General features: G+C 41.4%; 4 protein-coding genes, 1 long non-coding RNA gene, 1 other non-coding gene and 1 pseudogene across 7 annotated transcripts; 5 read left to right on the top strand and 2 right to left on the bottom strand.

Moving 5' to 3' along the window:
• The first annotated feature begins 8,002 nt into the window (after positions 1 to 8,002).
• Slc4a5 (solute carrier family 4 member 5) lies at positions 8,003 to 143,395 on the top strand. 2 transcript variants are annotated; one of them, XM_074050025.1, is made up of 27 exons: positions 8,003 to 8,114; positions 22,125 to 22,283; positions 35,016 to 35,093; positions 41,992 to 42,183; positions 63,975 to 64,104; positions 82,991 to 83,151; positions 83,964 to 84,119; positions 85,357 to 85,452; positions 92,635 to 92,690; positions 95,573 to 95,730; positions 96,109 to 96,196; positions 97,511 to 97,665; positions 97,947 to 98,135; positions 99,730 to 99,904; positions 101,889 to 102,022; positions 102,718 to 102,989; positions 115,095 to 115,153; positions 117,806 to 118,006; positions 120,619 to 120,732; positions 121,982 to 122,143; positions 122,942 to 123,120; positions 124,401 to 124,473; positions 131,399 to 131,467; positions 132,140 to 132,313; positions 135,587 to 135,742; positions 138,623 to 138,690; positions 141,328 to 143,395. In XM_074050025.1, the coding sequence occupies exons 3-27, from the start codon at positions 35,018 to 35,020 to the stop codon at positions 141,491 to 141,493; spliced, it is 3,459 nt and encodes a 1,152-aa protein (XP_073906126.1). In that variant the 5' UTR covers positions 8,003 to 8,114; positions 22,125 to 22,283; positions 35,016 to 35,017; the 3' UTR covers positions 141,494 to 143,395. The 2 variants fall into 2 exon arrangements, with proteins under 2 accessions (XP_073906126.1, XP_073906127.1); XM_074050026.1 differs by lacking the exons at positions 8,003 to 8,114; positions 22,125 to 22,283; positions 35,016 to 35,093; positions 41,992 to 42,183 and adding an exon at positions 60,476 to 60,919.
• Positions 56,275 to 57,933, top strand: LOC141414843 (small ribosomal subunit protein eS4-like; annotated as a pseudogene).
• Positions 143,396 to 148,691: 5,296 nt separating the features above from the next.
• Mthfd2 (methylenetetrahydrofolate dehydrogenase (NADP+ dependent) 2, methenyltetrahydrofolate cyclohydrolase) lies at positions 148,692 to 160,974 on the bottom strand. The gene is made up of 8 exons (XM_020166409.2): positions 160,823 to 160,974; positions 155,659 to 155,843; positions 154,446 to 154,568; positions 153,874 to 154,026; positions 153,133 to 153,240; positions 151,747 to 151,839; positions 151,275 to 151,400; positions 148,692 to 149,915 (listed from the first exon to the last, which is right to left on the bottom strand). Exons 1-8 carry the CDS (start codon positions 160,921 to 160,923, stop codon positions 149,752 to 149,754), a joined length of 1,053 nt encoding a protein of 350 aa, XP_020021998.1. The 5' UTR covers positions 160,924 to 160,974; the 3' UTR covers positions 148,692 to 149,751.
• Positions 160,975 to 167,119: 6,145 nt separating this feature from the next.
• Mob1a (MOB kinase activator 1A) lies at positions 167,120 to 185,429 on the top strand. The gene is made up of 6 exons (XM_020166425.2): positions 167,120 to 167,363; positions 171,530 to 171,696; positions 177,221 to 177,314; positions 178,598 to 178,731; positions 180,203 to 180,366; positions 182,712 to 185,429. The coding sequence occupies exons 1-6, from the start codon at positions 167,350 to 167,352 to the stop codon at positions 182,787 to 182,789; spliced, it is 651 nt and encodes a 216-aa protein (XP_020022014.1). The 5' UTR covers positions 167,120 to 167,349; the 3' UTR covers positions 182,790 to 185,429.
• A 4,789-nt stretch (positions 185,430 to 190,218) lies between these two features.
• On the top strand, positions 190,219 to 203,021 carry Bola3 (bolA family member 3). The gene is made up of 4 exons (XM_020166427.2): positions 190,219 to 190,376; positions 192,518 to 192,641; positions 195,363 to 195,451; positions 202,778 to 203,021. The coding sequence occupies exons 1-4, from the start codon at positions 190,323 to 190,325 to the stop codon at positions 202,841 to 202,843; spliced, it is 333 nt and encodes a 110-aa protein (XP_020022016.1). The 5' UTR covers positions 190,219 to 190,322; the 3' UTR covers positions 202,844 to 203,021.
• On the bottom strand, positions 201,864 to 201,990 carry LOC141415242 (small nucleolar RNA SNORA71). The gene has a single exon (XR_012440240.1). It is a non-coding gene; the product is annotated as a small nucleolar RNA SNORA71 (small nucleolar RNA).
• A 10,941-nt stretch (positions 203,022 to 213,962) lies between the features above and the next one.
• Positions 213,963 to 219,946, top strand: LOC141414842 (uncharacterized). The gene is made up of 2 exons (XR_012439765.1): positions 213,963 to 214,185; positions 215,313 to 219,946. It is a non-coding gene; the product is annotated as an uncharacterized lncRNA (long non-coding RNA).
• Positions 219,947 to 227,887: the final 7,941 nt, after the last annotated feature.

The following is a 227,887-nucleotide window of genomic DNA, read 5'->3' as shown; positions in this document are numbered from 1 at the left end:
AGTCAGAAAAAAAATTACATCTGTACTGAACATATACTATTTTCATATCATCATTCCCTAAACTGTATACTATAACAACTATTTACGTAGCATTTGCATTGTAGTAGGTATAAGTAATGTAGGAAGGATTTATTTAAAGTATACAGGTAGATGTTTATAGGTTCTATGCAAATACTATACCATTTTATATAAGGGAATTGCATATCCAAAGATTTTGTACTAGGAGGGGGGTTTGAAACCAATCCCCACAGATTCCAAGGGATAACTGCATAAAATTAAAGAACTCATAAATAGGAAAAATAGAAACACACTTAAATAAAGATAGATTTGAAAAAGCAGTTCACAAAAATACAATTTTTCAGTACCAAGTAGGAAAAAAAATACCTTAATAGAAATTAAAAGCTCTAGTTCAAGATGATGAGCTGAACTCTTACATTTACTTCTTTTTCCTCCTTGAATCCAAGTGGAATTGTGGATTTTTTTTCTTACGAAAGAAAGAAAAAAAGTGCAAAAAATTCCAAAGCAGTGCTGGAAAACGATAAGTATTAAAAAGTATTACAGTAGATTTCTCTCCCTTCTGCAGAAAAGTCCTCCATCCCTACACCTCCACCTTGCCTCTCCTTTTGCTCGCACAGAACAGTCAAGTAAGTGGTCAGGCCATTCTAGTGTAGCAAGGCAACAAGGCTCTCAAATATGGAACATGCTTTGGTTAACAGCTAATGTGGCATTACCAGCCAACTTCCCATGGCCACTGGACACAAGGAAGAGAACACAATGCTATCAGGGCAGCTCCTTCCCTATTTCCTCCAACAGAAAGGATTCTGCAGACCTGTTCCTTTTGTGCATCCTGAAAGAAAGCTCCCCACCCCTTATCTTCTTATCCTCACACAAACCCAGGTGAAGCTCATCCTCAAATCCCTGTATAACATGAAAAATAGGAAAGAAAGAAAAAATAAATAAAAACAAACTATCTGAAATAAATATCCAAATGATTCGAACAAACTTGGAATAGGTAGAAACCAAAGGGTTTGTTTCACTGGAATGCTTGTCAGTAGCATACCAACTGGTCTTTCCACCCATGCTACAATTCACTATGAAGGCAATTTTTCTGTTCTTGTATAAAGAACATCCCCCATTCCTTTGAATTTGACTCAGACAGCTATGCCCCTCCGTGAAAGCCCCAGCCTTTGCTCTGTGTCAGGGAAATGTTTCTCCAGTTCTAAGTGTTTAGGCTGTGTTCTTCCACCTCTTAGTCTTTATTTTTATGGCTTCCTCCCTCTGCCTCAAATAGCCCTTGGTAACTCTGCTGTTATAAATCCTGCTCCATCTTACTCCTTCACTGTGCATCTCCAAGACCATTTTCTCCATGAAGCTTTTCTTTAACACAGAGGGCTTAAGCAAGGGACAGGTCCTTAGAAGATAAGCAAGAAGCATTTGTAGAATAATATAATAATCCTCCAAATGTGTGGTTTTCTTTTACTGAACCCCTCCCTTTGTGCTTCTTTTTTGAGGCCTCACACTTTTGCTTATAAATTTTTCTGATTCCCAACATCTAGAGCTCTAGAAGGTCTGAGACTGTGCTTCTAGGCGAGGCTGTCCTGATCTGCCAGGCACTAAGGGTTTTCCTGGTTCACAACCCTTCAGTGCTTAAACCAGGAAAACCTCATGCATTGGTCTCCCACTCTTGATAGCATGGATTATTAAGAGAAACTAGGATGTAGGGTTTATGTCCTGTCTCAGCATGACCTCTGAAAACTATCCTTCCACATGTCTGTCACAGGAAGGCCCAAGGTCCAGGGAGTGGCCTTTCCACTGAGGGAAAACTCCACATGATCTAGGAATAAAGTGAGGGCTTTAAGCCAGAAGATTAACTTCGTGTCTAAAAGAGAAGGCAAATTCTGGAATGTGGGGATACTCAGGTCACAGATGGGACTGTGAAAGAAGAGGGGCACAGAGATTCTTTTGAGACAGTCTCACTATGTAGCCCAGACTGGCCTCGAATTTATGATCCTCGTGCCTCAGCCTCCTGAGTGCTGGGATTACAGGCATGCATTTTCGTATCTGGCAGAGTTCCTTGAATTTCCTCCTGTCTGTGAATCCAAGGGCAAATATTGTTCTCCAAGCCTCAGTTTCCAAATCTACAAAGTTAGGGATTTGATTACTCTCTCCATAGTTCTTCTGAAAGCATCCCCTGGGAGATGGAGAGTGTATGTACAAGTCTGGAGAGGCTGTAGCTTCCTGACATGATCCTTCTTCCTATCCCCCAAAATATGTGCCCTATCCCCTCCACTTAAACTTCTTTTTTTTACCCTCAAATCCCACTCAGTGACTCATTTCTTCCCACTTCCATCCAAACTTATTTTCCACTTATTTCTCCTTCATATCTTTCTCACTTACAGAAAAGGAATTAAGGAGGGGGTGGGGGCAGGGGGGAGAAATGACCCAAGCCTTGTATACACATATGAATAAAAAAAACCAAAAAAAACCCACATTTATGTAAAAAAAAAAAAGGAATTAATTTAAAAAAAAAGAGGCCAAAATCAGTATGAAACCTAGTAAGTAATTTTTTTCTCATAGAATTTAATGTGTTCACATACAGGAGGAATAGGGAAAGATAGGAAACCCAAAACTTGAAAGTGTTTGGTGTCCCCGCTGCAGAGGAGCTAATACAGTAACAACAGAGGTCAATATGGGAAGGTGGCTGGGAAGTAGTGAAAAGGTCTGGTAGAGATGAATCAATTGGGGTTGTAGTACACTTGTGCATGGAAGCAATGCTAGGAATCTCTCTGTATAACCATCCTTATCTCAAACTAGCAAATACGCTATGTCTTTCTTATTATTACTTATGTCTACTCTTCAACAAAATTGGATAAAAGGGCAGAACAGGTTCTGCCTGGAAGAGAGGGGGGTGGGGGGGAAAGAGAGGGGAAGGGGGTCGGGGGGAAAAATGCCCCGAACAACAATGTATGCACATGTGAATAAATGAATAAATTAAAAAAAAGAATTTAGTGTGTTCAGATCTCCCCACCCCCCGCCCAATGCCAGCAATCAAACCCAGGGCTTTGTGCAGTCTAGGATAGCGCTCTCCCACTGAGCCATGTCCCCAGCCTCTTCAAGTGCCTTCTTTGCTTCCCTTGTCCATATCCTTCTCTAAAGAGTCAGGATTTGGGGTTTGCAGAGCTGAGGTAGTAATAGGATGTGGAAAGTTCTCCTTAATCTCAAGCCCATGGAATAAAGAGGCAAAAGGTCTAACATCTTTTCTAAGGATTTTCTATTTTAAAGGAGCTGATTCTCCCCTGTTAAATGCTTCTGTTCTCTTGCTCTTGGACAAGCTGAACAGGCGAGTAATAAACCTCCCTAGGACATGTTGATTAGATAAGGCAATGGAGAACTATTGGAGACACAGATATTAGATTTAAAAAACATAAAACAAATGTTACTTTTATTGTATCTATGAATAAACAAAGACTTTTTGATTAAAAAATGCTTGGTGAGGCAATAGAGGAGGGGCTATGTTATAACAGAGTTAGAGAAAAGGGAAGGTAGGTAGGTTCCAAATAATAAGGCCCACCCTAAAGAGACTGGATTCAAGGGTCCAGGAGCCACAGGCCACTGCACTCAGGGTGAATAGAGTGAATTTTAAATGCATGGAGTTACACCTTGGTAATAGCTATGGTTTGGGGATGCAAGTGAAAGCAAATCAAGTTAGTACCATGAGGAATTCCAAGCCTGTGGAAGGTCAGGTAAGAATTTTTATTGCTTTCTGCTAAGGCTAGAGTAAGACTTAGAGAGCAAAGATATGGGGAAGTCTGATTGTTTAAATTAATCTTTAACTATCCTAACATAGTAAAGGGTGATAACAGAATGATGAGGTTGTCCTATACTAGTCCTGCTATTCTGTGCTCCCTTGTCTCCTCTCCAGTTTTCTCTCCTTTGGAGAGAGGAGCTTGTATATGTGTATACATCTGTGCAATGTCAGACTTCTACAGTGAGAGGCTGAACCCTATATCTAGTTATTATTCTCTGCCTAAAGGTCTAACTCTTCCTCTTAAATCCCATGCTCTTAAGCCATGAAAGTCACAGTGGTCTTGTGCCTGCTTCATGCTCTTTTTCATTTCCACAAGGGTCATTTGCAAGGGTCTTCTCTAAGTCATCTAGGAAAAAGACTCGCATAAACAAACAAACAGACCAATCTAAACTAAGCTTTTTGACCTGAAGAAGATATTCTTTGTCAAGGATCCTCTTTTTGGGGTCTTTAGGGAATGGATGGCAGGAAATGTAGGAAGGTTCAGGGAGTTAGTTCATACCTCTCTCCCTAGAAATAACAAGCTGTGTCATTTTTATGCATCAGGACTCCTGGAGATCAGTGGGCTTTCCAGAGTTACCTAGCTTTTGATGAAATTCTGTCTTGGAAACCTAGTGCTGTTAGCTTTGTGGCTTCTGTCTCTCAGAGTATGTTACAAGCAGATTCTGGGATTTGGAATTCAGCTTTGAGCTCATGAGCTAAGGGATGTTCCCAAGAGTACCCTGGAGACCAACCAGTTACCTTCTTCCCTGACCCCAACTCATTTATTTTGGGTGGCCCAGTCTAAGGAAAGTAATCTTTCCCTATCCACCAATAGCACTCAGTATGTGGTTTCCTGCTTGATTGTACGCCTGCCCACCCTCTCTCTGGTCAAGTTTATCTTCCCAGAAATGCAGTAACAAAAGCAATTAGGAAAGGAGAAACTCAAGCATCTCATTTACCTCTACTGCACTATGAACACGTATGGTAGCCATGCCATAAAGGAGGTCCTTTAGCACAAATGATATCATTATGAAAAAATGGACAGTGGAGTGTGTTCTCCACTCTCCATTTTATCATTCATCAAACCAGAATTTACTGATCTTGAATGTCCCTTTCTCAGTCTTCATTTGTAGAAAAGTTTATTTCTTGAACTACTAAAATCTATTTCTGGGCTAGGGGAGTGGCTCAGGTGGTAGAGCGCCTGCCTCGAAAGTGTGAGGCTCTGAGTTCAAACCCCAGTACCACACACACACACACATACAAAAAACCCCTTAAAAATATGAAATTAGCTGGATGTAGGTGGCCCACACCTATAATCTGAAATCTAAACCCTTGGGAGGCTGAGGCAGAAGCAAGAAGAGTTCCTGGCTATCCTGGGCTACATATAGAGACTCTAAGATCTATTTCCCTATCTTAATAGTTGGGCTCTATGCTGCTCCTGCTAAATTGTTATCTCAAAAGTATATAATTTGGGTGATTTTAATATAATTTTGAGAATAAAGTCACTTCAAGTTTCTCTTACTCAAAAATGTATTCAACTTAGTTTGAGTCTAATAAGTCACTGTAACACTAACTTCTGGTGAGTGATGTAAACTGGGTTGGGCAGAGCCCTCCTTTTACATTTTAGCCTTCCTCTCCTTACTCCAGGACAGGAGCAGCCCTGATAGAGGAACAGAAAATGAACATCCACATCTTTATTTCTGCCCCTCTTTCCCTAAGTCTAGGCAATGTGCAACACCATTGTCAGACTTCCTAGAACACAGACTCTCTCTTTAGGAAAAGTCAGTTCAACACAACCAGTACTTAATTACCTACTTGTTCTGTGGCAAGCATGGTCTAAGCACAGAGATGGCATGGTGCTGCTGACCATGGGCTAATTCTTCCTGGTCAGCAATACAGTTGGCAGTCATTTCAGTGCCTTCTGTCTATGTGCTATAGCAATATGGGGCTAAGGAGTACATGGACCCTGTCTTCAGAGAACTTACAGTCTAGTAGGAGAGGCATGATATATATACATTAATTAATAATTGAAGATAATATTGTGCAACTGTCCCCTTGCACAAGCATGACTTGTGGGGTAAAATTAGGAAGCAACTTGATTTTTGCCCCCCTCCCCCTTGGGGAGTTACTGGGAATTGAACTCTGGGCCTTGCACTTGCTAGGCAGATGCTCTACCTCTTAAGCCATGACCCCAGCCCAGCAACTTGATTTTGTAAAAACAGCATATATTGGTTGTATAGTGGATTTCATTGTGGTATTTCTATATATGCTTACATTGTACCTTGATTATGTTCACTCTCCCTCATCTCCCTCCCCACTACTTAAAATGATTTTGACAGGTTTCAATGTCCTATCTTCAAATGAGTATATAAAGTACATTGACTATATTCACTATCCTTTACCCTCTCCATTTTCCCTCCCCCTCCCAGTGGTACCTTCCCCCTAATAGGACCTGTTTTATGTTTCTGTCCTTCATTATTAAGTGTATATTCATTGTTTAGGGGGGTTTCATCATGCTGTTTTACCAGTGAATATATTGTACTTTAATCAGTTAACCCTCTCTATTACTCTTCCTTATCCTCTTTCTCCTTCTTTCTATTATTTAACAGTTTCAGTGCTTTTGCTATGTCTTCTTCCTACATAGATAAAATGCATTTCAATCTCTCTATCATTCTCTATCATTCACTCTCTACCATTCTTTTCCTCTCCCTCTTTCCCCAGTCCCCTCAGTCTCACTATTAAAACATATTCTATCTACCTATCTATCTATCTGTTTATCTTCTACCTATGATCATGTTTGTATTTGTGTATACATTTATCTCTTGGATCTGTCTTCCACATATGAGAGAAAACATGTGGCCTTTGTCTTTCTGAACCTTGCTTACTTTGGTAAAGTGATGATCTCCAGTTCCATCCATTTACCTTCAAATGACATTTTGTTCTTCTTTATGGGTGAGTAATGTTCCATTGTGAGTGTGTATACATCTCACATTTTATTAATCCATTCATCAGTTGTAGGGCATCTGGACTATTTCTATAGCTTGGCTATGGTGAATAATGCTGCAAAAAACATGGGTAGGCAAGTGTCTTTATTGTATCCTGATTTACATTCCTTCAGATGTATACCCAGAAATGGTATCCTTGGATGTGCAAAAATAAGTATAACATAAATTTATAGTTTTAGTTTTTTTTTTTATAGTACTAGAGTTTGAACTCAGGACATCTTGCTTGCTAAACAGACACACTATGTTTGAGACCAGTTTTAACTAGTTTATACAATTCAACACATTAAGTCACTCATGAACACATCTGTCTTCAGAGCTTTTTAATCTTCCCCAACTGAAATGCCATACCCATTAAACAAAAACTTCCCATTCCCCACTCCCTCAGCCCCTGGTAGTCTATGTTTATATGTGTATGTACATGTGTGTGTGTGTTATCGGGGATTGCACCCAGGGCCTAAAGCATGGTAGGCACTTGCCTACCAAACTGTATCTGCAGCCCGTTTTTCTTTCTGTCTGTATGAATCTGATCATTCTAAGTACCTCAAATAAGTAGAATCATACAGCATTCATTCTCTTGTCCATGTTTTACATGTGTTAGAATTTCAATCCTTTTTAAGGCTGAATAATATCTTGTTGTACATATATGCTACATTTTGTTTATCTAATCATCTGTCAGTGAACATTTGGGTTGTTTCCACCTTTTAGCTATTGTTAAAAATGCCACTAGGTATATTGTTTCAGTTTTGGCTTTCAGTTTTCTTGCATCTATACTAAAGTAGAATTTACTTGTGGTGAACAATATAAAAGGTACAAAAGATCATACAGTGGCCCTTGAGTCTATGCCTCTCAGTTCCTCTCCCAGGAAGTGTCACTGGAACCAGTTTCTATGACTTCTTCCTGGAGTGACCACATACATATAAGCACCTACATTCACAAATGGTGGCAAGCCATAAGCACTCTTCTACACCTTGATTTTTTTCCCCATTTCTAAATGATTATTCCATAGTACTGTTGTCATTCTATTTAAAAACTTCATGATTTTCCAAATTACAGACAAACCTTTTTTTAAAAAACATCAACTCCCTGTTGATGGACATTCAGGTTGTTTCCAATGTTTTGCTGCTATGAACAATGCTGTAATAACAGTCAACCAGGCCCTGGTTGAAATTCTTTTCATGTATTAAATCATTTAATTCCATGGCTACTTTCTGACACAAGTACAAGGAGGTGAATGACTGTCCCAAACCACATATCTGTCTTTGTCCACAGGTGGGTGCAAATCTGTGAGAAAACTTTCTAGACAGAATTGCTGCTATCAAAAGGTATGTGCATTTGAAATTATGAAAATTGCCAAAGTGCCCATGTACAGTTACAGTGGCAAGTGTATGTATGAGGGTCTGTTGCCCACAACTGTGTCCTGAAACTTTTTGATTTGCAAATGTGAAAGGTGAACAATGGCATTTCATCATAGCTCTTATTTGCTTTTTCTTTAAATAAGTGAGGTTCAGCCTCTTTTCAAATGTTTAAGGGCTATTTGTTTTACTAATGGACTTTTAAAAATTTGACAAAGTGATTCCACGGTTGGTCTAGCAGAATCTATGGACAGGTAGCTTGGTTTCCTTTAAGTTTTAGGGTTTTTTGTTAGTTTGTTTGTGCTTCTTGGTATTGGAGATTGAACCCAAGGCCTCCATTTCTCTCATCTTCTCTCATTATTGTAACCAGGGCCATGCTGTCACTCTGAGCTGCTACATTTCTGGAATATTAAATTCTAACATTCTACTCTGCTCTACCACTGTTCTCTCAACCCCACCCAGCACATGACCATCCTTACCACAATTCCTCTCATGTCATACTACCTGCTCCTTACCTATCTTCTCTTCCCATCCAGCTGAGGTCCTCCCCCTCCAGAGAGTCCACTTCCTGGCCCCATTGACCTCTAGCCACACCTGCCCAGGAAACCTAATGTTCTCTGTCATGATACCTAGCTCACAGTCAGCTCACTCATGAGATCACTATCATTTAAAAAATTTTAAGCTGAGCAACCACATAATTTATTGCCTAAACTGGAAATCTTTCGAGAATGAAAAGGATCACTACTAATAAATAACAAAGCCAAAACAATGGGGACAGATAGTGACTGTCCAAGGCAAATGAGGATGTAAGTTCACCCCAGTTTTAAGGACCAATCACATTTAATTTCAGGCTGAGATAAATTACATGTGCTCAGCCCAACCAATAATTAAGTTGCTGCCTTTGTCTATTGCCCATGTTTCTCTTCTAAATTGATTTTTCAAGACATACATTTCCTCAGCACTATCTTTAAAAAAAAATCTATCCTTTAGAATACCAGTGTCAGATCCTAAACTCAATTGTACAGAAACATTAGTTTATTTCTGAAACTCTCCTTCGTCTCTATTTTGAGCTCCCATTAAAAAAAATTCCTGACACTTAATCCAGTTGATTTTGAGTTTCCTCTGCAGTTTCCACTTTGAGGTGAGGATAGGATAGAGTGCAGAGTTCCAGACCCTTAGGGACCTACAAAGGTCCCTACTCGTGGTACCCTCTGTTCCTGTCCCATCTGGTTGTTTTTCAGATCTGTCTGTCTCCACCTCTTCATGCTGCCTGAGTGAGTTTTCCTGGGGCCCTTTTGACCTGGACCGAGCAGTCATTCTCTTTCTCCCTGAGAAGCAAAGCACAGGTCCTGTCTGCCCTCAGATCCACACATCAGTAGGGATAAGATCTTCTCTTTGGGCTCAAGAGAATCAGGGAGCAAGATCAGGACCTTGGTCTCCAGGACCCACCAGTACTTGATGCTTCTCAACCTCCCTCCAGTTCTTCTCCTTGCCCTGGGAAACCCTTCTTGGATGAAGGGTAGGGATTGGTGTTGATCTTTCTCATGACCATTTCCTCTCATATGTTAGCCTAGGTCTAGACCAGGTGTCTATCCTATTTTCCCAAGGGAAGAGGCTCCTTTAACAATTATTATTAGTATTTTGGTAGTACTGGGGTTTGAACTCAGGGCTTGGCACTTGTTAAACAAGCACTCTACTGCTTGAGCCACACCTCCAGTCCTTTTTGCTGGTTATTTTTGGAGATAGTATCTTGCTTTTAGCCCAGGTGGGCCTGGACCATGGCCCTCTTATTTTTATGCTTCATGTCATTTTTTCTTCCATTAAGATAGGCTTTCACCAACTTTTCTTGCCTGGGCTGGCCAGGAACCACAATCTTCCTATGTAACTGGAGATGACAGTTGCACCACCACAGGGCCCAGCTATTGGTTGAGATGGGGTCTGTGAACTTTTTGCCTGGGCTTGCCTCGAACCACTATCCTCCTGATCTCAACCTCCCCAATAGATAGAATTACAGGCGTGAGCCACCAGCAGCCTGGCTTACCTCTTATTTCTACATATCCTTTCCAAAGCAAAAGCACAGAATGGTCTGAGTATTTGAATGGGGAGAAGGAGGGAAGTAAAGGAAATGTCAGGCTGGGAGGGGCATTGGATAATATTTCAGAATCTTATTTTACAAGGCATATATAAATGGCTCCTATATTAATTATTATGGTTTTTATAATTTCTTAGATCATGTAGGGAAGTCTTCTTATCCCCATTCCCCAGGCCAGTTTATCCATTTGCTGGCTGTGTGAACTTGGGCAAATTGTTTTATCTTCTTTAAGCTTTAGTTTTTTCCTCTGTAATAAGAATAATAATAGTTCCTGTCAATTAAGTGCTTACATTTTATAAGCTCTGTTCTAAATATTTTGTGCATATTAACTCATTTAATCTAGGCTATAAACTTACAAGATAACTATTCCTATTTTTTTTTTAATGGCTAGAATCTCAGTGTTTATTTGTTCATAGAGAGCTTGTATAACATTTTTTGAGGGAGATTGGCATACTGGGGTTTGAACTCGGGGCCTCAAGCTTGCTAGGCAGGCACACTACCACTTGAGCCACTCTGCTAGCCCAACTATTCCCATTTTGCAGATAAGGAATCACAACTCAGTTTTCAGTAACTTGGTCAAAGTTATGTAATCTCCTGCTCTTAGCCACCTCTCTATCCTGTCTTTCATGAGTATTAATAATGACCTCATAGAGTTGCTCTGAGGATTAACTGAGATAAAAAATGGAAAACTGTCATACCAGAGTCTGCCATATTAGTAAAAGCCATGATTAGTAATTATTAGTAATAAGTCATGATTAGTCATGATTTTTTTTGGGTCATTTTCATCTAAAATGCCATTGGAATTGTATTCAAATTTCTGAGTATTTAGCACATTGTGCTATTTGGGTTTCCCATCCAGGAATGTGATACTTCATTACATGTTCCTTAGCAACATTTTATCATATAACCTCATGCAAAATTTCCATTTCTAGGCAAGTTTATTTGTTTGTTTCACATTCTTGTTCCTATTAAAATTGAAATCTTTCCCACCATAATATCTTTTAATCAGACAGTGTGGGGTCCCCAGATTCTGAATAATGATCCCCCTATGCCTCCAGAGAAGTGGTTTTCATGGCCCTTCATTTTGGCTGACAATATGAAGATCACATTCCCACAAGGTGACATATGCCTTGACAGGAAGTGAGGAGCAGCTTTCCACAGTGACTCAGCTTGGCTGAGGTGTAGAGTGTACAGAGTGTAGTCTCCTGGCTCAGGAAGTACAGCCTGGAAGAGGGGAGGGAAGGGGCCAGCCCTAGCTGCCTGCCTGCGCTGGTCTGTTTTGGGGCATGTCTCAGAGAGGAGTCCTCAGGTACCTGCAGTTCCTTTGTGGTCCAGGATTTCCAATCACATTGCCAAACAATGGCAGCTTTGCCAGGACCAAGCTTGCCACCTTGAAAGTCTGGCTTGCTCAAATAGAGGGGCTGTCAACCAGCACAATCTCATTTTTCCCTGTGGGAAATACACAATCCATGGAGTCCCTAACCAGCCTCCAGGGGGCAGCAGAGAGCAGGAGGAGGGAGGGAGAGGGAGAAAGAGAGGGAGAGGGCTGGACCCTGGTCCAGGGCCTGCAGGGGATATTGATTCCCAGAGAAACAATAAAGACCACTGTACTGCAAGCTGATAAAATACTTCTCACTTCCCTCCCCACCCTTCAGAACAGACATAGAGCCAGCTTCCTAGGAGTATAATAATTACAACAGTATTACTAGTTGACACTATAATGAATTCAGATACTGATCTAAGACTTCACATACATTGATTCAATCAGGTGAGAACCCTAAAGATACATGTGATTATGTGATGATTATTCTCATTTTTCCAGTTGAAGAAATTGCAGCAAAAATCCAAAAGACAAGAAGTAACTTACCCACAGTTCCACAGGTTGTGGAGCTGGGATTTGAACCCAACCATTTATGAACTAGGTTCTATTCTAGGTATTGGAGATATATTAGTGAACAAAACAGAATCTTTGCCATATTAGAGAAACAGATAATATTTGTAAACAAACACATAATGTGGTTTTGGATAGAAACATTAGATACACAAATAAAGCAGAGTTAATGATAGAGGGGCATTTTACATGAGCTATTCATGGTATGTATTCTTGGGGTAGATGGCATTTTGCCAGAGTTGAATATATGAAGGAAACAATAGATGCAGAGGTGCTGAAGTGAGAATAAACTTGGGTGTTAGAAGAATAGCAAGACATCCATGGTGAGTGATGGAGAGTGAGCCCAGGCCACAGGCCACAGCAGCAATTAGGAAGAAGAGAGAGCCATGAAAGAGTGCACCCACTCATAATATAACCTGGGTGTGGCCTCATAAGATTTCTCAACTTCTCCTTAAGATACCTCTTATCTTTCTGCCTTCCCAAGGAGTTCTCACACCACCACAGGATGTTTCCTGCTCTACCCTGGATTCAGTTCAAAAGTAGCTAAAGCTGACAAGAATCTGGGGCAGTCAGTAATTGTTCCACTTGCCAAAGCTTGGCACAAACAATCTGGAAGCTAAAAATTGCAAGTATTGCTCAGCTTGGGGGAAACTTCTCATAGATAAATGTTCTAGAAAAGGACCAAGGGCCTGGACCTGCAGGCCTCTTCTGGGTGGAGTTAGCCTTTGACTTCATGGACCTTTGATTTCAAGCTAGAGTCCTTATCAAACCTGCCTAAGCTTTGCTGGATGTTAAACCCAGGTGGGGGTCAGATGGCATCTCACCAGGAGATGGAAGGGAATTTGGCCCTGGCAAGCCCTGCCAGGACTCCAAGGGAAATGGAGGCAGGCAGGTCAAATGGTACAAATTCTTGAGAATCTTTGGTTTCTCCTCCTGGAGAGTAAAATCTCTGGAGTGCTCCTTTGCTTTGGTGAGAGCCTAGGATTGGAGGAGACTTAGTGATCTCATTCAGGATTTCTTGACTGTGGCACTATTGACAGGTGGGACCAGATAATTCTCTGTTGTGGGGGTTGTCCTGAGCCCTATGGGATGTTAGCAGCATCCTCTACCCACTGCAGGCCAGTTAAAACCTCCCTCCAGTAGGGATTCTTTCCAGGGTAACCAAAAATGTTTCTAGGCATTGTCACATGTCTTCAGGGGGGTTCCTCTGGCTGAGGACCACTGGGGCCTATCCTTTCCTTTACCTCAAGCCTCAGGTGAGGAAGGATCAAAAGCATCTCCAAACATTTACTCTTCTGCCAAAGTCAGCTGGTGAGCCAATGACAATGACATAGAAGGAAGCCAGAGGGCAGAAGAGGAGAGAAGTGGGGCGGACATCTTCTCTCAGCGTTTTTTGGCTCACAGAATTAAACCATGGGGAAAGACAGGGATGGAGTTGGATACTTGCATCATGGGACTATATCTCTCTCCCTCCCGAGTTCACCTCTCTACAACTCTTTTTTGCTTCCTGTCTCTCACTCTGTGTATTGGCTTTTTTGCTTTATTCTCTCTCATGAAGACTGGCTTTCTCCAGAAATGAAAGATAGTTTAGTGCAGGAGAAGAAGGTTAATAGATGGACTGAATTGGACAAGAGATTGGCAGGGCAGGAATAAGAGGTTATGTGTATCAGTGAGGGAAAAGAAAAAGGGATCTATCATTTGGTACAAACCAGAAAGGGAAGTAAATGAAGCCAGGAGAGGTTGGCATGTGAGGAGAAAAGGAAGATATTTGAAGATTAGAGGTCTTCATTGAGTTGTAAAGCAGGAAAGAATGGAACTAGAGATTAGGGAGTTGTTCACTAAGAGTTTCAACTCTGACCCAGCTCCATCAATATACATTTGTTCTGCTCCAGAGACAAGTCTATGTAGATTCATAGAGTCACAGGATATTAGACCTTGAAGGAAATTTAGCGATCATTGAGTCCACTCCACTCCATGCAGGCTGTTTTATTAATTCATCAGCACTGGACTTCTCTAATTGCTGTCTGTGTTTGCAACCAGATGAGAAATAAGATGCAGAGGCCAAGCTGCTACAACTTAAAAGAAGTTAGAGACTATTGCATAGAATGCACAATCAGGCCTCCTACTTCTCCCAGCATCAAACTTATCTACCTAGAAGTAGAACATTCTCCTATCTTGCAAGGCAAGAACTTGCTGCATGAGGATTACAGTGAAAATGAAAGGAGAGGAGAGCAGTGCAGGCCTTCTCTGAGGCATGCAGTTCCCAGGAGGAGGAAACCCTGAGAATCCAGGTCATGGCACAGGCCCATTGTATTCTCCAAGCACGTAAGCTACTCATCCCTCCTAGGGAGGATGACTGAGGGGGTAAAGTGAGTCTTATTTTTCTCAAGACTTTAAAGAGATAGAAGCTCATACTGTATAGATTAAGTAAAAGTGCTTGGAGGAGAGAGATCATTTGCCCTCTAACAAACAGCAAAAACTAAGTGCAAACTGCTATAAGGACACTGAGACCCTGAGAGGTGAAGTGATTTCACAAAGATCACACAGCTCTGGGGAAAGAGTAAGGTTCTCCAGATTGCTAATGGCAAGATTTTTATCATATCACACATTTACATATCACACAGCAGGTCAAGTTCATCCAGGGAAATCAACCTAATACTAACAAGAGTCTCCTGTCACTTATGAGGACTTCTAACTCCTTCCTCCAGCACCACCAAGTTGCCACATCTACAGTCTACACTTCACACCCCCATCTATACATCACCCTTCCACCTTCACCTCATATTGCCACATCCACCTCACATCTCCATCTATACCTTCACACCTCCATCTACATTTAACATTTCAATCCACATTTCACACTTCCACTTCAAACCTTCACCTCTACTTCACACTTCCATCTATACCTCATACCTCTACTTCACACCTCCATTTATACCTCACACCTTCGTTTATACCTCACACCTGCGTCTACACCTCACACTCACATCTATTTCTCACCACTTCCATCTACACATCCACTAATATCCTATTACTTTTACAGTCAACACCACCACCTCTGTTATTTCCTCCATCCTTACTCCCACCTCCCCATTGTCAGCAGGCACTCAGCAGGCACTCTCTGTGTAGAGAGGCAGTTAGAACAAGAAGCCTTCACTATCTACACGGCCACAGTTCAGAGAAGTCTCCAGGGTCTTTGAGATCTGAGTTTTCTTCAAGTTTTGGTGCCACTTGATGATCTTCCAAAAAGATCATCTTGAACATTTTATAAAGATTGAGATAATGATACCTAAACATAAGTACACATATTTGTACAAACTCACTGACCACAGTACTAACTGCCATAATTCCTCAGTCATGCCCCAATCTGACAGCTGCATGTTTATGTACCTGCAATGAGATAGAATCCATATTAGCATCTCAGCAGTCCTTAAAGCTCTTAACCACCTAAAAGTTGAAGATATTCAAAGGAGGGTCGGTGGAGTGGCTCAAGTGATAGAGCGCCTGCCTAGCAAGTGTGAAGCCCTGAGTTCAAACTCCAGTGTAACTAAAAAAACCCCCCAAAACAAAAAACAAAACCAAATGAACTATAGTTTTGAGCCAACTGGGGTCACCAGCATGCCCAGGACTTTGTAGGCTTCTGGAAATACCGCTGCCCTTCTCTGGGCCTCAGTTTTCCCCATAGAAAACGGGCAATCTTGGAGTATGGCTATATTACCTCCAAGTTCTCTCCCAGCTCTAACATCCTTCCAAGACAGAACCAAAACATGATCTGGGATAAAAACCATGCAGGGTACAAACCAGCATTTCAAAATCAAGACTGGGATATACCACTGCCATAAAAAGATCACGTTAAAAGCCAAGAAGAAATTTGGAATAAAGTTATCTGCCTGTGATTATAACTAGCTCTATTCAGATTGTGTTCTACTCTGATCTGTTGGCTAACCAGGCAGCCATCCCTGACCCTGCAGGAGTGTCCCTTCCCCCACCTTGGTCACATGGCTGGCCGCCACTGAGCCCCAGAAGTCAATCTCCAATGCCCCAAATACTGCTCAGCCTGGAAACCACAAAGAAACCTTCCTGCCACCCAACAGAAGCAGAGCAAGTGACTCTGGCCTTCCTGGGATTTGGATCCTGGTTTCCAGTGCTAAGAACGCAAAGGTAAGTTTGCAGCTTGAAGTTTCAGAGAGAGTAGGTAAAGCTGTGCAGAAAAAGAATAACATGCTCCGACTACAGAGGATTTGAGAGTGAGCTTCACCAACACTGAGTAGAATATTAGGAAAATGAGATAAATTTCCAAATGAGCACTCCATGTTTGCCTTTTCTTTAAAAATTATACTGTGTTTGTCAACCTGGTGCCTTGAGTTCACTGGTTTTGGGTATAAATCCTCACTCCAAATTCACAGAAGTGACAGGAGACTATTATACTGTCTGACACCGTGATGAATTATTTCTATCTTGTTCTCATCTGATGAAACTTAGAAATTTTCTTTTCTAAGCAAGTAAATTTCTGTTGTCTTTGCCAAATTTCTCAGACTTGCTAAAATATTTATGAAGTATGCAAAAAATCCTGGGATTTGCCTCTTTCCCAGAGACTATGGAGAAATAGATGATGACTTAATGTAGTAAATTGGGGTAGAAATAGAACAATGGCTAACCTCCTCCATTTTTGTTTCTAGGTTTTGGACATTGTACCTGGTGGTGTTACTACTAGTTGTTTATTTGCTTGCAATGCCACTTCTCTCCTGGAGCATAATGTATGCTTGCTCTGGGACCCTGAGGCAATGGACAAGTCACCATTTGGAAGGTGGCTTTTCCCTGATTTCTAGCTTAGCTTTTAAAGCCAAACATGATTCACATAATTCTTTTTGTTGTTGTTGTTACTGAGGTTTGAACTCAGGGCTTTGCACTTGCTAGGTAGGCACTCTACTGCTTGCGCTACACCTCCATTCCCTAGGTCATTCTTATATATTTGGTTCACAGAATAATCCCAGGTAAGCCCTTGTGGAAGTCCTTTTCTGAAAAACTTTGGGCTGGGAGAGGGGCTCACCAGACACCATGTTGGCTGGTCCAGAGTTCTTACATGTAAAGGTCATATGGCTTAAAAGACAGGGGAAGGGAAAGCTCCCAAAGGACTGACCAATGAATGTGATACAACCTTTTAACCAGTTAGTTTACTTTCAGAGACATGGATGTCTAATCTTGAGAATTCATTAGCATACTTTGCCCTTCTTCCCTAATATAAATATATTTTGTTTGTTTTCAGCATTTAGTGTATCTGGAACAAATAAGGAATTAGTGGTCCCTTGTGGATGGGGAGGGAGTGGGCACCTAACTAACAGATGATTTTGTTGTTAAAATGTGTTGTACATTATTAAGACTGGCTATATCACAACCTCCTTGCTGTATCAGATATGAAGGCCACTTGGGTAGGGAACCCTGAGTGTCTATCTGCCAAGGTGCAATTCTTCTTCTTAGTCTTCCAGGCTTAGGGTGTTGATTGTGTCAGAAAGGTTTTGGATTCTTAGGGATCCTAGATATGATTCCAGACTTGCGGTCAGGGCAGTGAAATGGAAGAGGGCCTTTGAATGACTCAAGACAGAGAAGATTTGGTCTGATCCCTCAGTGTAGAACCATGTTGAAGACTGTGATCTAAGATAGATGGGGGAATAATGGTGATCTCGTTGTGCAGTAGAGGCTGGTGTTAGGAAAAGCTTACTCTTACAGCTTTTCCATTTGCTGATACCAGGAGCCATTTACACAATTCCCTTGGCAATACATTGTAGTGGATAGTTTTTGCTGGTTAGTGTTCTTTGGATACAAGTAACTCAAATCAGCTAAAGCTAGCTGAAAAGAAGGGTTTATTGTGAAGATATTGTGGGGGGGTCTATGTACAGGAATTCAACTGGACCTCAGGAAGGGCCTGGAACCCAGAAGTGGAAAGTTGTAAGAAACTGATACCAGATCTGCTCTACGTCTCATATCTCTACTTCTCTCTTCCCTCATTCTGTTCCTTTCATTCTGCTTCTTTCCTTTCCTTTCCTTTCCTTTTATGTCCTTTTTTATTTTCTTTAGATCTAGATTACACATATTTAAATAACATGTGGTATGCATCTTTCTGAGTCTGGTTTATTTTTCTGAACATGATTTTTTTTTTTTTTGGTAGCACTTGGGTTTGAACTCAAGGCCTCACACTTGCTAGGCAGGTGCTCTTACCACTTGAGCCACTCTGCCAACCCTATGTTGCTGAACATGATGATCTCAAGTTCCATCCATTTCCCTGCAAATGACATAATTTCATTCTTCTTTACAAGTGAATAATACTCCACAGTGTATATGTACTACTTTTTCTTTACCATCTGTTGGTGGACACCTAGATGATTCCATAATTTGGCTATTAACATAGGTGTATAGGTATCTCTATTGTATGCTGACCTGCTTTCCTTCAAGTATGTGCTCAAGAGTGGTATAGCAGGATTATGTACTAGTTCTATTTTTAATTTTTGAGGAACCTCCATATTGATTTACAAAGTGGCTGGACTAATTTACATTCCCATCAACAGAGTATGATAGAGTTCCTTTTCCCCAACATCCTCACCAGCATTTTTTGTTTTTTGTTTTCTTGATGATAGCCAAGACTAAGATGAGATGAAATATCAAATGTAGGTTTGATTTGCATTTCCTTTATGGCTAAGGATATTGAATACTTCTTCATATGTTTATTAGCCATTTGTATTTCTTCTTTTGAAGATTGTGCAACTCATTTGCCATTTATTAATTAAATATTATTTAATTAATATTTTTATTTGACCTTTGGGTGTTTAATTTTTCTTACTTCTTCCTATATTCTGGATATAATCCCTTGTCACATAAATAACTGTCAAAGATTTTCTCCCATTCTGTCTCTACTCTGATAATTGTTTCCTTTGTTGTACAGAAGCTTTTTATTTGATGCAATCCCATTTGTCAATTCTTTTTGCTATTTCCTGAGTTATTGGAGTCATATTCAGAAAATTCTGAATATGATTCCTCTAGTAGTTTCAAAGTTTTAGTCTTACATTGAAGTCTTCGATCCATTTTGAATTGATTTTTGTACAGGGTGACAGATAGGGATCTAATTTGTCTTCTACATGTTATTTGAGCACCATTTGTTGGAAACACTGTCTTTTCTCCAACATATTTTTGGGTCCTTTTTTTTTTCTTTTGGGTGTAGTACTAGGGTTTGAACTCAGGGCTTTGTGCTTGCGAGGCAGGCACTCTACTACTTAAGCCATGCCCCCAGCCTTTTTTTTGGATCCTTTCTCAAGAATCTGATGGCTGTAGCTGTGTGAACTTGTTTCTAGGTCCTCTATTCTATTCCATTGATCTACCTGTCTATTTTTGTTTCAGTACAATGTTGTTTTGTTACTATGTTTTGGAAGTATAATTTGAAGTCAAGTATTATGAGATCTCCAGCATTGGGTTTTTTTTTTGCTTATGATTGCTTTAGCTTTTCAGGATCTTTTAAAACATGATTCACTTTGAATAAACAGATTTAACCATGAATTTTCAGGGATATAATTATCACATAAAATGGGAACATTTGTCATATTATTTGTCTTAAAATGTTTAAAATAAAAATAACATATAACCATAATTTAAAAATTTACACATGTAATTCCGTCCTGGCTTCTCCTGTACTCCATAGTTTTCCTTCCAAAGACAACCACTAGGAATTCTTTTAACTTTTTCTATACCCTTTTAATAATGATGATGATAATTTATCCCTCTCTGCAAATTATCAAAGGTGTAACAAACATCACCATTAAATCATCCATCCCCAGAGGTTATTGGAAATTTCTGCATATCATTGCTTTTCATGATTTTATGCTTTCATGACTCATAAACATAACTAAGCAATATAGTGTTTTTGTGTGTTTCAAGTTTTATATAAGTAGTATTTTGTTTTTGTACAATTCATGTATGCTAATAAAAATAATGAAAGGAAGGAGCTGGGCATGGTAGCTCATACTACCTAATCTTAGCTACTTATCTCAGCTATTCTGGAGGTGGAGATCAGGAGAAAAGATGGTTTGAGGCCACCACTGGCAAATACATGAGACTCCATTTCAATCAATAGGCCAGGCTTGGTGGTGTACACCTGTCATCCCAGGTCTGAAGCCCACCCTAGGCAAAATGAAAGACTACCTGAAAAGCAACTAAAAACAAAAAAGGCCTGAGGTGGCTCAAGTGGTAGAGTACCTGCCCTGAGTTCAAACTCCAGTACCACCACCACCACCACCACCACCACCAAAAAAAAAAGACAGTAAGCTAAAATATACTTGTTAACGCATAGAGATCTAGTTCACTCATTAAAAAAAAAACATAAAATTTGAATAGCAGTTTAAATAAATAGGGTAGATACCCCCCATTACAAAAAAATTCAGAGATAAATAGTCCAGAACTTGATGATATTTTCAGGAACCAGGGTTGTCCTATCTTGCTTTATGCGTTTGGTCTTTACCCCTGTCTCATCATTGTTGCAAGATGGCTGCTTCATCTCGAATTCTATGCCCCAGGTCTGTGCAAGAGATGGGGAGAGTAAAGGATAAATTGCATTCCAGCTATATCTGTCACTTTTTATCAGGAAAATAAAAGCTTTCCTGGCAGCTCTACCCAGTGGACTTCCATTTACTGTACTGGGGTTTGAACTCAGGGCCTCACACTTTCTAGGGAGGCACTCTTCCACTTGAGCCACTCCACTAGCCCCTATTTAAATCTAATAAGTGAGATAAGGATCACGTGACTACTACTAAGGCCAGTGACTGGTCAAGAGCAGCCGGATTTCCATGAATGGTTTACACAAGTCACAATTCATACCAAGGTTGGGGAAGGTGACCACTGGTAACCAAGTGTCTGTGTCTTTAACTGAACAAAGTGAGGTTCTATAAATAGGACAGAAAAGGAGGAAATGGATGTTGGATGGTATAGCAAACTCTTCTAGATGGTCACTCAATGCCTATTTTTCCTTTTTTATTACTTATAGAACACAATCTTATTTAACCAGTTAAAACTTGCTTTATCAGAGTCCTTTGTGATATGACTCAGGTGTGGTTGGATAAAAGAAGTTAATTGTTGTAGTTTAAACAAGTAAGTGGTTTCATTGCTCCCCTTAAGATACTCAGTATGGGCCACCCATTGCTGGTAGCATTAAGACATTAAGGACTTTGGCTCCTTCCTCCCTTTGTATCCATAGTTAGCATGTGACCTTCATTCTCATGATGACAAGAGAGCTGCTACTCTTAGAGGCATCACTTCTTGCTCAAGGATAGGGTTGCCAGATAATATATAGTTGGTCCAGTTAAATGTGAATTTGAGATACCAATAAATATAGATTTTCTAGTGCAAATATCTCACCAAAATTATATAGGACATATTTTAAATTCAAATTATTTGTTTATCTGAAATTCAGATTCATCTGAGCAAACTGTACTTTTATTTGATAAATCTGTAAACCTTACCTAAGAAGGAGGAAGGAGGAAAAGCAAAGGAATTTTCTTCCGCAGAGGCTTTACCCAGAAAAGGGACTCTTTCCCCAGGTTTCTTCTATCTCTTTAGGCAGAAACAGCTGAAGGGCATGTAGGGGAGGTAATGATTCTTAGTTGGCCACTGTACTGCATCAGATCAAATCAGAGCAGAAAAGGTGAATGGATATCAGGCAGATAGCTTGAAGCATCCTCCACAGATGTCTTACACCCCCCTCTCATTTGTTCTTCTTCCAAAATAGTTATAGCCAGTGGTGATATTCAAAATATGTTAACAATCAATATGGTATTGATACTGACCAACCAGAGTGGATAGCCAACCATGAAGAATAGTCATGTTAACACAATTTTTAGTAAAATTAATGTATAATTTATTCATTCTGATTATATAAATATTGTTCACATGAGTATTGGGAGCCCTGTTTACCTTTCATTTCTCTGCCTCTTTATTCTTTTTTTTTTTTTTTTTTTAGAGATTTGGAATGTTTTACTGGGTGTTAGCTGAAGATTAACACCCGTAGTTTTCATGAGAGAATTGAAATTGGAGAGAAGTGACCAGCCCAGCACACAGTGAATTGGTGAAATTGGGTCTTCTCTGTCCAGTACACCCAAGGTCACAGAGTGGTTTAGAGGTCAGTGTGAAACTAGAATTCAGGCCTGGAGATGCATAAGCCCAGCTCTGTGTATTGTCTGCCTCTTTATTCTTGACAGGTTTTTAATATTGTATCAAACACATCAAAATAATTTTTCAGTTTTTTTCCTGACAAGATTGTGTCTAGAGTCTATTTTAAGATATACTCATCACAGCTCTTGCTTAGCTCTTCTCCTAGAACCTCCCTCTGCCAGTCTTTTGTGGTGAATCTTATTTTCCAGATCCTGTATTCCTCTTAGTGCTCCTTCATCTTGTTGGAATTCTTCTCTCAGTCCCTTCTTGAGAAAAAAGTGCAGAAGAGGTAAAGTTGTGAGACATTTGATGTCTGGAAATACCCTTATTCTGTCTTCATATTTGGTTGACAGCTTGGTTAGGACTGGAATTCTAGGTCAAAAGTAATTTTTTCTCACTTTTGGAGGCATGATTCCATATGTCTTATAGCTTCTAATGTAGCTATTAAGATGATGCCAGTTATTATGTTTTGTTCTTTGTAGGTGACTTATTTTCTTCTTCTGGAAGCTTTGAGATCTCTTTAGCATTTGAGAGTGGGAGTACATGCCTGTAATCCTAGCACTTGGGAGACTGAGGCAGGAGAATTGAGAGTTCGAGGCCACCTTGAGTTACACAGTGAGGAAAAAAGAAAAGAAAAAATCGAAAAGGCTAGGCATGGTGGCAAATGGCATTAACCCCAGCTACTCAGGAGGCAGATACAAGAAGAGCACAAGTTTGAGGTCAGTCAGCAAAGTTAGGAAGACCCTACCTCAAAAGCAAAAAATACACAAAAGACCTAGGGGTATGGCTCAAGAGGTAAAGCACTTCCCTTGGGTTCAACCTCCAGTACCAAAAAAAAAAAAGAGAGAAAAACCCCAAAAACTCTTATCCATGATGTTTTAACACTTCATATGATATATGACTTGGAGTTCTTTTTTTTCTTTTCCAATTTTGGCAGTACTCAAGGTTTGAACTCAGAGCCTTGTGTCTGGTTGGAAGGTACTCTATGACTTGAGCCATGCTCCCATCCTTTTGGCTTTAAGTATTTGAATAGAGTCTTACATTTATGCTCAGGCTGGCCTAGAGTGAGATACTCCTATTTACTCTTCCCATGTAGCAGAGATTGTTGCCAGCATTGGTACAATCTGTGATCAGAAGACTTCCACTTCCAAATTCTTTGTCCCACGTAGAATAATCCATGGCAGGACATGTTGGGGTAAATGGAGTTTATTAAAAGTTAGGGAAGGGAAATACAAAGGGGGAGTATGGTGGGGTTCAGGTGGAATCTGGAGGCCAATAGAGCATGCTTCTCTTTTCTAGGTGCTTTAAAAACTTATACTAACCTATGGGAAGGGCAGGACCAGGTAATTCCCATCCAATAATCAGTGAGTGGGGAGGGGCAAGGGCAGTTCCTGGGCCAGAAGAGGGCAGTCCCTGAGCCAGAGCATGGTCAATCTGAGATGTAATATTAAGTTTTCATGAGTCCTCAACTTTCCCTAATTTTAGCCTGCCTCAAATTCCCCGTGAGAGACAATATTCTAAAAAATTCTTTTTTGGGGGGATGCTGATGGTGGGGATATAGTCCATTTTCAGTATCTGCTTTGAGCTGATAGGGGCAGCATACCCTACCTTCAAGGGGAAATTGTCTCTCCTATTTCTTTCCCTTGGGGCTTATTTGGACACAAGGTGTCTGAATTATTGTCCAGCATAGTCAAGGTTCTTCATGGAGGTCTGGGTTGCTCATGGAGATCTCATTCATCTGCAGAGATCAGTAGCCCTGTTTCCTCATGATTTAGGTCCTAAAGGCTTTTATTCCGGAAGATATAAATTTGGTTTAGAAGGCATAACCCAAACATGAACAATGATTGGAGCATCAGAAGGGGCCCTACCAGGTATAGCAGGAAGGATAAAAGAATCTAACTTTTCATTTTGAAAAGTGATAGAGAGTCTTACAATTCTTATTTTGTGGGTGTTTATACCTGTAGCTATTTTTAACCTTTAGGTGGCCCTGTATTTGGGCTGTCATTGTAGGACTGATTGTTTGAGGTAATATCTGTGTTAGAGGCCAGGTGTACCAGGGGTCAGGTGTCAGTCCAAATGGAGGGTAAACATCAATGAGTCAGTTCTGCAGAATAGAGGATCCAGATATGAAGCCACACAACTATAAGCAACTTATCTTTGACAAAGGAGCTAAAAATATACAATGGAGAAATAGCAGCCTCTTCAACAAAAACTGCTGGGAAAACTGGTTAGCAGTCTGCAAAAAACTGAAACTAGATCCATGTATATCACCCTATACCAAGATTAACTCAAAATGGATCAAGGATCTTAATATCAGACCCCAAACTCTTAAGTTGATACAAGAAAGAGTAGGAAATACTCTGGAGTTAGTAGGTATAGGTAAGAACTTTTTCAATGAAACCCCAGCAGCACAGCAACTAAGAGATAGCATAGATAAATGGGACCTCATAAAACTAAAAAGCTTCTGTTCATCAAAAGAAATGGTCTCTAAACTGAAGAGAACACCCACAGAGTGGGAGAAAATATTTGCCAACTATACATCAGACAAAGGACTGATAACCAGAATATACAGGGAAGTTAAAAAACTAAATTCTCCCAAAACTAATGAACCAATAAAGAAATGGGCAAGTGAACTAAACAGAACTTTCTCAAAAGAAGAAATTCAAATGGCCAGAAAACACATGAAAAAATGCTCACCATCTCTAGCAATAAAGGAAATGCAAATTAAAACCACGCTAAGATTCCACCTCACCCCTGTTAGAATAGCCATCATTAGCAACACCACCACCAACAGGTGTTGGCGAGGATGCGGGGAAAAAGGAACCCTCTTACACTGTTGGTGGGAATGTAGACTAGTACAACCACTCTGGAAAAAAATTTGGAGGCTACTTAGAAAGGTGGACATCGATCTACCATTTGATCCAGCAATACCACTCTTGGGGATATACCCAAAAGACTGTTACTCCAGAGGCACCTGCACACCCATGTTTATTGCGGCACTATTCACAATAGCCAAGTTATGGAAACAGCCAAGATGCCCCAGCACTGACGAATGGATTAAGAAAATGTGGTATCTATACACAATGGAATTTTATGCAGCCATGAAGAAGAACGAAATGTTATCATTCGCTGGTAAATGGATGGAATTGGAGAACATCATTCTGAGTGAGGTTAGCCTGGCCCAAAAGACCAAAAATCGTATGTTCTCCCTCATATGCAGACATTAGATCAAGGGCAAACACAACAAGGGGATTGAACTTTGATCACAAGATAAAAGCGAGAGCACACAAGGGAGGGGTGAGGATAGGTAAGACACCTAAAAAATTAGCTAGCATTTGTTGCCCTCAATGCAGAGAAACTAAAGCAGATATCTTAAAAGCAACTGAGGCTAGTAGGAGAAGGGGACTAGGAACTAGAGAAAAGGTTAGATCAAAAAGAATTAACCTAGAAGGTAACACACATGCACAGGAAATTAATGTGAGTCAACTCCCTGTATAGCTATCCTTATCTCAACCAGCAAAAACCCTTGTTCCTTCCTATTATTGCTTATACTCTCTCTACAACAAAATTAGAAATAAGGGCAAAATAGTTTCTGCTGGGTATTGAGGGGGGGGAGAGGGAGGGGGCGGAGTGGGTGGTAAGGGAGGGGGTGGGGGCAGGGGGGAGAAATGAACCAAGCCTTGTATGCACATATGAATAAAAAAAAATGAGTCAGTTCTGTACAGAAAGAAGACTCACAGTGTCTCTAAGCAGAAGTTAGACACCATTGGAAGTTATATTCTTTGTTTAAACAGAAGGCTTTGGTCAAAGACATGAGTTTGCCTTTTGCCAGAAGTCTAAGGCTTAAATAATAGAGCACATACATAAGAGCCTGTTTTTAAAATCTCTCAGCTTTGGTTACTTTTAGAAGTCCGGCATAATTGACTCCATCTAGATCTGGAGAAGTCCCCTCATTTGTGTAGTTCTTTTGATCTGTCTTGGGTGGCTGAACACCACTTGTTCCTCTAAGAAGTTGGGGATGCTGACCACTTGGGGTTTGTGTCCTCTTAAACTGTTTATCTGAACACTCATCTCTGAAGATTTTGCCAATTTGGCAGCTTTGTCATCCAGAGCAGGAGTAGTTTCTCTTGGAAAATCATAGCTTCTTCAAGAAAGTCAGATTTTATCCTGCAGAGGAGGGGGAGTAACATATCAAACAGATCAGAAGTCAGTGCCAATGTGACATTTTTGGCCAAATTAAGCAACAAAGAGATTGATTTAAAAATGGCTCTTAGGCTGGGCTTAATTAAATCTAATTATCTGTCCCATAAGGGATGTATTGACTTCTTAAATTCCTGTAAAGTATCAGCAGAAAACAGTTATAAAGTTTTTATAAGAAAAATACAAAATGACTCAAATTACTTAAGAATGTATGTCCTGGTTGATAGCTAAGCACTTGTCACAGTCATTTTTCATGGGCTTACCTGTAAATGCTCCTGAAGGATCAGAACTGTAATGACAAAACTTAAAGTAACCATGGTTAATAGTTTAGCAATTAATATAATAGTATAGTATTACTGAACCCCTATTATTATAATTGGGAACATACTTACAAACTTATAAAAGGAGTTAAGACACCAGCTTGGTACAGTGCTTTTTTAGAAGGTTTCTAACTATTTTAAAAGGCTTATATACTTGTAGAACACAAAGACACTTAACATGTAAAGGAGCCAGTATCATCTTCACAGTTTGAACCTTGAATTTTGGTTAGGTAAAGTAACAAATTAGTGATTGTCAGTACTGTGTTGACAGCTTAAATTAAAAACACTAAGTTTTCCAATGATTAGGAGTTACAGAAACAGCCAAGATGCCCCACTACTGACGAATGGATTAAGAAAATGTGGTATTTATACACAATGGAATTTCATGCAGCCATGAAGAAGAATGAAATGTTATCATTCACAGGTAAATGGATGGAACTTGAGAATATCATTCTGAGTGAGGTTAGCCTGGCCCAAAAGACCAAAAATTGTATGTTCTCCCTCATATGTGGACATTAGATCAAGGGCAAACCCACAAGGGGATTGAACTTTGATCACATGATAAAGTGAGAACACACAGGGAAGGTATGGGGATAGGTAAAACATCCAAAAAACTAGATAGCATTTGTTGCCCTCAACGCAGAGAAACTAAAGCAGATCCTTTAAAGCAACTGAGGTCAATAGGAGAAGGGGACCAGGAACCAGAGAAAAGGTTAGTTCGAGAAGAATTAACTTAGAAGGTAACACACATGTACAGGAAAGCAATGCGAGTCAACTCCCTGTATAGGCTATCCTTATCTCAACTAGCAAAAATCCTTGGTCCTTCCTATTATTGCTTATATTCTCTCTTCAACAAAACTAGCAATAAGGGCAAAATAGTTTCTTCCTGGTAGCGAGGGGTTGAGGGGTGGGTAAAGGAGGGAGTGGGGGGTTAAGGGAGGGGATGGGGGGAAGGGGGGAGAAATGACCCAAACATTGTATGCACATATGAATATAATAAAAAAAGAAGAAAAAAGATGTTTCCCTTTTAACACTCAACAGATTGTTTTTCTTTATATTGTTATCTTTCCATTTTACATGTTGTTTTTGTATCAGCCTCTTTGCCCAGTGCATAGTATTTCTGATGCTCTAATAGTTGAGTTGGCATTCAGGATCAGCATTCCTTTTAGGAACCCTCATGGAGGGGTGTTAAGAGACTGGCCCTTTGGAGAACAATAGGAAGTCGTGGTACCATGCCACTTGTTCATGCAGAGATGTCTACTAGAGGTCTTTTTAGGCAAGTCAGCTCTAGAGGACCTGAAACTGAGACTTACCAGCTATAAGAGGAACACCTCAAGGATGTTGGACTGATCTCACTCTTTCCCTATCTTTCTCCACCAGCCAGCTAGGGAATTCATTCAGGAACCCTTGTGCAGGGAAGGAGAGACTGACCCTTGTAAGAATGGTTCTCTCTCTTAAGGGGTAAGTTCCCCTTTCCTTTCCCTCTCTGTCTTTCCACCAGCCAGCACAGGGGAAGCTAACATATTCACTTGGCTATATCCTTAAATACTGGGAGTGCTTTGATCCTGCCAAAAAAAAAAAAAAAAAGATGACAAGCTCTCTACATAATCCATTTGAAATTATTTACTGTTCTTTGCATCCTGCCTAAATTGGCCTCTTGCCAGATGCAAAAACCCTAAGGTAGTTTTTTGGTAATACTAAGGAAACTTAAGTTTAAACTAAGTAAAAATTCTTTTAAATAGTTCTAATATTGCTAGTGCCTTGTATGTTTATCTAAATGTCATAAAATCATTTATATAGTTAGAAGTGTATACATTCTTTTATCTAAGGTACATTCTATCTAATAAGGTCTTTGACACTTCTGCTCTTTATGACAAAAGCTAAAAGTCTGCCATTTAGGCCTGACATCATCTGTTTGTCAGATAAAATTGGTTTATCTGACACTGGCTAGGTAAACATTGTATATATATATATACACATACAATATATATATATGCACATATATATATGCATATATAATGTATATTTAATTATATATAATGTATATTATATATATGTATATGACATGAAATTGAACATTAAAACAGGGGTTATTTGAAATTACTGACAATGCTACAATAAACATGCTACAATAAACATGGGTGTGCAGGTGCCTCTGGAGTAGCCTGTGTCACAGTCTTTTGGGTATATCCCCAAGAGTGGTATTGCTGTATCATATGGTAGATCAATGTTTAGATTTTTAAGTAGCCTCCAATTTTTTTCCAGAGTGGTTGTACTAGTTTACATTCCCACCAGCAGTGTAAGAGGGTTCCTTTTTCCCCACATCCTCACCAACACCTATTGTTGGTGGTGTTGCTAATGATGGCTATTCTAACAGGGGTGAGGTGGAATCTTAGTGTGGTTTTAATTTGCATTTCCTTTATTGCTAGGGATGATGAGCATTTTTTCATGTGTTTTCTGGCCATTTGAATTTCTTCTTTTGAGAAAGTTCTGTTTAGTTCACTTGCCCATTTCTTTATTGGTTCATTAATTTTGGGAGAATTTAGTTTTTTAAGTTCCCTATATATTCTGGTTATCAGTCCTTTGTCTGATGTATAGCTGGCAAATATTTTCTCCCACTCTGTGGGTGTTCTCTTCAGCTTAGAGACCATTTCTTTTGTTGAGCAGAAGCTTTTTAGTTTTACGAAGTCTAAAAGGGAAACATCTTAATATGAACTTTTGTAACCAGTATAGAATTAACAACCAAATCCAAATTGCACCAAGGTAAGCTTGGCTGATGGAAGTTAGGAGTCAATAATGGTGAAACAGTTTCTTAGTGTAAGAAAACTGTATAGTTTTGGAGCATTAGTACAAGTAGTAATAGAAAATCCTTTTGGGGGAACAAGTACATTTTAAAAAAAAGAATAATAAACCAACAAGATTAATGTCTGAAATGATTAGATACAGAAACAGAGATAAGGGAACAAGCATAAAGTTAGGAAACCCAATGACTGAGAGTCATGGATTGGATATCAATAAATCATATTCTAGACTGCTGTTGTTAACTAACCAAATAGCTTGGGACACACAGCAGGGTTGTTGTTGAACTGTATGCAGCCCGTAGAGCCCAAAAATAACAGGCTCAGTCATTAAGAGTTAATGACACACATAATTTAGTATTCTAGGATTAATCACCTTTTAGGAGACTCCTAAAAACTTAAGGTTCTATCATTCTATCTGGAGGGTAAACTTTTGTTTGGTTTTGGTAAAATTTTGTATCAGCTTATAGCATCAAAAATCACCAACAGTTATTTTGATAAAACAGAAACCCATTTTTAAATACACACTTAAGACTTTAATTTGTATCTTGAAACAACCTTTATAAAAATCTGATTTTAGATAACACCATTCTTAATAAAACTCTTAGCAATCTTATACCTTAAAAGACTTAGGAACAAAATTAAACTACCTTTTTTTTAATAATAGTAATTTACAGGAACACATGGGTCAATTAACCTAATTATCTTTAGTTTGAAGAAAGAGGATAGTTAGGCCTGGTGGGATTAGAACTGTAGATAACCTTTTAAACAACATTTTTACACATTAACCATATAAAAGTAGTTTAAGAGCCATCCCAAAGACATCTACACAAACAGATGTTTTGACCTAGACATGACAAAAAAAAGTCAGTTTAAGCATGCACAAATGAGCTCAGAAAAGTAAAAATTCAGTGACCTCAATTGGTAAGAGACAAAGATATACACAGAAAACACACACAATGACACACAAATCAATCACATTAATTCAAAGTGCACTCTTAAATAATTTCTTGTTATTATTTTTAGTAGGTCAGCTAGATTCCTAAGTAGTTTACAATAGATCTTTAACACAAATACCCTATTCTTGGTCCAATCCTTAACAGATTAATGTATTAAAAATGACATGTATAAAAACTATATTAATTTAGAGAATTTTAAGCACAATTTAGTTATAATTTTTCTTAGAGGATGGCAAGATGTCATCACCCATGAGTTTTCTGTTCCCTAGGGAGTGGCAAGACGGTGGTAGACATGTGATGTCTTCATCATGATGGCAACATTTTCTGTTACCACATGGTCTCTCCATATGGTCTCTCAAATGGAACACAAAGACATGTTACGTGTAACATACCAGCTCAAAATAGCAATTGTTATGAGAATAAAAGACATCTCCCCCTGAGAGACAGGTGTCCATATGAATTAGTCATCCTAATGAAAAGACCAAATAACTGAAGCAAACTAAAATGGTATTTGAACTCATAGCCTCACATTTGTTAGGAAGGCAACTCCTTGTTAGCTTCCCTAAAGAAAGGAGACTTAGGAACTGGCAGCCAGTGGCTCACACCTATAATCCTAGTAACTCAGGAGGCAGAGATCAGGAGGATCGCAGTTCAAAGCCAGGCAAATAGTTCCACGAGACCTTATCTCGAAAAAACCCTTCACAAAAAAGGTCTGGTGGAGTGGCTCAAGGTGTAGGCCCTGAGTTCAAGCCCCAGTACCAGGGAAAATAAAAAAGGAGACTTAGAAACTATCTTTAGAATCTGCCAAATAATTCCATTAATCCCATCAGTGAAGGGTGCCAGCTGCTTACTGGTAGACCTGGGGCATGTGTCTGGGTCTGGTAGACCTGGAATAGGGGAATGTGACCTCAGGGTGAGCACTTCTGTGATTCCTGCAGGCTATAGAGACAAGGAGAGCATGGGTGAGGGTTGGGGTCATGTTCCTAGGCAAACAGAGGTATGGTGGGTAGTCAGGCAAGGGAGTGGGGCAGAGGGGAAAGAGGAAGAAGGCTGCAGATGCACAGCAGCCACCAGAGCTGGCACCTTTAGTGGCTGAGGCAGCATGGAGGCCATGGAGCTGGGCCATGTGGGTGATAGGTCTTGGTGTGTGCCCAGCACTGGTGCCGCTCCCTCTGGCCTGCTAGGCTGAGCTACTCCTGACAGCATCACTGGGCTCCCGTTGGGTGCTGCTGTTGCTGTTACCACTGCTGGTGGGGCCTAGGCTGGTGCCACAAGCTTCCCAGCCTCCATGCTCTTCCTGCTGGCTCTGGTGTGGCTGAGCTGATGTTCCCAGGCTGGCACTGATAGGCAGGACCCTGGTCCCTTTGATAGGCAGCAGGTAGGCAGAAGTGGTGACCACAGGAAGAAATCATTTTAATTTAACTTTTCAACTCCACTAATCTCTATTTAAGGTCAGGTAGCCAGAGCCCAGAGGCTATCATAGGAAGTTAAAAAGTTAGCCACTACCCTAAAGCTTAATCACTCTCTACCCAAGAGTAATCACATCCTAAATAATTATGTCTGGAGCAGGGTGGTTTTTCACAAGTGAATTGAAAAAAACAAAGACCTAAACCAAGGAGCTAGACAGAGCGAAGGTTAGGAACTTCAAACAAAAATTCTCTACCAATTAGAGCAGGAACTAGATTACTCAGTTTCTCTCTTAACAAGACAATGACCCAAACTCAGAAAATCATCCCAGGGGCAAAAGGACCCAAAGCTAAGAGTTTCTTAGTAAATATTTTAACTTTAAAACCCAACTCTATTTTTCTCACTTTAGTGAAAGCAAATTCCTCTCCTAACAAACTTTACTGTCACTTCTAGTGAATCTTCTCCTGCCTGAGACAAGAACTGTCAAAGCCATTCCCCCCCCCAGTGGCACCTCTGAAGACAGTTTAAGGCCTGGGGCAGGTTGGGTGGGGTGTACCGCTCACTTACCCTCCATGACTCCATTGGTGGCCCATAGCCATGAAACAGGTTATGGTGGGGGATAGGCAGAGAGGAGCCAGCCGGAGTGCCTGGGGAGACGGGCCACCATGGCTGAGGCCCGGGGGTTAGAGAACCTGGCAAGGACTCCCTGCACAGTGCATTTTTGGCAGAGCGAGCCTTTAGGATGCTGGGCACAGAGATGTGAAGCACAGGCTCGCATGCCACATGCATGGCACAGGGTGGGGAATGCATGAGGGAGGGAGAAAGAAGGGAAAGGGCATTGCAGTTTTAAGGTGGCCAGCCTGTTCTCCACAAACCCGAAGCCATGGGGGGAGCATGCATTGGACAGATGGATGCCACTGGGTCCCATGGGCTGCCTGCCCTTGCAACGCGACCCTCAGGAGGCCTGAGTGCCAGGCAGACACCATTGGATCCCAGGGACCCTGCATCTCCCAGCTACATTTCCCGAGGGCAGAGCTTTGCCTGTTCACCTGGCTGTGTAGAAGGAAAAAAAGAAAAAAAAGTAAAAATGACCCTCTGAAGTGTAGGGTCTGGGGGCTTACTATTTCTCCTGGCTGGTTTTCCCACAGAATGACAGGCGTATGCCACCATGCCCAGCTTTTATTGGTTGTGATGGGGTCTCTCAGGCTTTTTGCCCTGGCTGGCCTGAAGTTGTCACTGGAGGACGGATGAAGGGGCTCCCATAGCTTCCCAGTTCCCACACAAAACCACAAGTCCTTGAAATCCACAAACATGAAAAACATTTCAAAGTGTCTCACAACAGGGAGTCTCACAAGGTGGAAGTTTTAGCAAGGATTTATTTTAGTATAGCAGGATAAAGTATAGACAAGTTGGGGAGGGGAGAGAGAGACATTTTTTGTTGCTCACGCAGGAAATGAGAGCAAATACTCAAAATAGTGGCTCCCATCGCTTAGTTTGGGTCTGGGTGGCTGAGATGGCTGTTAAAACAGGGAAGGGGTCATCCTGGCCTACCCAAATTACCAGGACAATAATTGTGCTTTAGAACTTCGCTTTGCTAGATGTGATTATTCTCCATCCATCCAAGGATCCTTGCAGCTTATTAACAATCTCAAAGAGGAAAGCAGAAGCAGGTAGCTCTTTTGTTTCCCTGTTCCTATAACAGCATCTAAAAGGAGTAGGGAGGGTGCTGGCTGCTCTGGCTCTCCAGCCTTTACTTCCATGTTCCAATGTGTGAGTCTGGCTCTTTAAATATTTATTAAAATAAATAAAAGTTATTTATTTTAATATAATATATTTAAATATTTAAATATATTTAAATATATTTATTTAAATATAAATATATTTAATTTAATAAATAAGAATTCCCCTGTCTCCTCATCTATATGTCCTGCCTCAGAACCACCATCTTCCTGATCTCCACCTCCGGAGTGGCTTAGATGAGTAGCTATAATTATAGGCATGAGCCTGTGAGAAATATGTTCACCTGTCCAAACTCAAGGAATTTGGACTCAGAGACACATTATTTTCTGGTTTTATCTTTTATATTTATATTTTATCTTTTATATTTATATTCTGCTTTTTGGGAGTTTTATCTCTTCACTTTTTAAAAAACATTTTTATTAGCATACATTAGTTATACAAAGGATTTCATTGCATCATATCCATATATGCTTACAATGTACCTTAGTTAGGCTATCTCTGTTTTTTTTTTTTTGGGGGGGGGTCTTCATTATTTGAATGTTTATCACATTTATTTATTTTCCCTCTCTTTCTTTCTTTCCTTCCTTCCTTCCTTCCTTTCTTTTTCCAAGTACACTACATCCCACAAATTTCAATATGTAGTATTTGTAAATATTGAGTTCTAATTATTTTGTAACTTCCATTGTGGTTTCCTATCAAACCTATAATTAGAAACTATTTTTTAGTGCAAATGCACACACATAGGCAATAGAACTATGATAAATTTACTGAGGCTTTTTTAGGGGGCGACTCTGGAGTTTGAACTCAGGGCTCTGAACTTGCAAAGCAGGTGCTCTACTGCTTGAGCCACACTTCCAGTCTATTTTGCTCTGGTTATTTTGGAGATGGGGGTCTTCTCAACTATTTGCCCAGACTGACCTTGAACCGTGAACCTCCTAATCTCAGCCTCCTAAGTAGTTAGGATTACAGGTGTGCGCCCCCAGCACCTGGCTTACTGAGGCTTTTTGTGACCTACTGTGTGTGCTTTATAAGTGTTCCATTGAAAAAGAGATATAGTTCGTTCTTGTTGGAAATATATAAAAATATGTTTGTATAATATTATTATTTATATATGTACTTATTTACATATACTTACATTATATATAATTGATTTTTTTGCTTTAATTTTTTTCACATGTATTATGGTCTCCCATTGAGTATGGATTTAACCATTTCTTCTTCAAATCTTGCCCTTTTTTGTTACATTAAGCCTATATTCATCTTTTGCATTATATAGTCATGAAGGTGGAAGAGGAGAAAGCTGGGGTAGGAAAGCTGAACCCCACAAGCTATAGGAGGCGACATCCAGATCAAGGTAAAGAGACTTTGAAAACTTGCTGCAAATGCCAGGGTTTGAGAATTCTTTGGGTGTCTTTATAACAGCACTTCCAGCTGGAAACTGAAGAGGTGGTCCCTTTCCTTGATTTACCACAGCAACTTTTTGAAACTGGGGGGAACCAACACTTAACCATGTCTTTAAAGGACCATGCAGCTGGGCAGGAGACAGGAACCTAGAACTTTGTCTATGTGGGTTAAGGTGTAACTTCTCCAACAGAAGCTCATCTAATTTTGTAAACAATGATTAATGCTAAATAATAACATTTAGAAGATTCTGAAAATGGCAGCTCAATTAAAACCAGTACAAGAGGGGATTGAGAGGATATTTCTGTTTTATAGAACTGCTGACTCAGAGGCTCTAAATCTGTTATATACAAACATGGTCCCTGACTTAAAAATGTTTTGATGTGATTTTCTGATTTTATGATGATGTAAAAAGAGAGGCATTCAGTAGAAACCATGCTTTGAATTTTGATCTTTTCTTTGGCTAGCAATAATACTTTCTCATGACCTAGGCAGTGGTGGCAAGCCACAACTCTGAATCACCCAGGCAATCCTGAGGGAAATCAGTGATGGGCTCTACTGTACCATGTTGCTAGGTGAGGATGCTTTGAAGGTTAATACATTAAATGCATTGTCAACTTATGATATTTTCAATTTATGATGAATTTGGGCATAACTCATTGTGAGTTGAAGAACACTTTTACAGAGAAGCAGTGGCAGGACTTAAGAAGAGGCAACCAGATGGCCTGCAGCCCCTGCCATTACCCCACTTGAAAGGAAGTGCTAGCCTTGCTGCCAAGCTGGATGCTTGCTGAGCTGGGAAATGTGTAGGGCTACTTGGGGGCTGTTGATAGATCAAGAAGAATGCAGTGAGGATTTCCTAGAAGAGCTTGGCATGTGTCCAGAGCCAAACTCTCTAGATGTTGACAGTGAGAGGAGAGGACCTGCAGAGCCAAGAAGGAGAATTTGGGGTTGGGGAGGGCAAGTGTCTCCCTATAGTTCACCATCTAAACAGCCATACTCTGATGATTACCATAGGAGTAAGGCAAGGATGAGGCAAGTTAGATCTGGAGCAGAAAGTAAAATAGATATCTCCTCTGTGTTCTTTAATAAACATGTTCTTCATGTGTATAGTCCTGTAATTACAATTTTCATAATCATGTTCCCATGGATTATCCCATTCTATCTTCTCAAAAACCTTGCCAAGCCAGTAGAAAAAGAGTTTTCATTCTCATGTTACGGATGATCGATACTAAGTACCAGAGAAGTAGGATGCCTATGGCCACAGAGCAAGTGAAGGACAATCCAGGAAGCATCCATGGCAGCTGGGTCTTGGGTAAAGGTCTTTCTGATTGACCTGCTGGTTCTCATTTACATTCCTGGTTTTGAGAGCAGAGAATAGGAATTTGACATTGGAAGACTCAAATTTGCTAAGCTCTTAGAGTAGAGCTACTTCTAAATGCTTCTCTCTGTGTCTTAGAATTGTAGCTAAAGAAATATATTGTAGGAGATGGAAGTATAGCTCAGTGGTAGAGTGCGTGCTCAGCATGAGCAAGGCTCTGGATTCAACTCCCAGCACCAAAAATAAAGTAAAATAATAAAATAAAATGTGTAATAAGGGAAGTCACATTATACTGGGGAGGACAGAGAAGAAGGAAGTCCAATCATTCTGATACTATCATAGAATTAACTAACAAATCTATGACAAGCAAGGGGTCTGTCTGAAGCTAAACTACCAGAACTGTATAAAATATATAGTAGTAACAATTAAAAAATGGTCATCAAGATTTCCATTTTCTACTTGGACATGTAAAGAGCTTAAAAATCTTCACTCCCACCCTCACAACAAAATTGCTGAAAATCACTTTTCTTAGATGCATCAAAGAATTGAGGCCACGGGCAAAACACCATCCCAATAATAGGAGAGACAGGCAACTTCAGAGAATACACATCAAGTTATCTGCAGCAGAAGCTGCTGGAGCCAGTAACTGATAGGAGCACTTACATAGCAACTTCAACAAATTGCTGAAGGCTGAATGTGGACTAGTGTTAGAGTTTAAAAAATCCTAAGGACACAGTATAAGCATAAGGAACTCTTACACTTTCGTGAATTTTACATTCAGAAGCCCTACCCAATTCTCTCACTGAAGGGCAGTGAAAAATATTCTCACATTTGGCCAGGAGGAAGGGAAAAGTAAGTAACCATGTTGAAATATGCCCAGAGTATTATCCACAACAAAGATCTATGCAGCAAGGAAAAAAAACTTTGCTAGATCCTAGTCCAATTTGGTGGAAAAGAAATTATCAACTCTAGCCCCTGATAGCCTTCCTGTCTCACTAAGTATGTGTATGTGTGTGGGGGAAAGCACTTTGAAAGTCACAGTTTGTTAGAAGGCAAAAGACCTATAATTAAAGATTATTGAATGCTTCTTCCCCCCATACCTTACTAGCACTTCAACAATAATAACTGTAGATAATAGTTGAAAAAAACACAGAGCTCAGACTCTATTTAAGAAGGTGTTTCTAGGGAAGTCTGAAGAGAACAGATGATGTAGTAATAAGGACACTAGGAGAAACTGAAGCTTCTAACACTTTACTGATATAGCAAATAGTAAACACAACATAACCCCTAGCCACAGAAACATAAAACCTCACACTAGGTAGGCTTAGCTAACCTACCCCAATTCCTATTTGTACCAACAACATCTTTAATTTGTAATTTTGTGATATTGAGGCTCTAATTTGAATCATCCACATGCTGAATACAAAAGCTACATTCCTCTTTTGGACCTTTATATTTTTGTTTCTTTTTGAATTATCAAACAAGGAATTTAAAATAACAATGAGTAATATGCTTAGAGTGCTAATGGAAAAGGTGAACAATGTGCAAAAGCAGATGTGTAATATAAGCAGAGACTCTAATAAAAATGAAAATAAATGCTAGATATCAAAAATCCTGTAACAGAAACGAAGAATACCTTTAATGGGCTTATTAATAGATTGGGCATGGTCAAGAAAAGAACAAGTGATATTGAAGATAGGTAAATAGAAATTTTCCAAACCAAAGATAAAGGAAATGAAAAAAGAAAAGAATGGAATAAAATTTAAAAATACCGTGGGACAATTACAAAAGTAAAACATACATATAATGGAAATATCAGAAGAAGAAGAAAAAGAGAAAGGAACAAAAGAAACATTTGAAGCTAATAACGGCTGAATGTTTTCCAAAATTAAAGACAGAAACCAAGCCGTAATCTCTGAGAAAGTTCAGAGAACACCAAGCAGGATAAACACTGGGAGGGTAAATAATATACTTCTAAATAACACGTGTCAAAAAAGTCTCAAGGAAAAATTTAAAATATTGTGGACTAAGTGAAAATGAGTATTCAACTTATCAAAATTTGTGGGATGCAGTGAAAGCAGTGCTTAGAGGGAAATTTATAGCATTGAATATATATATTAGAAAGAAAAAAGATCTAAAATCAACAGTCTAAGTTTTGATCTCAGGAAATAGAAAAAAGTTCAAAAATTATCTTAAAGCAAGACGAAAAAATTATAAAAATTAGAGAATTCAATGAAATTGAAAATAAGAAGCAATAGGAAAATGAATAAAACTGAAGTTGAGTTTTTGAAAAGATTAATGAAGTTGATAAATTTCTTCCAGGCTTAGCCAAGGGAGAGGAGGTAAGGAGAGGAGACTTACACTACCATTCTGATCCAGAAGACATTAAAAGAATAATGAAGGAATACTATGAATACTAAGTATACAAATTTGATAACTTTGATGAAATAAGTTAATTCCTTAAAAGACACAAGTACCAAAACTCACATAGGAAAAATAGGTAATCTGGAAAGACATTCCTATTAAATAAATAACAACTTTCCAAAAAAGAATGTACCAGGCCCGGATAGTTTTACTAGTGAACCATACCAAATATTGAGGAAAAAAAATGATATAATTCTTTAAAATCTCTTCCAGAGATAGAAGCAGAGGAACCACTTTGTAACTCTTTTCCGTGAGACCAGCATTAACCCAATAATAAAATGAAATAAAGCCATTATGAGAAAAAAAAAAAAAGCCACAGACCAACATCTCTCTGTTTTTTTTTCTTGGTGGTTCTGGCGTTTGAACTCAGGACCTTGCATTTGCTAAGCAGATGCTCTACTGCTTGAGCCATCTCTTAACAGACCAATATCTCTCATGAATATAGATGAAAAAATAAAATATCAGACAAAATCCAATATGATAAAAAATAATTATACACCAGGACCAAGTGGGGTTTGTCTCAGCTATGCAAAACAGGTTCAATATTTGGAAATGAGCTAATGTAATCACATCAACAGGTTAAAGAAGAAAATCATACAATAATGTCAATAATAGATACAGTAAAAGCATTTACAAAATTCGGCATCTATTCATAATTTAAAAAATCTCACAAAACTAGGAACACTTGATGTAAAAAAAATTCACAAAAACCTGAATAGTTCACATCATACTTAATGATGAGAAACTTGTAGCTTTCCCAGTAAGATCAGAAACAAGGCAAGGATATTTCTCTTCACTACCCCTTTTCAGTGCCATATTGGAAATTCTAGCTAATGCAATATGATAAGAAAAGGAAATAAATGTATATAGGAGGGGAAGGAAGAAATGAAACTGTGTTTGTTCACAGATGACATGTCTGTGTGCATAGAAAACTCCAAAAAATCAACCAAAAAACTCTTTGAACTACTAAGTGATTATAGCAACGTCACAGAATATAAAGTTAATATACAAAGTCAATTGCTTTCCTATGTACAAGGAAATGGAATTTGAAATTTAAAACACATTTCCATTAGAATAAAAAAACTTAGTTGAAAATCTAACAAAATATATACAGAATCTGTATGAGAAAAACTATAAAACTGGTGAAAGAAGTCAAAGATCTTTAATGGAGAGATATTTCATGCTTGTGGACAGGGAGATTTAATATTGTTAAGGTGTCAGTTTTCCAAAGTTGGTATCAATCAAAGTCCCAGCAAGTTATTATTTGGGATACTGACAAGTTGATTCTAAAGTTTGTATGGAATGGCAAACAACCCAGAAGAGCCAACACAATATTGAAGAAAAACAAAGAGAACTGACACTATTTAACTTAAAGACCTGTTATAAAGCACAGTAGCCTAGGCAGTGTGGTACTGGCAAAAGAATAGACAAATTGATCATAGAAATAGACCCACAAAAATATAATTAACTTATCTTTGACAAAGAAACAAAGGCAATTTAATGGAAGAAGGATGGTCTTTTCAACAAATAGTGCTGGAACTGGGCATCCATATTTTTATTTATTTTTTATTTATTTATTTTAGGTGGGAAGACAGCTCAACTCCAGCACAAGATTTATTATCTGGAAGAAGCCCTGCAGAGGGGGACCCCAGCAAGAGAGCTGGAGCCCCTCATATTTTAAAAAATGAGTCTATACACAACACTTATACCTATCAAAAAGTTAATCCTAAGTGGAACTTAGGGCTGGCAGAGTGTCTCAAGTGATAAAGCTCTTGCCTAGCAAGTGTGAAGCCCTGAGCTCAAACCCCAGTACTGTCAAAAAAAAAAAAAAAGTGGAGCTTAAGCCTAAAATGTAAAACCATAAAATTTCTAGAAGATAACATGAGAAAAAATCTAGGTGACCTTAGGTTTAGCACTGAGTTTTCAGATACAACACCAAGAGCACAATGCATAAAAGAAAAAATATGGAAAAGTAAGACTCAATTAGAATTAAAATTTCTTTTTGTGAAAGATACTTGTGAAAGGCCATATACTGTATGACTCCAATTATGTGACATTTTGGAAAAGGTGAAATTATAAAGATAGTAAAAGGGAATTGGAGGATGGAGGGTGAATAGGTGAAACAGGATTTTTAGGGTAATCATTCTATATAATAGAATACGTCCTTTTGTTCATTTGTCAAAATTCATAGAAGTATCTATATAATAGACAGAGTAAACCTTAATGTAAACATAGACTATAGTTAATCATGTATCAATATTTGTTCATTAATTGTAACAAATGTACCACATTAATGCAAAATGTTAATAATAAGGAAAACTGGCGGTGAAAGTGATGGTGTTAGTGGGTAAAGATAGAAGTAGAAGGAACTCTGTACTCTTTGCCTAATTATTCTGTAAATCTGAAACTGTACTGTAATTTTATTAATTATCTAACAGTTATTGAACTCAATATAGCACTTACGTTAAACAGAATGTGCTTCCTAAAAAAGTAAGTAATCCCAGCTGTCTCTGTGTGCAGACCTGCTGGGGACTTTATGTGTTACCCAGAATTACATAGCAGTCAGAGTTCTTGGTGAAATTCTGAATTAGAGTTCTTGAAAATTTTAGTTTACAAAGCTGGCTTTGAGAATCCCTTAATAACAGCCTTTTCTGATAAACACTTTTTTGGTAAGTAGTCCACATAGTCCCTGGTTGTTAGCAAAAATGGTGTTCAAATAAAATGCATATGGCTTTCCCATAATAGCCAAAGAGGGAACTCAGCATTTTGGACTACATCCGTGACCCTCTGAGGGACTCAATCCTGGACGATGTGTCAAAGCTGTATCTGGTCATCAGTGCTGTAGATAAGTAAGGATGGGGAGATGTGAGCTCTGCTCAGTTCTAACAGAATTCTAACTCTAGCACTGACGGTATCCCTTCCAGCAATAGCTGAATTGGTTCAAAAATGGAATCTTGTCAAACCCAAACCTTGGAACTTTGGTCCATGTAGTGGATCCCATGTCTTCCTTTACTTCTGTGGCCCCCAACTCTTTGTACCTGGTAGATATGGAGAAATGCCAATGCTTAGCAACTCTGCCTCCTCCTGTCTTGTGCTGTGTTCACAGACTGCCCTTCCATCCATATTGGGCTTCCAATCTCCAGTTACTCTCAAAGAAAAAGTGACCAGAAGGGACATATTTCAGGCCTGCAAAAAGTCCACTGGGGTCTGCGACCAGAAAAGCCGCAGCAGGAACTGGCTGGCCCAGGGAGAAGGAGCAGCAGCCAGGGCAGCAGCATGGATCTTATCAGCAGGACTCGTGAGTTCCCTGAGGGGCACATTCAGGGGAGCCATCCTGCTGGTGGGTCCAGACCAGCAGAGAGGGTCTCTGGGTAATGTGGGTAATGGTCCACAAGGCTCGGCCTTGCCTCTGAGCATGATCTCTGCTGTGCTTCCTTTGCTGACCAGCCTCCCTGTTCATGGACATTTAGGGTCAGCCTGAAATCCTCTGTCTCTCTGCTGACTTTGAAACCTCAACTCTGACCCATTCTGTGTGGATTTCACAATTTAATTCTCAGAATTATTTCCCTCATTTCTAAATTCCTAAAGGTTGTATGGCCACTGCCCTAAGAACCAATAATAGACATAAGTGTTTGGCATGAAGTGCTGTGCTCACTAAACTGAAAACCTTATTTATTACATACTTCCTCTCTTTTTCCTCCCTGAGCTTAAAAGAATGGGGCAGAATTTAGTCACCCTGCATTGTCGAGACACTTCAGAACAACAAAGGCCCCCTGCCATTGACTTAGAAAGAAGAGGGATGGTGTGCACATTAAGAAGTAAGACTCAAAGTCAAGTTGAAATTTGGATGCAAGGGGGAAGGCTGGGGTTCTGAGACAGGACTCAGACCCAGAGTGCCCAACTCCCTCAGTATTTATTGAGTTGCTGTGCATAGCTATTGATCATGAAGCATATGTGGTTTAATACTTAACTTCTGGGCAAAACAGGATATATTTTTAAACTTCTGTGCTCTGCAAAACATCATGTAGCACTATTGAATGTAAGAACAATCATGTGTGCAAGGCATTCATGGTTCTTAGAACAATGCTGGGAGGACACTGTCTTCAGTATCACATCCCATGACCAGAAACTCAGTCTTCCACATAATCTAGCCACAAGTTCATGAACTTCTGATACTCATTACGCTGCATGGCCTCCAACATGTTCCCCTTTTTGTTTTTGTAACAAAGTAAGCATAAAGCTTTACCCAGAAGTCAACACCACCAAAGTAAGCATACAATTATAATGATAGTTCCAAGTAGGCTAAATACATGCATTTAAAAATATTTAAAAGGGTTCAAAGTACAGAGCTTTGAACTCCACCTAGCCCCCAATGCTGTGGATCCAGTCAGCTGGGCATGTCTCCAAGTAGGCCACCATCCACTCCTGCACTTGTCCTACCAGTGCTTTCATCTCTTTGTTGATGCTCTCAGCACACAGGGCAGCCCCAAAGATGAAGAAGGCCACAAGACAGCCCCAATTGGGGACCCCTTTGAAAAGTTCATCAGAGACCTGGGTGAAGCATTGCTGGGCTAAGCCTGGGTCGTCATCTAGTGTAGGTTGGTTATCTCTCCATCCATTGTATGGTTTTATATTTCTTCCTGGAACTCAAACACGATCTAGGATATCAGATTCTTGAATACAACCAGTATCCATGCCCCCATGTTAATAATTTGTCTGGACCTTTCCATTGGCCCAATTTAGAGTATCTCCACATAACTAAAGGCAATGTTTTGGGCAATAGTACAGTTTGTTGAGAATGCTGTTTAAAAGGCACATAGCCGTTATCCAAAAATGTGAAAAAATTTAAGGTTAGTTAAGCTATATGTGATTGAGAACGTGGGGATTCCATGTCTATTCCCCTTTTTTGTTTTAACAATTGTCTCTTGAAGTACACCATTCATACATTCCACAATTGCCTGACCTTGAGGATTAGAAGGTATCCCTGTAATGTGTTGAATATCCCAAATAGCACACAACTGATGAAAACATTTTCCTGTGTAAGCAGGAGCATTGTCTGTTTTAATAGTATGTGATATCCCCCAAATAGCAAAGCATTCTAAACAATGCTGCTTTACATGATGGCTTGCTTTACCTGTTTGACAAATAGCCCACATTGTATGAGAAAAGGTATCTACTGTAACATGAAAGGATCCCAATCTGCCAAAACCTTTTATATGTGTGACATTCATTTACCAAATCTGGTTGGCATGCAATCCTTGTGGATGTACTTCTGTAGGAGCAGAAGTAGGTAGCAATTGACAAGAAGGACAGGATTGGATAATAAATCTTATTTTTTGTCTAGTAAGGTTTGGAAATTGTTTTATGAGAGACTTCGAGGATTGATGTGGCTACTTATAGCTATTTTAACACAAAGGGAGGAAGTGTGTGGGGGGGTAGTCCTATAGGTCCAAGTTGGACACAAGAGGGCTTTTGTTGTCCCTGCTTCTTCTTGTATGTGTGGTTTCTCTGCTGCTCTTTAGTATGCAGAGTTTCTGCATTCCTGGGTGATGTAAGTTTGATTTATGTCATAGAAACTGCTACAAATCCCCTTTTGGGTTGGAGCCCCTAACTGCTGTTAGGGAGATGGGGCGTCCAGATTCAGTCTTTAGCTAATTACTGCTGAGAGGGGGCAAAGAAGAGCCCAAGCAGGAGTCAGGGATCCAAACCCAAGGGGTTGTCTAAGGGTCTGCTGTAGTATAGGTGAGACTGCAAGACCATCTGTAGTTTGACTCCAGATGAGAGGAGACAAAATAGTTTAGGCTGTTAAGGATGCAAGGGCCAAAGCATAGGGCCAAGCCCACGAGGATTAGGGGACCCAGGAAGCAAAGTATCCATAACTAGGTGAAGATGTTTGAGTGTGACTAAATTTGCCTTCTCTTTGTATGTGTCCTCTTTTTCCACACTTAAAACAACCATCATTACTAGGGTGCAAAGCCTGCTTTAATGTAACAGCAAAAACTCCTTGTTGATGTTCTTGCATCCCTACAAATTGACATATCCGAATAAATTCTGATACAGATCCTGTCTCTTTTATTGGCACTAATGCCTTTTTACAGTCTGTTTTAGCATTCTCATACGCCAATTGTTTAATGAGCACATCAGCAGTTTTTTGTGAACAACCTGTCAGTGTACAGCTTTAGTTAAGCAATCTAAAAAATCAGCAAAAGCCTCAGAAGGTCGTTGAAAGCATTTTAGAAAAGATTTATTAGGCTTTCCAGGTTCTGATAAAGTTTGCCATGCGCTACACACACATAGGGAGAACAGTTCATAAGCCTGAGGGTTATAAGTCAATTGTGCCTGTAAGGTTGAGAAAGCACCGGTCCCTGTTAACATTTCAAAGGTGATAGCCACATTGTTTTGAGCATTAAGGCTGGTAGTTTCCTGTGCAAAATCTCCAAAAGCTGTTTTCCATTGTAAATAGAGACCTCCTGATAAAGTCACTTTGGCTATCTGATGCCAATCCCAAGGAGGTACCCACACATTATTTAAAGCCTCCAAAATAGTTAATGTAAACAGAACCTGAACCCTGTTCTCCTTCACACTATCTCTGAGGGCATGAAAAGTTTTTAAATCAAACATCTGATGAACTCTTTGAATTTCCCCGTCAGCTTGTTCTGTAATTGTAGATAACATTAAATCACATGGATCTGTGAAATCAAACATTTTTAAATATTTATTTTAAGCCTTTTGGACAGGAGTCAACTCTTTTGTTTTAGTTTTTTTCACTAAATATACATCAGGTTCCTTTTTAAAGGGGTTAGTTTCTTTCCATTCTTGTGGAGGAGTAGGTAGCAGAGCCACAGTTTGCTTTTTACTTCCATTTTCCTGAAATGGCTCAAGCACTCTTTTTTACCAGTGACCACATAGAAAGTATCTGCACTGGAATATGAGTACCCTCTCTGTGCTCCTTTTGTAATATTTTACCAATACATTCCCAAACTTCAATGTCTAATATCCCCTCCTCCAGAAACCATGGGCAATATTTGAGAATACAGTCAAAAAGCTCTTTGATCTGATCAGAACTTATAGAGGCTCCAGATTGCTTTAAAGGACACTTTATTTATTTATTTATTTTCATTTATTCATATGTGCATACAATGATTGAGTCATTACTCCTCTTTCCCCCCCCACCCCCTCCCTTTCCCCCACCCCCTTCCTCTCCTCCCCACCCCCTCACTTTCAAGCAGAAACTGTTTTACCCTTATCTCTAATTTTGTTGAAGAGAGAGTATAAACATTAATAAGGAGGACCAGGGGTTTTTGCTAGTTGAGGTGAGGATAGCTATATAGGGAGATTCCTAGTATTGCTTCCATGTACATATGTGTTACTTTCTAAATTGATTAAAAAGACACTTTAGAAGGGAAAACATAATGATTAATACTAGACAAATTCTGCCCCATTGTTACCCAGCCTTTAATATCAATACCACATTATCTTCACACCTATAGTTGTGATTCTATAAGGTGGAGTATACACACCTTATTACTTATGATTACCACAAATCTCTTCAGGTCCCTGTCTTCACACCCCACATTGCTTAAGCCCCACATTGGGTGCCACTTGCTGCGGACTTAGAGAGGAGAGGGATGGTGTGCTCATTAAAAAGAAAGACTCAGAGTCAAGTTGAAATTTGGATGCAAGGGGGAAGGCTGGGGTTCTGAGACAGTACTCAGACCCAGAGTGCCCAACTCCTGACCACAAGTTCTGATATTCATTACACTGCGTGGTCTCCAACAGCCCCCAGACCTTCTGTTCCTGAGGAAATCAGGAGTGGGCTAATTAAAAGTCAGTATTTTGTTTCTTCCTATAGAAAGAAAATCATCAATCTTCAGAGATATAAAAAGGACTGGAATCTTTAGACAACAGCTGTGACATTTTATTCTTTCTTGCTTTACTAATGTTCCTGGGGACATACTTTCACCCTTGGCATATCTTAAATTTGCCTAAAATAGTATTTAATTGGTTTCTACAAGGTAGTTTCACTGTCTAGAGCATGGAAAAATGAGTTTATTTTACCATCCACACCTTTAAAGAAGTGTGATCAGTGGCTACATTGTATTGTCTCAGTAGGAAGCATGATACATTGCTTTCTGAAGGCCACCAGAGCCACTCATAACCCTGCAGAGCCGTGTACAATTTCTTCACTGGCACCAACTCTATCAGGGGCTGTGGCTTTTCCAGAGTCAATGTGTTTATGTGGGAAATGAAGTAATGGGTAGCCCTCTTGCAGAGTCCATTGTTAGAGATGGGCTCTAACAAAAATATGCATGCACACACACAAACATATGCACATTTACAAATGAACAGACACAGACATCTACATGTTCAGGGTAGGAACATTACAGACCAAGAAGAAAGCAAGTCTGGTGGGCAGACCTCCAGCTTGGCATGTGGGTTCTGGATCCCTCACATATATTAATGTGTCCCCTATATTTGGGGATAAGGTCACCCACTGAAAATTGAATGTGCTGGTTATCTTCTCAACCAGAGAAGAGGAAAACCCTTTAGAATTGGTGCTGTCTGCTCATGGGAGGACACATTACTGGAGTGGTTATGAATACAGTGCAGCTTTGGTTGCTTTGGTGGTTTCTGGTTCAGTTAAGAGGACGCTGTTTTTAACTGGAAACCAAAGGAGAGAGTGTGTAGAATCCTTTGGATCTTTATTACATTGGGTACCTTTACTCCATGACCTGCACACATACCATTTTCATCACTGACTTGTCCCTGACATGGCTGTGGAATGTGGGAGAGACTGGGAAGGAGGAAATATAAGGCCATGTCTCCCAAGCTGAAGTAAATTAAGGACCCCTTTTAAAGGGAAAATAATTTCTTATTGATCCATGGAAATAAAGTCATACATTTACAGAATTCCAGAGAGCCACATATCCCAGTTTGAGAAATAAGATCTTAACTAATTAGGGTTTTCATGTTATAAAAATGTCTTCCAAATATGTACTATCACTAAAGGAAAGTTTTAATTTTATATCTAGTGAAATAAATCTTTTAAAAATTGTCATCACCAGGCATGGGCACATGCCTGTGATTCAAGCTATTCAGGAGGCACAGGTAGAACAACCATATTCCAAAGCTAACCTGGGCAAAGTTAGCCTAAGACCCTATCTGAAAAACAAACTAAAAATAAAAGGACTGGGAACAAGGCTCAAGTGGTAAAGTGCTTGCCTGGCAAGCATGAGGCCCTGAATTCAATCAGGGGGAAAATCATCAAAACAAAAACACAAAATTTAAATATTCAAGTAGAGCTCACCTCTCCCTAATACTGTGTTTTAGACCCCAGTTCCTGACATGCTGGTTTCAGAGAGCTAAAGTAAATAGCTACAGTGATTTTATTTTATTTTTTTGTAGCCCATGGGAACCGAGTTTGTTCTTGTCATTCTCCCTGGGGTGGTAGAAGGCTCAATCTCCAGTCATTCACTTCTTCCAAGCAAAACAGATGTCAGATATTTGCCACAGATATAAACACTGATCCTGCCACATCACATGGCCAGTGCCAATGCCTTGTGAAAGAGAGAACAAAAACAGTGCCAGAGTAATTTTACCTGCATCACCTGGATGATTGCTAGAATCTCCCTGCCCCCTTTTTTCTGACCAGGTGTGTTTTTACACTCTGACCATCCTGTCTTTTCTGTGAATCCATCCAGACAGCCTAGGCAGGGATCCAGCTGGCTTGGCCACATAGCCCATGTACAGCACCAACTTCAATGGAGAGGGGGATCCTGCAGAATGCGGGGATCTGGGTGGGGAAGAGTGGGAAGGTGTAACTGGACCTGAGCATCAGTGCAAATGAATGATTTAGAGAAGAATAATAGCAAGTATCTGACTAGACAATATGTAAGTAGAGGCTTTATTGCTGTGAAAGCACTCTGCCAATGATAACTCATTAGAAGTAAAGTTTTTTATTAGAATATATATTCATTGTATGGGGGGATTCATTGTGACAATTTCAAATAAGCTTATATTGTACATTGGTTAGATTGCCCCCACCATCTCTCCCCCTTGGCCCCGCCCCCCAGCCCCACTTCAGGCAACTCCAAGAAGTTTCATTGTTCTATTTCATGTATATATATATGAAGTTCATCAACCACGTGCCCTCACCTTAATCTCCTTCATTCACCCTGCACCCTCCTAGAAGTACCTTCCCCCTACCATACCAACTTTAGTCCTATCTTTCATTATTAATATCTAAGTGTTCAAAGGGGTTTCTCAATGTATCCCTGCTATGAGTATACTTTACTTTGGTCCATTCAACCCTTTCCGTTACTTTCCCTTACCCCCTCCCTCCCATTTTTCAATAGCTTTTGAATATAAATCGTTATATCCTCTACCTTCACAGATGTTATTTAATGATATTGTTGATGCTCTATCACTGTTTTCCTTTCCCTCCTTCTCTGAGTTCCATAGAGGAGTTCCACTATTACAAACATGTTCTACATATGAATTTGTATATGATCATGTTTGTTTTTATTTATATGTTTGTCCTTTTGATCTACCTTCCACATACGAGAGAAAACATGTGGCCCTAAAAAAGCTTCTGCACAGCAAAAGAAACAGTCACTAGACTTAAAAGACTGCCCAAAGAATGGGAGAAAATCTTTGCCAGCTATTCATCCCATAAGGGTCTAATATCCAGGATCCACAGGGAACTCAAAAAACTCAACCCCCAAAGAATCAACATCCCAATGAAGAAATAGGTACATGAATTAAATAAGGATTTCTCAAAGGAATAAGCACAAATGGCCAATAAATACATGAAAAATTGTTCAACTTCCCTGGCTATAAAAGAGATGCAAATCAAAACTACACTAAAATGTCATCTCACTCCAGTTAGAATGGCCATATTCAAGGGCAAAGACAATAACAAATACTGGCAAGGATGTAATGAAACAGAAACCCTTATACACTGTTGGTGGGGATAAAAATTAGTACAACCATTATGGAAAGCAGTATGGAGATTCTTCAAAAAGCTATAGATAGAACTGTGTGCCAGGCACCAGTGGCTCATGCCTGTAATCCTAGCTACTCAGGAGGCAGAGATCAGGAGGATCTTGGTTCGAAACTAGCCCAGGCAAATAGTTCGAGAGATCCTATCTTGAAAAAACCCTATCTTGAAAAAACCCTTCACAAAAAAGGGCTGGTGGAATGGCTCAAGGTATAGGCCTAGAGTTCAAGCCCCAGTACTGCAAAAAACAAAACAAAAAAAGAACTGCCATATAATCCAGTGATACTACTCCTGGACATATATCCAAAGGAACATAAGTCAGGATACAGTAGAGACACTTGTATGCCAGTGTTTATTGCAGTACTATTCACAATAGCCAAGCTATGGAAACAACCCAGATGCCCTACAACTGATGAATGGATCAAGAAAAAATGAAATATATAATGGAGTTTTACTCAGCCATAAGGAAGGATGACACCATGTGGTTTGAAGATAAAAGGATGCAATTGGAAGACATGATGTTAGTGAAGTAAGCCAGGTTAGAAAGATAAAAGTCTGTATGTTTTCTTTCATTAGAAGTTTGTAACTAAATGAGAAGTATTAATAATCCTGACTATAAAGTTGAAGCGAATGCCAGGTAATTCAATTTTATTCCTTTCAGAGAGACCAACAAGGATACTTTTCATATATGCCCTAACCACCTAGATGGTTTTGAAATACACATGCCAGCTGCCTGATGCATTAGACATGGTTTGGGGCCCGGGTTTCTATACTTTTCTGTTAGGCTCTGCAGTGCACCTAATTAAAGAACCACCATTCTAAAGAAATTTGACACTTCCTCAAACACATATAAACCTAGGAGAAACCTCTTGTACTTGGGAAAGATAGGCCCACAAACTGGTAAGTATAAATTGGTGTGTGCCACTGCACCTGGTAGCCCGTCTAGGGAACTTACTTAAGTGATAAGTAAAGATTAGCTTAAGAAGATGGCTGGGAGAATTTAAAAAAGGGAAATTTTATACATTTCTTTCTCCCCAAGCTTTATTGGGATATAGTTGACAAGTAAAATTGTATATAGTTAAGATACACAATGTGATTGTTTATGTATGTATAAATTTTGTACAATGATTCTTAATCAAGTTAGTTAACATTCATCACTTTACAGTTACTGTATGTGTGTGTGTGTGAATACAAGATCTCTCTTAGCAAATTTCAAGTATATATAATACAGTACATTGCCACCAGACTGTCATCTAGATGCCTAGGACCTAGGTGTTGATCTTTGATCAACATCTTCCCATCTCCCCCACTCAATCCTTGGTAACCAATGTTCTATGAGTTTAACTTTTTTAGATACTACAAATAAGTGAAATAATACAGAATTTGTCTTTCTGACTTTTTTGTCTTAGCATAAAATCCTTTAGGTTCATCCATGTTGTTACAAATGATAGGATTTCCTTTTTCTAAGGCTTCCTTTATGTCTATGTTTATCACATTTTCTTTATCTGTTCATTCATCAACAGATACTTAGGTTGTTTCCATGTCTTGGCTGTTATGAACATCACTGCAATGAACATGGGAGGGCAGATATCTCTGAGATCCTGATATCAGTTCTTTTTGATATGTACCTAGGGTGGGATTGACATATGAACTCAGGTCCATGGACTTGGTAGGCAAGCACTTTACCACTTGAGTCACACCTCCAGCCCTTTTTGCTTTAGTTACTTTTCAGATAGGGTCTCACATTTTTTGGGGGGGCCATCTTGGACCCATGATCCTCTTACCTATGCCTCCCAAGTATCTGGAATTACAAGTGTGAGCCACCACACCTGACTTACTTTATTGAGATGGAATCTTGCTAACTTTTTGCCTGGGCTGGCCTCAAATGATCTTCCTGATCTTCACCTCCAAAGTATCTGGGATTATAGGTGTGCTCCATCATGCCCATTTCAATACTTATTTCTTGTCTTTTTGATAATAGTCATTCTAACAGGTATAAAATAATATCTCTTTGTAGTTTTCTTCCTTCTTTCCTTTCTTTCTTTGATCTTTCTTTTTTTTGGAGACAGAGTATTGCTATATAGCACAGACTGGCCTTGAACTCAAGATCCTCCTGCCTTCTTCTCCAGAGTGCTGGGATTTGTGATCCCAGCATGTGATACTTGGCAAGGTTTTCCTTATAGTTTTGATTTGCATTTCATGGAAAATTAGTGATGTTGAACAGTTTTTTATATTCAACATCATAAATGTCAGTTGCCATTTGTATGTCTTCTATAGAAAAAAGTGTCCTTTGCCCCTTTTTAAAATCAGATTGTATTTTTGATATTAAATTGTATAAGTTCTTCATATATTTTGGATATTAACCCTCACTAGATATATGGTTTGCAACTATTTTCTCCTGTTATATTGGTTTCCTTTTCACTTTGTTGATTGTTTCCTTTTCTATGCAGAAGCTTTTTAGTTTGATATACTCCACTTGTTTATTTTTGCTTTTCTTTGCCTGTGCTTTTGGTGTAATATATAAAAAAACCGTTGCTAAAACTAATGTCAAGGAGATTTTTCCCAGTTTTCTCTTCTGAGTTTTATGGTTTAGGGGTCTTATATTTAAGTCTTTAATCTATTTTGAATTAGTTTTCGTGAGTGGTGTAAGATAGATGTCCAATTTCATTCTTTTGCTTATTGGATATCCAGTTTTCCCAACACCAGTTATTAAAGTAATTATTTTTTCTTCATTGTGTATTTTTGTCACCTTTGTCAGATATTAGTTGACCACATATGCATGGGTATATTTCTGGGTTCTCTGTTCTGTTCTATTAGTTTATGCGTCTTTATGCTAATAGCATGCTGTTTTGATTACGCTAGCTCTGTAATACAGTTTGAAATCAGGCAGAACACATTTTATTAATTACTGCTTGCATCAGCACAAAAAGGGAGATATTATTTTCCCGTCTTTGGATGAGGAAACTAAAGTTCAAAGAGATGGTGTGTGATGCAGCTAGTAATAATAGTTAGGGAATTAAAACTGGTCTGTTGGCTCCAAAGTCCTTTTCACTGTTCTGCTTTCTTTTCTAAGACATCTTTGGTCATTGGTCAGCCACCATTTTGGACATGGGCTAGTAATTAAATCCTTCCAAAGTAGTCAGTTTGCATTATGGTGAAAGGCATAGGCAATAGGATAATATATCTTCCTTAATCTCTCACTTTCTCTCTCTCTCTCTCTCTCTCCACCTCTTCTCCCCAGTGTGAATATAATTTGGGAACTCGATTCTTAGCAGTCAATCAAGTTTGGCTCAAGCAGAGTATATATGATTAATAGAACCATCAAGATGTGGAGAGAATTGATAAGATCCATATTTTCTGCCTAGGAAAAATGTGTTTTCTTGTCTGAGAATCTATGTTTTTGTTTGCTTTTTGAGACACAGTCATCCTATGTAGCCCAGACTGTCCTCCAATTCTTAATTCTCCTGCCTTAGTTTCCCTAGTGCTGAGATTACAGGAATGTACTACCATGCCTGTTTCTGAGAACCTCTTGAGAGGCCATTAGAACAGGAGAATTAGAAGCAGCTTTAGATATGGTTGCATTTCTGCTTTCCTAGGCTGCTAACAAGAACTGGAACCAAGACACAACTAAGTCAAGTCCAACCTAGGAGACCTTAGAGTCTTAGGATCCTCTACTGTAAGGTGAGAGATTATGTAGGGTGACCAATTATGTCAGTCTGCTCAGGACAGAGGGGTTTCCCAGGATGAAGGAGATAGGACTTTCACTCCTAAAACCAGGTCATCCCCAGGGAAACTGTCTTTTTAAAGCACCAAACTGTCATGAGTTACTAAATGAGCTACAAAGAGATACTAAATACGTCATATGATGCCTTAACATGCTCTTAACAGAGAGTTAGCCCAATTTACAAGCATGGAGCCCATCTTTTTCCTCAAGTGGACATATGTTTGACTGGGCTTTCCTCCCTGATGCTGAGTTTATGAAATCCTTCTGATAGTAGGACCATGAAAAAAAATTGAAGCCTGCTTCTATTTGCCAGGTGTTCAACTACTTACTCTAGGGTTACTAAACATCAAACCACCCAACATAAACTGTAAAGGAGAGAACAGGCTTTCTTTCCAGACATTGAAACCTCACCTAGTTCTGACTTTAAGATGAAGGTTTAAGAAAAGCTTCCTGTTGCTGTTCTTTCCCTGTTTCTGATGAGAAAGGAGCAAGGTTAGGGTAGAAGAACAATTTCTTTCTAAGGCATCTCCTCCACCAAGGAGTTTCTGAAGCAGGCTGTCTTTCAAACAGAGACACAAAGATAATTGGGTTTCTTTTACTTTGAGACTTTCACATGGAGTTGCTTCCTTACCTTTGTCTACTTAGCAATTTAGATCTTGGAAAGAATGGTAGAGAGAATAAAGAAAGGGGAAAAAGAAGGAGAGGGGAAGGGATAAAGATCATTCTAGACCTTTTATGCACCTCCCCCTACTGAAGCAGGGGTAAAAAGGCTAGTTAAAGTCTCCAAAGGAAGCCTATATTTACTGTTCAGTCTCTTCTTCCCTTTTGACACCTTAAGCCTGGGTCCAAAATTACCAATGCATACAACATTCACTCTCCAGCTACAAGGGCTATTCTAAAAACAAAATACAAACAAAAAACTCCATTAGAAGAGAATTCCAACTTAGTGACCTTAAGATCTTAAGGGGAAGGAGTGCCCTACTTTGCAAATGAACCAATGAAACTTCTTTTCTGAGGTTCTTGATGGTTCTATTACTCATATGCCCTGCTTGAGTCTAACTTGATTGACTGCTAAGAACTTGATTGACTTTCTAAACTATATTCACATTGGGCTAAAGGGTGTAAACCTGAGTCCATGACACAACACCCACATTGTGGGAATGTCCATGCCTCTGCCTAAATGTTTATAAATTTCCAGTGGCTTCTAACCTCAGTATTATTCTGATTCAAGCTCCTGCCTGGGGAGCATTCAGTCTTGCTGTTTCATCTCCTGTAATCAGTTAACCTCTTTCCCTTCCAGATCAGCTCAGACATGAAGTCTTTGGTTCCCCCAAATTGGGTCATTTAAGGCTTATATATAAATATCAGGCTTTGTTGGAGGGTCAAAGCATGGAGGGGTTTTACATTGCAGAGGCATACAATTTTTAAAATGAGATACTAGATATCCCTATTCTTAAAAATCCTCTGGCCAAGTTTCCTTTGGCCACTTTTCTCTGCAGTTTCATTCTCCTACTATATTTTTGGCACTTCTAACCCACAGTCACTGTCCTCTTGGGTCTCCTCCTTACACCTCCTTGTTGTTATTTGTGAACTTCCTCAAGATCTCTTTCTTGGCTTAGAGGTTTTTTTTTTTTTTTTTTCAAGTTTTTAAATTTTTATTATTTTGGTGGGACTGGGGTTTGAACTCAGGGTTTCACACTTTCAAAGCAGGTACTCTACTTTTTGAGCCACTCTTCCAGTCCATTTTGCTCTGATTATTTTGGAGATGTAGGTCTCACAAACTATCTGCTCAGGGCCTGCCTTGAACAACAGTCTTCCTGATCTCAGCCTCCCAAGTAGCTAGGATTACAGCCATGTACCACTGGGGCCAAACTTAGCTGACTGGTTTTAAATGAGAATTTCTTCAGTTTACTGCATTTATATTTACTGAAACAATAAGGACAACCTGTGAATGGAAGACTCTTGGTAACATTTTATACATCTTAAATTAGGAATGCAGATGCAATACAATTAATTGCCTTTTTCCATTTTGACTTTCCATGAGTGATTGAGCACCAATGAGGTGGGTGTCATTGTTCTCTTTTCTCTATGGGGTCTCCTCTCTCATTTCACAGGTTGATGCCCTTCCTAGGCTCAGAGGAACAGTGATATGGGGGACTCAGAAGGGAAAGACTGAGAGACTGCTTATTTGAATTTGTCAATGAGCCTTGGCTAAGGTCCCCCCAAGCAAATATACAGAGAATTTTCTCATTCCTGGTGCCATTCACAAGCACCCAAAAAGGGGAGCCAGCCATGTGCATGCCAACCTGATGCAGCTTAGCTTTCTTCTTTTTCCAGGACCAAGGCTAAGGTGTCTTTCCTTGACCTTCCTTTCTTTCTTTAGCCTGCTCTGCCTCTGCTTTGCTCTGCTGTCTTTAACTAATTCCCAGCACCTTCTTCTAATTATTCTCATTACAGTGACTCAGCATTCTTTATTAACTCTGAATACACTTACAATTTTCAAGAAGGTTCCCCCACCCTAGAATTTCATATATGGGGACTTGATGAGAAGGTGATCTTATCATAGTATCAGAAATCTATTTGAGCTGCATTGGCTAAAGAAGGAAAGACAGAGATAGACACACACACACTGGCAGAGAGAGAGAGAGAGAGAGAGAGAGAATTTATATAGTAACCACACAAGCTTCAGTTAGCTGCCATCAGAGTCAATGAATCTAGAGGCAGAGTGACAGAAAGAAAGAACTTTTTTAGCAACAAGATGGCATTGTTGGAAGGCAGTTGACTCTCACTTGTAATGAACAGCTTACCCCCTAGTTCTAAGGGAGAGTCTTTATATGATTTTTCAAAGAAAGGGGTATGGGAAGGTATGTGGGTTCCAGACAGGTGGGTGCCTCAGTGAGGCAGTGTTTTGATAAACAGCCTCTTCTGGAATTGGATTGTGTACCGTGAGAGTTGCAGTCCAGTGGATCTAAAGAAGATCTAAATGATCAGAGTTCCTATATTGATTAAAGTGACTTTTGTCTTTGTTGTTTTTGTTGTGGTCAGCATTTCTGGCAAGTACCCTTCTAAGGATGACCTTCTCCTGAACTTGGGACTAGAGAGCACCTGGGAAGGAAGGGTTTGAGCATTCCTAACTAACTTTAATGTGTAGTTAATCTACAATCTTCAGGTGTACAGAAAGAAGGTGGGCCTCTTTCTGTTCCTAGCTCATCCGTGACTCGTGGTCCTGAGAGGCATCTGAAGTGGATAGCAGCTCAAAATCATTGGATGATGGATAAACTGATTAGTGTCTTTACTCTTCATCCATTTACCAGTAAGAAAATATGTCCATCCCACAAGTTGAGAGAATGTCTACCTCTTATCATTTTCCTAAAGAATAGTCTTAAGTATGCCCTGACAGGAGATGAAGTAATGAAGATCTGCATACAGCGCTTCACTGAGATTGACAGCAAGGTCAGAAATTATATAATCTACCCTGCTTGTTTTATGGATGTTATCAGTTTTGGCAAGACAAGAGAATTTCTGTCTGATCTGTGTCACCAAGGCTTGCTTTGCTGTTCATTGTATTATATCTGAGGAGGCCAGTACAAGTACAACAAGTACAAGTTGTGCAAAGTGAGAAAGATGTTTTTGGGCACAAAGGAATCACTCATCTTGTGACCTTCATGCTCATACTATTCACTGTCCTCATCCCTTCATCATAAGTGAATGACACCATTCAAATTGATTTGGAGACTGGCAAGATAACCAATTTCATCAGCTTTGACACTGGTAACTTGAGTGTAGTGAGCAGAGGTGGTAACTTGGAAAGAATTGGTGTGATCACCAACAGAGAGAGATAGCCTGGCTCTTCTGATATGATTCAAGTGAAAGATGCCAAAAGCAATAGCTTTTCCAGCTGGTTTTCCAACATTTTGTTATTGGCAAAGGCAACAAACCCTGAATTTTTCTTCTTAGAGAAAAAGGAGTTAGCCTCACCATCGTTGAAGAGAGAGACAAGAGGCAGAATAGTGTGTGAAATGTTCTCTAGGTGACATGTTGGAGAAGAAGAGAGGTTTTGCACTTAATTAAAGATAATACAACATAAGAAGGAGAGGGGGTGGGCAAGCTTCAGTAAACAGAAGGAACAGACAACTTCAAGTGGGAGAATGCAGCCTCCTCCAAGTCGCCTTTCTGGGGCTGCATGGACTCTTCCCACAGCTTCCTCTGCCAGGTCTGTTTGATTCATCTTTTTTAGCAGCCCAGGGTTTTCTGCCTGACTGTGCCCTTAGGTTCCAGTTTTCAGGCTCTATCTCCCGGAAATCATCAGGACAGACAAGTTAACTCTGAGACGTAATTCAAAAATTTCAGGCATAAGTCAGATGTCCAATTAACTACTCTTGGTCCAATTAACTGTGGCCAGGGTGACAGTTCATGTGTTAGCCAAAGATACCCTCCAGGGGGTCATCCTTGGGGAATAAGGGACATGGGCTGGGCAGACATCCCCAAAGATACGTACTGCAGAAGGGATTCCTATAAAGAGGAATGGGCAGATTTTCTACTCTTCCTCTCCCAGCACATTTGGAGTTTATGTAAACTTTAGAGAAAAAGAACTTTATTGCCCATGAAATTGGGATTTGGAGCTTCCAATCTCCTCTCAAAAACCCACTTCACACTAGAATGACTTTGGCACTCTCAGGTTCTATCTTTCACTCCCCAGTATTCTGTGGACTTGAACTATTCACAGCTTATCCCACCCCCGCTGCTCCACCCCTCAGCTCCATTTCCTTGTTCTTGGCTCCTTTCTTGCAGTAGCTAATCTCAGCTGTTGTGCTCATGAGTGTTAATCAGTGAAATTCACTCACCCAGCAAATATTTATTGAGTGCCCATGCTGTGTGAGCCCTGTATTGCTGGCCATCAGTGTGATGTGAACAAGACAGACCCTGACCTTGCAAAGCTGACTGTCTAGCATTCAATGTGAAGCCTGAGAGGGAATCTCTGCAATGACTCACCCAGAGCTGAGAGCCACAAGACGCACTGACTTCTTGGTAGCCATAAATGCTCTCTGGGTCTTCCCTAGGAGTTGAAGTCTATGGTGTTTGGTGGTCTGCAGTTCACTAGATCATTGTGTTCTGCTCATCCAATGATTAGTCAGTCTTCATTCAGTAACAACACCATTCTCTATTCCTCTGTAGTGTGCTTCCTGAAGCTCATTCCTGCCAAGCTTATGTTTTTCCCAGAAACTGTTGGCTGAATCCATTCCTACCGTTGGGCTCATGCTATGTTCCTCTCAGAGTTCTTTATACAACAGAGGGGCTGTTATTACCTGTGGCATTTCTCATTTCGCGGATTAGCTTGTGACATGCTGCATGTAAACGTTACCTGGACTATATTAGAAAAACTCTAATGCAGTAGCCCAGCGTATGGGCAGGAAGGAAGGGAATTGAGAGGGGAGGCATCAGGGGTAGAAAGGCAACAGGTATTTGGGAGCAGCATGGGAGGTTAGAAGCCAAAAGGTATTGGGCCCTGGAATGTTTAGAAGCAGAAGGCTGGTAATAGGTAATAAGGGAGGAGGAGTCATACCTGTTGGCAATAATAATGGTGGTATCATTTATTGAGTGACTGCTATATGCCGATCACTACACCAGCACATTATCTATACTATCTCATTTAATCTCCACCATAATCCAGGGAGGTGGGTGTGACTATTCTATTTTATAGTTGGGAAAACTAAGACTTGGGTAGCTTAATACCTAGCTAAGGTGCTGCTGCTAGCAATTAGCACCTTCAGGAGTTGAACACAGGTCCTATAAAACTTTAACAGAGAGAGTCCTTCTGGCATCCTTGGCATTTTCTTTGGCATTGAGCCTCACCCGACCCCGGTTTCTTACTTGATATGAATTGTAGTAGCTTCTCTGAAGCACTCAGAAGGGGCTGAGCTAAACACAGCCACAGTGTAATGCAGCTTGTAGAGCCCAGGACCTTCAGAGGGGTCCAGCCCCTCACTGCCTACTTAAGCAGAAATTGCTGGGCTGCCTGCTGCAGGGGTCAGTGTAATGGTAGCTTTGCTTGGAGCCCAGCATTCAACACATGACCTTGACCCTTTCCTTCTGTTTCTTCAGCTTTAAAATGGGCACACTTGATCCTTAAGCCTCAGGTATGAAAATGTGGTCAGTGGAGCTGGCCATGGCACAGTGTGGAATGGAGGATGGCAGGAGGTGCTGGCTCTCCCCAGGCTCCACTCACCTGCACTGGTGTTGGGGCCTTTTGTGGTACAAACTGGGTTTCTGTTTTCTCATCTGTGAAATGAGGGTTTGGACTCGACCATCACTAAGCTCTCTCTGAGCTCTAAGACCTAGTGAATTCAGGGTTTGTAGCTTTTGGAGCAGCAACTGCTCCGTGACCTCTAATCAACCTTGGCACATTCTAAGTCCTTAGTAAGCAGTTGCTGAAACAAACCCAGGAGATTAGGAGTTTCTCAGAGGACAAAATAATTCCCCAGTGGGGTTCACACGTGCCCTGAAGTGACCAGTTCCCACTGTCCATGGGTTCCCAGGAAATGAGTGATAATATTTGGGACTTTGTCTTAGAGGTGGATGAATAGAAAGAAGACCTGGAGTTTGGATTTAAAGTTGGGAAAGGAAAGAAATCAGCCACCTGGAACATTATTGACCAAACAAAAACATTGCTTGCTGTAAAAATGAGAGACACCAGAGTAAGCGCCATTCTCCACCAACCCCACCTCCCCCTGAAGCTGGGGCTGTGTGGCTGAGAGAACAGGGGCCCCTGTCCAGCCAGTTCACCTGTGGCCAAAGCTCTTAAGGAAGTCCTGGGGAGTCATAAGCAAATCCTACCTCGGCCTTTATAAAGGAGACTGAGGAGAGGTGCCTGGGCTCTCACGGAGCCTTCAGGCCTGGGGGAAGGGCTCATGGAGGAGGGGGTAAAGGGGCAGTTCTGTAGTCCTCTCACAGGTCCTCAGCTGCTACCACCCCTGCTGCTGTGGCGACCCAGCTTCCTGCTTGAGCTTTCACTATGGCCACTGAGCCCTTCTCTCTCTAGTGCACCTAAGATCTCTCTCTCTCTCTCTCTCAGTATCTTTAATTTGCTCTCTTTACATATAGCCTTCCATCTCCCCAGTCTCTCTCTCTTTCTGCTCCTCCTCTCCTTTTCTCCCCGCCTATCCTTCGCTTAACTAGAAACAAAAGTGATTTTGTTGTGTGAGGAAGAGGACTTGTGGAGGCAGCGGCCAGAGTAGCAGCACAGAGATAGGCTGGGGCTAGAGATAGCACCGACAGTCGGAGAATCCAGTGCTCAACTATTCCAGGGAGCAGGTAATACCCCAAATATGCTGGTACCCCAAAAGGTACTCTCTGTACCTTTCTCATCTCTCCATAATCTGTCCATTTATTTGCCTTCTTCTTGGCTTTGAAGGGAGAGATTCCAGACTTGTGGAATCGTAGGCTCAGAGACCCAAGGTGTGTGGGAAGGGAGAGGGCATGCCCCTCTCTTCAGAAAATTGTGTGTGGTTCTCTATGGCTGGGGTCAGGGGGAGGGGGACAGTTGATGTCCAAGGTAGCTGGGATCCAGGGCAGCTAGATGAGGGACATGCCAGAATATAGAAAGGCAGGTGAGGGCCAGAACACAAGAGATGTTTTCAGCCATATCACTAGCCCTAGGCTTTAGAAAAACCTTTATTGAAGGTATTTTACCTGAACGGTAATATGATCAAAACTATATTTTAAAAGAGTAGTTATGGAGGGCTGGGGGTGTGACTTAGTGGTACTTGCCTGGCATTTGCTAGGCCCTGGGTTCAATCCCCAACACTGCTGAGAAGGGAGGGAGGCAGGGAGTTATTGAACTCTGATCCCATGAGGAATTGGTGTGACTCCTCAAAATCAAGTCATCACTGTGCCCTCTCCCAATTTGAAAAAAAGAAATGTTTTCTCAATTGTTGGTTTCCTTCTATAAAATTTCCTTAAGCCTTTAGTGTCTGCCAGCAAGTGTTAATAATCAATATGCCATATTAAAAATAACTTTGAAAATATAATCCATTTAAATAAATGAGGTCCATTGATCTACATACAGATAAATTAATTGTGTTTTCTGCTAGTAAAATTATTTCTAACTTATGTGTGCCATATTTTATAGTGCTGCCCAAAGAGCACCATGACTCCTAGGAATCCACCACATGAAAATGTCTGAAATGATTTTAAAGCAAACTCTGTGTGTGGTGGTATACATATGTAATCATAGCATTTCAGAGGCTGAGGCAGGAAGATCACGAGTTCTTAGTCAGCCTAGGCTACAAAGTGAAACCCTGTCTCAAATCAAAAAATTAAAAATGAAAATAAACTGCTGCTAGGCCATGGGAATGGGTGTGGCACTGGGAGAAGTGAGGGCTTTTAGACTAATGGACAGAACCAGGGATTAGGGAGGAGGAAGGACTCCTTTTGTTCAAATATGGATGGCAACAAGGGTAAGGACACAGAAGGACTAAAGGAAAGGAATCTAATGGATTTCATGCTTGGAAGCCTTTATTTTCTTGGTGAAGTGGGGTAAAAGATGGCTCAAGAAGCTGAAAGAAAGGAGTAAAGGTTAGGAACAATGACATCGAAGGGCATAGGGAAGGAGGCTTGATAAGAGCGAGTGGAAGTTTGCTGCACTTGAGGCCTCCTGAGAGCAGAAGCCCACCATTTGCATAGTTGAGTGGTTTTCTGCAGTGGAATTTATGTGCCTGGGTGCTGGGTTTGGGGTGAGGGGAGTTAGCACTTTCTAAAAGAGTAGTTTAGGTGTTTTATTCTCCTTACTTGATTTCTTCCTACCAACAACCCCATTTATGCAGACTGAATTTTCTTGTGCATAGTAGCAATTCTGAGATTCATACTCATGTATAGGTGGATTAGAAGTCCACTGTGCATCCTGCCTCCCCCTAGAACTGTCAGACACACTTGAAGAAATGAAGACTGGGACCTATGGATTCTCGTTTGGGCATTAACTAGCTGGTTTTATGGGGGCAGTCAAAAGGGAAGAGAGTAGGTGTGATGAAAGGATTGTTAAAATTATTGACCACTGGAGACCCATTGAGAAATAACTGAGGAGAGGGTATGATAAGCTGAGGAGGTAAGAGACTGGGAGAAAGGGGAAGACATGATGAGGCTCAAGGGAAGGTTAACAGGAGGCTAAATCAGGGCACAGCAATGGGTTGATAAGGAGGGAATGTATTCTTGCTATCTCTAATTCGGAGGCAGAGATAAGGGAAAAAGGTAAGGTGATATAACCCTAGGGTTTCTGGCCTGTGCAGTGGGTGGACAGGGATTCCTTTAGCCAAGACATTTGTCACCACTTTGACATCATGTCATCCCTCTTCCCTGGCTAACCATGTTGCAGGAACATTGACCAGCACATTCCCTCCTCAGGGTGTCTGGAATACTCAAGCACTTTTCTTTGAGATGTACAGAAGTGGCTCATTCTTATACTTCAAGTCACAGTTCAAATAACCCTCCTCAGAGAACTTTCCTGACCATGCTATCTCCTATAGCTCTCCTGGGCATTTTGTCTTTTTCAGAGTACTTATCCTACCTGAAATAAGCATTTATAATTTGTTTACTTGTTTATTATCTGTCTCTGTCTCTCTTAAGATAGCAAGGACACATGAATCTTCTTTACAGATTTATTTTCCAAAACCTAGTATAATGCCTTCCTGGAACATAGTAGACATTCACTAAATATTGGAAGGAAGGAAGGAAAGAAGGAAGGGAGGGAGGGAGGGAGGTAAAGAAGGAGAGAGGGGGAGGGAAGCAGGTTTGGGGAAGAGATATTCAGTGATGGAATACTGAGCTTGGACATCCCTGAAGTGACTGCTAGTGGGCCATTGGAGAGCAGGCTGAGGGCTCAGGAAACAGGCCCACCTTGCCAATGGAGAAGGTGGGCTCATGTAGCACCATGGTGCAAGCACATCTTTTTGCATGGCTGAGTGATTCTTCGAGATCACCTTTGGGAGTCAAATGGTTTGGTGCCTAACAGGAAAAAGGACCTCTTCAGTTTTGTCATGCTGAAGTTGGGCTAGAGTGTTTCTCATTTCACTTCTCTATTCCATTTCTGGTTTTTGCTGCTGCCTTGGCTTTGACCATTTTCCATACTTTTTTTGCTGCCGGCTGCAAGATGTTGGGCTTAAAATACAGACCAAATCTTTTCATCTGTTTTATCTCAAAGAATGTCTCATCTGCATCTAATCCAACATGATGTGAATTCAGTGTGACCCAAAGCTGAACTTAGTTTTATTAAATTAGGAAATAGTTTTTCCTGGCTCTTGGCACCTGATCCATTTCTGTTAGTCTTTTGGCCCTCCTGCCTTCCATAGGGAACTCAGTCACCCTTCTTTTACAGGGTCTCCAGCTGCTGAGCAGCTCCAGGACATCCTGGGGGAGGAAGATGAGGCTCCCAACCCCACCCTTTTCACAGAAATGGACACTCTGCAGCATGATGGAGACCAGATGGAGTGGAAGGAGTCAGCCAGGTGAGATGGAGCCCCAGAAGGGAGATAGTGGAGGCTTCTCTACAATGTGCCCAGGGTTTAGGCTGGGCTGACCTTCCTGGTGGGAAATAGCATCTTGTATCTTGAATTTTTCCAGGAATCTTGGTGGCTCACAAAGACCCTCCCATATCCCTTTCTTGGTGTCCAGAACTGCATTGGACTTTAAGATGTAAACATAAATGTCTTTGTCTTTATCTTCAAAGAAATGAAAATCCAAGTGGGGAGATAAAATAGTTACCTGTGAGATCCTGGAAAAATAATGAAAGGATTATTCTTTTTGATGGTACTGGGGTTTGAACTCAGGGCCTCATACTTGCTAGGCAAATGTTCTAGTACTGGAGTCATTCCCCAAGCCCTTTTATGCTTTAGTTATTTTGGGGATAAGGTCTCACTTTTTGCCCAGAGCTGCAATCCTCCTATTTATAACTCACATGTAGCTGGATTACAGAAGTGAACCAGACACCTGGCTTATTTGTTGAGATGGGGTCTCATTATCTTTTTGCCTGGGCTGGCTTTGAAATGTGATCCTCCTGATCTCAGCTTCCAAGTAGCTGAGATTACAGGCATGTACCACTACACCCAGCTAAGGCATGTATTCTTTAATGTCATATGGCTCAAACTAATCGCTATAGAAGGGAAAGTACCAAGGGTCCTGAGGTAGCCAGGAAGGACTTCTCAAAGGCAGCGAAATGTGTGCCAGGCATACCAAGTCTGAGTGGCAGGGAAAATCCATATTGAAAACTCTAGTGGGCCACTGAAGAAAAGGGACTTAGCAGAATTTGGGGTTGGACAAGTAGAGTGAGCTGCAGAGGTGGAGCCATGGAGGAAAGTGTGGGGAACAAAGAGAACTCCAGTTAGAGGTGTAGGAGAAGGAATAAGAGATCTGGAAGGCTGAAGGGAAACCACATGGTGAAGTCACAGGAACTGAAGAAGAGTACTGGTAAGGAATGGTTGGCACTGCCCATACTCCCAATGCCTGGGACAGAATGGATACTGAACCAAACTGTTTCTTTCCATGGAGAAGGGAGGAAATGGTAAGAGCAGCAGAAAGGTTCCTGAGAGGATGCTGAGAGAGAGTCTGGAAGACAATCTGTGTTGATATTTCTTAACTTTTCTTTCTTTCTTTCTTTTTTTTCCTTGGCAATACTAGAGTTTGAACTCAGGGCATCATGCTTGCTAGGCAGGCACTCTACCACTTGAACCACTCTTGCCAGCCCTCTGAACCTTTCTTCATTTTAGATTATAACTCTACACCCCAACAGGAAAAGTTTTAACTAACTTTGTTAAATTAAATTGAATTTAACTTATTTCTAATGAAAGAAATTAAATGCTAAGGAGTAAGATTTGTTAGGTAGATTGAATTTTGGTGTACTGCAAACCATTAATGGTTAGTGCCAGCTAACATGTTTTCACTCCCTTAAGGACTAGTTTTTGAGGGCTGGCAGAGTAGCTCAAGTGGTAAAAGCACCTGCTCAGCAAGCATGAGGCCCTGAGCATGAGTTCAAACCCCAGTGACACACACACACATACACACACACACACCCCTGTGCCCAGGACTGGCTCTGTGACCTAACACCAAGAGCCTGACAGCTCCCTCCACTGCAGCCTGGATTCACCCTCATCCCTTCCTGGCCTGATCAGTTGCTACACAGAGTGAGAAGGAACAGAGTTGGACATCCTAAGGAATCCCTGCTCTGTCTCTCCTGCAGAGGTGTCTGGAAGAAAGGCCACTGGGTAGACCAGCAAAGTCTTGCACATCCTGGGGAGGAATGAATTCTCGGCCCCACAGCTAGGCCCAGTCACTGTGTGCAAGCCCTAGAGCTTGCTCCCATCAGCCTGTTCACTGAATTCTAAGGTGATTTATAGGCTCATATTGTTCAAGTTGCACAGTGACCATAAGGGGGCTGCTGAAACTGCTATCCCATTTTACAGATGGGATTCTTTGGTATATAAAGACAAGTGGCTTGTCAGGGATCAGAGCAGGCACATAGCCAAGTCTGAATTCTAGCCCAGACCTCTCTGCTGTCTGACTTCCTAGCTTGAGGCATCCATTTGTCATGCTTTCCCCATTTTCTCAGCCATTTCCCTGCCCTGCTTCAAATTCTAGATACTGTTTTAACATCTGATATGTGTGTGTGGCGGGGGGGAGGATATCGGTCTGAAGGTAATTCTGTTGAAATTGGAGATTAATAGGGACAGCTGTGAAGCCTAGGACCTCTGTACAGGGTTCACAGAAGGAAAAGGACATTTCAAATGAGCCAGAGACCACTCTGGGCTAATATGGCTTAACTAACCTCTGAGGGCTGGGGCCTGAAGCCAATGTTTGCCATGGATGTGAGTGAATAGAGAGGAGGGAAGTTAGAAAGGGCCTTCTCAGAGGCCCGGGAAAGAGAGGGTACTTTCTCTCCGCCCTGGGCAGCCTCTATGTGCAGACCCCCACAGTTATTTCCACTCACTGTATGGGCCTATCACACAGCCACAGAGCCTTTGCTAAGAAGGCCTCAGACCCTCGGAGACCTGATTGTCACCACTGACTAAACATACCCTGTTTCTGTTCTCTCTGTGTAGATCCACAGAGGTCTTTGCACTACAGACCCTGTGATGAAATGTAAACTATAGCTGAGGTGTTTCTAGAAGGAAGTTCCTCTTAAACTATAGGGTTCTGGCAGTTATCACCTGCAAGGCAGTGGATTTCCCTGCAAGGTAGGCTTTCTGAGAACAGTATCTGAGAAGATTTAGGAAGGGCCTTAAACTCATGTGAAAGGACAGTGGTGACCAAAAGTCTCTATGACTGAAACCAGTTCCAGGCAGATCCGAGAGGTGAGAAGCTGAGAGCCAATGTGGGAGCAAGAAGCAGTAGGAGAGAGCTGAGGGCTTCTCCGTCTCAACTCCCTTTTGTCCACTTCTGTTCCACCCTCCTGAAATCTGTATAGCTAACTCCATCTGGTTTCCAACTACCCTTTCAAGGTATGACCAGCCAGCAACCAGGGAAGCCAGAAGGGTTTGATTGTTGGACAAAAAAGTCCACTGTGACCTGGAATCTTGGCTGGGTCCTTTTTCAGACAGACTATAAGAGTAAAGGTGCTTCGGTCAGACCCATTGAAGACCTGTCACCCCATTAAAAGAATGTGAAACATTTCTCTCAGCTAACAGGATGTGGGACCCACCTCAGGGAAGCCAGAGGTGTCAGAAGTTTCCAGACTCAAGAATCAGCAAATCCTGGTTTGGTTCCATGCCTCCTTGAAGTAACAGAAGACAATGACAGGGAGTGGGAGATAGCCCTTCATACAGACACTCAGGCCCTGGGAGGTTCAAGACTCACTCAAAGAGAATGGGAGAGGGGACCCTTTAATAAAAGTATTTAATTTGTTGCAGGGAGTGTTTTCTTTATTGAGTTAGGAGATTAAGAGAGTGAAAATCTCAAATCCGCAAGGAATTTTCCCCGGCAGTGCTTTGTCGGGGGTTATTAGTTTGGGGGATGTTTCAGGTCCTTGAAGGAGTCACTCCTGTGTGGATTTAAATGGCTTTTTGAGCTCCACTGAGCCGTGCCCCATGCACATAAAGGGGACTGTGTGTGTGGCGTCATTTCTAATGTGATCAATGCTGGTAGGTCAGGCTGTTAATAAGATGGATTTTTATTAACTCTGTCTCTTTAGCATTCCCACGAGGGAAATGCAGCCAGCTGTTTGCTGATAATGACCTTGCCTGAAGAGAGCATTGGATCAGGTGGGGTGGGGGTGACCCCCTCACTCTGAGCAAACAACTTGTCCAAAATTCCAACTTTTCTCAAGTCCACCTCTGCCTGACTATAAGGGGAGGGGTGGGAAGGTGAATGACCCAGGTTGGAACCCACCCAAGTATGGAGGGCCCTTTGGGCTTACACAGAAATAACCAGAGCTTAGAGCCTTCCAAGAGCTCTGAAAGCAAATTCCAAATCCAAGCTTCTCTGGTTCAACTCAATACATCCCAGGAGCATAAACTTGCCAGAAGGTTCTTATGGGACACATATACTTTGAGAACATTCCTGTGGTGATAAGGAAAGGGCAGAAAGAGGAGCATGAGAAATGGGTCAACTTAGTTGGGTTGAACCGGATCAAAAGCCTTGAATGGTTCTCTATATGTAGGCAGGGACACTTTCTCCCTATACAAGATGGAGGAGAAAGCTTAACCTTGAACTTGCTCCCATTTAGGATCTTGTATAGAATCATTTCCCCTTCTCAGTGTGAGACAGAATGCATCCCCAGTCCTCTAGTCCCAACACCATCTAGAATTGACCTTAGGGAGGCAGAGCTGTCCACTTTGTATATAAAATAGAGTGGAAATCTGAGAGCTCTCAGTGCGGAAGTCAACAAACTTAATTCATTTAGCTAATATTTACTAAGTTCTTACTATTTACAAGCCCTGAGCCAGGAGCTAGAGATTAAAAAATGGACCATGGCAGATGCTATCCTTGCTCAATTGGGCTCTCAGTCTAATGGAGCATAGGGGAAAATAAATAGGCATTTGGTAATGGGGGTACTGTAAATGCGCAGCATAGGGGGATCTACAAAGAGGGGTCAAGGAAGGCTTCCAGGAGGAAGAGGTGTCCACAGCAAAACTTGGAGGGTGGGTCAGAGTTGGCCAGGAGAGGGCAGGCAAGGGCGGAGAGGTCCCTAGACCAGGATAAACCGGCACAAAGAAGAACAGGCAGAAGTTCCTTGTGGTTGACACCTCAGAGCAAGGGCCAATCATGTGGGTCCTATGCAGGCCACTCTGTGGAAATTGAACTTGATGCCGAGAGCTTTGAAGGACCACTGAAGGGTTTTAGTGAGAAAGGAACAGAATTGTATGTGTGTAAGAGAGATCATCAGGCTTTACTGTGGAGAAAGATTAAAAGGAAGCAATACTTGGCTAGTTAGAAGGCTGGTCCAGGGGAGACACATGAAACCCTGAACTAAGAAGTTGGTATTAGGGATAGAGAGAAGGGGTAGGTGTAAGACATACTTTCAAAGATGGTGCTTCCAGGACTTGTGACATGGGAAAAGGATAGTCAAAGAGATGCTTAGGTTTCCAACCTGAGCTAGGGGGTACCTCATGGTAGCAGTTTAAGAAACACAAAAGAAGTAGCAGGTTTTAATGTGTTGTTTGTGTTTTGAATGACTGATGGTGAATTCCATTTCTGACAGGTTATATTTGACAAAACTCCAAGTGGAGATGTCCAGCAGGTTGTCACATGGACATCGACGTCTGGAGTTTAATAGAGGCAGAGATCTGTGAGGCATCAGCATGCAGATGGAATTCAAGTGCCAAGAGAGCCCAGAATAGGGTCCCAAAATTTCAGGGATGAGCCAAGGGAAAAAACCCACAATGGAGACTTAGGAGAAACCTGAGAGCTAGGAGAGGAACAAGAAGAGGGTTTCATCCTAGAAATCAGGGACAGATGCAGGGAATAACCCACAAGCAGGGGAGAGCATCCACAGGATAGAGCGCTGAGAGCAGTCTGGGCATGGGGTGGGCAGAAGCCAGAGGCAGTGGTTAAAGAAGAGAGTCAAAAGGAGAAGGTCATTCAGTTGGATAATATACCAAGGTAGTTGTCCGGAAAATGCAGGAGCTAAAGAAGTCTCCTGAGGAGAACATGGGCTCAAGGGAGGTCTTTGGCTTTTTTTAAAAAATTGTTGTGTTGGGAGTATATTGTGGCATTTATGAAAGTTCTTGCAATATATCAAATATATTCACCCTCTTGAATTCACCCCTTCTTTCATGGCTTTTGTTTTTGAGAACGAGATATGTGAGCATATTGAATTCTAATAGCCAGGATGGAGTAGGCCAGAAGAGGATGTCTTAAGGGAACACAAAGCTGAGAGGGGCTGCTGGATGCAGCCAGGCCCTGGGTGCAGGTGGAGGGGCTCCCAGGAGGCAGTGGGGAGAACTCCAAGCTGGTCCCTGATTTGAAGAGAGAGGGAGGTGAAAGAGCAGACAGAAGGAGCTGGAGATTGCTGGTGACCTGAGCCAGGGCAGCAGGTTCAGACCCCATGGCTGGGGTTGCCCTGTTTCATTGCAGTAGAGTTGTGCATGGAATTGTGGTCAGATGAAGGCTTTTAAGGTTGTCTCACTTCCATCTTCTGCCGATCTGTTGGTCTGAGTAATCATACTGTTTGCCATTATCAAGCTGCTTTTGCATCTAATTTCTAACCTGATTACTTCCCCTTTTCTCCACTAGTTGAATGTTGATACTTACGCTGTGAAAGCAGGTGATTTTTTTAATGAATCTGAACTTTGGTCAAGTGAGAAGTAAAAAAAGAGGTCCTGGGTTCCAGCCAGGACTTTCACTTGCTAGCTGTGAGAACACATAATGGGGGCTATGCTTGGGACTCTTGCTCCCTCCAGAGACTTAGTGATCATTTACAGTCAGCAGAGCTAGAAGCCAGGCTACATGAGAGATCTTCAAAGGTCCTGCAGGTCAGTCTAAAGTAGTACCCATCCACACCCATGGGGACAGCCAAACTGTGATCAAAGGCCATCACAAGATTGACTCAGGTTGATAAGATTGGATTAGTTAGCATGTTAGTATGATAGGAAGTGAAGTGAGGAGAGATGGCAGGGACTGGAATACTCAACAGAGCTCTTCTCATGGGTGTGACTGGCTGCCAGCTCCTCAGAACCCCTGGTGGGTGGGCCTCACCAAAAACATCCTTGAATAGCTTCTTTAGTTGCCATTGTCAGGAGGTGAGGAACCCTACCATCAGAACACTTTCTTGCCAAGACCTCCACTTAATTGCCTATCCATATTTTTATCTCTATCTCTATCTATAGCCATGTCTATATATAAGCTTTTTATTGTGGAAAATCACAGACACAAAAAATAGAGATAATAATATAATGAATCTTCATGTATCTAACACTCAGCTTCATCAATGACTAATATTTATTTATTGCTACCATTTTTTTGTTTGCATTTAGGAATTTTGTCTTGTTTGCTTGTGCTAGAGTATTTTAAAAATAATCCCAGATATCATGAATATTTCAGTACACATCTCTATGAAATTAGATTTGTTATAAATACAAACACGGTGTCATTATGTCTCAGTAAATTCAGATTTCTCTTACTGTCTCAAAAAAACTATTTTGTACAGCTTAGAATCAAAACAAGGTCTACCCACTGATGTGGGTGGCTATGTTTCCCATCTGGTTAGGATCAGAGCTGTTTGACATTAGAGAAGCCAGAGGAACAGTCTTCTTCCACACATACTCTGAATATTTTTGGCAACATCACTTTATGCTGAAGTCAAGTGCCCCCATCTGGTGTGTCCAGCTCCAGCTCATACAGTAAACTCAAGTGAGCTGTCAGGAACTGGGTCCAATGATCAAGCAAGAGAGAAATGCCACTCACTGTCAGGACATGGCAATGCAGGTAAGGAATACATTTTTATCTTTCTCTCTATATATAGATAGATAAAAATAAGTTTTTAATCTATATAGATATATAGATAAAATATGGATTGACAATTAAATGAACTTGGTATGGAAGACATGGTCTGATGGTGGGGTTCTTCCCCTCCTGAGAAGTAACAGAGGCCTAATCAAGCTAATTTAAACTGGATGACCTCATGGTACCCTGAGCAGTCAATTTGCCCAAGGGCTGAGCCTGGGAAGTCAGCCTGCCCTCTTTCCTGCTTCTGGTTTCTTCTTTTCTCAGAGCTTCTTCTTTACCCTTTGACAGTGGGTTTCTTCTGCTTGTCTCTGCCCTTGGCCAGTCCTCAGTGTCCATATTTATATCTACTCTACTCAGGGGAGGATCCCACAGTCAGTGACTTATCCTCATTCCCAATTCTTTCTTTCTTTTGTTTTTTTTTTGGAGATAGGATCTCATTATGTAGCCTAGGCTGAACTGGAATTCCTGATCTTACTGCCTCAGCCTCCCTAAGTACTGGGATTATAGGCATGCATCACCATGCTTGGCTCCTGATTCCATATTTTTCAGTAAGACTCTAATCTGTCCAACTTTGACTATACCATCACTGTGACCCATGTCCTGGGAAGCACATCCCATGGATGGATGGCCAAGCAGACACATCAAATAGGTCTTTAACACACTGTAGTGGTAGAGACATTATCTTCATGTAATCAATCCTGGCTTCAGTCATACCTTTAATGCCAGCCAGGACTTTCATTTTAAAATATTTATTTATTTATTTTTCAGTACTGGGGCTTGAATTCAGGGCCTATACCTTGAACCACTTCACCAGCCCTTTTTCATGATGGGTTTTTTTGAAATAGGGTCTTGGGAACTATTTGCCTGGGCTGGCTTCAAACCATAATCCTCCTGAACTCTGCCTTCTGAGTAGCTGGAATTACAGACATGAGCCACCAGCACCCAGCAAACTCTCTTTTTTTTTTTTTTGGTGGTACTAGGGTTTGAACTCAGGGCCTCACACTTGCTGGGCAGGCACTCTACCATTTGAGCAACTTCACCAGCTGACCAGGATTTTCAGGTTCAGTTGCCCAACACAGTATAGGTGGTAGTTTTTCAAACTCATTCTCCCTTTGGAGGAGATGGCACCTGTGGAGATCTGATGCCACCCCACCATTATATCAGCCTCTAGATCAGTGAAAAGAGGGCAGCTCTACCCTCTGTGTCTAACAGAACTTCAGAAAGGTTATATTACCTTCACCTTTCTTTTTCATCCTAATAATAATTGAAAGAATGTGTGTTAGGTCTGTGAGAGAACTAAAATGAGTAAAGTAAGAATCTACAATATTCTCAAATTACTAATGATCTAGCACAGATTTTGACAAACTTCTCTATTAAAGGCCAGATAGAAAACATTTCAGGCAAAAAAGTCCCACTAATCACCTCTTCTCTCTCCTCTTCTCTTATTGCAACCCTTTAAATATATAGTAGCTGGGCATGGTGGTACATGCCTATAATCCCTGTAATACCAGCTCTGGAGGGTGGTGAGGCTGAGGCAGGAGGGTTGAGCGTTCTAGGCCAGTGTAAGCTACATAACAAGACCCTGTCTCTATTTAAATATGTAAAAACCATTCTTAGCTAGATGGGCATATAAAAACAGGCTGTGAGCTCTTGTAGTATAAGGGCATGGTTTTCCAACCCCTGGTCTAGTGTATAAGGAAGGCATGTGTTCATAAACACAGATTACTAAGACCCAGGACACAGGCTCTAGAGTCACGATCTTGCTCTCAAACTCTGTCTCTTATAATCCACATGGCCTGGACAGGTTACTGTCCTCTAAGGTTTCAGTCTCCTCATCTGTGCAATGGGATAGATTTGAGGGTTAAATGAGAAATAATACATGTCATATATTTAGCACAGCATCTGGCACCTAGAAAGTGCTCATCGAGCTTTAACCATTGTGGATATTAGTAAGTGCTATGTGATAATGACATGAAGGCCAATGGGAGTCAGGGGAAAGAGTGTTCTCCCCAGCCGAGGCCTTGCCTCCTGGAAGAGGTGTCTGGACCCTGAATAGCAGAGGTGGGAGAGAGGGCATAAAGGTGGAGGAGCAAGCCTCTTCCTTAGAGCAGGAAGGAGATGGTGCCAGCAGACCCTGGGAGACTGACAAGTCTATGACTGAAAGTCCGATGGGTAATTACAGATACCTCCTGCACACATAGACAAGTGGCCCTCAGAGAGGTTTGGTTCCAGAAGTTTTTTCCTGAAGGAGACTGTTCAGAATTTACCACTAGCTTTGTCTGATGGCATCCACTTAGCTGCAGGATCCTCTCACCCCTAAATGAATACATATGTGGCATGATGGACCCCTCCGCTGGTGCATGGGCACCTCTGCCTGGAGCAGAGGCCACCCCCACTCCATTTGCCACAGCTCCCTAGAATGCCACATCTCTACCCCATCCCACCAGCCAGTCACTTTTTAGGGAGGGGTGGTTGTCCTGGAATGCCAAAGATTCCTGGTCCAGCAAAAGGAAAGGCTTTCAATCACAGTGAGCTGGTCAGCCATGGAAAAAAGCACGTTCTTTCTAGAATAGTCTAAGATAGAGGGCTCCACCTGTCTGGTCCCAGTCTCAGGCTTGTCTCATATTTATAGGTGGAGACTTTTAGGCACCTTTATTGAGTTTATTAAACACTTGAATCAGTTAACTAATGTTCCTCATCCTGATACTATACTCAACAATGTTCTGATAACAATTTGACTTTCCCTGTACCTCTGTTTATTGTAAAGAGATGTGTGGGCTGAAGGATGAGAGTAACTCCTATAACTACTGTAAATCTCATTGTTAATTAAGTTACATTTAAGTTCATACATCAGCCCTTGTTACTATTAGTCATCACCTGTGGACCTGATCATACCTGTAATAGTAAAAAGGCACATTTTGAAGTCTACACTAGGGTGGATGGATACCTATCAGGCCTGTGAGACCTTTCTGATGCTTATCAGTCCTTCCTACTATCTTCTAAACTTCTCCATATGAGTGTTGACACTTGACCATGGCTGCTCACTCAGTCTTTTATACTTTATAATATTGCAAGTTTGGTTTGTGAACATGTACATCATATGTGTGGCTTTAATTGGTTGTAGACACAACTTACTGCATTATTTCACATATATATTTTTATGCATGTGCTTTATGTAGTGTGAATTTGCCAAGTAAATTATAAGAATGGGCCAGAATTTTCTTAGGTGCTCTACTTTGAAAAAATTTCTTTCCATTGGTTATTTCTTGGTCCCACTGTCAAAAACAGAACCCAGAAGTACTTGATATTTCCTCAAACATCTCTAGAAAAATTTAAAATTGTCTCATAAGTGAATTAACACAGATTTTCAATTTCTGCTGGGAAATTCAAGGTACTGTCAGGACTCATATGTGAAACTAACTAGCTTTGCTGGGTAATGGAGAAAAAAATAATGTTATTTTTAAGAAGTGAATCTGTTAAAGTCACAAAATTTATTACAAACAGGCTTTAGGTAGAAAGCAAGAACATGCCTTGATACTTTGTAACTAATATATGGAAGTCAAGCTTTCTGATGATTGGTGATGGGATGAAGTGGGAGAGTTACAACATAAAGTCAGTGGTGCCACCTAGACAGGGTCTACAGTGTGGGTGTAGGCTTTATAAATTTTAGTTGAGTAAACTTGACGTATTTAAGAAGTAAATTCATAGCTGGGTGCTGGTGGATCACAACTGTAGTCCTAGCTGCTTGGGCAGCTGAGATCAGGAGGATCGTGGTTCAAGGTCATCCCAGGCAGGGGGCATGCAACCCCCCTTACCCCATCTCCAAAATAACCAGAGCAAAATGGACTGGAGGTGTGCCTCAAGTGGTAGGGCACCTGCTTTGCAAGTGCAAAGCTGGGAGTTCAGACCCCAGGTCCACCAAAAAAAAAAAAAGTAAATTCATGCCAGGCCCTGGTAGCTCATGACTGTAATTCAAGCTACTTGGGAGGGTGAGATTGGGAGGACTGCAGTTCAGGGCCACCCCAAACAATAAATTCATGAAGCTGCATCTCAATGGAAAAAGCTGGGTGTGGTGGTATACACCTATTATTCCAGCTAAGGCAGGAAGCATAAAATAGGATGATGGCAATCCAGGCTGGCCTGAGTAAAAATGAGATCCTATCTCATAAATAGCCAGAGCAAAAAGGAATGGAGGTATGGCTCATGTGGTAGAACACCTGCCTCACAAGCACAAAGCTCCGAGTTCAGACTCTAGTACCACCAATAAATAAATAAATTCACACAAATATATAATTCTTAAAACAAATGTTTAGAGGCAACATAGCCTTAACACTAAAGATTGTATAATACAGAAAATTACATTAAAAATATTTAAAATTAGAATATCCAAAGGGGAATTTTTTTTGTAAAGATACTAACCAAGATGCAATTTAATGATAATGATATGCAAAATAAGTACAGAAAGAAAGGATCTTCCTTCTGACCACAGTGTCTACATGTAGTCTTCAGGTTTTGCTCTCATATAAAGGCCAATTCTTCTTTTTTTCTTTTCAAAGAAATACTAGTGTATGATTCCCTGTTCCCTGAGATTCTGATTTAATTGGTTTGAGGGTCAGCCTGGATTTTGGAATTTGTAAAAAGTTCTCAGAAGATCCCAATGTAATCAAGGTTGAGACAGCCAATACTTAGTCTAGCCAGGACAGGAGCATTCAAATAAGCTGAGTAGGGAATTAAATTCAGGTTTCTTGGGTTTTAGCCTTTATAGACCCTTCTGGAAGGAGAGCCTCCTCTTCATACATCCCATGGTTTGATTTTGGCTGTATCTGGTAGCTAGCCCCGTGACACATTCTCCTGTTCTTGTTATTACTGGAACAGCAGCAACCTCTAATAGCATCTGTGACCAAGTTACTGGGCACAGAAAAGGACTCAGTTCTAGACCTCCCTCTGCGTGACAGAGAGCTGCTTTCTGTGACATGTGACTTTTCTAGGTTGCGTTCAGCTCTGTTCCAGCCAAGAAAGGGGCGGATGGTGCCCTCCTGTAGCATGTACAGAGACAGAGGCTATGCCACTGCCAAGGCCTGGACAAAGTCCCTAAAAGTCTCTTTCCAACTCAGAGATTTTCTTTCCACTTGACCTGCTTCTCCAACTCTAATTCCCCACTTTTTGAAGCCAACTATGATATAAAGGTCACTTTGCAATGAGTTGTTTGGGATTACATTAACCATTTTATCAGGCTTCCATGAGCTTTTAAGCTTGGCTTTGGCCAGAGAGTTTAAAAAAATCCATTCCTTTATTCAATTTAGACAATGTTTAAGTGTTTTGTTACGGAAAACTCAGAGTTATACAAAAGTAGTAAGTAGTAGAATGCACCCACACACACACACACAAACACACATACATGTGCCCATCACTCAGTTTCAACTGTTAGGAACTAACTCAGGGCTAATCTTGTCTCATGGCCCCCTCCCACTGCTCCAGATGTACAGACTAGATCATGTTGACACAAATTCTAGCTACCACATTATTCTATCTGTATACACTTCATTATGCATTGCTAAAAGATAAGGGCTCTTTTTAACATAACCATAATAATAACTCATACTTAAAAAGAAAAAAGAGAAGTTCCTTTACTTCATCAAATTATTCAGACAGTGTCCACTTTTCCCAGATCAGCTAATCTTTTTTTTAAAAATACTATTGGTTCACCCAATGGCTCAGAAGATATGTCTTTTAAATAACTTTTAGGTGACAGTCTCCCCTCCTTTATTTTCCCTTGCAGTTAACAAGGGCCAGTTTGGGCAGGGGACACGACACTAGAAACAATGTCTCTGTCCTCAAGGAGCTTAATGTCTATTTGGTATTTGTAATATACCAAAACAACCAGAAAGCAGAATTGACTACAATTAATTGTTATTTTAGAGTCTGAGCCTGAGAAGTGAGGAACTTTACCTAGAACAATCTGCAGTACAGCATTGTCTAGGGCCCACCCCAGATATGCTAATCTAATGTGGTCTAGGATATGACCTGGACATCAAGACCCAGGCTGGCCCTGAACTCATGATCCTCCAGCCTTACCCTCTCTAGTGCTTGGATTATAGGTGTGTGCCACCACACCCCTCCAAAATGTTCAAAACAAATCTTTTTTTATGGTGCTGGGGATCCAACCTGAAATTCCTAAAAACCTTCCCCAAACTCCAGACACTGAATGAGAAACTCTAGGGTAGAACCTAATCATTTATACTTTCACAAGCCCTCTAACTGTCCCACTGTGTGCTTCAGTTTGAGAGCCACTACCCAAGGTGTTTGTTAAAGGTGAAATAAGCAGAATACATACAGGAAGACTAGTGGAAGAAGTGACGCTCTAGCTATGTAATGGGAAGGAGGAAATAGGGCATTCTACGTAATACTCAGAAATAATCTGCAGACCAGCAGAATTGGGAACAAACACTTGACAGCTTGTTGGAAATGTAGGATCTTGGACCCCATCCCAGACCTGATGATTAGAATTGGCATTTTGACAAAATTCCCATACACGTTAGAGTTTGAGATGCACTGTTATACTGTACTGTACATAGACCCCCACCATAAAATTAGGAAAACTAAAGCACAGAGTGACCATGCTAGAAAGGTGATTTTGGAGAGCCTACTTTGCCCCTTCATCTGGTGTTGTCTGAGTTAATCCTAAGGGAAAGAGGCCATGCTCCCTTTTGCATAAGCAGAATAGGACCCATGTGTGCAAGGTTATGTTTGCCTGCTTTTGGACCAGGCAAATCCAACTATCCTTGAATCACACAGGTCTATATAGCTAAAGGGTAAGGGCTCCTCATCCCTAGGGCACAAATAGCCTGGTAGCTTCCATGGCCAGGATGCCCTCTTTGTGAGTTAAATATCCAGGCCTCCATATTTTTACAATCTTTCTAGGTAATTCTAATGGACTGTCAAGGTTGGAAAACTCTAATTTAAATCTTCGTTCCTCCTTGTTTCTTTATGCCACTCAAGAAGAAAGTAAAATAAATTTCTAGCTGTAGTCATTAAAAATATAAAACTAAGTTCCAGGTTGCAAGCTTGGGAATCATCTAGATTCCCACAATAGTTGCAAAAGGGACTAGAGATTTGGGTCTCATTAGATTTTGGTATTCTATTAGTACTGTCTAGTTCTGGCATTGTCTTGAATTTAGAGACAGGTAACTTTGCTTTTCTGGAGACTATGCTCCAGTAGGTTAGTGCCCTTGTCTATGTGTAGATGGAACTACTGTCTGGTGTGTGCCTAACACAGTACAAATAATTGAAGTCCTGGGAGGCAGAGAGGATAGCTTGTTTATGCTGTTTGCAGTTAATAAAGGACACTTCAAAGAGGAGGCATGCTGTCACACACAACTGCCAGCTGGAGTTGTGTTTGTGTAATCAGAAGATTGAAGCATGGGATAGCAGAAGAGAAAGCTGCCTAGAATATCTGGCACAGGGCATTTCATTTGTGAAACAATGAAGAGAACAGTCGATCCAAGCTGCCTCATGTACTGGGCCACATCACAACTTTGGGTAGATGGGGTAAAGTCATGGAATAGCAGAAGGTCTTCAGTAACAAGGTGACAGCATATCTTGTGTACTTTTTTTTAACAGAATAAAGTACACACAATTTATTACATGCCCAAAATATTGAAGTATTGGGCTCTTATATTGTGTATTTTTGAGCAAAGTGTGCGTGTTTGTGTGTATGTATGAACACGATCTGAATAGGAGAAAAGTTGAGCATCCTCTCAACCAAAACATTTGGTCTCATCCACTGATCTTGTCTTTGAAAACCCTTATGTTAATACAACCTGTAGGGAAACCTCACTCTTGGTATCATACAAACATGGATCTACCATAATTTAAATGATGTTCCCCCAAACAGACTTCTCCATTAAAAAAAGTCAGCTGAAAATTGGTAAGTCTCCAAGGGAAGTGTCTGGTTTGCCTCTAGCCCCCATGTTTCAGGTCTTCACTTCTAGGCCTCATTCAATAAGTCTCCCTATTTGTGTCCATCTAATCTTTGCACAGGGCCTGCTGACTGCCTGATGGTCTGTCTCAAATAAATGTATTTGATTGAGACTTAAGCTCTGATAATGCAAAGTCAGAATTACAGGAAAAGGAAATCAAGGAAAAGAAGTTCAATCTTACTAGTAATCATAAGAATGCAAGTGTATAATTTTTCAATTACCAAATGAACAGAGATGAAAACAAATGAAAATACTATTTTGAGAGACTTTAGCAAAATGTGAGGGCTCATGCACACTGTGGGAAGTGTACATTGACATAGTTCTGAAGAATGTTTGACAATGTATATCATGAATATAAAAATGTACAGAAAATTGTCTGGGTGCAGTGGTTCACATCAGCAATCCTAGCTATTCAGGAAGCAGAGATCAGGAGGATCAAGGTTCAAGGCCAGCCTGGGCAAAGAGTTCACAGCAATGATACATGCCTATGATCTCAGCTAAGCAGGAAGCATAACTAGGGGAATCTCAGTACAGGCTGGCCCCAGCATAAATGTGAGACCCTACTTGAAAAATGCCTACAACAAAAAGGGCTGGAACTTTGGCTAAAGTGGTAGAGTGCCTGCCATATAAGCACAAGGCCCTGAATTCAAATACCAGTGCCACCAAAAAAGAAAAAGTGTACAGAAATCCTTCTGAGAATTGTCTTAAAAATTATTGAGCAGGAGCCAAGGCTGCTTATAAGAAGGAATAATTAGAAATAACATAACTATCTACCAACTGTTCACATCAATTATGGGAAAATGGAGTACTAAAGGACTTTATAAAATGATATGAACATTTACAGAGATGAAAGGAAGTCCATTAGATGTTCTGTCCTTATGACCCTTGTGGTGTCATCCATGTGAAGTTAACACAAGCATGTGCATATGCACATACATGCATGTGGAGATCTAGTATGGTAGTCATAAATATCAACCATGAGGTCTTCTAGTTGGGAGAGCCTTGGATGATTTTGCTCTCTTTTTTTTTTATTGTTTTTAAGGTCATAAAAATAATACCATGGGTTGGAGTATACCTCATGGTAAGACCACTTGTCTAGCATGTGTAAGGTCCTGGGTTTGATCCCTAGCACTGAAAAAAAAAAGGTAATATTTTTTATTTTTAACTTAATAGCAAACACTAACAGAATGTGTCTTCTATGCCAGGCAGCACACTACTTGTTGTATACTATTATTCTTCCTGAAGAAAACAATGGCAGTAAGAGATTAAGGAATTTACTTGAGGTCCACCAGTGGGATTCTTGCTCCACAGACTGGGCTCTTACTACACTAATTAGTTTTGTGTAGTGAAGTCTCTTAAATCTTGACTTCTCAACAATCCCACATATCTGCTCATAAATAATCATTGTTAACCATTTGACAAGAGTCCTTCCAGAAAAGTTTGCTGGACATTTTCAGACATGTATGTGTAGGTATATACATTCACACACACGTGTATGTTTTTCTTTTTCGTAAAGTAGAACAGTAGTGTCCCTCCTGTCTGGATGTGTAGTTCATCCTCATACTTTTTATTTCCTATGGAGGCTATTCTACAGCGTGGATGTGCAGAATTGATGTTTTGCTTCCACTGGAAAATGGTTCTTCACCACTACTAAGCTTTAGTGAGCATGCAGATATGTAATTGTATTCCTATTATAATCCACTAGAAATGGAGCCACTGGGTCAAGGCATACACACTAACCAAGAAAAGGAGCAGCCCACATTAAGAAGGCTGTGCCATTAGAGCTGTAGTACATGAGTGGCCATGTTTGCACCAACATAAGAGTTGTCTATCTTTTTAATTTTTGCCAATATGAGAAATGAAGAATGTTATTTCACTTGTAGAAATTTAAAAGCTCTTGATTACTAGTAAAGTTGAGCATCTTTTTATTTTTTTTATTGGTCATTTTCATTTCTTTTCAGAATTATTCACTTTCTATTTAATAATCTGAGATTCTTTTTATTAATTTGAAAGAGCCTTCTAATAAATATGAGTCTTTTGATGCTCTCTTGCAAGTATTTTTCCTGAAACATTACTTTTCTCTGAATTTATCTAATATCTTTTTTTATACAGAAGTTTTCATTTGTTTTATTTTTATGTAATTAAATATGTAAAATTTTCCTTTATGGTTTTATATCTTGTTTAGGACATCTTTTTCCACAATATTCTCCAGGAATGTGATACTCTCATATATTCATTTCTAATACATTTACATTTTTGTTTATAGATTTTTTTGGTGGTATTGGGGTTTGAACTCAGGCTTCACAGTTGTCAGGCAGTGATACCTCCATCCCCTTTAGATTTATTTTTTATGTTTAGACTTTAATCCATGAAGAACTTAGTATTGTGTTTGATGAAAAAGTAAGGATTTAAAACTTTCTTTACTTTTTGACTGGTTGCCTTTTAAATAACTCCATCAAAACTCAAGTTCTCACGGATGTCCAGATCTGCTTCTGGGCTGTTCCATTGGTTTCGTTGTTTATATCTAACCTGGAATCACATTAGTCAGGCTTTTCAACAACAAGGTTTTATATCTACTAAATTGTGTCCTATTCAGCTTTTCTTTTTAAAACTTTCCTCAACCATCTGAACCTTTATATCTAAGTCATGGTCCTTTAGATAGTCATGGTCACGAAATACTCCCTTAAGATTTCGACTGGGACAGATGGAAGCTACCCACTAATTTGAGGTTGACATCTTACAAAAGTGGGCTAGAAATCTGCAGCCAGGATGCCTTGCTCCCCTGGGAACTCTCCAGGCTGAATGGACCTGCCTCTGATAGGGAGGCATGGTCAGCTGCTGCCTCTGCCTGCTCTCTATGGCCTTCCCACTCATCACCTCCACCCAGGCTGTGATTCCCAGTTTTCCTATATGGCAAATCCTATATGATAGTGACAAATTCCTATACATTCCTGGTTTAAGTTCTTTCCTTCTCCAAATGACATTTAGACTTTAACCTGAACTTTCAGAGTCAAAATCAATAGTGAAAAACATGGAAATCTCAGACCTTGGTAGCAGAACTGGGGGAAATACTTTTTGTCATGGAACATTCCCTGCTCCCAGCAAATCAGCTTAACACTCAAGGGTGACCAGCCTAGGTAACCATGTTCCAGTTGAGACTTTAAAAAACAAATGTTTCATTGTAGGTGTACAGTTAAGTGATTTGTAGTAAATGTACAGAGTTATGCGACTATCACCACGTTGCTATTTTAAAACACTTCTATCACCCCAGAAAGATCCCTCCATTCCTTGGAGGCCACCTTGTCTTTAGCATGACAGTATTAGGTGTTGTGGGAACAGAGTAAAGACATCCCCAGGAGAGCCTCTGTATGTGAGCCTCCAACAACATGTGCCCTCAAACCTACATCTGCTGAAGGGACTGGTAGGGCCTACTCTTGATGGCACGTGCCATACTGAGCCCTATCCTTACCCCTCCCAGGTGGATAAAATTTGAAGAAAAGGTAGAGGAAGGAGGCGAACGCTGGAGCAAGCCCCACGTGTCCACGCTGTCCCTGCATAGCCTCTTTGAGCTCCGTACCTGCCTGCAGACGGGGACAGTGCTGCTGGATCTGGATAGTGGATCCTTACCACAGATCATAGGTGAGACAGGGGTCACTGCAGGCACCTCTCCTGTGGTCCCGGTAAACCAGGGTAGCTCTCCCCAGCTGGTTCCCACCTGCAAGTCCATGTGACTGGCCCATTCCTGATGCCTGCCTGATTCTGCAGAGACCAGCTTTGTCTCTGGTGCTTGGCAGGTGGTGTCTTAGCCACTCCAAGTTTCAGTACCATGTAGAGCTCTAATAGCAAGAAAAGGATCATCCTCTGAAATGCTGTCCTGCACTGCAGCAAAAACTCCTAGCATGGTCAAAGATACTTGTTGCCATGGCAACCTATTTCTTTTCAGGGGAAAATGGATGATCATTCATCTTTAGGAAACTCACTCCCATTTAGTGGAGTGTCAGAAAGTCAGAAAGAGGAAGTAGCTTGTCTTATTATCTAAAAATTTCTATCAATTTTGTCCTAGGGCATTTGATTTTTTTCAGATATATTTTGCTCAAAATACTTTTAAGTATATTTAATTTTAGTATTAAAACCTTTTAACACAGTTCTTTTATGCTTCTGGGGACACTTTCAAATGTATTATTACATTTACTTTTCACAACATTGATAGAAAGAGCAGAGACTTCTATACACACATGCATATCTGTTGAGACATGCATGCACCCTTGTACATGAAGAGACTTGTGATGTGCCCAGGTTTCCATAGTTAACAGCAAAGCTAAGGACTATTTCCACATTCCCTGTCACCTTTAGCTCACTTTCCATACCACTAAAAATAGGTGAAACTAAAGACCCCACACCTTGGGTTCCTTCTGCCCCCCATGGACCAAGTGTGCTTGTTTTCCACTCAGATGATGTCATTGAGAAGCAGATTGAGGATGGGCTTCTGCGGCCAGAGCTCCGCGAACAAGTCAGCTATGTCCTCCTGAGGAAGCATCGTCATCAAACCAAGAAGCCCATCCATCGCTCCTTAGTAGACATTGGAAAGTCAGTCTCCTCCACCACAAGTGAGTTGGGCTATCTGCTGGTGGGCATTGGGCCTGAGGTGCTAGAGTCAGTCCCTCATGCCCAGGTAAGCCTACTTTGGTGACTGGGAGTGTCTGACTTCATGATCCTGGAGAAACTCAGAGGTTCTGGGGATTCCTCAGCCTCATTCTCTGGTAGGCCTCCGGGGACTCCAGTCATGCCCCAATGATCCCACCATCAGAGTAGAACAGTCCCTAGGAAGATTTGATGCTTAACCTGGACTGCACATTACAATCACTTGGGGGCTTGAAATGTGTCTTATGCCTGGCTCCATCTTGGACAGGATAGATTTAATTAGTCCAGAGTGTAGCCTGGGAAAAAGAGGCAGGTTAGAAAATTCCCTGGTATCTAGGAACACCTGTAAGGATGGCTTGTTTAAGAAAAGGCCTGAGCTTCCCATTTAACCCTCAAGAGGAGCCAAGAGCCTCAGCAGAAATGGAACAGGTGAAGTAGCTGGCTTTACCTCAAAGTTGCCAGGGCCTATAAACCTGGTAGCTAGTGTCATTCTGATCAGCAGAGCCTGAGGCCATTAAAGGAGAATGGATTGCTCACCTCTAGCCCTCCATCCTTAGTATCTGAGTTAAGATGCCTGGAGACATTGGCCCTGATGAACCTGACAGATAAACACAGGAACCAGAACAAAGATGATAATATTATTAAATGAAGAACGCTTAAGGAATCTCTTTAAATGGATTGTGTAAAAACAGGAAAGGGTTTAGCGTTCAGAACAGCAGATATACACATAGCACGTACCATGCTCTAGGCATTGTTAGGAGTGCTCGTCCTATGTGAATTCATTTCATCCTTTTAATAACCTGTTGTGTAGACACTGTTCTCCTCATTCCCACATGAGATGCCTGAGGCACAGAGAGTTCACACAGCCAGTAAGTGCTGGAATCAGCATTGGGCCCAGGCAGTCCACTATACCTGACACCAATTTAATCCCATTGTGTATCTATCTCAGTTTGGTCAATTGTGTATCTATCTGCTTTCAACAGTACAAATATTTTCTCTGTAATCTTATTCAGACTATTAACTTTCTTCCAAAACAAACAAACAAATAAACAAACAAAAAGTTCTTCCTGGGAAGGAGACACTTCTTGCAGCCTGGCTTTGTTTAGTTGAAGCAACTGTATGTGGGTACAGAGCTAGCCCGAGAGGCTGCATTGCACCAGAAGCCAATCTGTGGAGCCAAGTTCATTCTGTTCCTCCTCCCAGATCGCAGTCCTGCCCGGAGCCCTGTGGCTGGCCCAAGTCTACATCGCTCCACCGAGGATCTGAGGATGCAGCAAAGCACAAATTACGGACATCTGTGTGAGTGTGTTCTCTGCCCTTCAGTGACAGCTTTGACCTGCCTGTGACAGCTGTAGAAAATTCACCTTTTATAGAGCCCATGATCTATCTAGAATTCTCAGGACATCACCAGGAGAAATCTAACTTTACTCAAAACCTAGGCTTCTCTCAGGGCTGACTTACTACCATAATGTTCCAAATAATTCCTCTGAAAAATGCAGCCCTAAATCAATTTCAGGCATAGTCAACTCCAACCCTATGTTCTAGGCATATTGATCTTAGTGCACAACTTTGTCTTCACTAAATCACTTGCCCAGTTTCTGGCGTGAAGCTTTTCTAGAAATGGAATTAAAAACAGGCCTAGTCCTTTTCCCCTTGGGGAAGTCAGATAGCATTCTTGTTACTGGTGACAGTGTCATATCACCATGAAGAAAAGATGTGGACAGAGTCATAGGCCCCTGTTTGCTAGGAATTAATTAGTAGTGGGGGAGGGCCATGAGGTAAAAGGTCTCAGACAGGCCTTTTGGTATAATTCATCAGGGCAAACAATCAGGCAAGTTGAGGAAAGAAAAGAAAGATCTTAGAAAATGAACAGAAAAAGGAAGGAGTATTTTCCTTTTATTACTTTTACTAAAATAGGAATAAGTACAGCCCAGGACCTTGACCAGACTGGAGGAATGAGCTGGGTGCAACAGCAGGCCTCTGCTAGAGGAGGTATCTGCTCCAGTCTTTTCTCTCTGTCCTAAGACCCAAGTCCTCTTAGATGCCCCTGACCTTGTTATTCTATGTAAGGCTGCTAAGGAGCAGTAGTCAGTAGGCAGAAAGAGGCTTTGGGAAGACCTACTCAGTTACCACTATGTGTGAGGTGCCTCTTGTCTGAAACTTACTGCTAGTTGGGGGGGCTCAGACAAGAGGCATGAGTAAGAGATTACTCTTACACTTTGTGTGAGCTACAGTTTTACAGTTCAGGTTTGCAGTCCTCCCAGAGGTGACCCAGTGAACAGACTGCAATGAGGAAGGCCCAGCCAGGAGAGACAAAACTGACTCTTGAAGAATAAATTTATTAAATAAATAAATAAAACATTTCCCTTCCTTGGGACATGTTTCCCAGAAAGGAAGAGAGTGTTCTCAACAAATGACACAGACAAGAGGCAAAGGGAAGGAGCTATCAAGGGAAAGAAGATTGATTCAGTTCACTAGGTGTATTGAGGTTAAGAAGAAGAGAGGATCAATGGAAGAGGGCCTTGCACGCCAAGTCAAAGAACCCAGATGATATTCTGAAAGTAATGGGGACCCCTGAGAAGCCGAAGCAGGAATATGTCATGATCAGATGTTTATCTGAGAAAAAAAAAAAAAGCTAAAAGAGAGCAAGACTGGAAGCAAGATAAAGGGCCCATGTTCAGAAAAGGAGAGGAAGAACTGAGGCAGAATGTAATGACTAGTGGGAAGTAAGGGGTGATGAAGAGGGAGGAGCCAGGCTGACTCCCAGATTGCTCTCTGAATGGGTGGTGGGTGGGAGGAAGAGAGCTTTGAGTGGAGTAGGATCTGTGGGGGAATGATTTGGAAGAACACAATGAGTTTGAGGTACAAGATGAAGCTGTTCCAATGTGCCTGGAGCTCAGAAAAGAGACTAGATATCCATCCTGGGTGTCATCAGACCAAACGTGCTATATAAGTAGTGGGAATGGATATGATTGACCAAAGAGGGAGGAAGGAAAAGACAGGACCTCAAGAAGAGGCAAGCAGGAGAGGATTCTAAGATGAAAACAAGAGGAAGAAAGCCAATGAGAGCAGTGTTCTAGAAGCAAAGAGTGACTATTGCCCAAAAGCCAAGAAATCATGGGTCTGAGAGTGTTCACTAGAATGGCTGGTAATGGGAAATGAGAGCTGATTTCCAGAGGAAAGAGCTATTGGCAGATTAATTAATACACTGTCACTGTTCTCCCACAGGGAGACCACTTTCCTTCACTCTACCGCCCTATATCCCACCCTGTCTTGGGTCTTAGAGGTCAGAGATGAAACTGGTCTCTGTCAGCAATAAATTCCAAGCTTAGTGACACCTGGCACTTCATCTGAAAATGCATCTGTGTCCTTCCTAGGCCTGGTACAGAGCCAGCACCTGAAATAGACATCTTGGTGAAGTCAAGAAGGTGGGGCCAGTGGGTAGAGACCAAAGAGCAATTGATTGAGAAGCAAAAAAGAAGATGTGGAACCTGAAATTTAATGACTTATTCAAGAAAGTACCATTGAATCTGATCACAATGCAATAAAACTAGAACTCAACAACAAAAGTAAAGACAAAAAACATGCAAACAGCTGGAAACTGAATAACTCATTACTTAATGAACAATGGATCATTGATGAAATAAAAGAGGAAATTAAAAAGTTCCTGGAAGTCAATGAAACTGAAAACACAACCTACCGGAACCTATGGGACACAGCAAAGGCAGTCCTGAGAGGAAAGTTTATAGCCATGAGTGCATATATTAAAAAGACTGAAAGATCCCAAATCAATGACCTAATGATACATCTCATACTCCTAGAAAAATAAGAACAAGCAAATCCAAAAACATATAGAAGGAGAGAAATAATAAAAATAAGAGCTGAAATCAACAAAATAGAAACCAAAAAAACCATACAAAGAATTAATGAAACAAAAAGTTGGTTCTTTGAAAAAATAAACAAGATCGACAGACCCCTGGTAAACCTGACTAAAATGAAGAGAGAAAAAAACCCAAATTAGTAGAATCAGGAATGCAAAAGGGGAGATGAAAACAAATACCATGGAAGTCCAAGAAATCATCAGACTACTTCAAGAACCTATATTCAAATAAATTTGAAAATCTTAAAGAAATGGACAGATTTCTAGATACATATGATCATCCAAAACTGAACCAAGAGGATATTAATCACCCAAATAGATCTATAACACAAAATGAAATTGAAGCAGCAATCAAGAGTCTCCCCAAAAAGAAAAGTTCAGGACCTGATGGATTCTCTGCTGAATTCTATCAGACCTTTAAAGAAGAACTGATACCAACCCTCCTTAAAATTCCATGAAATAGAAAGGGAAGGAAAATTGCCTAACACATTTTATGAAGCCAGTATTACACTTATCCCAAAACCAGGCAAAGACAACTCCAAAAAGAAGAACTATAGGCCAATCTCCTTAATGAACATTGATGCAAAAATCCTCAACAAAATAATGGCAAGCCGAATTCAACAGCACATCAAAAAGATTATTAACCACGACCAAGTAAGCTTCATCCAAGGGATGCAGGAGTGGTTCAACATAAGAAAATCAATACACGTAATAAGCCACATTAACAGAAGCAAAGACAAAAACCACTTGATCATCTCAATAGATGCAGAAAAAGCCTTTGATAAGATCCAACACCATTTCATGATAAAAGCTCTAAGCAAACTAGGAATAGAAGGAAACTACCTCAACATTATAAAAGCTATATATAACAAACCTACAGCCAGCATTATACTGAACGGAGAAAAGCTGAAACCATTCCCTCTAAAATCAGGAACTAGACAAGGTTGCCCACTATCTCCACTCCTATTTCAACATAGTACTAGAATTCCTAGCCAGAGCAATTAGGCAAGAAGAAGGAATAAAAGGAATACAAATACGTAAAGAAACTGTCAAAATATCCCTATTTGCAGATGACATGGTCCTATACCTTAAAGACCCAAAAAACTCTACTCAGAAGCTTGTAGACATCATCAATAGCTACAGCAAGGTAGCAGGATATAAAATCAATAGAAAAATCATTAGCATTTCTATACCTAATAATGAACAAACTGAAAAAGAATATATGAAAACAATTCCATTTACAATAGCCTCAAAAAAATCAAATACCTAGGTGTAAACCTAACAAAAGATGTGAACGACCTCTACAAGGAAAACTATAAACTTCTGAAGAAAGAGATTGAGGAAGACTATAGAAAGTGGAGAGATCTCCCATGTTCATGGATTGGTAGAATCAACATAGTAAAAATGTCGATACTCCCAAAAGTAATCTACATGTTTAATGCAATTCCCATCAAAATTCCAATGACATTCATTAAAGAGGTTGAAAAATCTACTGTTAACACAAGAGGCCACGAATAGCCAAGGCAATACTCAGTCAAAAGAACAATGCAGGAGGTATCACGATACCTGACTTCAAACTATATTACAGAGCAATAACAATAAAAACAGCATGGTACTGGCACAAAAACAGACATGAAGACCAGTGGAACAGAATAGGGACCCAGATATGAAGCCACACAACTATAACCAACTTGTCTTTGACAAAGGTGCTAAAAATATACGATGGAGAAAAAGCAGCCTCTTCAACAAAAACTGCTGGGAAAACTGGTTAGCAGTCTGCAAAAAACTGAAACTAGATCCATGTATATCACCCTATACTAATATTAACTCAAAATGGATCAAGGATCTTAATATCAGACCACAAACTCTAAAGTTGATACAGGAAAGAGTAGGAAATACTCTGGAGTTAGTAGGTATAGGTAAGAACTTTCTCAGTGGAACCCCAGCAGCACAGCAACTAAGAGAAAGCATAGATAAATGAGATAGCATGGATAAATGGGACTTCATAAAACTAAAAAGCTTCTGTTCATCAAAAGAAATGGTCTCTAAACTGAAGAGAACACCCACCTAGTGGGAGAAAATAATTGCCAGCTACACATCAGACAAAGGACTGATAACCAGAATATATAGGGAACTTAAAAAACTAAATTCTCTCAAAACTAATGAACCAATAAAGAAATGGGCAAGTGAACTAAACAGAACTTTCTCAAAAGAAGAAATTCAAATGGCCAAAAAACACATGAAAAAATGCTCACTATCTCTAGCAATAAAGGAAATGCAAATTAAAACCAGACTAAGATTCCACCTCACCCCTGTTTAGAATAGCCATCATTAGCAACACCACCAACAACAGGTGTTGGCGAGGATGCGAGGGAAAAAGGAACCCTCTTACACTGTTGGTGGGAATGTAAACTAGTACAACCACTCTGGAAAAAAATTTGGAGGCTACTTAAAAAGCTAAACATTGATCTACCATTTGATCCAGCAATACCACTCTTGGGGATATACCCAAAAGACTGTGACACAGGTTACTCCAGAGGCACCCACACACCCATGTTTATTGCGGCACTATTCACAATAGCCAAGTTATGGAAACAGCCAAGATGCCCCAGCACTGACGAATGGATTAAGAAAATGTGGTATCTATACACAATGGAATTTTATGCAGCCATGAAGAAGAACGAAATGTTATCATTCGCTGGTAAATGGATGGAATTGGAGAACATCATTCTGAGTGAGGTTAGCCTGGCTCAAAAGACCAAAAATCGTATGTTCTCCCTCATATGTGGACATTAGATCAAGGGCAAACACAACAAGGGGATTGGACTATGAGCACATGATAAAAGCGAGAGCACACAAGGGAGGGGTGAGGATAGGTAAGACACCTAAAAAACTAGCTAGCATTTGTTGCCCTTAATGCAGAGAAACTAAAGCAGATACCTTAAAGCAACTGAGGCCAATAGGAAAAGGGGACCAGGAACTAGAGAAAAGGTTAGATCAAAAAGAATTAACCTAGAAGGTAACACCCACGCACAGGAAATCAATGTGAGTCAATGCCCTGTATAGCTATCCTTATCTCAACCAGCAAAACCCCTTGTTCCTTCCTATTATTGCTTATACTCTCTGTACAACAAAATTAGAGATAAGGGCAAAATAGTTTCTGCTGGGTATTGAGGGGGGGAGCAGGAGGGGGTAGAGTGGGTGGTAAGGGAGGGGGTGGGGGCAGGGGGGAGAAATGAACCAAGCCTTGTATGCACATATGAATAATAAAAGAAAAATGAAAAAAAAAACAAAAAAACCTAAATTCTCTCAAAACTAATGAACCAATAAAGAAATCGGCAAGTGAACTAAACAGAACTTTCTCAAAAGAAGAAATTCAAATGGCCAAAAAACACATGAAAAAATGCTCACTATCTCTAGCAATAAAGGAAATGCAAATTAAAACCAGACTAAGATTCCACCTCACCCCTGTTTAGAATAGCCATCATTAGCAACACCACCAACAACAGGTGTTGGTGAGGATGCGAGGGAAAAAGGAACCCTCTTACACTGTTGGTGGGAATGTAAACTAGTACAACCACTCTGGAAAAAAATTTGGAGGCTACTTAAAAAGCTAAACATTGATCTACCATTTGATCCAGCAATACCACTCTTGGGGATATACACAGGTTACTCCAGAGGCACCCACACACCCATGTTTATTGCGGCACTATTCACAATAGCCAAGTTATGGAAACAGCCAAGATGCCCCACTACTCACGAATGGATCAAGAAAATGTGGTATCTATACACAAAGGAATTTTATGCAGCCATGAAGAAGAACAAAATGTTATCATTCGCTGGTAAATGGATGGAATTGGAGAACATCATTCTGAGTGAGGTTAGCCTGGCCCAAAAGACCAAAAATCGTATGTTCTTCCTCATATGCAGACATTAGATCAAGGGCAAACACAACAAGGGGATTGAACTTTGATCACAAGATAAAAGCGAGAGCACACAAGGGAGATGTGAGGATAGGTAAGACACCTAAAAAATTAGCTAGCATTTGTTGCCCTCAATGCAGAGAAACTAAAGCAGATATCTTAAAAGCAACTGAGGCTAGTAGGAGAAGGGGACTAGGAACTAGAGAAAAGGTTAGATCAAAAAGAATTAACCTAGAAGGTAACACACATGCACAGGAAATTAATGTGAGTCAACTCCCTGTATAGCTATCCTTATCTCAACTAGCAAAACCTGTGTTCCTTCCTATTATTGCTTATACTCTCTCTTCAACAAAATTAGAGATAAGGGCAAAATAGTGTCTGCCTGGTATTGAAGGGGTGGGGTGCAGAGGGAGGGGGTGGAGTGGGTGGTAAGGGAAAGGGTGGGGGCAGGGGGGAGAAATGACCCAATCATTGTATGCACATATGAATAATAAAAAAATAAAAATAAAAATAAAAAAAGAAAGTACCATTGAAGAGAAGAACAAAAGGATGTTAGCTTAAGGGGGAAGGAGTCTTGCTTTAGCTATGAACATGGGAGAAGCATGAATTAGGGATCAAAGTGAAAGGACCTACAAAACCTGGCTTCCCCTCAAGGACCTTCTTTTCCTTCTCTTCTAGGTCACTTGCAGAGCAGAAGCATGAATGACATCTCCCGCACCCTAAACACAGACCAGGTAGGAGAGCCCTGTACCTGGTTGCAATGGAGAGCTAAGGCAGGAAAGAAGCCTTTGGTTTCAGAGACAAAGAGCCTCTGTAGGCAGACAGGAGTGACAGTCCCCAGGAATGCCCTTGGTACTGACTGAGTTCTAGGTGCTGGTCCCATGCCATATCCTGATGAGAGAACATTGAGGCTACAAGCAGGTAAATAACATGCCCAAGTCCATACTACTGAATGGTGGCAGAACCATGACTTGACCCGGGCAGTCTGACTCCAGAGCATTCATTTGAGAGTACTTTAGGAACCAGTAAGTGCTCTGACATATTTGGAGAGGAACACACATTATTACAGTCATGCTTTTGAACAGTGGAGCCACAGTACAGAAGCAAAATCTAGTGTAAAAAGCTTTCATAACCTATTTTAGTAAATGTACAATGTAATAATACCAGCCATCATTTTTACCAGGCAGTGCTTCCTCAATTTAGGGACTAGAACCTAGCACCTGGTACTAGTGTCTGGTTCTCATGACTGACACCCAGTGCGGCTTCTCAGTATCTGTGGCATCAGGGGTTTGTATGCCAGTGAGTGCTCTTTAGGTGCAAACCAGAGGCATCTTTCTACAATGCTTGCTTGTGCAAAGCTGAACTCTATGCCACCCCCTGTCAGGGGGATTCACACAGCATCTCCATGCTGCAGTAACTACCCTGCAGAGCAATGTCTTTGGGGGTTCAAGAGGTGGAGTCAGGGGTCCTGGTTGGACAAGCCCATGTTTACGTTGTGGCCAAGCCAGGATGAGTACAATAACAGCATGCCCCATATTGGGGATGTCACCACCCAGACTTTCTGACCAAACATGTCACAACCTACAAGGTAGGAGCAAGGCCCAGTTATAATTCCTCCTCTCTCCTGGATTACAAGTGAATTGATTGAGCCACTGTGCAGTGTTGTTGCTTTGAAAACCTTGTTCTCCATGGTGTTCCTGCCTACCCCAACTCTCCTCCTGTCTCCTGAACCACCACCCCACAAGCCTGATGCCCCTGGGCATGGAGTTGTCATGGTGACAGTGGCTGCCTTGGCACACCCAGACCTTCATCCTAAAGAACACTGCTTATTACTGAACTGACTGTGCCTGGGGCAAAGGGACTTTTTAAGCCTGATGGTTCTTGGCCTTCCTGTCAACTGTCCTTGCTTATTCTCACTGTATTAACCTCTTTGGAGGTATTTTCTGATTGCTTGGGTGGAATTAGTTTTTTTCCCCTATTGGATTTAAAAGATTGTAAGAGTTCGGTCCTAGCTCACATGCTGTTCCTCATGCTGGTAGGTCACCCAGTCTAGTGTTTACTCCTCCTCCCTCAAGAGCTGAATCAGGATACAGTTGTGGACACAAAAGTGGTCCTGCCCATACCTACTACTGACCCCTCCACAGGGACAGGAAAAGACACAGGGACCCAGATCTTCACTCAGCCTATACAGTGAGTCCAAGGTCAGGGTGAACTATATAGCAAGACCCTGTCTCAAAAAAAACAAACAAAAAAGAACTGACCTCCACCCTATGACAGCCACTATAGACCAAAACCATCCGTGCCTTCCTCAAGCTTTCCCTTCCTTCCTCCTACAAAGTCATCTATGTCTTGTCCATCCCCTCACAGTCCAGAGGCAAAGAAATCTGAAAAGTTATTCATTCTAAGAAGAATTTGTAAGTAACCATCCCTAGGGTATTTTCATCATGAATGAAGACCAAGAGCCAGGTGCCAGTGGCTCATGCCTGTAATCCTAGCTACCCATGAGGCAAAGATCAGGAGGATCACAGTTTGAAGCTAGCCTGGGCAAATAGTTCAAGAGACCTTATTTCAAAAAAAAAATCGCAAAAAAGGGTTGGTGGAGTGGCTCAAGGTGTAGGCCCTGAGTTCAAACTCCAGCATTGAAAAAAAAAAAAAAGAAGAACCAAGAAAAATGGTCATAAACACAGAGTGGGAATAAATTTGGGCAAAGAATTTGTCCAATACCTGTCATATGAGACCCTGTCACTCTGTCTATTTAACTTTCCTTCCCTGGACAGACACTAGTCAGAGGGACTGGAGATAGGCCACCTTGATAGTCTCAGTTGGAAAGTCTTGGAAGTTGTAAGTTTCCTAGGATAGTACCCTTGGGGTGATTTAGGGGCATGGAAGTCTCCTGCAGACTTGGAGACTCTTTTTGGCTCACTCTTCTTTGCCACTAGCTTCCTGGTTCACAGGAAGCAGAGGAAAAACAGGGTCTCTACTCTGAGCATCAGAGCAGGCCTCTTCCTTCTCTCTGTCACCAAAGGCAAAGGCAGAGAGAGGTAGTTTAGGAAGCTGGCCTATAAGTACTAAGCCTCCTGCCTGCTCTGGTGAAGGAGACTGCAGGTGAGACCTGGCTCTTCTGTAACCCCTCAACCCACACATCAGTTGAGTGCTTTCAGGTCAAGTCACTGCCAGATCTTTCCCACCTATGAAGACTTAATTGATCTCTGGGGTTAACCAACATTGTGTCTCCTCATCTGTTAAATTGGGGAGAATATCTGGTTATTTCTTTTAGTCTCTTGAGAACCACTGGTAGATTTTTTTTTTTAAATTAGACCTCCAGCCGGGCACCAGTGGCTCACACCTGTAATCCTAGCTACTTGGGAGGCTGGGGTCAAGAAGATTGAGGTATGAGGCTAACCTGGGCAAATAGTTTGTAAGACCTCATTTTCAAAATAACCAGAGCAAAATTGATTGGATGTGTGGCTCAAGTGGTAGGGCATCTGCTTTGTAAGCATAAAGTCTTGAGTTCAAATCCCAGTGCCACAAAAAAAAGAGTCCTCCAGTGTAGTCTGAAGGGGAGTAAGAACATGTAGAATATTCTTGGGTATCTCATTTCCCTCTTTCTAAGCAGCGGAAAAACAAATTTATGAAGAAGATCCCCAAGGACTCAGAAGCTTCCAATGTGCTTGTGGGTGAGGTAGACTTCCTGGACCAGCCATTCATTGCATTTGTGCGTCTCATCCAGTCTGCCATGCTGGGAGGAGTAACTGAGGTGCCTGTTCCCACCAGGTGAGTGGCTGAAATCTACCACCATGCCCATGCTTAGAGGACCAGCTATCCATATCATCAGCAAACAGTGCTGTTAGGGATACCCCTAAAGGTAAAGATTTGCTAGGGAAAAGTTTTAGAGTTTATTTAAAATAATCTCAAAAGGAAAGGAGGCAATATCACTGAGAGAAGCTGTTAGATGTGCTTAGACAGCAAGACAAAGGTGAGGATGCTGCTGGGGAACTTACTGAATTGGAAGAGGAATTGTTCTTCCAACAAATGGAAAATTCTAAGGAAGTAGGTGAAAAGTTAACAATGATACAGTTGAGGGCCAGAGAATTCTTCTCTTTATCTGCTTCTATTTTTCCTTCTTACTTTCCTCCTCCTCCTTTTTTGTAGATTTCTGTTCATTCTTCTGGGACCTTCTGGGAGAGCAAAGTCCTACAATGAAATTGGCCGTGCCATTGCAACTCTCATGGTGGATGATGTAAGTGGTAACAAGAAGCACATGCTCCAGAGTATTAATGGCTCATGCACCACACACAGCAACTTCAATTTTAGATAACTGAGTTATCTAACAGACACATTTGAGTACCTACTGTGTACCAGGCCCTATATAGGGTACTAAAGATTATGGGATTCAGGGAATAGTTAATGTCCCTTAGGAGCACTAATCCAGTGGGAGGGACAGATCTGTAATAATGAAAGTAACTGTGTGATAGCCCCCCAGGGATTCACAGATGAAAAACTAAAGGTCTGGCACTGAGGCTCATGCCTGTAATCCCAGCTACTGAGGAGATAGAGATCAAGAGGATCAAGATTTGAGGTCATCCCTATCAAAAAGTTAGTGAGACCCCATTTTTGAGGTCAGTCTGGGCAAAAAGTTAGTGAGACTCAATCTTAACAAATAAGCTGGGTATATTTGTCATCCCAGCTAAACAGGAGGCATAGATAGGAAGATTGTGGTCCAGGTTGGCCCTAGGCAACCACATGAAAAATAACTAAAGCAAAAAGGGCTAGGGGGCTTGGCTCACGTGGTAAAGTACCTCCCCAGCAAGCACAAGGCTCTGAGTACCAAAAAAACAAAATGAACAAAGAAACCACTAAGGATGAACAGAAGGTTGGTAGACCAGCACAAGCATCGGGGGGCAAGTATTCTGAAGGGAACAGGGATCAAGGCTCAAAGAAACTGGATAGAAGTGGTCCAATTCTAGTAGGCTCAGTAGAAGAGTTTCCAGGACAGGAGGTGACACCAGAGAGGGGAGCCAGAGACTGTACAGAACCTATAAGCAGATCATAAAGTTCCTACTCTGTCCCCATAGAGATGGAGAGCCTAGGGAACTACAGGCATACCCAATCAGATCTGTAAGTCAGAAAGCATGCTCTGGAGACTGTGTGCAACCTGACTTTCCAAGGATGAAGGGATAGGAAGTAATAAATGGATTTGAAATGCCTGCGCTTCTTGGACCAGGCTCTACAGAGATTTTCTAAATGTGCTTGCTGTGTGGAAAAAATGAACTGGAAAGGTTCACTAACTCAACCAAAGTCCTACAAAAGGAATATGGAGACCTGGGTTTCAGATTCAAGACAACCATCTTCCCTTGGCACTGGCTCTTTCCCTTTTTGCACTGTTTTCCCTGCTGTTCTGTCACATTCCTCAAACTGAGAATGAGTTGGCATCTAGAGCAGTGGTTGCAAATGATTACTTTGAAACTAGCTGTGGTGTTGTGCTCCTGGGAAGTGGGTAAGAAGGGGATATCAGGAGCTGACACTTCTTTCTTACCTCCTCATTTCTCTCCAGCTCTTCAGTGATGTGGCTTATAAAGCCCGTAATCGGGAAGATCTGATTGCAGGAATTGATGAGTTTCTAGATGAAGTCATTGTCCTTCCTCCTGGAGAATGGGACCCAAATATTCGAATAGAGCCACCCAAGAAAGTGCCCTCTGCTGACAAGAGGTGCGTATGTGAGTGGAGAGGGAGGGTGGGAAAGAGGGTAGACAAAAGAGGCTTCAGTTTCATTGGTATCCCTTTATTTCTTTTTGTAAAAGTGCAGAAACAAACATGGCTAAATGTGAACATCTGTAAAATCTGGGTGACCTGTGTGTGGGAATTGGTAGATCATTGTCTGAATTTCCCCCTGTCTTTTAAGATATTTTATAATTTTTGTTAGAGAGGCGAGTGGTGCTCTGGGGGCAATCCTAGAGGGGCTGTCTCTTCCCCATTTCCTTCTCTTTCAGGAAGTCCGTGTTCTCCCTGGCTGAGCTAGGCCAGATGAATGGCTCTGTAGGTGGAGGAGGCCCCTCAGCTGGAGGAGGACCTGGCAGCAGTGGGGCTGGCGGCAGCGGGGCTGGAGGAGCAGGCAGTGCAGATGATGCAGAGATGCCAGCTATGCACGAAATTGGGGAGGAACTTATCTGGACAGGAAGGTGCCCGCCTTAGGCCTGATAGAGACCCTGCTGTACTTCAAACCTCTCTCCTCCTTACTACTGTGTATAGCAGCCTCTCCAGGCCCACGGGTCTGACCGCTATTCTTTCCTGTGCCCCTGAGCCCCTCTTGGATACTGAGAAGCATTGTTTCAGAAGAGAACAGCGGACTCCATACAGGAGTGGAGGAACCCAAACTTTTCTCTAGACACCCTTTTGTATCTGTATTAGTTTCCTCGGGATGAGAAGCAAATTACCACAAACTAGGTGGAGAAAACAATAGAAAGTTATTCTCACACAGTTCTGAGGTTAGAGGTTACAAATCAAGATGTTGGCAGAGCCATGTTCCTTCTGAGACTCTAGGTCGATCCTCCCTTGCTTTCTCCTACTTTCTGACAATTGTTGGCTTGCAGCTGTTATCACTCCAGTTTCTGTCTATGACATCCATCTCATGATCTTCTCCCTGTCTTCACATATCATTGTCCTCTTTTATAAGGACACCAATCACATTGGATTGGAGCCCACCCTAATAACTTCACTGTAACTTGTCTATATCTACAAAGACTTTCTAAATAAAGTCACATTCACAAGTACTAAGGGTTGGGCTTTCATAATCTTTTTTAGGAACACAATATAATATATAACAACAACTTTTTAAATTTAATGTTATCTATTCAAAAGCTTCTTTTTTTAAACAAACAAGAGAAAAATTCTCTTGCCCTAGGGTCTTTGCCAGCTCTTGAAGTCACTCAGATTGAACTAGATTCATAAATGGACATGGCCCTACAAAAGCAATGGCAAATCATGACTTTGAGAATGAAGTCATGACTTATACTCCCTTGACTCTATACCTATGGTTCTCAACTGAAAGCAGCATTGACCCTCCTTTATCTGTGCCCCCTCTCCCCCGCCAGCAAAGGATTTGGAAAAGTCTAGAGATATTTTTATTTGTCATCACTGGAGGGAAGTTGCTGCTGACACCTAGTGGATAAAGGCCAGAGATACTGCTAAACATCCTGTAATGCAACCAGATGTGGCAAAGGATGATCTGATCAAAAATATAATAGTACTGAGGCTGAGAACCCCTGCTATGCTAAATACTGGGTTTGGGGGTATGAGGAAGAGACATTGTCCCCAAATCTAAAATTCCCAAGTCACTTGGGAAAGCAAAGAAACCAGTTATCAATTTATCATCCACACTTAACGGATCTGTGTTGTCTCTGAACATATTGTGTTTACCAAGCACAGAAACCCTGTGGCCAGTCAGGGACATGAGGAAGACCACCATCTGGACCACAGAATGTCCATCCTCTGTGAACCCCATAATGTTCATCTTCTGTGGAATATTCCCATCAGAACTTCCCTCTCCCAAACAGGCTATGTCTACCTTTCCCAGTGTGGATGGTGCTGACTATAAACTTTTAGTCTTGCAAGAATTTATCTTTTGTCCTAAATGTTCTGCTAGAAAGATCTTTGTCTCCTTCCACCCCTAGTCAAATTCCCTTCCCCACCCCAGACTTTGTAGGGCCCTATAAATTGCCCTGTCCCTGTGGGTGTTTGTAGTGAGCAAGCAGAACTTGGGCCTGTCTTAAGCAGGTTCTTCGGTGGACTGTGTCTGGATGTCAAGAGGAAGCTTCCCTGGTTCCTCAGTGACTTCTGTGATGGCTTCCACATCCAGTCCATCTCTGCCATTCTATTCATCTACCTCGGCTGTATTACCAACGCTATCACATTTGGTGGGCTTCTGGGAGACGCCACTGACAATTATCAGGTATGTGTAAGCTGGGGACGTGAGTGCAAATGTCAATTAAAATCTGCTGCCAGCTAATGGTAGTAAGAAACTTCATACCATAGTCCCATCCAGATTCAACCCATCTCTTCATGTAATCCTTTAAAAAAAAAGAAAAAGAAAATACCGAATTTAAGAAAGATATAAATGGTCAAACTTTTAAGGGGATCCCGATACTTAGGAGGTTGAGGCAGGAAGATTGCAAATTTGAGGCTAGCCTGGGCTACATAGGGAGGAGTTGCAGGCCAGCCTGGGCTGGGGAGACTATGTTTAAAACAAACAAAACAAGGCTGGAGTTGTGGCTCAAGTGGCAGAGCACTTGCCTAGCCCAGTACCAAAATAAAAACAAATAAAAAAAAACTTTTAAGGGAACCATTTACTTTGTTATTTGGTACTTTTCCCACTGATACTTGAATGAACACAGTCAATTGAATCAGGACCTTTTCCCTACACTTTTTTTAAACCAACTTGATTTCTTAGCTTGAAGATAAGACATTTATAGGAGAAAGGTTAAGTTGTTCCTATTACAATAAGATGGGCCTTCTTGGGGAAAATATCAGCTTATCAAAGACACGCACCCATCTCCTAGGCAAGGGTCTAATGGAGATCTTTGGGTAGAACCATAAGAAAAATCAGAGCACCAAGGAAAAGGTTCATTTTTCTGGATAAGTTGAGATGAATGCCTTTTGCCAGCCTATATCTTTCCCAATCTTCAGGCTATCTCCTAGGTATGTCTACATGGCTGTCTCACACAGGTGACATTGCATCCATTATCTTCTTTCCTGATCTGAGCCCTTGGGCCTTACAGGTGACATTGCATTCATTATCTTCTCTCCTGATCTGAGTCCTTGGGCCTTATCCAGCATGTCAGTGACACCATGCTTTACCCAACTGTCCATGCAAGAAACTAGTCATCATCCTTAACTCCTAAATCCCAGATTCTTCTTGTGGCTCTCATGGCATGGTCCTACTTGCCTCTCAAGCCTCTCCCCTAGCATTCTCTTTCCCAGCATTCCTGTGCTGCTCACACATTCTTCGGTCTGTTTTCCATCAATCCTGATCATTTTTAACAAAGACATGCCACCTTTCAACTCCAGCCTTTGCATATGTAGCCCCCTTTTTACAGGACATTCATTTTATTCCACATCATCCTATTCTCCTGGTCAGTCCTTGCTCATGTTTTAGGTCTCAGCTTCTACATTTCTATATCTGGGTAACCTTCCTAATAACCCTTTCTGCCAGGTGCTCCTGGTAAGTAGAACCATCCCACCTCATTGCTCTCCTTGGCAGTGGCTCTCAACCAGGACCAGTTTAGACCCAAGGGGACATTTGGCAATATTCAGAGATAGTTTTGGTTGTAGTAACTGGAATGGAAATAATTATTGACATCTAGTGCGTAGATGCTGCTAAACACCCTATAATTCACAGGACAGATCCCACAACAGAGAATTATCTAGACTAAAACATTAATAGTGATGAGATTGAAAAACTCTGCTCTATGGAAATCGGCTACTGATCTATATATACTACTAGACTGAAGATGTGTTATATTGTTCACTGATCAGGCTCCAATACCTAATACAATGCCTGGTACATAGCAAGTGACTAATGGATCTTGAATGAATGAATGAATGAATGGGCTGATGTCTAAAGGCACCAAATAAATATTTGAATGAATGAATAACGGTATGGATGAATGGGACATCCTCTAGGAATAGAATGAATACAGGGCCAAGCACGTCCACTGTTTTCTAGGCCAAAAGGAAGTCACAAGGGACCTTTATCCAAATGGGATTAGAGAGAGTGATAGTGGCCATCATGGAAAGTTGGGGGATAGAATTTGGGGAAAAGGCCCAGAATGAAGGATGAATACCAGTCTGTGCCCATGGAGAGGTAGCTAGTTTGCAACCTGTGTAGAGAAGCCCCCTCTGCCTCCACAGAGCCTCACACTTTTTTGTGCCCTCAGGGAGTGATGGAGAGCTTCCTGGGCACTGCCATGGCTGGCTCCTTGTTCTGCCTCTTCTCGGGACAACCTCTCATCATCCTTAGCAGCACAGGACCCATCCTTATCTTCGAGAAGCTCCTCTTCGACTTTAGCAAGTAGGTGACTCCCCAGGCCTGCCCTTACATTTGGGCAGTTAGGCAGCACTAGTGCAGAGGAATAGGAATAGTTGTGAGGAGGTGCCAAAGCCATCTTTAAGTATGGGAGGACTGTCAGGAGATTCCTCTTGACTCCTGCCAGCTACCTGCCTTTTAATTCATTTCAGTGCATATTAGCAAAGCCTATTGGGAGCAATGCAGGCAAGATAAGATAAGAGGAGGAAATCTATACCATTCTGCCTGTGAGCAATTACGATTTGAAAGTCAGTGTAGTGTATGAAAAGTCTTGGGATGGAAGTCAGAAAACTGTACCCAGACCCAGGCAAGTCCCATCACTCCAAACTCAGTTTCCTCATCTATATCATAAGAGTTTGGATCTGACCATTTCTAAGTCCCACTCCAACTCTGTTAATCTGAAATTCCCTATTTTTCACTCACTCTGGGTATCTGTTATCAACTATATGAACACTGATGCACCATAGCACCTTCCTGCTGCCCCTATGAGATCCTTTCCTAGGATTCTGAAAGACCAGGCAACCTACACAGGAATTGTCTCTGTCCCTAGTCCTCTTATGGTCCCTAGAAGGGTATCTGTGCCACAGCAGGGAAAGATGAACTCCTGTGGGTGGGTCTGGGAAGCCAAGAAGAGGCAGGAGCCCTGGGCTCGAGGCCACTTGCTTCTCTCTGCCTTCCAGAGGCAATGGCTTAGATTACATGGAGTTCCGACTCTGGATTGGCCTACACTCAGCCATCCAGTGCCTTATCCTGGTGGCCACTGATGCCAGCTTTATCATCAAGTATATCACCCGCTTCACCGAGGAGGGCTTCTCCACCCTCATCAGCTTCATCTTCATCTATGATGCCATCAAAAAGATGATTGGTGCCTTCAGGTACTACCCCATCAACATGGACTTCAAGCCTGACTCCATCACCACCTACAAATGCGAGTGCATTGCTCCTGACACAGGTGACCAGTTAACCCTAAAGGTGCCCTGGGTCCCAACCCACTCATCCACTCTCCCCTACCACCACAGCTCACTAGCAAATGCCGGAGAGTGAGACTGCTTTTGAGGGTCTGTTCAGCCAGATGCTCACTGTTCCAAGAGAGCAAATGCAGGATTTTGAACCTCGTTTTTGGAAGGAAACCAAGGGGACAGCAATCCTAAGAGTCACAAATATCAATATCCAGAGTTATAACCAGGTACAGAGATACCCCAGGAAGGAGGAAGGCATAATTTTTCTCAGTGTGGGGTGAAGCAAATCACCTATGGAGGCCATACTTGTCAGGAATACTGCCCAAGTCAGAAGTAGACTTAAAGGTGCCTAAAGCCACTCCCAGGCCCATCAGTGCATGGCAGCTCTCCCCAACACATTGCTACCAATGTGATCACATGCCTTATAATGTGAGACCACACCAGAGGCATGAACTTCCTTCCCTACAACAGGAATGCATCCAGGGTAAAGGTCTTGCCAATCTTGCCATTTGAAGAACAGTTGGAGAACATATCTTCTTAGCGATATGAAAGGTATGAGAAGGGGACTATCATACCAAGAAGTGCCATATTTACCTCTGTAACTACAGGATGTAGAGCAGAATGAGGAATGAGGAGCAAAAGTTCCAGGGAGCCAGATCCTGGCTGAGTTTAGGGAAGAACTTACACTGGTAAGAGTCACCATTATGGTTGGTATCAGCCCTCTTGGTTGGTAGCCAGTTAGTTGGATTCTCTAGATTCCCATGTGCTAAGGGCATTATAAGAGCAGAAGTAGGAGATCCATCTATACATTCTAAGCACTAAGCAAGGCTGGACTTGCAAAGAGCAAGCTAAAATCCAGAGGCCACCCAAGGTTATATTGAGTCTTACTTTCCCTAGCTGTATATTGTATACAAGAGGTATATTGTGCTGGGCATGGTAGCATATGCTTATAATCCCAGATTTAGGAGGCAGAGGCAGGAGGATTATGTTTGAGGCCATCTTGGGCCACATAGTGAGACCCTGTCTCATAAAAACAAAAACAAACAAACAAACAAAACAAGGGCTGGGGATGTAATTCAGTGGTAGAACACTTGTTGAGCATGTGCAAGGTCCTGGGTTTAGCACTGCAAAAAAATGATAGCAATGTGACCATGCCTGTCTCATGGGACTTTTGTGAGATTTTTAAGTCTATACGCAGATTGAGTTAGAGGAAATAAGTAGATATTGGGTTGTTTAGTCCTTTAGTATATTACTATGAATTTAAAAATTGATCATAAGCCAATCAAAAATATTTGCTGCATAGTTGGTGGAGTGACTCAACTGATAGAGCACCTGCCTACCAAGTGTGAGGCCCAGAGTTCAAACTCCAGTACCTCAAAAAAAATTGCTGCGTAACTATTTAGGGTTCAATTTAGGCTTTGTGGAAGATAAAAGATTCCTTGTCTGCAAGGAGTTTAGTTTGGATAATACCCCCTCTCCCTGTCACTGCACTGATTTTATGAAGTCTAGGCTTTTTTTCCCTACCATTAACTTTGAGTTATTCCATTAAAATCCAGCAATATGCGAAGCTACTCTTTGTCTTAAGCACATCGTTTTCCCAGATCAGTGAGAAGATCCTATCGCAGTCTCTTTTTATTCTGCCAGAGAGCAAAACCTGCCTCTGGGGATCAAGACTCTTGTTTGTGCCTCCCAGATTTTGGGTTCATTACATTGTACCCAAATCTCCAACAAGCATGATTTTTAGAGGCACATATTGTTGACTTTTTTTTTTTTTTGGCAATGCTGGAGTTTGAGCTCAGGGCCTTACACTTGCTAGGCAGATGCCCTACTGTTGCAGGAAGGCTCAGACAGAGAGATGGGCACCAAAGCTTTCGGGAAGCAAGTTTATTAAGTAGGCCGGCAGTGACTCAGTGGATTTGCATCCAAAGGCTGAGCCCCGAGAACAAAACGGGCTTTCCTTATTTACCATGTAGAGCAGGTTACAGAAATAGGGGGTACAGCTTGTCCCATACATGGTCATATACTATTTCATTGGCCATTTTAACCTCTGGGGTGAGGTTGCCCTTCTCTGGTCTTGCCCCAGGTGCCACATGACACTCCTCAAATCTGTTTTTTGTTTGTTTGTTTTACTGTTGCACTCATTATCTCTCATTATCTCCCTCATTGTCTCTCATTATCTTTCTTCCTTCTCTCTGCCTTCCTGCCACATTCCCCCCTTTGATGCTCAGACCCACTTCTGGGTCAAAGAACATCATCTTGATCCAGGGGTTTATATTTCCACAGCATCATTACATGAGCAGCTGTCTTCCTGACACATATACTTATCATCTGACATGCAAGTTTTCTCCCAGGCTAGACCTCCACAGGTGTTTCCAATACCTTGAGGTCAATAGAATTTTTAGCTATACATCAAAGTATATAGATAGTGGCCTTTTGGGATTGTAAACCTGTGTCCAGCTAATAAACTCCCTGGAGCTGGTGAAGCTTCAGACCTCTAGCCATTGCTCCCAAGGGTGATAGATGGGGTTAAAACAGATATACTGACCATCATGAGAGCACACTGAGTAGGTGGTATGGTTGTGGGTGCATGACCCAACAATGGTGCCTGCACAAGAATAATAAGAATGAAAAACAAGAGTTTTGGTAACAACACTTCCCACTCAGTAGTGTGCATACATGAGTAATAATCCATGGCCTGGGGGTCATGAGATAGAGAGCTGACCAAGATTAGCAAGAAGGAAACATGGGACTCATTCTCAAAGGTGAGATGGTTGGCTCCTCAAGCTTCCACCTTGTGACTAGTCAGCTTCTGGGGTGACTAGAGCAAGGCTGAGGTCTTGTTGTCCATGATCTCCTGTTGTCTCCTGGGAAGCAGGGTCCTGTGAAGGGTGATCTTGTATGGTGAGGCTGGGTCAGGGATGCACTCCCATTTGAGGGAAGCTGGCTTTACTCAGCTGTGGTGGATCCAAGGAACGATCTCTGTTACCTTAACTGCAGTGGGGGTGGACAAAACAACAACAAAAGGGCCCCTCCAGTGGGGCTTTAGTGGTTGAACATTTTATTCTTTTACCCAAACAGCATCACCTGGCTTATAAGGGTGTATGGGAGTTGTTAGGCCAACAGGGAGTCTCTTTCTTACCCAGTCATTGATTTTTGAGAGAGTCAGCCCTAGGGCTTGCATTTGCTATCTCATGGTCAGGTCACCTGTTTCCTTAAGGTCCCCTCACAGGCCCTTGACTAAAGGGGGTGGGCACCCAAAACGAATTTCAAAAGGGGAAAGACTGGTCTGCTTGGTGGGGCTAGACCTAATCCTGAGCAAGGTTATGGGGAGTAACTGATCCCATTGTAGATGGGTCTCCTGGCATAGTTTTCCCAATTGCAGTTTTAGAGTCCTATTCATACACTCTACTTTCCCTGAACTCTGGGGGTGGTACGCCATGTGCAACTTCCAAGTTATTTGTAAGCCCTTAGCCACCAACTGTACCACCTCAGCCACAAAGGCCAGCCCATTGTCTGATCCAATAGACACAGGTATTCTGAACTGAGGGATGATTTGCTTTAACAGGCATCTGGCCACTTCCTAGGCTTTCTCAGTCTCAGTAGGGAAGGCTTCCACCCATCTGAGAAGGTGCAGACAAACACCAGCAAATATTTATGTCCTCTGGCCTGTGGCATCTCGGTAAAGTTCACAGTTCCTCCAACACTTTGTACTTGACTCTTGTCTCTTGTCAGGGATTGTTTTTGGCACACAGACTGCACCTTTCACATACTGTCTTACTTATGCTGGAGAGCTTGGGGAGATAAAAATGCTGGGCCAAGGTGGTTTACCCTGAGTGAGTTCCTTCATGGAACAGCTTGACAAATGTAGGAGCCAGCTACTCTGGGATTGCAATTTGGCTGTCAGCAAATTTCCACCATCCACCTGGTAGAAAATTTCCCTCCTCAGTCTTAAACCAAGCCTGTTCTTGTGGTGTGTTCCATAGGTGCCATTCAGATAAAGGGCATGGGAACAAGGCAGCTGTCAGTGAGGCTGAGGTCTGTCCTCCTGTGAGGGCTGCTCACTTGGCTTCCCTATCAGCTTTTTGGTTACCCTGATCAGCTGTTGTCTCCCACTTCTGGTGCCCTCAGCAGTGCATGACCACTACTTGCTTAGGGCCCCATATAGCTTCTAGCAATTCCAGATTTTCTTGTCCATACTTAACATTTTTTCCTCCTGAGTTAGCGAGCTCCCCTTCTTTATATACTCCATGGACATGAATGGTAGTAAAGGCATATTTAGAGTCCATATGTATGTTTACCCATACCCCCGCAGTGAGCTAGAGAACTGGCATGAGAGCAATGAGCTCAACTTTTTGTGCAGCACTCCCAACTGGCAGTGGACATGCTTCAATGACAGCATCAGAGTCACTACTGCATATCTGGCAAAATGTGTGCTGTCCTGGACAAAGCTGTTGCTGTCTGTGAAATACTCAATGTCTTGATGACCAATAGGCTGATCAGTCAAGTCCAGCTGGCTGGAGAACACCTCATCCATAACCTCTAAACAGTCATGCTCTGGGGGCCTGAATCAACTGTCAATAGGGTGGCTGGATACACGGGTTTCACATAACATGCTTTGATATCTGACCATTTGGGAGTTTGTCAGCCAGTAATTTCCTTTATGTTCCACAAGAGTCAAAACAGAGTGGGGAACTTGGACTGTGAGTTGTTGTCCCAAAGTAAGTTTGACTGCTTCAGCCACCAAGACAGCAGTGGCTGCCAGGGAGTGCAGGCAGGGCGGCCAGCCTTGGGAAACTGCTTAAGTTGCTTTGATAAATAGGCCACTGGGTGGTGCCAGGAACCTAGCAGCTGAGTCAAGACTCCTACAGCTGTCCCCAGTTTCTCGTGTACATATAGGAAGAAGAGCTTCATCACATCTGGCAAGCCCAGAGCAGGGGCATTTGTGAGTGCTTTTTAAATCTTTTTAAAGGCCTTTTCTTGCTCCTCTCTCCATACCATGAGTTCCCATCCTACCCCCTTTGTGGCTTCATAAAGGCATTTTGCTGAGAGAGTAATTTGGGATCCAGATCTGGCAGAAACTTGCAGCCCCTAGAAATTCTCTAATCTGTTGACAGGTCTTGGGGGCTGGAATGGAACAGACAGCTTGTTTCCTCTCAGGGCCCAGTCTACATTGTCCTTGTGACAGGTGAAACCCAAAGTATTTGACAGTATCCTGGCAAATCTGAGCTTTCTTTCAGGCAACCTTATGTCCTGCCTTTCACAAAAGGGAGAGAAGGAGGCAAATTCCTTCCATAAAATCCTCCTGAGTTGGTCCAGCCAACAGAAGGTCATCCACATTCTGGAGGAGTGTGCAGCCATGCTGGTCAGCTGACAAAGCCTTTAGGTTGGATGCCAAGGCAGTCCCAAAGATAGTGGGAGAGTTTCTGAAGCCTTGTGGCAACAAAAGTCCAAGTCAATTGTTCCTTCTCTCCAGTACTAGAACTTTCCCATTGGAGGGCAAAGATGGATTGGCTCTGTGGGGCCAGACAGATGCAAAAAAATGCATCCTTAAGGTCTAGGCAGGTAAAGAACTTTGCCTCAGCTGGGATAAAACCCAAAAGCATGTGCAGGTTTGGGACCACAGGGTGTAAAGTAAGTTGCTGAGTTGACTGCGCAGAGGTCCTGAACGGCCTAAAGTCTTCAGTCTCTAGTTTTTGGACAGGCAGTAAGGATATGTTCCAGGGACACTGACAAGGCTGAAGGATCCCATACTTTAGGAGTTTGTCAAAATGCTTTTGGACTCCAATTTGGGCTTTGCAAGGAATGTAGTATTGCTTCTGGCTAATAGGAACAGCTCCCGGCTTTAATTCTACCACCACTGGAGATGTTGTTCTGAGCCAATCCAGGGGATGTCCTCAGCCCATACTCCTGGAATCTTAAAGAGAAGCCCAGGCATCTCAGAAATCTCTTTCTTAGAGGCACAGAGTCACCATTCCTCCTCCTGTGCAACCATGAAAGTTACAATCTTGGCCTCAGGCCCTCTCAGCTTTAAGGCTGCCATGCTGTCAGAGTCAAAAGTTATCTGTGTCCTTAGTTTGCACAAGAAGTCTCTGCCCATCAAGGCCACAGGGCAATCAGGAGGATAGAGGAACTCATGCCTTACTTCATGCTTTCCAAGATTGCATTTTCTTGATACAAGAAAGGGGCAGCAAGTCTGATTTCCTGTGGCCCCCACAATGGTTGCTTGTCTGTGTGAGAGAGGGCCCATGGGTTGGGTTACAATCAAATGGGTTGTGCCAGTGTCCACCTGTAGGTCAGCAGGACAGCCCCATCTTCATTTGGACTATAGGCTGCTGGGGGGCCCAGTAGAATGGAGCCCAGTCCATCCTTCTCCTCCTCATAATCCTCAAAAGTGGCCAGCCCAACAATGTCTTCCTCCCAGGGGCCACTTCTGCCCTAGGCAGGCCAATACTTTCCTTCAACAACTCAGCTTCTGCTTCTGGTCTGGGGGGCCTACTGGGGGCCCCTGAGCCATTGGGAACATTCATTTTTCCAGTGTCCTTCCTAACAACAGTAGGCACACTGGTCCTGCCTTAGTTCTCTCTAGGGTGAGGCCATTCCAGGGGCACTGACCACCATCCACAGGTTATTGCCTTTTCCTCTGCCATGGCCTGCATACCAGGGCCTGCCCAACTGTTCAGCTAGAGCCACAACAAGGAGGTGCATCTTCCTTTTCATCTTTCTATTGGCCTCCTGTTTGGCCTCCTGATCTCAATTGACACAGACTTTTATGGCCACCTCCAGAAGATGGCTGGTGTTCATACCAGCAAACCCCTCAAGCTTTTGTAATTTTTTCTTTATTCCCCCTGGGCCAGGCTGACAAAGGCTGCATTAATCGTCCTCTGGTTTTTGGCCGCCTCTGGGTCAGAAGGGGTGTGCAGGCAGAAGGCCTCACATAGCCGCTCATAAAACTGGCTGGGGCTCTCATCTGGTTGTTGCAGACTTCTGTTGTCTTGCTCATGTTCATGGCCTTTTCCCCTCCGTCCTTCATGCCTTCTAATAATGCCTTCTGATACCATTCAAGCTGCTGGTAATCTCAGTCATCATTAGGGTCCCAGTGGGAGTCTTCCTCAGGGAAGTGGTCCTAAGCCTAGGCTTGGGCATTTAAAGTGCCCACAGGAGCATGATCTTCCAGCCACTTTAGAGCTGCTGAGGTTATATGGCATTGCTCCTCTGTATTAAATAGAGTCGGAAGAAGCTATTGGCAGTCTGTCCAGGTGGGCTTATGAGTTTAGATGATGGATCTAACTGCATTAGATCAATCAGAGCCTGAGGCTTTTCCATAAAGGAGGGGGTATGGTGCTCCCAATTTAGGAGGTCTGTGGTGGTAAAGGCCTGTAGACCAATGTCCACCTTCCTCCTTGTATCTACCATGCTGGTCATAATATATTGGGCCCTGGACCTCCCTCAGGGGCATCTTCAGGGTGGTGGGTTCTGGGGGAGAGGCTAGGCCTGTATTGGGACTGTTCAAATGTTCCTGGTTGAACTTAGGGGCAAGTCTCGCAGGGAGCTGTGGAGTGAGGACTGGTGGGCTTGGAGTGAGCATGAGGTTCATGGGGCCTGAGGAAAGTGGGTTTGTTGCAGTTTCAAGGACTTCTGGGCCTGGCCTTCTAGGCATATTTGATGCTGGGGCTTCCCTGTCTGATGCTGCTTCCCCTTCTGAAGGTGGAGGCGAAGGGGCAGAAAGCAGTGGCAAAAATGGATACAGTGGCACCCATAAGGGTGGGGGTCTCCTTAAGACCCCTTGCTAATTTGGGTTTCTCTGGCTTTTTACATTTTTCCCTGCACTTGGAAGCCACTGCCACCTGGCTACCATGACTCTACATGCTTACTGTAGGTGGGGCTTTAGCTACGTGTGCTGACTGTGGACTGCATCCTGCCAGCAGTCAATATAAGGAAACTGATCTGGGTGTCCAGGATGCCCTACAACCACTTCAGAAACTCTATTGACTATGACATTATCTAATGACCCCTCTGAGAGCCATCCTGCACCAAAAGCAGGCCAGTTTATTTCACAGAAGTTTCTAGGCTTGTCAGGAGTCAGCTTGACTCTGTAATCTCCATTAAATACCTTTTTAAAGTTCTTAAGCATGCACCCCAGTGGGATGTTCTTACTCTGACCTCCCATTCCTCCCATTGCCAGATGTCAAGACAGACAAAAATGGAAGGGATGGGGGTTGTGGAGAGAAGGTAAGGGATTCTCCTTTCCAGCACACAGGGGAACACAAATAACACCACTTGCTTCATCTGTCTCTGGCCACTCCCCTTGTAGGGATTTAGGTGTGTCTTAGCTATAGTGAGTCCTTGTAAACCCCAGACTTGACTCCCTGTTAGGGCTCACCCCAGACCATGTGAGTTCACCATGGACCCACAGATCAGGACTCTGCACTTGCTTCGTAGCTGGGCTGCATCTCAGGCTTGCACTTTCACACACTCCCACACAGCACAGTACTTCTACCTCACTCCCTGAACCTGAGAGACACGGTTTCACCTCAAAAGGCGGTTACTTGTGTATCTTTGCTGGGAGTTGATCAGACTCCCCTTCTGCCTCCTAAGGCAGGCCTAAATTCAAACCTGGGTTCTTACAAGTCTGATCAGCAAGGTTCCCAAGTTGATTCCCAAGCCTTTCTGGGTTTCTTCATGTGACTGAAACTCACCTCCTTGGTTCATCAGGAGAGAGACTCCCTCCCCTCAGATCAACACGTCCGGTGGTGCCTAGCAGAGGTGGCTTCTGGCAGGCTGGGGATGCAGAGCCGTCAACAAGGAGGTGAAAACACTACCCTCTGAACCCTGGATGAGCCCCCAGAAATGTTGTAGGATGGCTCAGACAGAGAGATGGGGCACCAAAGCTTTAGGGAAGCAAGTTTATTAAGTAGACCAGCAGTGACTCACCAGATTCACATCCAAAGGCTGAGCCCTGAGAGCAAAGGGGGCCTTCCTTAGATACCACTTAGAGCAGGTTACAGAAATGGGGGGTACAGCCTGTCCCATACATGGTCACATTTTATTTCATTGGCCATTTTAACCTCTGGGCGAGGTGCCCCTTCTCTAGCCTCACCCCTGGTGCTATATGACATTTCTCAAATCAGTTTTTGTTTTTTGCTTCACTGTTGCACTCCTTGTCTGTCTTTATCTCCCTTCCCCCTCCTGCCTTCCTGCCACATTACCACTTGAGCCATACTACCAGCCCAGACCTTGACTTTTTAGAAACAGTTCAGATACTGGAGTTATATGAGAAGCTTTGGCTACTTTGGGAACCATCTATCCACAGGAGAAACCAAATCTAGGGGTGCCCTAGGAACAGGGGATAGGAGCATACAAAGTAGAATTTGAGGGGCATATAAAGCTGCCTGTTTCCAAATAGCTTCCCCTCTGGTCTTTCCCATGTGCCTAATTCTCTGGAGTCATGCTATTGTTTGGTTCTCAACGTGTGATCCCCAGGCCAGCAGCACCAGCACTATCTGGGGACTTGTCAGCACTATCTGGGGAACTTGTCAGAAATGGAAATTCTTGCTGGGCACTGGTGGATCATGCCTATAATCTAGCTACTCAAGAGGCAGAGATCAGGGGGATCAAGGTTTGAAGCCAGCCTAGGTAAATAGTTCACGAGACCTATCTTGAAAATATCCATCACAAAAAAGGGCTGTCAGAATGGTTCAAGGTGAAGGCCCTGAATTCAAGCCCCATTACTGCAAAGATAATAATAATAATAATAATAATAATGAATAAATAAATAAATAAAAGAAAGAAATGGAAATTCTTGGGCTCTGCCCCAGATCTGTTGAATTTACAAACTCTGTTGTGGGGTCCAATCATATTTGCCTTCCAGAGGCTTCTGATACACTCTCAAGTTTCAGAATCCCTGATGTACTGAATTATTAATTAGTAATACTGAACCTCAGTATTAGCTACTAGCCCCAGTAAGATAAGATCTCTGTTTTTTTCACAGGGAATACAGAAACTGAGATGAGGACGTTAGTTTTGATTAGGAGAAGATAGAAAGGAAAGTTCTAGATTTAGGAGTCTAAGGAGGGGGGACATTAACTATGGTTTCTTCCCAATCCATGGGCCACCTACTTACTATTTACCCTGCATTCCTAGCTTTGCTGCAAAATCCAGTCTAACTATGGTATACTGTTATTTTTTATCACTCTTCATCATAAAAGCTTGTTTGGGAAACTCCTCATATTTAATTTTGTTTCCATTGTAACTGATTTGTATTCTATTTATGGATGCTGCCAACACTGATTCGGCTGCTTTCAACCCCAAGTGAGTACTACTTTGTAGACACTAGAATTTTACAATCTTTGATATATGGACCCTTTCTGAAATCTCCCATGTTGTATTTATTCCATTTTCATCTCAAGTGGCTTTCAGGAAAATCCCATGAAACTCTTATTTTTTCTTTTGTTGGTGGTGATGCTGGGTTTGAACTCAGGGCCTTGTGCTTGCTAGGCAGATGTTCTACCACTTGAGCTACACACTCCAGGCCCCCATGAAATTCTTGATATAAAAAAAGAATTGATGAGGTCGATGATACAGCACAGAGGTGGAGTGTTTGCCTAGCATGAGCAAGGCCTGCGGATTGATCCCAACTCCATGAAACATCAAGCCTCCATGCCCAGCTTCTCTCTTGTTAACTATACATCATGTTCTTCTCCTGGTCAGCAGTGTGAGGGAAGGTAACAGATATGTCTAATTTCCCATAAGTAAAGCTTTCTTCAGAATAATCCTAACAAACCTGTGGGTTTGTATAGAACTTCTAGGAGTATTCTGCTCTGGGTCAAGACTGAGTTCCTTAGCCACCCGTCCTAGCTGCCCCAGAAGTGAGCCCTGTGATCATATACAGTCCTATGGACAGTTTGCTGGAGGTTGAGGGAACCTTAAGATTTATCTCTGCTTCTCTCTGAGTTTCTAACCAAATGTGGACAGCCAGCAAGTACAAATGGGGTTTGCACTACATTTCAGATTTACTTCAAGAAAACTGTTATTGGGCCTCCCTCTCTCCCCAAACTTGCTGTATAGGAATTGCTTGGAGGAGGAAGAAGGGGAGGAGAACTTGGCCTTTACTTCCACCCTTCAGCTCAGGAGGAAAAGAGAGGGCAAGCAGTAGTTCTCCAAAGACTGCCTTTGTGATGAGGGGCCCCATTGCCTAAGGAGCCTGGGCTCACTAGTGATGAGCTCTTCCCACTGGAAGGAGCATGAGAAGCCCCAACAGTGTAAAAGGGGAAGTGGAAGAAGCCACATGGAAATAAGAGGAGGCATATTATGGCTCCTCCAGCTTTCCTCATGGTTCTGAAGGGACCCTTAGATGCTCCACTTGCATTTAGGGATACTGAGGTCAGGGAAGGGGAGTGCCTGGCAAGGGATACCTAGTGAACAGCCTGAGAACAGCACTTTTGGGTTCCTTATTTTCCTTTAGGTCCTAGATCCCGTAGATTAGGGAAAATAATATCAAAGCAAACAAGTTCTTATAGGTCCAGCTGACTTACTAAAAAAAAAAAAAACCCAAAATGTGTAAGGAGAAAGGTGGGAGAGAACTGAAGTGTTGGTAGAGGGGAACAGGATGAGGATGCTCTCTGGACAGAGCTGGGAGCTTTATAGGCTCTGAGCCAGCCTGCCTGGGATGGGATCATGGCCCCAAATGTGTCATGGAGCTAGTACTTTGAAAATATTTCTTAAGTCTAACAGCCCAGAAATAGGTCTAGTGGCCACATCATCAACTTGTCTCAGCACCAAATTCTTTATTTCAGTTTTTAAAACCAGCTGTCAGGCAGGAGTTGTTCTAGACTGATCCAGTTGTTCTGTCTGAATGGCCAGGCTCCCTTCCACAAATCTTTTCCTCACAAGGGAAAAGTGAAGAAGGTGAAGAGGGGGTGGGCATGATGAGCTGCCCTCACAAGGGAAATCAATTCTTAGTGCTAAGAAACTGCAAGGGAAATCAATTCTTAGTGCTAAGGAACTGGAGGAAGATGAGAAAGGGTTGGGGGCTCTTAATGTTTCCAGGATCCCCAACTAGAAGCTGCTGACCCTTCTCCATGTCCTGTGCTCATCTACAGTGAATACAACTGTGTTCAATGCCTCAGCCCCGCTGGCACAAATCACCAATGCTTCTCTGGTAAGTCCTTTCCTCTTAGACTGGACATTAAAATGCTTCTGCTTGTGGGGGGAGTGAGAAGAGTTGGAAAACAAACCAACTCATGACAACCCAGATTCAGAGAGGTCAACCCTGGAGTTAGCTGCAGAGCTTTGCATATACTATAAGCATTCCATTTTTTTTGTTTTGTTTTCTTTTTTTTTAAGCATTCCATTTTAAAGCCTGCCTATTAAACACATTCCGTTAAATCCATGTGCATACATCCATATGCACAGATAAATAAAGGGGACACAGAGGCAAGGAATGATTAACAGGGCTGTACACACAAGGGTGTAAACAAAGTTTTCCTTTCATCATTCTAGCTTTCCAGAATCCCAAGTTTCCACTCAAAACACCATTCCTAGCCTCAGAAAGTTTATTACTGTTTCCATCCCCACCCCAATGAATTTGGCCTGTCCTTTATACTCCTTAGTCCTGGGGTTACCAGGTCTGGTCTGCCTTTCCCAACAATGATGAGTGGTGGCCTAAATGAGTCTAGCAGTGAGAAGTTCAAGTCTAGGTGAAGTGTAGCACCTGGTAGGCCTTGAGGGAGACTTGTAGGCTTTTAGTGTTTCTGAGATTGCTTCTTAAGTTGCCCCTATAGAGGCAGCTGATGGCTATACCTACACACATCCCAGTTGGCAGTTTAACCAAAGATTTTTCAAATAACAGATTTGGGGAAGGAAGAATGGAATCAGGCAGTGCCTTTTTCTCAAGATATGTTATGTGCAAGATGCTGGGTGCACTGAGGGCTAAAAAGACATCTAAGAAATCAACATGAACCCAAAAAGTATGGGATGGCACGAACAGAGCATGTCATGCACCAAATATAGGCTACATGTGTACTTCCAACTTTGGAGGTAGGAAAGTAGACCAGGGAAAGCCTTATGGAGACAATGGAATGTGCTCTGATGTTCAAGGTTGGGAGAAAGTTGACTCATAGAGAAAAGCACATTCTTGGCTAAAACATCATAGAGAGAGGGCCAAAGAGGAAAAGCACAAAACCTATGCAGAGGTCAGTGGCTGGTCTAGTATGGCTAAGGTGGGGGTGACAGTGGAAGATTGAATAGGAAAATTGCAAGAGACAAACTAGAAAGCAGATATGGCCAGACCAATGTGGTAGAGGAGTGATATCTGCAGGGAGCATTTTAAATTGCTTAGTGATTAAGGAACACAGCTGACATTCAGTAGATGGGGCCGCAGACTACAATACAGTTGCATACCAGAAAGAATGATTTCTGAGCTCCTTACTTGTATCTGTGGCTGCATAACAAACTGTCCTCAAAATCAGTGGATTAAAGCAGCAACAATTATAATTCCCATCATTCTGCAGGTTGGCTTGCTGTTCTGCTGCTGGTCTCACTGGACTCAGCTGACTAAGCTGGCATTTGGTTGGGACTAGCCTTAGATGGACCAGCTGTATTGGTTTAGGCTATCTCTTCACATGGTTTTTCTGTCCTGACTAACCCACATCAAAGTCGTCACAGGTTTCTGAAAGTATGAGGGGAGAAACTAGCTCAAAGTCACTTCCTCCTGCATCTATTGTCTAAGTTGGTTTAGGGCCAGCAGAGAGTCAAAGGGGTGGGAAAATAAACTTCACCATGGATAGCAAGACCATCAATGTCACCATTGTAAAGGAGTGTGTAAACACAGGGAGACATGATTCACTGGAGACCATTATTGTAACTGTTATATCTGTCTTAATTCAAACATTAGTAATAGCTAGTTGCAAGCATTTGTTTACTTCTTTATGAAGTTGTTTCTAAACATTTAAGCATTAACTTTAAAAATATGTATTAAATTTTATTATAAGTTACTCTCCTTTTCTTCCCTCTTTTATTACTGTTAGGAATATGTAAATACAATTATCCTTCCAAGAATATCAAAATCTGTAGATGCTCAAGTTCTTTATATTAAATGATGTAGTATTTGCATATAAATCTATGTCTAAACCATCTGTAGTTTACTTATAATACATAATACAATGTAAATGTTATATAACTGTTATAAGTGTTGTTTAGGGGATAATAATAAGGAAAAATTCTACATGTTCAGAACAGATACAATTTGAAAAAGAATTTTCAACCTGTAGTTGGTTGAATTCACAGGTGAAACCCACAGATACGAAGGATATTAATTTTATATTTCCATACAAAATGTCATTGTTTGGCATGCCCTGGATTTAGGATCTGGGACACCAGTGGAGGAAGTGATTGAAATGACCCAAGAGGGGACTGACAAGGGTTTGACAGATGGGAAGGAAAAAAGAGAATAAGTGTGAGACCCGAGGAAGGAGGGGTCAACAGGACCCATGGTTGATTGACTAGGATAGGAACCAGGCCTACTAAGAGAAAGGGCATCCCCTTAATTCCTGCACTGTTCCTCCTTGATAACAAAGCTGTGCATCCTAGAACATAATGAAGAAACACATGTCAGCTTAAATCTTCCCAGGGAGCTGCCTGCATGTCATTCCCTAAACCAGCCTGTCCCAGGAACACCACTCTGATGTTGAGGGCTTCCTTGTGGACAGAAGTGCTGGGGACTCTCAGTGGGTTGGTGGGTGTGTGGGTTGCCTGGAAACAGACCATCTACCAGGAAAGTCCTGACCCTTTCCCTCCTCTGCTTGTTCTCCAGTACAACCCCCTTAACCTCACAGCACTGGACTGGTCCCTTCTGAGCAAGAAGGAATGTCTCAGCTATGGTGGGCACCTGCTTGGGAACTCATGCCAGTTCATCCCAGACCTGGCACTTATGTCCTTCATCCTTTTCTTCGGGACATACTCCATGACCTTGACTCTGAAGAAGTTCAAATTCAGCAGATATTTTCCTACTAAGGTAAGTAGACCTTACCTTTTCTTACTAAGGTAAGGAAGACCTTACCTTAGTAAGAAAAAAATCTATAGTCAGACTACTGTTAAGGAAGGCCCCTTCTGAGTCTCCCCTGAGGGTCCCGTCACCTAACAAGATGAGCACCATGTAGGCATTGGCCCATGGGGTTTTATAAGTTAAGAGTACAGACTTTGATCTGTGGACTGTGCTTCCTTCTTAACATTCCTTGACAACACTTGATATTTTCAAGCTTTATCTTTAGTCTTTGCGTATAGTAGTAACTTATTCCATTTTTAAAAAATTTTTCATTGCCCTGATGACTGATGAAGTTGAAAACCTTGTCAGATATTTATTGGTCATATGGCCATTTGACCTTATTCTTGAAAAGTGTCTGTTTAAATCTGTTATACATTATCCATTGGGTTGTCTTTTTCCTTCTGATTTGCAAGAGCTCTTTATATACAATTAATAGAAATCATCTTTTGATATGTGTTACAACTGTCTTTTCTGTGACTGGCCTTTTGATTTTTCTTATAATGAAGTCTTTTTTTTTTTTTTTTGGCAGCACTGGGGTTTGAACTCAGGGCCTACATGCTTGCTAGACAGGCATTTTTACCACTTGAGGAACTCCACCAGCCCCCTTTTGATTTTTTCAATGGGATCTGTTCACTAACAGAAAATTTTAATTTTATGGTAATTGAATATAGTAAAAATATTTCTCAAGGAAAATTTTGGACAAAGTTACCTTCCTTTGTTGTCTTCTGAAAATTTCATTGTTTTTTCTTTTCATGTTAGATTCATAATTCATTAGAATTGATTTTGATACATAATGTGAGATAGTGTTTGTGTTTTTATATAAATAGCCAATTGTCCAGGTACTTTTAAAAAAAGACCATTGTTTGTTTTGTCACTGTTTTGCAAGGCTTTCTTTGCCATATATCAAATGGTCCTATAAGACAAGTCTGTTCCTGTTTTTTCTAATTCTGCTTCACTGGTTTATTTATACACTAGTGTCACAGTATTCAATTATATAACTTACAATTGCAATTCTTTAACTTACAATAAGTCTTTCTAGCTTATACAACAAATTCTGTATCTGTCTTTTTTCAATAATATTATCTTGACCCTTGCATTTCCACATGAAGTTTAGAATCATCTTAAATTGTGAGACTTCTGATACATGAACATGTTGTACTTCATTTATTTTGATCTTCTCTATATAACATTTTATAGGTTTTGGCCTTGCGATCTGAAACATTTTTGTTAGATTTTTTTTCCTAGATAGTTGATTCTTTTGTGCTATTATAAATGCTAAGTGTTATTTTTTAATTTCATTTTCTGTTTGTGGCTGGAATAAAGCATTTGTTAATCACAACAGTACTTGTACATGTAAGTAGTGGTGTACCATGGCAAGGAGTGCTTGGAAGAATTTTAATAACTCTCTCCCACCATCAACCCCAGGTGTACTCTCCTAAAGCCTCTTTAAAAAAGTATTATTATGACCACTTATTATATTAATGAAATCTTTGATATGAATAGTTGAATTTTCCCCAATATTTTGTGAAGGCTAAATAAAAGGCATATTAGGAAGCTTTGTAATATCTAAACTGAGTAAGAAATAGGGTATGTGCTGATGGAGTGGCTCAAGCAGTAAGGTGGCTGCCCAGCAAGCATGAGGCCCTGAGTTCAAACCCCAGTGCTGCCAAAAAAAAAAAAAGGCAACACAAATGTACCCTTAAGTCAAGTTTCCATCATCTCCCTAAATCCCCTCTCATCTAGGCACGTGCTCTACCACTGAGTTACACCCCAGTCTAGTCTCCTCATCTAAAAATGCTACGGCAGTGATTTCCTCTGAGAATGTCTGTTACTTGCATATGTATTTGTTGCTTGTTACTTGCAATGTGAATTAAAAATAATTCATGTTGTATGAAGTTCCTGTACCAACAAATTTTTTTCTTCAAATTACTTAAAAATTGCTCTGTTACTTCCTGGAATTTAGTGCTGCTAAGAATGAGGCCACACTCACCATGTGAGTAAACATATACAGGTCATGGAATACCAGGCATTGGAGATGAAAAGTGATGGATGGGAGTTTCAACAGGTACATTCAATTTAGAGAGCAATGTGCCCCTTCTGATAAAGCTAAAAATGACATGATATTCAGACCAGTACTTCCACTTCTGGGTATACACTCCAGAAAAATTATCCAGAAAAAGAATAGTCATAGAAACATTGATTCTAAGAGGAAAAAATGAAAATAATCTGAATGCGTTTATTAACAGTAGAATAAAGAAACAAATGGAAACATTAAGCTGAAATTAATATACAGAGACTACAGCTGTATCTATCCACAAGGAAAATATCAGAAACGTAATGTTTCTGTATGTCCAATAGTTCACTTATGCCTTCAAGGTAGGTAATATACTTGACTCTGTCTCAGAGGAAACTGAGGCTCAGAGGTGGAATGCTTCCCCAACGTCACAGAGCTAGGATTTGGGTCTAATCTTGCTCATTTCAGAGCCCAGCCCTTCACTGTTCTCCTCTCTGTCTCCTAAGGACTAGGTCTGCCTGGAATGGGACAGGTGATTCACTTACTTGCTCCTCTCCTTTTTCTGCAGGTCCGGGCCCTGGTGGCTGACTTTTCCATTGTTTTTTCCATCCTGCTATTTTGTGGAATTGATGCCTGTTTTGGCCTAGAAACCCCCAAGCTACATGTGCCTAGTGTCATCAAGGTTTGTCCTTTGCCCCTGCTCTTGGTACTCACTTTGCGTGCCCACCAACTGCAGATCCTTTCTCCTCTATGCTCACCAAACTTCTTTCAGCCAAAACACCCTGTTGTTTCTCTCTGTGTTCCACCCTTCCTGCATAGCCTCAGAGGGCTGTGATAGGTTGGTGGGAATACATTCATCATAGAATCCTATTGTGTACCCTCCAGCCCAGCTGAAGCTTCTGGACTTCTATTTGAGGGTTTCCAGTTCCCTGGCCTATAGTAGTCTATAAGCTGGGCCAACTGAGATATGTTGAAGATGTTCCCTTAGAACAGTGATTCCCAAAGTATAATCCCTGGACTAGTATCACATTGTTACCTGGGAACTTGCAATTTCTCAGTCCTACCTCAGATCTATGGAATATTGAACACTGGGGTGAAACCCAGTGATCTGCTTTTGAATAAGCCCTCCAGGTGATTACAGATAGGTATGCTCAAAGTTGAGAACCACTGCTTCAGAAATCATCCATTAGTCTAGAGTTGATGCTATTTGCTTTTGCCTGTTCCCTTACAAGTGTACCAATCATCTAAACAGAGTAGCAGAGTAGGGAACCCAGGTTTTAGAACGTACCCTCTTTGCCTTTGAGAGCTTGACTTTTTAAGATATTTTAGTGTTTTCCTGAATAGCTTAAACATATCTCACACAACTTGTGTTGGCCTCAAAATAAAAGTACCTCTTTCCTTTAACTATAACAAAAGATAAATGTCACCTTCTGCACAGATGACCCCTTATTCTTGACATGCAGTCTGACTTGATGTTTGGCATTTTATAGACAATTCTTTCTACAATGCTTCCCAGATAGGTCACTCAGGAGAGGCGTAAGCGTCGGACACCGAGCCCATCAAATGCTTTATTTTTGCCTGTTGGGCTTCATTTCTGCTTTTTGTTCTTTTGCAATTAGTGACTGCATACTTCCTCCTGGCTGCCCTCTGATTATCACCTCCATTTCCTGACCAATCCCAGGGCAGTTGCAGCTAATTATTGCCTTGGTTCTGCAGACCCCACCTGTGTTATTGCTCCTTCCCATGTCTGTTTGCCTGCCTCTGTGGTCTCTCTACTCTAAAGTTGCAGGTGCCTAATGTCCATAAGGAAAATATTGCACTTGAAGGGTACCCCAGGTGGGGGGACAGTGAGGAGATGGGAGAGTGGGCTGGCAGGCAAGTGCCCAGGCCAAGGAAGAGAGGAAAGGGCCCTCTTTGTTTGCTCCACTCAGCCCACGCGGCCTGACCGAGGCTGGTTTGTGGCCCCTTTTGGGAAGAACCCATGGTGGGTATACCCAGCGAGCATCCTGCCCGCCTTGCTGGTGACCATCCTGATCTTCATGGACCAGCAGATTACAGCCGTCATTGTCAACCGAAAGGAGAACAAGCTGAGGGTAAGGCTGGTCCTAGGAGCAAAGCCAGAAGGAATGGAGGGAGGTGTTGCTTTTTTCCATACTTTGAGCAGAAGACCAGTTTCCACTTGGCATGTTTAGGTGGTGGTGGCGGTGGTCGTGGCGGTGGTGGTGGTGGTGGGATGACCTCTTATAATAGGGCCAAGGTGACTTGGTTTCAGGACCAGGACCAAACTCAAGCTGGATCCCTGGGCACAGGCTCTGGCCTCTCCCAAAGTGCTCCTCCAGCTGTGTACCTCCTGATGGTGAACTTGAAAGTTTAAGCAGATGCTGACAGAGGGATAGATCTAAAAATCACAAGGCAGGAGCTTCCTTAGCCGCTCTACCCCCCATCCCTGAAACTCCCCTTTTTGCCTCTGGGTCTGAGGAAATTCAGGATAGCTATCCCCCAACCCATTCTGGACCACTCTAGGCTTGGTGTAAGGCCTGTCCCCAGCTGGGATTCTTCATCCAGGACCTGCAGAGATGCTGTGGCTCCTGGTTAGGAACCCTTCTCCCAGAGACCCAAACCTAGAGGTTTTCCAAGACTAAATACCCATCTCCACCATTACCTACTTCCCTTACCTGGCTCACCCCTTTAGGCAAGGTGACAACTGAAGCTACCTCTGGAGGTGGTGAAAGCCAGCACCTCTGAAGTCCTCACAGGGAACCCCTCAGGGTGGCATCCCCCTCATGGTACACTCTGGAAGGCAGGGGGAGCCCTTGAACCATGTTCCACAAAATTGCTGCTTTGAGGAGGAAAGGCACACAGAAGCTTCTTCCCTTTTACTACCCCTGCAGAAAGCTGCTGGCTACCATCTGGACCTATTCTGGGTAGGCATCCTCATGGCCCTGTGCTCCTTCATGGGGCTTCCCTGGTACGTGGCTGCCACAGTCATCTCCATCGCCCACATTGACAGCCTCAAGATGGAGACGGAGACCAGTGCCCCTGGGGAGCAGCCCCAGTTCTTGGGGGTCAGGTAAAAAGGGGCAGGGATGGATCACCTGAACATGAGTTACCAGCTTGGAGGAGGGGGGCAGCTTTGGTTACCATCAAAGAACCTGGGCAAAAAGGGCCCACACGCTAACAACCCAGGAACACAGAGATAGGAATAACATCCCAAAATGAGTGACAGAGACGAAATTTTAATTCTAAGTGGCACTTTTTTCTCAGTAGTCTCCAAGTAGTACACATACCCAAATCCATAAATACACATGAACTCCAGAGAGTCTCGCCTAATAGGGCATGGCAGGGCCTCTTCCTGTTCTGCCCTTTGTCTTTTTCTCAAGACCTTCCAGGCCCCTACCACTCCAATCCTTCACGGGTTGCCTATGGTTTCCTGTCCTGCCCAATCTCCATTTCTCCAGAAAGGAGGAGCCTTCCTGGACTCCAGAAAACCTACCTGGGACTACCCTAATCCCTTGACCTGTGGCCCTGATATGTTTCTGTTTCTTCGTTTGCTCTACCTTTCATGCCCCATGTCAGGTCCTAAGCTGTTTCAGGCAGGGAAGCATATTTCTTCCCTATAAGGTCCCAGGTCCACATCAGACCCTAGCGCTCTCCTAAATGACTTCCTGGGAGCTCCTCTTCTCTGCCTTGGGGCATCTGGGCTGTCCGGCCTGCCCTGAGTGAGACCTCTTGGCCTGATTTCAGGTCTTGGGGACTATGCAGGACAGAGTCCTCTTCCAGTCCCCTGATTCCCTGGATCTAAGTAATCTGCCCCAGAACTCAGTGCTCCAACCTGTGTTGTGGCAGGGCCTGGGCACTGAGGAAAACCTATCTGTCCAGTCCTGATGCCTGCTCTTCCAACAGACAGTGCCCTTCCCCAGATCCTCATTAGTCATGGCCCACAAGAGTGGGAGCTTATCACCAAATGGCAGGCTAAATAAGTGCTTTATATGACAACAACCTTCTGATGTACATTCCATTGTTATCTCCATTCTACTTGGCTCAAGATGTTCCCTGTCTTGCCTGATGTCACTCGACAAGAAGGTGGCAGAGCCAAGATTCAACCCAAGTCTGCCTGGTTCAGGCACCTTGACTATTAGGCACTACATTGAACAACCTACCTAATGCCCTGGCCTAGGTCAGTGGCTCCTTTTCTTCCCTATGGGGGTCAAAAGGGCCTTAGGCTACAAGGCAGAACCCGATGCTGAAGCCCCTTTGACATGTACATAAACCTCAGGGCACAGAGAGGAGTAGGGGGCTGGTCACTGAGGATCTCCCTGTTACCCCTGACAGCATACTCTTCTCCACCAGGGAACAGAGAGTGACTGGTATCATCGTCTTCATCCTGACGGGAATCTCTGTCTTTCTGGCTCCCATCCTGAAGGTGAGGCTCTGCACCCCACCCAGAGCACCAACACCTGAGAAAGCACAGAGCCAAGGCCTCAAGAGCAGAGGAGTTGCCTCACAGCCCAGACAGAGATCACTAAAAAAAAGAGCAGAATCTTACTAGGCCAAAGTAATGTTTCAAAGTTGTCATCATTTTCTGTAATATTGCAGCATTTGTTGTCTTCACCGATCCTCTCTGCTGTCTCCCAACCCACCCAGGGTCCACTCTCATCTTCCTGGATGACACTGTTTCCTCAAAAAGTTCTGCAAAGTTCTGTCCCTGCTTAGATCAGGAACTTCCTGAGCTGGGTGTGTTCACATTGTTGTGGTTTGGGGCTTGCTCATTTTCTGAAGTTTAAACCTTGGTTGGGGGCATAGCTCAAGTGGTAGAGGTTTTGCCTGGCATGTACAAGGCCCTGGCTTCAAGCTCCAGCACCACAAAAAATAAAACAAAAGAAAAGAAACCTTGCAGCAGGGAGGCCTCTATAGCTTTTCTCCAGGTCTGTTCCCTCTCCTCTATCTTGCATGTCTTGGGCAGACAGTTTGAAACTCATTTCCTACCAAACCAGTTGAAAAAAAAACTAACTACAGCAAGGGTACATTCGAGGCAAGTGTCCCCCAGAACTTTTTGCTTTCTGGTCAGGAATGGGATGTTCCCACCAGATCAATCCACTCTCTGTTCTTCATGTATTCAATTACCAATCAATGGCCCTTTCCCTCCATTAATGCCCAAATAAGACTTTTCTTTCTTGAATTAAGGTTACCTGTAATTGCCCCAACATTTTGCAACTATTTTCCCCCTCTAAATATCTCAAAACAGCTCATTCAGGTGTGACCTTGTGGAAAAAAAAAAAAGACTAAAGCCACCATGTAATTGATTCACTTACTATAACAAATATTTCTAGCTTAAAAATTAATGCTGGGCACACTGAGCAATAGGTATAGGATTGGCTCACTTTAAAGGAATGTTTCTGTTGTGGGCAGGCATTTTGTTTATTTAAATGGTATTTTAGGTGACCAGGGAATATTTACTTTTGTGGAAAGGGCTCCAAAGAATTGTCATGTATTTCAGTTCTTACATTTGTGTCAGGCAAATGCTTGTGACAAGCATTTGTGTCAAAAATCTTGAATCTAAGAATAGCATACTTTTAGTGGCCTGAAGTTCCTATAAATGCTATGCACAGCAGTTCCTGTGCCCCTGTAATAGAGACTCAGATCTCAGGAGATCCCAGAGTGCTGCCCTAGCTGTTAAATGTGTTCAGCAATTCAGCCATTTCACACAGGCTTTTATGTGTATTGGAATGGAGCACAAAGCAGTCAGAAAATTCCATTAGGAATTTCCCTTTTTTTTTCAATTTACAATGTCATCAATTCTTTTATGAACACAATTATTATATCCTATGTATACATTTTCTAGGCTTTTTTCATACTTTTGACATCTGATTTTGGTAAATTTCTGTTTTTGCATTAGTATCATCTATCCTCTTACTGTAGGTAGCATTAGAATTATACTGCCTACAGCAGTACAAGTAAAGTAATGGAGACAAGGGGCAAGGATGTAGCTCAGTGGCAGAGAGCTTGCATGTTCAAGGATCTGGGTTCCATCCCTAGTAGTACAAAAGAAAGAAAGAAAAGTATGGTCACATTGTTCCTTCTTAGGTGACAAGTAATAAATAGTTCCATATTTTGAGCAATAATGGAAATTTCTTTTCTGCTATAGTTCTTAAAGTGTCAGATATAGGGAAATATACTAATATTTCTAATATTGCTCTGGCCATCATGAAAACGCTTTCAAGGGCTCACAAAGCATTTGCTTTGATATTATCTTTTCATTCAGTCATGAGGGGATTTGAAAAAACTGCTCACTTATATTCTTGCACAATAAGAATGGGAGAGGGGGTGGGGGCAGGAGGGAGAAATGACCCAAACAATGTATGCACATGTGAATAAATGAATAATAATAATAATAATAATAATAATAATAGTAAAAGAATGGGGGAAAGCCTATTTGATAAATTTCGTATCAGGTCAGAACCATCTAGATTTTTATTGACCAAAAGATTTAGGATTTCTGATTTGATTTTTATCAAGGTATATACCTTTTTATAAAGATAGGTTTTAAAAATTGTTAGTTAGCCAGTGCTGAGCAATGGGCATCACTGAGGACAACTGACACTATTTCTGCAGACAGGACAGAGAAAACCCTATCACAAAAAGCAGAAGTATGAGCTGGAGTGTCCTGCTTCCACCAGGGATTGGCCCCACTGCATACAAACACTGCAAGTGTGAGAAGACAACAACAAGTGCTGTGCCCTGGCACTGGATATGGGTTACTTCTCCTGGAGTGTTGTACTCTCAAAACTAGGATCCACAATGTGCCCATAACCAGCTGGTCTGCACCAAGAGCCTGGTGAAGAACTGCAGCATGTTCGTTATCAGCATACCTACCAACAGTGCACTAGTCCCACTGTGCAGTGCTGCTGGGCCACAAGAAGGGGGACAAACCAACTCCTGAGGAGGAAGAATTTATTTTTTGGGTTTTTTTTGGCAGTACTCGGGTTTGAACCCCAGTATTCATGCTTACTAGGCAAGTACTCTGTCACTTTTTTTTTTTTGCTTTAGTTATTTTTCAGGTAGAAACTTGTGTTTTTGTCATGGGCAGACTGGTCCCATGACCCTCTTACCTATAACTTCCCAAATAGGAGGAACCACTGGCACATGCCACTATACCCAGTTTATTGGTTGAGATGGAGTCTTGCTAACATTTTTGCCCAGGCTCCTCAAACTGCCCTCCTCCTGATTTCTATTTCTACCTCCTGAGCAGCTGGGATTACAGCTGTGAGCCACTGCACCCAGCCAAAATAGATTCTCTGTCTTTATTCTTTCTTTCTTTCTTTATTTTGTTGGTGATATTTTTGTGGGTGGTCTGGTCACAGTGTGCTGTAGTAGCTGCCAGAATGCCAAGAACTTTGTCTCATGCGATTGAAGAATGAAAATCACAGATAACAGGATAGGTAAAACAGCAGAGTTTTATTTAAACAGAGAAGAAAGGTAGTAGAAAGGCTCCCATATACATGGAAGAGATATCAGAAAGGCTGAACCCTGGAGGCTCCTTGTCTAGTGGTTTTTATGAGTTTTATTTTTTGGTTGAAGGGAAGCTGGATGTGTCTCTGTACTATTGATCCATTCAAAGAATGGACATCTGTGCCAGCTTATGGACATGGCAGGGGCACTGTGCATGCCCCTCTTTCCCTTCCCAATGGTCCTAAAGTCCAGTGACCTGATGGACATCCTATCAGGACATGGCTCACGTGTCATTCAGTAGTTTCAAGGCCTGGATGAGTAGTTTCAAGACTCCCCAGACTCCCCACATTTGTTTATCTTGTCTCTGTCCTTGGTAAGTTTCTATTACATTCTCCCTGTTCCTGTTTTGCCTGACCACTTTCTATCTCCTAACTTCCAGTCTCAGTATTGGAGTTTGAACTCAGGGCCTCACATTTGCTATGCAGGCAGTCTCCCATCTGAGACACGTCCCTGGCCCTGGAGGAAGAGATTTTTTTTTTTACTTTTTTTATTTTATTATTCTTATGTGCATACAAGGCTTGGGTCATTTCTCCCCCCTGCCCCCACTCCCTCCCTTACCACCCACTCTGCCCCCTCCCTCTCCCCCCTACCCCATCAATACCCAGCAGAAACTATTTTGCCCTTATTTCTAATTTTGTTGAAGAGAGAGTATAAGCAATAATAGGAAGGAACAAGGGTTTTTGCTGGTTGAGATAAGCATAGCTATACAGGGAGTTGACTCATATTAATTTCCTGTGTGTTTGTGTTACCTTCTAGGTTAATTCTTTTTGATCTAACCTTTTCTCTAGTTCCTGCTCCCCTTTTCCTATTGGCCTCAGTTGCTTATAAGGTATCTGCTTTAGTTTCTCTGTGTTAAGGGCAACAAATGCTAGCTAATTTTTTAGGTGTCTTACCTATCCTCACCCCTCCCTTGTGTGCTCTCGCTTTTATCATGTGCTCAAAGTCCAATCCCCTTGTTGTGTTTGCCCTTGATCTAATGTCCACGTATGAGGGAGAACATATGATTTTTAGTCTTTTGGGCCAGGCTAACCTCACTCAGAATGATGTTCTCCAATTCCATCCATTTACTAGCGAATGATAACATTTCGTTCTTCTTCATGGCTGCATAAAATTCCATTGTGTATAGATACCACATTTTCTTAATCCATTCGTTGGTGGTGGGGCATCTTGGCTGTTTCCATAACTTGGCTATTGTGAATAGTGCCGCAATAAACATGGGTGTGCAGGTGCCTCTGGAGTAACCTGTGTCACAGTCTTTTGGGTATATCCCCAAGAGTGGTATTGCTGGATCAAATGGTAGATCAATGTTTAGCTTTTTAAGTAGCCTCCAGATTTTTTTCAAGAGTGGTTATACTAGTTTGCATTCCCACCAGCAGTGTAAGAGGGTTCCTTTTTCCCCGAATCCTCGCCAACACCTGTTGTTGGTGGTGTTGCTAATGATGGCTATCCTAACAGGGGTGAGGTGGAATCTTAGTGTGGTTTTAATTTGCATTTCCTTTATTGCTAGAGATGGTGAGCATTTTTTCATGTGTTTTTTGGCCATTTGAATTTCTTGGAAGAGATTTTTAAATAAAAGATGATCAAAGAAAATTTAAAAAGAAATGCTGGCCACGGTGACACACGTCTGTAATCTCAGGCATGGGAGACTGAGGCAGGTGGGGTACAAGTTTGAGGTCAGCCTGGGCTACATATTGAGACCCTGTCTCAAAAAAAAAAAAAGCTACAAAAGAAATCTAACGAAAGGAAAAGGAATCAGCTGTCTTCTGTAGGCACATTTCCAGCCGGGCAAGTTTCTGTGTGCATTGCATCAAGACCCAGCCAGTATAGGCAAGCAGATTGCTATACTAAAGAGCAAGGAGCTAGAGTTCTATCTGAAGACAATCAAGGCCTGGAGAAGCAAATCAGTCCTTCTCTCTCCATCTTAACTGTGTCATAAAGGTGCTTTTCGGTCTGTGAGAAAAGTGTTAGTTAAATGATTAAAGCATTGCCACTAGCTGACACCAGTACTAAATACTGGGCTGACTTTATGTTAACGAAAAGAAATTAGATGTAGCCAGTTCAAGAAAACATAATTGCCAGGCACCAGTGGCTCACGCCTGCAATCCTAGCTACTCAGGAGGCAGAGATCAGGAGGATCATGGTTCGAAGCCAGCCCAGGCAAATAGTTTGAGAGACCCTATCTCAAAAATACCTAACACAAAAAGGGCTGGTAAAGTGGCTCAAGGTGTAGCCCAATACCGCAAAAACAAAACAGAAAACATAATTAATTAATATTTGAGTCCTAGATTTAATCCCATCATTTATTTTCAATCAAGATAATTTCCCATAAACCTTGTTTTACTTTTCACAAGTATAAGTTTGCCCATATCTGTCAAACTAGGCACAGCAGATGTTAGACCTATACAGAGCTTACACTGGGGTTTTGGGGGTGTAACCTAGTGGTAGAGTGCTTGCCTAACATGTACAAGGCCTGGATATCATCCCTGGGGGGCACTGCAAACAGAGAGAGAGAGACAGAGACAGGGACAGAGACAGAGAAAGAGAGAGAACTTACACAAGAGTTGTCTACTCAAGACCACACTACAGCTGAAATCTTTAATTTTTGTGTAGACAATAGGGAGGTCTCACTGATGCTATGAATTTTAGACGGTGCTAATTGGATCGCATTTTAGTGTTGTTGTGCTATACAGATTAGAGCTGTTTTTTACTTAAGATTCTATTTCTCTCAATTGCTACCTTACTTTGAAGGTGATTAGGACAGTGTTAGTCATTGAAACTTTGCCTTGTGTCCTAATAAGGAAAAAAATCTCATAAGCTATATACTAAAGGAGCAATGTGAGGGCCATATATTTCATTCTTTTTTTTTTTTTACTTTTAGCTCAAATGTCTTGAAGTTTACAGCATTTAGACCCAAGTCATGGTAGGTGTTTAAACAATAAACACCGTCTAACTTATCTTAAAAGAGAGGTGACTTACATGGTTGGATTTATTGATATTCTTAAATAGCACTTTTACAAGTTGGGCAGCCTGTGTTGGCATCATATTTTGTACTTGCCAACATCTTCTACAATGACCATTGAGAGTGGGATTTTCTGGGAAAGGGCAGCCTTGGTTTACAGTAGCAACCATCAGGCACAGGTAAAGGAGAGGATAAAAGGAGCAGAAATACAACTTAGACAGTGGACAGATGTCTTGGAAGGCTTTTAAAGATTTGAATGATGATTGTAGGACATATAATCCCATTTTTGAAAAATCAAACCACTGCTATCCATGTTTAGGAAGATGGGTACCCACCAAGCTATTAGTGGTTAGATGAGAATTAATGGTGGTTACTTTATATGCTTCTGTTTGGCTTCTCTTTTATCTGTGTATGATGTGTTTTATCTGCTATGTGTCCTTAGTACTCCCTGCTGAGGTAGGTCAGCCCACCAAAGGTCCCCAGCACCAGCAAGCTGGGTAGCTTTGGGGACCCTCTGATGAAGCTGAAGTGGGAAGGAGCTGGCAGGAATGAGCAGAGGGCAGCTGAGGACCTTTTCCACTTTTCAGAAGGAATGTCTTCAGCCAGACCACATGGCTTCCTTAGGGCTGGGAGAGGGGACAGGCAAGAGAACAGCTGCATGCTGGGCTGGCTACTCCAGGAGGAGAGGGAGTAGTGGTGCCCCAGGGACCCTCATCTTCCATCCCCATCCCCACTCTGGCTGCAGATGTGCTCTGGGACACTCAGTTCCTCCAAATACCAGCTCCCCAGCTCCATGGCTGTGGTTGGCAGACATCTTTGTCCAGAGCAAGGTGGCCAAGGTCCTACCCAGACCCAATCCAAAACTCTGCTCTCATTTCAGTACATCCCCATGCCAGTGCTGTATGGAGTCTTCCTCTACATGGGTGTGGCCTCCCTGAATGGCATCCAGGTAAGAGTCTCCCCTCCCAGGCTAACCTGATCCAGCATCAGCATTTCATGTCAAGTTCCATGCCACCAAGACCCCAAATGCATGCTTTCCTAATTCAGTGAAAGAATAATAGTAACAATGATACTACCATTTACTATGTGCCAGACAAAATAACTATACAGGGCACTCATATAACTATACAGGCGTCATATAACTTAATCTGTATAATTAGGTCCTCTGATTCCTATTTTACAGATGGGGAAACAAAGGCTCAGAATTCAAAACCCAGATCAAGCTAATGCCAGTGAACATTTTACTACACCTCCCCCTCTCTCTTCCCTAAGGCAACTCTGCAGAAGAAAAGATTTTGCTTTGGTCTATATTTACCATTAAATCCCAGGAGTCTTGGATAGTTTGTGTTGCAGTTAAGTTGCATTTTCCTTGAATATGGATCACGTTCATTTTGCAGCCATCTCCAGGGCTAGTCCCCTCAGCTAGTGCTCCTCCTCCTCCTCCCTCATTAAGTATCTGTGTAGCCAACTCTAGCGCATCTTAAGGTATGCCCTTGGGTTCCCTCTCTGAGCTCCCCATCAAGACTTTCCTTCCCCTAGTCTCTGGTTCCAGTAGGCTTTTGCCCCCCACTCTCCCGCCATGGCTTGGCTGCCTGGTTGAGTCCTGCACTGTCTTTGCCAGTTCTGGGAACGCTGCAAGCTCTTCCTGATGCCTGCCAAGCACCAGCCAGACCACGCCTTCCTGCGCCACGTGCCCCTGCGCCGGATCCACCTCTTCACCTTGGTGCAGATCCTCTGCCTGGCGGTGCTCTGGATCCTGAAGTCCACCGTGGCCGCCATCATCTTCCCGGTCATGGTAAGGAAGGGGCAGGCTTTCCCTTAACAGGTTAGAGCTGGGCAGGTGTCCGCCAGGTCTGGTGCTCAGGACCTTCCATAGCCCTCTGCCCTCTCCTAGCAATGGCAGAACAAGCTTGGAGATGTAAAACCAGGCCAGCTGCTGTGTGGTGGTGGATGGAGAAGAGGATGGAGGAAAGGATGTCAGTGTAGAGATCGACTGACAAACCACGTACTGAGGTCAGGACAAAAGCCACCAAGTGTCCCTGCTGGGGCAGGGAGTGTGGCAGGAGGTTGGAGAAGCAGAACAAATTCAACCAGGAAACAAGAGTCCCCTGCTACCAAACCTCAAACTGATCTCAAAAGTAGATACATACTAAGTATAAATCTTTTCACCATGCAAAAAACGGAAGTTAAAGAGAAAATATGGTATCCAACTCCAGAGTACTTAAAGAAATAGTGTGTGGGGAGGGAGTGGGAGAAAGGATCAGAGATCGAGAACTTCCAAAAGAACAATATAAAGGTTGAGCTGGAGAAATATATACAGTTTTTTGACTATTGCAGATTTTTTTTACTGTTCCAACTTTAAAAAAATTTATTATTTTGTTGTACTGGAGGTACATTGTGACATTTACAAAAGTACTTACAATATGGATTAGTCAAATTCACCCTCTCCATCATTCTTCTTTATCTCCCTTCACCTCCTTCTTTTTTTTTATTTATTTTTTTTTAATTTTTTAATTTTTCTTTTATTATTCATATGTGCATACAAGGCTTGGGTCATTTCTCCCCCCTGCCCCCACCCCCTCCCTTACCACCCACTCCCCCCCTCCCTCTCCCCCCCCTCAATACCCAGCAGAAACTATTTTGCCCTTATTTCTAATTTTGTTGTAGAGAGAGTATAAGCAATAATAGGAAGGAACAAGGGTTTTTGCTGGTTGAGATAAGGATAGCTATACAGGGAGTTGACTCACATTGATTTCCTGTGCATGTGTGTTACCTTCTAGGTTAATTCTTTTTGATCTAACCTTTTCTCTAGTACCTGCTCCCCTTTTCCTATTGGCCTCAGTTGCTTTTAAGGTATCTGCTATAGTTTCTCTGCTTTAAGGGCAACAAATGCTAGCTAGTTTTTTAGGTGTCTTACCTATCCTCACCCCTTCCTTGTGTGCTCTCGCTTTTATCATGTGCTCAAAGTCCAATCCCCTTGTTGTGTTTGCCCTTGATCTAATGTCCACATATGAGGGAGAACATATGATTTTTGGTCTTTTGGGCCAGGCTAACCTCACTCAGAATGATGTTCTCCAATTCCATCCATTTACCAGCGAATGATAACATTTCGTTCTTCTTCATGGCTGCATAAAATTCCATTGTGTATAGATACCACATTTTCTTAATCCATTCGTCAGTGGTGGGGCATCTTGGCTGTTTCCATAACTTGGCTATTGTGAATAGTGCTGCAATAAACATGGATGTGCAGGTGCTTCTGGAGTAACAGTCTTATGGGTATATCCCCTCCTTCTTAGAATAGTTTCAACAGGTTTTTTTCATTTTTCATACATGATAGTGCAGATCTTTTTTTTTTTTGCAGCACTGGGGTTTGAAGTCAGGGCCTCACACTCGCTAGGCAAGCACTCTTAACACTTGAGCCACCCTGCCAACCTGATATTGCAGATTTTATGCAACTTTTTTTCATTCCAGAATAAAAATTGGGGGGAAGCCAACATGTAGCATCTAGCCCTCCAGATAAACCCATGAATAGGACATGGCCCAGCCCTTGCGGGGGACTGGTGCACCAGGGCTAATGCTCCAGGAAGGCTTACAGGCCTGGATTAGGAGACAAAGAAAGGACACAGAAGTGGAACTTGAAATGTGCACTCCTGGGAGGGCTGTAGTGGTTCTTGATTCTGAGTGCTCATTAAAATCAACACAGATTAATTAAATCACAATCTCCTGGGGAACCCTGGCTTTGGTATTTTTAGGAAGTCAACAGGTGAGCATAAATACCCAGCTAGGGTTTAGAGCCATCACTACACAGAAGGGATGCATCTTCCCCAACTGTTGTCCTCATGGGCTTCAGAGATGAGGAAGAGGAGGGTAATAATGGCAATGATTAGCATTTGCTAAGTGCTGTTCCATTTAGACCACACCAGCCTCCAAGTGTGACTAGTAACTCCTATACACAGATAAGAAAGCTGAGGCGAAGGGAGCATGAGTCAGTAACCCAGGCCACACAACCAAGACAAGGCAGACCAAGAGCCGCACAATCCCATTGATTTAAAAAAGTTAAATACAGTAAAATTCATTCTGTGGTCCTATAGTTTTGGCAAATGTATAAAATGATTATTTCTACCATGTAGTTATGTAGAACAGCTCCATCACCCCAAAATTCTCTCTTGCTGTACCTGTGTAGATAGCCCAACCACCACCCACTCTTACTACCTCATACCCCTAGCAATCACTGCATTGTTTTCAGAAATAGTTTTAAAACCTAGTATTATCCCACCTGAGTTCTACCTGCTCCCAAGAAGCAGTCTCAGTGAGGAACCAGTGTTAAATCCAGCTGAAGGATTTTCTCCCTGACTTCATTTAATGGCCATTAGTTGTTGGTAAAAGAATATGTATAATGAACCCCTGGGCCACTGAGCTCATTAAGGTCAGTTTTTAATCTTCCCCACAGTGTACTTGTTTCTCCCTTTAATTTATTCATCCTGAATGGAACCCAACTTTCTAAATTTCCCTTTTAAAATTCCAGATATCTCATTATATTTGGTTTTGTTAACAGAGGGATTGGCAACATTCAGAAATGGGGGCAGAGGGACAATGGGTTTCAAAGTATGGTTACTGGGCTAGCCGGTAGGGGCAAGAAACTTATTTGAGGTGCAGATTCTCAGGTCTCACTCAGTTCTGTGGATTCAGAGATTCTGGGATGGCACCCAGAAATTTGTGTCTTAATAACCCCTCCAGGTGACTGCAGCCCACTCAAGTTTGAGAACCACTGATTTAAATAACCATGGTTCTTCAGTCCATGGTCTCTGTCCTGGCTCCCCACTTCAACTGCCACAGGTTCTGTCCATCTCCGTTATGGGTAGGCATGGTCACTCATCTGAGGAAAGGCCAGATTAAGAGGAACCAAGGTCAGGTGGTGGGTGAATAATGGTTTATGGGAGCTGGACTTTAGGATGGTGTCCAAAGACACCACAAAAGGTACCTAAACTCAGCCAACTGGAGGAGAAAAAAAACTAGCCCACAGTTTTCTCTGAGCTCCCTCAAAACTTCAGCCTCTTTTCTTCCACAGATCCTGGGCCTCATCATCGTTCGAAGGCTTCTGGACTTCATCTTCTCCCAGCATGATCTGGCCTGGATTGACAACATCCTCCCAGAAAAGGAGAAAAAGGAGACAGACAAGAAGAAGAAGAGAAAGAAAGGGGCTCATGAGGACAGTGATGAGGAGGTGAGGAAGATGTGAATCTTGGGCAAAGGGGAGCGATCAAGAGACCCTCCCTCCACTCTGCCAGGGTAGCTTCTCAGGTGGCCTGTAACAATGCCTGGATCCAATCCAGGATGAGCTGTGGCTTCTGTCTGTCCTTGTGTGGGATACAGAGAGCCCATCTGTGCCTGGGAATATCCTCGGGTAGCCAGAGCTAATGAGCCTCCCTGGCCAGGAACAGGTGACTAGCCAAGTCCACTCTCCCATTCCTGTGGGTTCTCAGAGCCGTTATCAACAGAAGATAACTGCAACATAAGACCCTCCAAAGACTGGAGCAGGCCTGGGGGGAAGGGTCTAATGGGGACTTACAGGTAGACAGGCCAGGCCAGCGGGACTGGAGACAAGCTTTGCTTGGGCCTGCCCGTAGAGGATTAGAGATTAAAATGGGGAAGAGTCATGTGTCCTCGCTGACAGTGACTACATTTCCCAGATGCCTAGGAACACCTAATTGCCCTGTCTGCCTGTCTCTTCTCCCATAGTTCCTTCACGTCCCACTTCTGAAATGCTCAGGAGTGAGCAGACAAGGAGCCAGTCCAGAAATTACAGTAAATGTCAAAACATTAGGCAAAAAGATTATTTGGTTCAAGTGTTTGTTATAAATGATGACATTGTCCCCCAAAAGGGTAGCAACTTACCCAAGATAGGCATACTTAAGAAAATCATTGCTAACTTTTTTTTTTTTATTCTGGCTTTGACTCTTTTAAAATTTTATTTATTTATTTTTTTGGTGGGATTGATGTCTGAACTAAAGTCTTCACGCTTGTAAAGCAGATGCTCTACTGCTTGAGCCACAAGTCCAGTCTATTTTTCTCTGGTTATTTTGGAGATGGGGGTTCTCTCTATTTGCACAGCTGGCCTCCAGCCACAATCCTCCTGATCTCAGCCTCCCAAATAGATAGGATTACAGGCATGAGCCATTGGCTCACAGTTGACTTTGACACTTGATTTCCAGTATACTGAGCTGCCCATGCCATCTCCTAATACCATGCCTGGCTCCCAATCTCCCATTTTGACTTGAACTCACATCTTCATCTACCCTGTTCTCCTAATGAGCTCACCTTTTGCAAACGAAAGCTGCTCACAGGTAAATCCTTACTGACTGGCTGGGTGATGAAGCCATCCTTTGATGGTACTAACCAGCCAAAACTTACCTGTTCCTTAATTACTATTCTTTTCCAGAAAGGAGAGCATCCCATAACTTATTCACATTGTTTTTGTAGGTAATTTGGAAAGGTGGGTTCTGAAAACAAAGAGTCCAAGTGCTTCTTAAAAACAAACACTTGTGCTTTCATTGGTTCATTCAACAAATATTTGAGTAGCTCTCACATGCCAGGGTTGGGAAGGAAAGCACTTCTGTATTATATGCTATATTAAATGAAAAAAATGAAATCCACATTTCACAGATTCATCTTACATAATTATTATAGCAACACAGCTATTGTGTAAATTGTTCCCAATGGCTGGTTACATGACAGATAATAATGTTCTGAGGAGTAACATCCCTGGATGAGTCCCTTCTTGACCCCTGCGTATCTAGAACAGTGGGCTAACTGTGCCCATTGCCCCTCAGTGGACCCCAGCATGTTTGCAGCAGCCTGTAGCTGCTTAGTCTGGATGTGAAGAGGTTGGTGGCTTGCACACTGTAAATATATGTATTTTCCATCTTGGTGAGAAAGCCAAAGTGGTTGTGTTGGTGGTGTTTATCAGCTTTTCCCACTGTTTTTCTCCAGCCCCAGTTCCTTCCTCCCTCAGTTATAAAGATTCCCATGGAAAGTGTCCAGTCAGATCCCCAAAATGGTATCCACTGCATTGCCAGTAAGTAAAAGACCTGGTGTCTCTCCCTTCTACTCACTACTAATCCTCCCATAAGGAACTTCCACCTGTAACTTGGGGATCTAATCATTTTAGATGCTAGAGGACTCCTGTACTGTGCAGATATCAAAGAGGACTGGGCCACAAAGGTCAAGACTTCAACCACATGGAAACCTAGTATACCCTGCAGACTCCTGACCAATCCTTACCTTAGGTCAAATCCCTCAATTCTTGCCTTTCTTATGGTACCTATGGACCACACAGACCTCCCCTGTATTGTTTTAGAACACATCATTCCAAATATGGCCTCCCATGTTTTCTAGGGTTGTTGAAATGATTGAGAGCTCAAATCATGGCCAAGCTTTCCCCTTGAGAGAAACAGGTAGACATATGGATGGCAAGTCAGAAACAAAGGTCCCAGTAGTTGGGCTGTGATTCTATATGAATCATAAGCATCCACTACATGCTGAAGGTGGGGTTGCCTGGGAGGGATCAGGCATGGCTTATGAAGACCCTGTGATAGTTTTTTACTGCCACTAATCCCTCCCAAGTGGGACAGTCCTGTCTGGGAGTCTTTTGAAAAATCCAACTTGAGTCCTGACTCTGATGTTCCTGATATAGGGCTTTCTACTCTCCTCAATGACAGAGGTTAGGGTGGGTGGCCAGAGGATCCCACCAAAACCCTTAAGGGCCATGAAGGACTTCCCATTGCTATTCTCTGTTATATACCTCAAGATCATTTTGAGTACCTTACTTCCTGCTCTACTCCCTTCTGTTTGCTTCCATCATTCTTTCTATTCCTTAGCCTTCCCAATGCCTTACTCCCTCCTAACCCAGCTAAGAGCCCTTTGTGTGAAAGATTGAGTCAGAAGCCACCCATCTCTATGAGGTCCCAGTATTCCTCTTGTATAGTGTTGGCCATAGGGTTAGAGAATAGAAAGAAGAAATGATGGGGGAGGTGCTAGAGAAATAGGATGTTCTTCAGTATAATACTCAAATCTGCTTCATCTGACATTTAAATTTTCCTGCCAGGGAAAAGATCTTCCAGTTGGAGTTACTCACTCTGATTCTTCCTTCAGTGGCTCAGAACTGGATCGAAGGTAAAGGCCATTAGATAAACTCCTTGGTATTAGATAAGATACTAAGCAATGGCCAGAAGGTTGAGGGACTAAGATTTCATAATCTGACCTTTGCTGGCCTGACATGGGGAGACAGCGGCTAACCAACTACATGATTGGGGGTCAAATAACAAATGTGTCTTCTTACTGTCATCAACAATGTGGTTACAACACACAAAGGTATTCAACTTTAGAAAAGGAACTTACTGCAAAGTAATCCAGAAAATATTAAAATATTGAAAAAGAAAACATAGAAGAAAATTGGACATAACTTAAGTCTATTACTGAGAGGTTAAATCAAAACACCAGGTACTCATACACTCTCCGGAATAAAATAACAACAGGGTTAATTATCAGAGATCAGAAAGGGGATTAAAGTAAAGCTAATAAAAATAAAAGATTAAGTGGAGACAAGAATAGTCAAGAAAGCATTTAAGGCCCAGTTGCTTGCAGCCCCTCCAAGTCAAAATTGTGATTCTTTGGTGTTCTTGATGAAAACCCACCCATGAAAAAAGGCAGACAACTTGATAATTACACAGAAATGAAAAAGAAGAACCAGGGGCAAGGAAGTCTTTGTGTCAGTTATTACTAGGGAAGCTGGCATGGGAAGCCCCATTCCTTCTATGTGTCCTACAATGGACAAGTGTTAGTCATAGATCCAACATTAGTAAGAGTACAGGCCACTTCAAGTCTAGAGGCAGATAAACCTTCAGATTTAGATAGCACTCACCCAAGAGTTTTTCAGGAAACATACATGGGATCTCTTGAATTACAAGCAAACCGTTATCACAATGCCAAGATGAGGAGTTACCATCGGTTCAGCATCCACTAAGATAGGGGCCCAAGGATACTCTAGCCCAGAAGTGTCATATGTTAGATTACGTTCCTTCCAGATCATAAATTATATCCCCAACCTGGGCTCCTTTGCTCTGCTTGCCACTGAGCTTTAACGTATACCACTTTATATAGTACCTACATTAGGAAAAAAGCAAAACTTGTCTATCCTAATTTGTTTTCATTTAAAAAAATAGCCTATATTAAATCATATCTCTAATTGCCCCAATTTTAGGCAGTGACGAGAGAATTTGGACCAGAACAGGGCATTTCCAAAAACCTGTTAAATTACGCAAAGCCATGAAACAAGATCAGAAATGTAGAAAACTTGGTAATTAAAGATGGTCCTGCCTGACTACATGGATGTTTCACCAAATCTGTGAAAATAGATGGAAGCAAAGACTACTAAATAGCAGGATTTTCCTAGTGAAGAAAAAGGCTGACATTATCTAGTTTAACAAAGATTCAGCATCACAGATCTACCAGGCATGATGCTTGATCCCTGAGGTTGTAGAGGAACTTGCAAACAAGAACATGGAGCACCATGTGAAAGAACAGCAATGAGAACTCATGAAAAAAAGTCTGGATCTAAAGGAGGGATAGCCTTATCAGGAGAATCCAGTCCAGATTAATAGGACCTTGCACAATGCACAGAGCGGGGCAAAGGAGGAAAGGGTGTTTCAAGCAATGGGAACAGGGCTCTTTGTTTTATTGTTTGTGGTACTGGGGCTTGAACTCAGTGTTTACAAAGCAGGCACTCTATCACTTGAGCCACACCTACACTCCATATAATTTCTTTTTTGTTTTGTTTTGTTGGTTTTTAAATTATCATATCATTGTTATACTGGTGGTATATGGTGACATTTACAAAAGGTCTTATAATGTATCATAGTTGAGTTCACCCTTTCCATCATTCTCCTTTATCCTCCCTCCCCCCATTCCTGGAATAGTTTCAATAGGTCTCATTTTCCCGTTTTCATACATGAGTACATAATATTTCTACCACATTCACCCTCCTATACCCTTTCTTTATGTCCTCTCCCCTACCACTGGTACCAACCCTCAGACAGGACCTGTTTTTACCTTCCTATTCTCTACTTTTGAAAACAAGACACTTTGTTTGTTTAAATCCTATTTAAACACAGGATGTTTCACTGTGACATTTTCATTTCTATATGTATTATAATCTGAATTGGTACAACCCGTTTTTCTCTTTTCTGCCTAAGTCCCCTTCTTATGGTGATTTCAACAGGTTTAAAAATCCTGCATTCATTCTTATATAGAAAGTACATCACCCATATTCACCTTCTTAACTTTCATTGTTTTGGTGGGACTGGGGTTTGAACTCAGGCCTTCCCACCTCACACAGTAGAGGGCAAAGCAGGAACTCCACTACTTGAGCCACCTCCAGTCTGGGAATAGGTTTGAAGCACCATTTGAAAAAACAAACACAGAGCAAAGAGCAGGGGCAGTCTAACTAGGAAAGTAGGCAGGTGTTCAAGCACAGAAGGCCCTGTCCTGTCGTGCTACAGAGTGGATTCTATCCTTTGAACAATGGGGAACCAGTCAAAATTTTGATTAAATTTACGTTGGCAGCAATTTGAATAGGTTGAAACAGGGTGAGGCCAGTTCAAGGACTATGGCTGAAAACTCAGTAGATGGGATACTTTCTTCCCAGGATGCATTAAGAGTTCATAAACAAAGACAGACCGTTAAGTCCTGCTTTAGGGGTGATGTTTAAAATACCAAAAACTACATTATCGCTTCTACTATTTTCTTGATCAGCATCACATTGCACTTCAAAATCTGTTGTCCAGCTTCACCTGCTTTCAACTACTCACGGAGCCCTGTCTTCATGGTGCCACAGGTGAAGATAGAGATGGAGTCTGACTACGACTTCACAGACATGGACAACTATGGAAGAGAGACTAATGGTGAGACCACGCTGTAGGACAATGCAGCTTCTCCCAGGCAGGGGACAGGGTAAAACCTGGTTTAGTCTTCTTTGTGAGAATCTGGGTCATACTCTTAACTTCTCTGTGCCTATTTCCTTATTTACTGACTGGAGGGGTTCCTCCTGCCTGATAGAAAATTGGAGATCTTTCAGTGAAGAGTCTTACTTAAAAGCAATGCTCTCTCCTTCCCTTTGCAGTTATTAAAATACCTGACATGAAACATCATACCTTATTTTCAAATGCAGTCTAGCATAGAAATTATAAATATTTCTTTTGAAATGCAAAAAAGTCTCCCCAAATCATAACTAAATGGGCAATAGACAATTTATATTTAAAACAAACACCAATTAAATTTTTAATGGTTAGATTGAAACCCGGATGTTTCAAAGAACTTTTAAAATGTTCTTACATAAACAGACCAAATTTAGAATATTTGTTTTGCAAATTTACATATTAAGAAATGCTGGACTGGGTGCCAGTGGCTCACACTGTAATTCTACCTACTTGGGAGGCTGAGATCGGGAGGATTATAGCACAAGGCCAGCCCAGGCAAATAGTTCAGGATAGACCCCTATCTCCAAAATAACAAGAGCAAAATGGACTGGAGGTGTGGCTCAAGTGGTAGAGCATGTGTGAAGCCCTAAATTCAAACCACAGTCTCACCAAAAAAAAAAAGAAAAAAGAAACACTGGAAAGGTCCTATCTTTCTCTCAATCTCATTCAGCTAAATTTGAACATCTGCTTTATGGGTCTTGCTTTAGAAGTGTGACTGGGGCCTTCACAGATTGAAAAACAGTTCCAAAAGTCAATTAATGAAACAATCCAGAACCAGTATATCTGACATTTAAAAATAAAAGTTATTAAAGTGAAATCTCAATCATATTAGATCAACAAAATAATTCTTTAAATTTTTATCACTGTTTCACACTGGAATCGAATCTCTTTATGCATTTGGGTAAGCCCCTCCTGCAATTTTTCAATGGCTAATTCCCAAAGTCAAACTTCCATTCACATGAATATTACATGTTAGGCAGCAAACATTTTGGAGGATTATAACTTTGCAATGTTAATCAAACTAGAACATTTAAGGAATGATTAGAAACAATTTGGATAATTATTTTAAACTAGTTATTAACAAAGCAAAGCTTTTCCCAGGAAACTTAAGACTGGACATTTTCAGTCCGCATTTAATAAGCGCCAACCATGTCTACTTAACATCTATTTACAGCTATAAAGTACCTGACATTTCCTTCCTCCAGCTAATTTTGGTTAGTTCCTACATGCAGGTACTTTTTCTTCCTTTTTTTAAGATGACAATAGATCATTAACACCTTGAATACCAGAACAGGTAACTAATTGGGTCTATACTGCTCAGATACTAGCCTAGTGCCTGGTCCATAAAGAGTTGTGTTCATTAAATTTAATCTTAACTCTCTTCCAAGGGATACTGCCAAGAGGTAAAGCTCTCAACCTCTCCCACTCCTACCTAGTAGCACAGTTACTTAGTTGTTCACTAATCCAGAACTGTCCCAAGTTTACGTTCTTTATCCTCATTTACACCAATCCTGGGAGAGCTAACAATCTACCCTTAATATTTCAAGCGTGGTTGATTTGGAATAGCGATTTGTCCACATTAAACTGTAGAAATGTTATGGATTCAGAAGTAAATGTGCTTGATTAATCAAACATGGTAGACTACAATGTTAGCTCTTTTTTTTGTTATTGCTATTGTAAATTGATCCATGTAATTTTTATCTTATACATCATTTATATTTTGTACCTATGTGAACGTTTTAATTTCAATAGCCTTTAACAGGTTGATGTATTGTCACTTCTTCATGTTATAAGTAATCTTTTCCACTTTTAATGTAACTGTGCCTCAATAAAACTTAATCCTGTCTGCTCATCTTACTCCATATTTAATAATTAAGTCAGCAGGCATGACAGATAGACATGTGCCCTACCTCACTTACAAAACATCTCTAGTAAACCATCAAAAGAATAAATCCACTGGCAGCAGAATAAGGAAGGAGTACGTTAAGTATCTGATGGTTCTTCTTTCCTTCCCAGCCTCAAGCTGCCTAGAGCAAGAGCTACTTCTTTCTGCATGAAATCCAAACAGCTCTTGTTGAGTGTAAACTGGTCTTTTTTACCTTTCCCTACCTCAAAATGTGCCCAGCAGCCACCTTCTAGTCTGTCAATTCAAGCTAATGTTTTTTTTTAATTTTTATTTTTTTATTATTCATATGTGCATACAATGCTTGGGTCATTTCTCCCCCCTGCGCCCACCCACTCCCTTACCACCCACTCCGCCCCCCACCCCTTCAATACCCAGCAGAAACTATTTTGCCCTTATCTCTAATTTTGTTGAAGAGTGAGTATAAGCAATAATAGGAAGGAACAAGGGTTTTTGCTGGTTGAGATAAGGATAGCTATACAGGGAGTTGACTCACATTGATTTCCTGTGCATGTGTGTTACCTTCTAGGTTAATTCTTCTTGATCTAACCTTTTCTCTAGTTCCTAGTCCCGTTCTCCTACTGGCCTCAGTTGCTTTTAAGGTATCTGCTTTAGTTTCTCTGTGTTAAGGGCAACAAATACTAGCTAATAATATGAGAATAGGTGTCTTACCTATCCTCATATCTCCGTTGTGTGCTCTTGCTTTTCTCTTGTGATCAAAGTTCAATCCCCTTGTTGTGTTTGCCCTTGATCAAATGTCCGCATATGAGGGAGAACATATGATTTTTGGTCTTTTGGGCCAGGCTAACCTCACTCAGAATGATGTTCTCCATTTCCATCCATTTACCAGCAAATGATAACATTTCGTTCTTCTTCATGGCTGCATAATTCCATTATGCATAGATACCACATTTTCTTGATCCATTCGTCAGTAGTGGGGCATCTTGGCTGTTTCCATAACTTGGCTATTGTGAATAGTGCCGCAATAAACATGGCTGTGCAGGTGCCTCTAGAGTAACCTGTGTCACAGTCTTTTGGGTATATCCCCAAGAGTGGTATTGCTGGATCAAATGGTAGATCAATGTCTAGCTTTTTAAGTAGTCTCCAAATTTTTTTCCAGAGTGGTTGTACTAGTCTACATTTCCACCAACAGTGTAAGAGGGTTCCTTTTTCCCCGCATCCTCGCCAAAACCTGTTGTTGGTGGTGTTGCTGATGATAGCTATTCTAACAGGGATGAGGTGGAATCTTAGTGTGGTTTTAATTTGCATTTCTTTTATTGCTAGAGATGGTGAGCATTTTTTCATGTGTTTTTTGGCCATTTGAATTTCTTCTTTTGAGAAAGTTCTGTTTAGTTCACGTGCCCATTTCTTTATTGGTTCATTAGTTTTGGGAGAATTTAGTTTTTTAAGTTCCCTATATATTCTGGTTATCAGTCCTTTGTCTGATGTATAGCTGGCAAATATTTTCTCCCACTCTGTGAGTGTTCTCTTCAGTTTAGAGACCATTTCTTTTGATGAACAGAAGCTTTTTAGCTTTATGAAGTCCCCTTTATATATGCTATCTTTTAGTTGCTGTGCTGCTGGGGTTTTGTTGAGAAAGTTCTTACTATACCTACTAACTCCAGAGTATTTCCTACTCTTTCCTGTATCAACTTTAGAGTTTGTGGTCTGATATTAAGATCCTTGATCCATTTTGAGTTAATATTGGTATAACGTGATATACATAGATCTAGTTTCAGTTTTTTGCAGACTGCTGACCAGTTTTCCCAGCAGTTTTTGTTGAAGAGGCTGCTATTTCTCCATCGTATATTTTTAGCTCCTTTGTCAAAGACAAGTTGGTTATAGTTGTGTGGCTTCATATCTGGATCCTCTATTCTGTTCCACTGGTCTTCATGTCTGTTTTTGTGCCAGTACCATGCTGTTTTTTTTGTTATTGCTTTGTAATATAGTTTGAAGTCAGGTATTGTGATACCTCCAGCATTGTTCTTTTGACTGAGTATTGCCTTGGCTATTCGTGGCTTCTTGGGGTTCCATATAAATTTCACGGTAGATTTTTTCGATCTCTTTAATGAATGTCATTGGAATTTTGATGGGAATTGCATTAAACATGTAGATTACTTTTGGGAGTATCGACATTTTTACTATGTTGATTCTACCAATCCATGAACATGGGAGATCTCTCCACTTTCTATAGTCTTCCTCAATCTCTTTCTTCAGAAGTTTATAGTTTTCCTTGTAGAGGTCGTTCACATCTTTTGTTAGGTTTACACCTAGGTATTTGATTTTTTTGAGGCTATTGTAAATGGAATTGTTTTCATATATTCTTTTTCAGTTTGTTCATTATTAGGTATAGAAATGCTAATGATTTTTCTATTGATTTTATATCCTGCTACCTTGCTGTAGCTACTGATGATGTCTAGAAGCTTCTGAGTAGAGTTTTTTGGGTCTTTAAGGTATAGGATCATGTCGTCTGCAAATAGGGATATTTTGACAGTTTCTTTACCTATTTGTATTCCTTTTATTCCTTCTTCTTGCCTAATTGCTCTGGCTAGGAATTCCAGTACTATGTTGAATAGGAGTGGAGATAGTGGGCAGCCTTGTCTAGTTCCTGATTTTAGAGGGAATGGTTTCAGTTTTTCTCCATTAAGTATAATGCTGGCTGTAGGTTTGTCATATATAGCTTTTATAATGTTGAGGTACTTTCCTTCTATTCCTAGTTTTCTTAGAGCTTTTATCATGAAATGGTGTTGGATCTTATCAAAGGCTTTTTCTGCATCTATTGAGATGATCAAGTGGTTTTTGTCTTTGCTTCTGTTAATGTGGTTTATTACATTTATTGATTTTCGTATGTTGAACCACTGCTGCATCCCTGGGATGAAGCCTTCTTGGTTGTGGTGAATGATCTTTTTGATGTGCTGTTGAATTCTGTTTGCCATTATTTTGTTGAGGATTTTTGCATCAATGTTCATTAAGGAGATTGGCCTATAGTTTTTCTTTTTGGAGGTGTCTTTGCCTGGTTTTGGGAAAAGTGTAACACTGGCTTCATAAAATGTGTTAGGTAGTTTTCCTTCCCTTTCTATTTCATGGAACAATTTAAGGAGGGTTGGTATCAGTTCTTCTTTAAAGGTCTGATAGAATTCAGCAGAGAATCCATCAGGTCCTGGACTTTTCTTTTTGGGGAGACTCTTGATTGCTGCTTCAATTTCATTTTGTGTTATAGATCTATTCAGGTGATTAATTTCCTCTTGGTTCAGTTTTGGATGATCATATGTATCTAGAAATCTGTCCATTTCTTGAAGATTTTCAAATTTATTTAAATATAGGTTCTCAAAGTAGTCTCTGATGATTTCCTGGACTTCCATGGTGTTTGTTGTTATCTCCCTTTTGCATACCTGATTTTACTAATTTGGGTTTCTTCTTTCCTCATTTTAGTCAGGTTTGCCAGGGGTTTGTCGATCTTGTTTATTTTTTCAAAGAACCAACTTTTTGTTTCATTAATTCTTTGTATGGTTTTTTTTGGTTTCTATTTCATTGATTTCAGCTCTTACTTTTATTTTTTTTCTATTTGTTTTGGGATTTGCTTGTTCTTGTTTTTGTAGGAGTTTGAGATATATCATTAGGTCATTGATTTGGGATCTTTCAGTCTTTTTAATATATGCATTCATGGCTATAAACTTTCCTCTCAGGACTGCCTTAGCTGTGTCCCATAGGTTCCAGTAGGTTTCTTCATTTTCATTGATTTCCAGGAACTTTTTAATTTCCTTTTATTTCATCAATGACCCATTGTTCATTAAGTAAAGAGTTATTCAGTTTCCAGCTGTTTGCATGTTTTTTGTCTTTACTTTTGTTGAGCTCTAGTTTTATTGCATTGTGATCAGAGTATGCACGGTATAATTTCTATTTTCTTATATTTGCTGAGGCTTGCTTTGTGCCCTAGGATATGATCTGTTTTGGAGAAGGTTCCATGGACTGCTGAAAAGAATGTATATTGTGTAGAAGTTGGATGAAATGTTCTGTAGACATCAAGTAGGTCCATTTGGTCTACTGTATATTTTAGATCTTGGATTTACTGATTTTTTGTTTGGATGACCTATGTATTGATGATAATGGGGTGTTAAAGTCTCCCACGACCACTGTGTTGGAGTTAATATATGCTTTTAGGTCTTTCAGGGTATGTTTGATGAATGTGGGTGCATTGACATTGGGTGCATATAGATTGACAACTATTTTTTCCTTTTGGTCTATTTCCCCTTTTATTAGTATGGAATGTCCTTCTTATCTCGTTTGATCAATGTAGGTTTGAAGTCTACTTTGTCAGAGATATGTATTGCTACTCCTGCCTGTTTTCGGGGGCCATTGGCTTGATAAATCTTCTTCCAGCCTTTCATCCTAAGCCTATGCTTATTTCTGTCATGAGATGAGTCTCCTGTAAGCTACAAATTGTTGGATCTTCCTTTTTAATCCATTTCATCAAATGGTGCCTTTTGATGGGTGAATTAAGTCCGTTAACATTAAGTGTTAGTACTGATAGGTATGTGGTGATTCCTGTCATTTATTTGTTTTAGTTGTTTGAAGGTTTGATTGTGTGTACCTAAATCGAGGTTACTCTCTACTTTCTTGCTTTTTCTTTTCCTGTAGTTTGTTGCTGCCTGCCCTTTCATGATTATGTTGGGTTTCACTTTCTGTGTGCAGAATCCCTTGAAGAATCTTTTGTAGTGTGGCGCTGTGGTCACATATTGTTTTAGTTTCTGCTTATCACGGAAGACTTTTATTGCTCCATCTATTTTGAATGATAGTTTTGCTGGGTAGAGTATCCTGGGGTTGAAGTTATTTTCATTCAGTGCCCGGAAGATCTCACCCCACGCTCTTCTTGTCAAGCTAATGTTTTAAACCCTCCCCAATGGAGGTAAGGGGGGGGATGTATATTCACTGTGTGTGTGTGCGTGTGTGTATTGAGGATTTAGCAAGGAGAAAATCCTTGTAGCAATATATAAATTATATGCATGGTTTGGAAAACTCTCAAAACCACTTAAATAAATCTTATGGATTAAGCTCTTGGCTTGGCTCTACCTCTTGGAATATAAAAGGAATGGGCTGGTTTTTTCATAGTTCTTCATACCAATTTGTTTAAGGTTATAGGTTGGGTGTTACTTAATATAGGAATAACTAGACTGATACAGCCAGTGTGAAAATTAAACTCTGATAAGGCAGTAGGAAGACAACATTTCAGAAACTCATTCCACACCAGAAAAATGTGTTTTATTTAAAAAACAAACAAAAACAAAACAAAACAAAAACCCAGCCTTTAATCAGAAAGTCTGATTAAATTTGATATTAACTCAAGATCTTAAAAATCTTTCAGGAAAGCCAACAGGGTACGTGAAAGAAAAGCAGGGAGCTGCCAATGATTCTTTGGTAGAAAGTAAATTGCATACTTATACAAGCTGCCTCATGATTATCAAGCCCAAGTTTTGTTTTTCAAAAATAGGTTTCAAGATATACCAAAGAAACCACAGATACCCCCTAACAATACAAACCTTAAACAGCAAAGTTCAAGGATATAGCAAAAGCCAAACATGGCAATACAAATAATTTATAAAATGAGCCTTTCAATTCTAGAAAATTAAAATAGGGTGAGCTCGCAGAAGGATAACATACATAAAACAAAGGGAAGAGCAAATTGGAGCAACCCTAAACTTTTCCCCAATGACTAAGCTGCAAAAGACAGTGGGTTACATGTAGTTTTTCTTTTTCTTCAGCCAATTCAGTTCTCTTCAGATAAATTTGGTTACCAATCAGTACAAACAGAAGTTAAGGTAATTTTTCTTCTCCACTCAATCATACCATTTCTTTCTTTTCACCTTTTCCCTAATTTTCTCTGGTAAAATTTTTCCTTTGGTTTGACCAGTTGAACTCAAAAGGCTTGGAACCTAAATTGAGTATCAACTCTTATTGGAATAGCACTTGGGAAATGCAATCCTAGAAAAGGCAAAATTTTTAACTGAAGAGGCCTGACAAAATTAAGCATCCATTTTTAGTGTGACAGTATATCTCATGTTATCACCAGGACAATGGCTCCTTCTTGACTGGAAGAGATGATCCAGCATGACACCAGATGTTACCTGGTGAGGTACTGCAAAGCCATTTGCACACCCACCCACACATTTAAGCTGTCAATAAATACAAAGCATCATTTAAAACCATTTCAGCAGAATAAATAAAAAATATTGCATTTCTATTGGCCTGCTTTGATTCCTGGACTGGCTTGGAGTATTCTTCATGTCATGGGAGACACAGTTAATTGGTGGCTACTCCACGCTCTTTAGACTTCAGCACTTCCAGCTCTTCAGGCCTTAGCACTTTTTTTGCAGCAATAATGGTATTCTTCATTAGCATTGCCACTGTCATGGGACCAACACCCCCAGGGACTGGAGTGATGTAACTGGCTTTCTTCTTGACTCCTGCATAAAAACAAGACAGGCAGGTTGTTTCAGTTAGGCCAAAGGACATATATATATTTTAACATATTATGAAAGAAACATGCAAAGAAAAGGCAGTAATAACATAAGCACCTTCATTAACCTCAAACCCATTAAAAAAAAAATCACATCTACATTACTCAAGAGTAATAAATACACTGACAAAATAACATGCATGTAATAGGCAGTTATTCAGTAAGTATTTGTACATCCAAAAATCTAGAATTTACTAGCCACACTTTTCCTCCATATTAAATAAATCTACACACGAACATCTCAGTAGGTTAACTATATGGTAGGTATAACTCTAATAATAAGCACTACCTCAATACTACCCTATAGCATTAAAAAATTTTTTTTAAATTAAAGTATAATTTCCCCAAAGCACTAAGCAAAGCAATTTTCCAGAAAGTAAAGAAATAAAATAATAATAATAACCTAATTTTTAAAATAAATTTATTTATTTATTTTTATAGTATTGAGGATTGAAGCCAGGGCCTCTCACAAGAGCTCTACCACTTGAGCCATTCTCCCAGCCCCTAAAATTTTAACAAGAAAACACTTGGATACCAAGACTTGGATGTGACTGCTTTAACAGAAACAGAACACTAGAAATAATATTGCCATAAAATTCAGATAAATATCTTAAGAACTGAAGGAAAAATCTATTAGTGTATTCCAAAATTACAGGAATATGGCCTTTTCCTGGACTATCTTAACATTTCAGATGTGTGATCGCTTCTCTCAATGAGAATGAGAAATTGATTAACACTTTCTAGGAAACTCATGGTTTAGGAAAATTATTTGAGGGCTAGGGTTGTGCTCAAGTGGTAGAGCACTTGCCTAACATGAACAAGGCCTGGGATCAACAATCAACACCAAAAAAAAAAAAAAAAAATTCATTAAATGTTCAGACTTATTAAAAGTCATGAAGTTGCTTCAATTATGAAATAAGTCTAAAGGGTAAACCATCTCCCTGAAAAGTTTATACCTGCCTCTACAATTTCATGACACAAACATCCCAAATAACTCTGGAATGGCTATCATCTTTAAAAGATTTCTCTTAATTCTTTTTTATTGTTTTGTTTTTTGAGACAAGGTCTCACTATGTAGCCTAGACCTAGAGCTGATTATGTAGCCCAGGCTGGCCTTGAACTCATGATCCTCCTGCCTCAGCCTCCTGAGTACTGCCATTTTACAGGTGTGTAGCACCCCATCTGGAAATTATGCTCAATTCTTGTGAACAATATTACCAAGATAATACATGTTGAAAAGTTAAATAAAAAACAACCTGTTCTAAATGTTAAAGGTAGTATTATTGATTATAGTGACACCATTTACCCTCAAAATCCACATCTCCAACCAACTTGGGTTTCCCAGTTACAGGATCTTGAACTCTGTTTATTCCCACATCAATGACTGCTGCTCCTTCCTTGATCATATCTTCTGTGATCAGATTTGGAATACCTGACAATGGAGATAGGAATGATCAACTTAGTACTGAAAAGAAGATTCCATCCGTCAGATTCTTATCTTTTAATTTCCAGAAACCTGAACAAATTACTTAATGTTTTATAAAAACCTATTAAAATTATTACCCAAGGAACCATTTACATTTTATATAATAAATGGAAATATTTCCATTAGGAAAAAGCTTCACTATTTAGTCTATAATGGAAAACAGTAGTCAAACTCAAAATATCATTACTAGAAGAAAATGGAATGGAATGGCAGTTGGGCAGGTAATTTCTAAGACAACAGCCTCACTCTTCATAAAGGAAAGTCCTTCTGCACCCCTCTCTTGAGTTCTTACCTGCAGCAGATACTACAATATCGGCAAGAATTGTATGTTTCTTCAACTGTTCTTTGGGAGTGTATCGATGAGATATTGTAACAGTTGCATCACCTGTGGAGGGGAAAAAAAGATGTCTTGATTTTCAAATCAAATTAGGTCTCAGCTGGTCAAGTCACTGTAGAAATTCAGCATCTGTGATAAATACTTGACTTAGGCTGGATGTGACTCAAGTTGTAGAGCACTTGCCTATCATACATGAGGCTCTGGGTTCAAACTCCAATACCTCAAAAACAAACAAACAAAAACCTAATGCTCATGTCATATTTCCTGGATGACTAATTGTCACTTACTTCTTTTTTCCTATTCTTTGCAGTACTAGGAATTGGACCCAAGGCCTTGCACATGCTAGACAAGCACTCTACTACTGAGCTGCAGCCTTATTTACTTTTTAAAAATACTCTATGTTGCTTTTACCCATTAGTCTAAGCTCTACCCTTTATAGTCACTTATCATTAAATTTATTCCTTATCCTATTTTATACGCTTTTAAAAATTTTACTTTTCCTAAACAAAGTCTCACTAGAATTACTCAAGATGTTTTTGTTTTAAGCATGCCAAAATATATTTGAAAGCCAGTCATAGTAGTGCATACCTATAACCCTATCACTTAGGAAACAGAGGCAGGGAACCATGAGTTTGAGGCCAGCCTGGGATACACAGTGAGACCCTATCTCAAAAAGAAAAAAAGAAAGAAGGAAGGAAAGAAGGAAGGGAGGGAGGGAGGAAAGAAGGAAGGGAGGGAAAAAAAGCTTGCTATTATTTCTGGTATAATATAATGTCATTAGAATAATTACCTGCCATAACTTATTTATGAAGCTTTTCCTTAGACAAATTGACAGAATATAACATGACACACTTAAGTTGTATCAATTCAGTCCTTTGCAATAGCCTAATTTTTTTCCCCCACTAAACAATGTGTCAGGATACTAACTTGGAATAAGACTTGCTTCTTAACTTGTTAGAGTGGCTCAAGTAGAGAGCACTTGCCTAGCAAGCATGAGGTATTGAGTTCAAACCCCCGTATCACTGCCCCACCCCCTCAAAAATTGCTTCTTAGTAGCAATTAGAAAAATCAGCAAAGCCATAACTGAACATTTCTAATTGCCTGCAACCTTGCTTTACTCAAAACTCAAATTTGCTTCTGAGGCTAGCTCCATACTAAATCAATAATAAACTCCTTTGATGACAGTGAGTACAGCTTCTAAGCCAACATTACTCTGAGTAACTATTAAAATTACAGCAAATACAAAATATAACAAAGTTAATACTTCCAAATAGTCACAGGATGGCCTCTGAAGATTCTCACCAAAGGGAGAAGACACTGCTGTGAAAGTAATTTCCTTACCTCCAGGTCGTTCATGTGCCCCATCTGTGTGTAGTAACATTGCAATGGGCATTCCAACATTTTTTGACCTTCCAGCCACAACCACATTCTTCCCTAGGGTTGGAATGCCTATGGGGGAAAAAAAAAAAAATACACACACACACACACACATTTGCATTAACAGTAGTGTTGACCTGTCTTAGAATGAGTATCAAGTCAGACAGCCTAGGACATGAATCAAACTTTGTGAAGTTGCTAAGTTTATTGCCTCGTCAGTCAATCGAAGCTGTCACTTGCCACACAGGAATAACTAGCACAGGAGAAAACATCCTACAACTGCAAAGTATTGTATGAATGTGCAGTCACCACTATTGTATTTTAAGTTTCTTTCCCTGAGGCTTCTGGGTTAAAGAACAAAAACCATCAGAGGTAACTGTTAAGAGGTAAACTCTGCAGAACAGGAATAGATATGACGTATGCTAGGTTCCAGTCTTTGTACTGCAGAAATTTTTGCCATTTCCAAGTATAGGATGAATATGCCTTATCTAAACACTGGAACCAGAAGTATTTCAGATTTCAGAGTTTTCCAGATTTGGGAATATTTGCATAGATTTTACTGTAGTAGCATCCCTTATAAAGTCAATGTTCAAAAAAATTTCAAATTTCAGAGTATTTTGGATTTCATATTTTTGGACTCGGGATGCTCAACCTGTACTACTTTTATAATACTAACACAGACATACAATTCTGGGATACACCTACCAGTTCGCTTAATTATTTCCCACACACCCCATGGGGTAGCTGGTAACATGGAATATTGGTCCAAACACATTCGTCCTACGTTAATTACATGAAAACCATCAACATCCTTGTCTGGAGAAACAGCATTACAGATCCTTCTCTCATCAATGTGCTCTGCAAAAGAAAATAAAGCAGTGGCCTTAAGTCACTGTTAGTAGTTAGGGCAGCTTGATTCAACCTTATCTGATTTGTTATGTGCATCTACTCCCTGTCATGTCTTGTCTCCACGATGATCTTCATCTGTGTAGAATGAGCTCACATTAAACAAAGCCAAATGCCAAATGTGAAAGGCAATATTCCCTCTTCCCCTCTCACACACACTACTTCCCTCCACTGTATTTTGTATCAATATTTCAACACAAAACTAAGGGGCAATCAGCATTCCAAGGTCTATACCATTCCCAATAAAATAATTCAATCTTTTGAGTTTTCCTCACCTTTAAATCAAATCCATGTGAAGGGCCAGATGTGTAAAGTAGCCAAGCCTCTCCACTACTCAGAAATCACTGTAACTGGTGGAGACCAAAACTCACCTGGGAGTGGCAGCTGAACAAGGAGGCCATCCACATTTTCATCATTATTTAGTTTGTTGATTAGATTCAGCAGCTCTTCCTCTGAGATTGAAGCTGGTTTCACAATAGTCTCACTGTTAATTCCTATTATAAGAAAATGCCAAGGTTAAAAAAACATTGAAGTACTTAATGAGCACTGCTGTGTTGCCTGCCATGCTCTCACAGGTGTCTATCCTTGCACTCGTGCTGGGAGCTGAAAAACTAACTAGCTCACAAGGATCCTAGACAGCTAACTTCACTAACATACACACTAGAAAATACTAGCTCAACACTTTCCAGGTACTGTTCCATGTAACCCTTATTAACCTAATTTTACAGATAAGGAGACTGAGCCTAAGACAGATGTAAAAACCAGCTAGTCACACAGCCAATCTTTCTAATTCCATGGATGATGTTCTTTCCATTGTACCATGCTGCCTCCCAATATCTTAAAAAAAAAAAATATGACTACCTATATTCTAGACACTTCTAAAGGTTTTCAACTAAAAAGGCTGGAGGCCTTAATTCTCAGCAATCAAAAATAGAGTGTATTAAGGGCTAAGGGGACAGTAACTGTCCAGCCTTACCAGAAGGAAAGGGCAACTGGTACTCAGACCACTGGCCCACAGATGAATGGGTAGAGGCATGATCTTATCTGCAGTTACACAGTCATCAGTGGTACAAGACCTGGGACACAAACCTGCTATCACCAGATCTGAACCACTTCAAACTGCAAGTTTAGCTTTGGAACTAACCAGTGAAGAAATCAAAAGATATTTCCCAGAAGTTAGTAATTTCCTTCATATCTGACTATTCAACCCCATCACTGCAGTCTCCTGATACCTTAATCTTCCCTCCTAATGTCCTACAGCCTTAAATTGAAGACACCTAGGTCAGTGACTTAGGAAAGCAAATGTAAAATGTATTCAAGGTCATCTGTGAAATGTTAAGGCTAAGAACAGAATGGAGACTATATTACAGAAGACACTTGAGAATGCCAACCAGGTTCCTCCTGTCTTAGTCTAAAAGCCTCCCCAGCAGACAGGGCCTGTGTTCTTCATGAGAAAGTTTTAGATATAGTTTCATCACATTATCCTCCTCTGCCCGGGTTTTCTAATCATAAAGAGGAATCATAAATCACAGTTGTATTTGCCTCAGATGAACATGGTGGCAGGGGTCTGACAGGGAGACCTACCCACATCTGCAGCTGCCCTGGTCTTGTTGAGGACATAGGAGTGACTTGCAGGATTCTCACCAACCAGAATCACGCTCAAGTGTGGCCGCTTGTTGCCAGAGGCCACCCACTCTTCCACCTCCTGTCGCACTTCCTGCTTGATCTGCTGGGCCAGTTTCCTTCCAGAAATGACAACAGCTTCATTTCTACAGAACGCAACAGAGTTACAAAACCAAATGGTTTGGTTTTCTGTAAATGTAAAGTCCAAACTACAAAAAGTTGTTATTAAACACCCAAAACTGAAAGCTTAGATTTAAATGCCTAATCTGAGGGACACTTGAAGTTTGAAGAGCAGATTTAAAGTGGTACACTTGTGTCCAACTACAAGTTGAAGGGATAAACTTGATAGAAATAGTTCATCAAAAACTCGGGAAGTTGAAGTGACTGATAGCTAGTACCTGGCCAGGTGGAGCCTCATATCGGAGTCTAAGCTCTTAAATGCTCCACCTCATTGACTCCAGATCATTGCCAAAAGTTTTCATTGTTCCCATTTGCATTCCTTTCATCCTCACTACTATGAGGTTAAACAGTTTTCTCTAAATGTTTGTATGCCACTTGTAGCTCATGTTTTGCTGGTGTTGTTAATACTTAATCATGCTTCCCAGTTAGCTGATTGGCTTTTAATTTTTATGGTGCTTTTAAATACACTTGTCCGTCTGTGGGGAACTGGTTCCAGGATCCTCTCCCCACCTACAGATGCTTAAATCCTTTATGTAAAATGGCGATGGTATAGTATTTGCATATGAACTGTGCACATCCTCCCTATACTTTAAATCTTTACTTATAATACCTAACACAATGCAAATATATGTAAACAGTTGTTACAGTGTATTGTTAGGGAATAATAACAAGAAATAAAAAAATACACGTTTAGTAAAGATGCAATTTTTTTTAGAATATTTTCTATCCACAGTTGGTTGAACCCACAGATACAGAGGACTGACATACATAAACCATGTAATGCAGTTTTAGACCAATAAACACTTCACCAATACAGATCAGTCCTCAAGATGCTACCACTGCCCATAGTCCCTTGTGGAAAAGATTGTTTTGGAAGAGGGAGGTACAGATGGCAGTGTACTCTACCCCAGGACCCCTAGCCCATCCACAGCTGATAGACCAGCAGTGAGCATCTGATGCCAAGGACCACAAATCCTAGGCTGGCCAGCAATTCAGATAGTGCAAAAAGTCCACTCCAACAAGAATGGTACTAGTTAACTAGACTAAGCAGAGCTCTTCCCAAGGGACTTCAAACTAGAACCACAGAGGACCTGTTGATGGGAGCAGAAGAAAGACAGAAAGAAGCAGAGATCAGAGAATAGCAGTCACATCAATGGACAAAACTAGAGCAAAGAACCAGAAAACTGTTGGAGGTGGGGCAACACTTCTTCTAAATTTTCAGGATCTAGAAGAACCTCCAGTTCCCAAAACCATGTTTGGACTACTGCAAAGCTGTCTCTTTCCAATAAGAACTGGTTATGCAGCTCTTCCTGGGCTCCAGGAAGCTCAGATGTAAAGAATCCTAGTTTTCTTATTTCTACATTTGTCTTAAAGTGCCATTACTTAAAGAAAAGCATCTCTTTAAGCAGAAAGATCCATAAAGAAAGTCTTTTCCCTTTTGCCTTCTAACCTCCCAGGAGGACTGTTCCAACCTCAAGAACAATGAAACATCCATTTCCCCTACAGCACATGTTTAGTTCTCAGGCATAATTGCATCAAAGTACTGGATGCCTCTTATGTCAGACAGGATTATTTCTCAAGGCTTACCATTAGTTAAAATGAAACTTCAAAGCTTTTACAACCTTCAATGCCTGCTTTTTAATTTTCATTATGATTAGATACCTAAGTTAAACCTAATCTCAATGTCTTACATGTAACACAAAAATCTGTATCTAGATGGGTGCTGGTGGCTCTCACTGTAATCCTAGCTACAAGAAAGCAGAGATCAGGAAAATCACGGTTTGAGGGCTAGCCCCAGGGGAAATAGTTAGACCCTATCTCGGAAAACCTATCACAAAAAGGGGGCTGGAGGTGTGGCTCAAGTGGTGGAGCACCTGCCTAGCAAGCACAGGATCCTGTGTTCAGATCCCATATCACCATAATAATAACATAAAACATTTAAAAAATAAAAAACATATCTAAAATTTATATAAATCTGTACTGCATCCTATGAGATATTAAAATGATCTATAATTTTTAACAAACCAACTATTTTTACTTGATTTTATGTAATGATACTAGCATGGCACAAACTATATAATAGCATTTAATTTATACTGAGTATATTAAGGAACTGAAAACATGTTAATGTTTACACATCCACTGTAGAAACTGAATGAAGAGAATTAGAACGAAGAAGACAATTTAAAAAGCTTTGCTGATCACAAATATCCCTGGCAACATTCCTTATCTATTAGTACCTGGAATATCCACTCAGCCAGAAAGAAATACATTCTCAATTCCAGAACACTACAAAGACTTCTTAAAAAGGGACAGTCATTTGTATTTAATGAAGTAACTTATATAAAGTGCCAGGCATATTAGGTTCACTAAAACTAATTTCCTACTCTCTTCTCCTAGCTATATATACATACATATCCTTTGGATACATGTATACACACATACACATACATACTTGTGAGACGGATGTAGGCTGCACTTCATGAAACAGTTCTTTTGGCAGCAGTAAACAGAGAAAATGGTAGCAGCCCAATTGGACTAAAAATGATAAACTAAAGTTAAGGACACAGGGTTCTAGGAGAAGTCAGTGTTCCAAGTCCCAATCTTTGCTTCCAAAGACAGGTTCTGGATGCTATGCCAATTTGTTTAAAAAAAAAAAAAAGAAAAGAGTAACACAAACTGAAAACAAAGCCACAATGTAATGAAGATTTTTCATAATGTAACTGCATTTTGCCCTCCCTTGCTTCCCTCAATTCTGCAAAATGTGAAACACATTAACTTCTTATCATTTCTTTTGCCAAAGGGCAGATAGTCACTGCTACCTCAAAATAAACAGGGAAATGGGAGAGTTCGTTCAGTCCCATAGGAAATATAAAAATTGTAATTCTATTAGCTAACATTTATTTAGGATGCGTTTAGAAATTTTTCCATTCAATTAATGAATCAACAGAATAGAGAAATCAAGGTCTGGTCCAATAAAATTCAAAACCAAAATCCACATTGGTAACATCACTTTTCTCTTAACCCAATAGTTAAGTAATTTTCCATCAAAAATTATCAGGGGCATTTTACAACTCCCAATCAAGTTATTTCAGGAAGAGTTCTGTTATCTACTGATTAATGGGACCAGGAGTGAGTGAAAAAAAGACACAAAGGGGAATGGAACTAACATTTATTAAACTGCAAATCTTTTTCTAAGACTTTTTACATATGTTACCTTGGCATTATTATAATAACCCTGCTCTACAGAAGAGGAAACTGAGGATATTAGAAACAAAATTCAATGCAAATTTCTGCTTCCAAAGTCCATTTACTCCTATGTCCCTGTCTCCTAGGCTACAGTACTATCTCTCTAACCATGAGGTTTATGTTCCTGAAACCCTCCGAAGAGCACTGCAGGCACTGTAAATATCACATGTGCAATACAGATAACACAGATTGCCTTCAGAGTTGGGGAGCCCGTATCTCTCAAAAAGGCAGGCAAAAAAAGAGCATTTGTTATCAGAGTATAAGCAGTACTTAGTTCATGTATTAGAGGATCTTTATAAATACCTTTCCAATCAGAAAAGTCTATGAAAGGTCTGGTCCACAGACACGTGTGGCCAGCATTCAGGAATAAGGATGGGAATAACAGACAATAATGAAAGATGGGGCTGAAAAGGCAGATCAGGGTCACAAAAAGGAAAGTCTTTAATGCCCCCTCCCAAGTCCTCCAAAAACACATCAGTGTACATCCTACATTTTGCATTCTGTGCCCCAACAACCAGGGCCGTGGAAATGTCTTTAATAGCATTTTTACAGAGTGGAAATCACACGTGTTCCTGTCAAGAACAGTTTTTAATCTCCTCCAAATTTGCACAGTTTAGCAGTGTCTGAAATACAGTGAATGTCTATGGGAAAAAAAGAAGCTGCTTTTATCAGGCATAGAACTATAGCAATGCAAACGCTCTAAAGATTGACAGGAAAGAGGGTGCATAGATACACGTGGGGAGAGAAATCACAGTCCCCCTCTCCCCGCAAAAAAGATTTCATCCTAGGTTTAGGGATGGAAATTTGAGGTTCAGAAAGATCAGGAAAAACCAATTACTTCCCTAACGAAATGTAAGCAGACAACCAGCTTTCCCTATCCTCCCAGGTATTTTTTTTCCCATCAACTTTTTTTTTATTGTGGCAAATACACGTAACACAAAATTTACCATCTTGATCATTTTGAAGTGTACAGTTCAGTGGTATTACATTATGTTGTGCAACCATCACCACTATCCATCTCCAGAACGCATCTTGTGAAACTGCAACACCCCATGAAACAATAACTCACCCCTCCCCTCCTCCTCCCGCCAGCCCTTGGCAACCTCCGGGGTATTTATCACCTCAAGCTACCCAGGCTAGCACTGACCAGCTCGAGGTGGGCTGCAGTGAAAAAGCCCTGGGGATCACAGTACATCCATTCACCTCGAAAAAAAGGGCAGCTCGAGCAGAGCGCGAACCACAACCACCCCTGCAGGAGAAGGGTCCAGGAAGTGCGGTACCCCTCCAGCAAGCCGGCGCGGGGATTTCATCAGACTGCACCAACCCCGGCGGCCGCTAGGGTCCCGGGAAGGGATGGTTCACACAAGGCTGCTTCTTGGGAACCCTTCCCGGCGCTAGGCAAACGGTCTCCCCGCGACAACTGTCTGCATCACCTCCAGGAGCAACCAGATGGTTCTGCACCATAACCTGTATGTTCCCATGCAAATCGAGACACCCTAAAGTCCCCCCACCCCCGCCCCAAGTCTTCCCTCCGCACTGTCGGCTGCGGCCGCGCTCGGTGCCACGTAGCCCCGCCACACCCCTCTTTCGGCGGCCACCACTGCGGGGGCGATGCTCAGGAAAAACGTGCGTCGGCGCCCCTAGTTCCTCCGTTCCCCGGCTGTCGGCGCCGAGCCGCTCCCCCCCATCCACTTACCGAACTGCAGCAAGGTGGAAGCAGCGATGGCGGAGGTGGCAGCTGTGTGTGGGCCGAAGTAGCCTGGAGGCTAACGCAGACAAGAAAAAAGTTCCAGCCATAGCCCGCGCCGGTGCCCGCGCCGGGAGAGAACCGCGCGCGCGAGCCTCGCGGTTATACCACCGGCCGGTTTCAGGCCCCGCCTCTCGCTGACCCCCATTGGTCCTGCTGGAGCTGTGAGAGCCAATCGGCTGTCTTCATTAAACGTAAGCGAAGTCCTGTAGAGATCTGCTTATGATTGGAAAAAGAAAAGTCCGTAGCTAGGCTCTAGAAGGCTCAGAAACCTTGGTAGCATGTGTGATTGGTTGATGAAGTCAAGCCCCTGCCTGACGCAGCTGTTGTCACCTAAGCCCGACTGACAGCTTGAGTTGATTCTTTCATTGAACAAATGTCTGAGCACCTACTGCATGCTAGGCATTGTAGAGGAACTGCAACATGTGGATAAAGACACAGGTAGCCGGGCGCCGGTGGCTCACTCCTGTAATCCTAGCTACTCAGGAGGCCGAGATCAGGAGAATAATAATAAAGTTTTGAAGCCAGCCAATGCAAATAGTTGGTGAGACCCTATTTCGAAAATACCCAACACGAAACAGGGCTGGTGGATTGGCTCAAGTGGTAAAGAGCCTACTCAGCAATGGGAGGTCTTGAGTTCAAACCACAGTACTGCCAAAGAGAAAGAGAGAAGGGCTGGTGGAGTGGGTCTACCCTGCCTAGCAAGCGTGAAACCCTGAGTTTAAACCCCAGTACTGCCAAAAAAAAAAAAAAAAAGGAAGAAAAAAAAGAAAAAGAAAAAGAAAAAAGCACAGCAGAGACAGAGAGAGAAGCAAATATAGAATACTAATTAAAAATGTAAATGGAGTTTGAAAAACACCGTTTGACAAAATAATAGTAAAAACTGATTCAGAATCATCAACAGCTGGGTGAAAGAAAACTGGATGATTAACAAGATATTACATATAGGCTTGCCAGATCTAGCAAATAAAAACACAAGATGCCCAATTAAATTACAATTTTAGATAAATAGTTTCTGGGGTTTCATATTTATACTCTAAAAAGTATTATTTACCTGAAATTCAAATTCAATTGAGCTTCCGTATTTTATCTGAAAGCCTTTTTGTGTAGTCTCAAAGTATCTCTCCAGCAAAATACTTATGAATAATAAAACCGGGGCTGGGGAGGAAGATTAGTGGTTCAGTGTTTGCCTAGCATGCAGAAGGCCCTGATTTCAATCCGCAGTATACTACTACTACTACTACTAATAATAATAATAATAAAGACCCAAGTGATAGAAGTTAACACTACCAGTCAGTCACCGAACAAACACACATTATGTGCTTCCTAATATGACACATTGAAAAGACTCATCAATTCATGGTTTTAAAGAAGTCTGACACCTAAAAAACTAGATAGCATTTGTTGCCCTCAATGCAGAGAAACTAAAGCAGATACCTTAAAAGCAACTGAGGCCAATAGGAAAAGGGGACCAGGAACTAGAGAAAAGGTGAGATCAAAAAGAATTAACCTAGAAGGCAACACACACACACACAGGAAATTAATGTGAGTCAGCTCCCTGTATAGCTATCCTTATCTCAACCAGCAAAAACCCTTGTTCCTTCCTATTATTGCTTATACTCTCTCTACAACAAAATTAGAGATAAGGGCAAAATAGTTTCTGCTTGGTATGGAGGGGGTGGGGGGGAAAGGGAGGGGTGGGGTGGGTGGTAGGGGAGGAGGTGGGGGGAGGGGGAGAAATAACCCAAAGATTGTATGTACATATGAATAAAAAAAAATAAGTCTGAAAATTTAATGCAGTGGTCTTCCTAAACTAAAAACTCTCCTAAAAAGTGTTACCACTTTCTCATTTTCACATTAAGAAGTGAGATCATAGACCTGAATTGTAAAAAGCATCCAGGAAAAAAAAAAACATGTTCCTGTAAGCTTGGAATATGCTAGAAGATCTTAATCTAATCATGAGGAAATATCAAACAAGTCATCCTACAAGATAGACCACTGGTCAGCTTTGAAATTGTCAAAACTCTGATGGTATGGGAAATAATTTCTAGCTTAAAGGTGTTTTTTTTGTTAATGACAACTAAGTGTTTGGTTCTGGATTGGATTCTGGACCCCTTCCCAATTTTTTTGTTTATCTTTCTTTTTTCTCTTTTGCTATAAATAACATTGTAGGACAATGGCAAATTGAGAATTAAGTCTATAATTAGCTACTAGCATTGTATCAATGTTAATTTCTTAATTTAGCTAACTATATTGTGGAATGTAAGAGAACATACACTACTTGCTTTTAAAGATAAAGGCACATTGTGTTTGCAACTTACTTTAAAATGCTTCAGAAAATAATAATATGTATGTATTAGTTTGCTAGGGCTACCATAACAAAATTCCACACACTGAATGGCTTAAACAACAGAAATTTACTTTCTTAATGTTCTTGAAGCTGTAAGTACAAGATCTAGGCATCAGTAGGGTTGCTTTCCTCTGAGGTCTCTGTCCTTGGCTTGAAGTTGGTTCATGGCCTTTTCTCTGTGACATGCATCTCTGGTTTCTTTTTTTTTTCCTTCCTTCCTTCCTTCTCTCTCTCCCCCTCCATTTTAATCTCCTTTTCTTATAAGAACACTAATCAGATTGTATTAGAGCTCACACTAATGGCCTCATTTTAACTTATTATTTTAAGTTCCTATCTCTAAATACAGTCATGCTTTTATCACTGAATTTTCATGGGAACACAGTTCAGTCCATAACAATTGTATATACAAAAGGAGAAAATAATTAAACAAATGGCAGATAGCAACTGTTGAAAAATCTTTGAACTTTTCCTACCACCTGTCTGAATGTATGAAATTATTTTTTAAAAACCAGTGATATTTCTGTCTTCATGGGGCTTGGGATAATACTACAGACAGTGATCAAGAGAAAAAACTAAGAAAAAGAATGTGGTGCTAAGAATTCTCATGAAAATGGATGTGAAAAGTCGTATGGGTCATAATGTCAGTAGACATGATGATTCACAGAACTTGCCGTCAGCAAGCTACTGTGAGGAGACACCTGGGCTTGCAACAAAGCTTAATCTTGTCACCTCCCTGCAAAATTTTGGGAACTCTCAAAAGTGACACTATGTGTGAACATTATTATAGATTTTGCCTCTTGAATGCTACATCGGCACTCTATCACTGAGCTACACCCCTTGTCCTATTGAAGATTTTTAATATGCTTAACCAAAGGACTTCTATGCTGTTCATGGTATTATATGGAAAATATCATTTAACAAAAACTTTATCTCCAATTTTTAGGCCAGATTCTGGGGAGTGAGGTGCTCAGGCTCTTCTGTACGGAGCCCCAATTAATCTTTCTGATTCTTCTTTGCTCTCCCCACCTCCACATCCAAACCCCACTCCTGCAGAGCACATCCTGTCCTACATGCTGTCTGGTTTCATTCTTCCCTTTGCTCCCCAGAACCACTGCTACTCATGCCTGAAGGCTGCACCCCAGGTTACTTGACTTAAAAACTTGGCCCCTAGACATCCAATCCAGTTCTTCATTGGAACTTGAATAATTTCTCTCTAAAATATATCTCAGTTTCACCTACCTCTCTCCTCATTCACCTAGTCCTGGTATACTCCATCTTCTGCCCAAACAAATACAATAACCATAACCTCTTAATTGCTTTGGATTTTTAAACAGCAGGTGACACCATGCTTTTAAAAGTTTTAAGTGGTTGATTACCTTGCTTCAAAGAGTTTCTTGGTGACTGGTTTCATTTTCCTTCACTTTCACCCTCTGCACATTCTCCACACACTGGCTTCTTTCAGTTCCTTGATCAAAGCAAACACCTGCTTGCTTCAAAGCCTTTGCATGCGTGATTGACTCTGAGCAGCACTTTTTCTTTCACTCTTCATTCGGCCAACTCATCTTCTGGGAACTTCAGGATATCTTAAATGATACTAAAGTTCTCTGCTTCTCTTTGATCTCTCCTGTCACACGCTCTTAAATTTCTCAGTTGCATTCTGTGCTTTTCCTTATAGCAGTCACCACAATTTGTTTTTTATTTTTGGTGGAAATGGGGTTTGAACTCATGGCTTCAAGCTTGCAAGACAGGTGCTTCACCACTTGAGCCACGTCTCCAGCCCCACAATTTGTAATTACACACATCTACTGGTGTAATTCATTTGATTAATATCTATCTTCTCCAACTGAATGTTAGCTCCAGGAGGGCAGAGGTCATGCATTTTGCTCACCAATGTATATGGTGAATTCAGATGTGTGATCTTGGACTTAAGACATTTTCAGGATGGAAATTTTTATATGGCTTCTCAGAGTGGGGTTTGGGTGCCTGATAAATTGGGATTTCTCTTTCACAGTCTGCAACCTGAGTCCTGAGATAATAGGCAGGGACAGCTTATCAACTTTACTGTCTTTTTTCACTCATCTGTGACTGAAGCTAAAATGTGAGCCCCTGAGAGCACCAACTGGCTGGGACAGGCAGGAACCTTACTGTAACCAAAGTGGGAAGAGATTGTTAGGGCAAAGCTGGAGTTTTGGAAATGACGGGACAGGGCGCTTACACAGAATGAAAATGCAAAGTTGCAAATTCTGCCCAAAGAAGAGGGAGAAAGAGGAACTGTGTGGTGAGCGGAGGTGGATGGGGGTGGGGAAAGATTTAGAAGAGGTGGGACTGGTGCCTTTATAGTTTGTCACTTAGCTTCTGTTTTCAGCGTCTGCTGTAACCAGATGGTGTGCAGGGATCTCTCTGTCCGACTGAATGAAGGAAGGAATAAACCTTTCCTAGTCTTGTGTAGCCCCTGTCTCATGGGGAATGAATTGCCCTACAGCAATTAGCAATCTTCCCCCCTCCTCTCTCTCACTGGAAAAATCTTACCTTTGATCCTTAAAAGGACTATATTGATAACCTAATCAAAATTTGACCAGGAATTTTCCCCTAATTCCCAAGACTTCCTCCCTTCTTCCTTAAATCTAACTACTGAAAGGGTTTTCTAATAAGTAGATTTAATAATTCTCCAACTTGAAGAACAATTTTATTAAAAGGTGAAAAAATTCTTGAATTATTTATGCATTTTATGATAACTATATTTTTAAAGTAATGTAAATTAGGGCTGGTGGAGTGGCTCAAGTGGTGAAGTGCCTGCCCTGAGTTCAAACTCCGGTGCTGCAAAAATAAATAAATTAATTAATTAAAAGTATGATGTGAGTTTGCCCTTCCATTAAGCTTCTATAAAGATATATCAACGCACACATTTTGAATTACATACAAACAAAACTACCAAAGTTAATAAAATAAACATTACCATCAGTAATTTAATGTGATAGGTGATATCTGAATGAGATAAAATCATCAGCAACATGAACGCTGAGATGACAGGTAAAAGCAAGTTTTTTGCAGTAGGCATCCTGCACCACTATTTGCTGAGCTATGACTCAAGTCTCCTACAGCTTCCCTTCTTGTTTTCTTCATTCTACCATGGTGTCATTTAGCTGTCACTTAGTAGTCACGCATACTTCATCCACACAGAAACTTGTAGATGAATGTTCATAGCAGCATTATTCACAATAGCCAAGCAGTGGAAATAGTCCAAATGTCCATCAATGCATGAATGGATTACCAAAATGTGGTAAACGCCATAAGGAATATTATTTATTCAGGAAAAGGAATGAAGTCTTCATATGTGTTACAGGAGTGAATCTTAAAACATGAAGACAGTCACAAAAGATCACTTACTGAATGATTCTATTTATATGAAATGTCCAAATTAGGAAAATTCACAGAAATAGAAAGTAGAGTAGTGGTTGCCGAGAGGAGGGGTGTCGGAATGTGAGTGACGGCTCATGGACATGGGATGAAAATGTTCAATGTGAGATTAGTTGCACAATTCTGTGAACATATACACACAAACACTGGAACATATATTTTTAAAGGGAGAATTTTATACTGTGTAAATATATCCCTATTCAAAATTAGATTAAAATCTGTAAAGATTGCCAGGGTGGACAGGACTCAAGAAGCTCCCTTCCTCCACCCGCTTCCCCCAGCCACTTAGGGAATAGCGATCCAATACAGTAACACCAAGCTCAGGGCCAGCCCCTCTCCCTTTGGGGCACCTCGGGCCTCACCACGCCTCCGGGAGAGGGAATGCTCGGCCCTCAAACGCTGATTGGCTGATCTCTAGGAGGGGGAGGGTCCACTCCCTCTCCGCGGGGCGAGGCGGGACGTAGCGTTGGCTCGCGAGATTTTGCTGGTTCCGCGTTTCGGGTTTGTGAAGTGGGGGAGGCGGGCGAAGCGGACGCTGCGGTTTGCACCGGCTTTCGGCGCCTCGAACCCCGACTCAGCGCCACGGCCGCCCTGCTCCTGCTGTCCGCGAGCTTGAGGACCGTCCGACGCCTCCTGGTTCCCGTGCGGGTTCCGAATCCTGACCCCGGTGGGGGCCAGCGGCCCCTCCCCTGCCCTCCGAGGACCGAAGATGAGCTTCCTCTTGTGAGTGAGGCCGGGCGTAGGGCCGAGGTTGTAGGGCCGGGCCAGCAGGACTAGGGTCAGTCAAGTGGCAGGTGTCCACGGGAGGAGGCCGGGAGATGGGATATGCCGGCAGAGATGAAGGTTGGGGCAGAGGAAGCGGAGCGAGAAGGTTGGGGCTCCGAAAGGCCTCGAGCCGGCTACGCCTCCAGACTTTTCCGCCCGAGCGCCCCAGAGGGCGGAGAGACGGTCGGCGGACGCTGCGCCCTGCCCCGCCGCGGGATCCCGCGTCCGCTCCTCCGGATCCTCGAGTGACTACCCGTGCCATCTCGGCTTTTTACTCCCTGCCGTGTCGCGTTTTATTAATGTCGGCATTAAGTTACTCCCGCGGAAAAGGTGGCACGCTTAGCCTGAGAAGCTTGAAGGTGGACTTGGGCTTTGCAGTCGGACCCCTCGGTCCAGTCCTTACTGATTTTGTGACCTTGTAATACTCCTCTGTGTAAAATCCCACTTCAGAGACTACGCCAGGCCCCAAATGAGAAAGTTTGAAAGTTCTCTGCATGCATTGAGGTTTGAGAAGCATTGCGCTAGTATCTTATTTTTCTCTGGGATTCTACTTTGTATGTTGTTTAATTGTGTTATATATGTGAATAGATATCGCTTTGAGTTACGAACATAACCCACAGGCTTGACATTCTTATTAATGTTACTGAGTCACACAGTTTCATAACTAGAGTTTATCCATTTTTTCCCTTTTGTTTGTATACTGGGGTTTGAACTCAGGGCCGCGCCTCGCTAGGCAAGCTCACTACCCTTACGCCTCTGGAGTACATGGGATTATGGCTGTATATGTACCACTGTGCCTGGCTTGTTTGTCGAGATGGATTCTCTTTAACTCTTTTGGCCCCGGGCTGGTCTTGAACTGCACAGACTCGAGTAGTTGGGATTATAGGCGTGGGCCGCCACGTCCTGCCCTACCCAGTTCTTTAATGTGAGAAATTTGCATTCTTTTTAGTACTTCACCTTTATAAAATACACATATTAAAATTTTGTAGTTTTTGCTGGGTGCAGGTGGCACACATCTATAATCCTAGCTATTCAGGAGGCAGAGAGCAGGAGGATCACTGTTTGAAGCCAACCGAGGCAAATAGTTTGTGAAAAAACCCTTCACGAAAAAGGGCTGGTGGAGTGGCTCAAGGTATATAGGACCAGAGTTTAAACCCCAGTACCACAAAAAAAAAAAAAAAAAAGGAAAAATGTTGTTTTTGTCTAAATCTCATTTTCCTTCCTTTAGGTTAAGGGTAACATCCCCAAAGCATTATTACTATGTTAAAAAGTTTGTATATTTTAGGTTTAATTTCTGATTTCTATGTTCCTGGAAGTATTACACAGACACATACACAGATGAGTTGATGTTTAGTTAATGGTTTGATTGTGGATGTACAGTTACCTTTTGAACCTAAATATGAAGTTTTATTTCTTTTAACCTTTGTCTTGCTGATGGACACTTGAGTTTTCCATTTTTTTGGTCATTATGAATAATGCTGCTATGAACATATGTGTACAGGTTTTTTTTTGTGTGATGTGTGTGTTCACATTTCCTGGGTATATTCCTAGGAGTGGAATTGCTGGTTCATGTGGTGCCTCTGTGTTTAGCCATTTGAGAAACTGCAGGAGTTTTCCAAAGCTCTTCACTATTGCAAAACCCTTCGCCATTTTACATTCCCACCAGCACTGTATAAGGATTCCAAATTTCCCACGTGATCTCCGACACTTGTCTCTTTTCTTATAGCTGCGTGTTAAATAGAGCCTCCAGGTTTTGATTTGCATTTCCCTGATGACTAAATGAGCATCTTTTTTGTGTGCTTATTGGCCATTTGTGTATACTCTTTGAAGTAAAGTCTGTTCAAATCCTTTGCTCATTTTTAAATTAAATTACCTTTTTAATTTTTATTTGCTGTTACTTGTACAAATTAATGGGTTTCACTGTGATATTTCTGTACCTGTGTGTATTGTGCATTGATCACCCTCCTGCTTTTTTTTTTAATTGTAAGAGTTTTTTAATGTATTTTGTGGTTTTTTTTTTTTTTTTTTTTTTTTTTTTTTACTGGCGTTTGAACTCAGGTCCTACATCTCGAGCCACTGCACCAGCCCTTTTTTGTGAAGGGTTTTTTCGAGATAGTATCTTACAAACTATTTGCCTTAGTTGGCTTCAGTGATCCTCCTGATCTCTGCCTCCTTAGTAGCTAGGATTACAGGTATGAGCCACAGGTGCCTGGCTAACATATTTTGGATACAAGTCCTTTATCTATGACTCGTAAATTTTTTTTCATCCTGTGGATCATTTTCACTGTCTTCATAGTGTCATTTGAAGCACAAAAGTCTAAATTTAGATGATCTGATTGAATCTTGAAAAATTACTTCACGTTAGTTTTCCATATTTGATTTCCTGTCATTTACAGTTTCTTATTTCTATATGTAAAGGACTGGTCCTAATTTAGTACTTCCCTGTTAAATGTAGTTCTTTTTTTTTTTGTGGTTTTTTTTTTTTTTTGTGGTACTGGGGCTTGAACACAGGGCCTACACCTTGAGCCACTCTTACCAGCCCCATTTTGCATAGGGTTTTTTTGAGATACGGTCTTGTGGAACTATTTGCCCGGACTGGCTTTGAACTGGAATCCTCCTGATCTCTGCCTCCTGAGTAGCTAGGATTACAGACATGAGCCACCAGCACCTTGCGTGTAGTTCTTTTTTGGGAGAGGAGGGGGTAGTACCGGGGTTTGAACTCAGGACCTCATGCCTACTAGGGCAGGCCCTCTACTACTTGAGCTACTCTGCCATCCCTTTTTTGTGTTGGGTACTTTCGAGGTAGGGTCTCATAAACTATTTACCCAGGCTGCCCTGGAACTGTGGTTCTCCTGATCTCTGCCTCCTGAGTAGTAGCAGGATTATAGATGTGAATCCCTAGCAGAAGCTAAATGTAGTTCTTTCTTCATGTTTGGTTTTTAGTGTTTTCATAATTCTTTTTTGTTTCTTACACTCTTAATTAATATTCTATTTCCTCAGGTAAAGTGAAAGTCCACAGCTCTAGTCCCTTTCTCTTCTTGGAATTAATTACCCGTTTTGATGTGTATTATTCCCATACCTTCTTATGCTTTAACAAAATAGACTCCTAGTGTAATTTGGTTCTTTGTGTTTGACCATGTTTTGAATCTTCTTTGTGAATACATGTACTCTAGGTCTTTACTACTGTACTAGTCCATGATGTGGATGTACTCTAGTTTGTTTAGTCCTGTACTGATGAACCTTAGGATTGTTTCCAGGTTTTACTATTAAAAACAATCTTGGAAAACAAATTGTTATCTGTATCTAGGAGAGATACATACAAGTGGAATGGGTAGATTGAAAGTTTTGTAGTGTTAAAAGATGCTGCCATGTTGCCCTACAAAAATGCTGTAAGTTTTACACTTTCACTGATAGTGTATTTTGGGTTTTTATTTGTAGGCAGTGTCTCACATAGTTTAGGAACTTGTAATCCTTTTGCTTCAGTCTTCTCAGTGCTGAGATTTGTGTCACATCGCTCAGAGAAATCAGGTTTTTGTTTTGTTTTTAAGGTTTGTAGGTTTGGGCTCATGTTAGGAATACTTCTTACTTGTTTTGATGGCATTGCAAACATTTTGATACAGAAAACTGGATCCTGAAACCTTAGGGATCACTCCCTCCCTCCATCGTTTTCTATAGGTAGAAATCAAGGCCAAAAGCAGATTAGGTTTCTTAGGTAGTCACAGAGTTAGTGGCAGATCAAGAACTAGCATCCAGGTTTTTTCTTTGGTTAAAGTACCCCTTTACCAGATGCCTACATCAGGTATAACAAAATTGTCCTATTTGTGGAATTGTGCTATTAATCCTGCTTTTGTGGGTGGAGAAATAATTTTTTTTTTGTATGATGTTGGGGATTGAACCCAGGGCCTCATGCATGGTAACAAGTGCCCCACCACTGAGCTATATCCTCAGCCCTAAAACATTTTTTTATAATGATCATCATCCCCTCTCCCATCCTGGCAATTTTCCAGGGGGTATTTTTAATTTCATCTCCCAGAGCTATTTCTGTGCCTAGAATTATGCCTTTCAATTCTAGAATAATGCTTTCAATTCTAAAATTTCATACATTTTTATTTTTAACCCAACAGCAGCAGCCGGTCTTCTAAAACATTCAAGCCAAAGAAGAATATCCCTGAAGGGTCTCATCAGTATGAACTCTTAAAACATGCAGAAGCAACTCTAGGAAGTGGGAATCTGAGACAAGCTGTTATGCTGCCAGAGGGAGAGGACCTCAATGAATGGATTGCTGTTAACAGTAAGTTTTTAGCAACATTCAGTTTTGTTAATTTATAGTAAGATTTTGTTAAAATCTTTTTGCTTATGAGTTTTCTTTTGCAGGTGAAAATGTTGTAATGTAACAGTTTATCTGTAAAGAAACAAGTACAAATACATCCAAAACTGTGTTCTTCTGAGTACTTAGTAGTGGCTTGTATGGTTAAGTAGAGAGACCTGAAGAGAAATGATGAGTGTTCTGGGGTAATTCTTGAGAGTAGTACTTGGAAAATCTGAGTAAGGTCAAATAAAAGATTGATAAATGGAAAGATTCTACTGTGAACTACAAGTTTATAGAGTACCCATCTGCATAGTTTTGCTTCCACTCCCAGAAGCACTCATTGACCTGCACATACAGAAAAGTCATTTGCAGCTCCTGTGAGCAATCACTTGTTTGTTGTGACTTAGAAATAGTTAGAGGAAATTGAAGGACCAAGAGAAAATAGAGGGATCAATGGACTGAAAGTCATTCTGAGCTCAGAAGAATGAGGGTATAACATAGAAGGATGTACTGAGGCTAGAGATTTAAATGTGAGAACCTCTCATTTCTGAGATGAGATCAGTTCTGGGAACTTTTTACGGGAAAATTTCAAACGTAAAAAGTAGAGAAACTGTTCAGTGAATTCTCAGGTATCCATTATCCAGCTTCAATAAATACCAGTTTGGACAGTTATGGTTCTGCTCTCTGACTGTTTTGAAGCATATCCGAAACATCATGTTTGGGTTTGTTTTTTTTTATTGTTGGTGGTATGGGGGTGGTTTAAACTCGGCTTCGCACTGCTATGCAGAACTCTACTGCTTGAGCCACTCCACTAGTTTATGATGGGTATTTTTCAAGATAGGGACTCATGAACTATTTGCTCGGGATGGCTTCAAACTGCAGTCCTCCTGATCTCTGCCTCCTGAGTAGCTAGGACTACAGGCGTGAGCCACTGGTGTTTGGCCCAAACATGTGGTTTTTATCTACAGTTATTTTAATAAGTATCTTTGAAAAACAAGAACCTCTTTTTAAGATGACAGCACCATCTTCTAATGTTATCAAATATGTAGTCAGTGTTCACTGACTATCCTATAAATATGTTTTTCTTTTTCTGTTCTCTTTTCTGAAAGGGTCTTAATTGTACAGCCAGGCTGGCTTCCTGCCTCAGCCTCCCCAGTGCTGGAATTGTAGCTGTGCACCACCATATCCAGCTTCTTTTTCTTTTTCTTTCTTTTTTTAAATTTAAGCTTGGTTTAAATCAGGATCCATCAAGATCTATATGTTTCTTAAATCTGTTGAATCACAGATTTTCTTTTATTACAGGCTTTTTTCCCTGTGCTTTCTTTGTTGAAAAAACTAGTGCGTTTATTTGCCAACAGTATGAATTCTGTTGATTGTGTCCTCAAGGTGACCATTATCATATCCCATTCCTTCTTTTATCCCCTATAAACATTAGATCTGGAACAGTGCTGACAAGTAGAACGTTCTGCAAAGATGAGTATATTCTCTACCTTTGCTGAGGCCATTTAGCCTTTGAAGTGTGGCTATTGTGACTGAGGAACTGAGAAATTTTTAATTTAAATAAATTTTAATGTAAGTAGCTATGTTAGTGCAAATTTGGAGCCTTGATTATATTTAGGCTTGATTTTTGTAAGACTTGTGCGTGTGTGTGTGTGTGTGTGTGTGTGTGTGTGTGTATGCATGCGTGCATGCCTGCTATCAAGAGTAGGGGTTGAACCTGGGGCCTTGCACTTGCCACTTCTATCACTTGAGCTACACCCTAGCCCATGGAATTTATGGAAGCTTTTATTTCCATAGAGTCTAGACTTTTTTTTAGTCACCCAAAGTTTGTAGAGCTTACTCTTGGTGTACATTCAGTGGGTTTAGAAAAATTTGTAATGACACATATCCTCCATTATAGTTTTACAAAATAGTTTTACAGCATTAAAAACCTTTTATGCTGTATACCTATTCATCTCTCTTTCTCTTCTAACTTCTGACAATCATTGATTTTTTTTACTGTCTCTGTAGTATTCCTTTTTCCAGAATGTCGTATAGTTGTATGAGTAAGTACCCTTTTCAGACTGGCTTCTTGTTCTTAGTGGTATTTAAGTTTCTCCCCCCATCTTTTCGTAGTTTGCTAGCTCACTTATTTTTAGGCCTGAGTATTCCATTTTCTAGATGTTTCACAGTTTATTCATTCATCTACTAAAAAATATACTGATTGCTTCCAAGTTTGGGGAATTATGAATAAACTACTCCGAACATACATGTGTAGGTTTTCATGTGGGCATAAATTTTCAGCTCCTTTGGGTAAATACCAAAGAGCACAGTTAACGGATTACATGGTAAGAATATATTTAGTTTTATGAGAAACCACCAATCTTCCAAAGTGACTGTACCATTTTGAGTTCCTTCCAGCAATGAATGAAGAGCTCATCCTTGCAGCGTTTGGCAGTATCAGTGTTCTAGATTTTGGCCATTCTAAAGAGAGTGTAATGGTAGCTCATCATTTCAGTGTGTGTTTCTCTGATGGCACTTGATGTGGAGCATCTTTCCATGTACCTATTCATTTGTTACCTGCATATCTTTCATCTTTATGTTAAGGTTGTTGACTCATTTTTGAATTCTTTATTTTCTTACTGCTGAGTTTTAACAGTTCTTTGTATATTTTAGATAATAGTCTTATTACATGTCTTTTGCAGCTGTTTTCCTTCTCATCTGTTGTCTTTTTATTCTCTTGATGGTGTCTTGTGCAGAGAAGAAAATGCTAATTTAATGAAGTTTAGCTTACCAGTTATTTATTTCATGAATTGTGCATAATATCTAAAAGGTCATAACCAAATCCAAAGTTACCTAGATTTTTTTCCCCTATGTTTCTCCTATAACTTTCAGGAGTTTTATACTTTTGCATTTTATATTTAGGTCTGTGATTAATTTTGAGTGCATTTTATGAAGTGTGGAAAGTCTCTGTATTCATTGTTTTGCTTATAGATACCTAATTGTCCTAGCACCATTTGTTGAAAAAACTGTCTTTTTTTCCATTGCTTCTTTGTTAAAGCATTTGTGTGGGTTTGTTTCTGGGTTTTCTCTTATGTTCCATTGACCTGTCACCAATACTGTCACCAATACCGCACTGTCTTGATTACTTTATAAGTTGAAATTGGGCAATGTCAGTCTTCCCACTTTGTTCTTCTTCAAGAATATGTTGGCTGCTCAGGTCTTTTTTTACTTTTCAAGTAAACTTTAGAACCAGTTTTTTGATAACCACAAAATAACTTGCTGGAATTTTGATTGGGCTATTTGTCTTTTTATGTGACATTATCAGCATTGCTAATCATTACTTTGAGCAGTACTGTTTGATAGAAATCTAATTTGAGCTATATACATATACATGTGTATATATAATATAACTTTAAGCTTTGTAGTAGTAACATTTAAATTTTTTGTTTTTCTTAACTCATTAAAAAGCCATATTCATGTTGCTAAGAGGGGAAAAAAGATACAGAATTATGTAGTATATTATCTTTTACGTAAGAATGGGTAAAGAAACTTAAAGAACGGAAGATAAATATAGTTATCTGTGTGTAATAAGGGAGTTGGAGTTAGATTTTTATATTGTTTTGACTTTTGAACCATGTGAAATATTGTTTACCTGGCGGGCGGGGTGGGGCGGGGAACCTTCTGAGACCCTGGTCTTAGAATCCCTTTATTCTTTAAAAAATTACTGAGAACTCCAGAGACTTAATTATATATAATGTATCTGGTGTTAGTGTGTTAGAAATTTAAACTGAGAAAATTTTAAATGCTTTTTATTTCATTAAAAAATAACAGTAAGCCCATCATATGTTAACATATTTTTATTTATCTGGGCACTGGTGGCTCACTTCTGTAATCTTAGCTACTCAGGAGGCAGAGATCAGAAGGATCATGGTTTGAGGCCTGCCTGGGCAAATAGTTTTAGAGTCCCTATTTCTAAAATAGCCAACACAAAAAAGGGCTGGCAGGGTGGTTCAAGTGGTAGAGCACTTGTCTGACAAGTGTGAGGTCCTGAGGTCAAATACCAGTACCACCAAATACATATATATATTATTTTTAAATGATTGTTTTCTAAAACAAATTTTAAGGAGAAGCATGGCCTTGTTTTATATTTTTGCGAATCTTATTTAATGTCTTAATGACAGTTGGATTCTGCTTCTGCATTCACTCTCTTGTGATACCGTGGATCCTCTGGAGAACTCCACTGGGTCCTCTTGAGAATGAGAGTGAAAAGAATAATTAAAATTGTCTTGGTCTCACAGATCCCCTCCGAAACAGGATCCCTGCAGCACATTTTGAGAATAGCTTCTTTCAACCAAACTAGCTACCATCTGGGTATGTTCTTGTTTTGTGAGAATCTCCAGGGCTAAGTATTACTTTCTTAGAACATGACTAATTAAGGGGAAGGTTTAAAAGTGAGGGAGTTTTATATAAAATTCCTTGTGGCAAGGTGGGATTTTTTTTATCTATTTATTTTTTAAGAATCTTAGAAAAGCTCTAGCTAATTTTGAGATCCTCCAGGAGGACTAGAACATTTTTCAAAACTTTCCAAGTTTTACATACTTCCCCTTACACATACTTCACTCAGTCAAGTTTGTTATTTAATTCCTTTCTCTTCCACATCTAGCTGATGCTGCTTTAAAATATACTCCCTGACCACCTCAGCCCTTCTTGACATTGCCTTTTCTCTGAACTTCTAGCAATGATTGTCAATGTTTGGGTCCAATCTTCTTATATCTTGTCTTACTCATCTCTGTTAATTTTGTCCATTTTGTTACCTGGAAACCCCAGAGCAAAAGACTTGGTCTCGAGTCTTTTTATGTCCTTAATATTCCAGAGACCTCAAATGTTTATTTTGAATTAGATGTTTTAAATGTCTGTCTATTGATAAAATTGGTACACCTCTCCCTCACAGTATATTCTAAAAGTTTTTTTTTCTTTCCTAATAAATGGTATTAAATGGATATGATTGAGAAGATGTTTTGGATTTTTCATTAGATATAATCAAATGATATATTCTAATGATTGCCAATCACCATTAAGTTAGAATTTGTTCCAGTATTTTATTTTCCTATTGTTACATGCTGGCTAAAAGTTTAATATATTAAAAGTTAACTTTTATTTTATTTATTTATTTTTTGTGTTGATGGGTTTTTTAGAGATAGGGTCTCGAACTGTTTTCCCCGGCTGGCCTTGAACTGCAATCTGATCTCTGCCTCCTGAGTAGCTAGAATTACAGGTGTGAGCCACTGGTTCTCTGCTAAAAGTTAACTTTTAGTTGGGCATGGTGGTGCATGCCTATAGTCCTAGATGCTTGGGAGGCTGAAACAAGAGGATTACTTGAGCCTGGAAGTTGAGACCAGCCTGGGCAACATAGCAAGACCCTCATCTCAAGACCCCCCACCTCATTTTTGCTTCAGCTGAAAAATGTGACATTTTTGTTATGTTTATGTGGACATTTAACACAATTCTGCTGTTATCTCTGCAGCTGTGGATTTCTTCAACCAAATCAACATGTTATATGGAACTATTACAGAATTCTGCACTGAAGCAAGCTGTCCAGTCATGTCTGCAGGTCCCAGGTACATAAACAGCCTGTTTTGTAGGTGTTTGGATTATTTTTGTTTTATTACTAATTGATGTAAGTTAAATAATTAAGACATTGATTTTATTATGTTTGTTTATATGAAGGTAATTCGTTTTAGTTTTCAAATACTCAAGTATATTTATTAAATACTTTTCTATGTGGATACTTAGTGTTTGATTTTTAATACTGCATCATAGTAAGTCTAAATATTCAATTATAGGAGTAAAGTATATAAATTTGAGTTATGTTTATCTTGCATACCAAAAGTTTTGGGTTTTTTTCTCCATTTGATTAGCATTTATCTTTCTTATGCTAGTTTTTCAATGAATTTCTTGGAAGAGTTTTTATTGGTCCTTTAATATTTATTTTTTCTTGTGCTCATTTAGTATTAATGAAAGCACAATTTAGAGGCAATCATCTGACTTAAAAATGCTAGATTAAAGTTTGCTGCATTGGGGAAGGGGTTAAAATCATTGAGAGGAATGTCTGTCTGAAGACAAAATGAGGGTAGCTCTGAGAAGTGAATCTGTAGTAGGTACAAAGCAAAGAGGAAAAAAAGAACTCTCTGAAGAACATAAATGAAGATGCAATATAAAGGTGAAGCAGTAGATTACCATGAATTAAAGGTGGTAATGAGAGCCTTGGGATTTGATGTAAAACAAGCTGATATAATACAGATTCTTAAAGATTGTAACAGGGAAAATCACCTTTAAAGATTTTAATGAAGGGCTGGTGGAATGGCTCAAGTGGTAGAGCACCTGCTTTGCAAGTGTGTAGCCCTGAGTTCAAATCCTCCCAGTCCTACCAAAAAAGAAGAAAACAGAAAATTTAAGTTTGTCTGTGGCTTAAATGCTCTACACTATGATCTTTTGCATAAATCTTGTTGTTCTAGCCCTGTCCAAGAAACAGGATTTTACAATTTTGGCTCCACTGATGACAGTTTATGAACAAAGATCTCAAAAGTACAGTGGATCCATCACATCCTTGCCCAGTCCTTAGTATCCTTCTGCTTTACAAATAGGAGTGCAGTTTATCTTTCCCAGTGCTGTCATATAAAACATCCATTCTATTACCGCCTGCTGCTGTGTTGTCTTCCTGTTCTTTTCTAATTATAACCATCACATTTTATGATTTCATAGTGAACTCACGGTAATCGTCACTAGAACTTTATTAAAACTACATATAACTTCTATTGACAAAACTAAATTGCTTTGACTATAAGTTGCACACATTAAGCAGGCTTTTGAAAACTATCAGTAAGCCATTTTTTTTCTCCAGATATGAATATCATTGGGCAGATGGTACCAATATTAAAAAGCCAATCAAATGTTCTGCACCAAAATACATTGACTATTTGATGACTTGGGTTCAGGATCAGCTTGATGATGAAACACTTTTTCCTTCTAAGATTGGTAAGTTGATGTTATATAACTATTTTTCTTTCTGAATGATAGATATAATCTTTTTAATACTCTTACTATTTCAAAATAATTTAATAGAGAGTGCCACATTCTTCTCCAAAAAGCTCATACCAGTGTGTACTCTCTTCAGTATGTTGTGCCTGCCTGTGTTTTTTCACCACACTGGTTATTACTCATTGTTAAATCTTTTTAATTTTTTTAAATAAATTTTTGTTTTAATATACATTTTGAAAATATTGATGAGATTGAGCATTTTTGGGTTTATTGATCATTGATTGTTTTCTGTTTATTTATTAGGGTATTTAGCTCTTTTTCATACCTATTGTATATATTTTATTCCCAAGTTGCCTTCGTCTTATTTTGTGGGATATTTTGTTATATTTGCCTTCTTATCTTGTCCTGTTAGTCCTTTGTTTTTTATTTTTTTAAACAATTTTTATTAGCATATATAATAAGTATTTGTTTCCTGAAATTCAGGTTGATAAAAGAAGGTGTTTCTCAAGAGTAGTGTTGTGGAACAGACTTTTAAGGTTGACCAATCTGTGTTGTCCTGAAAGCAGATGCCTTCTTAGCATTTTATTTACTGAAACTAGTGCCAGCTGAATTGTCTTTCTCTTGTCTGTTTTCTAAGAGATTTTAATTTTGTCAACCAAAATTCTCAGAAATGTAATCAGTTGCATCCTCATCTTTATCCATTGCTTGGAGAGAGGACAGACACACACACACACACACACACACACACACACACACACACACACACACACACACACACACACACACACACACACACACACACACACACACATTTATATAGGGAGGTGTGTCCATCCCTTTTTTCAGGAAGCATTTCCTCTTTTTAGGCTACAGGAAAATGAAGACTGAGTAATTCAAAAGATAAATACTTTTTACCTGTAACAGGTTTTCTTTTTTTTGGCATTTGCAAGATGGGTACTCTACCACTTGAGCCACACCTGCAGCCCACTTTTTATATGAAGATGATGGTAATGACTCACAGTGTCTGTCTTTATCTTTGCCTAGGAGAGTTTCTACTCCCAATTGAGTATGTGTTCTACATGTATATAGGTGTATACACATTTTCTTTTTTTTTGAAGAGTTAAAATTTCAAAAGTAATGTTCTATTTATTATTAAAATACTTATTTTTGTTGAATTTACTCTTAGGAAGAAACTCTAATATTAACTGAAATTATGTTTATTTAAACTCTGATTCTCTAGTATCTTATGTAATCTGATATCTGTGCCTTCTGTTTAAGTCAATTAGAAAAAAGTGTGGTATGTGAGGTTTGGGGTCTTTTTCCCTCACCTTTTAAATATACAGAAATAGGCTTGTATATATTTGTAAGTGTGTGTGTTCTTGTGTTGCAGTTGCTCATAGCAGTGTCAAGATTTGCCACTATTCATTTAGAAAAAGACTAACTGATAAGTATATATATTTGATTACAGGTGTCCCATTTCCCAAAAACTTTATGTCTGTGGCAAAAACCATTCTAAAGCGTCTCTTCAGGGTTTATGCCCATATTTATCACCAGCACTTTGATTCTGTGATGCAGCTGCAAGAGGAAGCCCACCTCAATACCTCCTTTAAGCACTTTATTTTCTTTGTTCAGGTAAGTGATCCACTTTGACTTGTGGGTCCTGTGATTTAGATTTAGTTGGATTGGTAACTTTAAAGAGAGCAGTGTGTCTTATTTTGTTTTCAACATTCTTCCTTTGGTCTGTACAGCAGCATAAAAAGGCATCATTCAGAGATGTGGCCTTAGCAGCACTTAGTTAGAATTGGAGCTTTCAAAAATCAAAATCAAAATAATTCATATTTTTTGAAATATATATACCAAAGAATTGGCTGGGCATGGTGGTGCATGTCTGTAATCACAGCACTTGGAAGCAGAGGCAGGAGGATTGTGAATTCCAGGCCAGCCTGGGCTACCTAGTGAAACTCTCTTTTAAAAAAAAAAAAAAAAAAGTCAAAGAATGAAGATTCATTTAGCTTAACTTTATAGCTATGTAATTCTATATACATAATATAAATGACTACTAGATAGCATTTTTAGTAGATATTGTGCATTATAGTTCTGTATACAACACAAAGGAAAACATACCATGCTCTTCTTGATCTTCCCTCTGAGACTGTTGCATGCATGTGTGTATGTGTTTGTATAAAAGTAAAAAGTCCACTGCTGTGTGACAGGTGGCTATTGTCAAAGGTTCAGTTTGTAGTTTCAGGTTATTTCTATGTAAATTCAAACACACAAACACATACATATAAAGTGTTGCTTTTAATATTTAACACAGGGAGAATCATACTGATACCTATAGTTGTTTATTTAATAAATCCCATATTATAAGGACTCATTTTCTCCTGTTACATAGAGCACTTTATGACCAAATGTGTGGGATCTTTTCCATATACACCAAGCAAGCAATTGATTTTTTTAGTGAATATCAGCTAGGTGTCCACTAATCTAACTCAATTCACTCTGACACTATGTGGAAGCAGCCATTAGATCCCACAGGTTGAGAGCTCAGTCCCATGAGTTTGCTGCTCACTTCAGATGCCAGTGGTTCTCACCTATACTTCTGACAGATCTGCCTGCTGCATATCAGGGTTCCCAGAATACCCTCCTTGAGTTTGATTATTTTCCTAAAGTGGCTTATAAAACTCAGGGAAACACACTTACTGACTTATTAGACAATATTGCAGAGTGCACAAATGAACAGTCAGATGGAAGAGATTCATAGGAAAAGGGATGTGAAGCTTCTATCCCTTTCCAGGCAAGAAACCCTCTGGGAACTTGTGTGTTCTACTATCCAGAAGCTCTCCAAACCATGTCCTTTGGGGGTTTTTTGTTGTTTTAGTGGGACTGGGGTTTGAACTCAAGGCTTCACACTTGCAAAACAGGCATTCTACCACTTGAGTCATGCCTTCAGTCCATTTTTTCTGTGGTTATTTTGGAGAACTATTTGCCCTGGCTGGTCTCAAACTGCGATCCTCCCAAACTTAGCTTTCCAAGTAGTTAGAATTACAGGAGTGAGCCATCGAAGCCCAGCTTCCTTTGGGGTTTTTATAGCAGCTTCATTACTTAGCTGTGGTTGATCAGCATTGGCCATTGGTGATAAATTCAACCCTTTAGTCCCTCTCGTCTCCTCAGAGGTTGAGGATGGAGTGGGGTGAAAATCCCAAAACTGTCATAATCATGCTTTGGTCTTTCTGGTGACCAGCCCCATCCTGATATTCTCCAAGGAGACCCCCAGCTACCATCCATCTCAGTAGCACACTAGAGATACTCTTGTCAATCTAGAAATTCCAAAGATTTTAGGAGCTATATATCAGGAAATGGAGAAAGGTCAGTATATATCACAATATCATATCTGTGTTTTTAAAAAGAAAGTAAAAACAATTGTTTTTTTAAATGTTCATTGAGATCATATGAGCTTTCTTTTTGATTTCTGAAAACTAGGGTTGGGAATCCCTTCCCTTAAAAACATTTAAAGATGGACTAGATCGTGGCTCAGGTGGTAGAGCACTTGCCTAGTAATTGAGAGGCCCTGAGTTCAGTCCTCAGGACCACAAAAATAAAATGATTTTAGCCAGGCATGATGGCTTATTCCTGTAATCTCGGCTACTTGAAAGGTGAAGATTGGGAAAATTGCAAGAACAGCCAAGTCAAAAAAAAAAGTGAGACCCCATTGTAACCCATAAGCCATGCATGGTGGCATGCACCTGTCATGTCAGCTAGGTGAGAGGCAAAAGTAGGAGGACTGTGGTTCAGTCTGGCCCCTGGCAAAAACTCAATACCCTGTTAGAAAAAAATAACAAAGTAAAAAGCTGGGGGTGGCGGAGCATCTGCTTAGCAAGCATGAGGCCCTGAGTTCAAACCCCAGTACTATTAAAACCAAGAAAAGAATTTTCATTTAGGTCCATTTTTAAATTTTATTTTTCTTTTCTTTTTAGGAGTTTAATCTGATCGATAGGCGTGAGTTGGCACCTCTTCAGGAATTAATTGAGAAGCTTGGATCAAAAGACAGATAAATGTTTCTCCTAGAACACAGTTACCCTCTTGGTTCTTCTATTGCTAGTGCTATCTCATTGCTATCTTGTATAAGCTAGTGCTAAAACAAACAAACAAAAAAATAAGATAAAAAAACACCCATTGTCTGTATCTTCAGATAAAATTGTCCCAAAGGTAGGTTGACCTAATAGCTTCAGAGTGAAACCCTAAGGACACAGCCAAGTCAGAGGTATTATGTGACCACTCCTGTTTTGTCAGAGTCATTCTTGACTGTAACATGATGACTAACCTGTAGCTTGTTTCCTTACTGTTTTACTCAAGAAAGCGATTGAGTATGTTTCTGGTGATAGCATAACGGACATTAAGAATTTTCAGCAATAATTTATTAACAGGTTTCTAGAACAGATTTCCTAATAACACAGTCATATAGGTTTTATTCTGCTTTTATCTTATGAATAGAAATTTTTTTTAAAGTTTCCTTAACAATAGAACATCTGTGTCACTTTAGATAGCCTTTTAGTTTGAAGTTTGTATGCTAGTGTTTTATAGATAAGAATATATCGTTTTTCGCCAGGCATGGTGGTACACACCTGTAATCCCAGCACTTGGGAGGCTGAGGCAGGATCACAAGTTCAAGACCAGGCTGGGCAGCTTAGTGAAACCCTGTCTCAAAAAAAAATTTTTTTTTTTTTTTTTTTTTGTTCAAAATCCATGATTGCAGTTTAACTTATCATAAGACATATGTTGGAATGGGATTAATCAAAATTATTTTTAAAGTGACTTTTAAAAAAAATCTTTATTTGGAATTGTGTTCACATCTGTCTAAATTATTAGGAGTGTGTGTGTATCAGAAATAATTTTTTATGGCTTCTAAGGATGATCTTGTAGGTTTTAATTTTGAAATGCTTCATGCACATTAATATATGTTGCTTTTGGCTGAGAAAAAGAAAATGTCAAAAAATTGACCTACTTAGGCCTCAGAGCCACTGTTTTTATTCTAATTGTTTTTAAGAGGCCTTACAATTCTGGGTAAGAAAGCAAAAGAAAGTACTCAGCATACTTCTTTATTTTGTTTCCTAAAAAATTACCTCTATATTTTTGTTGTGACTTGAGACTGAATTTGTAAGAGTAGTGTAGAAATGCACAGATTTTATCCCAATAAAGACAAAACTTAAAAACATAATAAAATCTTTCAGGGTGTACCTCAGTAGATTTGCTGTCTATTTGGGGGAGAAAGAAAGTTAGCTTAAAGGAGACAAAATAAGAGAAATAAGTTTAAAAAAAAGAATCTTAACTTCATTCTGTTAGTGCTTAAAGGATGGACTGAGCCCTTATAGGGGTTTTATACTGCTTTAATTATTTTTGTATCAAAATTTGGAATTCTTTTCTATTGGGATAAAAGAATCTTCCCCTTTAGTGAAGAAGACTTGCCTATTTTTCAGATTTAGTAAATTTTAGCTGTCTCTTAAAATGTATGCAAGGCATAAGAAGTATCCTGGAAAACTTGCCAGGCTGGCAAAGTTTTAGCTGTCAGCACTCATTGTTTCAGAGCTGTGGTTTTGCAGAGTATTCACCAACCTCCTTTATGACTTTGATAAAGGTTAGATTTGATAAGGTTATTGTTATTTATTTTATCATTCCAATAGACTGAAGAATTATTTAGAAACTCCATTTTTAATAACTCATTTTCATAAGTTCATAAGTAGAATTTTAAAATAAGTATTTCATCTAATTTAGAAGCCATACATTATTGTTTGAGGTATTCAAGAGTGGGTTAATAACTTAGGGAAAAAAAGAGGACAGCCTTCTATGAAACATTCCACAATCCACATTTTATACTTATCCAAGGACCAAATGACAGCACTCTGCATACTTACGTTGATCATTTGCAAATAGGAAAGCAGGTTTCTAGCCATCATGTCACCTACAAACTCTGTCAGGTTTTATTTTCTTTTTAAATCTCCAAGGAATGAAATTGTATTTCTCAATGAGGACTATACTTTCACCATCATTTCTAGTATTTCAAATATTTTCAAGTAAGGGTTTTCAGTTTCTCTATATATTTTCAATGATAGAGATCCTCTCTTTCTTCATGACTAACCTCCAAAATAAACCAAAGGTGGTCACATTCTAGGACAGTAGTAAAGGCAGCTTATGAATGGAACATAAATCAAAAGTTTGTTGGCAATTTGAGACTCAGAATATCTTTTTTTGTTGTTTTTCTTTTCTTTTTAATGAAAACATTACCAGGTTCCCAAAACCAGTCTGGCTTAACCAACAAAGTACCTAAACACTGCAGTGCTTGTTTACTTCCAAGGGCAGGAGAAGAACTGGAGGAAGGGGAGAGAATGGGAAGAGGATGGCACCTGCCTGACATGGCCAGAGAGCCATCCTTTAACAAGCATTTGAAGAAATCAGTTGTGTCTTGGATTCTTCACTTTGGATTTATCTGCCCATGCCCGGGGTCTGCTTATTCTACAATATTCCCTGCTCTTCCCCTCCTAAGCAGAAGTCATCTCTCTGTGTTCAATCTCTGCTCCTCATACAATCATGGGATGGAGAATGCTTTCTAAATTATGTAGTTAATGCTGTGGTGCTTTAATTTTCAGGCCTTTAAAAAAAAAAACTTGGAAAGTGATATACAGATTTTTTTAAATAATCACACTTCCTTGTACCATAGTTTTTATATTGACAGCCAAATGTATCCTTTATTCTTTAGATTGTGAATATAGTGACTTTACAGGCTGCCAGCTAACAAGATATTCATTTCATCTTAGACTTGCAGAGCCCTAGTTCACAAGGCTGCTTACTTGAGAAATGCACATCTGTATTCTCCATGATTTGATAAGGCAGAAAAAGTTTTATAGTAGTGCAGAGGCAAGAGGAGTAATCCAGGTGTGATAACTTTCACAGACCTTGTTGAGGTTTCCTGATTATATCATTGGCTTCTCTCTTGAGCAGCAAGGTCATACTAGAGGTGCAGCTTCTCAGGCATGATGCCATGACCTCAGAAGCATAAACAAGTCAGGCCAAAAGAGTGTAACTCCTAGAAATGTGTTTGTAAGCATCCCCAGTTGTGGTGCTGAGATTGTCCTGCCTCATTATGGAGGCTGTCCCCTCTTAAGTTGTCATCTAAGTATAGAACCCTGACCAGAAAGATGCTGGCTTGGACACCAAACACTGAGCACATTCTTTTCACTTCACTAGGCACATTCTTTTCTTAGTTCAGTAAGTGGATTTGGTTTCTACTATTGTAGAATTCTGGCAAAGAGGGAAAATAGTAGTCCTTTGATTTTCCTATTTTTGCATTTAATTTTTATTTTGGGGGGCTATAAAAGGCTTGGGGGATGATAACACATGTGACAACAGTAATTTTATTAAAGCAACTGCATTGAAATTGAGTTTTCTCTCATCAGATTCTATTTCAGACAAGTATTCTGTAAATCCAGATGGATGACCAGTGTGCTATAGACTGATTGTAGAAAGACATTCTGTGTTTAAGTCTACATCAAAAGTAGTTTGCATAAATTAGTCTTTGTTACCATCTAAAATATTTTTAAATGTTCTTTACATAAAAATTTATGTTGTATTTTTAAACCTTTAGGGGCTTTATCTATTTTTCTAAGTCAGTTAACTTACTTTTTAAAAAAGTATTTTGTATCTACTTTTGTAACTTCATCAGAATAAAATATTGAAAGCAAAAAAATGACTATGTCTCAACACACTTCTAGTTAAACATTGAAAATTGAGATTTTATTTCAGGTTCTGTGGATTTTGAGTACAACTTAAATTTGGGAAGTTATCTTTGTACATCATTGTTAGTTTTAGAGAGAACAGGTGCATTTTAGGTCTAATTAAAGAAGCAGAGCTAGGATCTGGGGATGTAGCTCAATGGGTCAGTGTTTGCCTAGCATGCACAAGGCTCTGGGTTCAATCCCCAGTACTGCAAAGAGAAAAAAAGAAGCAGTGGTAGAATTGTTTTTAAGAGTTTCAGTAGGCGTAAATGTTTGTAAGGGTATCTAATTACTTTTTTCGAAAGCTATTTCAAACTTTATGAAATAGATTAAACCAGATAATCTTCAGGAAGGCCAGAGTCAGGCTTTGAGGCACAACAGCCAAGAAGAATATATAGATCATGTTTTGGGCCATTTGGAGCAAATACCCATTGATGGTGTCTCCCCTAAATATGGACACTACTGACTGCTTGCACCACTCTTGCTCCCCACCAGATGTCAGTGTCCCCAGCAGTGTCTCCTAAAAGCCTCTGACATGGCCAGAATAAAGGACTTTATTCAGCACTTTCTTCTTGATCAGTTTTCTGATCAAAAACTTAACATGAATGCCTCTTACTGGTAGACTTTAGGTCATTTACCTCTATCCTGGCTGCAAGAGAGGCTGGGAAGACATTTCTGGGTTTTACTTGGGGCTGTGGAACTCAACAGTGAAAATTTTTAAAAAAATACTAGGTGGTCCAGAAGTCTAGACTGTCTGCTCTGTAAGCCTTTTGTTCCTGTTCTGTGAAAAGATGTGTTTTCATCAGAATGCAGGTAACCAAGTGCACCGTTTAGCTCAGCTGACTTTTTGCAGCAGACTTTGTAAGTGAAGGAAATAATTACTGGTTTAGATTCCAGCCAAGTGACTTGTGACCAACCAGCACTTGGACTGGGGAAACAGCACTTGGGGAAACAAATCTGTTTTAGGGAAGTCTTTTGGTAGGTTACCTCATTTAACCCTTATTGTTGCCTAGGGAAGTAGTAGCAGTTGAGAGGTGTGCAGTATTTTAGTGTTTTTCACAAAAGTGCAGACAAATTCAAATAACTAATATATAGTAAGCTTTTTTGCATTGAATATGCAAAAATTCTGATGCTCAAGAGTGGTAAGAGTCTATAAAAATGACTGCAATTAAAAATCCAGCGAGGTAAAGGTGCATCCAAAGAGATGCTACGTAAGGAGTTTTCTGCTGTTAGCTCAAATGTAAATATTTTTATGAAAGGTCAGAGTAATCGTGGATTAATAAAAATTAAGATAAAAAAATCTCAAGTTCATAGCTAAAAAAATAAAGTAAAAACTCACCTTTTGTTCTGTTATAAAAATATGTATTTGAATTGTTACATTAGAACTCTTTTGGAAGGCCAAGACTGGTGAGAGTATCCAAAAAATGATTTCTATAAAAGATCAAATTCAAACTTGCGGAGCTCAAATTGCTAAACCCCTGTCGGTTATGTTCAATAATCACAGTGCATGCACTCTTTGTCCTATGCCATGCAGGGCTGTTGACAGATGACTAAAGCAAGAGCTTCATGGACCTTACAGACCAATGGAAAAAGACAAATTGATAGTTTTAAAGGGCTCTAAGTGTAATAAAAGTTTCAGGCCCTACTTTTTCTATGAGGTGGTCACAGGTGGACCATGGAAAAGACAACAGGCATAAGACATGAACAGTTGAGTCACCAAGCTCATAGGTTATACAGGAAGCTCATTTGGCATAACTTGTACAGGAAGGGGCCAGTAGGCCAGTATTCCTGAAGAGTAGATTTCAGCCGGACAGATAGGTAGATAGGGATTAAATCATAGGAAAGAAGTTCAGTTATTGCCTATAGGTAATGGGGACTGCCTGAAGGATTTTAGGTAGTAAATATTTTCATTTCAGATGATCTTGACAGCCATGTGGAAATGGGGTAAGGAAAGCAGGGTAGGGCAGAGACTCAAATGGTTGTCACAGAATTATGTGGTTATAGTTAAATTACTGGGAAAAGGAAAGTTGGAGTAAGCAAAAGTATCACTTTTAGTAAAAGGAAAAGATGAGTTCTACAAATAAAAATCTATGAGCTTAACCTGGGTTATTCAGTTACAAGTGACAAGCCATCTGAACTGGATTTAGTGCTCATTTCCAGCATTACTGCTTTCTTTGCACAAGCAAAGTCAAATCCCTGTCTCCTCTTAGCTCTCCTTTCTTCTGTGAATGCTTCATTTCCAAAGCAGCTCCATACTTCCTGTTTAGTATTAGCATCACTTTATTATTTTTTCTTTTTTATTATTCATATGTGCATACAAGGCTTGGGTCATTTCTCCCCCCAGCCCCCACACCCTCCCTTACCACCCACTCCGCCCCCTCCCTCTCCCCCCCACCCCCTCAATACCCAGCAGAAACTATTTTGCCCTTATTTCTAATTTTGTTGTAGAGAGTATAAGCAATAACAGGAAGGGACAAGGGTTTTTGCCGGTTGAGATAAGGATAGCTATACAGGGTATTGACTCACATTGATTTCCTGTGCGTTAGCATCACTTTAGTTCCAGACAAGTCCTTGGACCAACTCATTGAGCTGGCTCCCATCATGTGATCAGCCCTAAACCAATTCCCATCTAGTTAGCCAGACCCTGGCGATGTGTTCACTCTTAGAGCTGGGGAAGGGTCTGTCTCATCCCAACTGAATAGTTTGAATAGCAAATGATGGTTCACTTCTGGGGAGAAAATTTTTTGACAGTTTTAATTGTGACATTGACACCAGTGAGGAAAAATTTAAAGTTAAATTATCCCTAGCCACACTAACTGTAGCTTTAAAAAGTCAAGCAGAAAATGTCTCTATTAACTAATTTGAAGGAGAAATGATGAAGGTTGGTACATAGGAGTCACTCAATTAACACTGGAATGACTGAGCATATTTTTAGTTAAGTCACTTAAAAGGACAAATGTGGGTCCAATCGCTCCAGGTGCAAGGCTGGAGGACTGACTGCATAGGCTGGAGTGCAATGGTAAAAGCTGATGAATCCTTCAGGGTAGCACGAGACCACATGCTGCAAACCACTTCAGCTAGGGAGAAAGGGCCTGGTCCAGTTTGGGCCTTGACTTGTCTGACAGAACTCCAGACGAGGGCGGGTTTGCTGGCCTTACCCATTCCTCAAGGCATCAGCTTCCCTACGTCGTGATTCCAACCTAGGCCTCTGTTGGATAGTGTCATTTGGCTCCTCAAATTCGGGCAAATCCAATTTGAATTTGTTGTCTCCCTCAGCCCCCATCTAGCCCACTGCCCAAGACTAAAAGTTGGGAGCAGTTGTCACCCCCACGCCACCCATCCCTCCTGCCTCTGGTTTAGTTCAGGCCTCTCATGCCTCACCTGAATACTGCAGAACCCTGGCTCCAAACCCCGCTTACCCACAGAAGCCTGGGAGAGCTGTCTAAGACGCAAACCGGAGAGCCACTCTCCCGCCTAAATTCCTCCACGAGTCCCATATGTGGAGGGATTGGGACAAGGAAAGTCTGGCGTTCCTAGCCGCGGAGAAAAGCGATTTTGAGGACGCAGTGGTTGAGTCAGGCCCTGGGAAGCCGGCGAAGCCACAAGGTGCTGCTTTTCTTCGCCGGCGGCGAGGTCGCAGAGCAAGGACGTCGCGGGGCGGGGACGTCGAGGGGCGGGGACGTCGAGGGGCGGGGCCGGGAGGGCTGCGGGCCTCCGGGCAGCAGAGGGCGGCCTCGCCCGTGGCTGCAGTCCTTGCGCCCGAGCTCTGCGCCTTTCGACCGCACGGCGACCTCGGGTGGCGGGCTGCGTCAGCCGGGTATGGCTGCATGGTGCCCGGTGGCGGCAGCGCCTCTGCTCCGCGGGAGCAGCGGGGTGAGCGGGCTGCCCTCCCCCGGGCAGAGCTGCGGGGGAACCCGGGCCAGCTGCTGTCAGGGCTGGAGGGCGCGCCCTGGGGTGGGGGAGGAGTGGGGGGCGGCGGACCACCCCTTCCTTCCTCTCATTCATTAATTTACCCCTTCCTCACTCCACGCCGGGTGTGCGGAGGGGAGCCGCCGCCCTGGCGCCTTCTGGGGGTGGGTGCTTCGAGTCTGGGTGGAGGTGGGGGGCCTGCGGACAGACACATGGGTAGCCAGTACAACGGGCACAGGAGAGAAAATTGGTTTACGGAGTGGAAAACTTCGGAGTCCAGGCGTGGGTGCAGCAGGCGTGGGTGCGCAGCACTGCGGAGGGGTCTGCGCCCTGGGACGGTCACCCGGGACCTCTGACCTTGACCCTCCAAAGCCTGCTGCTGAGAGAAGCCCAGCAGAGGGCACTCCCCTCGCACTCTCCTAATTCTCTTTACCTTTGTTCTGGCTTAGTTATACTTCAACTCATCCATTTCTTTTTCCTCTCACTTTCCTGTTGATATCTTGAACCTGCCTCTCTTCTTCCTACCCACGCTGGGAGTTCTACCGCCGGTGACTGTCAGCGTGAGCACTGGTCATCTCTGGATTTTGTCAGTCTGTTAACAGGAGCCACCCCATGGGCCTGCAAAGATGATAGACTTCTCCAAGAATTCTGCAGTGCTTACTACCCGCACCCCATAGCAGTTGCCCACTCTGCTTGCCTTCTGGCCTTTGCCCCTCAAGGTTCTATTCCCAGAAACAACTCCAACTCCAACCCTGCCATCCCACACAGTCAGACAGACACATCAAGTGTCTGTCTCTCTGTTGAGCACACAAACCTTCTAACTCCAGACCTTTCTCCTGACCTGCATTTCAACTGCCTGCAAGACTTCGTTGCCTATGCCCAGTGGGCATGCCCCTAATCTGCTTATTCAATCATTCATCCATCACCAGGTGCTTTGGAGTGCCCGTCCTTAGGTCAGCTCTGGGATGCTGCTGTAGAAGGATAGACTCCATCTTGGCCAGCAGGTGAAAGAGGAGTGCACAACCCTGAGATTCTATAAAAGCACCCTGCTCTGGGCCATCAGAAAAGGCCTGAGGATAGGCAGGACTAAGAGGTGATGGGTGGCACCTTCAGCACCAACACTTGCTAACAGCCCTGGTACTCCCTCACCTGCCCCACAGTGCCAGCAGGAACCAGCACCTGGTGCTTCTCCCTTCCTAATGCCTGTTATTGGTGTCTCTCCTGCCCACCTGCATAAGCCACTGTTTTCTGCAGCTTACTGTGGTACTGAGATACCCAGATCATATCACCTGGAGTCATACTATTCAACAACTCCAGGTTGAGAGCTGGCATTCAAGACCTGACATAGGCTGTTTTCAATCTTTCCTTTCAGAATGTGCTTAGTCAGCCAAGAGGCTGCCAACCTGATTTTCTGTTCCTTTCCTTCTAAGGGTTTAGATGTACTCCTTCCCGAGCACTGGCTTCCCATGATTGCCATCCAGGAAAGTTTGTGGGTAGGGAGAGGTTGTCAATTGTGAATAATCTAAAAGTGTCCCTTCTTCAGGTCATTTAACAAAATGCTTCCTCTTCTCCCCAGTGAGAGTTAGTGCATTGTTGAGGGAAGGGAGCTGGCAGTGGGTCACAATGCTAATCAGGCTTCAAGGATGGGTAGAATTTGGCTTCACTGGGTAGAACAGTGAATGGTCAATGCCACAGTGGCCTAGCAGGACAGGTCTGAGGGAGGCTGCTAGGCCTCTCCTTTGGCTGTTCATCTTACTGATAGATCCAACCTTTGGCACATTGTTTAGTGCCTCAGTTTCCTCACCTATAAAACTTGTCAGAATAGTGTCTCACAGCTCTGTTATAGGAGTTAAATATCTGATGAAGTAGGCCTGGGGCATTGTTGTCTCTAGAAACAAAGTGAGTTATTTACAATTGGCAACCCTACCTCTCCCAAAAAAGAATTAGGGGGTCCTGACACCACATAGCCCCTCTGACATCCTGTGACTCTGCTGGTGAGGGCCAGGGCCTGTCTCACTGGAGAGTGGCCAGTGGGGTCTAAACTGGCCTTCCCAGGGGTAGCATCATCTCGTGGTGTCATGGTCCTTTTCTCTGTTCTGTGGCAGCTTCCTCTTCTCCACTGTGTCTGTCGGATGTTTGCCTCCCAGACTGAGGGGGAGCTCAAAGTCACCCAGATTCTCAAAGAAAAGTTTCCTCAAGCTACAGCTATCAAAGTCACTGACATTTCAGGTAATTCTCTCATCCTCCCCATGGAGCTCTGGTAAGATTTTTGTCTGTGGAGGGACGGAGGGCAAGGGACATGGAGGAGGGAACTTGCTGCCAGCAGCTTCTCAATGTTTATTGCTTTGTGACAAATAGAACTCAGCCTCTTGGATCTGGTAGGGTAGAGGTGGGGATTCAGAAATACTGAGGGAAACTGGATACAAGGCTCCCCTGAGATAGCTCAAGATGGCCTGCCTGGCTATGCTGGGGTGAGGTCCCTTAGTCACCCAGAGCTCAGGTCCACAGTCTCATTTGACTGTGAGATAGGCCTTACTTTAATTTCCCCACATTCTTCTTACCCTAGAATGGTAGAACTAGAATGGGCCCCAGGCAGGTTTTGTCAACAGCCCTACTTTCCCCACAAGCAGACAAGTCTAGAGAGGCCAAAGGACCTTTACAGACCTTCCCAGGGAGGAGACAATAGAATCAAAAACAGAACCAGGACACAGAGCAGACTCTGTGCTAAGCCCAGCTATTAACTAGCCAGGTCCTGCCTTCCTCAGGCAGCTACTGCACCTCTAAAGTTCAGACTGGCTGTATGTCAGGAGCAGGCTAGAGAAACAGCTTCCTTACCCACAGCAGGCAGAAGATAGACTTTTATCTAGACACATATGGGAAACTGCAGAGTTGTAGGCAACTAGATAGGCGTCAGCCTGAATCTCCATACCTAGATGCGCTAGGCTGCTGTTGCCATGAGGGCTCACTGCCCTCATGAGAGCACATTTACACTGTTTGAGAGAACATTTAGAAGTAGATTCTTCTGGGGAAACTAGGAAATAACTAATCCACAGGACTGGTGCATCAGTTGATGGCTGAGGTGGACCTGCGCCAGGCCCAGGGCAGAGTTGGAACTTGACCCTCTGTGTGGTGCTACCCAGTCCTAGACAAACAGAAGAAAGTCAATGTGAGATATATGAGATATAAGATATATATTGGTTTTCAATCTCAGTTCCTGATTCATAACTTTCTCCCCAAGACTGATCAGAGAAACTAGAATTTCTCTTTCCAAGGCAGATTATTACAAAGGCAGGAGAATCATAAGTTTGAGGCTAACCTGAACTACATATTGAGACTACATACCCCACCTCAAAAAAAAAAAAAAGAAAGAAAAAGAAAATCTGATTTCCCCTACATTTCTGTCTTAGAACTAGCCATAAAGTTCTCTGATGCAAACACCCCTATTTCAGAAAGAGCCCTGCCCCATACTCTGGAAGAGGAATGCTGCATTGAGGCCCAGAAGATTCTGGATAGGCCTTGCTGGGTTTCCCCCACCTGGTCTATTAATAGTCATGCCTATGTAATGAAGTCTCCCTAAAAACCTGACAGGACAGGGCTTGGAAAGCTTCAGGGCAGTTGAACACAGGAGGTTTCTGGAGGGTGGTGTGCACCTGGACACAGCATAGGAGCTCCATGCCCCTCTCCCATGCCTAGCCCTATGCATCTTTTCATCTGTACTCTTTGTAATATCCTTTACAATAAACCAGTAAATTTAAGAGATTACCTGAGTTCCATGAGCCACTTGATCAAAAAAAAAAATTAATTTTTTGGCAGTGCTGGGATTTGAACTCAATCTCATACTTGCTAGGCAGACACTCTACCACTTGAGCCATTTTATTAGCCCCCACTTGAGCAATTAATACCTCCCAAGGAGGGAGTTGTAGGAAAACCCAGTGGGTCAAAAGCACAGGTAAAACAACCTGGAGTTTGAGACTGGTATCCAAGACCAGGTAGATAATGTCTTAACTGGATTAGATTCGGAAGACACCCAGCTGGTACAAGATTGCTTGCTTTCTGGTGACGAGAAATTCCCCCACCTTGTGAGGTCACAGAAATGCCAATGTTGTGTGTAGAAGGAGAAACTGAGTTTGAGTGATTTTCCTTCTCTGTCTTCATTCACTGGGGCCAGGAACCTGGGTATAACCAAAAATGGACTCCTAGAGCACATTATAAGGCAAAACAAAGCCTGTTACTTCTAATATGGTGGCCAGTGTTCCCAGTGCAGGAGACAGTCTCTTGCCTATGTGCCAGTATAGCACATGTCATCAGCCCCAGCAACAGCTCTGCAGCTTGGGCAGGACTGATTGGGCCCACCATAAACTCTGCCTGGATGACTTCATAGGAAGCCTCCTCTCACTGAGGCGGTTCTGTGGACCAGGAGGGCCAGAGACCACCCCAAGCAGCTCTGAGCGTAGCATAGTTTTTGTCCCTGGCTCTCATGCTTCCTTGATCCATCTGTTCTTTTGGATAGAATTACAAACACAATTTTCAAACCAACTTTTAGGATATTTTTGCACTTTTAAAAACAGTTGCAGGTCCTTTGGAAGATGGAATACTGAAATTCAGTCTTTCCCACCTTCCATGGCATTTTTTGGCCCATTAAAAGGAAATAATCTACATTCCCTATGCTTTCCGTGCTCGTGCCTTATCTTTCCTGCCCAAACATAATAATCCTGGGTAACACATTGGTCTTGCAAAAGGGAAAAGCACATTTGGGTCGAGACAGCCTGCCAGGAAAAGTAAGTGGTCAGATCAAAGTCATGATTTTTTTCTACACATCTTAGCAAGCTTTTCTTTATGCTGAATAAGAATATCCAGACCTTCTTTGGAATTTACAGTACTTGAAGGACACCTGGGACTGTGGCTGCCATGCTTAATAATTGAAACCCCTTTGACTCATGTTTATTTTAGGAGGCTGTGGGGCGATGTATGAAATTAAAATTGAATCAGAAGAATTTAAGGAGAAGAGGACTGTCCAGCAGCACCAGATGGTTAATCAGGTCAGTGGAGGGAACAGTACTTCTTGGCCTCTGGGCCTTCAGCACCTGAGGGCCTGCTGAGTGGCCTAGTGGTTTTCACTGTCAGTCCTAGGAAAGAATAGTGTAATACTGCAGTCATGAGACAGCACTTGAGACCTGATTAAAATATAATCTGGGCTTCTCTGGAATGACATTGTATGCAAATGTGGATTTTACTCAAAATTGAAAACAAGCCACCCAATAGTTACTATTTGTTTTTTCTGTTTTTTAAGACCAGTGGCTTAGGATGTATGTAGCCAAGGCTGGCCTTGAATTCTTGATCTCCTGCTTCCACCTCCTGAGTGATGGGATTACAGGCACGAACCACCACACCCTGCCCTAATGCCTTGTGATTTCACATATTGAGAATGGGCATGCTAAAAAATACACATTTTTGTAGAATTCTTTTTTAGCCTGTCTTTAGGATTGCTTGCAGAATACTGATGCACAACATGACCAAAAATGGCTCCAGCTACCCCAGACCCAGTAACAGAACATTTGGGGCCTTGAACACCATGTATAATCAGATGAAGTTCCATTTATATATTCTGTATGTTTATTACTTATTTATTCATTTACTTTGGCAGCACTGGGGTTTGAACTCAGGGCCTCACACTTGCTAGGCAGACACTCTTACTGCTTGAACTACTCTGCCAGCCCTCTTCATGTTTAGTTTAGTTAGATTTTATATCAGCTTTGACTCTTTGGCCTGTGTCTATAAACCTGTGCCCTTCAGCAGATTTGACATCACTCCAAAAGGACTTGTGCACTGTGAGCTAGTGTAACTATTGTAAAGTACCGCTGTAGCCATCAGGGTCTCCTCAGTGACCCTTCTTACATTCAAGTGTCCTGCATGCCTTTGTTAGGATTCCCTCACCCTCTGCTCAGACTTCCCACCTGGCTGCTGCTTGCTGGCGTCTGCATCTGGACCTTGACCCAGATTGGATCTCCCATCTACATCACTCTTCCCTCAAGTCAAATGCTGCCATCTGCCCCTTTCAACCTGTCAGCCCTTTGTGGGCTGATTCCCCTGTGCATGCATCTTTGGTTTTCTCATGGCCCTATCCCTTCACCTTGAGCCTGGCATCCTCAGCTGTACAGCCAGCTGGTGGCCTGATGAGTGGATTGGGGCAGGACAGCAACCACCTGACTCCTCCAGACTCTCTTCCACCCCGGGTGATTTCAGGGATTGGGTTTTGTTCTCAGACCCACAGACTGCCTGCCATGACTGAACACCCAGGTGCTGTTAATTTCCCTGCATCCCTCAGCCTGAAGCCACAGTTGCAAGTGGCTAAGGATGCAGGTTCTGGAGCTGCTGACCATGTTCCAAATCTGAGCTCTGCTAATTTCTAGCTGTGTGTTCTTAAGCAAGTTATCTGACCTCCCTGTGCCTCAGTTTCCTAATTTAACACAGGTACAGGAACAGTACTTGCCTCAAGGGGTTGTTGGTAGGACTGGTGATAAAGTGTACAGAGACTACTGAGGACAATGCCTAAAACACTATAAGCCCTCAATAGATGTGAGCCACCATCACCATCATCATTGTCATCCACACTGTCTGGGGTAGTGAGGTGGGATGGGGGAGATGGATGGGGATGACATTCCATTATCACTTGCACCATCTTGGGCTCAAGGTGTCCTCTGGGCCCCTACAACAACATGTACTTCCCCTGGTGGCTCTGACCTGAGTGGATGACCCTATCACTTGTTTGTTGTTCCCCTAGAGAGCAGGCTCCATGTGGGCTATATTCCTGACACCTAACAAGGGACCTAGCACAGAGAAAGAGCTTGGTCAGCATGTTGTGAGTTTGCCAACAAGGACAGCTGGCTTGTGTTTGCCAATTAATTTATAGAGTATTAAATGTTTAGTATCTGAAGGGTATAGCACTTTGGGAAATTCACATCCTGGCACTGGTGTGTTTTAAACCTGGGATGGCTGCAATGTGGCTTCTTCTCATGGTCCTCCTTGCCCAATACCATCCTGTCTCAGGAAGCAAAGGAGAAAGGCCCCTGAGCCTGATCTTCAGCTGGGCAGAGACCGTGATAGCCACTGCATGTTGTTAGGGCACTGATATGTGTCCCCTCTCCCCCAACCCCCAACTGATGTAGTCATGGGCATTTTCAGATGATTAAGTTGGGGATATTGGCTTTGATAAGAGTCATGTGGAATGAACAAAAATGAAACCTCATTAAGATTAGGTCTGAGCTGGGTGCTGGTGACTCATGCTTGTAATCCTAGCTATTTAGGAGGCAGAGATCAGGAGGTTCACAGTTGGAAGCTAGTTCAGGCAAGTAGTTCATGAGACCCTATCTCAAAAATATCCATCACAAAAAAAGGGCTGGCAGAGTGGCTCAAAGTATAGGCTCTGAGTTCAAACCCCAGTACCACACACACACAAAAAAATTAGTCTATTGGCCTGAAAAGGTCTGAGCTGGGACCTAGAATAGCTGTGCTCAGGACAGGTTCTAATAGGCACCAACCTGGGAGTGACCAGACTCTGCTGCCTAGGCCTGCTCACCATTTCTGAGCTTCCTAAGCTTGTCTTCAGGATCAGAGTGAGAGTGGGGGCCTGCTGGGCCTGGGCCAGGGGTGAAGCTTTCCTCATTGGTCTTGCCTGGTTACTCTCAGCTAAGTAGCATTCATCCTTGTACCTAGAATTAGATACAGCTCAGAAGGCTCTGAAAAGGGTGCCTGGCCCATCTGATGCTGGAATCCCCTCCCCAGCTTCTCATCAGATATCCTGTGTGGATGCCCCACAGATGGGGAACCCCTGTAGGCACAATTCACATGTGCTCTTCATGTAGGAGTGGACACTCCTGTCTTTGGGACCTGCTGACACATGACACAGAGCTCAGCCTCTCCTAGGCCCCACAGTTCATCCCTACACTTTGGAAATATTTGGTGAACATTTGCTAAGGACCAGGCATCAGGGAGGCAGGATTAAAGGGACTCCTGCCAGGAGCACCTCCTCATCTATCCTGCCCTTTCTGGGAGGCATAGCTGCATGTGGGTAGCTCTTGAGTTGTGCAGAGGTGGATGGAGCGAGCTTTCTCTCACTCCTGTTACTACCGAACCTAACTGGGGGCGACGGGAGATGCAGAAAGGACAAAGGATAGACAGATAGAAAGTTGGGGCCAGTTGTGTTGGGCGCTCGGATGGAGATGCACAACAGCCTCATTGCTTCTTTTCTCTATTATTCTCCTCATTTACTCTGCTTCTCTATTTTTATTCTTTAAGGCCTTACTCCTTTATAATTCTTTAAAACCTTGCTTCTAAAGTCTTTCTTTAAAACCTTGCTTTTCTGTTCTTTAAAGAATCTTTCCTTAGACTTGCACTGTCCCATGTTCTCTCTTTAGTTTAGATTTTCTAAAGCTTATGTATAAAAGTCTCGGTGCAGACTTACATTGTCCCATGTTCTCTCTTTTTAGCTTTCTTAAAGTCTCCACCCTCAGACTTGCAAACAAACACAGCTGACCTGTCATTCAGCAACAGTTCCCTCGAAAGCTGCCAACCAACTATCAATCCCTCTTTACCAATTCCCATTTGGCAATTCCCCTTCAGCAATTCTTTTCCCTTTAGCAATTTCCCTTCAGCCAAAAACCCCCATCAAAAAACCTCCCCCATCCAAATGCCTCCCATCCTCCTTCACCAAGTCTTTTATATCCGGTGGTAAACAAGGAGGTGGAGCAATGGGTTCTCAGGGAGGGGTGTGACGTAACAGGAGAAACCTGCATTAAACAATTTAGGAAAAGCAGCTGCTCAGCATCTTACTCTTGCCCTATTCTGCAGCTGGGGCTGTGCCGAACTCAGCCTGCAGAATATTGAGTGCTTATGTCCTCATAGGCTTCTCCTACTCTACTCCCCACAGGTGTGACCTGAGCCAAACTTTCTTATGGTGAAAAGATTGCCTGAGTCAGCACCCCTCTCCTCACACCTGGCTCTGAATAGAAAGGCACATGCAGGAAGGCAGTGGTAAATAGCCATTGCCCCCTTCCCTCCTGGCTCTTTTATGTCTGCCACTCCATCTCCCTCTCTAGGGGCATCTCTGCCAATATCTTTCCCCCACTCAGAACCCTTCAGTGGGTCCCCCAGTGGCCCAGAGTCCAGTAACCCTTCCTAGCCTAGAATTTGCCATCCTCGGTGTGACCTGCCTTATGTGCCTGACTTGAGGCTGCACTTTCCTCAGGGGAGCTTCCCAGACTCAACTCATGTGGCTCTCTGGGACTAGGTGCCCTCCCCTTCCTGCCCATTTTACTAGCTGTCCTGGATGAGGTCCTTCTCTGCCCACTCCATGGCCAGGAAGGTAGGGATGTCCTTTCTATGGATGCCACAGCTGGACAGAGTGGCTTGTTGTGTTACAGTGCCATTGCTGTTGGTGTGGAGCCCATTTTCGTGGGCTGTGTTACTTTTCATACCTTCTTCATCACTGTCCCATACCTTTTCCTCTGTGTCCCCAACATCCAGTATAACACTGTGGGCAAACATATTCACCTTATCCTTAGCACTTTGGTCAAATCATTTTCCCCATCAGGGCCTGTTTCCTCAACTGTAAAATGACCCGGGTGATCTTGAAACTCTCTGTGGATGTCACTGTAACATTTGATACCATGACATGAGTTGGGAAGCCTTCTGGGGGCTGCACAAAGAGCAGGGAGGAGGCATTAGGAAGGGAACATGTGTAAGGCCTGAGACTGTAAAGCCCGAAGTTTCCTTGTTTGAGGACCTGACACCTGAAGTTGTGATTGGGCCCTCACCTAGCTAAAGAGGCTTTAAGGGAGGGAGGCTGGATGTAGCCCAGGTACAGATACAGACACAGCCTCTAGAGAGTCCCTGAGCCTGCAGAAAGCAGAGAAAATAGGAAGTAGGGAAGTAGTCCCCCCCAAGCCCTTGAACCAGGGCTACTGTCTTTTGTTTTTTTTTGAAATTTAATATAGCACTGATCACATGTATTAAGATTCTTTTTGTTGTGAAAGAGACTAGGTTAAAACTGGTATAAGCAAACAAAAATAATTAATTAGCCCAGAAATAACCTGATTTCTGTTCTAGCATATCTAGATTCAGGGTCTTAAATAAGTTCATCTGCTTGCTCTCTCATGTTCTCCCTCACTCTGAGCTCTTAGCCTCTCCCATGTGTTGGCCTCATCTTTCTTGTGAAGATGGGCTTTCTCTCTTTGATAGGGAACATGACCCTCAACCACCACCTAGTGACCCTAGAGATGAAGCTCCACTTTGAAAAATCCCAAGGGAGATTCTGATTGGTTCAGTTTGGGTCGTGTTTCACCCAAGGCTGATCCACTGGCATATAACTAACTCAGGATCAGGTAATTGGTCCCACCAAAAGGGCACAGTTAAACTAGAAAAGGAGCCATTCCCCAAGAAAAGAGAGATCACTGTGCAGACTGAAAAAAAATGTCCACTCCACTATGATGATCAGATTTTGGTTTAGTGTAAAGGACTATATCTCCTCCCCTGCACTGACTCTAAATTCTAGAGGGCTAAGCCTCCTCTAATCCTTTGTGCCTTCTCTTAGCACTGCAGGGGCTAAATATCTCTTTAGCTTGTTCAAGTCTCATAATTCCTTTGTGACTTTGTTTCCTGATCTAAATTAAATTGTGGAATTTGTAGATTGGTGTGGTTTTTTTTTTTAAAGAGCAGCCTGAAGGTTCACTAGGGGAAAAGATGAAAAGTTATAGTCCATCCATATCATGGAACATGATGCTGATACCAGATGCCAGAGAAGGACACCCTGGATACCTGACATGGAAAGGTCTCCAAGACAGATGGTTAGGGGAAAGCTAGGTGTAAAATAATATGTTTGAAATGTTAATCATTCGTGTTTTTATTTATTTATTTTTTTAATTTTCTAGGGAAGGTAATAGAGCATAAGGAGGCTCTGTAAGGGCTGCTTCTACAAATCCCTCAATCATACTCTACTATGCCCAGTCCTAGTCCATGTCACCTCCACACCCCCACCACCACCAGAGGCCATACAAAGATATGCCTGATAGAAGTGGGCCACTTGTTGCAGAGTTCTTCAAGGGGAGAAAACAGCAATCTGCTCTTGCCTTCAACTCCCTGCACAGGCTGTTTACTCAGTATTTCCCACAAGGGAAGAAACTCTACCACCTTACAAAAGCACTCGCCTTTCTTATTTTTCATTTGTCCCACCCAGAACTCAGACCTCTGGCAGACAGCAAAGCAACTACAACTTCCACAAGTCCAATTAGTGCTGAGATGGGAGTGGCTAAAGGTGGGAGGTAAAGTAAGCTTCCAGGAGGAAGGAGGTGGTCATTGTTGGGGCTACACCCCAGCCCACCTATTCCTGGAGGTGAGGTTCACTAAACTGGAAGATGCCTGGCAGTTGGAGACATCTCACAGGTTGGAAGTAGGAGATGGGGGAAAGCTGCAGGGTTTGGTAAGGATAGGAGCAGACCTTCCAAACACGGGGAAAGGCTTTCACATTCCTCTCCCTGCACTATCGATGACCAGGGCACATTTATGTTTTTGAAAGGTAGCAGGGTGGAATATATATTCGTACTTGCTTGAATATGCATTATTAAATCTCTGTAAGGATACACATGGAACTATTTGGGGATGGGAGTGGGAACTGAGGCTTGGAAGACATATTGGAAGGGAGACTTTACCTTATGTCCCTTTATTCCTTCTGATTTTTAAGTTATTTCTTTTTCTTTTATTCTTTGTTCTTTTTTGAGAGGTCTCACTTATGTTTCCCAGGTTGGGCTCCAACTTTTGAGCTGAAGTGATCCTCCTGCCTCAGCTTCCCAAGTAGCTGGGACTATAGGCATGTGCTACCATGCCCAGCTTAGGTATTATTGATTCAAGAAGAAAATAATTATAAAAGAGGCGGGGCATGGTGGTTTGCACCTGTAATCCCAACTATTCAGGAGGCAGAGATCAGGAGGATTGCAGTTCAAGGTCAGCCTGAGCAAAAAATTAGTGAGACCCTGTCTCAACAAGTAAACCAGGTGTTTGGTGTGTGCCTGTGATCCCAGCTAAGCAGGAGGTCATAGATAGGTGGATTGTGGTCTGAAGCCAGTGCTAGGTCAAAATGTAAGACCCTGCCTGAAAAATAACCTACAGCAGAAAGGGCTGGAGGTGTGGCTTAAGTGGTAGAGCAACTGCCTAGCAAATGGGAGATCCTGAGTTCAAACTCTAGTACTGCCAAAAAATTAAAATAAGTAAAACTGCTTAAAGTATGTGTATAGTCCCCTTCAGTTATAGAGCTATGTAAAATACTCTGTAATCACTGTCAAATACAGAAAACATGATGATGCTCTCTTACTCAGGCACTAAAAGAAGAAATCAAAGGGATGCATGGCCTGCGGATATTTACCTCTGTCCCCAAAGGCTGACCAGCCCTGGCTGCGAAGATGCTGCTGCCTAAAGCTTTGGATGCACTTCACTGACAGCATTCTTTCTGAGGCATTTGTCAAAAAGTTTTACCTATTTTTGTTCATAGACATTTCTGTATTATAATTATAGAAGATGTGTTATCTATTTAGATGGTAATTAAAAGCCACTGACACCTAACACTTGGAAGGGTCGTAAGTAATGCTTCAAGTTCTTTATTTCAGAAATCTTTTGTTCATTTGATCAAAGTGATCATATCTCTGGACAGTTCTGTCCTGTCCCTGGATGCAGCACAAGGGCCAGATTTTTGTCTTATAAAGAAGTTTTCTTGTTTCTTTCCCTTTATGAAACTGCTCAGACCTCTTAATCTTACCAAAAGAAGGAAAAGATCCTGTTTTTGCTGTTCCTTTAGTTTAACACTCTCTTGCATTTCCCTTCCAAACTTCTCCCAGAAATGACTTGGGACTCTTGGTTTCTCACACTCTGGAGTGGATTTGAAGATTTGGGGGTGCCTAGGTCCACTTCCTGCATTTGAAGGTCTCCCATGCTCTGCATTTTGTCGGGAGATCAAGCCTGCCTCCTAGGATGGTGGCTGAGAGTTCATGCTTTCTCATCCTCCTTTGCAACTAAGCCACAGGCCGTCTCAACTCAACCAAACAGATGAACCTGCTCTGGACTTTGGGAGCAAGTGATGCTGAGAAGCAGGAGCATCTATCCTAGCTGCCTTGGGGCTGTGCATCTGGTGTTCTTGGTAGTGGCTAAGGTGGCGACAGTCAGTGTTGTAAACTGCTGTCTCTTGGTCCATAATGGTGGTCACAGTAGGCTCCGGCCACCGAGCCTTCTTTATTCCTCCCCACTTTCAGAAGCTGGTTCATGGTGTTCTCAGAAGTTCTGTGACCACCCCCATATCCTTGCACTAAATTCTTTCCTGCTCACATAAATCGGGTTAGTACCTGTTGCTTATAGCTGGGGGCCCTGATTGCTCCCACCCTTCTGCCCCCACCTTTCTACTGAACAGCTTTCTGAGAGATCACAGTATACACTGCAGCTCTCAGTTGTTGGCTTCCCAGTCACCATGATGGTGGGAAGCTGACTATCTCCTCCTTCCTCAAACTCCTCTTATCATTCATGGAACCGGGGAAGTCAGCAGCCACTGTCAGTTCTATGGCCCTCAGAGGTCAGGTAGAATAACCTTGAGCCTCAGATTTTTGAGGCAACATAAATTTTACAGACACTGTTCACATACGGTGCCCCATTTTGTGGTTTAAAAACATTCTGTCTACACTGTGTTGGGAGGGATTGATATCTTTCCAGGGCAGAACTGCCTCTCACATGGAATAGTCAATCAATCCTATCAGAACTAAGGAGACGGGACAAAACTAAGAACTGTGCCAAGGGCTTATACCACCTCTGAAAGGGCTAAATAGTCCAAGGACAGCTTTTATGTGGTATGGTGAGGAAACGCCCTAGACACTACCCCCAGAGGCCAGCCAGAAAGTGGCGGTCAGCAAGAAAGGACAGACCACAAAACTAGATATATGTCAGTTCCTTGCATGGAACCTAGCTGTGTTCTTCCTAAGGGTGGGCTCAACATAGCCACCTGCTTCTAAAGAGTAGAATAAAGGGAAAATGTGCTTTCAGAGACAAAGTCCTGAAAGGCACTGTGACTTCTTCCTTGCCCACATCCTGGGATGTGGTAACTCTGGGAAAGGGTAACCACCATGTTGTGAGAACACTCAAGCAGTCTGTGGAAACGGACCTCTTAACAACAGTCAACCAAATAGGCCTGCCAATAGCCAGCCAGGAACTGAGGTCTTCTGCCAAGACAAGAACCACATGAGGGATCCATCTTGATGTCAGCTTGAGCCAGACTGCCCAGGTGTGCCATCCCCCAATTTATAACCAACACAAACTAAGATAACAAATGTTTGTTATTTTAAGCCACCATATTTTGAGATAAATTTTTTTAGAACAATAGACAATGTATTTGTGCATTACTGGAAGAACACTGGGGCATCTTATATATTGACAGAGGGTTGTAGAACCAAACTACAAACAGGACAGGGACACAGCACCGATGACACCAATCTTCTCTTCATTGCCTATTTGTTTCTCTCTGCAGATCAGCTTTATTGTCTATCTCTAGGTTGTTGTTCACCATTGTTATGGTTTTTTTTAATTGAAATTGTAATTTTTGAAAAAGTATTGCATTTTATTTGTTTAACTAGGTTTCTTTTTATTTTATTATTCATATGTGCATATAAGGCTTGGGTCATTTCTCCCCCCTGCCCCACCCCCTCCCTTACCACCCACTCCACCTCCTCCCTCCCCCCCCCACCCCCTCAATACCCAGCAGAAACTATTTTGCCCTTATCTCTAATTTTGTTGTAGAGAGAGTATAAGCAATAATAGGAAGGAACAAGGGTTTTTGCTGGTTGAGATAAGGATAGCTATACAGGGCATTGACTCACATTAATTTCCTGTGCATGTGTGTTACCTTCTAGGTTAATCCTTTTTGATCTCACCTTTTCTCTAGTTCCTGCTCCCCTTTTCCTATTGGCCTCAATTGCTTTTAAGGTATCTGCTTTAGTTTCTCTGCGTTAAGGGCAACAAATGCTAGCTAATTTTTTAGGTGTCTTACCTATCCTCACCCCTCCCTTGTGTGCTCTCGCTTTTATCATGTGCTCAAAGTCCAATCCCATTGTTGTGTTTGCCCTTGATCTAATGTCCACACATGAGGGAGAACATACGATTTTTGGTCTTTTGGGCCAGGCTAACCTCACTCAGAATGATGTTCTCCAATTCCATCCATTTACCAGCAAATGATAACATTTCATTCTTCTTCATGGCTGCATAAAATTCCATTGTGTATAGATACCACATTTTCTTAATCCATTCGTTGGTGGTGGGGCATCTTGGCTGTTTCCATAACTTGGCTATTGTGAGTAGTGCCGCAATAAACATGGGTGTGCAGGTGCCTCTGGAGTAACCTGCATTACAGTCTTTTGGGTATATCCCCAAGAGTGGTATTGCTGGATCAAATGGTAGATCAATGTCTAGCTTTTTAAGTAGCCTCCAAATTTTTTTTCAGAGTGGTTGTACTAGTTTACATTCCCACCAACAGTGTAAGAGGGTTCCTTTTTCCCCCGTATCCTCGCCAACACCTGTTGTTGGTGGTGTTGCTAATGATGGCTATTCTAAACAGGGGTGAGGTGGAATCTTAGTGTGGTTTTAATTTGCATTTCCTTTATTGCTAGAGATGGTGAGCATTTTTTCATTTGTTTTTTGGCCATTTGAATTTCTTCTTTTGAGAAAGTTCTGTTTAGTTCACTTGCCCATTTCTTTATTGGTTCATTAGTTTTGGGAGAATTTAGTTTTTTAAGTTCCCTATATATTCTGGTTATCAGTCCTTTGTCTGATGTGTAGCTGGCAAATATTTTCTCCCACTCTGTGGGTGTTCTCTTCAGTTTAGAGACCATTGCCTAATGAGCCCAATTTCTTTATTTGCATTAGGTGTCCTTAAATAACCTTTTGTGGAATGTCATGGATTTGAACTGGGCCCAAAAGACCAAACCAGCGTAGAGATTACCCACAGCAACTGAGCTTTGGCTGGTTGCAGAAAGTCCTATAGCTATCAACTGATTAGCCTGTAAACAACTAGTTAAGTTGTAATCATTTGACTGGTTAATTGACAAGGCTATAGCCAGTTAAGTTGCTTTTGATGCCTCATTTCTGTTTTCCTGCAAGTGCTGTCTTACCACTGTGTTGGCTGCAGTTCTCAGGAAGTACTTTGGTTTTGGGAGCTACCTGATCCTCGTATCATGGTTTGGTTTTGTTCAACTAGAATCTACTAAGTTTAATTGGTCTAAGGAATTTTGAGCAGTTTTGGCATAATCAGCAGGACCCATTACAGCGCTTTAGAGATCCGCCCCCCAGGAGCACTAGGTAAGCTGGAGTGGGGACCCACGGGGTTCATTGTGCTCAATGTCCTCTTGCTGCACCAAGAATCAAAGAACCATGGATTTGTGTTCTGAGTTGAGGTGGAGCAAATTTTGATCTAGACAATTTGGTAGTTGTGACAGAACAGTCCTGTAAGGAAGTTTCAGGTGCCTGACTGCATCAGACAGAAACTGAACTGGGTTCAGTAGGAACAAACAGGACTGAGTCCTGTAGAGAGCACTCAGGTGTGTGACTAGGTGTGAGGATGTAGCTTAATGGTAGAGTGCTTACCTAGCATGTTGCCTTATTTAAATAACAAAACAGTACTGGTCTCATTGATGTTTTCCTTTCTTGATTTTATTATTATTTTTTTTTTTTTTGCAGTACTTCAATTTGTACTTAGGGCCTCACACTTGCTAGGCAGGTGGCATTCTACCACTTGAGGCATGCCCAGGTCTTTTTGCTTTTAGTTATTTTTTGAATAGGGTTTTGAGGTTTTGCCCAAGGCCAGCCTAGACCAGGTCCTTCTATCTATAGTTGGGATGATAGATACATGCCATCATGCCCAGTGTCTCGAACTTTTTGTCTGGGCTGACCTCAAACTTCAGTGGTCCTCCAGATCACTGCCTCCCAAGGATCTGGTATTACATGCACAAGTCACTGCACAGGACCTCTTTTCTGATTTTTTTTTTTTTTGAGACAGGATCTCACTATGTAGTCCAGGCTGTCCTGGAACTCTCAATCCCCCAGACTTAGCCTCCCGAGTGCTAGGATTACAGATGTGTACCATCACACTTGGCTTGATGTTTAAATAAATTCAGCTAATGGAATATCTTCTTTTTAATGTGGTGTTGGAATGGTAGGTGTATTTAGGTCTGTAAATAGACATGAAAAAAGTTTTATTATGAAGAAATGTTTTTAAAGAGTATGAGATGGTGCTCATCTACAAAATGCTGATGTAAAACAGCTCAAATATTTGCTTCCTAGGTTGTCACTAGAAATTAAGTGTCATGGCGGTTAAAAAAAGAGTCCTAAAAACAATTTATGCAAGTAAGACATGTTTTTTCTGGGTAAGGCTATATGGTGTGGAAGGTGTGTTTTTTTTAGGGAAATTAAGAGTAAGTTTTAGACAAAAATTGAATTACTGTTTATTCCAAAAGGAGAGAGGGAGAGTATAGGACAAAGAGTTGCATGAATGTAAGAAGTTTGTAGGAAGTTTGTGAAAGCTGAATCTTGTGAAAGGAGTTTTATGTTAGTTGGTTAAAATTAGAAAAGAATTACTTAGAAGGTTTTCCAAGAACTGAACTCTAATGTCAAAAGTATAACAATGCTGGGTGCTGGTGGCTCACACCTGTAATCTTAGCTACTCAGAAGGCAGAGATCAGAAGGATTGTGGTTCAAAGCCAGCCTGGGCAAATAGTTCAAGTGATCCTGTCTCGAAAAACTCAACATGAAACAGGGCTGGCAGAGTGGCTCACGTGGTAGAGTGCTTGCCTAGCAAGTGGGAGGACCTGAGTTCAAACTTCAGTACTGAAAAAAAAAAAGTATAATTATGGAAAATTACAATTTGGTTCCCTATGTTAATAATAAATTTTCTTAGAGAATTAATCTGCCTTTACTAGGAATTAGAGTTTTATTAAGTCTCTTAATTACTTGAGAAAACTGAGTCCTCTATTTTGAAGAGCCAAATTTTTCCTACAGCTAATGGCTTTCTGTATTTGCTTTTGAAGTCTCTTGTCACTTTGGTTAGATGAATGACTATTTTGCAGTGACCTGTGATCTGATTTTGATCAAGATCAAATATCTTTAATATTTTTGACAGATTTCTCAAAATCAAATTCTAAGTTCTTTTGGCTTAGAACCAAATTTAGGATGTTCCAGTAAGCCCCTGGAGAATCTGAAAGAAGACATTCAGTTGGCAGAATGAGTAGGCCTAAGTAAACTGTATGAAAACTCTGTCAAAAAAGTGGTGCTGACCTTCTTTGAGCTGTAGCTGTATGAATGCATAAGTATGTGTTTCAAAACCCATATGAAATTCACAACAATTCTGAAGTAATGCTGCCAAGCATAATTTCAGTTATTTTAAGACTCCCACATTTCCTTGCCAACTGTGCCATTATTGTAATGAATTCTTATTTCACAGGTAGTTAATTGTTTGCTCTGGCCTGAAATGTTTCATCTTCAAGGAGACTTTGGAAAGGACTCTGACAAGTACAGGTTTCTGATCTCCTTGGGATTATATAATTGGATTGAGTAAGAATTCTAGATTTCTAATGGAGAGACTGGTTATAAAACTGCTAATCCAGCAGCAAGCAGAACAGGAATTGACTGAATATTAGGTTTTTTGTTTTTGTGGTTTTTTTGCAATACTGAGAATTGAACCCAGGGCCTCGTGCATGCTAGGCAAACACTCAACCACTGAGCAACATCCCCAGCCCAGGGAGATGTTTAATAAATTTTCATCCTGGGTTAGTCAGTGCTGGAATTGCTGAGATGTTATTCTTGGAAATACCAAATCTGATCTTAGTGTTTGAGCTACAAGGGGCTGTGACACCAAAGAAAGAGACAGATCCAGGATTGCAGAGTGTGGTCCTGGGTGGCAGCAAGACCAGTGAATCCCTGTTAGATGGGTCAGAAGGAGGGGCTTATATAATGGTCAGTACAAAAGTAACTTCATCTAAGCTGACTGTACCTGTTTTATCTCAAACTAACATCAAGATGTTGAACACATTCCTGGTGCTGATGGCACCAGGGTCCGGTCATTAAGTACCACATGCACTTAATGACCACATGCTAATGGTTTTGTCTATCATATATTGAGACACTATGTGGGGAAAATACACCAGGGTTACTCAGGCAATCATGGTGATCACAGTCAGGTCAAGCTGAATCCCTATGAGGTGCAACTTGAGTGAACTTCTGAAGGCTGATCCAAGTCAGGTTGCCTGTGGCAGCCTGATTCATGATGGGCAGCGCAATTTGCCTGAGCTGGAGAAACGGGAGTCCTATCTGAAAGGAGGTAAGATCAGTGTTAAGCATGGAGATCCCAGACAGCCACCTGGTTCTTCCTAAGACTATAGAGCTTCCACTGCTAAAGAATGAACACTTTCATCCCTCATGGGGTGGGCAGGATAATTCAAATCATGGAAAAATATCAGCGTGGTGACTGTTCAGAGAAAACTGCTCTTGAACCCCATTGCAAGGGGCAGTGCCAAGTTCTTCTCACCACCTGTGCTGCAGTCACACTTCAGGGCCTCCCACCCTAGGTCTCTATCTTATAGCTTAAGGGGTCCCAGGGATTCCTGGGGCTGAGAGCACTGTCACCTGTGGATGCTGTATCAGGACTAGAAACCCAGGATGATGTTGCTGAGTGTGGCTCTGACACCCTCAGTGTTGGATGCACTCTCATTTGGGGAAAAAATTGGGGAATGGCTAACATTTTGGAGGAGGCTATGGATTTGTACTGGCCCAACAGAGTTTAATCACAGCACTGAGCTATGGTTGGTTGCAGAAGGCCCTGGAGCCAGTTAACTGATTCGGTTGTAAACACTTAATGAGTTAAGCTATTGCCAATTAAGTTTTCTGTGCCTCACTTCTGTTTTCCTATAAATGTGTCTTATCAGGTTGTTGGTTGAAGTTCAAAAATTTGCTTTGGTTCTGATTGCTGCCCAACTTACAATTGTAGTTCACTGTTGCTTTGCTCAAATAGACTATTAAATGTAATTGGTCTCCAGAATCTTCTTTCATATCATAGGATAAGCTAAGCATCAGTTCTGTAGTTTGGTGGCTCATTTCAGGGAGCTAATCTCATTCTCAGATTGTGGCAAAATTCCCTATCACTGTGCTTTCAGAAGAGCACTTAATGTATTTTAATTTTGTTTATTAGAGATGAGAGGGTACAACTAAAAGATGCTAGCAGTCTTCTACAGTAAGACTAGAAAGAAGAAATCATCTGACCATATTCAAAGCACTTGGTGAAAACCCAGTTATCCGTAATTCAGTCAAGTGCTGACACAGCAGGACGCTGAGCTGAGTGTAGCTGCCTCCCCCCTCCCCTGCAGGTAGGAAAACAGAGGTCAGGGATCAGGAAAACAAATACTCAGAGTAAAAGGCTAGAAAGGCTAATGTTCAAGCAGTGCTTGTAGTGTTTTCTTTCGTAATAGCCTTCGTTGTTTTAGGAGAGAAACTTACAGAGTTCTGACATACCCCATATCCAGTCTTCTGATTGGTGACCTTTTACCTTACATTCATCACAATTAATGAACCAATATTGATACACTACTAAAGCTCTTCATTTATTCAGATTTTCTCAGTCCTCCCCACGTGTGTGTGTGTGTGTGTGATACATGGTCTCATTATGTAGCTTAGGCTTGCTTCAAACTTGTGATCCTCCTACATCAACCTCCCGTGTCACTGGGATTACAGGTGTACATCACCAAGCCCAGTCCTAATGTCACTTTCTAGGTATCTCTTCCATGATACCACATCACACTTAGTCCTCATGTCTCCTTGGCTTCTGTCTGAGACACTGTCACAGCCTTGTTCTTGGTGATCTGTAGTGGTTTACAGAGCAATGTATTCAAATGTATTTTGTGGGGGACTATAGATGTATTTGACAACAATTTTAAAACAAAACAAAGCCATAAAAGAAGAAAATCACAATCCATTGACCAATTGAGAGTTCTCTAGTCCAAACATTTTGGCAAACACTAAATAATCACATTTTAGTCACTACACCAAAAAAGTTTATTGACATTAAATAAATAAAACAAATGCCCAGTTAAGGAATTGGAAATCTTCAGCTTTGCCCAAAGAGGGTGGGTTTAAGGACAGCAGTGTTTGTGGCCAGGTTTGGCAGGTTTATGAACAAGGTTTGTGAGAAAAGCTTCTTCTGCACATGCACTATTAACTTGTAAATGTAGCTCAAAAATACAGGAAGAAACTCTGCAAACAAGTGAGGGTTTCCCTTCTTTTACTTAACACAGAGCTACTGAAAGAAAACCAAGAATATTCTGGGTGGCAATGGAAATTCCTGATGGCCTGGGAATTATTTCAATATGTTTTCTGATACTTCAGGCATTGACCAGAGGAACTAAGACCAGAAAGAATCTTTACCTGTTTGGTCAAGGTCACATATCTGCATCTGTTCTTGGTTCTGAGGCATACTACTTAAAAATCATCCTCACAGATTTATGCACACAACTCCTTTCCCCTCACTCCATATAAAATGACCTGAATCAAATTTGTTCAATTTAAAAAACTTCACAGAATAACATGTTTTCAAGGCAGGCATTTCAAAAGCTAATGTTGATTTGCCCTGTTTTAGAGTTTTTCAGTTTAGTTTGCCTGCTTGTATAGTTTGGAAATTAGTTCACCATCTGATACAAGAAAGGGCAGATTTTAACGTCATCAGTACCCATTGCTTGGTTAAATGCCTACAGCTGGTAATCTAGCGCTAACAAAAGTGGCGGAAGCATTTCTTTTTCTCTTTTTGGTGGGACTGGAGTTTGAACTCAGGGCTTAGCACTTACAAAGGTGGCACTCAATAGCCTGAGCCACACCTCCAGTCCATGTTTTTCTGTTATTTGGAGATAGGGTTTCAAACTATTTGCCCAGGTAGCCTTGAACCCCAATCCTCCTGATCTCAGCCTCCCAAATAACTAGGATTACAGGTATGCACCACCGGCGCCTAGCCAGGGAAGCATTTCTTAATGGCTCATTAGAACAAGTGCCCAGTTCTCTTTACTATAAAACCTCCTTGAAACAGAACCGAGGGATTGAGAAGTAGACACGCACTGTTTTTATAGAAGCTTCTTTATGCAGTATCAAAACATTGCATCCATGGTGTCAGTCTGGTGGAGGGAAGATGGGTTGGTATCATATGGAAAAATCAACAGGTTAATTGAGCAAATGTCTCCAAGTTTCAATTGGTACTTTGATATCAAATAGATATTCTAGAATAATCATGAAAACAACAATCTTAATCATGTTTAAGGAAAAATACAAACTGAATACTTCTCTCAAAAAGGGTGTGGTTTTGGTTTGTGATTTTTCTCTACGTGCATAATGGTAAAATTTAACAAACTAGTGTAGTTCAATTTGTTAAGCTATAAAATGTAACATTCCAATATATTTTAATTTACGGCAGATACTATATATATGTATATTTATGAGAGCTGAAGTCTCTGTACCCCAGCCATGCCATGCTTTTTGATACAGAATTAATGGTTAAAAACTAGAATCCAACTTAAACAAGGTCTCTGAAAATTAGGAAGTAAACCCATTTTCTGCCTTGAGTGTCATAAAGATGTTTTGCTTCTGCATAAGAAAAAAGGATAAAATTATCCACATTAAACTTTAAGATAATATTCCCTTATTAACTTAAAGCTCCTATTCATGTAATACTTGAATCCACTGATACAAAATTCCTTTGATTTTGTTTTTCAAACTATGTAAAAGATAATGTTACAGATTCAACATAATAGTTTCAGTATGCTGAACACTTGCTATTAGTATTTTTAAATAATTACCCAAGGACATTGTCACTTATTTCATATTGTATTATCTCATTTCCTTTTTCCTGGAGATCATCATTAAATAAATATGGAAATATTTTCCAGCTTGGAAAACTAAAAAAGCAAAAACAAGAATAAAAAAAAAAACCTAAAATCCAACATTCATTTATAGATAGTGCTAAAAGAAGAAATGCTATTTCAGGTGACACTATTGTAAGTTGGCATTTGGCAGCTTTCCATGTAAAACACTATCTCAGCAAGAGAAACTCATTCAGAGTGAAAACTAGGCCAGGAAAACCCAAATGTGTGATGCCTAAGTCCACTGCATAGCTCTCTGCTGACTTGTACTTTCAGAGTCCATTTGGTCTTCTCTTAAGGCAGGTTTACCCATCACCTTCATTTCTCTTCTATCACATGCAAGGTTTCTGTCTCAACCACTGAAGGATTATGTCATTCTGACCTTTAAACATGGAGTGATCTTTCCAAGTCCCTCTGGCAGGAAGGATTCCTCATTATCAAGATCTTTGGCTAGGGCTGGGAGTGTAGTACAGTGCTAGAGCTCTTGCTCACCATGTTCAAGGCCCTGGATTCCAACCCCCTCTCTATTTAAAAAAAAAAAGAAATGTATGACCAGAATTCCTTATGTCATTTTTCTGACTCACTCTGCATGGTAACTCTCAGCTGACTTCTCAGTCTTGTGCAAAAAAAGTTCTTTAGGGCTTGGGGTTTCACCCATTCCACTGGGTCGCCAGGCTGCTCATTTGATGGTGGGAGCAACCCTCAACTTCAGCCAGTGAGACTTTAAATTTCTGGGCCTTTTTATATTTTTGTCCAAAGTTTGCTGATTTGCAACTCAAACTGACTGGGTCTCCCATTTAAGGATTCTTGAGGTAGGTACACTTCATTTATTAAATGCCATCCCAGACCCATCTCCATTTAGATTTTATAATTCATTCACTTTCTCTCTCTCTCTCTCTCTCTCTCTCTCTCTCTCTCTCTCTCTCTCTCAGTGGTACTAGAGTTTGAACTCAGAGCCTTACACTGGAGCCACTCCACCAACCCCTTTTTTTTTTGTGATGCCTATTTTCAAGATAGGGTCTTATGAACTACTTGCCTGGGCTGGCTTCAAACTGGTATCCTGATCTCTGCCTCCTGAGTAGTCAGGATTACAGGTGCTTGACTCACCTGTACTTTCTTCTCTTGTAGCTTTCTTTTCTGTTGAAATAGATTTCCGAAATTCTCCATGATTTAGACTTCTGAAGCAGTGGATTGTGGGTTTGAAGATCGTGAACTCATTGCAACAATGAGTTCCTTCTTGCTGCTGGGAAGATACTTATTTTTATGAATAGTTATAATGTGCCTTTTGATTTACCCCTAAATTTGACCTCTGGTCTGCATTCTTCTCTAGAATTTGAAAGACTATTTTAACACACTTCCTTGGCAACTGGAGCTATCTCCAAGAGGCTTAGCTTTGGACTTAGTAGCTGCTTTACCAGCTGTGACACTGTCTGAGCATTGATTCAGCCACCTTCGCCAGTCCCTCCAAACAGTTCCATTGGTTGCTGTCACCTGATGGCCTACCTCTGTCTGTGTCTCCATTGGTTCTCCCATCCTCGCTATTCTCCTTTTCCCCCATTGCTTGTATTTTCTAAAAGATGTTAGAAGGATGGCAATATTTATTCAACTCATGGTCAAACTTCTTGAGTAATCTACTTTGCTGTCCTCTGCCATTGGTGACACTTTTGACCTTGTTGGTATGCCTCTTCATCTGCTTTTTAAGACAAGTATGTCAGCTTCATGTTCTCAGAATACTGTGCCTTCCATGTATCATGGAAGTGCAATTTCTTCTCCTGCTTCAGGTCTTGCACTTGGCTGGCTGACTCCACAGATCTGGAAGGTCAAGTTCTCTAACTTCAGGCTCTGCATGATGGCTCATTCTGTTGGCAGGGTGAGAAGGACAGACAACTCTAGGTGGGGAATACCTGTTAATCTCCTTCCTCCTCCCCGTTCTCTCTAGGTTGGTGTTTCTTCAAAAGATTCCTGAGTTGCTTTGCATAGTTAAACTCCATCTCTGTCCTTAAAAAATGTGATGAATCTCTCAAGAATACCAATCTCCACCCCACTCCTGAGGGCCTAAGTGGACAATCTGACCCAGGGGCTTGGCGGCCCCTCTCGCTGTGCAGGGCGCTGGAGGAGGAGCTGGGCGTGGCTGCCAAGCTCTTGAGGTTCCCTCCCCGCTGTCTCCTGGCGGCCCGCTGGGCTCACAGCAGCTCTCCTTGGGTCTCCTCACTGGTTGTTCCTCTCTGTTGATCCTCACTTAAGTGGCAGGAGGAACTCGCCCAGCGCCCACGTGCCACAAGCCCTGTTCACTCTTACGTGCGAGTGACCTGGGTATTCGTCAGTCCAACTGGGCGCGCAGCGACCAAGGGGCAACCAGAGCACAAGCGCAGGAGAGGGAAGACTGACCCGGACCGAGCTCGAAGATCCTGCCACCTCTGACCTGTTCCCAGCCGTGACACTTGTCTGGGCGTTAATCCAGCCGCCTTCACAATTCCGCCAAGTGTTTCTTAGATTGCTGTCATCTGTTGACCTGCCTCTGCCTGTGTCTCTATTGGTTCTCCCATCCTTGCTGTTCTCCTTTTCCCCATTGCTTGTATGCTTGTATTTTCTGAAATACAAGCAATGGTAAGAGGATGGCCAATATTCATGTAGTTTGTGATCAAACTTCTTGAGATTACTCAGTTTGCAGCAGAGGCCACAGGTCAGGTATAGAAATGGAGCACCCTGGGGAAGGATCTGGAGATCCACTCTGCTAGCTCCTTGCAGAAAGGAGCCCCCCTCCCCACATTGATGGTGATGATGGAAGGTCACCCTGGGGCCAATCACGGGTCTTCCCTGTTGACACCCTAGGTCTGACTTCCTCTGCCTTGCTTCTCTCTAGACCACTCCTAAGTCACTCCCCTCCCAACTTCCCCACTCTTGTCCTGGTAGAAGAGGGCCAAACACATTCAAGTCATATATCAAAATAAATGTCAGACCAAAGCCAAGCATGAAATAGAATGCCATGGTCACAATTAATTCCATGGATACAGTAATCTGAAATTTTATGTTTAATATTTTAAAAGAAATGTTAAAGTTAGAAAGTATAGTTTGGAGACAAAGTCCCAGCAGTGTCAGGATAGATGCTCCTGGAGCTGTTTGCTACAAATTTGCCTCATGAAACAAAATGTTCTTGTTTACAAGGTATACTTAATGATATCATTAACCTCAATTCAGGAAGCAGATTTTTCAGTAAAATTTTCTAGAATTTTTTATTCTTAGGATTCATAATTTAAAATCAAGTAAAGACCCTTAGTTTTTAATTAAGTTGTTGGCAAGCTGTAGCCATTCTTTGTTCATTTAAATAGTTAGCATCCTCAAACTTTCTCAGAGACTAGGAAATGAAGAAAAAAGCTACCAAAACCTTTGTAAAGCAAATACAAATTCACATCTAAATCTAGTGTAGCTAGCACAAAAATAACTAAAAATCAATTGCACTTAAGAGTTAAACAAAAATATTACACTCCCAATACAACAGACCATTAAGGAAATGAATCATCGTGGCCAAATGAGTTGTGTGCCAAAAAAGACATACTTCAATATTTGGAAATCCATTAGTATAATTCACCATATTTTATCCATATGTGCTGAAAAGACCTTTTAACAAAATGTAATGCCCATTCCTGGTAAAAACTAAGAGTAATTGTATTTTTAAAAACGTAGTGATGTGTATATATATCTTCTAAAACCAGCATCTTACTTAATGAGGAACGAAGCAAGGATGCCAATTATCTCCTCTATTAAATGGTAAAGCATTGTATAAAGCAGCCAGATGAGAAAATAACTGAGCATAAGGATTAGAAAAGAAAATGTAAAACCACCCCTACATTCAGATGATAGAGTGTACCTGGAAATCCCAAAGGATCAATCTTAAAGCTAACTCAACAGAATTCAGTAAAGTAGCAGCATATAAAATCAACACAAAAATCAATAGGCTTCGCATATAAAAAACAACCAGTTATAAGGTAGAATAAAAGAAAAATCAATTTACAATGTAAAATTAAGAGAAAATACTTAGGAACAAACTTAACCAGAAATGTGCAAGTCCCTTTAGCACATCCTAAAAAGATACAGCAGACCTGAGTGAATGGAAAATGCAACCTTGTTAAGATAACTCAACTGCATGCAAGTATCATTTCCTACCTGAGTTAATATACAAACTTAATGCAATTCAAATAAAAATATTAACAGTTTTTTTTCTGGCACTAAAGTTCATTTGGAAACTCATATGGAAAGATAATGTGTGAAAAAAATAAACAAGGAAAAATAGCTAGTAACTTCTAAAAAAAGAGCACTGTGGAGACACTAGCTCCATTAGACATTAAAGTATGCTGTAAATACTAAGTATAATTGATGTGAAATACAAATATTAAAACATGTATAAATATACTGTTAAAACAGAATGGACTGACCAGAGGAACAGGATAGAAAGTCCAGGGTATGGAAATTTGGGATTAAGATAAGGTGACATCACTTTATCAAAAGTGTAAACAACACTTTTGGTTAATGGTGCTGTGACTATTACAGAATCACTTGAGAAAATACAAAAGTGGATCTGTTTCTATACTGTACACAAGAAAATAGATCAGAAATCTAAATGCTAAAACTGCAGCTATGGGACTGGGGCTTATTTCAGTGGTAGAACTGCCGCCTAACATGCATACGGCCCAGTGTTTGGCTCCCAGCACTGCAAGAAACACAACCACAACAAACACCACTTGACAAGTCCATCAGTACTAGAAGAATGCAGGGGTGAATGCCATTATAAATTGGCTGTCATTTTCTGATTATGAGAAGTCAGAATGCAACAAAAGAAAGATAAATTTGACTGTATGAAGATATGGGGAAAGAGTCATAAGCAAAGACAACTGATAAAGTAAAAGAAGATACCCCTGCAGAGGAGCTAATACGGTAACCTTAAAATGACGGAGGCCACTATGGGAAGGTGACTGGGAAGTAGTGAAGAGGTCAGGTAGAGATAAATCAATTCGGGTTGTAATACACATGTGCATGGAAGCTATGCTAGGAATCTCTCTGTATAGCTATCCTTATCTCAAACTAGCAAAAGCGCTTTGTCTTTCTTATTATTGCTCATGTCTTCTCTTCAACAAAATTGGAGAAAAGGGCAGAACAGGTTCTGCCTGGAAGAGAGAGGGGTAGGGAGGAAAGAGAGGAGGCAGGAGGCAGGGTGGAGAGATGGCCCAAATAATGTATGCACATATGAACAGAGAATAAATAAACCAAAAATAAAAAGAAAGAAAACAAAACAAAATTAAAAAAAAAACTAGTAAAAAAAAAAAAAAAGAAGATACTTGCAACATGTGCCACAGATAAATGCTGAGTGGCAGTAGCTCATGCCTGTAATCCTAGCTACTCAGGAGGCAGAGATCAGTAGGCAAATAGTTTGAGAGCCCCTATCTCAAAAAAGCCCAATACAAAACAGGGCTGGAGGAATGGCTCAAGTGGTAGAGTGTCTGCCTAGCAAGTGTGAGGCCCTGAGTTTAGGCCCGTACTGTCAAAAAGAAAAGGGGGAGTGGGGGCTGAGAAGTCTATACCTATATGTGATCTGTGAAAGTAACACATAATAAAATTACAATTTTTTCAAGACCTACTTCCTGCAGATTTGTCAGCAACTGTCAAACCCAATCGTCTGTGCATATTCACGTTTGTCCAAGAGTACAGCAGGTGTCTGTCTCCAGTGACTCAACCTTTACTCAGAGCTGATGCAAGGAGAAATATGCAAATAAGAAGAACTGCAAACAAGTGGCTAAGTTTGGCAGAGATTTGTAAAAATCCCATCCCACAATAAATTCTAGAAATTACAATTATGTTTGTTTTTTCAAGATGGATTCTAATGGGATTAAAATGTCCCAAAGTTACAGTTGTTAAACACACAAGAAAATTCCAAGTAATCACACAGCCTCAGAATAACAAAACTGAAGTAATTTAAGTTTTATTTCTTCATCCTTGTAATTGCTGTGCTTCCATTGTTATTTCAAATGAACTGTTTGAAGCCGGATATGTGGTTCCCTGGGAATCGAGACATAAGCTAATTGAAGCCAGAGCCAAAGATTCAGAAACTTTAGAAAAGTTTTTTTTTAAAGAACCCTTTAAAAGCACATGGCTTACAAAATGTGGTATACATACGATGGAATTAATCAGTCTTTGGATTAAAATTTTGACACGTGATACAGCATGGATCTTAACTTTGGTGACATTATGCTAAGTAAAATAAGCCAGATGCAAAAAGATAGATGCTGTGTGATTTCACTTATGCGAAGTTGCTAGCGTGGTCAGCTTCAGACAGAAGGTGGAAGGGTGGCTGTGGGGCTGGGGAGGAGGGGTGGGAGTTGTTCCTGAGTGCGGAGTTTGTTTTGGGATGGTGAAAAAGTTCTGGTGATGGAAGGTGGTGACTGACAATGTGAATGTAATGTCACTAAATTGCACTGGAAAAGTTAACTCGATTATGATTGCAATAGTAAATTTTATGTATGTTTTGTCACAATAAAAAAAAATTTTAATAGACTAATTAAAAACTACAGGAAAAACTTACTTTAAACCAAGTTATGATAGTTTTAAAGTATGTGGTCAGGTCATGTGTGTCAGGGGCTGAGCTGGGGTTAATTTGCCTGTAGAATTTAATGTTTATTACAGGATATTTTTATTTTTTTGAGACTGAATCTTTCTATGTATCCCAAGCTGGCCTTGGCTTCCTGAGTGCTGGGATTTCATGCGTGTGTCACCATACTGGGCACAATGGTAATTTGAAAAGTGTGAATCTGAAGGTTATGTGTTGCTAAAACTCAACAGTAACTATGGCAATTGTCCGAATTTAGGCTGACAAAGATGCCTCCTCCGAGCATCCTGCTAAAACCTGAGCTCCACCTTCAGCTTCCGGACGGCTTCTGTTTCACCCCCTAACCCAGCAGGGAGACTAATGCTGTGAAAACATAAATGCTCCCAGGTTATTTCTCTGTCACCCACACCCCTCTCCCTCCCAGAACCGTTTCCACTCCAATTTCTCCTAGCTCCCCCTTCCTCATCCCCTTGGGGCTGGGGCTACTCATCTGGGACCAGGACTACCATGCAGGCTTGGTGCTCACTGCTCAGTCCACATGAAATCCTCTTCCCCATCACCCCTGAAATCCCTCTCTTCCTCACTTCTCTAAAACATACTCTAATGCAATTTAAGTGTGTTTATCCCAGAGATAAAAAGAAATGAACTGTCAAAACCATAAAAAAACATAGAGGAACTTAAAAGGCATGGTGAGCTGAGCACTGGTGGCTCACACCTGTAATTCTAGCTACTTGGGAGGACAAGATGGGGAGGATTGTGGTTCAACACCAGCCTGGGTAAAAAGTTCACAAGACCTCATTTCAACAAATAGCTGGTGTGGTGGTGTCATTCCTGCTATGGTGGGAAGCCTAGAATAGGGTTGGGGTCCAGGTCAGCCTGGACAGAAAGCAGGACCCTATCTGCTATCTCTAGCAGAAAGGGCTAGAGGTGTGGCTCAAATGGCAGAGCGTCTGCCTAGCAAGTGAGTTCAAACCCCAGTACCACCAAAACAAAAGAAAATAAAAAACAAACAAAAGGCATGTTGATAAGTGAAAGAAGCCAATCTAAAGAGTCTATATACTTTATGATTCCAATTATATGACCTTGTAGAAAACACAAAGTTATGGAGAGTAAAAAAGATCGGGGTGGCCAGGGGTTGGGGAGGACATGTAAGTGGAGCATGGCAGACTTTGAGGGCGTGGCACTCTTCTGTATGGAGTGTAACGGTGGGTAAGTCATCACACATTTGTGGAAGAGTGAATCCTAAAGTAAACTACGGATTACAGTTAATAATATAACCAATATTGGCTCATCAATTGTAAGAATGTCAAAAGTTATTAGGGGAAGCAAGATGATATATGGGAACTCTATATTTCCTGCCCAGTTTTTCTATAAAAAAACTCTTCTAAATATAAAGTCTATTTAAAAAGCAAGAAAGTGTTCATTCATATTTTTCCTTTGTGTGTGTGTACTTGCTAAGCAGGTGCTCTACCACTTAAGCCACTCAGCAGTCCTCATTTTTCTCTCTCTTGTTCCATGAGTTATTTTGCAATGACATCGTTTGGAATTGCCAGCACATGGGGCAGGTAATGAAAAGCAGCCAGCTTTTGAGTCTCCAGCGTGTTCTCGGCTCTGAATGGCATTGATGACCGGCCTGATCTCCCACAGCTCTGCACCATGCTGTGCTCTGCAGATGAGAGCTGAGTCTGCCCTCAGCCATGGCAATAGCAAATCATTTCTTCCGGTTGCTCAGACCAAAACCTTGAAGCCAACCTTGACTCCTCCTTTTCTCTTATGACTACATCCAATTCCCAAACAAAACCTGACTTATTTATGCACCACCTGACACTTCCTTATCACCATAGGGAAGCACTGGGTTCTCCCCACAGCCTCCGACATCTCCCTGTGGCTCCCTTGCTCACTGAATTGATTCCTTGAGTTCCCTGCTGTCCATCTCCCTCCTGGCTTCTTTTTCCTATGCACCTCAGTATCTGAACTCCTGAGGGCCATTGTCAGCTCCCTTTCTGTCCCTGGAGCACCGTGTGCACACCTGAACTTTGATCACCATGGACAGCTGGGCTTCTTTGGATGCTCACCCCAAGTTCTTCCCCTCCTCCCCTATGCTTTCTGTTGTAGGGAATGATGCCTCATCCACCCTGGTCTCCAACTGAGAAACTTGGGGGTCATCTTAATTTCCCCCCCGCCTCTCTGTATATAATCACTAAATCTTGTCATCCTCCCCCATGATCTCTCTAAATGCTTTCCCTACCCACTGCCACCAAGGTCTCACCTTGGTTGAGACCACAGGCACCCTAGCAGTCTGTCCTTGTCAATTACCAAAGCTGACCTGTCTGTCCCTTGCTCACGTCTTCCCCTTGCTCTCAGGGAAGAGTCCACCTTCTTAGTAAGTCTTTGGCCCTGCCCACCTTTCCAGTTTTGTCCTGACTGGCATTCTTCTCTCCAGCATCAAACTACTTCTGTTTTCTTGGATTGTCTATCTTTGCATATACTGTGCCCTCTGCCAGGAATGACTTTCACTGGTTGTTTGTTCCCTAGTCACCTTTGGCAACCATGGAAAGTGATGACAACAGAAGTGGTATTTAACGATAGTGGCCATCTGGAACCCTACAACATGCCAGACACTGGACAAGGTACTTTATGAAGGTTAGCTCATTGAATTTTTACAACAATCCTAAGAGTTGGGTATAATTACTCCCATTTTACAAATGGGAAAAATGAGGTCTGGAGAAGTATGTCACTGGAGGTCATGCACCTTATGGGGCAGAGCCAGAATGTGGCACCAAATCTGTCTAACTATGAACTCTCTTCCCAGAGCTACATGGATTTTGGCCTTCTCCCACCTCATCTGTAAGATCTTTCCTGGGCCTCTTTTCTGGATCTGGTTTGCTCCTGTGTTCTCCCACCGCTCCATGTGAACCCAGTTTTCAGGCTTTGTGTGACTCCCTCTCTGTTTCCAGTGACAGGTGCCTAGCACAGCACCTGCTGAGAGTGAGGGGTGCACGGTGCAAGTTGTGGAGTGTGTGAGTCTGAGACCTGTAGACTGTGGGACCACCACTTCGGTTCAGGGTTCCAAATGAGAATGTGGCTGAAGAGCCAAGAAGTCCTTTGTGGAACGGACATCAGCTAGCTTCCCCAACTGATGAGGAAGAAGCACATTTTTCTTCCTGTACGTCTCTGGTTACTGGTTCTTGTCCTTAGTTGGGAACTCCTGATATTCTCAAGAGAGAAGAGACATTTCAGTGCTCTATTCTGTGGGATTTTTTAATGTCTGCATGCATCTCTCTCTCTCTTCCCCCCCATCCACCCCCAGGGCCTTGCACATGCTTGTATAAGCACCTTACCACTGAACTACACCCCCAGCACTTCACTGTGCATTCTTTCATGCTCTATAGCTGTTTCCTGGTCTTCAGTTTTGTTTGTTTTGTTCTCAGCAGCACCAATTGTGATTTTGGCTAAATAGACACCACTTAGTCTGTATCTGGTAGTCTTGCTTTGGTTGAGTAGGTCATGCTCTTGCGGCCACTGTCTAACTTTCGTATTTCTTGCAAAGTACTCATTGCTAAGCCTTTAAATTCTTAATGTTTATTGGTCTTTGTGCCATAAAACTTTTTATGTGGTTTTAGGTATTTTGGTTTCCTGTATGTCCATACTTCTTTGGGTAGAATCTTGCTGATCTTTGGTCGTATTAATAATTTTATTTGGAGTAGTTTTATAGCTTATATAAATATATATATATATATTTTTTTTTTCTTGTAGTACTGGGGATTGAAACCAGGGCTGTGCACAAGCTGGGCAAGCGCTCTACCACTTGAGTCATGCCCCAGCCCTTTTGTTTGTATTTTGTTTTAGGGATAGGGTCATGCCCAGGCTGGCCTCAAACTGTTGTAGGGAAGATCCTCCTACCTCCACCTCCTGAGTAGCTGGGATCACAGGTGTGCACCACCATGCCTGGGTGCTTATGTAAATATCCTAGTGAAATTTAAAGTGAGGAAGTTCAGTGTGGTTCTGTTGGCACTCGGAGAATGAACCAAGGAGATGACTTAATGAAACATGGAGGAACTGAGAAAGCACTAAAGATGCAATCAGGGGCCAGGTCTATGGGGCCCAGAGATGGAGTTAAGATTTGTACCTTATCCTGAGAGATGTATCAAGAGGGGAGTATTAAGCAGTATTATTAGGAAAGATTGTCATTCAGTTTGGGTTTTAGGAAGATTGTCTGAATAAGCAGATTGGCTTTGGTGAGCTGGATGGGCAGATCATTGGAGGTTAGAATCCAAGCTTTTCGAATATTGATAGCTGCTGAAAATGTAGTACAGAGCCCATGTTTTCCTGAAGAACCACTGTGTTGCACACTATATCGCTTGTGCCTGTACACCCTCGGGCCCAAAGCTCTGCTGTGGTAGCCTCCCACCAGCAAGGACAGGATTTGTCTCCTAGGTATTTGGGCCTTAAGGTGCAGAAGACATGGCTATGTTTGGACAGGGCACAGCACAGATTTTGGCATCAGATGCACCTAGGTTTGAGTCTGGGCTCTGCCCCTTCCTACTTAGTCTTGAGTGAGTCATTTAGTCTTTCTGAAGAGTCTCACTTTTAGACCAAAACAGAAGCCTCTGCTTAGGGCCCCCAGCTTTAGGGGGCTCTGCTATGTGTCCTCCTCCAGCACACTCCTGTCTACGGGCAGAGGAGCCTGTCGGTGATCTAGACTTCACCGTATGAATGGTATCCCCAGAGCTGTGCAGCACACAGCCTGAACAAGGTATGACGTAGGCTGCTAACAACAGTGGCAAGGAGGGGCAGGGTTGAGGACACTGAGACAGAGGAATCCAGAACTGGATTCAACCAGGAGAAAGATGGGAAATTTGGCAGAGTAGAAGAGGTCAGTTTTGTGTTGTATTTTAGACTTTGGCTCTGCCAAATAGTCATTTAGAGCTGTCCAGCAGCCCAGATTCATGAGGGAGGCCAAGGCTAGACATGGTTTGGGCATTGGGGTCACAGCTGAGGCCTGGTGGCTGATCTAAGGCCTCGAGGGAAAGCCTTGTAGGCTGAGACTGAGTTGATTTTCCTGGAGGCATTAGTATTTAAAGGACACAAGACACAAAGGGACCTGTGGAGCGGAGCAGAAGTCTGCAGGTTCCTGGGACAAGGAATGCTACTAGCCATGGAGCCCAGGAGCAGAGAATTGAAAGGGAGAAGACAGGACAGAGTAAGGCTTCAGAGATGAAAGTGAGGATGAGGCTCCCTGGTCTGAAAGTCAGCTTCTCCCTGGAGAAACAAAAGCATGGACAAATGAGTAGTGTGAGAGTTGAAACAGGAGGTTCTACACCTGCAGAAATATGACAGGACCATGTACAAAAGACCATGAGACCATGGGAGCCCAAGTTACAGCAGGATCAGGTTTGACAGACCCAAGAGCACAAGATGGGGAGAAGTTGCAGAATGAGGGTGGCCAATGAGGCATATCCCCAAGCGGCAGCAAAGGGCACAGATCAAGGGTAAGTCAATGAAGCAGGGCACCAGGGATCAGAGTATGCACAGAGAAAAGGATGAGAATGCAGGAAGGTGGCTTGAAGTGGAGGAAGGGAAGTTGGGTGACTTCTGGAGGCCTGGTAGGGCTTCCTGGTAGGGGAGGAAAGGGGCATCTACATACCAAGATTTCCAGAGGTGGGAGCGGGGATGGGTTGGAGGGATCTGGAGTTTGACAAAGCTGTCTTTTTCTTGTCTTCTCTGTCATTCTTAGCACTGACAGGAACTGCCCAGGGTTATGTGGGGTGATATTTTCTAGGCCTATTCCCTCCTCCAGGGTGCTGAATGTCTATTCTTTGCATAGTACAATGTGAGGCCTGAAGATGACTAATGGCTCCCCAAGGTTAAGCATCCCACAAGGGTAGCAGCAACAATTTTAATAAGGTTGTTGACCAAGTTGTGTAGCTGAATAGGACAATGGATACTCTAACAAAATGAATATTCAAAAATAGGCAGGGAGGATGGGTTAAACATGTCACTTAAGGCAGCTAAACTTCAAGTGCTATGTGAAGCACTAAAAAAAAAAAAAAAAAAAAAAATTGCATAAAGACCAAAATTGGGAATTGATTTGGGAGTTCACATAAAAGGTCACAATGTGGTCTTGGTCTTGCTCTTCAGGGACTGGAAGCCTTGACTATGGCAAGGGTCATGGTTCTTATTACCTGCCATGTCTGGAATGCCTAGCCCTTTTACTTCTTCAGTATGTTTTTGGTCCTTACACTAATCTTATGTGGTATCATCAGCCTGTCTCTTGACAGAGAATGACAGAGATGAAACTGACCAATTTATATCATGCAACTGGGAAGTGAGGGAGTCTTGTTCTTTCCAGAGCCCTCAATACTTAAAAAGCTAGTAAACCTTAGTGTGCATTTATCAAAATATGTCTAGATTGTGGGGCTTCTTGATATCTCTATGCTTGGCTTGGACCAGTCAGATGACTGAACAAGATGTCCAAGACTAGAGACCCCAATATAAGGAATGATGCTCTAGATGTGACCAGGAAATTAACGATGCAGTCATTACTGGAGGGAGACTTACTGTGATGCTGATATAGTAGAAAGGAATACAGCGAGTGGGCTCACATGGAAGCAGATGTGAATTGATTCCAATTTATGACTGCAACAAGTTGGAATCTTAAAGAACTTGATAACATAGGGCTGGTTAAATGCTTCTTATCCATACAATGAAACACTAGGCAAGTATTTAAAAAGATGTAGCGCTGTATTACTGATATTTAAAGATATTAAGTGGAAATAACAGTATTGTATTCCATTTTTAAAAATACATAAGGGCTGACAGAGTGGCTCAAGTGGTAAAAGCACCTGCCTAGCAAGCATGAGGCATTGAATTCAAACCCCAGTGCTGCAAAAACAAAACCACCAAACAGAAACAAAAAACCCCCCAAAACATAAAAATACATAAAGGGCTGGGGATGTAGCTCAGTGGCAGTGCTTGTATAACATGCATGAGGCTCTGAGTTTGATCCCAGCACTACAGAAGAAAAATACCTCAGGGCTGAGAGTGTGACTCACTGGTAAAGCACTTGCTTTACCTAGTGTGAATGAAGTCCTGGATTCCATTCCCAGCATTGCAAACAAAAACAACACATGTACGCCCATACGCACACACTCAAAATGTAAACGTGGTTCTCTCATCTGGGATTTCAGATAGTTTAAAAATTTAATTCTTCTATATTTAACATAATAGTGTGTAACTGTCCAGTAGTGAAATCAGCTCCTGCTGAAGCAGGACTCTCACAGTCATCCCCTCTGGCCCTGGAGAAGTGATAACATGACAGGGACTTGGAAAGGGAACAGACTTGGGTCTCTTTCAACCCAAAGAGTGAAGCAGGTTACACAAAGTGATCCCACTTTTGTGAAACATACAAAGGTGTACGAGGGTCCCTGGGTTACCCCATGTGCCAAGATATTTCCAGAGAGCTCTTCTGCAAATGAAACAAAATGGAGGTAAAAACCACCCAGCCAGTCACCTGGTAACAGTTGTGGGGCTTTCACTCAAATGCCTGAGATGAGCTTTCCTGCCTACCATGACCTAGTGGGAAGCTGTTTATGGAGACTGGGTTGCTTGTCTGACAATAGGTCAATTTCAGTGGGGTGTTCCAAGCAGAAGGAGGGGATAAGAGAAGAACGGTTTCCCCATCCCTTTGTCCTTCACTCATCTCCTTCCTCAATTCAGTTCCTTACTCAAGAACAGCCACCACCAGAACTGGCCATCTGATTTAAAGATGGTGGCCCCAGGCAGGGGGCCTTACAGGAACCTCCTCTCCTCGGGGACAGGACTTCTACCTCTGTCCTTCTCTACTCAAGCCACATCCCTGCCATCAGAACCAGGAGGATTCAGAGACCCTTAGCAAATGCAGAATCAGAAGGTAA

The sequence above is a fragment of the Castor canadensis genome, chromosome 12 (genome assembly GCF_047511655.1).
Source record: "Castor canadensis chromosome 12, mCasCan1.hap1v2, whole genome shotgun sequence".
Classification (NCBI taxonomy): Eukaryota; Metazoa; Chordata; class Mammalia; order Rodentia; family Castoridae; genus Castor; species Castor canadensis.
This window is presented reverse-complemented; position numbering and strand designations above follow the sequence as displayed.

Coding starts and splice junctions, on each gene's coding strand:
- Slc4a5 (XM_074050025.1), top strand. CDS start 35,018: ATGAAGGTGGAAGAGGAGAAAGCTGGGGTAGGAAAGCTGAACCCCACA. Junction 97,666..97,946: donor GTGCCCTCTGCTGACAAGAG/GTGCGTATGTGA, acceptor CTTCTCTTTCAG/GAAGTCCGTGTTCTCCCTGG. Junction 102,023..102,717: donor CTCCTCTTCGACTTTAGCAA/GTAGGTGACTCC, acceptor TCTGCCTTCCAG/AGGCAATGGCTTAGATTACA.
- Mthfd2 (XM_020166409.2), bottom strand. CDS start 160,923: ATGGCTGGAACTTTTTTCTTGTCTGCGTTAGCCTCCAGGCTACTTCGG. Junction 154,027..154,445: donor TGTTCAGCTGCCACTCCCAG/GTGAGTTTTGGT, acceptor TTTCTTTTGCAG/AGCACATTGATGAGAGAAGG. Junction 151,401..151,746: donor TATTGTAGTATCTGCTGCAG/GTAAGAACTCAA, acceptor CTCCATTGTCAG/GTATTCCAAATCTGATCACA.
- Bola3 (XM_020166427.2), top strand. CDS start 190,323: ATGGCTGCATGGTGCCCGGTGGCGGCAGCGCCTCTGCTCCGCGGGAGC. Junction 190,377..192,517: donor TGCTCCGCGGGAGCAGCGGG/GTGAGCGGGCTG, acceptor GTTCTGTGGCAG/CTTCCTCTTCTCCACTGTGT. Junction 195,452..202,777: donor AGCACCAGATGGTTAATCAG/GTCAGTGGAGGG, acceptor TCTCTTACTCAG/GCACTAAAAGAAGAAATCAA.
- Mob1a (XM_020166425.2), top strand. Junction 177,315..178,597: donor GTCATGTCTGCAGGTCCCAG/GTACATAAACAG, acceptor TTTTTTCTCCAG/ATATGAATATCATTGGGCAG. Junction 180,367..182,711: donor ACTTTATTTTCTTTGTTCAG/GTAAGTGATCCA, acceptor TTTTCTTTTTAG/GAGTTTAATCTGATCGATAG.